Source organism: Gorilla gorilla, chromosome 5, assembly GCF_029281585.2.
Source record: "Gorilla gorilla gorilla isolate KB3781 chromosome 5, NHGRI_mGorGor1-v2.1_pri, whole genome shotgun sequence".
In the NCBI taxonomy this organism is placed as follows: domain Eukaryota; kingdom Metazoa; phylum Chordata; class Mammalia; order Primates; family Hominidae; genus Gorilla; species Gorilla gorilla.
Window position 1 is genome coordinate 36,718,703 of NC_073229.2, and position 288,358 is coordinate 37,007,060.

Below are 288,358 nucleotides of genomic sequence, written 5' to 3' on the forward strand. Positions count from 1 at the left end.
AATAAAATGACATTATTATAGATAAAGAAAATAAAAATAGTCTACAAGAAGACACAAAAAGAAGTAAAAAAGAATAAAGAACAAATGAAACAAATAGAAAAATATCAACAGGATTTATATAATACCAACTATATAGAAATTGCATTGAATTTAAACAGTCTAACTACAAAACATTAGCTGTTAGACTGGGTTAAAAAGCAAACACAGCTATACACTGTCTACAAGAATATACTCCAAATATAAAAATATATTTAGTTTAATATAACATGCAGATACAAATCAAGAGAAAATTAGAATGGCCATACTAATACTGATCAAAGCACATATCAGATAAAGGAATATTATCAGAAATAAAAAGGGACATTTCATCACGGAGTAAATTCACCAAGATGATATAACACCCTTAAATGTGTATGCACCAAATAACAGAACCTCAAAACATACCAGGAGAAAAATCTTACCAAACTGAAATTAGCAATAGACAAACTCTCTGTTATAGCTGGCTATTTCAATACTTCTTTCTCAGTAGTTAATAAAACAAGTAGTTATAAATGTCAGTTGGATATTGAAGACTTGAAAAACACAATCACCAACTTCACTGAAGTAGCACTGTTGATGGAAATGTGAAATGTTTCAACCATATATTATATATGGTTGAATATAGTTTTTTTTTTGAGCCCGAGTCTCACTCTGTCACCCAGGCTGGAGTGCAATGGCACAGTCTCGGCTCACTACAACCTCCACCTCCCAGGTTCAAGTGATTCTCCTGCCTCAGCCTCCTGAGTAGCTGGGATTACAGGTGCACACCACCATGCCTGGCTAATTTTGTATTTTTAGTAGAGATGAGAGTAGACCATGTTGGTCAGGCCGGTCTTGAACTCCTGATCTTGTGATCCACTTGCCTTGGCCTCCCAAAGTGCTGGGATTACAGGCATGAGCCACCATGCCTGGCCAATTTTTTTTTTTTGCATTTTTAGTAGAGACAGGGTTTCACCATGTTGGTCAGGCTGGTCTTGAACTCTTGACCTCAGCTGCTCCACCTGCCTTGGCCTCCCAAAGTGCTGGGATTACAGGTGTGAGCCACCATGCCCAGCCAATTTCAACCACTTTGGAAAACAGTTTGGAAGCTCCTTATCTTAATATATATCCCTACCAATTCATTCCTAGGTATTTACCCAAGAGAAATGGAGCCGTGTATACACACAAAGACAAGTATATGAATGTTCTTGAAACTTATTCATTAACTTCCAGACCCAAAGTAGAAACAAGTAGTGCATCACAATAAACAAATTGTAGTATATTCACATGAGAGAAAACTACTCAGAAACAAAAATCAAGATCCATGCAACAAGTGGGTCTCTAAAAACATCATACTGTGCAAATGACCCAGAAGAGTTGATTGCTATCGTTCAATTCACATGAAATTCCAAAAAATGCAAGTGACAGATGTAGGTAAATACTTTCCCTAGGGTTAAGGAGGAATGAAGGCCCCTCATGCAAAGGGGCACAGATAAACTTTTTGGTTTTATGAAAATGTTCTATACCTTTATTATGAAGGTGGTTACACAGATGTATACAGCTGCCAAAACTCATTGAACTGTACACTTAAAATAGGTGTAGTTTACTGAAGGAGGGTCATACTTGTATAAGATTGATTATCAAAAAGAATGTGTCTTACCCCATTCTTAACACCAGCTCCATTTAGATAAATATAACATATACCCGGTGTGTTAATTAGGAAATAATGATCTTAAGAAAGAACATTCTGTAGAATAACATCTGGCTAGGTGAATTTATATCTTGAGATTTTTAATTAAAATTGGTGCTGCCTTCCTCTTTTCTGAAATGGAAATGTGAACACAAATGAGTTTCATCTAGAAGGGAAATCCACAGCTATTACAAGTTCCTTTTCTTGATTAAGATGACACAACAAGGAACACAAATGAAGCACCCAAATAAAAATAGACTGTCTATACTTGTGTTATTCCTGAATGTCTGATGAATGATGCATTGTGGTTACCTAGATATGTTAGCTACATGGACAACTGAGCACTAACCCCCTGCTTTACAATTCTTTCAGTCCTTATTGAATATGAAGAATCAAAAACAGACAACATTCTAAGTGATATTTATAAGTGGGTTGAGAGATAGCAGAGAAGGAGACTATTTTAGCAAATGGAAAATAATAAATCTGGTTTCAGACATATTAAATCAGAGGTACCTATAGAATCTCCAGTTGAAGATATCCAGTAAGTAGATAGTGCCACAAGCTTGGAGCTTTAATAAAAGTCAGAGGTGCTGCTGGGCATATGGATGTGGAAAGAAAGATTGGGAGGTTGAAGAGAAGAGAAGGGGAAAGAATGAAATGGTTAATATCTATTATATACTTTTTTAAAGCTGTATGGTTAAAGAAAGGAAAACTTAAAGAGAACTTGCTAGGGATAAAAAAGGTCAGAATATATTTCCCAGCTGAAGCATAGAAATTAGCAAAGAGAATTAAGTATAAGATAGAAACACTGGATTTGTGTGGTCTCCATGGAGATGGAAATGCAATAAAGAGCACAACCCGAGTGGCAACGTTGAATTTGAAAAGGAGGAAGAAGATATTGATCTGGGGAATACAGGAAAGAGAACTGGCTGGATTCAGATTATTGTCTATCTTACACACACACACACACACACACACACACACACACACACACCACTCTCATATTTAAAGTTTGACAGCAAGAAAATTAAAGAAGGGGCTTGAGAGGACAGAAAAAACTGGGGTAAAGTCAGAGGCTTTCTTACAAAGCTGACAGTTATAAACTTGTAAAGGCCCACTCTGAAACTTTATTACAAAATTACTCAACGACACTGATGACCTGGAAGCAAGAGTTGAATGACAACTGGTTTATTAGGAATTTCATTTGGGATTAGTGTATGACCAATATAAGAGGAAACTTTGATATGACCTTTTGTGTTTGAAACTTGTGACATATCTATTGATTGGGCATCTGAAGATTGCAAAGCAAGGATTTGGGAGAAGTTTTAGAGCAAGAAAAATAGTAGCTAATGGGGACCTGTTGGGTGTTAGAGAAGGAAATAAGGCCATTGAGTATGGAAGATTAATTTTTCAAGGTGGACGTCCTGCTGGAGAGAGAAGGAATTCACTGGAGAAAGAACATTTAGTATGTTTAGGGACTGGAGAACTTGGAGGAACAGGCTCAGAACCAAGTTTATGTCAGAGGAAGGAATAGTGGCTGAAAATGTACTGTGAGAAGCTTATAAAAATTGTCTTCCTTATGATTTTTTATTTCTAACTACAGTTCTACATCTTCAGTACCACCTCCCTTTTTCCATCTCATTCAGTGCACTGGGACAATGGAAGAAGCAAATATAGATGTGAGGGAGAACAGTAGAGGCCATGTTTTCTTTTTAGTCCATGGATCTCAAAATCAACACCTGGGACAGGGTAGAGGGGAGGAAATGGATCAGAGGTGGGAGGTAGGAGTGAGAAGATCTGAGTAAAATTGGAAACTGAAAATAAGGTCCCAGTGAACGGTGATGGGAGCAATTTGAGCTTTAGGTTCTCCTAAGTACGAAATGGCCTTACATTGGATATGTGTGTACATGCCCCAAACCGACTATTCATTCTGTTTATTTACTACTAGTGTAAATATTCTGTGTAGACTATCATAATGTTATTGTCATTGTTTTCAAGACTTAGTTTGGCTAAGTGGTACCGGGGTTCTGGGTTCTGGTCACCTGTGAGCCAGGAAATTTTTCATTGATATTCTCTCTGATCACTTCCCATCCTCTTTATTTCATACTTGGCTTTTAATATTCACTTGAAGAAGAAGAAAAATATATGTGTGTACATTTATATACACATATAAGACAGCTGAATGAAGCCAATTTTGTATATCTGAGATCTGAATTCAGTGTGCTTGTCATTTAAACTCTCTATTTGCATGAGATGTATTAAATACTTCTTAAGAGAACAGCGCCCTAGGGGTCATATTTTCTTAAAACAAGACATATACTTCCATTATGTGCTTCTGTGTCTGAAAAGGATGCACAAGTTATATGTATGGGAGTGAAGAATAGTAATACTGAAATGCATCTTATTCCTGAAGGACTTTTCACAGTTGTGAACTACTTTATTTTGTATTACTCAAGTTGATTTTTTTTATCTCTGTGAAATGGTAATAGAGTTTTATGCCAATCACCATGATATAATGATGGCCTGAAATAGAGCAAGAGCTCCCATACAATTTTAAATGATTCATAGCCACTTATAGAATTGAGATCCTTATTACAACTTTTAAAAAGTAAATACAAATGTGTAAAAAAATAGGGCCAAGGTCTGTCATATCCTTATGTATCCAGCTACTATCAAGACGATAATCTCTGGCAGCTGATTAACATGGAGGAAGACATATATAAGTTGAAAAAGTTCACTTTTAACGTGCTCTACTAATGTCTCTCTACCTAGTAATTTGGTGAAATAATTTAGCGAGTGCTTCCACAGTAAATAGGTTTATCTTCAAACCTAATGCTCTTTTCCATCTTAACTGAGCATAAAATTATATCTTTAAAGATCTGCAAGTAAGAAAGGCTTGATGCCTCTTGAGCAGTTCAGTGTGACATATGGTTTTAAATGCAACAATTTTATCTGTATCACACAGTATCTGCAAATTTGAGCTAATGTTCCTGTGGAAACAAGAAGGGATTTATGCCCAAAACTAAAGAAGAAGAAGAAAGAATCTTTTTAGCTGCCATATGTAGAACACTGAAAACTGTATATAAATAGAAAACAATATTGACACTTATGCATCTACAATTTCTTTGGAAACATGTTTTTATGTCTAACTATTCTATTCAAACATTTATGGTAACAGAAACCTTGAATAAAAATTCCTACAGGGGTCAGGCAGGTAATAAATATACATGAGTGAAACAGGCCCAGTGAGGATTAAGGTAAACCTGAGCGGGTTGCCCTGTCTTAAGCTGGCAAATGTTTCACAAAATCCAACAGACTGTTGCTATGGAATACTGTTGGCCTGCGGTTGCCATATCTGCCAAATTTTCAAGAGATGCCCCATAATTTGATCTCATGTAAATTCTCACAATCATACTGGCAACAGGATTTATTTTTAACACAAAGTGTTTTAAAATAACTATTCAGGTCATAGTTGGCATGTGGGCTGCTGATTTGTAACCACTGATGTCTGATGTATGTTGTTAGATTAATGAAAAAACAAATGGTGGGAAGGTGGAAAGTAAAGGAAGAAGGGAAAAAGGAAGGAAAGAAGGGAAAAAGGGAGAAGAAAATCAGTTTTCCACAATATACATAAGAATTGTTTTTAATTTTTATGGGTACATAATATGTGTATACATTTATGGGGTACATGAGATGTTTTGATACAGACATGCAATGTGAAAGAAACACATCATGAAGAATGGGGTATTCATCCCCTCAAGCATTTATCCATTGAATTGCAAACAATCCCACTATACTCTTTAAGTTATTTAAAATGTACAGTTATTATTGACTATAGACTCCCTGTTGTGCTATCAAATAGTAGGTGTTGTTCATTCTATTTTTCTTAATACCCATTAACCACCCCCACTAGTCCTAATAAAGAAAATATCAGGAGTTCTAATTTGAATTTTAATACAAATGAAAATAAAGTTTATTAAAGGATATATGAAACTGATTAAGCCTTGGAACTTCATTTCTTTCTGATGAACTGTATACACCTGGTAAAGAGTGCAAACCTCAGATAGACCATGGAATTGATTTTGTATATTGTGTGAGACAGGGATTAAGATTTATTCTTTTCAAAATTGATATAATATTGACCTCATACCATGTATTGAAAAGACCATTCTTTCCACAATGGTCAACAATGTCATCTTTATTGTAAATCAAATCTATATATAATATACAAATGTATACACACACACATTAACATCTACAGGGAAAGAAAGAAGGAAAGAAAGAATGAATGAAAGAAAGAAAAAGACAGAAAAGAGGGAGGAAGGAAGGATGGAAGAAAGGATAGTTCTTGACTCTGTGTTATATTCCATTATTTGACTATTGCAACAGTACCACACTGTCTTGATTAGTGTAGTTTCATAATAAGTCATACTTGGTAGAGTCTTTCCACTTTGATGGTAGTGGTGTTTTGTTTTTTTCCTAGAATGTCTTGGGTGTATGTAGCCCTACATATTAACACATACATTTTAAATGATCTTGTTAATTTCCAATTCCTTTGGAAAGCATTTGAGTACATAGTTAAACCTGTGTACCCAGGCACTCCACTTTAAGTACCTTCCCCAAAGCACTGTAAGCATGATGTAGCAAAAGACATTCAAGAATCCTCATAACAGCACTCTTTGAAATAGGCAAAATCTAGAAAAACTAAAATGTTCAATACAGTAGAATGAATACATTGTCTTATATTTATACAAGTAAATGCTACACATAGCTATGAAAATGAACTACTACTATAAGTAATGATATGGATGAATCTTACAATATTGAATAAACCAGATACATTTGAGTGTAAATTGTGATTCTATGTATACAAACCTTAGAAACCAGCAAAGTAAATTGATGGTATTAGAAGTCAGTATATCAGCTCTCTTTGGAGTGTAAGTAATGACTGAGAGTGGTATAGGGAGGCTAATTGGGTACTTGTAATCTTCTTGGCCTGTGTGCTGGTTACACAAGAAGATTTATTTTGTGAAAATTTCTCAAGCTGTACATTTATGATTTATGTACTCTTTTTCTATGCATGTTGTACCTCAATGAAAATTATTTGAATATATGGATATCATACGTGAGCCATAATAGCTTCATTTTGGTTCTGTTTTATTTTGTTCTTACAGAGCAAAATTTGGCAACAAATGGAAAAGTCTGTGGATCCATAGTTTCTGCTATAACAAACAAAGCTTTTATGTTTATATTGCACTTCCACGTCAGAAGAACCTGTGGAAGAATCCAGGAAAATGCCTAATGTCAATGTGAGGAAAGTACATGGATGGCAGCAGACTACCAGGTAACCCAGGAAAGAAACTGTGGAGGAAAAGAGAGAATAAGAGTGGACCAAATGGGCACCTGTATCCTAGACAGGATGTAGAAGTCATATAATTTTGCTTCGTGTTTAGTGAGAATTTTTCTTCCCTTTCCTTCCCTTTCCCTTCCATTTCCTTTCCTTTCCTTTCTTGAAACTTGTATTAACAGCAAACTCATATCGATGCAGCATCAACAGATGAAGCCAAATTTTGCACAAACATCGTAAGATTTCTAACTAACCACTTTAGGGTATGTGTGACTTGTGTCCAGTGGCTTATTAGTGTGAACAAAATCACGGAATCAAACGAGCCTGATGACAACTGCATGGAGTGAGAGATTGGGTCTGGGCCACATGGCATACTCCTATTAGTTTTATATTATCAGTTAATAATAATCGTGTGTTATTGTCTCAACAACCCTGTCATGTAGACAAGAAAACGAATGCTAGGGATATTATGTACTTGATTTCAGGTTGTACTAGTGGTAAATCTTGGGCTCTTGCTGCCAAGATTTGAGCCTTTTTCTTAGACTGATTATTTTCAAATGCCTTTTATCTCCATAATTTTATTTTTAAGGAAACTAAAACGGAGAAGCGTAATGCAAAAAACAGACAAAGTGGGGCTACTCTGAGTGAGGCTGCATGAGAAGAATATACCAAGGGCTCTTTGTCCCTCCCCTTCACCCTCTCCTTCTTGGTTTCCAGAGCCAGTCTCTCAGGTGAACCTTCCCTGAGCCTGTGTTCTTCTCAGATGGCAGAGTTTGCAGCAAGAGCTCCCATGTAGTAGTTTACTTTTGGATAAGTGGTTTACTTTTGGACTGGGAAGAGAAGAAGAGTTATATAGCTGGCCATCCCTGTGGGCAACTGGAATTCATTCCTGCTAGGACCCTCTGGGGGAATTATACAGAATAAGTTTCAGAAAATTGTCCTGAGGAATGGCAACTTGGGAATGTTTACCTACTGGCTCCTGCCTCCATTGATCAAGCAATCCCCCTGGGAGTTTTAGCCCTCCTCACATTTCCAGTTTTGCCCCTGTGTGAGCACAGAGTAGGTTCCTGCAGGCGTCGCACGCAGCAGCCTGCATGGGAGGTGACCCACTCGGAACAGAAGGTGAGAGATGCATGGTGCCAATGAGGAGAGGAGCTCTCAGTCTCAACTTCAGCAAAGCTGGTTTGTCCAGGAATGTTGCTGGAGCAAATGGCAGTTTGAGAGATGGAAGGAGGGGTGCAAGCACTGAATACAAACCCTGGGTTGGGCTTTCTGAAACCCGTTTCACAGTGGCCCACTGCCTACATTAGAATCAACTGGCATGCTCTTAAACTGTAAACTCCTGGGCCATGCCCCAGAACTGCTGCATTGGAATCACCTCAGCTGTGATTCTGGAATCTTCATGTTACATGAACATTGTTAGGTGAGTTATGCACAGTAAAGTTTAAGAACAGCTATTGAACATTTGGATTTGGATTCAGCTGTGACCAGTTTTTGCTGGCTTAAACATCCTGACTCAGGGATACCTCTTTTATAAAGGGCTGATACCGTTTCTTATCAGGCGAAGCAGTTGCTAATATTAAGTACTGTGAAACAGGAAGGTGATGGAACAATTATTGTGTAAATAGAGATACACACCCCACATGCTTGTATTCTCCTCGGGGATCTTCTCTATTCCCCTTTTCTCATACCTGCTTCAACTTCGAGCCTTTTGGGTTTTATTGAAATACTCTTGACATTTATGCTTGGACACTTGAAAAGTTTTTTCTCTTTACACTATTAAGCATTTTGTTGATTGACTTTGGCCTTTGTGCTTTCTCCAAATCTGTTCTTTTCCTTACCTTTCTCACTCTTCAGGGTATTTCAGGTCTAAATATTGGCCAAATAATTCTCTACGCTATAATTTATAAAATATTTCCTCTTGGGTCAGGAAAATAAGAGGTTTTATTGCAGTTCAGTTCCAAAAGTAGTAGACAGAGACTGGGTGTTTAAACAGGGCCTGAAGCAAGGTTTTCCCAACCTTTCAGAGGCTGCATAACAAATATTTTTTATTTGCTCCGTCAGGTGTTGGAGTTAGCTATAGCCTCCTGAAGGTCATCTCTGAGCCTTCACTCCCTGTTACCCACACCAACCTTTATGAGTCCCCTATGAAAATAAAATCACCCTAGGAGGGATCATACTAAGCTATAATCAGTTAATACCTTGCTTTTCAATTAACACTCTAGCAGGGATTATTTGAAAGTCGGCTGAGAATAGAAATAGAGGTAGGCTGGCACTTGGAAAGCCTGGTTAGAATAAGAAGAAAGAAAGAAAAAGACAGGAAATCTTTACAATTTTGTTTAAAACTGGTAGGTGGCCCAGGCACTCCAAATCACTTGGGCTGTCTCAGTTTTCCAACCTGTGGTTTAAAGGCACGTGATTGTGAAAATTTGGCTTTTAAGGAGAATGAGGGTCTTCTTGAAGAAACAAAGAAATCCAGCAGATCATCCACCTACTCCCTGTTGTTACATATGGTATTATGCCCCTACCAGTGTATGACTACAGTATATAGAAAGAGAGAGACAGAGACAGAGAGAAATGTCTTAACAATCCCCATGCTATCCTTTATTTGCTTTGTGTTCTTTGTGTTTATTGCCAACATAACTTAAAGGTAAGGGGTGCTTAAGTCAACAATATTGATGTGATGGTTGCTACTCTAGTGAGCTACTGGGACAGACCTCATGAGATAAATTACACTCATGAGATACATTCATGTTAGCATTAGGATTTTGAGCCTAGTCCTAACATAAAAAGAGCAGCATCTCCTCTCCAAAAGGACAAAAGCAAGTTGGTTGCTGTAATTTCAGGTAGTTCCTTGTGTGGTTATATTGTACAATCTACCTCTCCACATCTGTCTGATTAATGATTTTTATTTACTTATTTATTTACATTTTAATACAACAGTACAAAAGAATATATGTGACATATGTATGTTTGTATGTATGTATATATATGTATATGTAAGTCAGGGGTCCTTGACTCCCAGGCCATGGATGGGTACTGGTACTGGTACTGGTTGCTGTTAGAAACTGACATAGCAGGAGGTGAGCAGTGGGTGAGCAGAGCTTCATCTGTATTTACAGCCACTTCCCATTGATTGAATTAACACCTGAGCTCCGCCTCCTGTCAGATCAGCAGTGGCATTAGATTCTCATAGGTGCGTGAACCCTACTGTGAACTGCACATTCAAGGGATCTAGGTTGCCTGCTCTTTATGAGAATCTAATGCCTGATGATCTGTCACTGTCTCCCATCACCCTCAGATGGGAATGTCTAGTTGCAAAAAACAAAAACAAACAGAAAAAAACAAGCTCAGGGCTCCCACTGATTTTACATTATGGTGAGTTGTATAATTACTTCATTAAGTGTTGTAATAGAAATAAAGTGTACAATAAATGTATTAATAATACCCTTCCATCCCCAAATTGTCCCTAATATCCCTGGTCTGTGGAAAAGTTGTCTTCCATGAAACCTGTCCCTGGTGCCAAAAAGTTGGGAACTGCTGATGTAAGTTATAAAGTGTGATAGTGTAATGAGCAACTGTGAACCTATCATCCAATCGAAATATTCGAACATGGTTGCAATGCTTCCCTGTATTTATCCCCTGCTTCCATGCTGAAATATTCCCCTCATTTTGCACAAACAGTAACCAGTACTTTGAATTTTGTGTAATTATTGCTTACTCTACTTTTATACTCTTATCATTTGCTTGTTGGTAGGCCTAAATAACAGATTTTTTCAGTTGTGCTTCTTTTTGAGCAGTTCATTAAACATATTACATGGGATATCTTCTTATGAAATTTATTGTTTTTCACTTTGCATCATGGTTGTCTGTAGCTATAGTTCAATCATGTGTATTCCATGGAATAGCTATGTCACAATTGATTTATCTATTCTCCTGTTAAAGGAGAATTATGGCTTCCAGTTAGCTGTTGCTGTCATGAGTATACTCTTCTACATCTCCTGTTGCACATCTATGCAAGTTTCACTAACACATATACCTAGGACAGAGTTTCTCAACCTCAGCAGTACTGATGTGCGGAGCCAGATAGTTCTTTGTTGTGTGAAACTGTCCTATGCATCGTAACATGTTTAGCAGCATCCCTGGCCTCTACCCACTAGATGTCAGTAGTGTCTCCAAGTTGTGACAACCAAAAATGTCTCCAGACATTGCCAAAGGTACTCTAGGGGTCAAAATCACTTACCTAGAAATACAACTGCTGGGTAGAGGCAATATGTAAGTATTCACTTTCACAAGAGAAAGCCCAGTTGTTTTCCAAAGTGATTGTAACCACTTAGTGCCTACTGGCTTTCCCATTGATTCACTTCTTCTCTGATACTGGGTATTGTCAGATCTTCTAATCTGAGATAATTAAATAGGTGTAAAACTGTATCTTATTATGGTCATAACTTGTATTTCCTTGATTATTAGCTAGGTTGAGCACCTCATTATATCTGTTTTGGCCATGCTTCTTTCTCTTAACAGTGTTTTGGCTTTTGCCTGTTTTTCTGTTGGGTTGTCTGTTATTGATTTGTAGAAATTATGTATGTATTCTGGAATATATTAATCCTTTGTTGTTAAGTGACTTGTAAATATCTCCCTTTGTTTGCCATTTATTTTTCTTATTCTCTGATGGTGTATTTGCTGAACACAATTTTTTATTTTAATTAAAATATAAAAATTTAACTTAAATACTAAAATCTTAATTTAAATATTAAAATATGATAGGATTTTTTTTTATGGTTAGCATTTTTTACCCCAAGATTACAAAGGAATTTGCCCCTGTTTTCATTTCTGGCTAGGACATGAAAAGAATAGCTCCTTCCTGACTTACTCTCTCTTGGATCAATTACTCTGATGGAAACCAGCTGCCATGTCAGGAGTACACTCAGCTGGCCTAATGGGAGGCCCACACACAGAGGCACTGAGGTCGCCAATCAATAACCAACACCAATACAGCGCAGGTGAGTGGGTGCTTTTGGAATTGGATCCTCCAGCACTCATGAAGCCTTCAAATGACCGTAAGTTTATGAGAAACCCTCATTTAAACCTAATACCCAATGTTATAGCATTAAGAGGTAGAACCTTTTGGAAAGTGATTAGGTTATGAGTGCTTTGCCCTCATGAATGGGATCAGTACCCTTATGAAAAACATTGACCCACTCCCCAGATTCTAGGTTCTCCTATTCTGACCCTCAGAAAATGGCAGGGATAATGAATATTTATAGTCATTTCATGAAACTTTAACTTTTAGAGTAATTTGCTATTCTGCAACAGATAACTAATACAGCTTCCTTTCTACTTTGCTAATGATCTTTGATTGTGAGCACATTACTTGATCTCTTTGGTGGAAATCCTGCAGCTCAAAAATTGAGAAGGCTTTCTTTCAGTCTGGGTATGCTTTCTGACTATGGCTTCTGTCATTAATGGTAGAAAACTTCTGTTTATCTTGCGTCAGTTCAAGAATTCTAGACTCAGATTCTCTACTTTAATATTTGCTCAAGACTTAGTAACCAACAGCATTGCTACTCTCCTGATCTACCCTTAGGTCACCCTGTTCCTCCTGACCCCTGATTGTTCTGATCCCAGTTCTTCACTGCAGTTCATATGGCAGGAATTTGGGGAGAAGGTTTGAAAATCTCCACCAATTTAAAGGCAAACAATGCTTTGAAGACTTTGCCCTATGTAATAGATAGTAACAGGAGGTTTTCAGAGTACCTAGTCAGCCATAGTGCTAAAAGCAGATAGCCAAAAAGATTTTCCCAAGGCCTTCTCATCTAGAGGAATGGAGCAGACAGCTTCTTTTCAATACATGGGCATTTGATATATGTTATCCAGGGCTTGTGGCACCATATGATGAAGTTGAAACCCTTCTTTTAAGCAACGATTGACCTACTGATGGACAAAAACAAACTGGTTTAGATGTGCCTTCAACATGACAGTCCACAAATTAGACCTATATCTTCAGCCTTCTCAGATAACACATGCTAAATTATTTAGCTTGCTTAGTGCCAAAAATTCAAACCTCTAATCAGTGTCAGTTTTCCCAAGGCAGAATTTCTGGAAACTACTGACCTGGAAATATGATGGGAATGAGGATGGCCTCTGGCAATAACTCTCTTGCCTCTCTACATCTCAGTTACCAAATGTATAAAATGTAGACATGGTTTGAGATGACTGTCAAAATCTTTTCCAGCTCCCACAATTTTTAAAATATCTATAGATAATGTCCATTACCAGTAAAAAAAAAAAAAAAAAAAAAAAAAAAAAAAAAAAAAAAAAAAAAGATATATCAAATAGACCCCTCCTAGCTATCAAGCTGCTGAGGTGGTCAAGAAAGAATAAGATTATTTCCAAATTGCCAGTTATCAAGTCCACATTTCACATTGACTTACTCACAGCCTTGAAGACCCTCTCGTTTTCTCTAAAAAGGCCTCAGATATAGCAACACTTTTCAAATACTTGCTGCTGTGGTGTGAATGATACTGTCCCCCATAAACCTCATATATGGAAACCTAATACCCAATGTTATAGCATTAAGAGGTAGAACCTTTTGGAGAGTGATTAGGTTAGGACTGCTTTGCCCTCATGAATGGGATTAATGCCCTTATGAAAAACGTTGAAGGGAGTGCCCCTGCTCCTTCTGCCATGTGAACATGTAGCACCAAGGCACTATCTTTATTTATTTAGAGACAAGGTCTCACTCTGTTGCCCAGGCTGGAGTGCAGTGGTGCTATCATAGCTCGTTGCAGCCTTGAACTCCTGGGCTCAAGGGATCCTCCTGTCTCAGCTTCCTGAGGAGCTAGGGCTACAGGCATGTTCTATTATGTCTGGCTATATATTTTTTTACATTTTATTTTTTGTAGAGATAGGATCTTGATATATTGCCCAGGCTGGTCTCGAACTCCTGGCCTCAAGTAATCCTCCTGCCTTAGCCTCCCAAAGTGCTGGGATCACAAGCATGAGCCACCACACCCGGCCAAGGCTCCATCATTAAAGCAGAGAGCCCTCACCAGACACCAAAACTGCTAGCATTTTCATCTTGTACTTCCAGCTTCTAGAACTATGAGAAATACATTTCTGTCGCTTATAAATTACCCAGTTTAAGATGTTTTGTTATAGCTTGAATAGGCTAAAACACTTAGTTATTAGTTAGCACATTAACAGGGAGGCGCTTAAAGCTGTCAGAGACAACAGGAATGAGACTCTTGAGTAAGATAAGGGGCAAAAAGGTAGCATTAAAAGAAGTGAGAAGACAGCAAGTCAAACTTTGCTAAATTACTATTTTGCTCAGGGGCCAGCCCTGCTTTCAGAAAGGGCTTTATACTCATTTAAAATACTGGTTTTGTATGCATGCACATGTATGTATAAATATTTGTATATTATGTATTCACAAGCAGGAAGAATCCATTGACAATCTTGAGGTTGTTTTGTCAGAGAACTTCTTGAGTTGAATCATGGTTTCTTCTTATCCTTTCTAAGCAAAGGGTATTTTTTGCAAAATGAAGGTGAGGAAGCAACTGGGATTTAGGTCTGCTGAGAAAAGCTTTGTCTTCACTTGCCTGGGTGAGTCATTCTTAAGCTGCTCCCACCTCCACCTGTCCCCCACCATGCTCTCAACTGTTGCCTGTGCTGTGATCTTGACCTTGAGCGCATTCCCTTGAGCGTACCTTGCAGCCCACTCTAAGGGTTGGTGGCAAACTGAAAGACAACCATGCACCTCTTACACTCTGTGGTTTCCTTTGTCATGTCACTCATATACTGAATGCATTTATGATGACTTGTTCAATTAAATGTACCTTCATTTATCTGGTGGCATTTTCTCATAAAATTCACAAATTCCCTTAATTTTGCTGCTTCCCGCATCAAAAACAGAAAGTTGAAGAAAGATTGTAAGGAAGGTTTCACATTAAGGATTCGGGTGACAACAGCCTGGTGATTTTTCAGTCAATCAGGATTTCTTTTAGGAAATATAAAGTAGGTGGATAATTATTTAGTTAAGCTTAAAATGTTTCTTCTGCATGAGTTCCAGAGAAAATGAAGATGCTTTTGTTATGAGCAAAGTAATGAAAGGAGGGCCTGAGGTTCTAGAGGTAGGGGAATTTGAGAGGAGGTGGAATTGAGGGAGAGTTTTTCAATTGTGGTGTTAAGGGAAGGGGGAAATGAAGGAAAGAGAAAGGGAATAAGCGGCTTTTTAAAACAAAACCTGGAGCATTATGTGCCAAGGAAACTAAAATTGACTGAAGAAAGCTAAGTCTAAAGTTGCCATTAGAAATCGTGAATTCAAAATTCATAATTATAGCAAGTTTGATTTGTTCTTCTAATGAAATATTGAATATCTCATGCCATGGAAATGGTCTTTGCTTAAATGAGAGTTTTTGTTTTTTGTTTGTTTTTTTTTTTTAAGACAGAGTCTCACTCTGTTGCCCAGGCTGGAATGCAATGGCGCGATCTCAGCTCACTGCAACCTCCGCCTCCCGGATTCATGAGATTCCCCTGCCTCAGCCTCCTGAGTAGCTGGGATTACAGGCGTACACTGCCACGCCCAGCCAATTTTTGTATTTTTAGTAGAGGCGGGGTTTCACCATGTTGGTCAGGCTGGTCTCAAACCCCTGACCTTGTGATCCACCTGTCTCGGCCTCCCAAAGTGCTGGGATTACAGGTATGAGCCACTGCACCTGGCCTAAATGAGATATTATTAAATGGCAGGAAAATAGTTACATGTACCATCGGGTATACATCTCATTGGGTATTTGCTTGACTATCAAACCCTGGATTCAAGTCTTTCTTTCTAGGCAAACCCTTGACTCACTGGGAAGACATGCTATGATTCAGGCATGTGAGTATAGAAAATTAAAGTAACATATTTGTTGAGGTAAATTAGCTATCTCTAACATAGGAAGGAGACATTTGTCATTTGATGATGACATATATTCTCCTAGGTCTCTTTTTAGTATTAATATTAGAACAGAATTATAAAATGTTGACACTGGAACAAACCAGCCCATCTGGTTTTTAAGGTTGATTGATTTCCCCAATTTTTGTGTAACTGTATACTTACAAATCTTTAGTTCTTAGTTTATTTATAAGTTGGTGAAGACTAGAGTAGATTAAGTCTTAGGTCCTTCCACATTCTATAATTCATGTGTTATCTAACATATTTAATTGTGTTCAAGACACACATCTTTTTCACATTTTAGTGTCTCTAAAATTGAAGTGTGTCTTACAGTCAATATTTCTTAGTCACTGTCGCAGAATTGTTATCAGGTTTTCCTTTACTATTTTGAAGGTACATAAAATAATGGTGCATTTTGCAATGAACGCTATCTTAGCTTTGATGAAATATGCTGTGTAATTGATAACTGCGCCCCAAAGATACCAAACTCAGATAATGGCATCATCCATCGGCCAATCATATCAAAACCAACTTAGTTCATATTCCTGGGCATCTTTGAGAGGTGAATGGAATTTCAATTCCAGAAAAGGATTTAGTTGATGTAGGTTCCATAAATAAATTCTTTTTATATTTCTCTGGACATCTACTTTGGAGATATCCATTCCTCTTTATCTGAAACTGTTTTCTTTTCCTAGGTTTTGACCAAAAGTCAATACATTCAGTGCCTGGATATTCTGGTATAGGAGTGTAAAATAAGCAATTAGAAAGATAGTTCTTTCCTTATAGCTAAATATGTCTGTTTAGTAGTTAATTCAAAAAGAATTTTTTGAATTTCCATGTATTATGCTATCAACTAAGATAATAAACTGGAAGCAATATCTATCTTCATGGAATAGGCTGTTAAACAATGCAGTGCAAAAAGGACTGCATTGGGGTAAATGGAAGCAATTGCACAGAAAATCTTAAGTCATTAGAAAAGGCTTTCTGTAGAAGGAGATAGCTGAGGACTGAAAGACAAGTAGGCTTAGCCAAGTGAATTATATGGAAAGAAGAGAAGGGCATTCTAAGGAAAGAAAGCAGAGTGTTCAATGACCCATGATTCAAAAGAAAAAGCAACCCATTAGGCTAAAGGAACTAAATCTTGTACAGACTGGCTAGACACTCATAAGGACATCAAGTTTTCTTTCTTTTTCTTTTTTCTTTTTTTTTTTTTTTTTTTGAGACAGAGTCTTACTCAGTCTGTTGCCCAGGCTGGAATGCAGTGGCATGATCTTGGCTCACTGAAACCTCTGCCTCCTGGTTTCAATTGATTCTCTTGCCTCAGCCTCCCAAGTAGCTGGGATTATAGGCACCCACCACCACGCCTGGCTAATTTTGGTATTTTTTGTAGAGACAGGGTTTCACCATGTTGGCCAGGCTGGTCTCAGACTCCTGACCTCAAATGATTCACCCGCCTTGGCTTCCCAAAGTGCTGGGATTACAGACATGAGCCACCATGCCCTGCCCAACATCAAGTTTTCTAAATCAGTCCTTCCATTTAAAAGCATTTCATCTAATCTGAGCTAAACTCTGCACAAAGCATGAGAAAATTGCAAGTAGACTATTGTCTTGACCACATAAAGCTTGAAATTTCAAAATAGGATTACATAAAAATAATTAGATAATAATACAGTTCTGAAGAAGCCACCAAGGACTTTTTGGTTCTCTCACAGATCTTGAAACTAATAATATTTGTTTACAAAAAAAACCTCATCTCTTTAATGTTCACATCTATTGTTCCTTCTCTTTCCCAATCTCAGTGAATAGCCATACCCTGACAACCAAACCTCAAATCTCAAAATCATATTCATCTGTTCAATAACACTCTCCAAATATAATCCATCATCTAGCTTTCTTTCTTTTTCACCTCATTTTTTAGCTATACTAATATCAGACAAAATGGACTTTAGAACAAAATTTGTTGCTAGAGAAAAAGGACATTTTATGATAATAAAATCATGTGCACCTAATAAGAGGGCCCCAAAATACATGAAGCATAACCTGACAGAACTGAAAGGAGAAATAGACAGTGAGTGATAACCGGGAAGAAGCTACAAATGAGGATATTCTAATGGATTTCTGTTATCTTTGTTTTAATATCTTTGGGTTGTTCAATATTCCCTCTTCCTAATAGAACCCCTATTTTGGGGGAACTCATTTCTCATGGTTTATGTGAGGCTGACCCTAATTTTCCAACCACAGGAATGGGCATATGATGTACATTTCACCAATTAGAATACCACAGGCTCTAGAGTTAAGACAGAATCCAAGACAGGTCAGTTAGAGAACTCAATGGAAATTTACTGCTATGGTACCCCACTTTTTTTGTGTGTGCAAGATTTATTAAGCTGGCATAGTATGATCCATCATACCTATAACTGAGAAAGAATATGCATGCAAAATTAAGCCAAGCAGAGACAAATGGATTTCAAATAACAAGAAAGCCAGGGCCTTGATAACATTATTTTGAGGTCCTGGATTATTCCTGAATTTAAAATACCTGTAGACATCTTTGTTATGTGAGCTCTTTTCCTTAAGCCTATTTGAGTTAGGATTTCATCACTTACAACTGGAAGAGACATAAACAAAAAAGCAGCAGTTAACAATAAAAGTGTATCAGTAAACTAGGTATTTGTAAACATGTATAACTAGTTATTGAGCAGGGATATACACATTAAATGTCTTTGTTTTTCTCTAATCCCTGTTTTCTGACCTGACTGGTCATATCTTTCTTTCCTTCATCTGATTTCCTGAGACGATTCCACAGTTTCCTAGAAATGTTCAATTATAAGAATGTTTAGATACATATAACACTTTCAGGAAGTAAAATTTCTGGATAAGGTTAAGCCAAAATTCCAGTCTCACTTCTGATTTGATTTGAATATCTTTCTTCTCACAGCTCAAGCCAGACCTATGGCTCTGGGCCTGTAGTAGGGGAGGGGCCATGTTCTCAACTTTCAGATTTCCTTCTTAGCCTTTCAAGCCTTTATTTAGCTGCTGTTTTTTGTAGTTCTTTCTTGGCTGATAGTAAATGCCTAGTGTGTTCTCCATTAGAGCAGGCTTCTAAATACTGCTCTGTCATGGATAACTTTTCTTTTTTCTCCCTTTATTTTCCTTCTGAGTTCTTCAGCCAATATCTCTAAACATTGTTCACTGAGATTGTTCCAGGTTGTTATTTGATGACATGGGTAATGTGCTTTCCAGCTGACCTGGAGTGACATCCTTTCAGTCTTCGTCCACAGGGATCCATCCTGTTAGGATCCACTCACCCCCAGCACTTTTTAAAGTAGGATCCCATAGAGACAGCCTAAGCTCACTTGGACTAAAGGAAACTCATGCCTCATTTCCATGCCAGACTCTGGGTAGTCTGCTGCCCCCAGGCTCCACTCTCCCTTCCTTGTCTTGCCATGGAAGACAGCTCCAGCCAGCCTTTTATCTTCTGATTTTTTCCACTTTGGCACCAGACACCAGTATCTATTTTTATGTACACTGTCAAACTTCAGGGGACACAAATAAATTCCTCCTAAATGTCAAGTGCTCCCAAGGCCTCCCTCATCAAACTCTGATGTACTGACTAAACCTAAAACTGTCTGCGAGTTGAAAGTATCCAATTGGAGAGGACAATATGGTGTCTCTTCTTTTGCAGACATCCACAATTTCTACAAAGGTCTCTTTCAGAGCTCCCCTTACTTGGTTAGGTGGGGAGAGCCCTCTTTCCTTTTCTTCATGTGCATTTCCCCCTAGTAACAGCTCTTGTCCCTAGGCAGATAATTATTTCCAACTTACGTCTCTTTTCAGGAACTCCTGTCCATTGCTTACATTGGATAGATGGAAAAGGTAAGTGGGAGAAGTAAGTTCCAGTTTGATCACCCGTTAGTAAACACTTGAAGGATTGCTGGCTGCTCTTTAGAACACAGAAGCACTTACTGACAGTGGTGGTCCTCAATGTGTTTAATGGCGAGTGTGTTTAATGGCTCCTGTGGCAGGTCATTAGATGGATTCAGACCATAATGTTGAAACAGTATTCTGTAAAGGCCTTGATGATCTAGAATTTAATCTTTTAGTTTCTGAGCCATTACGAAATCAAGGGGTTCCAGGCAAGAGGCTAAGGCAGTAGAATGGTGGGGCTCAGGGAAGTGGCTATTTATCAGTTCTCTAGAAGTATTTCTATGTTTTAGCAACCAAGTACCTGAGAGCCCTGCCTATTTCCTATTCTCCTCAGGATTATTTGCAAGTCCTTCTCATTAAGAAACAGGGGCAAAGCACAACATGTACTTGAAAAGAATTGAAGCTTGAGCTAAAATCTCCAGATAATAAAAAAAGTTTTACTCCACATTTTGTTGGAGTCAATGTCCAAGAAATGTTTGATAAACTTAACTGAGTTAAGGTCAGAGCCTTGGGGAGAGGAACTGCTGAAGGAGCAGTAGGCATAAAAGGAGAAGGAAATCAGGAGAATGTGATAAACAGAAAACAAGAGTTTTATGAAAAGTAGACCATTTGCAGCATGGAAGACAAAGACACTGAAGGTGAAGGAAACATCCTTATTTTTATTGATGGCCTTCATAAGAAAATTCTTAGAATGGTGGTGAAGCTGAAAGTGAGAAAAGAGAGATAAGAGAGTAGAGGAGGTGAGATGAAGAAATAAAAGTGACAGATGCAGGCAATTCAAGTGTGGAGTTATAAGGATGGGAAGAAGTTGGATGGTAGTGAGAAGGGCATATGGAACAAGAAAGCTTGCTCGGAAGTGTTTTGTTTTTGTTTTTCAAACATTTAAGTATGTTTGAAGGCAGAAGAGTAGGAGTTGGTTGGGAATAAATGGCTGTGACTGTGAAGAAAATATAAAGCATAGTCCCTTTGCATCTGGAACGCCTGAGCTCACAAAGATGGGATTGGCTTTGGGAAAGAGGAATTTCACTTCCCCTCCAAGACTGGATGGCGACTTCTCAGTATTTACCAGGGTGTGAAAAAAGAGTGAGTGTGGGAAAAATTAGTAGCTTGAGCCAGTAAACCCCTATCTTCTGAGTCAAGAGGCAAGAAGATTATTGAGAGTGGCAGAGAGAAAGGAGAGGTCTAGAATATTTTGCAAAGGGTGGGAGAGAATTTGCAGAACTGAATTACCAGGCATCAGGGTGGGTTCCAGCTGGAGTCAACACCAGATTGTTTGGTGAACAGACCCCCATGCTGTGAGGCTCAGGAAAATAAGCAGAGAGAGAGAGACAGTGGATTTGCTTTTGGGAAAGGAACCGATATAGCTTAGTGGTTAGGCACAGTTAGGGTGAGGAGAGGACAATAGCACAAAGCTGAGTGGCTATGAGTCCAGGCTGAGGAGAGAATCCAGAGAATGAACAGGATGAAGCCGGGGGTTCTGAATAAAATGGCAGACTCCATTTATATAGGAAGCAGATTGTCTAACCATCAAATGGGAGGAGGGGTTGAAATGTTGTTTATTCTTTGGAAAGAGGACCGGGCTCCATGGATGTTGAGGTCCTGGAAGGCCTTGCTGAATTGTAACTGGTGTGGGAAGTTAGGAAGAACGAAAACTTTTCATTAGCTTGGCTTTTGATCTGAAATAAGTTTTGAAAGAGCTATATGCTGGAGAAATAAAGAGGAGTGGCCCTGGAGTCAGACAATAGTGGAGCCACACGGACATATGCAAATATGTGTGTGTTCCCTTGCTTTTGAAAGCAAACATTTTGTTTTCAGCAAACAGCTTGCATCTTGTGCTTCCTTAATAAAAAAAAAAAGTGGGGGAGAAAAGTACATACACAAAACAGCCTGTCACTGCTGGCTTCACAGAGGAGGAAGACAGGCCCTTGAGTGTTTTCCAGTAAGCAGCTCCCTAAGCTGGTTCTCACACGAGAAAGAAACTCAGAGTAACAAAAGGTGCCCGTGAAAGGTTCTTTTAGACTAAAATTTGGTGGAGATTAAAAGAGGGCAAAAGTTCAAATGAGAGGGAGCCACTGCCAAGTAGGCAGAAATCTTAGCCAAGGGGAAGGAAAAGGAGCCACTGGTTTAGAATGCAAGTAACCATGGCGAGCCAACAGCTCAATGCTAGAATCTGGTTAAGAAGTAATATCACACAGAGCTGTGATTGTTTATTCAAAGCAGGCCATGAGAGAACAGTTGTCTCCAATGGGTACTTGCACAGCTTGGATTCAAAATTATAAGTACATTTTTAAAAGCGTCCAGCGCTTCTCCCTGACCCATTTGGTATTAAGCAAAAAAGAAAAGAAAGCACAAAGTTTATTCTCAGTGTCTCTTGTGGGTTTAAGACGGCTTTACATATGGAAAAGCATTTTGGTGTCAGCTGTTGAACTGGTTTCTTGCTATTCTGCTTTCAGTTGCCATTGGAAACTTTGGCTGGCTGTGTGGTAACATCACCCATTTCCCAAGGTTCAGAAACCAATGCCCCTCTAAAGGGAAGCAGAGCATTTCTTTCTTTTCAAGTACATGTTGTGCTTTGCCCCTGTTTCTTAGTGCTTGGAAACAGCTAAAGGACTGTGGGAATAAAGATGAAGTATTGAAAGGCTTCATCTTGATGAAGCTGAGCATGAAGATAAGCGTGATACAATGTAACAAGAGGTTCTGCAGTAGCCAGAAACACAGCTTCACATAAATGCCAAGTCTTCCAACGTAGATTTTCCATTTGCTGTTGTCATCACTATATAGATTGTAGATAGAAGCTGTTATCCTTTCTGTGTAAATGAAATAGTATTACTAGAGAAAGGGCTTTCGGAAGGGAGAGTGGGCTTCTGTTGGTCCTTGAGTCCCTGAAATTTATGCAAAAGCTCCTATATCACTTTGCATGTGCATTTTTTTTCTGGGGCAATATGTCCATAACTTTCCTCAAATTATTAGAGTGGTCCATTACCCGAAACACATTAAGAACCAAGGAACTGAAGTATCACCAAGTAAGGCACATTGGCTACACTCTCACATATGGAAAGAATGTAACCTAATGGTTTCAATTATGACAATGCAGTAATATGGACAGTGTACTGGGAAAACTTTCTCCCTAGTTAATGGATACAACATGGTCAACGGGAGGAAATTTCCAGGAGAAGATTGACTCTCTGCTGGTTGGCAGCTGGGAGAAGCGGTGTTCAGCTTTAAAAAAGAATGTGTCATGTTGGTGTTCTCTTTTTATGTCTTGAGCTATCGAGGAGTTGGAGAGATACAAAGAGAATCTGCTTTGTCAGGAAAGGAAGAGGTGTGCTTCAGAGCTCAACCTGATGATTTCACAGACCAATTTAGAGCAAAAGGGAAGGGCAGCCTCATCACATGGTCTAGTTCAAGGAGGTAGTCTAGCATAGTGTTCTGGCACTTAAAATATATCATCTGGAATCAGACTGCATGGGTTTGAAACCAGGTCCGTTAAGCAGTAGATAGGAAAGTCAGGTGTTAGTTACATATCATCCCTTTGCCCAAGTTTCCTTATTCTTAAAGTGGAATTACAATAGTACAACCAGTACTTACTGTTTTAGTCTGCTTTGGGCCACCATAACAAAATACTAGACTGTGTGGCTTAAACAACAGAAATGTATTTTTTCAAAATTCTGGAGGCTGGGAAGTCCAAGATCAAGGTTCTGGCTAATCTGGCTTTAGGTGAGGGCTCTTTTTGTGTCTTACAGATGGCCACCTTCTCACTGTGTCCTTACATGTCCTTTCTTCAGAACATGAGGTGCAGAAAGAGACAACTCTCCAGTGGCTCTTCTTTATAAGGAAATTAGTCGTATCTGATCAGGACCCCACACTTAGGACTTTATTTAACATTAGTTACTTCCTTACATGCCCCATCTCCAAATACATCCACACTGTGGGATAGGGGACCTACCTATCAATTCAGGGCACAAATATTTCATCTTTAACACTCGTTATTCACAGATTTCATACTTGCAAATTTGTCTGCTCACTACAATTTATTTATAACCCAAAATCAATACTTGCGGCACTTTCATGGTTATTTGAAGACATGCACAGAGCTGTGAAAAATTTTATTCACCTGATATACATGCTCCCAGCTGAGGTCAAACAAGGCGATGCTCTGCTTTCTGGTTTCAGTTCACATGCTGTAAACACGTGTCCTTTCCACATTCTAGGTGATGCCACATTTTCACATTTTTGTGCATTTCTGTTGGTGATTTCACCTCCTAAAATGGCCCTAAGTGTAGTGCCAAAGTGCTGTCTGTCTAGTGTTTCTGTGTGCAAGAAGGCTGTGGTGTGTTTTATGGAGAAAATACATGTGTTAGATAAGTTTTATTCAGGCAGGAGTTATAGTGCTGTTGGCCATGAGTTTAATGTAAATAAAACAACATTATATGTTACATGAGGTGTCTTTAAACACAAGCACACATAAAACAGGGTTGTATAGATGTTCAGTTGATGAAAATGCTGTCACCAGGGGCTCAAAGGAACCTGACCATTTATTTTTTCTAGGAGCAGCAGTCCAATTCATTGTTTGTACAGAACATAAGTACTGTGAATAATGAGAATTGATTGACTATGACTCATCAAGCTATTATGAAGATTAAATAAATTTTTATTCATAAAGTCCTTACAAGACTGCTGTCCTAGTTTAGGCTGCTATAACAAATACCATAGACAGGGTGGCATAAACAACATTTATTTTCCATTTTTGAGGCAGGGAAATCCAAGATCAAGCTACTAGCTTGACATGGTTTGGATCTGTGTCCCCAAGCAAATCTCATGTTGAATTGTAATCCCGTGTTGGAGGTGGGGCCTGGTGGGAGGTGATTGGATCATGGCAGCAGGTGGTTTCTCATGACTGGTTTAGCACCATCCCCCTGGTGCTGTTCTCGTGATAGAGTTCTCACAAGATGTGGTTGTTTAAAATGGTGTAGCATGCCCCTCCTTCTCTCTTGCTCCTGCTCCAGCTGTGTAAGACAGGCCTGCTTCCCCTTTGCCTTCCACCATGATTGGAAAGTTCCTGAGTCCTCCCCAGAAGCTGAAACAACTGTGCTTCCTGTGTAACCTCCAGAACCAGAAGCCAATTAAGCCTCTTTTCTTTATAACTTACCCAGTCTAGATTTCTTTATAGCAATGTGAGAACAAACTAACACTTGGCTGATTCGTTTCCTTGTGAAGACCTGCTTCCAGGTTTGCAGATGGGTGACTTCTTGCTGTATTCTTACATGGTAGAGAAAGAGAAAGATCCTCTCTCTCATATCTCTTTAAGAGACAGGAATCCCATTCATGAGGGCTCCATCCTCATGACCTAATTACCTCCTGAAGGCCCCACCTCCTAATGTCGTCATACTGGGAATTAGGGCTTCAATACATGAATTTTGGGAAATAAGCATTCAGTCCATAGCAACTGCCTAACTCACAGTAAATGCTCAATATATGCCCTCTATTATTTTCTCAGTACTAGAACAGTAAAAGATCCCTCCACAGTTGGAAACAATAACACAAGATATTAAATAACACTCATTGAAAGTGTTATATAGTTAGGCTTTATAGTCAGGCAGAAAAAAATATATTTACTGCTATGTATTGTCTACCCTGCCGTTTATAGGGTAGGGTAGACAGAAATATCCAAAAGTGCTTAAATTTTAGCAGTGGATTATGGCTTAACTTGTATTAATTAGTTTACTCATTCTTCATTTACATCATCTGTAAAACATTTACTCTGCATATTCATGTTGTGAAATAAATGCTGTGGGCATACTAATATGAATAAATCTTGTATATAACTAACTAAATAAATAAAGATATGGGATAAGCAGTGACTTGATGGAAAGGTAAAGAAGATATTAAAGGAATGTAGAGATGGGATAAATTCCCTGAGAGTTCTCTCAGCATTTTCCTGAGAACTTCCTGGTCTTAAAGCCAAGCTGATGTTTGTGATAAAATAGGAGGGAAGCAGCAGCTTCAGTAAGGCCCATGGGCAAAGACCAGGTTGGCCGTGATGATCTGTTAGGACTCCATCCCCTACATTGATTCAACTATAACACTATCATCAATACAGTTTTTTGGTTAAGAGCTTAGGTGCTGACACCAAGTCTGGCTGTTTTCAAGTTTCAATATTTCCTACTACCAGCTCTGTGACCTTGAGCAAGTTCCTTAATTTCTCTGTGACCCAGTTTCCTTAATATATAAAATGAGGGTGATGATAGTGCCTTCTAGCATTTCTAGATTAAATGTTTGACAAGCACCCTAGAACTGTGTCTGGTACATGACATACTTTACTTCAATATTTAACAAATAATTAAGTGACCTGAATGTCCCACACCAGACACACAGTAGTAGTCAGATAACATAATTAACAATCAATTGTTGAATGAATAAGTGAAAAGTAAAAGACCCTGGAAAATGCTGGGAGGAAAGAAAATATGAAGGCATGACTTAAAAAGAGCTAATTTGATAGTTAAGATACTTTAGATTGCTGCTGCCTTGCATGAAAGTTTCTAATGAGCTGACTTGGTTAATATTTAAAAGTCCAAACTTTATGGCATGGCATGTTGACAAGGAAAGGACAGGGTTTGTGGCAGCAACATATAAACCCCCAAATCTCAATGGTTTGGAAACAAAAGTGTGTTTCTTTCTCTAGCAAATTCTGATGAAAGAGTTCTCATCTATTTGATCACTGAGAAATTCAGGCTGAGTTTATCTTGTGATACTATCATCTCATGTCACCCTGTGTGTGAAGAGAAGAATGGAGAAGGGAAATTGATTCTTAGTTGCCATGGCCTAGATGTGACATATGTCATTTCTGCTCACAGTCCATTCCTCAGCACTGTCGTGTTCCAAAGGCAGCTGAGGGCTGGAAAATGTAGGGCACATATGGATATGCAATGAACAGCTTTCTCAGCCCCATATGGCATGCAAGGACCTCAGTAATCTGTGGGTGGCTATTTCTACCTATCTTTCAAACCCAGTGAAGGCCTGAGGTCTCATGACACTGACAAATAATCACTCTATGTATGGAACAGGCTTTCATCACATGAAGTCTAGTAATGACACTTGCTAGGTACTGGCTCTATGGGAGTGACAAATATAGGATACAGCTTCTGCCTTTGAGGAACTTACAGTATGGTAAAGGAAATGCGAAGGTAAGAGTAGAAGGCAATGTAGAATCAATTGCAACTGAGTGCCAGAGATAAGCTAGCTTGGTTTTAGTACAAGGACCTTGAGATCTGGAATCAGGCAGCCCTGGGCCCCAAAGTTCACTACTTGCATTATCTTAAGCAAGTCACTTAATCTCTAACTGTGTGTGTGTGTGTGTATGTGTATGTGTGTGTGTGTGTGTACACACACACACACACACACACATATATACAGGGTGAAAATCCAAAAATCTGATATTGAAAATGCTCCCAAATCCAATATTATTTAAGTGGTGACATGATACCACGGTGGAAAATTCTACACATAAGTACTCAACACAATTTTGTTTCAGGCACAAAATTAATACAAATGTATAAAATTATCTTCAGGCTATGTGTAGAAAGTATAAAAACCATAAATGAATTTTGTGTTTAGACTTACGTCCTTTTCCCAAGATATATATCTACAAATATTCTAAAATATGGAAGAAAAGTACAAATCCAAAACACTTCTGGTCCCAAGCATTTCAGATAAGGAATACTCAATCTGTATGTATCCTTAAGACTCAATAACTCAAGAAGTAGTAGCTGCTGTTATTTTTAATAAAAGACATCCTTGATAAGAAATAGATTTTTTTTCAGACATGGGATAAAATAGGACATTATCCCAGTTACCCTTTTTAAACCTCTGTTGAACAGCAGCCCAAAAGCAAAGGTAAAGATATTATTCATCTAGTCTGAAAGAATTTCTTCTAGATTATCTGGTTGATAGGTATCTCTCATAAGTGGCTCATCACTCACTCTCCCTTGGTGGAAACACAGACCGTGATAACTCAGAACCTAAGCTTAAAAGATGTTTTCTGCTATGTTTCAGGGGAAAACAGGACCACAAAACCTACACCCAGCAAGACTGCAGTAGCATTTGGTTAGGGATACCTCTGCAGTGGTAAGCAGTACTAGATTTATGCCCCACCAGAGGTACTGCCACTGGTACCCACAGTGCCTGTAACACCCTTTCAGAGGCATGCAGCTGGGATGAAGGGGGCACATAAAATATGAAAGTAACCAATGAACTTCTCATTTTAGCAAACACCTCCCCACTTTCTAGCCTCCACATCCTTAGATATGGGGGACTTCCTTTTCCCAAGTCCATCGCTACAGGTTTTCAAATCATAGTTTACTGAATTATTTCAAAACTTACTGAATGAGAAGTTATTATCCACTTGGCTCTCTTGATTTCCAGAGTCAACTTAGAAGAGCAGATGTTCCGTTTCTTTCCCCAGGCGCTATCTATCCCAGATCGGGGGCCCTGGGAACTGACAGAGGTGTCGACAGATCTCCCATATACATCCTGATTCATGATAAAGGGAGCCTGACTGAATAAAGTTCTCACTCTCTCGTATCACACTACTGACTGTGACAAACATCAGTAGATCCTTTTTTTTTCTACTACCATGAATAAGAATATCATTTTACCATTTCTCTCAGAGCACAGAAGCAAATAGAAAGGAAGAATCCCATTATTTTCATTGCATAAAGCTATCTTGGCCTCTGTTCATCAGAGAGTTCAATTTTGCTGAATAATTCTCTATAGACACGAATGATAGAAGAGGGGATCATTACCCATCTGTTTGCCCTCTCGGCTTTTGTTCAGCCCTTATTGTCTTTTCAATCTGGATCCATCTGATTGCTTTAGTGACGCAGGAAGACATCACCAAATATGAGCACATTCCCAGGCCCAGGAGCCTCTCACCACACTGAGGCAGAATGATACAGAGTATTTTGCCTTGGAGCATTTCAGCAAACTGGGGCTGGAATACGATGCTTAAGGTCAAGGCAATGGCATCTGTAGCTGGGAAAGGGCCAACGGAGATCATTTTTATCTTCTACTGTACACATGCATTCTATTCATCACCAGGCATCAAGACCTTTACTGAACAGCCAGGAAAATCACAGAGAGCAGAGCTCTGGTCTCTGCTGTCAGAGTTGCTGTTTGTATTATTTTGCCTTGTTTTTCCCTGGAACCTCATATAAAGCTTTTTCAGGCTTGGGCAAAGCTTTGCTTGGATTTTCGTGTCAAGAAGACAAATTTAAACTGGAGTTTGGAAAGGAAGGAGAGAGTTTTGAGCAGTATTATTTCTGACTTCCAGTTTGTAGAATCCACAGGAAATTCTTTTTGGGAAATGGATATGGTTGCCAAATTGTATAAACTTAATTAGAAAATAAAATGATTGTTTTCTATCAAACCACATCCACTTAAGTCCCATGTGAAAAACCCATCTCTAATTCTCTTCTGACATTCTTTTTGATGTGAGCAGAATTACAGATTATTAAATAGAGACAGTTTAGAATCAAAACCTTTTCATTGCTGAAAATTGCCTTTCACTTATTTTGTAAAGTCCACCTGACTTTCTACAAGCCCTATTATAGAAAGGAAATTGTAGCTATACTTAAATCCTTTCAATTCACGCTCTTAGATCCAATAGGATGCAAAAGGTAAGAGAAACACTAACATCTTACAGGGCCTGGGTTCAATTCTACGCTGAAAACACACACACACACACACACACACACACACACACACACACACACATACACACATAAAACACCCTATGTCCTTTACATCTCAGAACTTCATTTTCCTCACCAATAAAAATACAGTTGAACAAAATTGCTTCTAAAGTCCTCTCTTTTTCTGAAAGTGTCTTTTCCTTGATAGTATTTCCTTCGAGTAACATTTGCACTATGTATTTACTATTTCTCTATATTGATTTTGTGGCTACTCTATTAACTAGAAACATACTTACCTTTGTCTTCATGAGTGTAATAGAGGCCAAAATGGAGAAAGTGACATGACTTTCAACCTTTAAAAGCACGTTGTCCTAAACAATTTCTGGGCTGTGCTCCTAATGTACTTGTGATTATGCCTCTTGTTTCATTTAAGATTTGGCATTAAGAAATTTAGAAAGAAGATGCCTATTATGTTTTTATTCTCTCCCCTACCCATTTTCATTTAACAATGCACTGCTATGCTATCATGTACTTATTTTGTAATTTACTATTAATTTTTGTGACACCATCATAATCAGCATTTCAAAGCATGTTTGAAAGATGCATTGTTTCATGCCATTTTTGTACAGTAAATTGCATTTTGATGTTATCCATTTTCAAGGTTGCTAAAGCACGCTCATAACAGGTCATCATGATCCTAGATAAAAACAACCCAGAAGCACCAGATTACACATCCCAACTTAAAAAAATACAGGGATCTGATTTTGCCTTTCAGACTCAAAGAACTGGCTTCATCCTGCACTTCTTCAGTGCTTGAGGGAAAAATATAATAAGGTATTAAGATATAGCTTCAAAATTCTGCTCCTCGAAAGTCCTGTGTAGTGTTCACTTACATTTCTGAGAAATAAAGAGAAGAGGTTAATAAGCCACATTTATTAAGTCTCTTCTATCATATATTCCAGATGCCGAATACTTTTGCTTCTAATCCCTAAGTGGGTAGTAGTATGCTTATACTACAGATGAGAGCTAAATGTTTGCAAATATTTTAGAAATTGCTGTATGTTTCACAAAAAAGAAAATACACATCTTTTCGAATTTGTTTTTTCTCTGCCTGGTATTTCACAACGAGGACCAAGGTTTAAATATTTTTCCGTCTTGCAAAGGATCTTTACTGAGCCAACCATAATGGAGCATGTAATTCATGAGCCCAAAGTCCTTCTCTGCTATAGAAGCATCTACTTGCCCTACACATTTTATGATAAAAGAGGACACAGTCCCTCCCTCCCTCCCTTCCTTTTTCTTCTGTTCCTTTATTTTTCATTTACTTAAAGACTATGTTTTTAGAATATTTAAAGCTCACAGCAAAATTAGGAGAAATGTACAGAGATTTTCCATATGACCCTTGCCCCTTCACATGCATAGTCTGCCTTATTATCAACATCCCCCTTCTGAGTGGTACATTAGTTAGCATTAATAAGCCTACATTGACACATCATTATCACCCAGAGTCCATAGTTTACCATAGTATAATCTATGGGTTTGACAAAACATATAATGACATATATCCACCATTATAGTATCATATAGAATAGTTTCACTCCCCTAAAAATACTGTGTGCTCTGTCTATTCATGCCCCCCTCCCCAACTCCTGGCAACCACTGATCTTTTTACTGTCCCCATAGCTTTGCCTTTTCCAGAATGTCATATAATTGGAATAATAAGTATGTATCCTTTTCATATTGTCTTCTTTCACTTAATTATATGCATTTAAGTTTCCTCTATGTCTTTTCATGGCTTGATAACTAATTTCCTTTTAACACTGAATAATATTCCATGGTCTGGATGTACCACAGTTTATCTAGTCACCCACTAAAGGACATTTTGGTCACTTCCAAGTTTTGGTAATCATGAATAAAACTGCTGTAAACACCTGAGTAACAGTTTAGTCCACAAGCTTATGTGTGGACATAAGTTTTCATCTCCTCTGAGTAAATACCATGGAGAGTAATTGCTAGATCATATGGTAAGAATATGTTTAGTTTGGTAAGAAACTTCTGTTTTCCAAAGCTGCAGTACCATTTTGTATTCCCACCAGCAATGATTGACAGTACCTGTTGTTCCATATTCTTGTCAGCATTTGGTGTTGTCCGTGTTACAGATTTTGGCCATTCTAATACGTGTGTATTGCTATCTCATTATTGTTTTAATTTGTATTTTCCTGATGACATAGGAAGTGGAACATATTTTCATATGCTTATTTGTCACCTGTATATCTTCTTTCAGATGTGTGTTGCAGTCTTTGGTTTATTGTTTAAATCAGGTTATTTTCTTATTGTTGAGTTTTAAAGTTTCTAATATATTTGATATATATAAATAATATATCAAAATAGTTGTATTTTGGGGCTGATGCTTTGTGTTTTAAAAATTTTAAAATTAGAAACTCAAATTTTTAATAGATATATCAAAATAGTTGTATTTTGATATATTGTATCAAAATATAGTCGTATTTTGATATATTATTTGATATATTTGATATATATTATTTTATATATTAATATATTATTTTGATATAAAAATATTTGCAAAAAGACTCATGTGATAAAGACCTATATAATAGTACTAATAGGACTATGTAATAGTCCTTTATGATTTGTGTCTTTTTGCAAATATTTTCTCCCAGTCTGTGGCTTGTCTTCTTATTCTCTTGTCATTGTATTTAACAAACCAGAAGTTTTTGGGGTTTTTTTAAGTGTAGCTTCTCAATTTTTATCTCTTTATTTGTGACTGGTGTTTTATTCAAAAAGTCATTACCATACCCAAAGTTTTTTATATTTTCTTTGATGCTATCTTCTAGGAGTTTTATAGTTTTTCTTTTTTTCACTGAGGTCTATGATGCATTTTGAGTTAATTTTTGTAAAGTGTGTGTGGTCTTTGTCTAGTTCACTGTTTTGCATGTGGCTCTCCAGTTCTAGCACCATTCACTGAAAGACTATCGGTTGCCTATCTTGATGTGGGTCTATTTCTGGGATCTCAATTCTCTTCTGTTGATCTATTTCTTTATTCTTCAACTAATATGACATTATCTTGGTTTCTATAGATTCATGGTAAGTCCTGACGTCATGTAGTGTCAGTTCTCAAACTTTGTTCTTCTTCAATTTTGCATCAGGAATTATGGGTTTTTGCCTCTCCCTAAAAACATTAGAATCATTTTGTTGATATCTACACAATAACTTATTGGGATTTTTGTTAGGATTGCATTGAATCTATTTTTTTCTATTTTTTTCTTCTTTTTTTTTTTTTTTTTGAGATGGAGTCTCACTCTGTCACCCAGGCTGGAGTGCAGTGGCGCTATTTCAGCTCACTGCAAGCTCCGCCTCCCTGGTTCACGCCATTCCCCTACTTCAGCCTCCTGAGTAGCTGGGATTACAGGCACCCACCACCATGCCCGGCTTTTTTTTTTTTTTTTTTTTTGTATTTTTTAGTAGAGACGGGGTTTCACTGTGTTAGCCAGGATGGTCTTGATCTCCTGACCTCGTAATCCGCCTGCCCCAGCCTCCCAAAGTGCTGGGATTACAGGCGTGAGCCACTGTGCCCAGCCTGCATTGAATCTATATATCAATTTGGGAGTAACTGACATCTTGAAAATACTGAGTCTTCCTAACTATGAACATGGAATAGCTCTCCATTTATTTAGTTCTTTCTTGATTTCATTGATCACAATTTCATTGTTTTTTGTATACAGATCTTATACATATATTATTAGATTTATTAACTATTTTATTTTGGGGGATGCTAATGTAAATGGCATAGTGTTTTGGATCTAGAATTTCACTTGTTCATTGCTGGTATATAGGAAAGCAATTGACTTTTGTATATGAATCTTATATCCTACAACTTTGCCATAATTGTGTAATAGTGTTTTTGTTTCATCAATTTTTAAAGATTTTCTTCATAAATGATTATGTCATCTGCAAACAAAACAGTTTTATTTTCCTTTCCTGTCTGTATATTTTTTACTTCCTTTTCTTGTGTTATTGCATCAGCTAGTACTTCCAATATGATGCTCAAAAGTAGTAGTGAGAGAAGACATCCTTGCCTTCCTCCTAATTTTTAAATCATTGGAAAAGCTTCAGGCTTCTCATCATTAATTAAGATGTTAGCTATAGGTTTTTGTAGATTTTTTAAAAAATTTATCAAGTTAAAGACATTCCAGAATGTTTATCATGAATGAGTATTGGATTTTTTAATTCTTTTTTTCTGCATCTATGGATATGATCATGTGATTTTTCTTTTTTTATAATGTTAATGTGATAGATTACATTGATTGATTTTTAAATGTTTATCCAGTCTTGAATACCTGGGATACATCTCACTTGGTGATGGTGTATACTTCTTTTTATACATTGTTGGATTTGATTTGCTGGGGTTTTTTTTTTTTTTTTTGAGAATTTTTACATCTATCTTCATGAGAGATATTGGTTTGTAGTCTTCCTTACTTTTAACACTTTTTCCTGGTTTTAGTATTAGGGTTACTCTTGCCTCATAGAATGAGTTAGGAAGTATCGCCTCTGCTGCTATCCCCTGAAGGAGATTGTAGAGAATTGAAATAATTTCTCCCTTAAACATGTGGTAGAATTTACCAGTGACTACATCTTGGCCTGATGCTTTGTGTTTTAGAAATTTTAAAATTAGAAACTCAAATTTTTAATAGACGATAATTCAGATTGTCTATTACTTCTTGTGGAATTTTTGGCAAATTGTGTCTTTCAGGGAATTGATTCACCTCATTTAGATTACCAAACTTGAGAGCATAGAGGTATTTATACTATTCCTTTATTATCCATTTAATATTTACAGGATCTGTAGTATTGTTCTCTGTTTCATTTCTGATGTAATTTATATCCTTTCTCTTTTTGCATATTAGGCATGGAAGAGGCTTATTAATTTTATTGATCTTTTCAAAGAAACAGCTTTGGGTTTTATTGCTTTACCCTATTGATTTCAGGTTTTTTATTTCACTGATTTCTGCTTTAATTTTTATTACTGCTTTCCTTCTTGTGACTTTGGATTTCATTTGCTTTTCCTTTTCTAGTTTCCTAAGGTAGAAACTTGTATTGTTGATTTTAGATTTTTCTTCTTTTCTAATGTATGCATTCAATGCTATAAATTTCACAGTAAGCTTTGCTTTTGTACATCCCACAAATTTCAATCTGTGTTTTCCATTTTCATTTAGTTCAAAATATTTTTAAATGTGTCTTGAGATTTCTTATTTAATTCATGTCTTATTTAGAAGTATGTTGTTTAATCTTCATGTATTTGGGATTTTTCATTTATTTTTTCAGTAATCTGTAGTTTAAGTGTATTTTGGTCTGAGAGCAGAACTTATATGATTTTTATTTTTAAAAATGTGTTAAGGTATGTTTTATGGCCCACAATGTGGTCTACCTTGGTAAATGCTCTATGTGAGCTTCAGAAAAATGTGTTTTCTGCTGTTGTTGCATGAAGTTGATTATATCCAGCTGATTGATGGTATTGTTGAATTCAAATATATCCTTGCTGCCTTTCTGCCTGCTGGATTTCTCTATTTCTGATGGGGGTGTTGATGTCTCCAACTATAATAATGAGTTCACCTTTTCCTTCTTGCAGCTGTATGAGATTTTGCTTCACTCAGTTCGACTGTCTATTGTCACATTAAGAATTGTTATGTCTTCTTGTAGCATTGACTGCTTTATTGTAATGTAATGCTTCTCTTTATCTCTGATAACTCTCCTTGCTTTGAAGTCTGTTCTGGTGTGTGTGTGTGTGTGTGTGTGTGTGTGTGTGTGTAGCATGGTATATCTTTCTCCATCCATTTACTTTTAATCTATGTGTGTCTTTATATTTAAAGTGGGTATCTTGTAGACAACATATGGTTGGGTCTTGTTTTTAATTCATTCTGACAATCTTTTTTCTTTAAGTAGATCATTTAGACCATTGACATTCAAAGTGATTATTGATATTTAGATATTTAGATTAATATTTACTTGGAACAGTTCTCTAGTTCTTTTTCTTGTTCTTATTTTTGTCCTTTTTTCTGCTATATGTGGTTTTAATCGAGCATTTTATATGATACCATTTTATCTCCTTTCTTAGCATATCAGTTATACTTCTATTTTTATTTTTAGTGGTTGCCCTAGAGTTTGTAGTGTATGTTTACAACTATATATTATATATAAATAAGCACACATAATTATTATGGTTTGGATTTTTACATCCTCTCCAAAATTCATAGCTTGAAACCTAATCACCTAATCTGCAATGTAATAGTATCGAAAGGTGGGGTCTTTAAGAGGTAATTAAGTAATAAAGACAGAGCTCCCATAGATGAGATTAGGACTCATAAAAAGGCTCAAGGTGGAAGAGGGAGTATACTTCCTCTCTTGCCCTTCCACCTTATATCATGTGAGGACACAGTGTTCCTCCCCTCTAGAAGTCAGGAAGAAAGGGCCTTGCCAGATGCTGGTGCCTTGGTCTTAGACTTCTCAGCAACCAGAACTGTAAGAAATAAATTTCTGTTCATTATACATTACCTAGTCTTTGGTATTCTGTTATAGCTGCAGAAAATGGACAAGGACAATAATCAAATACATTGCTGTTATTATGAATTTTGAACAAACTGTTGTCTAATCAATTAAGAATAAGAAAAACAAAAATTTCTATTTTATCTTCACTTATTCTTTTTTTAATACTCTTCTTTATGTAAATATGAGTTCTGAACTATATTATTTTCCTTCTCTCTAAGGAACTTCTTTTAACATTTCTTACATGGCAGTTCTACTGGCAACAAATTCCTCAACTTTTGTTTTTCTGAGAAAGTCTTACTACATCTTCAGTTTGGGAGGATAATTTTGCAGAGGGCAGAATTCTAGGTCAGTGGCATTTTTTTTTCTCAACACTGTAAAAATCTCTTCCACTCTCTTCTTACATGTATTATTTCTGAGGAAAAGTCATATATAATTATTTTCCTTGTTCCTCTAAAGGTAAAGTGTTTTTATCCTGATGTTTTTAGGGCTTTTCCTTCATCTTCGGTTTTCTGTAGTTTGAAAATAATGTGCCTAGGGAGGTGGGACAAGATGGCCTACTAGATACAACCAGGAAGTGCTACTCCCACCAAGGAGACCAAATTATTGAGTAAACCACCATAACTTGGGTGTATCTTCAGATAGAAAATGCCAAGAGTGGATGTAGAAACAATACTGAAGCTGAAGCTAAAGAGGAAGGAAGTTTAGACCCTTGAGTGGGGTACTAGGAGTACTAGGAGTAGTTTCTGGCCCTGAATGGTTCATGGGAAAAGGATGAGTGAGGGAACTAAAGGATGGCTCACTCTCACTGTGGACCTCTTAGATCCTAGCTACGGGTGACTGCATCCCCTGTGATTATGTGAGCAGGCATAGGGATCTGCCTCTCCACAGAAACAGAGACAGGCCTTCAGATGACATAGAGCTGGGAAGCTTTTGTGAGCTGGGCAGCTTCGCCAGAGAGTGGCCATGGACGCCCATCCCCCAGGGCTCCGCATCCCTTTCCAGGAGCTGTAAGTCTCAACTGACCTCTAAGCCAGGAGGCAGCAGGGCTAGCTCCCCATTGGACCTAGGATGCATCTGTTCCAATGGGAAGAGGCAAGCTCCCCTGCCCATCAGCCCTTCCCAGGGCTAGTCAACTGCAGGAGCAGGTGCACAGTGCTGTCCTTGCATGCCATACTGAGTGCATTTCTGTACCTGAGTACTTTCCTGGTGACCTGGGAGCACATAAGATCCCCCTGTGCAGCTGGAACCTGACCCCAAGCTGTGGGATGTTCTGGTGTCCCAAGAACTGTGGTGTTCAGCTGGGGAATATGGAGATATTGCAGGGGAGAACCCCGACCCTCAGAGCATTGAGAAGGGCAAGATGCATGGGTTCCTGGGCCAGGGCAGGAGTGGGGCATGCCTTCCTCTACAAGGCCAGTCTAGAAATGGTGTGGCTTATCTCCCTGCTGCAGCCTCTGCCTGAGAGAGCCCCACAGCCCAGAACATCTAACAAAAGCAATGTGGATGCATTGCCAGTGATCAGAATGGCTCCCCCAAGTCCCAGGAATGAACCTGGTGAGGAGGCTATGCCCCACCTCAACCACAGAGCACACTTTGAATGTCAGAAAATACAAAAGAGCTGTGAAAGTGGGTATTAACCTAGCTACCGACCATTACTCTTAAGTGACATCTACTGGATTGCAGCCCAAAAGACAATACCATAAAGATTGCCGCTAATATGTATACCTGTGAACCCAACTGCAAGAATTCATCCACACATAAAGGTCCTGTACAGAGCCCTTGCCCTATGAAAACAACAGAAACAAAGCCAACTGCTTATACCTAACTTACACCAGAGTTAAAGGAACACCAACCACCCAGATGAGAATCAGTGCAAGAACTCTGGTAATTCAAAAAACTAGAGTGTCCCCTTACCTCCAAATGAATCCATTAATTCCCCAACAAAGGTTATTACCACTTTAAAGTAACTGAAGTGGCAGACAGCATCCAGGATTTGGATGGCAAGGAAATTCATCAAGATTGAGGATAAAGTTAAAACCAAATCCAGAGTCCAGTAAAATAATCCAAGAGCTGAGAGATTAAATAGCTATTTAAAGAAAGAACCAAACTAAACTTCTAGAGCTGAAAAACTCACTATAAGCATTTCATAATACAATCAGAAATATTAATATTAGAATAGATAAAGCTGAGGAAAGAAACTCAAGAGTTTGAAGACTGATTCTTCAAATCAACTCAGACAGGAAAGAAAAAAGAATTTTTAAAAATGAGCAAAACCTCTGAGAAATACGGGATTATGTAAAGATACCAAATCTATGACTCATTGGCATTCCTAAGACAGAAGGAGAGAGAATATGCAACTTAGAAACTATATTTGAGGACTGTAATTAGGTCATTCTTGCTTTGCTATAAAGAAATACCTGAGACTGGGTAATTTATAAAGAAAAGATGTTTAATTGGCTCACAGTTGTGCAGGTTGTACATAAAGCATAACACAGGTATCTGCTTCTGGGGAGACCTCAGGAAGCTCCCAATTATTGTGAAAGGTATAGGGGGAGCAGACATCTCACATTGGGGAGCAGGAGCAAGAGAGAGAGAAGGAGGTGCCACACACTTTTAAACAACCAGATCTTGCAAGAACTCACTCACTATTACAAAGACAGCACCAAGGAGATGGTGCTAAACCATTCATGAGAAATCCACCCCCATGATCCAGTCACCTTCCTGCCTGGCCCTACCACCAACATTTGAGGATTACATTTCAACATGAGATTTGGGCAGGGATAAATATCCAAACTATATCAAGGACATAGTCCACAAAAATTTTCTTAATCTCACTAGAGAGATTATACATGCAAATCTAAGAGATACAGAGAACCCCAGCTAGATACTGTGTAAGATGACTATCTATCTCTAAGGCACATAGTCTGATTCACAGAGGTCAATGTAAAAGAAAAAATCTTAAATGCATCTAGAGAGAAGGGCCAATTTACATAAAGAGGGAACCCCTTCAAGGTAGCAGCAGACCTCTCAGTAGAAGCCTTTCAAGCCAGAAGAGAATGGTGTACTATTTTTAACATCCTTAAAGGAAAGAAATTTCAACCAAAAATTTTTATATTCTGCCAAACTAAGCTTCATAAGTGAAGAAGTAAAATCCTTTTCCAGACAAGCAAATGCTAAGTTGATACCTTTCAACTAGACCAGCCTTACAAGAGGTCCTTAAGGGATTGCTAAACAGGGAAACAAAAGACCATTATTGGCCACCACAAAAACATACTTAGGCACATAGCTCACAGGCATAAATATAAAGCAAGGATACAATCAAGTCTATGTAAAAAACAGCTAACAACAGGATGAGAGGATCAAATTCACACATATCTATACTAACCTTGAATGTCAATGGGCTAAATGCCCCATGTAAAAGACAGACTGGATAAAAACATCAGACCAAATCATCTGTTGTCTTCAAGAGACCAATCTCACATGTAACAACACCAACAGCCTCAAAGTAAAAGATGGGAAAAAAAAAAATCTACCATGCAATGAAAAACAAAAAAGAGCAAGAGTCACACTTCTTATATCAGATGAAATGGATTTTAAATCAATAAAAATGAAGAAGGACAATGAAGGGCATTACATAATGATAAAGGGTGCAATCTGACAAGAAGACTGAATTATCCTAAATATATATGCCCCCAACATTGGAGCACCTACATTTAAAAAACAAATTCTTCTTTCCCTATGGAAAAATGTAGGCAACCACACAATAATAGTGAAGATTTTAACTCCCCACTGACAGCATTAGATAGATCACCAAGGCAGAAAACTAACAAAGAAACTCTGGACTTAAACTCAACACTTGACCAACTGGACATAAGAGACATCTACAGAACATTCCACCCAACAACTATAGAATAGATCTTTATCATCTGCACACGGAACATATTCTAAGATTGATCAGATAGTGATAAAGCAACACTCAACAACAAAAAAATAGGGAAAAAATAGGGAAGTCATACTAAGCACATTTTTGGACCATAGTGCAATAAAAATAGAAGTAAATATCAAAAAGACCTCTCAAAACTATACAAACATATGGAAATTAAACAACTTGTTCCTAAATAATTCTTGAGAGAACATTGAAATTAAGATGGAAATAAAAAAAAATTATTTGCAATTGACAAAAATAGGGACAGAACTTACCAAAATCTCTGGGATGCAGCTATAGCAGTGTTAAGAGGAAAGTTTATAGCCATAAATGCCTTCATCAGGAAGTCAGAAATATCTCAAATTGACAATCTAACTTTGCACTTAAAAGAACTAGAAATAAAAGGAACAAACAAACCCCAAACCTAGTAGAAGATAAATAACTAAAATTAGAGAAAAATTTATGAAAATTTAGATGTAAAAATCCATACAAAAGATCAGTGAAACCAAAAGTGGATTATTTAAAAAATTAACAAGATTGATAGAGTGCTAGTTAGACTAGCAAAGAAAAAAGAGAAGATCCAAATAAGTACAATCAGAAATTACAATGATGATATTAAAACCTATCCCACAGAAATAAAAAAGCTCTTTAGAGAATACTATAAACAAATTTATATACACAATTTAGAAAATCTAGTGGAAATGGACAAATTCCTGGAAACACACAATCTCTTAAGATTGAATCAGGAAGAGATTGAAATCCTGAATAGACCAGTATCGAGCTCTATAATTGAAGCAGTAATAAACAACCTACAAACAAAATAAGTCCTAAACCAGATGGATGCACAGCTGAATTCTACCAGATGTACAAAGAACTGGTGCCAATCCTACTGAAACTATTCCAAAAAATCAAAGAGGAGGGATTCCTCCCTAACTTATTCTATGAAACCAGCATCAGCCTAATACCTAAATCTGACAGAGACACAATGAAGAAAGAAAAATTCATGCCAATATTCCTGATGAATACAGATGAAAAAATCCTTAAAAAACATTAGCAAACTGCATCTAGCAGCACATCAAAAAGTTAATTCAACATGATCAACTAGGCTTTATTCATGGGATACAAGGTTGGTTCAACATACACAAATTAATGTGATGCACCACATAAACAGCATTAAATATCATATGATCATCTCAACAGATGCAGAAAAAATGTTTAATAATATACAAAATCCTTCCTTCATGATAAAAACCCTCCACAGACTAGCTATCGAAGGAGCATACCTCAAAATAATAAGAGCCATCTATGACAAACCCACAGCCAACATCATACTGAATGGGCAAAAGTTGGAAGTATTCCCCTTGAAAACTGGAACAAGGCAAGGATGCTCACTTTCACCACTCCTATTCAACATATTACTGGAAGTCCTAACCAGAGCAATCAGGCAGGAGAAAGAAAGAAATAAAAGGCATCCAAATAGAAAAGTAAAAGTCAAATTATCTCTTTTGGCCGATCACATGATTCTATACTTAGGCAACCCTAAAGACTCTGCCCAAAGGCTACTAGAACTAATAAAAGATTTTAGCAAGGTTTTAGAATGCAAAACCTATATGCAGAAATTGGTGGCATTTCTGTACGCCAGTAACATCAAGGCTAATAGTCAAATGAAGAACACAATCCCGTTTACAATAGCCACAAAGAAAATGAAATAGCTAGAAATACATCTAACCAATGAGGTGAAAAATTTCTACAATGAGAACTACAAAACACTGTTCAGAGAAATCAAAGATGACACAAATAAATCAGAAAACACCCCATGCTCATGGAGTAGGAGAGTCAATATTATTAAAATGGCCATAGAGCCCAAAACTATTTGGAGGTTCAACACTATTCCTATCAAACTGCCAAAATATTAACAGAATTATAAAAAAGTATTTTTAAATTTATATGGAACCAAAAAGAGCCCAACTAGCCAAGGCAATCCTAAACAAAAAGAACAAAGCCAGAGGCATCACACTACCTGATAAGGTTTGGCTCTTTGTTGCCATCTAAGTCTCATGTTGAATTGTAATCCCCAATGTTGGAGGAGGGACCTGGTGGGAGGTGATGGGATCATGGGAGTGGATTTACCCCTTGCTGTTGTCATGAGAGTGAGTTCTTACAAGATCCGGTTGCTTGAAAGTGTATAGCACTTCCTTCTTCACTCTCTCCTCTTTCTCCTGCCAGCTTGTGAAGATGTACTTGCTTTCCCTTCACCTTCCTCCATAATTGTAAGTTTCCTAAGGCTTCCCCAGCCATGCCTGCTATACTCCATGACACTATAAAGATATGTCAACCAAAACAGCCTGATACTGGTACAAAAACAGATGCATAGACCAATGGAACAGAACAGAAATCTCAGAAATAAAGCCACACATCTACAACCATCTGATCTTCAACAGGGCTAACAAAAACAAGCAATGGGGAAAGGACTACCTATTCAATAAATGGTACTGGGATAACTAGCTAGCCATATGCAGAAGAATGAAATTAGACCCTTACTTTTCACCATATACAAAGAATAACTTAAGATAGATTAAAGGTGTAAATGTAAGACCTCAAACTATAAAAAGCTTAGAAGAAAACCTAGGAAATACCTTTCTCAGCATCAGCCCTAGCAAAGAAATTTTGACTAAGTCCCTCCAAATAGTTGCAACACAACAGATATTGACAAGTGGGAGCTAATTAAAGAGCTTCTGTACAGCGGAGGAAACCATCAACAGAGTAAACAGACAACCTACAGAATGCGAAAAAATATCTACAAACCATATATCTGACAAAGGTCTAATATCCAGCTTCTATAAAGAACTTAACCAATCAGCAAGCAAAAACCAACCCCATTAAAAAATGGGCAAAGGATATGAACAGACACGTCTCAAAAGAAGACATGTAAGTGGCAGACAAATATATGAAAACAAGTTCATCATTACTAATAATCAGAGAAATACAAATCAAAACCACAGTAAGATGCCATCTCACACCAGTAAGAATGGCTATTATTAAAAAGTCAAAAAATAACAGATATTGGTGAGGTTGCAGAGAAAAAGGAATGCTTATACACTGCTAGTAGAAGTGTAAATTAGTTCAGCCACTGTGGAAAACAGTTTGGAGATGTCTCAAAAGACTTAAAATAGAACTACTGTTTGACCCAGCAATCCCCTTAGTCAGTATATACCCCAAGGAATATAAATTGTTCTGTGATAGGTCACATGCATGTGTATGTTCATTGTAGCACTATTCACAATATCAAAGACATGGAGTCAACCTAAACGCCCATCAATGGTGGACTGGATAATGAAAATATGGTACATTTATAACATGGAATACTACGTAGCCATAAAAAAAAACCTCAAATCATGCCCTTTGCAGCATCATGGATGGAGGTGGAGGCCATTATCCCATGTGAGCTAACAGAGCATCAGAAAACCAAATACTGCATATTCTCACTTATAAATGGGAGCAAAAAATTGAATACACATGGACACAAAGAAGAGAACAGTAGACACTAGGGCCTACTTGGGGATAGAGGGTGGGAGGAGGGTGAGGGTCAAAAAACTACCTATCAGGTCTTATGCTTATTACCTCGGTGGCAAAATAATCTGTGCACCAATTTCCTGCAACACATAATTTACCTATTTAATGAGATTTAAAAGCAACCTAAGTGTCCTTCAACAGATGAATAAAGGAAATGTGGTACATATACCCAATATAGTACTATTCAGCCATAAAAAAAGAAGATCCCACCATTTGCAAAAACATGGATGAAATTGGAGGTCATTATGTTAAGGGAAATAAGCCAGGCATAGAAAGACATACTTCACACGTTCTCACTTATTTTTGGGAGCTAAAAATTAAAATAATTGAACTCATGGAGATAAAGAGTAGAAGGACGGTTACCAGAGTCTGGGAAGAGTAGTGGGGGTGTGGTGGGAGGGAAGTGCAGATGGGTAATGAGTGCAAAAAAAAAATTATAAAGAATGAATAAGATCTAATATTTGCTAGCACAACAAGGTGATTATAGTAAAAAATAATTGTACATTTAAAAATAACAAAGTGTATTGTTAGATTGTTTATAACACAAAGGATGAATGCTTGAGGTGATGGATACACCATTTATCCTGGTGTTATTATGCACTGCATGCCTGTATCAAAATATCTCACATAACCTATAAATATGTGCACCTACTATGAATCCACAAAAATTAAAAAATTAAAACACGCACAAGTACCCTGAACCTAAAAGTTGGAAAGAAAATATTAAAATTGCATCTAGTAATTTTAATTTGACACGATTTTATTTAAAGCAATAAATTACTTGAAATCCCTATCACTAATATTCCCTATAGATTATTTATGCAATCTCTCTATATATATTGAGAGGGAAATAAATAAAATTGAAACAGAAAATATGTAGATGAGAGAGGAAAAGGTAATTTTAAAGTAATATGCTTACATAAATACCCCTACCTTTGCCAAAAGCCCGAAGGGATTTGTTTTCTCCCTTATTTACTGTGGGAACCTGGACAAGATCCTGGAGGTAAATCTCGCAAAATTGGGAGGGTCCCCCTATGACTGGGTGCCCCCTAGAGTTTTTAAGTCTTAGAGTTAACCTGCACGGGGCCTCTAGCAATTTGTCAATTACAGTTCAGATTTTTCCTTCCCTGGTACTGATTCCTGCAGAGGTTTCTGCTTGTGAGTCTCTGCTCCAGTAAGCTGTGACTTCCTGCATTCGCCTATCTCTCCAATCTTGGGGGCAATGCTTCGCCCTGTGTCTCACCTCTCTTGCAGATTCAAGAAGAGTTGTTGATATTTTCAGTTTGTTCTGCTTTCTCCATGTTATTAGGACAGAGTGGTAACTTCCAAGCTCCTTACATGTAAAGCTAGGTGGGGATATAGTTCTCAGGGACAGTGAACCCAGGCAAGTACACAAAAGTTATCAGTGGGGAATAACTGCTGGAGTCTTATGAACAAGTTGAGTACATTTAAATTTAATTTTCTTAAATCTTTCTATAGCAGGTGAGATTTCTGGACTTTTTTCTATGATGAATACATTTGTATATCTGTCTAAAAATTAAAATTAGAGATTGTGAAAAGCTCCATGAAGTGACCTAGAAACTATGGAAATTTCTTGCAAATGCTAGATGAAGGAAAGTCAACACCAAAGGCAATCTACAAGCTGCACGCACGTTGAAAATACTGAAGGTCACACGTATGTCATTTTACCAGATGTGCATATCATCACAAATGTACATCCTCAGCAATCCCTATGGCAGGATGCCCGGGGGGAAGAGAAACGGAGACTGTATCTAGGGAAACATCCTTGGCTTCTGCCATCAAATACTGAGATTTAATATTCTTTTTACTTTTATCCAATTAACAAGTACTTTAGTCATAAGACAGAGTCCTGGAACACACCTCCCCTCCAAAAATTAATGATTTTTATTTTTAACAAGGTGTTGTATTTCTAGGAACAGGAATTTCTTTGTAAGTTTTTCATTTTGTCATTTTCTAGTGCTGGAGCACTTTCCAGGATTCTATAGCTTTTTGACATTGCTGGTTACACCCTAGATATGACAACGACCTATAATCGGAGATAATGTTAAAGGTTCAGTATTTGGAAGTTGTCCTTATGAATTTAATATATTTTATTTTTCTTCTTAGCAGTATCTAGTTGAGTATCTGTTTTTTGTAGAATGAAATTATTGGCACTCATATTCAAGTGATTACCCTGAGGAAATGCTCACTTCTTGCTGTTTCTCTTAGAGAATATGATAATGAATTGACAAAAAAAAAAAGATATAAAGGAAAAATGCCAGATTGGTTTAAATCCAGATTCCTGTTGGTACTTTGATAATGGCATATGCTGTTCTTTGTGCTAAGAACAAGAAATCCCAGTCTTCAAAACATTTGGAAGGTAATTTTATTGACAGACAAATTGTCTCACAACAAAGACCCTAGCTCGTATATAAGAATTGGAAACCTGGTCAAGAATTAAATAAATAACATCCTGCCCTTTGTTTTCCCTTGAACGGTTCAGATAGAAAGATGCTCAGCACCCTGGCTGCATATTAGAGTCACCTGGGGAGTGCTGTAAACATACCATTGCTCAGGCTTTCCCCATCTCCTAGGTTTGGGTTCTGTTTTTCTGGAGTAGGGCCAGTCTTTTCAGTTCTAAAACCTGCCTGCGTGAGCCTAATATGTAGTGAGGCTTGAGAACCACTGCAACTTCAGGCAATTCTCATCCATGGAGTGGAACAAAAAGATGGGAACCAGAAACATGTAACTCAGCCAGAGGAAGAGGGGAAGGAGAGGCAATGCAAAGTTAGTTTAGTTTGAACTTTCCTAAATTATTGAAAATCACTATTTTATGTTCCTACTCCATGACAGTGACATGGCTGATTGGAAAGACCCTGATCTTGGTGTTGAGCAAGTGATCAGGTTTCCAATGTTAGAGTCACCCCAATATTTTAGGCTCAAAGCCTCAGAAGCAAGCTTGTTAGAGTTTCTGCTTTAATTATGCCACTTTCCATATTAAGACACCAACTGATGAGAGTGAGATCAGTTTCAAGCTGGAGCTGAGACTCAGGAGTGAAAAATAAACATAAAAAATTGTTTTGTATTCCTACCCCCTCCTTCCTTCTGCTCATGGTTTGCAATCACCACTACTCCCCAACCCCTGTCACTGGCCCACAACTGGTGGAAGCCTGCACTTCTGGCCCAACTTCGTCTTTATCATATATTTATGAGATAAAGATATATATGTGTATGTATATGTGTATGATGTATATATAATATATGTATATATATCCATCTCTAGCCTACTTCAACCTTCTCCCAGTTGAGAATATGACTGCATTGTTTTCCTTTTGTTTCCTTTTTTTTTAGTAGGGACAGGTCTCACTATATTGCCTAGGCTGGTCTTGAACTCCTGGCCATAAGCAATCTTCATGTCTTGGCATCCCGAAGTGCTGGCATTACATGCGTGAGCCAGAATGCCCGGCCATAGCTGCCTTTCTTATCCTCTCTTGGTTCTGTAATGCTGCTTTCCTTTCTGAGGATTCTTCAACTCCAGTTCGCCTCGTTTATAGTCTCTCCTACTTCTAGTTCATAGGACTATTTCTACAGTTTTGTCTCCTATTCAAGGCCACTGGCCAAGTTCAGTTTTTTTCATATAATCCTGACAAATAAGCTGGATAAAAATGCTGTCTCTTTTTACAACCGGGGAATTTGAGTACCTGGAGAATGAGACTACAAAATAAAACGTGTTTGTAACATCAAATCCTGACCTTGCCTCATGCGAAATTTTAATAAAGTGAGAATGATAATGTCTGCTTAAAAGTTAGAGTTTAAAATGATACAATGCATTTCATATTGCTGCCATACATTGGCGTGTTCCAACATTTAATCAGTCTCCCCTGTGCTCCCTAGAGGCAGGCTCTCATCCAGATTGTTATTTTTATTTAATATCTCAGGTTTGGAACATATGGGATATATTCCTGTAATCCCCCAAAAGGAAGGGTGTGAAGCTTTTCTTGTTTTCTCTAAATTACTCAGGAAACTTTTACAAAATTTTTACCTACATCCATATAATTTATTATTGACAAAATATTGGTGTTTATAAATTGGGAATAGAAATGTCCACAGATGGACTTTAGGGCTGTATTTGTGTTGTTGGAATCTGGATTGCACTGAGGATATTAACAGTTGTTTCAGATGAACTACATTTTCCCTCATTTAAAGTAGACTTGACTTTTTAGACTCGTTTTGGGTTCACAGCAAACTTAAGTGCAAAGTACAGAGATTTCCCATATACTCTCTCCCCACACAAATGCATAGCCTCCTCCATTATCAATATCCACCAGAGTACTACATTTGTTTCAATTGATGAACCTGTATTGACACATCATAATCATCCAGAGTCCATAGTTGGTTTACATCAGGGTTCACTTTTTGTGTTGTGCATTCTGTGGGTATGGAAAAATGTGTAATGGCGTGTCTAACGTTGTATCATACAGAGTAGGTTCACTGCTCTAGAAATCCTCCGTGCTCAGCTATTCATCCCTTCCTTCTCTCTAATCCCTGGAAACCACTGATCTTTTAACTGTCTCCATAGTTTTGCCTTTTTCAGAATGTTATCTAGTTGGAATCATGCAATATGTAGTCTTTGTCAATTAGCTTCTTTCACTTAGTAATATACATTTAAGTTTCTTGCATGTCTTTTTGTACCTTGGTAACTCATTTTTCAAACACTGAATAATATTTTGTTGTCTGCATGTACTACAGTTTATTTACTCATTCACCCACTGAAGGACATCTTGGTTACTTTTTGGCAATTACAAATGGAACTAAAACATCGTGTGGAAGTTTTTGTTTGGACATAAGTTTTTTTTTTTTTTAGTTTTACTTTAAGTTCTAGGATACATGTACAGAAGAACGTGCAGGTTTGTTACATAGGTATACATGTGCCATGGTTGTTTCCTGCACCTATCAACCTGTCATCTAGGTTTGAAGCCCTGCATGCATTAGGTATTTGTCCTAATGCTCTCCATCCCCTTGTCCCCTACCCGCCGACAGGTCCTGGTATGTGTTGTTCCCCTCCCTGTGTCCTCGTGTTCTCATTGTTCAACTCCCACTTATGAGTGAGAACATGCTGTGTTTGGTTTTCTGTTCCTGTGTTAGTTTGCTGAGAATAATGGCTTCCAGCTTCATCCATGTCCCTGCAAAGGACATGAACTCATTCTTTTTTATGGCTGCATAGTATTCCATGGTGTATATTTGCCACATTTTCTTTATCCAGTCTGTCATTGATGGGCATTTGGGTTGGTTCTAAGTCTTTGCTATTGTAAATAGTGCTGCAATAAACATACGTGTGCATGTGTTTTGATAGTGGAATGATTTCTAATCTTTTGGGTATGTACCCAGTAATGGGTTGCTGGGTCAAATGGTATTTCTGGTTCTAGATCCTTGAGGAATCGCCACACTGTCTTCCACAATGGTTGAACTAATTTACACTTCTACCAACAGTATAAAAGCATTCCTATTTCTTGACAGCCTTGCCGGCATCTGTTGTTTCCTGAATTTTTAAAAATCACCATTCCGACTGGTGCGAGATAGTATCTTATTGCAGTTTTTAACTCTTTTGTGTAAATACTAAGGAGTACTATTGCTGTATTGTTAAAAAATGACATTTTTGTTTCAAAATTAATATTTACTGACATTTACAACATGGTAGATTAAATCCACTTTGGAATTATAATAGAACTTTCAATCAATAGACCCAACACTCAAGCAGGATGCTATACCCAATAGTTGGCTACTTTGAATAATACAAATGTCACAATTTGAGACACTTTTACTGTCTTGAATACTATACCTCATGCTATGGGGGCTCCCAATGAACAAACTGATGCATTGTTCTGTTTCTCATGTGTTACGATTTTCAAAGTATTATGCCCCAACTTATTTCCTTGTGCCAATGCTGTGTCTAGCTGAACTGCACTTTAAATATAAGTGATCAGAGCATGCCACTGAACTGGTGGGGAAGGTCTAACAGAAGATATTTAGAGGGGTAGGATGAGGACAGGAGATCTTGTTTGGGGGAATGGGTTGCCTAGGTAAATGAGCTTACTATAATAGAGATATAGTTGTAAGTTAGAGGAAGTGATTCTGAATACAGCGTGATTGTTATCTTCCATGTGTATCTTACAACTTAGCTCCTCTTGGATTAGAGCAGTGGAGAATAGGGACTGTCCATTAAAGCTGAAATTATTTTATTTAGTTTTTTTCTGAGAAAAATTTACAGAACACTGGATAAACAATCTTACTTTGGAAACTCTAGACCATGGTGTAACCAGAAGAGAAAGAAGCATTTTCCCCTACCTAACCACAGATAACCCTACAGATTTAGCAAAACAAACAGTCAGTGGGCATTAGAGCCTGTCAGAGCCCAGTAGGATCCATCAATGCCAGTGTTGCCACCTATTGGGTATCTAGTAGTGACAAGAAGGCTGTACCAGGGATGTGACCAAGTAGAGTGGCAATGGGGCTTGGCAGAGCAGACTTGATCGAAAGCACAGGTGTAATAAACTTGGGAATTTTCAGCCTGTAGTAGTGAGACCTGGAGGGAAAGTAACACTTCAGGGATGTGGAGCAACAAGGTAGAAGGAGCCTGGGTCCCCGGATGACCCCATGGAGCCGACTCACAATGCTAGCCCTGCCCATGTCTCTCTGGGCCATTAAACAACAGAGATAAAGTTGTCTCCATTTGCCACGATGTTATTTTGGGTCTCTTCTAACTGCAGCAGATCTTATATTCTAGTAACGCCTCTCTTTCTCAGTTAGACCATCCTCCACACCATGCTCTTTTGCTAACTTCTGTCTTCCCCTGTGGATATTCCTCTATACAGCCTGTACTTCAGTTATTTCCTATCCCCCTGCCCTATTTCCTGTGCAAACATACATGTGATTTGAAAAATGGCTCAGAGCCCTATTAAGATGTTCTTTAAGAAACTAAATTTTGATTTGTTTGTTTGTTTTTTAGAGACAAGGTCTCACTCTGTTGCCCAGGCTGGAGTGCAGGGGTGTGATCATGGCTCACTGCAACTTTAAACTCCTGGGCTCAACCAATTCTCCCACTTCAGCCTCCCTAGTAGCAGGGACTACAGGTGCTCATACCATGCCTGGCTAATGTGTGTGTGTGTGTGCACGTGCGTGTGTGTGTGCGTGCATGTGCATAGAGAAAGGATTTCACCAAGTTGCCGAGGCTGGTCTCAAACTGATGGTCTCAAGCGACCCTCTCACCTCAGCCTCCCAAAATGCTGGGATTACAGGTGAGGGCTACCTTGCACAGCTGAAACTAAAATTTTATAAGTGGTAAATATTACTTACGTTTTTAAGAAAGGCTTTTGTTGTAAAAGGAAGAAGGAGAGGCTGATGGTAGGGATGTCAGGCAGGTGACTGACAAAGGAGCTGACACTTTTGTGCCTGGGCCCTGTAGGCATCCTTCAACTAACATTTTAATTGTATCACTGCCCCAACTTGATATGTGTATTTGTCTGACACTGAGGGAGGAAATGCACAGAGCTCTCCTGCAAGTATCCTTTATAGTAATCTCAGTGTATTTCCTACAGTATGGCTCATCTGAACTGCTTCCACTCTGAGAACTTAATATTTCCCAAGATGGAAGGCTAAGAAAATAAAAATAATTAAGTGAAAGACATTCACATGGTCAATATTCAAGAGTATTCAGACTAATACAGTTACAAACAGGTTACTTTGCTTTGCTATAATAGTCTTTTTACTATACATATGTATCCGATAACATCGCGTTGTATACTAACTACACAATGAAATTTATATTAAAAATGAAAACAAATATGGAGCTGTTGATTTCAAACCCAAATCAGAGCAGAATGGACCTGCCTGAAGTCTGTATCTTCTCTCTGTTTTAGCATATACTTTATGAGATGTTGCTCTGTAGGATATAATATGTCTAGAACGGTGTCTTTCACATCACAGGTGATTAACAAACATTATTGAATGGATGATGAATGACTGTGCTATGTGAATAACATTAAGCAGGTAAATCACCCCTTGTTAAACTTCTTATGCATTTCTAGTCCCTAAGAAACCCTGTGTATGTGACAGACATGGAAAACATGTCAGCTAGAGAAAAAAATTAGAAGAATAGTTAAGGAGAAAAGGGTCGAGGAGAGAAAATGAAAAGAAAGACAAAATTGATGACTCTCTTTTTGTATTCAGCACTGTATTCCTAGAATAAAATTTCTTTATTCAGCAGCAGAGTTAATTTACATCCACTAAGCCCAGGACAAGGCATCAGAAGGTGGGAAGGAGCAACTCTAAGGCATTGAGAGTATTAATTTCTTTCAAAAATGGGAAAACACAGACACAATTGCTGGCAATTTCTAGCAGTAACTTAAGATGTTGTAGAAAATATTCCTACAGAAACACAAGTACCATGTCAGGCTTCAGGTAGGTGGTATGTATTTTTACTTCATGCAGTAGATACAAACAAACAGGAAGAAAGTGCCAGCTTCCACTTGTAAGGCTCACTGAAGCTAAATCAAGCATTGCTTACTTAGTTCAGAGGAATGGGTTAATTTTCTATTCACTGAATTCCGCATGCCTGACAGGTTGTTGATGACTTATTTTTATTTGCTTAGCTTATTCCAGGTTGTATCACCTGGAATTCTCTCAGCTTGATCAAAATGTAGTTCTAATCAATGAACAGCCACTGATTCCAGTCTTTTAAGGAGGACCATGCCTGCACCTGCTCAGCACACATTCACCCGGTGACCTTTGGCAGAGGGTGCTGCTTCTTTCATGAACATGTTCTCATGCAACACCTTCCTCAGTGCTCATTGCAACAACCTGTCCTCAAATTGAAGCTGCAGCAGATCAGTGGTGTGCTGGTAAAGGTTTAATAATAGGCTCTGGGGTTGATAGTTGACTTTGTGAGAAGGGAACCCTCATCTGTAGCATTTGCCAGTTTCTATGGGTAGAACTACACCTACCATGACATATTTTGGTGTTTATGTGAAGCCACAGAGCCCAGAGTTGGAAAGAGATGTGCACAATTGATCCTCAGGAGCTGGTGCAAGCTGGCTGCAGCAAGCCTCTATGTGTGCAGCTGACCACCCTCCAGGTCCTTCCCGAAACCCACTATTCCTTAACCTCTGAGGTCGAATACTACATCAATATTTCTCTTAAGAGTATATACTTAGAGAGGTCTCATGGCTGGTTTTCCTCTCTAGAATTCCCACAGGGGCTAATATATATTTGTTCAACTTTCCGACAACGTGACTCTCTGATCCTGCCATTAAAAATCACCATCCCATCCTCTGCCATCCCTTTTCCTTCTCTCTTTCCTCTTTCTTTAGCTCTGTTCCACCTGTCCCTGCTCCACTGCTGCCTTCTTTCTACTAGTCCCGCAAATAGTTCCCTTATCTCCTGTCCTTCATTTTTTTTTTCTTAACTACTTCCCTCACAATGACCCAAATCATGGAAGTAGCCTGTCCCTCCTGATCCAAGCAAGTGTCTAAAGACTATGCTGCCTTTGTCCGAGAAAATAAATGGCATTCTTCCTGTTCACCTCATTGAGTGAGATGGAGGAATCAGAGTACTGCTTTCTCCCTACTGCCTCTTCTTGGCCACTGTTACATTCACATTTCTAAAAACTAACTCATATTTTGTGGTACCTCTTATGTTCTGATGTCATTTCTCTCCACTCCTGTTGCTTTTATCTGTAATTTCCAGGAAAGGCGCCAAACATCCCTGATGAGTTAAGCACCAGATTCATACGTTTTTTTCCTTTCCCTTTATTTTGTCATTATTCTGATGAGTTTCAGCTACCGCTTACTTTTATAACCACACTCTGGGTTTTTGCCCTCATGCATCATTTATTCTAGCCAAAACGAACTGTTTTCTCATATACACATTTTCTTCTCTCCTGTCTCAGTAGCTATGGCAATTATTTTCCACTTGGTCCCTACCCTGCTCCATTTTCTACCTCAAGCTGTGCTCCAGAGCTGTTCCTACTGACTGTGTTTCTTGTTGGGATCAGCTGGTAAGAGTTCAAGCAGGGAGGTGGGAGAGTGGGAAGGGAGAGTCTGAGGCTTTTCCTCCTGTCTCTTCCTGTCTCCTTCTGTCTCCCTCTTCTCCTCCTGCATCAGCATCATGGCTCTTGCAGCAGCTGCATCCCTCTAGGATGAATGCTCTGTCAGGCCATTCTTTCTACATGGCTACACTCTTCACTGGCTCCCTGAACACTCTTTCCTAGGAGTGACTTCTCACTGTTGCCTGTCCCTAGGCCCCTCATGTCCCTTGTCCATGTCCTTAACTTTGCCAGTCATCTCCATAAATAGTTATTTTGTTACAGTCTTTCCAGAGGTCCATAAGATTACACCTGAGGTTTCCTGCAAAGATAGTCACTACTCTGGGACCAGAGCTAATACCAATTATTCCATCTGGAGTTCCCCATACAGCATTCTCTCCATGTGAACATTCTATTTCTGTATAAGGTCTAGACCAAATGCTACGTAGTATATAAAATGATATTCCTGTGTTTCTCCCAGTTGAAAATAATATCTCCCCTCTTAGAAATCCAAAGGCATTTATCTACAGATCTTTTAATGGGTAGGAATAATTTACCCAAATAAAAAACAGTCTATGTCTTTATCTCTGTCAGATTTGAAGGTGGGATTTAAGTTAAGTTTGATTCCTAAGTACCAGTGCAGGGTCCTTCAATAAATACTCTGCAAGTATCTGTTGCATGAATCAGCAAGTTATGAGTGTTGTCATCTTTCATTTCTCTACCATTTATATTTTGCCTAGCTCATCTTAACTACTAATAAGCGCTCCTTTAAGCATAGACTTTATGTTGCATTTTCTCTTTCTTACCTTTGTGTCTATCTCACAAGTTACATTTCTTTATTTTAATCTGCTCAGGCTGCTGTAACAAAATACTGTGGACTGGATGGCTTCAACAGCAGACATTTATTTCTCACAGTTCTGGAGGCTGGGAGTCTCATGATCAGGGTGCCCGCTGATTTGGTTCCTTGTGAAGGTTATCTTCCTGGCTTGTAGACAACCATCTTCTTCTTGTGTCCTCACGTGGTGGGGGTTGAGGAGAGAGAGAGAATACAAGAGCATATGCGAACAAGTGAGCACGCTGGCCTCTCCTTATAAGGGCACTAATCCCTTCATGAGGACCCCATCCTCATAACCTCGTCTAAACCCAATTACCACCCCAAAGTTCCATCTCTGGAGATCATCATATTGATGATTAGAGCTTTGACATATAAATTTTGGGGGGACACCATTCAGTCCCTAGTGCATTTCTATAGTTGAACAAACTCATTGATAAAGTTGAGTCCTAAGTTTCTTACATTTTTCTTTTGCAGTATCAGACTTGCGTCTCTCACTTCAACTTTGTATTTCTATATGTAGTCATCACTACTTTAATCTTCCACTATCCCATGTTGATAGAAAGATCCTGCTCTTCAAAAAAGCTCCTCAGCTTGATGTTCAGACTTCTTCTGAAAGTCATCTGTATTCTCCTAATAAGCCCAAATCAGAAACTTGGAGTCATCTTTTCATACAATTTCTTTGACTTCTTGACTCTCTACCTTTGTAAATTCCCTTGCATATAAAATATTTTTTCTATAAACACTTCAATTGTAATTTATTTTTCCACGTATTTTTTTGCCAAACTTATGCTATATACTAAAGACTTTCCATATTTCCCATGTTTTCATCATTATAATATATAGACCTATGCTATTTAGAGCTAGAATAAATATTAGAAGCCAAGTTCACCATCTTTATTTTACAGAGAGCTCAATGGGACCAAAAGGGGTCAAATGATTCACTTAATCTCACACATATGGGTAGTGTGGCAAAGCTGGACCAAGAGACTAAATCTCATGATACCCAGTGTAGCATTTTTTCCACTTTCCCAGGATTCAACCTCTATCCTGCTGCCAGATTAATGTTTATCCTCACTAGTCTATTCATGTTGTACTCTTGCTTATTAACTACTTGTGGTTTTTATTCTCCGTTACCTTACAGAGTTAAGTCACTCCGACATTCAGTTAAGTACACTACATCTACATACTCCACTTTCAGCTTTTTTCACTGCTCCAATGTGTGTAAAATTATTTGCATATTATATAGCTTGTTCTTTTCTAGCTACACTCTATGCTCTTCTACCTTCATATCTAATGCTTATCCTTTTACTTTCTTTTAAATGTACCTGCCCCCATCCCTGACCATCTTTGGAATACATTATAAATGTCATGTTTTTCATTATGCATTTTGATACTCCCTTAACTGGATATACTGTCTCCCCCCTTTAACTCACCTTTACATTTTGTCTGTGATTTGTTATTGGAAGTAATTAATTCTTCCTTATAAAATTGTCTAAGCATATTTGCCTCTTTCCATTTTCCTGTCCCAACTTATGCACCTTTATGTCGCTCATAGCACCAGGCCTAGTATTTTGTACAAAATGGACACTAAATGTTGATAAGTGTTAATATTTGATAGTCCAAGCCATCGAAGTTAGGTGTTTCATGCACTTGCTTGCTTATTTTTATACATTAGTATCTTTGCTCTAATCTCTTAAGATGCATAGCTCACAAATACATTTGAAAATAGTTATTTATCTGCGGGATGGTGGTGCTGTCTGTAAAGTTATGGTACAGAATCTTCCTCCTCCAATAAACAAAAGCAAAACAAAAACAACCCTGCCAATTTTCCCGTCAGCAGGAAGAAATGGGGAAGGATTATAACCTCAAAAATGATGACCAGTCAAGTAACAGAAAATTCTGGTGTCATGGCCAGGTCAACAGAATTCCCAACTCTTATTCCACCTCCAGAAGTGGCACTGAGGATAACTGAGGATATAAGAAGTGACACAAATCCTGAATCTGAATGCTCTGTAACTTGAAAGGAGTGGTTTGAAGGGATGAATTGATGGGTCTGGGAAAATCAAGATAAAACACTTAGTGGATGCTCTACAAATCACATCTGGACCTTGGCAGAAGCAGGAAGGGCCATAGATTCTCTTGCTCCAGCACACAGTGCTAAATTAGGGAAGTAAGCCAAAGCCCAAAAGACTTGAATTCATGCCAAGCTTGGTGTAATGGAGTCCAATGAAGAACATCTGGTGGGATCTCAGCAAGAAGAGTAAACCCAGGACCTCCTCAAAGACTGCAATCAGTCCCAGCTGTGCTTCCCACTCTCTTCTGTCTGTTCTCTGTACCTTCTAGTACACAGGGGGAAGATAAATAATCCCAGATAAGGTAAGAGTGATGTCAAGGAGAAACCGCATACACCATTTCCTAGTAAATATAAGATATTAACAAAAGTAAATATAAGATATTAACAAAGGTACAAGAGGAAAAAAATGGTTTGAGAGTGATGAAAATATATTACAGCCCCCAAATAAAAATATATTAATATATAAATGGAGAAAGGCATTGATTTTAAAACATAACACAGATAATCCAATTTGAAAGAATATACAATCCAAGGAACTAAAATTTCTTTGCTGGTGTTTTGCATTTATTGAATAATCCAATAAGGACATAGATTTAGTAAAACAAGGAAAACAATAATGTAATAAAAGATCAGAATTATGAGAAAAGGAATATTATAAGGAAAAGAAAAAACTGATACAAAACAAACAGTATAGATAAAATAAATTAGAAGCAGCAGGAAACAAGTCATCATGGAGATAATGATTTATTTAGTTATAGTGAATAAAAATAGACAATAGGTTTAAATAATTAGACAATAGGTATATAAACTATAGTGCATCCGCCATAGGGCTATTGATACTGCTGAAGTAAAGACACCAACAAATAGAACAGAAAATAATGAGGGATATAAAAGAGGGAAACTTAACTTACCTAAAGTAAATGAATGACTAAATATTTCAGTTAATAGGGCAAATGCCAAGAAAAGTTAATAAAAAGCTAATACTATAAGACATATTTAGTTATTAAATTTCAAAAATAAAAGCATTCAGAAATTGATGAGTCTGGGAAAATCGAGATAAAACACTTAGTTTCAGAAAAAAATAGGAAGTTACATAACAAGTGGGAAATCTGATTGCTGATTGGCCTCAGAATAAATATTGAGTTTCAGAAACAATGTAACAAAGTTTCCATTATATACAGCAAATTGCTCTTCAGTTATAAATACAACAGAAAGGCATTTCTATACATTATAAATAACAGGTTTAATGAAATTTTACAACAATGAAACTTAAAAAAACCCTACTTGGAGATTAAATGCAACCAATGAAGAGATAAATCATAATAAAGAATAGAGGAATTAGGAAACCATGGTTATGTAACAGGTGGCTGAACACTTACTTAAGTATGACCTGAGATAAAACAACTGAGGTAATTATTATTGCAGAGTAGAACAGATATATAATAAAGATATATAATAAAACCATCACAAATTAAATATTATAAAAGCAACAAACTCAGAAGAAAAGAGAAATAGAGGTTCTTAATTATATTGTCTTTCAGAGGAGTTAATGATGATTACTGAAATTAATATATGTAATTTAAATAAATCTGTGCTGAATACAAGTTATTAATTTTTTTTTAATTTAGAGGGACATTTTGGCACCTATTACCTGATATGATGAAGACAATATGAAGTCCTACAATTTTTTCATTCACCTTAGTTGCATTTTTCATTATATTCATGTCAAATTAAGATTACTAGCTTCTATTTTAAAACAGCATTTATCCAAGCATATTACTTAGAAATTATGTTGTCTTTTTCTTCCTCATCTACAAAATTTTGTCTAAATTTTTATTTCCCTCTCAACATATGTAGAAAAGTTGTTTAAATAATCTATATGGAATATTAATGGTAATGATTTCTATTTCAAGTAATTTATTGCTTTCATTAAAATCATGTCAAATTAAAATTGCTAGATGCAATTTTTTAATAACTTTTTCCCAGTTTTTAGTTTGGCTTAATTTAGTTTAGGTTGAATATGCATTATCACTTAAAATTGTCATATTATTGCTTCAAAATAATTTTGGTAAATTAATTTTTGACAAAATTATTAAAAGCCCATAGAAAATTATTGGGAAGACCAAGCTACAAAGATAAGACTCCTACTGAAGGAGGTGGAGCAAGATGGCCGACTGGAACCCTTCAGAAATTCCCTCCCTCATCCTCTGCAGGAACATAAAATCAAACAATTATCCATGCAAAAAGCACCTTCATAAGAACCAAAAATATCAGGTGAGTGATCAGAGTACCTGGGTTTAGCATAATAACAAGGACACATTGAAGAGGGTAGGAAGGACAGTCTCTGATGTTCCCTACACTACCCCTACCTCCACTCCCAGCAGTACAGCCAAGAGAGAAAATCTGTGCTTGGAGGAGGCAGAGCAAAGTGAGTTTGGAACTTGGCATTGGAACTCAGTCCCACCCTGTCACAGTCAGAACATAGCACAGGGCAGAATTCTGTTGATGCCATTAAGACAAGCCCTGGGCCCGAGGAGACTTCATCACCCAAGGAGGAGGAAACTGAGTCCCAAACAAACAAGGCCAGACTGTGAAGACTAGGACAAATACCTAACTCTTCAATGCCCAAATAAGGACAAATGTTCATAAGCATGAAGGACATCCAGGAAAATATTACCTCACCAAACAGACTAAATAAGGCACCAGTGAACAACCCTCGAGTGACAGAGATATATAACCTCTCAGACAGGGAATTCAAAATAAATATTTTGAGGCAGCTTGGCAAACTTCAAGATAACACAGAGAAGGAATTCATAAATCTATCTAAGAAATTTAACAAAGACATGGACATTTAAAAAAAAATAAATACTGGAGCAGAAAAATTCAGTAGATAAACTAAAAAATGTAACACAGTCTTAACAACAGAATTAAGCAGAATAAGGAACTAGTGAACTCAAAGATGAGCTATTTAAAAAATAGGAAGATAATAAAAAATAATTAAAAAGAATAAAGTATGCTTACAAGATCCAAAAAATAGTCTCAAAAAGGCAAATTTAAGAGTTATTGTCCATAAAGAGGATGCAGATAAAGAGATCAGGGTAGAAAACTTATTCAGAGTTATTGTCCATAAAGAGGATGCAGATAAAGAGATCAGGGTAGAAAACTTATTCAGAGTTATTGTCCATAAAGAGGATGCAGATAAAGAGATCAGGGTGGAAAACTTATTCAAATAAATAATAACAAAGTACTTTCCAAACCTATAGAAAATTATTAATATCCAGGTACCAGAAGTTCACAGAACATCAAAGAAGACACAATCCATATAAGACTATCCCAAGGCATATAATCAACTCCCAAAAGTCAAAAACAAAGGATCCTAAAAGCAGCAAGATAAAAGCAAATAACATCTAAGGTCTGATACATCTAGCAATAGACTTCTCAGAGGAAACCTTACAGGCCTGGAGGGAATGGGAATGACATATCCAAAGTGCTAAAGGAAATAAAAGCTCCAACTAAGGAAACTGTACCCAGCATAGCTATTTTTCAGACACAAAGGAGAAATAAAAACTTTCCCAGATGAACAAAACCTGAGGGAATTAATCATCACCATACCTGTCTTATAAGAAATGTTAAAGGGAGTTTTCCAACTGAAAAAAAGGATGCTATCATGCAGCAAGAAATCACCTAAAGGTAGAAAAGTCACTGGTAAAAGTTAAGTACACAGAATTATCTAATACTGCCATTGCAGTGTGTAAGCCATGCATATATTTAGTATAAAGACCAAGAGGCAAATCTATAAGAAATAATAACTACACAGATTTGTTAAGAGATAGGAATTATAAGAAGATATATAGACACAACAAAAAGTCAAAAACTAGGGGGATGGAGTTAAACCGTGGAGTATTTTAATTTTTCTTTGCTTCTGTCTTTTCTTCTTTGGGATCAAAGTTAAGTTGTCATCAGTTTAAAATAACTTGTTACAATTCTGATATGTTTGTTTCAACCATTATTATGACCACAAAGCAAAAATCTAACAGACACACTAAAAAGAAAAAATGAATTAAAACATACTGCCAGAGAAAATCATTTATCCACAAAGCCAGTAAGAAAGAAAGAGAAGGTTTACAAAACAACTGGAAAACAACTAGCAAAATGGCATTAGTAAGTCCTTACCTGTCAATAATGACACTGAATATAAATTGACTACATTCTCCAGTTAAAAGATATGAAGTAGCTGAATAAAGAAATAAGACACAACTATGTGCTCTCTACAAGAAACTCACTTTTTACCTATAAAGACATGTGGACTGAAAGTAAAAATGGATGAAAAATAAATAAGTAAAGATGGAAAAAGATATTTTGTGCAAATTGAAACCAAAAAAGAACAAAAGTAGCTATATTTAAAGTACATTTCAAGTCAAAAACTGTAAGAAGAGACAAAGGTCATTATATAATGATTAAAAAGTCAATTCAGCAAGAGAATATAACAACTGTATTTAATTGTATTAAATATATATGCAACCAATTGTATTATATATGCAACCAAAATTAAAGCACTTGTTATGGTTTAAACTTGTGTCCTCACACAAATCTCATGTGCAATTGTAATCCCAGTGTTGGAGGTGGAACCTGGTGGGAGGTGATTAGATCATGGGGGTGGAGTTCTTATGAATGGTTTAGTGACATCACCTTTGGTACTATATAGCCAGTGAGTTCTCATGAGATCTGGATGTTTAAAAGTGTGTGTTACCTCCTTCATTTTTTTCTCTCTTCCTTCTGTTCTGGCCACATAAGATGTGCTTGTTTCCGTTTGCCGTCTGCCACGGTTGTAAGTTTCCTGAGGCCTCCCCAGCCATGCTTCCTGCAGAGGCTGCAGAACCATTAGCCAATTAAGCCTCTTTTCTTTATAACCCACTCAGTCTCAGGTATTTCTTTATAGCAATGCAAGAACAGACTAATACATCACCCAGACATTTAAAGCGAGTATTAAAGATAGACTACAATACAATGATAGCAGAGGACTTCAACAACCCAGTTTCAGCAATGGACAGATCATCCAGGCAGAAAATCAGCAAAGAAATATTGGAATTAAGCTACATGCTAGGCTAAATCAACTTAACTGATATTTATAGAACATTTCACCAAATAGATGCAGAAAACATATTCTTCTCATCAGCACATGGAACATTCTCCAGGATCGACTATAAGTTAGGCCACAAAACAAGTCTTAACAAATTCAGAAATATCAAAATCATATCAAGTTTCTTTTTTGACTAAAGTAGAATAATACTCTAAATCAATAACAAGAAGAACTTTGGAAACTATAAAAATACATGAAAATTAAACAACTTGTTCTTGAACCATTAATGGGTCAACAAAGAAATTAAGAAGAAAATTTAAAATTTTATTGAAACAAATAAAAATGGAAAGAAAACATACCAAAACCTGTGGAATACAGCAAAAGCAGTACTAAGTGGGAAGTTTTTCATTATAAATGGCTACATCATAAAGTAGAAAGACTTCAAATAAACAATTAATGGCACACCTTAAAGAGCTAAACCTAAACCAACCTAAAATTAGTAGAAGACAAGAAATAATGTCAAAACAGAAATAAATTTGAGACTAAAAAATAGATCAATAAAATAAGTTGGGTTTTTGAAAAGAAAGAAAATTTGGAAACTTTTAGCCAGACTAAGAAGAAAAAGAGAAGAACTAATAAAATTGGAGACAAAAAGAAGACATTACAACTGATAGCACAGAAATGCAAAGAACCGTTATAGACTGTGACGAGCATCTATATGCCAATAAGTTAGAAAACATAATAGAAATGGATAAATTTAGTCTAGACACATACAACCTATGAAGGTTGTTCCATAAACAAATAGAAAACCTGCACAGACCAATAATGAGTAATGAAATAGAAGTAGTAATAAAAAGTCTCCCATCAAAGAAAAGGTGAGGAACTGATGGCTTCCCTGTTGAATTCTATGAAACATTTCAAGAAAAAATAATACCGATCCTACTCAACCTCTTCAAAACACTGAAGAGGAAGGAATACTACCAAACTCGTTCTAGATGGCTATTATTACCCTGATACCAAAAACCAGACAGAGACTCGACAATAACAAGAACTACAGGCCAATATCCCCGATCAACATAGATGCAAAACTCCTCAAAAAACTAACAAACCAACTTTACCAACACATTAAAAAGATCATTAAGGCCAGGCTCAGTGGCTCACACCTGTAATCCTAGCACTTTGGGAGGCCAAGGCAGGTGGATCACGAGGTCAGGAGATCGAGACCATCCTGGCTAACACAGTGAAACTCTGTCTCTACTAGAAAAACAAAAACTTAGCCGGGCGTGGTGGCGGATGCCTACAGTCCCAGCTACTCAGGAAGCTGAGATAGGAGAATGGCGTGAACCTGGGAGGCGGAGTTTACACTGAGCCGAGATCGCGCCACTGCACTCCAGCCTGGACGATAGAGCGAGACTCCGTCTCACAAAAAAAAAAAAAAAAAAAAAAAAAAAAGATCATTAACAACTAAATGAGATTCATCTCAGGGATAGAATGACGTTTCAACATACATAATTCAATCAACATAATACATCACATAATAGAATGAAGGATACATCACATAACAGAATGAAGGATAAAAATCATTTCAATCAATGTTGGAAAAACATAAAATTTAACATCCTTTCATAAAATTACTTGCAACAAACTGGGTTTAGAGGAAACATACCTCAACTTGATAAAAGTCATATAAAACAAACCCACAGCTCATGTCATACTGAATGGGGAAAGGCTGAAAGCATTTCTTCTAAGATCTGGAACAAGACAAGGATGCCCACTTTTACCACTTTTATTCAACATGGTACCAGAAGTCCTAGCCAGGGCAATTAGACAGGAAAAAGAAATAAAGGGCATTTAAACTGGAAAGGAAGAATTTAAGTTGTCCTTGTTTGTGCCTTTATATTTAGAGAAACTTAAAGACTTCACCAAAAAAACTGGTAGAACTGATAAAGTAATTCAGTAAATTTGCGGGATACAAGAATCATTAGCATTTCTATACGCCAACAGTGAAGGATGTGGAAAAGAAATCAAGAAAGCAATCCTTTTTACGATAGCCACAAAAAATACCTAGAAATAAACTTGACTAAAGTTTTTATCTCTACAATAAAAACTACTAAACACTGATGAAAGAAATTGAAGAAAATGCACAAAAAAGAAAGATATCTCATGTTATGGATTAGAAGAATTAATACTACTTAAATGTTCATAATACTCAAAGCAACCTACAGATTCAATGCAATCCCTGTCAAATACCAATGACATTCTTCATGGAAATAGAAAAAACAATCCTAAAATTCACATGGAACCAGAAAAGACCCCAAATAGCCAAAGCAATCCTGAGCAAAAAGAACAAAGCAGGAAACATCACACTACTATACTTTGAAATATACTACAAATCTATGGTAACCAAAACATAGCACTGGCATAAAAATAGACATATAGACCAATAAAACAGAATAGAGAACCCATAAATAATTCCTTGCATTTACAGCCAAGTCATTTTTAACAAAGTTGTTAAAAATATACATTAAGGAAAGGACAGTATTTTCTATACGGTGCTGGGAAAACTGGATATCCATATGCAGAACAATAAAATTAGATTCCTATCTCACCAATTACAAAATTGACAAATGGGATCATATCAAGCTAAAAAGCTTCTGTACAGCAAAGGAAGCAACCAACAAAGTGAAGAAACCACCTACAGAATTAGGTTGAATTAGAAGAATTAGGCCCCATCTCCCACCATATACAAAATTAGTAAAGAATATTTGCAAACTATCCAAAAATGGACTACTAATCAGAATATATAAGTAACTCAAAACTCAATAGCAAAAACAAAACAACAACAACAACAAAAAAAAAAAACTTCCAAATAATCTGATTAAAAATGGGCAAAAGACCTTAACAGGCATTTCTCAAAAGAAGACAAATGGCCAACAGGTATATGAAAAAATGCTCAACATCATCAAGGAAATCAAAATCAAAATCAGATACCATCTCACCCCAGTTAAAATGTGTTATCAAAATAGATAAAATAAATGCTACCAAAGATGTAGAGAAAGGGGAACATTTGCACACTGTTAGTGGGAATGTAAATTAGCACAGCCACTATGAAAAATAATATAGAGGCTCCTCCAAAACTAAAAATATAACTACCCTATGATCTAGCAATCCTATTGCTGGGTATATATCCAAAAGAATGGAAATCAGTATATTGAAGAGATATGTAAACAACCCCCTCTTTATTTTTGCAGCGCTATTCACAATAGTCAAGATATGGAATCAACCTAAGGGTCCATCGATGGATTAATGGATAAAAAGAAAATGTGGTGTATATACATAGGCAATGGAATATTATTCATCCATAAAGAAAAGAATGAAATCCTATCATTTACAGTGACATGGACTGAACTGGAGAACATTATGTTAAGTGAAATAAGCCAGGCACAGAGAGACAAATATCACATGTTCTTACTCATAACTGGGAGCTAAAAATATAGATCTCATAAAAGTAGTGGATAGACTGGTGGCTACCAGAGGCTAAAAGGTTTGTGAGGGCAGGGGATAGAAGGAATACTACCTAGTGTTTGATAGCACAGTAGGGTGACTGTAGTCAATAATAACAACTTATTGACTATTTAAAAATACCAAAGAAAATTTGGAATGTTTCCAACACACAGAAATGATAAATGTTTAAGATAATGGATACTTCGGTTTCCTGGATTTAATCATTACACATTGTATGCTTGTATCAAAATACCACATGTACCCCATAAGTGTGTGTAACTCTTATGTATCCAAAAAAAGCAAATATTTTAAAAAACACAAGTCTCCTACTACATAGTGAAGGGCAAAGAAAATCAGCTTTAGTCAGACTTCTGAGACAATCCTAAGTAGCTGAGATTTGAGCTTCTTTGTTACTTCCAAGAAAAATGCGAAGTTTCCTTTTCCCACCATAATTTTTAAGCCCCACCTATTCTATCTTCTAGCCATCACTTCTTTTGTTTAACAAATAGAACAAATAGTTCACCATATAGTTGCTGTACACAGCGGGAGGAGATTGTCTAGGGAAAGACGGAAGAAGAAAGCAAAATAAATGAAGGCTGGTAAGGATTACAGGAGTAAATGAATACTTATCTCTATCAGTCAGGATTAGCGAGATCCTGTGATGGTAGCAAATTATCCCAGAGTCTCAATATCAGTACAACAAAGCCTGATAAGTCAGGAAGCTCCTCCTGGTATAAGCAGCTCTTCCGGCCGGGCGCGGTGGCTCAAGCCTGTAATCCCAGCACTTTGGGAGGCCGAGGCGGGCGGATCACAAGGTCAGGAGATCGAGACCATCCTGGCTAACACGGTGAAACCCCTTCTCCACCAAAAACACACACACAAAAAATTAGCTGGGCGTGGTGGCGGGCACCTGTAGTCCCAGCTACTCGGGAGGCTGAGGCAGGAGAATGGCGTGAACCCGAAAGGCAGAACTTGCAGTGAGCCGAGATGGCGCCACTGCACTCCAGCCTGGGCGACAGAGCGAGACTCCGTCTCAGAAAAAAAAAAAAAAAAAAAAAAGCTCTTCCAAAGCCGTTGCTCAAAGAGCCAGACAGCCACCATCTTGTAACTCTGCCATCTTATTAGGCAATCCCAACAATCATCCAAACATAGGAAGAAAGAATGGAGAGCAGGGATCCCCAACCCCTGAGCTGCAGGCCAGTACCGGTCTGTGGCCTGTTAGGAACTGGGCTGCACAGCAGGAGGTGAGCAAGCGAGCCATCAAGCATTACCACCTGAGCTCCACCTCCTGTCAGACCAGCAGGAACATTGGATTCTCCTGGAGCGTGAACCCTATTGTGAACTGCACACATGCGCCGAATCTAGGTTGCATGCTCCTTATGAGCATCTAATGCTTGATGATCTGAAGTGGAACAGTTTCAAGTTTCATCCTGAAACCATTACTGTGGAAAACTTGCCTTCCTTGAAACCAGTCCCTGGTATCAAAAAGTTTGGGGATTGCTGATATAGAGGACTCATTCTTGCTTATTTTTTCCACTGGACTAAAAGTGAAAAACCCCAGTGTGGGTAGCCTATTGACCAGAAATAGTCACGTCGCCCTGGTCTAACTGCAAGAGAATGTAGGGAGTACAGTATTCCTGTGTGTTTAAGAAGTGGAAAATAAAACAGAATTTGGAGAACACTTAATATTGCCTCTTCTATGTGACATGAAAGTGAGAAAATTATGTGATTAAACATAATAGCCTGAAAAGCTAAAGAAACAGAATGCCTAAAACATCAATATTGCATATATATTATAAGAGAAAGATAAAAGTCTGAGAATAAATCACTAGCCAAAAAAATGCTCAAATATATGAGACCAATTTGTTTTTTGTTACTTGTAACACTGCCCATAATAGGGAAAATCAGGAGAAAAACTGTTTACAGCTAAACAAATTAAGGCATATCCATGCCACAGAATATCACCAAGAAATTTAGAAGAATGAGTTACATCTATATACAAAATTTACTGTATGCCAACAAATTCAATATTCTAGATGAAATGGACAAATTCTGAGAATGACACAAACTACCAAATTTTTTTTTCCAATGAGGAGGCCTAGAACAAGTAAGGTGATTGAATTCGTAATCAAAAAACTTCTCACAAATAAAATTTCAGGACCAGTTGTCATCAGTGAATTCTACCAAAGGCTTAAAGAAGAATTTATACCAATCTTTCACAAACTCTTCTGAAAAAATAAAGAGCCCATAAGCAAATCTGAAGGGGAGGAAACACTTCCCAACTCATTCCATGATGTCAGTATTACCCTGCTATCAAAATCAGATGCAGACATCACAAGGGGAAAAAAAACCACTACAGGCCAATATATTTTATGACTGTAGATCTTCAACAAAATGCTAGCAAACCAAATACAGCAGCATTTACAATGAATTGTACGCAATGACCATGTGCGTTTTATCCCAAGAACTCGTAATTGTTTCAACATACGAAAATCCATCAATGTAATATCTTATATGAATACAATAAATAACAAAAAATACATTTTTATCTCCATGAATGCAAGAAAATCATGTGACAAAATGTAACACATTTCTATGATAAAAACCCTTAACAAACTAGGAATATAAAATAACTTCCTCAATCAGATAAAGCATATTTATGATAAACCTACATGCTCCCTATGGTCAGGAACAAAACGAGGATGTCTGTTCTTGCTACTTTTATCTAATATTGTAAGTGAGGTCCTAGCCAGGGCATTTAAGCAAGACTATAAAACACAGATATATAGATTAGGAAGAAAAGAGTAAAACAATCTCTATGACTTTTTTTTTCTATTTAAAAATCTCAAGGATTTCACAAAAACAAAACAAAACAAAACAAAAACAGCTAAAAACAAGTTGTACAAGGGTGCAGTATACAAAATTAACACACCAAAGCCAATTGTATTTCTATACACTGGTAATGAACAATCTGAAAATAAAATTAAGAAAACAATTTCATTTACAATAGTGTCAAAGAGAATATATTAATAATATAATTTTAAAAGTGTAAGAAGTGTAAGACTTATGCACCAAATACTGTAAAACATCATTGAAAGTAGCAAACTAAGACTAAATAAATTTTAAAAACCTTATGTTCATAGAATGAAAGAATATTGTTAAGATGGCAATACTCAAATTGATCTACACATTCAACACAATTCCTATCAAAATCCCAGCTGATTTATTTCCAGAAAGTTGCAAGCCGATTCTAAAATTATCTCACGCCTTCTGCCAAAGTTAAATCGGAATGGATGAAAAATCTAAAAGCAATAGCTTAGACTCTAAACTCTTATGAGAAAAGATATGCACAAATCTTCATGACCTTGAGTTAGGCAATGGTTTCTTACATATAATATCAAAAGTACAAGTAAAAACAAAAAATGTTAGACTTCATTAAACAATGTAAAAATGTACATCAAAGGACATTATCAAGAAAGTGAAAAGACAACCTCTTTGCAAGTTGTATACCAGATAAGGATCTAGTATCCAGAATATATAAAGAACTCTTATAACTCAACAACAAAACGGACAAAGGGTGTGAAGAGACATTTCTCCGATGATGATACACACATTCCCATAAGCACATGAAAAGATGCTCAACATCATTATTCCAAATGTAAACCAAAACCACAATGAGGTGCCGCTTCATCCCCACTAGAGGCTATTATCAGAAAAACAGGCAATAACAAGGATGTGTGGTTATCTTCCAATATATCTGATGGGACTGTAAAATGGTGTAGCCACATTGAGAAACAGTATGGCAGTTTCTTAAAGCTAGTGTTACCATGCCTGAAACCGGGTTCTACAATGTGACCCAACAATTCCAATCCTAGGCACATATGCAAGAGAGATGAAAACAAATGTACATAAAATGTATCCACATCAACACTTGTACATGAATAGTCATAGCAGCATTATTCATAATACCTAAAAAGTAGAAACAACACGAATGCCCATTAATTGTAAATGGATAAACAAAATTTGGTATATATACACAACGGCGTATTATTCAGCCATAAAAATGAATGAATTACTGATATATGCTACAACGTGGATAGGCCTTGAACACATGCTATGTGAGAAAAGGCAGATGCAAAAGGCCACAGATTCTACTCATGTAAAATGCCAATAGCAAGCGAATTCTTACACGCAGAATTAGATTAGTGTTTACCTGAGGTTTGGGGAAGGGAAGAATAATAAAGAAGAAGTTTCCTTGTTTGTTTTTGGGTGGTGACAATGTTCTGTAATTAGTATTATTGATGGCTGCACAACTTTGTGAAAGTGCTAAAACCCACTGTTTAACTTAAGAGTAAATTTTATGGTACCTGAAAAATAATTATGGAATACAAAAATGCATAAGAAAAAAATTATCAAGTGATATTGTCAGTGGAGAAAATAAGGTTGTAGGATAAAATAGAATGCAGGCCCATCTATTTAAAATGTTTGCTTATCCATGTACACATTTATGTGTGAAAATGCTTAAGAACTAAAGTGATGTATGTTGAACTCTTAACAGTAGCTACTTCCGAAGAAGGGTACAGTATTGGGAAGATTTTTAAGGGAAGACTCTATTTTGTTTTCTTTGAATGTTATATAAGGAGCATATGTTCATATGTTATATAAAAACTAAATTAAAAGAAAATTAATAAAGTTAGATGTTATGAAATATAAACACTGTCTCACCCCACTTTCAATGCCCAGTTCCATTCTCCCCATTTTATAAAATCTTCCCTACTCCATCATTTACTGATTTGTTTTATCTGTACTCTTAAAACTCCTGCCCTTTATACACTACATAATTTAGTGCCTTATCATACATTTGACTAAACCGATTACATGAGAGAACCCTTGATAAACTGTAAAACATAATATAAATGCCATGCCAATACCAATATGTTGGGCAATGTCTTTTGGAATTGTCAGTGTGAAATTAAGAACAGCAAAGCTAAAAATGGAGGCCAAGGTCAAAAGTTAGAAAAATTATGGGCAAGCTGCCAAACCTAAGTCCTTAAAATAATAGTGATGTCACAGGTCAAATGGAAGTTTTATATTCTGGGTTGACATAAAGACAGACTTCAAATATAATAATTTCTGGGCAAATCTAAGCAAGCAGTGTTTGATAAGAAAGTAAGCAGTTACAACAGGTCCAGAATTCTCATAGAAAAACAGTAACAAAAAAACAAGACATAGTTGGAAAGGTACATCCCAAAATAGTCTTAAGGCAAAGTTCTTGTACATGGCATAGTTTTTATTTTTGCACTATTATTTCATATGTTACCCTCAATTTCCCAATTACATTGCAAGACTGCAATTTACCAAGATTTGTTGGATTTAGGAAAAATGCTTGTATTTATCATGCAGCCTCTATATCATTAGATTACATACCTGATTAGTTTTATTGATTTAACTGATAGGTACTGACCAGTTACAGTGGGGTTGAAAAATAAAAATTAATTTTCCAAAAATATTAAGTCTGTTCCAACTAAACCCAAAGTAAATACTGAATGGTCATGATCACCTAATAAAATATGTGGTGCCTATTTCACAGGGATCGTGATAAATCTGACATGGAAAATAAAGTAGAAGAGGGAGTTTGTCGATGCTTGATTTTATCTGACTGTCCCAAACAGCCCAAGTGTCTGACTGAATTTTTAAAATTAATCCTTCTTTCTAACTTTCACTAATGGTATTATGATTATTATTAATGTTCTACTAATAGCAGATAATGTGTATTGAGGGTGTACCTTGTACTGGGCCCTGAGCTGAACATTTTTATATAGAGTATCTCATTTAATACACCACTGCTATAAAGTAGTAACTATAATCACATATATTGGACAGATGAGAAAGCTGAGGTTGACTGAGTGTAAACAACTTGACCATGACCACACAGCTAGTAAGTGATAATGATGTGACTCCATTTTGAGCCTAACTCTCAAATTTATGTTCTTTACTCAAATACTACTCTAGCTATACAATACTTAATATCCGAACATCACTCAGGATCCTGGGTTCCCATCCTATCCTGCCATGGTCATCTTCTCCTTCAGGACCTCAAAGGAAGTAATTGTCTAGAGCACAAGGGCAATTAGGGCTTCAGCCTTCAACCCCAATAAAATAACTAGTGAATTAGTCTAGATTCTGCCAGTGACTCTCTTTGAGGAGGCAAATGCTAGGCAAAGTGGCCTCCTTTTGCCTTTTGTCCTGGGCCCACAATCCACTTACTCTGCCAGTGCTGAAGAAGTGTGAGTCTAGAAGAAATGGCCAATCCAAGAGCAAGACGGAGTTTGTGCTTAACACAGAAAGTATCCATTTATTTAATTTGGCAAAATAACCCGGCACAAAAAATGCCAACATCAACCTATCAAGGGAAATTCTGCAAATAATCTACTTCTATGATGACAGTGGATTTGATTAGATGATAAGAAGAGGAAACTTCCAGCGCTAAGGAGAATGAAAGCAATTTTATCCAAAATATGAGGGTTCTAGAAAGTTATTTCCAGTGCCTCCATTATCCTGACAGGCAGAAATACACACTTTTAATTTGCCTGGAACTGATGACAACAGGAATGAATTAAATATGTAATCAATCATACTGTTAAATGGAAAAACAATAGGTTTCTGCTTACACATATCTTGAGAGAGAGATCCAGAAGGTGTAACATTCATCTGAGTGCAAAACCCACATTAGAGAGAAACTCTACTTTACCTTTATGATTAATAAGGAAAAGATTTTCAAGACACCAATTTTTTGTTTTTTGTAAAGTGACATAATATGGAAATAAAAAAGAAAAAGATAGAAAAAATTAGGTTACTCCTGAGAAATCAGTGTTTATAGGGCTAAAAATCAGAAACAATGCCAAACAAAGAAAAAAAAGAATTCACATAAATCAGAAAGGAAATATGACTGTTAATGAAAAGGAACACACAAACAAACCTCCAATGCACAAAGCAATGAATCCCTCACTATCCCATATTTCAAATGAACCACTAGAGAGGGAAAAAATTGATAGCAACACTTGCAGCTGAAATAACTCTTGCAGCGATAAATTCTCCTCTTTCTTCATGTTGCATTTTTCCCATGATGTTCCTCTTGGTATTCGGCAACTCTTTTAAAAGAAGATACTTGCAAGCACTGACCTCACCTTTGACTATTTGTCTGTCTCCACAGTTCTTCGCAGATATTACTGAGCATCACCATAGATGTCCTTCTTCACCTCTTTATCCACAACTGAAGTATAGCCACCTCAAAGCCTCCAGAGGTGCACACCTTAGATCCATCAGCACAAATCTGCAAAAGCCATTTCTCACTGAGTGGATGATGATGCGATGTATTTGTCTTCTATCACCATCTCTCTGATTATTTTCAAAGATATAGCTACATATTATTAGTAATCTAGTTAGCACCAGTAGAAGCAGCAGCAGTAGCAAACATCCTATATACCCTCCTAACCCCACCTCATTCCTGTGAGATGTTGCTACTATTTGAATCATTATCCCATTTGTAACTTAACCTCATATAGGAGATTATGGGTTTCTTTTTCTTTCTTTTTTTCTTTTTCCCAATGGGGCTGAAGCCAGCAGGGAATCTTCATTAAAATTCACCGTAAGGCCCATTTGTTTGCCATTTCCCTTCCCCCAAGTCACATATTCCTCCCACCCTGCTGTGAACTGCGCAGAGCAGAGGAATGACCCATGGAATCTCATGGTCCTGTGGAGGTGCCAAATTAAGCTGCTCATGTTTGCCAAGTAAAGATGACATATATTTACTGTCTCTGGACACCCCTCCAAATAGTAGTATGTTCACAACTTTATTTTATTCTGTATTTTAGGAAAGAACATCTCTTTCCTCACGAACAGGTGCAAATACTGCTGACATTTAGAACACTCCTCAAAGGTAGGGACTAAGGATCTAGGCTTGCACGGTGGGAGTTCTTACTGGAGACCAATATCAGGGCATTCTTGGGTGGTTATTATTATCGTTTGGTTATTGCATTCTTCCTCGCTGTCCTGATGAGACATAACTATGCCAGAGTCATACTTCATATTCATCTATAGGAACATCTGGCCCATGTCTAACATTTAATTTCCACACCATTAGAGTCAAACAATACATGTACATCAATAGATAATGTAATGCATTATCATGCAAGGCAGAGAGTAGCAATTTATTAGCCTAATTTAAAATAGCCTTCAGCCAAAAATAGTGCATCTTAATTCAGAGTTTTGAATGGAATGACATGTTTTCAAGTAAAATTCAAAGGTATATACTCAGACATGATTTGGAAGAAGTTTCCTACATATATTATCTTCTGCATTATTCAAAGAGGGAAGATCAATTGTGTTTTTTTATGTTCCAAACAAATCTAATCCATAATAATACAAAAAACAAAGATAGCCCTGGGAGAAAATAAGAAAAGGAATTCCTTGGAACATAACTTAGAAATCACAACTTCAATGTACAGGCTGCTAAGAATCTCTTTGCACATACTTAAAATCACAGAAAATGTTTTGCTTTGAATGTAGCATGAATTTTGCCTCTATTTCCTAAGACATTTCATTACTATTTTAGGTTTATAGACAATGAATATGTAGAGTGTTAGTTTGTCTTTGTAGGAGAATATTATAATTTCTATAAGAATTTAAGCGATGTAATGTTAGAAATTAGCTTAAGCTATGCAGCTTGCACAGATCATTATAATTATTAAAAACAAATATTCAAATATCTTCTCAGTTCTTATTAATGAAAACCAACCTCTGCTATTCTAACATGTATATTTGATATAGGAAGATGCCCAGTGCTTGTTAACACTGACAAAAACCTTCTCCACTCCCTTAAATAATATAATGGAAATAATAGTATATATTTAGTGCATATATATAGTAGTACAAATTCTAAATTCTGTGACACTCACCAAAGCATAGTCATAAAGCACACTGCATATGACAATTCAGCCTTAGAAGAGATGGAGAAAATTTGTCATCTTGGGGTCCTCAATAGTACTTAAGCTGCTATTGAGACTTCTCTCGGCAATGATATGCAAGTCCATGGCCAAACCCTGTGGTAAATGCAAATGGTGTAATTTTTATGACCTCTCAGATTAATGGAAGAAGTAAGGGATGCACATACAGAACCAGAATACATAGTATAAAGTGCTAAATGCAGTAAGAAAGTTGGAAAAAATGCTTCGGGAGATAAGGGAGAGAGGAACTGTTTCTGGCTGTGGGAAACAGAAAAGCTTCAAAAAAGGAATTAGCTTTGTGTTGGAACTTGGAGGACAGACTACATACTGGAAATGTTCAGTGATACAGCCCAGAAGGCAAGGTCCTGGTTTCTAAAGGGAGTCACTGAAGCAGTATGTTACAGTGTACCGGAATTAATTCGGATCATCCTGACCCCAAGTCCCCACATCCTACTACTAATTTTTCTCCTGATAGTACTAATCCTTAGCTTGAATTCACCAATTAGGTTAGAAATATTTGCTCCAGTTCAGTTCTTGAGATCTTATATCTGAAACCTATATAGTGATTAACATTTTGTTCCCCTCTATGATACTCTGTCATTGTATGTGATTAATTTGGTTTGGTATTGCTACCACCTGTGCTGTGACTAAAGTGGGAGAAAATGCAGAAACCACCCAGGGTGTTAAAATTTTGTACTAATCCCTGACTGCTTGAACTAATTCCAGTGAACTTCAACCTTTTACAAGTCAATTCCCAAAATATGTTGTTACCATTGATAGTCTTCAAATGAGTTTGTGGCTCCCACTGGCATAACTTTATCCCAAAAGCCTTGAGCTTATCATATATCTAGTAATTTTGTCAGCAATCTCAAATACATATTTACATGTGCCATACCTTATACCCAGTCTGTGGCACAGGGGCAGATATACAAATTAGGTCTCCCAGTCTTCCAAAGTTTTCTAAAACTGGGCATGTATCGTGACCTTGAGTTTCATCTTTCTGATATATGTTATAATAAATGTAATAAAATAAATTAAAAATAAGGGTAAAACTTAGAAATTCACCTCCCCAATCTCCATTCCTCAGCCTCAGTCTCACTTCCCAGAGACAATTACATTTAAATATTTCTAATTTTAGTTCTAGTGTTTGTCACTAGATAAGTACTGGGCTTTAGATAGCTTATGCAGACTCCATTCTACAAAGAAGAGGAATTTAGTTCCCTTACTAGAGTCTTCTGTTTTCATTCTAATTTACAGTATTTTCAATTTTTCAAGTGGTTGCCTTCATAATTTTAAATGATACTACTCCTTCAATTTGAGATTTCGACATTGAAAACCATGTCATTCGACATTCTTTCTTCTGCTCAATAATATTGAGTGTCCACATTGACCAAATGCTGCACTAGATTCTAGCAATAAAATGAGTAAAAACAGACATAAACCCTGCCATAGTGAAAATCACCACTTAATGAAAAGGGTGATCAATAATAACAAAACAAAATTAATTATAATAAGTGTGGCCCAAAATAAAATCATTATGAGATAAATTATGAGAATTTATATTAAGGAGGTCAGGGATATTTCTCAGAAGAGACCACCCTTGATAAGAAATCTGACCAATGAGTAGGATTTATCTATGTGGAAAATTGTAAAAAAGGCTTTCTAAGCAGAGGAACAGCTTGTGCAAAGACCCTGTGGCAGAGAAGTAATGGTGAGTGTCAGTAGGACTCAAATGGAGAAAGTTAAGAACTGCAGAGATATAAGAAAGAAAAGATAAATATCGACTGGCCATTTGGAGCTTTGCAGGGTTTATAAAGGAGTTTTGCCTTTATCCTAAGATCAAGGGAAAGTCACTTAATTCTGATCAAATCATGATCAGAATAAGGCTTCTGAAAGTTTACCCTGGTTACAGCTTAGTGGATGTAAAGAAATAAGCTGGAGTCTTATTTCTTTCACTATAGATCTTACTTCTCAGTCTTAACATTGCTTTCAAATTGCCAATAATTTTCTTATTTTTATTAGCTTATAACTATATATGAGCCTTCAATATTTCCTCTGCAAATTGAGTGTAAATGTTAAAAACAATAAAAACATCTACTACCCTATGTCCTAGCAATCCCATTCCTAGGTATTTGCCCAGACACAAATGAGTGCACACATCCACCAAAATATTGTGGAAGGATGTCCATAACAGATTCATTTATGACAACCAAGAACCAAAACCAAGTCCAATGTCCAACAACAAAAATGGCTAAATTATATCATGTAAAGAAATACTACACAGCAACGAAAAGAGAATGAACTACTGGTAAACACAATGACAAGGATGACTCTCACAATGGCAGAAGTTAGACACAAAATAATACACACCATTGGATTACATTTAGATGAAGTTTAAGAACTGGCAAAACTAATGAATGGAGAAAGAAGTGTGAATGGTGATTACCATTTTGAGAATGGAAGGATGTGATGGGAAAGGCGCATAAAGACTACGTTTGGGTGCTGGAAATGCTATATATTTTCATCTTGGTAGTTATTACTTAGGTGTGTACATCTTTAAAACTTGATCAAACCTCATAAAGATTAGTGAACTTGACACTCATTTGACCACATATATTCTACCTCAGTAAAAAATGTAAAAAACAATAAACAGCATTTAAAATACTAAGATATTGCAAATATGTCATCCAGATCCAAGTGAGATATCTGGCACATATTCATATGTACCCCTGTAAGGAGATTATTTCAAGAGTGAAAGCCAAATTCATTCTTTAAAAAAATATTCTATCACTTTCTCAAAATCATGCCATATGGACAGTGAACTTTCAAAGTCTACATGTCAGAAAATGTCTTTATTTCACTCTGACTTTATTAATTGTTTGGCTCCAAATCATTTTCTCTCAGAACATGGAGGGAGTTGTTACATTGTTTTCTAGAATATTGTGTTGTTAGTGAAAAGTTTAAAGTTATTTTGATTTTTATAACTTTTTAAATTTTCTTTGAAAGCTGTAAGAAATTTTTTTTACACACAGTGTTCTGAAGTTTCACCATAATTTATGTAGATACATTAAATTTCTATTACAGCTTAACAAATTACCACAAATTTAACTGTTTAAAATAATACTCATTTATTATATCACAGTTTGTGAAAGTCAGAAGTCCAGGAAGGGCCAGCTGAATCCATAGCACAGTCTCGCAAGGTTAAAATCAAGGTGTTTACTAAGCTGCGTTCTCAAATGGCTAGGGAAGCATCGACTTCTGCACTTTCTCACGTTTTTGGCAGCATTCACTTCCTTGAAGCTGTAGAATTTATCGAAGCTTGCTTTTTCAAAGCCAGCCATAGAAAGAGAATCTCTTCTTCCCGTCTCTGAGCCCAAGAAGCCTTTTTAAAGGGCTTGCTTGATGAGGTCAGGCACACCTAGAAGAATCTCCCTTTCGATTAACTCAAAGTCAAACTGATTGGGGACATTAATTCTATCTGAAAACATCCCTTATCTTTGCCATGTAACGTAACCTAGTATGGGAATGACATGTGTCAGAGTCAGGGGACCCTCTCTATATTTAAGAAGAAGAGATGCCATAGGGCATGTACACAGTGGGTGGGACTCCTGGGAGGCATTTTAAAACACTGCCTACCACGTATTTTTCACACAATTCCTTTTCTTTTTCTTTTCTTTTTTTTTTTTTGTTTGTTTTTTTGGAGTCTTGTTCTGTCACCAGGCTGGAGTGCAGTGGTACAATCTCAGCTCACTGCAACCTCCGCCTCCAGGGTTCAAGTGATTCTCCTGCTTCAGCCTCCCGAGTAGCTGGGACTACAGGTGCCCGCCACCACGCTGGCTAATTTTTGAATTTTTAGTAGAGACGGGGTTTCACCATGTTGACCTGAGTGGTCTCGATCTCTTGACCTCGTGATCTGCCTGCCTCGGCCTCCCAAAGGGCTGGGATTACAGGCAGGAGCCACTGCACCCAGCCCTTTTTGATAATTTCATAACCACAAAATTCTGAATAATACTGAGCTCAAGTAATTGTTGAATAAAGAAATAAACAGATACTTTACAGCTCCTTTCAAATCTGAAGATGTGAATCTTTACTCTGCCCAAAGAAATTTTCCTGTTACATCTTCAAATATGTTTTACCTTTTTTCTGAACACTTTGATTGATATATTTTAATAAATATTATTCACAGCTCAATATTTTCACTCATTTTAAAAATTTCTTTGTCTTTTTCTTTACATTCTTATATATAAGGGTAGGGAGAGATATTTATGAATAGTTCATATCACCAACTTTAACAATTTGTGTCCAAGTTATTATTCAATTATCCTATTCAATGTTTTATTTTGACCATCTTATGCATTTCTAAGAAGCGTTTCTGGTTCTTTTATCTTATTCAATTCTGGATATAATGGCTTCTCAAATCTCTCTGAGAATACTGAAATGATCATGTTTAAGTTTTCTTTTCTTCCTGAATCAAGTTTCTTTTTATAAGGCCCCTTGTTGCTGCTTCTACGCATGTATCTGGTGATTCTTGATTATCCACTCACAGTTGTTCATGAACCACTAAGTAATTTGTATATAGTGGATGAGTCTGTCTCCAATGTGCCATGCTCTTTCCATCTTTGTACTTGAGCTCATGCTATGACTCCATCTGCATCTGTTAGGCCTTCTTAGTTCCAACATTCACAAATAGCTCCCATCTTTTGGTATTCACTTACAATGAATATCACACAGTACATGGTTTAGAAGGGTTCTTTATTTATTTTTTAGAGACAAGCTGGAGTGTCACCAAGGCTGGAGTACAGTGGACTGATCACAGCTCCCTGCAGCCTCAAACTCCTGGGCTCAAGTGATCGTCCCATCTCAGCTTCCCAAGTAGCTAGGACTACAAGTGTGTACCACCGTACCTGGCTAATTTAAAAACAACAACAACAAAAACCCAAAACTTTTATAGACAGGGTCTTGCTATGTTGCCCAGGCTGGTCTTGAACTTGTGTGCACTCAAGTGATCCTCCCGCCTTGGCCTCCCAAAGTGCTGGGATTACAGATGTGAACCACCATGGCTGGCTTCCAGTTTAGAACCTAATATCAGTTGAACTTACATTAGCAGGTAACTGATGTGGTTTGCCTCTGCAACTTGTGGTCTGTTTTTCTATTATTCTCCCTTGAAATAGTGGGATGACTGCAAGCTTTGTCTACATGGGTAAAGTGTGCATTGTAGCATGACTGACTTTAGTATGTATCAAAAGGGCCCAGCCAGTTTGTTTAGGGTCCAGCCAATATGGATGGACTTACTCTGGCGTGTAGATGTCATCCATTACTCTGGGAACATATCATTTTCCCCTCTTGGTCAGATCTGTATTTCGTTTAAAATATCTTGTCTGTTGGAAGGTTTACATTAGACTCTGCTGTACTTTTTCATGTATCAGCACCTATATTTCTAGTTCTCCTCTGGCAGACTTGCATTTCCTTAATAGCAGCTCTCTGCTTGTATCACAGGATAAAAATGGCTGTGATTCACATGGGGAAGTGGGTCTGGGGTGCCAAGACATTAGTGGCTCAGTTGTTTCATAGACAGTATGTGAATTAATTCCTTGATAACTACCCTAGCCCATTTCTGCTCTCACTCCTTGGCAGTTCTGAGCATATGGACTTCCTCTTCTCTGCCAGAAAGAAGAGCTTCCACTCCTGTTGTGTCATTTGGCTCCGTTCTGATGGTTTATTATTAACAAGATTCCATCTCCTTTCTATCTTTCAGGTGAATGCTAGATCAGAAAATGCTTACTAATTGAGAGTAGGACTTAACGCACAAGCAAAACTTATTATATCATGTTTCTTTTAATCAATATTTGACTATCTAGTTTGCAAACAATAATAAGTATTGTAGAAGATCAAAAGGAAGAAAAAAGTCTCTTCATCCCAGGACTTTGGAATCTAGGAGGATTCAAATAATAATAATGAAGGAATAAGAACATTAAAAGACCCAAAAGAAATAAATGAGCATGTTATGAATTATACAGAATCACACTTTTGAACTGACTACTGCAGAAAACCCTGATATGTTTGAATCATGAATTAGGGCCACGCCAATGAGGAGCTACCACGACCTCATTCCCAAGCTGTACGTAGGATAAAGTTGCTAAATCTGAAGGGCTGGCAGCTCAAGAGGATAATGTCTAACAGCGATGAAGCTACTGCTGAAACAGGTGGAATGGAGTTTTCAGGCTCTTCCCAGGTGCTGCCTTGGGCTTCTCTGTAAGCTATTATAAGCTAAGCAATTGGGGGTAAGACTTAAAGCACAAGCAAAACGTACTATATCACGGTTCTTTTAATAGAAAAACTATTAAAAGAAATATAATAAATATAATAAAAACTATTCACTCATAGCATATATATTTCCTCCTGATATCTAATTATGTCCTTACTCTCATTTCCCTTTCTTATTTAGCATGGATGTACAGACCTGGATTTGAGTCCTTCATTCATTACTCATTAACTGGTTAATCTTAGTTGAGTTCTTAAGCCTCCTTAACATCCCACTTATATAAAATAGGGTCAATAGTAGGACCTAATTAATAGGATTGTTTTGAGGAAAGTACACAGTACCTAACAAGTAATAAGAATTCAATAAATGCTAGTTACTTTTACTATTTATGTTTTTGCCATATTTATTTATTTAATAGAAAAACTATTATCAGGAGTAAATATATAGTGCACCAGGGCACATTAGTTTTCTATTTTCTGTGCAATAAATTACCACAAACCTATCAAGTTAAAACAGCACAAATTTATTATCTCACGGTTTCCATAGGTAAGAAGTCTGGACGTGGCAAGACTGGTTTCTCTGCTCAGGGTCTCATAAGTCTGAAAGGATGGTGTCAACCAGACTGAGTTCTTGGCTGGAGACTCTGGAGAAAAACTGACTTCTAAATTCATTATCGTTTTTGGCAGAATTCAGTTTCTTGCAGTTATAAAACTGAGGTCCTTGTTACTTTGCTAGCTGTCAGCGGGGGGCTGCTCTCAGCTCCTAGAGGCCACCCTTACCATATGGCCCCCTTTCTATTCCAGTTGTTGTGCCAAGTCAAATCCTGTCATGTTTCAAGTCTTTAACTTTGTCTTTGTCCTCTAGACCCAGATTTAAGGGGCTCCTGTGATTAGGTCGGGCCCATCCAAATCATCTCCCTTTTGATTAACTCAGAGTCAACTCATTAGCATCCCAAATTACATCTGCAAGATCTTTTTTGCTGTGTAACTTAACAGGAGTGATGTCCTTTCATATCCAAGGGTTCCTCTTACAGCTAAAGGGAGGGAATTGTACAAGAATGGGTCCTTGAGAATCATTTTAGAATTATGACTACCACGCAGGGTCTCAGAAATTGCATTCCCTGTGACACCAACACTAAAGGAGGAGAAAAAAAAAACATCCCCTTCCCCTTCTTCCATTCATATCTACCCCCATTAATTTCATCCATGTGCAGCCAAACTCCTCTGAAAAAGAAAAGCAAGAAATTCTTTATTGTGTTGAGAGGATTCTGCCCTTGTGCTTTGTGTTGAGGTCTATTTTTACCAGGCTAAATGGGCACTATAAGGGACTTAAAGTAAGAAATGCTTTACTTTTTCTATTCTTAACCTGACAATCAACCTGAAAACCCTGATCCCCTACCAAGAAAAGGCAAATGTATCAAATTTACATTGACAAAGTATCTACGATAGGCATGGCAGAAGCTTTACATATTTATAAATAAGTTCACTTCTTTCTCAATAGCACGTCTGAATATTATCTCCATTTTATGGAAGACAAACCTAGGAGATAAAATAACCTGCTCAAGGCCACAGAAGTGAAGTAAAGAAGCTAGGACTTTCATCTAGGCTGAGGATTGTTAAATATATTAGTACAAGCCCTAGATGTCAGCTACTAAAAAAGACAACTATTTTTATTAGCAGATGTGAGACAGGCATGAGGATGTACAAGTTACTTTGCTTAGCATCATGAGCAAAGCTTCATTGACCTTCAAGGAAAGTGTCTAAAGATCTAAATTAAGTTCCAGGGCTTGACCTACTAAAGCAGTCATCATACTTGTAAAATTCTCATTCTCATTCTCATTCATCCATAGACCATAAGCCAGTGTCCCAACCAGGGACCTGAAGACGAGTCTACAGAGATGACCAGAGTGGTGCTGGGTGAACTTCATTGCTCCTTTCCTAGTCAAGAAGGCTTAAGTAATAGTGTGAGGAAATACCTGAAGACCCAAACCCTGGTAGAAAAGACACTGTTGTCATGGCAACATTCTAAGTATATTTTTATTTATTCTTTTTCTTACAGAAAAAATATTTACAGTGGTTTACAGATTTTTAAAATATGGCAAAATAACATAAATAGTAAAAGTAACTAGCTTATATTGAATTCTTATTACTTGTTAGGTACTGTGTACTTTTCTCAAAACAATCCTATTAATTAGGTCCTACTATTGACCCTATTTTATATAAGTGGGATGTTAAAGATGCTTAAGAACACAACTAAGAGGCCGGGCACAGTGGCTCACGCCTGTAATCCCAGCACATTGGGAGGCCGAGGTGGGCGGATCACGAGGTCAGGAGATCGAGACCTTCCTGCCTAACGCGGTGAAACCCCGTCTCTACTAAAAATACAAAAACAAACAAACAAAATTAGCCAGGCGTGGTGGTGGGCGCCTGTAGTCCCAGCTACTCGGGAGGCTGAGGCAGGAGAATGGCGTGAACCCGGGAGGCGGAGCTTGCAGTGAGCCGAGATCGTGCCACCGCACTCCAGCCTGGGCAACAGAGCGAGACTCTGTCTCAAAAAAAACAAAAACAAAAACAAAAAAGGACCCCACTAAGATTAACCTAACCAGTTAATGAGTAATGAATAAAGGACTCAAATCCAGGCCTGTACATCCGGTAAACAAGAAAGGGAAATGAGAGTAAGGACATAATTAGATATCAGAAGTAAATATATATATGCTATGATATATGCTACGAATTACTATATACTTGCTAACGGCAGGAGACAAATTGGACTTAAAACTTTCGGATGGTACAAAGAAAGAAAACTGATCAATCACTAGTCTCAATGTCTATTTCTAGTGTTCCTAACATAAAATCTATTACTCAACTATGTATGACACTGTAAACATACTCAGTATGACAAGTGAAAACATTATTTTTGATTTTAGGTTTTTTTTTTTTTTTTGAAATAGGGCTTGCTGTATTATCCAGGCTGGAGTTCAGTGGTGTGATCATGGCTCACTGTAGCCTTGTAGCCTCAATCTCCTGGGCTCAAGCAATCCACCCAACTCAGCCTCTTGAGTAGCTGGGACTACAGGCAGTATATACACCACACCACACCAGGCTAAGTTCTAAGCTTTTATTTTTTATTTTTTATTTTTTTTGGAGAGACAGGGTCTCACTATGTTGTTCAGGCTGGTCTCAAACTTCTGGCATCAAGTGATCCTCCCACCTCAGCCTCCCAAAATGTTGAGATTACAGATACAAGCCACTACTCCTGGCTAAAAAACATTCCGTTTAGAATATCTGTGGAGAGCACCCTGCATTACTGTATGTATATCTAAGAGCTAATATTGCTGAACATTTATTCTGGGTCAGACAGTTTATGTTTGTTTTATCCTTAATTTTTATCATCCTATGGTGTGAGTACTATTATTATTCTCATTTTACATATGAGCAAATTGAGACTTAGAGAGATGATATATAATAGGTCCAAGGTTACATAGCTAGTAAGTGGTAATGTCAAGATTAAATTCAAGTAGTCAGGTAGAACTTGTAATCACTATGGAGGCTATGTTGCCTCCAATTAGCAATTTATCAGTAGCCTTATAGTAGTTTATTGGTGCTATTTCTTATAGCATCACTAAATATACATATTAATCCAAAGTACAGGACAGTTAAGCAAAAAAGAAATTGTTGGGAGTCTGCCTACTCTGGAGTGTAGGCAGAGAAATATTCCATCAGTCCAGGGATAGATTTCAGAGCGCTTGGAGCATGAATTCTCAACATGGGCAATACCATCCAAAAGCAGATGATTATTTGTTCTTAGGAGGCCAGAAAATCTTAGATATTAAAATAGCTTGTAGACTTCTAAAAAGCCACAGTACATAAATATATATACCACTTATCTCTGATATTCAAGTTTCTCTAGGAGCAGGAAGGTGATAAGGAGAAAAATGTCTAAAAAGGCTCCATAAGTGAGCAATTTGAAAAGCAAAAGGTTGAGAAATAACTGTTTAGAGAAATAGATGGACTGCATGTTCTTCAGATTATCTTCATAAATATTATTTCTCTCACCTGCAGATTTGATAGCTACAGAGTATCACCACATTCCAGACTGTCTATTCCGATAGGATCAAAAGTGAAGTTAGTCTGTTACCAGTTGAATACAAATAGTTATGCCCAAGCAGGTATCTGTGAAGGGATAGATTTGACATTTTAACTTGATAACTGAGTTGCCTAACAACTCAGTTATTAGGTCAGTATTAGGACCCAAATGCCACTTTTGCTAGAAATCTGTAGATCATGCCAAGATTCTGCTTATAATGGATTCAAAATTACTTTATACCATGTAAATACATAAGTGGTCAAAGGTGCAAAATTGTATTCCAAATGTTCAGAATAATGTTAGTTTAAAAGTTTTCTGCTACTGGGAAGGGAACAAAAAGCCCTCATCTTATTTAAAGGACTAATAATACATACCTTTGAGTAAATTATCCCTCTCCCACTCCCACAACTTTTGAATGTGCTTCTAAAAAACGTTTCACTTGTTCATGGAACATCTACCAAGGTAATGGCTTCGGATTTAGATTAATTAAATCATAGCTCTCTTTTCTGGCAAGAATCAGGTTGCAGTTTTGGTGGTCCATTAATTCCATCCCCAAAAGGATGATGGAGTAAGTTAATGCAGCTTTCTCCTATCTGGTCAGGGATTTTACCCTACTTATAAGTTAATAAGTAAGCCTGTTGCTGCTTCAGGAATGCTAGTAGAAGACACCAGACTCCTGAATCAGAGACAAAGGACTTTATTAATCATGGCAAAGCAAGCAACACAAGCACCAGCATGTTTGCATCAGTTCCCCCTTGATCCCCATGTCCCGTAGGGGTGAAGCATAGAGTCCAGGTTGATGCAGTGGCTTTGTCTTACAGCCAAGGAACACTTAGATTGGAAACCTGCTGTTTTTATAGCAAGCAGTAAGCAAGCCTGCTCTTTGTTCCAGAGGAACACATTATCTTATCCCTCAAGGTTGCTTGCTACAAACACAACACTGAAAAATGACCAGGTAAGAGTCGTTAGAGACTTGAATTATTTGCATATTCAGCAAGAAAACAGGAACAAAAGATACCCAAGGAGGAGTGTCTCCCAACATCTCTCCCCTGGAGTTCTCTTTACTCTGATTTCAATGAGTTGTGATTCTTCCAAAAAAATACTGTGGATACATTTTATTGTCATACTTAACTCCTTGTCCCACTACCTTTATTTCCTGTGGGCTTTTTCTGACTTAGGTAGAGGAATTTCCTGCACAGTAAGCTGTCATAATTACCCACTTTACTATGGTCTTTATTAATTGTCTATATGTAAATTAAATTATTCACCTTATAAAAAGATGCTAGCAAATTTGAGAAAACAATTATCATCCATATTTGAGTTGCCTCAAAATTTAAAAGCCACTTTCCGAGGTCAAGGTAGGTGGATCACTTGAGCCCAGTTCTATACCAGCCTAGACAATATAGGGAGATCCTGTCTCTACAAAAAATAACAAAAATTAGCCAACCGTAGTGTCACACACCTATGGTCCCAGCTACTTGGGAGGTTGAGGTGGGCATATCACCTAAGCCTGGGAGTTTGAGGCTGCAGTGAGCTATGACTGCACCATTGCACTCTGGCCTGGGTGACAGAGTGAGACCCTCTCTTAAAAAAAACATTAGAAGCACTGAAAGAATATATAAGAACATGTTTTCAGGAAGCTGGACAACGTAAATTCTAAACTCTCAACTTGGGTTTCTTTGGTATGCTTAAGCATTAGTACCCATTATAAACTTACAGTTATTTCTAATTGTACTTACCCACACAGTCTTTTGGAAAATGACAGTGCTACTCAGTAGGAAGACAATATTTATTGATACTAAATTAATATGGTTGGAATAATCTTTTCATCAATATTACAATGCCCTCTTTTCCACAAATAGGACACATTATAAGAGCCCTATTTTCGTACAGAGCACTATCAATTCTTATATATTCAATTTTTAATTTAAATAGATTTATTAACAGTTTAAACATAAATGACTAGCAAAATAGTCAAAAGAATTAGTGTTTCTAGGAAACAAAGTAGAGGAAGAGAAATTTACAATAGATTTTATTTGACTCCATGCAACATCTCTGCAGCAGGGTATAAATATTTTAAGAGGTGTGTCTTGAGTACAAACAAAAAAATAAAAAGGACTCTTGCATCCCAGGAGAATTTATATTTAAACTAAGCTATTTGTACTGGTTGCCCCAGACATATTTTAGCACAGTATTTTTGTGGCTCTCATTTCTATAATGATTTATTTGCGCTTTGCCATGTGTAGTTAGGTTCTGGTGAAATCAGATGATCAAATATTGGCATCTTACTCAGTTTGTGTTTTATAGACATGGCCTTATGTACAAGTTTGCTTTTCATCTTTTTGCACTGGAAATTTTGTATTCTTTCCTTGATATGATAACTGCATTGAGCTCCTGTTTAGAAATAATCTGTGGTCAACAAACTAAGGATTTAAGTTCCAAAGCACATTAGACTCATAAAACTGGTATAGTCAAACACCTGAATCCCTTAGATTAAAAATATAAAGACAAAGAGAAGGTGCTTAAGTAAGTTAAAGCTGCCTTGGGGCACCAGCAAGCTATGGGTTGGTGGGTTTTATAAGACTACTTACTTGCCATTCAATTAAAAAAAAAAGAGAGCAGTTACCATGGCAACGCCACATCTAATGGTGCTTATGCTACCTCTGAGATACAAAATACCTTCTTCCAGGGACACATTGACCAACGCAGCCTGTTATGGGAAGTTTTTCATGCCTAATGTTAGCCTTAGAAGACAAAAACTGTATTTCAAGAATATGAGGAATATACAAACACACACAGAGATCTTAGTTTGCAACATTCAAATATCACAACACATTTTAACTCATTTTCTTTTCCAACATTTTTAAGGATGAAGTTATTTTTCTAAACTTCAGGAAAATAAAATTCATTTAAGAGAAACATGTACAGTTTTGCTGATATATGGACATAGAAGTATTTTAAATTCTTCCATAAGAGCTACCAAATATGTATAATTTTCTATTGGAATAATACTTTGAGCTCCTGACTATTAATACAGAAATTTGGATATTACTCGTGTTTCAGTAAATTACATATTAACTCCTGGCCAGAAAAATATGTTAAAGTCCTATTCATTTTTTAAAAAATTAAACCTCTTAAATGAAATAATTACTTAAGGAAGTAAAAAATAGTTTGGCTAAATAGTAAAGAATATGGCCTCTATTAATCTCACAAAAAGAAGTTAAATAAATATCAAAGAAAAATATGAATACATAATACAAACAAAACATTTTGGTGTAGAAGGTAATACCTTTTCTACATTATCTCTCAGATGAGTTTTAAGAAAGTGAGTGGGATGCAACCCATTCCAACTTTTTTCTAAACAATAGGTAAATATGCACCAATAAGTATTTTCTTATTCAATGGTGTTTTTATAGAGACCAATGTAAGGACTGTCTTAATGACTATCCAATACTGTGGGGTACTGCACTCAAATCCAATGACCGCAGCAGAAACAAATACCTAACAAAGGCAGAAGTTATATATCATATACCTTCTTTGTTTCATATATAGTTCTACAGTTCCCAATTTTACATTTACATTCCTACTCACTTCTGAAAAAAAGACTTAGTATAGTTGCTGCATGAGTATTAGTGTGCTTTTAATGCAAACGTGGTTTATAACCCAAAGGTTTAATGCTTGCTCGGAACTCAAAGGTCAACTGTTATCAATGTAAAAATAACTTTTTTAACAAAAAGTAAACAAAGTAAAAGTTTGTTGGAAAGTAAAAATTATTGTTACTTCAATCACAAAATCACATTTTCATGCAGAAACAATGTAATAACTACAGTTTAAGCTCCCTGGAAGGCTCATAAAGCCTATTTGATCTGGGATATAACAGAACTGCTTTAGACTTGCAATAAAATGTAATTGGCTATACTACATATATAATCAAAACATAAAGCTGAAGAATACATCATTTTTATTACAAATGCTAATATTTGAGAAATTAGATTTTATTTCAGCAAAATAATAGACTAATTAGAACTTTTTGGAGCTTTGAAGAAAACTTTAGAATCCTTTGAAAATTTTATTTATTCAATAATTATTCAGAGAGCACCTACTCTGGGCCACGTATTGTTCTAGGGGCTACAAAAATAACAATATAGCTAAAATGTCTAAGACCTTATTACAATGGCAGAAATAAATAATGAAGAAATAAACAGCAATGAAAACAAAAAATAATTTTCATTTTCACATATGCTGCAAAGTAAATAAACTATATGGCATGATAAAAGTAACTTGGGAAGGCCACTTAAGACACAGAGAACAGAGAGATGATTGTTGAATTAATGTTTAAAAGATAAGCAATACAAATTATAAAAAGAAAGACAGAAACCAATTTCTTGCAGTGAAGGGCCTATTTGGGATGTCAAGATGATAGAATGGGAAGTTTCAGCCTTCAACTCTCCCTCCACCCCCAAACCCCCACCCAGAAACACTGATTTTAACAACTACACATGATAGCAATGCTTTTATGGTAGCCCAGTCATTTAGTTGAAATGTTCCAGCACCTCAATGAAGCAAAAACAAAACAAACAAAAAAAAACCTGAAGAATAAATACACTAAGGGGAGTAAGAATAGCTTCACTTTACCCATATTATCCCTCCCCAAGCGCAGCATAGCTCAATGCTAAGAGATTCACTCAGCCTGTGATTTCTCCTAGTGGGAAAAAGGGAGATCAAATGAGTGCCTGGCTTCCCCAGCCTTCTGGGATGCTATCCAGGAGGCTCACTTGTGTTTCACCCCACCCAAAACACAGGGAATACGCATAGTGAAAACATCTAGGGGCAGCTAGGAGCAGGGACAAGAGGAGAGGCTTAGTGGCAGCTGGCACACAAATCTCAACAAGCTGCAGATCCTACTGGCTGGGTTGAAGACTCTGCCTGGATCTCCAAACGCGAGTCTCATGGGGTGTCTCAACTGTGAACATCCAACAAGCTGACATATATCCTCAGCACTCTGCATGCACCACTTGATGTGGCTGGCATCCTGAGCACACCATAGACATCAACATGTATGTGCTCCCCCCATGGAGAGCACACATGAACCACCACAGATTGCATGTGAGCTTTCACACATAGGATACATAAATTAGCAGACAGCTCTGATGGATCAGGAGAAAGTGCACAGCCAAGAACCTTCAGGTCACTGCCCTAAGGAAAATAAACAGAAGGCTCTGAGTCCAGCCTGCTTTGTGGGACTGAGAGAAAGCACATAATTCTAAGACACCTCCCCACCACCACCACCACTGAGAAAGAACAAGAGAAATGGGAAAGGCACATTCATATAAAGGTCTGAGAGTCCGGGCGTAGTGGCTCATGCCTGTAATCCCAGCACTTTGGGAGGTCGAGGTGGGTGGAAATATGAAGTCAAGAGATTGAGACCATCCTGGTCAACATGATGAAACCCCATCTCTACTAAAAATACAAAAATTAGCTAGGGGGGTGGTGGCATGCACCTATAGTCCCAGCTACTAGGGAGGCTGAGGCAGAAGAATTGCTTGAACCCAGGAGGTGGAGCTTTCAGTGAGCCAAGATCGTGCCACTGCACTCCAGCCTGGACAACAGAGTGAGATTCTGTCTCAAAAAAAAAAAAAAGAAGAAGAAGAAAAAGGCCTGAGAGACCGCCCCCCACTCCCACAATCTCTAGCCAGGCTGACTGAGAAAAGTTTTGTTTTGTTTTGTTTTTTTGTTTGTTTGTTTTATAAGCTAGTTAGCTAAAGTGGAGGATGTGATTGCTCCTTCAACTGCAGCAATGAAAGTCTTCAAGAAACATGAAAGGAAGACAGTAACACAAAGCTTCTAGGAACATAAAAAAAATCAAAGAAACATGACACCATCAGAGTAACAAAATAGCTGAACAGCTGACTCCAAAAAAATGTGGATATGAATTGCCTGACAAAGAGGTCAAAATAATTGTCTTTTAAAAACTCAGTGAGCTAAAAGACAACAAAAAAACACAATTAATAAAATCAGGAAAATTATGTATTAACAAAACCAGAAATTCAAGAGAGGTATAAAACATAAAAGGGCAGAAATTCTAGAGCAGAAGAATAAAATAACTCTACTGAAAAATTAAAGAGATTGAAACAGCACAATGAAGTAGTAGAAAGAATAAGCAAACTTGAAGACAGATCATCCATTTCAAATTATCCAGTCAGAAAAACAAAAAGAATAAAAATTAGTGAAAAAAATACTTTGGGATTTATGGGACATCCTAAAGCAAACTGATATACACATTATAGGAGAGTCCAAACGGAACAACAGAAAAAGATAAAGGGGTAGAAAATTTATTTACACAAACTAGAAAACCTAGGTGAGATGGATAAATTCTTGGACATATACACCCTCTCAAGACTGAACCAGGAAGAAATTGATTCCCAAACAAACAGACCAATAATGAGCTCCAAAATTAAATCAGTAATAAATAGTTTACACATAAAAAAGGCCAAGGAGCAGATGGATACACAGCCAAATCCAGCAGTACATCAAAGAGCTATTCCACCATAAACAGATAGGCTTCATCCCTGGGATGCACATTTATTGATTTGAGTATGTTGAACAATTCAACAAATGTGATTCATCACATAAACAGAACTAAAGACAAAAACCACATGATTATCTCAATAGATGTTAAAAAGGCTTTTGATAAAATTCAACATCCCTTCTTGTTAAAAACTCTCAGTAAACTAGGTATTGAAGGAACATACCTCAAAATAATAAGAGCCATCTATGGCAAACCCATAGCCAACATTATACTGAATGCACAAAAGCTGGAAGCAGTCCCCTTGAAATCTGGCACAAGACAAGATTACCCTCTCTCACCACTCCTCTTTAACATAGTATTGGAAGTCCTAGCCAGAACAATCAGGAAAGAGAAGGAAATAAGAGGCATCCAAATAGGAAGAGAGGAAGTCAAACTATCCCTCTTTGCAGATGACATGATTCTATATCTAGAAAACCCCATAGTCTAGGACAAAAAGCTCCTTAAGCTGATAAACAACTGCAGGAAAGTTTCAGTATCCAAAATCAATGTACAAAACTCACTAACACTCCTACACACAAACAACAGTTGAGTTGAGATCCAAATCAGGAAGGCAATTCCATTCACAATTTCCACACACATACACACACAAAATACTCTAGGAATACAGCCAACCAGGGAGATGAAAGATCTCTACAATGAGAATTACAAAACACTGCTCAAAAAAATCAAGACACAAACAAATGGAAAAACATCCCAAGCTCATGGATAGGAAGACTCAATATCATTAATGTGTCCATACTGTCCAAAACAATTTACAGATTCAGTACTATTTCTTTTTTTAATTAATTAATTTTTTTATTTTTGTAAATTATACTTTAAGTTCTGGGATACATGTGCAGAACGTGCAGGTTTGTTACATAGGTATACACGTGCCATGATGGTTTCCTGCACCCATCAACCCGTCATCTACATTAGGTATTTCTACTAATGCTATCCCTCACCTAGCCCTCCCCTCCCCCGACAGGCTCCAGTGTGTGATGCTCCCCTCTCTGAGTCCATGTGTTCTCATTGTTCACCTTCCACTTATGAGTGAGAACATGTGGTGTTTAGTTTTCTGTTCCTGTGTTAGTTTGCTGAGAATGATAGTTTCCAGCTTCATCCATGTCCCTGCAATGGACACGAACTCATCCATTTTTATGGCTGCATAGTATTCCATGGTGTATATGTGCCACATTTTCTTTATCCAGTCTATCACTGATGGGCATTTGGGTTGTTTCCAAGTCTTTGCTATTGTGAATAGTGCCACAATAAACATACGTGTGCAGGTGTCTTTATGGTAGAATGATTTATAATCCTTTGGGTATATACCCAGTAATAGGATTGCTGGGTTAAATGGCATTTCTGGTTCTAGATCCTTGAGGAATTGCCACACTGTCTTCCAAAATGGTTGAATTAATAATTTACACTCCCACCAACAGTGTAAAAGCATTTCTATTTCTACACATCTTCTCCAGCATCTGTTGTTTCCTGACTTTTTAATCATTGCCATTCTAATTCACATGAGATGGTATCTCATTGTGGTTTTGACTTGCATTCCTCTAATGAGCAGTTTCAATCCAAAGAAGACTTTACCAATATATGTTATAATCAAACTCAAAATAAAAGATGAAATTATGAAAACAGCAAGAGAATAGAGGCTTATGATGCACAAGGGAATCTCCATAAGACTATCAGTATATTTCTCAACAGAAACCTTACATGCCAGGGAGAAGAGGATGATACATTTAAAGTACTGAAAGAAAGAAACTGTCAACCAAGAATACAATACTTTACCTGGCAAAGTTGTCCTCCAAACATGAAGGAAAGATAGAGACTTTCCTGGAGAAACAAAAGCTAAGGGAAATTATCACCATTAGGCCTGCCTTACAAGAAATAATAAAGGGAATTCTTCAAGCTCCAATGAAAAATTAACATGAAAACATATAAAAGTATAAAATTCACTGGTAAAGATAAGCATATAGTCAAATTCAAAGTTAAGTTGTTACCAATTAAAATAGCCTGTTATAATCATATAAACTATGAGATATTTTAGTAACCCTCCTAGCAACCAGAAGGCAAAAACATACATTAGATGCACAAAAAATAAGGAGAAAAATTTAAAGTATACCACTGTAGAAAATCATGAAAGGAAAACAACAAGAGAGGAAAAAAGAAACAAAAGATTTACAAAACAACCAGAAAACAATGATCAAAATGGCAATAGTAAGTTCTTACCTATCCATAGTTTTCTTAAATTTAAATAGATTAACTTCTCCAATTAAAAGACACAGAGTGAATGAATGGATGTAAAAAGAAAATCCAAACATAAGCTGCCTGCAAATGACTCACTTTACTAGTAAGAACACACGAAGACCAAAATTGAAAAGATGGAAGAAGATATTCCACGCAAATGGAAATCAAAAGAGAGCAGGGACAGGTATACTCACATCAAACAAAATAGACATTTAAGTCAAAAACTGTAAAAATGGACAAAGGTCATTTTATAATAAAGTGATCAATTCCTCAGGAGGTTACCACAATTGTAAGTATATATGCATCAAACATAAAGCATGAAAATATATAACACATCTGAAAGGAGAAATAGACAATAATAAAATAATAGTAGGATACTTTAATATTCTACTTTCTGTTATTATTATTAATATGATTTTCATTGAGAAATCATTGTATACTTTGTGCGGTAAAATGTAATTAATTTCTTGATAGATGTATACAATGTGTAATGCTTAAATCAAGCTAGTTAACATATTCTTCACCTTGCTTACTCATCATTTTTATGGTGAGACATTTGAAATTTACTGTCTTAGTTATTTTGAAATGTACAATCAATTATTATGTGCTATAGTCACTGCTATACAATAGATCTCAAAAATTGTTCTGTCTGAAACTCTGTACCCTTAGATCAGCAATTCCTCATTTCCTCCCTCCCACCCCACCCCATCCACAGCCTATGGTAACCATCATTCTGCTTTCTACTTCTGTGATTTCAACTTTTTTAGATTCCACATTAAAGTAAGATCATACAGTATTGGTTTTTCTGCAGCTGGCTTATTTCACTTAGACTACTGTCTTCTGGGTTTCTCCATATTGTTTTAAATGACAGAACTTCATTCTTTTTTAAAGGCTGAGTAGTATTCCATTATATATATATGTATATCTGGTATGTGCATATAGGTACATATGTGTATATATGGATATACTTTGTGTGGATATATGTGTGCACATATGTGTACATACACACTCATATACATGTGTCCATGTGTGTATAGATGTACATATATACACATATATACACTCACCAGATATATACCAAAGTGCATATATGTGTATGTATATGTATATATGTACATATATGTATATGTATACATAGGTATATATACATATACACACACCACAAAGCTAAATGTCCATGGACAAATTAGTAAAGAAAATATGGTTTTCTTCATTCATGTGTCCATGAACATTTAGCACGGGTATATGTGTGTGTGTATATATATATATATACACACACACACACACACACACACATATGTACATTTTATTTATTCATTTTTCCATGGACATCTAGTTTTGTTCTATATCTTGGTTAATGTGAATAATGCTGCAAGAACCCTGGGAAGGCAGAAACCTCTTTGACATATTGACTTCAGATTTCTTTAATATATACTCAAAAGTGAGATTACTGGCCCATAGTTCTATTTTTAGTTTTTTGAGAGACTTACATACCATTTTCTATAATGGCTGCAACAACTTTACATTCCTACCATCAATGTACAAAAATTCCCCTTCCTCTGCATCCTTACCAAAAGTTATCATTCCTCTTTTTGATAAAAGCCATTCTAATAGTTGTGAGGTCATATCTTATTATGGTTTTAATTTGCAGTTTTCTGTGGATTAGTAATGCTGAGCACTTTTTCATGTACATGTTGGCCATTTGTATGCCTTCTTTTGAGAAATGTCTCTCCAGGTTCTGCTTATTTTTAAACAGGGTTATTTGTTTTCTTGCTATTTAGTTCTTTGAGTTTCTTGTATATTTTGAATTTTAAAGCCTTATCAGATGTATGGTTTGCAAATATTTTCTTCCATTCTGTTTGTTGTCTCTTCACATTGTTGCTTCCTTTGCTCTTCAGAAGCTTTTTAGTTTGATGCTGTCCCAGTTGTGTGTGTGTGTGTGTGTGCATGCGCGTGTGTATGTGTGTGTTTGTCTTTTGCTTTTGTTGCTTGTGCTTTGGGGTGCTTTCCAAAAACTCATTTCCAAAACCATTGTCTTAGAACTTTCCCCTTATGTTTTCTTCTAGTAGTTTTATAGTTTCAGATCTTATATTTAAGACTTTAATTCATTTTGAGTTGATTTTTATATGGTGCTAGAAAATGATCCAATTTCATTCTTCTGCATGTAGATTTGCAATTTTCTCAAAACCATTGAGGAGACTGTGCTTTCTGCATTGTGTGTTCTTGACACCGTTGTCAAAAATTCATTGACCATAGATGCATGGGTTTATTTTTGGGCTCTTATTTTGTTTCATTGGGTAATGTGTCTGTTTTATGACAGTGTCATGCTATTGTGATTATAGTCACTTTATAAAATGTTCTAAAATCAGGGAGTGTGATATCTCCAGCTTAGTTTTTGCTTTTTTGTTTTGTTCTTTGTTCAACATTGTTTCATGTATTCAGAATCATTTGTGGTCCTATATAAATTTAGGAATTGATTTTTCCATTTCTGTGAAAAATATATGAGAATTTTGATGGAAATTGCATTCAATCTGTGCATTTTTTGGGTAATATGGACATTTCAGCAAGATAAATTCTTACTATTCTTGATGATGTTATATCTTTATTTGTATTCATTTCAATTTCTGTCATAGCTCTTTCATAATTTTCAGTATAGAGGACTTTTATATCCTTGGTTACATTTACTTCTAAGTATTTAAATTTTTGTTGTTACATCTGATCTTCAACAAACCTGATGAAAACAAGCAATGGGGAAAGGATTCCCTATTTGATAAGCAGTGCTGGGAGAACTGGCTAGCCATATGCAGAAAATTGAAACTGGACCCCTTCCATATACCTTATATAAAAATTAACTCAAGATGGATTAAAGAGCTAAATGTAAAACCCAAAATTGTGAAAGCCCCAGAAGAAAATCTAGGCAATACCATTCAGGACATAGTCATGGGCAAAGATTTTATGATTAAATTGCCAAAATCAATTGCAACAAAAGCAAAAATTGAAAAATGGGATGTTATTAAACTAAAGAGCTTCTGCACAGCGAAAGAAACTATCATCAGAATGATCACACAACCTACAGAATGGGAGAAAATTTTTGCCATCTATCCATGTGACAAAGGTCTAATATTCAGCATCTACAAGGTACTCACACAAATTTACAAGAAAAAGTAAAACCCATTAAAAAATGGACAAAGGACATGAACAGACACTTCTCAAAAGAAGACATTTATATGGCCAACAAACATATGAAGGAAAGCTCATCACTGATTATTAGAGAAATGCAAATCAAAACCACACTGAGATACTATCTCACACCAGTCAGCATGGTGATTATTAAAAAGTCAAGAAGCAGCCAGGTGCAGTGGCTTACGTCTGTAATCCCAGCACTTTGGGAGCTCAAGGCAGGTGGATTGACTGAGGCCAGGAGTTTGAAACCAGCCTGGCCAACATGGTGAAACCCTGTCTCTACTAAAAATAAAAAAAATTAGCTGGGCGTGGTGGTGCATGCCTGTAGTCCCAACTACTTGAGAGGCTGAGGCAAGAGAATTGCTTGAATCCAGGAGGTGGAGGTTGCAGTGAGCTGAAATCCCACCACTGCACTCCAGCCTGGGCAACAGAGTGAGACTCTATCTAGAAAAGAAAAAAAAAAGTCAAGAAACAATAGATGCTGGCAAAGCTGTGGAGAAATAGGAACTCTTTTACACTATTGGTGGGAATGTAAATTAGTTCAACCATTGTGGAAGACCGTGTGGTGATTCCTCAAAGATCTAGAACCAGAAATACCATTTGGCCCAGCAATTTCATTACTGGATATATATACAAAGGAATAAAAATCATTCTATTATAAAGATACATGTTCATTGCAGCATATCCACAATAGCAAAGACATGAAATCAACCCAAATGCTCATCAATGATAGACTGGATAAAGAAAATATGGTACATATACACTGTGGAATACTATGCAGCCACAGAAAGAAATGTGATCATGTCCTTTGCAGGGAAATGGATAAAGCTGGAAGCCATTTTCCTCAGCAAACTAACACAGGAACAGAGAACCAAATATTGCATCTTCTCATTTATAAGTGGGAGCTGAACAATGAGAATACGTGGACACAGGGAGGGGAACAACACACACTGGGGCCTGTTGGGGGAAGGAAGAGGGTAGAGCATTAGGGAAAAGAGCTAATGCGTGCTGGACTTAATACCTAGGTGATGGGTTGATAGGTGCAGTAAACCAACATGGTACACATTTACCAATGTAACAAACCTGCACATCCTGTACACATGTACCCCAGAACTGAAAATAAATAAAATAATAATTTTTTGTTGCTATTGTAAATTAGATTTTTTCCCTTAATTTCCTTTCAAATAGCTCATTTTTAGTATATAGAAAAACTACTGATTTTTATATGTTTATTTTGTGTCCTGCAACTTTATTGTATTTTTATCAGTTCTAACAGTTTTTTTGTGGAGTCTGTAGGATTTTCTCTATATAAAATCATGTTGTCAACAAATAAAAATAATTTCATTTCTTCCTTTTCTATTTGGATGCCTTTTATTTGCTTTCTTTTCTAATTGCTCTGGCTAGGACTTCAAGTACCCTTTTGAAGAGAAGCAGTGACAGTGGTATTCTTGGCTTGGTGCTGATCTTACAGGAAAAGCTTTCAAATTTTCATTGAAAATGATGATGACAATGGGTTTGCCATTTATGTCCTTTATTGTATTGAAGTACATTCCCTCTATACTAAATCTATTGAGAATTTTTATCATGAAAGGGTGATAAAATTTGTCAAATGCTTTTTCTGAATCTATTGAGATTTTTAAATTATGTAATTATTATGTAATTTTTGTTTTTCATTTTGTTAATGAGGTATATCACACATATGGGCTTGTATATATTGAACTGTCCTTGCATCCCAGGAATAAATCCCACTTGATCATGATGAATGATTCTTTTATAGGTTGTTGACTTCAATTTGTTAATGTCTTATTTTATTTAAGATTTTTGTATTTATGTTCATCAAGAATATTGGCTTATAATTTTTGTTTCTTTTTATGACCTTGTCTGGCTTTGCCATCAGGCTAAGGTTGGCCTCATGAAATAAGTTTGGGAGTTATTCCTTTTGAGATCCAGAAAGATTCGCAATATAATTTTAAACCTTTTAAATTTGTTAAGATTTTTTTGTGTGTGTGGTGTAGCATATGATCAATCTGCAGAATGTTTCATGTCCATTTGAGAAGAATATGTATTCTACTGCTGTTGGATAAAAAGATTTGTTTATGATTGTTTGGTTCATTTGTTGTAAAATTCATGCAAGTTTAATGTTTTTTTATTGAGTTTTCTGTCTAGATGATATTTCCATTGTTAAAAGTAGAATTTTGAGGTCCCTCTACTGTTATAGTATTGTAATCTCTCTCTTCAGATTATTTAATAGTAGCTTTATATATTTAGGTGCTGTGATGTTGGGTCCATATACACTTATAATTGTTATGTCCTCTTGGTGAATTATTCCCTTTATCATATTTAGTGGCCTTCTTTGTCTCTTTTTAAAATTTTGACTTAAGGTGAGTTTTGTCTGATATAAGTGTACCTATCCTTGCTCTTTTATGGTTTCCATTTGCATGGAATATCTTTTTCTATCCCTTTACTTTCGGTCTTTGTGCATCCTTACTAGAAAATTGAGTCTCTTTTTAGGCAACATATGATTAGATCTTGTTTTTTACTCCATTCAGCCACTCTGTATTTTTATTAGATAATTTAACACATTTAAATATAAAGTAATTATTAAAAGTGAGGACTTGCTACTGCCAGTTGGTAATATGCTTCTGATTGTTTTGTAGTTTCTTTCCCTTCCTTCCTTCCTTCCTTCTTGCTTTCCTTTCTTTTCCCTTCCCTTCTCTTCCTTTCCTTTCCCTTCCTTCCTTCCCTCCCTCCCTCTTTCTTTCTTCTTCTTTCTTCCTTCCTTCTCTTTTTCTTTTTCCTTCCTTCCTTCTTCCTTTCCTTTCCTTTTCTTTTCTTTCCTTTATCTCTCTCTCTCTTTCTTTCTTTCTTTCTCTCTTCTCTCATCCTTCTTTCTTCAGGGTCTCTGTGTCATCCAGGCTGGAGTCCACTGGTGTGATCTCAGCTCACTGCAACCTCTACCTCCGGGTTCAAGCAATCCTCCTGCCTTAGCCACTCAAGTACCTGGGATTACAGGCGTGCACCACCACACCCAGCTAATTTTTGTATTTTTGGTAGAGATGGGGTTTTGCCATGTTGCTCAGGCAGGTGTCGAACTCCTGGGCTCAAGTGATCTGCCCGCCTTGGCGTCCCAAAGTGCTGGGATTATAGGCATGAGCCACTGCAGCCGGCTGAAGTCTTTTCTTTCTTTCTTCCTCTCTTGCTTTCTTCCTTTGTGGTGTGATGATTTTCTGTGGCCATATGCCTTGAATCCTGTCTTTATATATTTTGTGAAATTGCTATAGGCTTTTGGTTTGTGGTTATAATGAGGCTTATATTAAATATCTTAACCTTATAACAGGCTGCTTAAGCTGATAAAAACTTCATTTTAATAGTGTACAAAATTTCTACACTTTCCTTTTCTCCCTCCCACCATTTGTGATTTTGATATCAAAATTTATCTCTTTTGTAATTTTTATATTTTAAAAATTTATTGTAGTTATTTTTAAATAGTTTTATCTTTTAACCCTCCTAGTAGGGATAGAATTGCTTTACACACCACTCTCACAGTACAAGAGATTCTGCATATGACTATGTATTACTTGCACCATTGAGAATTTTACTTTCATATGTTTTATGTTATTAATTAGCAGACTTTCACTTCAGCTTAAATAACTTCCTTTAGCAATTTCTGTAATGCAGTCCTAGAGGTGATACACTACCTTAGCTTTTGTTTCTCTGAGAAAGTTCTTTTTCCCTCATTTCTGATCAATGATTTTTTTTTTTTTTTTTTTTTTTAGCTTTAGCACATTGAATATGTCATACTACCCTCTCCTGGACTGCAGAGTTTTTGCTGACAAATCTGCTGACAGCCATGTTGGAACTCTCTTGATTGTGGTATGTCTTTTATCTCTTGCTTTCAGTATTCATTCTTTGCCTAATTTTTCATAATTTAATATGACATGTCTTCATAAACTTCTCTTTGGGTTAGATTTGATTGGTAATCTCTGAGTTTTCTGTAACCAAGTGGTGTCATCTTTCCCAAAATTTGGAAAATTGATAGCCATTATTTTCTTATATATGTTTTTCAGGACTCTGTCTTTCTCATTTTCCTCAGGAATCGCTATTAAGAAGGTTAATTCACTTGATGGTGTTCCACAATTCCCATTGATCTTCTTTACTTAGTCTCTTTTTTTTTGTTGTTTCTGCTTCTATGATTGAATAATTTCAAATGTATTTTAGAGCTCACTGATTCTTCCTTATTCTTAATCATTTCTCCTGTTGAAACTTTCTATTGAATTTTTCAGCTCAGTTATTATCTCTAAGATTTCAAATTTTTAATTGTTTTGTTTCTTTGTCAAACTTACCATTTTGTTCATAAGTTGCTTTGTATATTTAATTTTTGTCCATATTTTCTTGGATTTCCCTTGGATTTTGAATTAATTGTTAGTCTTTTCATAGATCTCCATTTTTTATAGAGTTGATTATTAGAACTTTATTCATTTCTTTTGATGGTGTCACATTTCCCTGATTTTTCATAATCCTTATGTCCTTACATAATGCTTGCACATTTGAGAAGATGGCCACCTCTTTCATCATTTGCAGGTGTTCTTTGGAATTTACAGACCTTTACCCTTTAGTCAAGCCTGGGATTTTGGATGGGCTAACTGGTAGCAACCCTGTACAGGCAGACCTTGGTGTTAGGTTCTCTAGTTGGGCTGGGTTACTTCTTGTGCTCTGAGATCAAGTGGTATTGTTGACTGTGCTCCATGTTCTGGTGATACCACTGGCTGGACTATACCATCACACAACTGCTGGCTAGGTCCTGTAAATATTTCTGATTGGGCAGGGATGAATATTGTCTCCATGGCTGGGCAATATTGTCTGGAATCTGAAGTTGAGAAATGCTGTGTGCAGGGCACTGAGGCTGGGTAACATCCCTGGGCTTGCTGTTTGGCCCACACTGGGTGGGTAGGGCCAGAGGTTATGTTCCACAGATATGCATGGACTTGGGCTTGCCTCTCAGTGTAAAGTGGGCTTAAGCAGAGTACCAAGAATATGTAGAGTTGCCACTCAACAGCTGTGAGTGGGTGGGACCGGATGTTCCCTCCATGAATAACCACTGACCTGCTGTTGCCTTCTGGCCTGGATATGGCTTAACAAGAGCACCGGGGCTATGTGAGGGAGTTGATTAGGGACTCAAATCTGGCAAACCTATGGAACATGCTTTCTGCCACATGATTCTGTGAGCTAGTCTCTACGTTTTGGTGCCTCTGTCATCTAGAATACAGACCAACAGCCAAGATCTGTACTTTGGTTGCTGTGAGCCCCACCCTTGCTTTTTGTTTCTAACTGACCTCAGGTGATCTATTCCTGCTGGTAATGTCAATGTTTCCTATAGGGCAAGACAGAAATAAGCCCCTTGCAAAGGGTCCCAGAAAGGTGGTGAGCTGAATGTCCACCTTCAACTCACTTCTTCCACTGTAAAAACCATGGATTTTGTCACATCCTCTGTGTGTAGTGCTGTCCTGGGTTATGGGAAGGGTGACATCGCCCAAGAGAACCATTCTTCTTATCTTTTGAATGCAGCATTTTTCAGTTCTAGTTTCCCAGGGGATATCTCAGCCTCACTCCTGAGTTTGGGATATTCACAAAGGTATTTTTGCCTGAGAATATTTGTTAGTTGGATTTCTGTGTGTATAGCACAGGTGTGGGCTGGAGTTGGGGGAGCGGTTTAGCTGAAGAATTCCTGTTCCACCATTTTGCTAACATCATTTCTACCAATACCCCACTTTCAACAGTGGATAGATCATTCAGAATTAAATTAATAAAAAATTGGATGTGAACTTCACATTAAACCAAATGGACCTAAAAATTTATAGAACATTTTATCCAACTGCAGCAGATACACATTTTTCTCAATCACACATGGTACATTCTCTAGGATAGATTATGTGTTAGGCCACAAACAAGTTTGAATACATTTCTAAGAATATTGAAATCATGTCAAGTATATTTTCCAATCACAATGCTATAAAACTAGAAATGAATAATATAAAATATTTGAAAATTCACAAACACATGGGAATTAAACAACACACTCATGAACAACCAATGGGTCAAAGAAGGCCTCAGAAGGAAACTTAAAAATATCTACAGACAATGAAAATGGAAACATAACATACCAAAACTTATGGAATGAAGCAAAAGCAGTTCTAAGAGGAAAGTTTATAGCAACAAATGCCTACGTTAATAAGAAAGAAAGACTTTAAATAAAAAGCCTAACATTACACTACAGGGAATCAGAAAAAGAAGAAAAAACTAAAACCAAAATTAGAAAGAGGAAGGAAGAAAACAAAGAAATAAATGAGCAGAGCAGAAATAAATGAAACTGAGACTAGAAAAGTATTAAAAAAGATTAACAAAACTGGGTTTGCTTATGAAAAGATAAAATTGAGAAACTCTTAGCTAGAATAGGAAAAAGAGAGAAGATTCAAATAAATAAGATTAGAAATGAAAGATGATACACTACTAGTCAAGACAATCCTAAGCAAAAGAACAAAGTTGGAGGCATCATGCTACCCAACCTCAAACTATACTACAAGGCTACAGTAACCACAACAGCACGCTACTCATAAAAACACAGACACATAGAAAAATGGAATAAAATAGAGAACTCAGAAATAAGACCACACATCTACAACTATCTTATCTTCAGCAAACCTGACAAAAACAAGCAATGGGGAAAGGGTTCCCTATCTGATAAGTGGTGCTGGGAGAACTGGCTAGCCATATGCAGGAAATTGAAACTGGACCCCTTTCTTATACCTTATACAAAAATCAACTCAAGATGGATTAAAGACTTAAATGTAAAACCCAAAACTATAAAAACCCTAGAAGAAAATCTAGGCAATACTATTTAGGACATAGTCAGGAGCAGAGATTTTATGACAAAAACATGAAAAGCAATTGCAACAAAAGCAAAAATTGAAAAATGGGATCTAATTAAACTAAAGAGCTTCTGCACAGCAAAAGAAACTATCATCAGAGTGAACAGACATGGGAGAATGAAAGAAAAGTTTTGCAATCTATCCATTTAACAAAGGTCTAATATCCAGAATCTACAAGGAACTTAAACAAATTTACAAGAAAAAACCAACCCCATTATAAAGCGGGCAAAGGACATGAACAGACACTTCTCAAAAGAAGGCATTTATGTGGCCAAAAAAACATGAAAAAAAAGCTCAACAGCACTGATTATTAGAGAAATGCAAATCAAAACCACAATGAGATACCATCTCATGCCAGTCAGAATGGTGATTATTAAAAGTCAAGAAACAACAGATGCTGGCAAGGTTGTGAAGAAATAGGAACTCCTTTACACTGTTTACGGGAATGCAAATTAGTTCAACCATTGTGGAAGACAGTGTGGCGATTCCTCAAAGATCTAGAACCAGAAATACCATTTGGGCCAGCAATCCCATTACTGGGTATATACGCAAAGGAAAATAAACCATTCTACATGCATGACTATGTTCATTGCAGCACTATTCACAATAGCAAAAACATGGAATTAACCCAAATGCCCATCAATGATAGACTGGATAAAGAAAATGTGGTACATATACACCATGGAATACTATACATCCATAAAAAGAAATGACAGCATGTCCTTTTCAGGGACATGGATGGAGCTGGAAGCCATCATCCACAGCAAACTAACACAGGAACAGAGAACCAAACACTGTTTGTTCTCACTTATAAGTGGGAGCTGAACAGTGAGAATACATGGACACAGGGAAGGGAACAACACATACTGGGGCCTGTTGGGAGGTGGAGGCAGTGAGAGGGAGAGTGTCAAGATAAAAAGCTAATGCATGCTGAGCTTAACACCTAAGTGATGGGTTGACTGGTGCAGCAAACCACCATGGCACACGTTTACCTATGTAACAAACCTGCATGTCCTGCACATGTATTCCAGAACTTAAAATATTTTTAAAGAAAAAAAGATGACACTTATAACTGATACTACAGAAATACAAAGGATTATTAGAAACTACTCTGAACAATTGTATACCAACAAACTGGATAATCTAGAAAAAAATGACACATTTCTGCATACATACAGTCTACCATGACTGAATCATTATGAAATAGAAAATCTGAACAAACCAATAATAAGTAAGAAGATTGAATCAGTAATAAAAAGTCTTTCATCAAAGAAAAGCACAGGACAGGATGGCTTTGCTGCTGAATTCTACCAAACATTTAAGGAATAATTAATACCAATTATTCTCAAACTTCCCAAATATTGAAGTGAAAGTAATACTCCCAAACTTAATTTGTGAGGCCAGCATTACCCTGAGAGCAAAGCCAGACGAGGTCATAATATGAAATAAAAATTACAAGCCAGCATTCTTGATAAACATATATGTAAAAATGCTAAATAAAATATTAACAAACTGAAATCAACAACCCATAAAAGAATCATTCACCATGATCAAGTGAGATTTATTCCTGAAATGCAAGAAAGATTCAACATATGCAAATTAACAAATTTCATACACTACATTAACAACATTAAGGATAAAAATCATGTGACTATCTCAATAGATGCAGGAAAGGCATTTGCCAAAATTCAACATTCTTCATGATAAAAAACACTCAACAAATTAGATCTGCAAGGAATGTACCTCAGTACAATAAAGGCTGTATATGACAAGACCAGAGGTAACATTACCATTCATGGTGAAAAGTTGAAAGCTTTTCCCTTACCATCAGTACATAGGTAAGAATGCCCACTTTCACCCCTTTTTTTTTCCAATAGGGTACTAGAAGTCCCAGCCGGAGAAATTAGGCAAAAGAAAGAAATAAAAGGCTTCCAAATAGGAAAGGAAGAGGTAAAATTGTCTCTGTTTGCAGATGGCATATTATATATATATAGAAAACCCTAAGTACTCTATCAAAGAAGTATTGGAACTAATAAATTAATTCAGGATAGAAAATTAATATATAAAAATTACTAGTGTTTCTCTACACTAACAACAAGCTACACAATCACATTTACAACAGCATCCAAAATAGTAAAATCCTTAGGAAGAAATTTAACCAAGGAGGTGAAAAATCTACACACTGAAAACTATAAAACATTGATGAAAAAATAAAAAATACACATAAATGGAAAGACATTTCATGTTTATAGACTGAGAGAATCAATATTGTCAAAATGTTCATACTGCCCAAGGCAATGCACAGATTCAGTGAAATTCCTATCAATGGAATTTTATTATAGTTTTATACAATCTATATATATACATATACATATATACACACATATACATATATGTGTATATATGTATGTATATACATATATGTATATATGTGTATGTGTGTATATAGATTGTATATATAATATATATTATAAATATATAGATTGTATATATATACATATACATATATACACATACAAATCCCAGGAGACATTATTTTAATTTTATACAATCTATATATATATATGTATATACACATATACATATATGTATATAGAGATTGTATAAAACTATAATAAAATAATGTCTCCTGGGATTTAAAATGTACATTGAATTAAAATACAAAAAAATAAGCACAGAAGTCAGAAGACAGATAAGAGAAAATAAACTGTTCTAAAATTCTTACCTTGTATGAAAAAACCAAAGTTTTCACATAAATAAAAAAAATCCTGAAAATTTTATGGAACCACAAAAAATCCCAAATAGCTAAAGCAATGTTGAAGAAGAAGAACAAAGCTGCAGGCATCACACTTGGTAAGTTAACAGAAGAGGAAAATGGGCTAAGAGAAAATGAGGTAATCTTGAAAGTTAATATAGGAGAAAAATGGGCTAGATAACAGTAAAATGATATAAACTCAAATATATGTATCAATGATTATATTAAAAGTAAATAGCATATTTAAATTAAAAGACAAAGGAAATGACTGCATAAAAATAACAATGATAGGTTGCTTATAAGAAACTGTGGGAGCCATAGACTATTGGTCCCCTAAAGGTTCACTGAAAAATCCCTGACATGAGGTCGATTGATTAACAGGAGAAAAGGCATACGAATTTATTTAATGTGTTTACATGGGAGTCTTCAGAATGAAGACTCAACCCAAAAATAAGATACAGAAGCTTATATACCATCCTGAGGCCACTGAAAAAAATGTGGACTCAGAGCATGGACCCAAACAGGTTATGTGGGTAAATCAGGTTTACTGGAAAGACAGATCATGAGAGGGAGAAAGGAAGAGGTTTGGCTAGCAAAGTTGGACTTGTTATGTAGATGAAGCCTCCCTCATAGAGAATAGATGGTAAATGTTTCTTTTCAGATTTTTGAAGGTGTCAGACTCTCAGTCTCTCCTAGATCCAAGAGAGGCATAGAAATGGATGGCATGGCTGCATTAATGAAGATTCTCTAGGGGTGCAAATTTCCCCTACCTCAGTCTGCTAGCCTCGAGGCAGCCATTTCAAAATATATCAAAAGATACATTTTGGGGTAAAATAGTTTTTATTACCTTTAATACATACTTTAAGTATAGTGGCATAAAGATTGAAAGTAAAAGAACAGAAAAAACATGCCATACAAAACACTAAATGTTATATAGTTATGCTAATATTAGATAAATTAGAAGTTAAAGCAGTAGATATTATAGAGATAAAAATTTAATCATTTAATAATGAATTTAAAACAAAGAAATGAGATTCTAAATTTATATTTACCCAATAATACAGCCTCCAAATATATAAAGAAAATCTCTTAGAGAAATCAAAGAAGCAGGCAAATAGGAGAAGATTTTACTGACAACTCCCAGTTACTGATAAAATTAACAGGCCAAAATTAGTAAAGATATAGATGATACAGATGATTAGGCAACGTGATTAATATACTTGACTTCATTTAAACATATAGAATACTGTGCAGTGGAACTGCAAAATACATGTTCTTTTCAATTGTACATGGAACATTACTAAAAATAGATTACATACCAGACCATAAAATGATTCTGAACAAATTCTATAGTATTAGAGCCATACATAGTATGTTTTCTGTGCCAAGTAAAATTAAAGTGTAACAGAGCCTATATTTTAAAAATCTTAAGGTGTTTGCTCTACTTATTTTCCTTCTCTTTGTCCTTTTCTTCTTCCATGCATGATTGCTTGCACTTAGTCATTTCCATAGAGAGAGAGTAGTCACTAATAATTGATTAACTTTACATCCTGACCCTTGGGAGTTGCCTACTTGATTAATGAACTTGTTTTTCAGAGAACAGTAATTCTTAGGTCATGCTGACCTCCTTGATGGCATTCAGAAGTTTGATTAGCTGAGGGATGCAAGCAGCTTTGATCACTGGGGACCTCACTTCCTGCATACTTACCTTATTCATAAAAGTCACCAGTTATGTTCAAAGCCATGTTGGATTTGAGAGTCTGCCTCTCCTCTTCTCATGCTTTGGCCAAATCAAATAAACCTTTCTCTGCTCCTAAACAGTGATATGTCAGTGTTTGGCTTACTGTGCAAATCGTACTCAAAACTAGCTTTTGGGGTTTTACAACAAATGTAGAAATAAAAGGGGACAACTATAATATCTCAAAATATTTAGACACTAAGCAACATACAAATAAATAATGGATTCAAAGAAGACATCATGATGATAATTTTAAAAGATTTTGGAAATTTGAAGTAGCATGAGAAAAAGGATTCATTACATGTCAGAGATGCTTAAAAAAATTAACAGCAGATTTCTCATCAGAAACCATGGAGACTAGAAGAAAATGGGATGACATATTCAAAGCTCTGAGAGACAAAAACCGTGTCAATCAAGAACACCATATCTGGCAAAATAATTCTTTTAAAATAGAGAAATTAAGACATTGCCAGATAAACAAACATGAAGAGAGTTTGCTACTAGCAGACCTGCCCTCTAGGAAACATTGAAAAGAGTCCTTCAGGCTGAAGAGAAAGAACACGAGACAGTAACTTGAATACACGTAAAGAAAATAAAGAACACTAGTAGAGATATTGACATAGGTAAACATAAATGACAGTAAAACGTATTTTCTGTTCGTAACCCTTTTTTATTCTTGTATCTGATTTAAAAGACAACTGCATAAATCAAAAATTTTAAGTCTAAGTTGATGGACACACAATGTAAAAAGATGAAATTTGTGAAAATAACAGCATGAAAGAGACAGGAAATAGAACTTTATAGAAGCAAAGCTTTTGTATACTATTGAAATTAGGTTGGTGTTAATCCAAAATACATTGTTATAAATGAAGTTGTCATGGTAATCCCCAGGGCACCACTAAGAAAATACTATTTAAAAATGACCCAGGAAATAAAAGTTAAACTTTTTCTACTTTAATGGATACTATCAAGCAAGTGAAATGGTAAAACTGGAAGAAAGTATTTGCAAATCATATATCTGATAAAGGTCAAATATCCTGAATATATACAGAATTCTTACAACTCAATAATAAAAATAAATTTAAACAAGTTTTTAACAATGAGCAAAAGGCGTGAGTAGATATTTCTATAAAAATATACAAATGGTGGATAACCTTATGAAAAGGTGTTCAATATCATTGGACATTAGGAAAATGCAAATTCAACCCAAAATGCAATGCCAATTTATACTTACTAAGATGGTTATAATTTAAACAAATGAACAAATGTTGGGGACCCTGAAAATATGTTAGAACTCTCATACATTGCCTGTGGACGTGTAAAACCATACAGCCACTGTGGAAAACATTTTTTGCAGTTTCTCAGAAAGTTAAATGTAGAATGACCATAAGATTCAAGAATTATACTCCTCAGTATGTACCATCAGGATTGAAAACACAGATTTGCACAAAAATATGTACACTTGGTACATAGCTGGATTACTTATAACAGCCAAAATGTAGAAACAACCCAAGTGTGTAACAACTGATGACTGGAGAAACAAAAGGCTTAGTCATACAATGAAATGTTACTCAGCACGAAAAAGGAAAGAAGTACTGATATATGGATGGACCTTGACAGCATTATGCTAAGTGAAAGAAACCAGACACGTAAGACTACATGTTGTATATTCCATTTATATGACATGTCCAGTTCGTGGCTGTTGTCCCAAAGTAATACTTAACACATACTTTTCATGTTCAAAATTGCCCCCATTTGAATGATAAATTGCAAGATAATCCTATTATTGTGTAAAATCTGTGGTAGTGTGTGAAGGTGTGTTTGATTAATCTGAGAGAGAAGAGTAGTGCTATAGAGCAATATTGGATTAGACACTTTTCCAGGATGCATTCCAGAGTAAGTTGCTTCAAACAAATTTGGTAAGACCAAGGACTAGGCCAAAAACAAGAAACAAGAATAGTACATAAGCAATGACAACTATCATGTGAACTCTCTTCTTCTGTAAGGTACATTTATATATGTAATGATAATGACTTAGAAAGTGCTGGGAGGCAAAACTTTCCAAATAATAATCATCTCCTATTGAATAGAAAGTGCATGTTATACCAATTTTAAAAATAGTACCAAGTAGTTTTGTTTTGTGTATTACTGCTCTTCAAGAATGATTCTATCTAGTCCTCTTCATTACTTATAAATAAATACTTTCTAAGGACACTTTTTCCAAATGAAGATTTCATTTCTAAAACCTGTAACAATATTACTTACAAGATTCTTAGTGGAGACCTTGTAAATATACCTGTGCTGTTTCAGGTATTCTAGAAAATTAAGCACATTTCTTACCTTTCTTATTGATAGCTCTTTGCATCCAGAAATGCACTATTCATTTTAAATGAAATACGAGTAACTTTCTTAATTCTATGTTACTAAAACAAAACAATTTGAATGTGCTTCTATGATTGAAAGAAAGCATATATCTGAAGTATCCACTTTTACTAGGAAAATTAACAAAAATGAAAATTGCTTGTGTTGAATATTTAAAAATTTGATGACAATAAAAATTATATTTTCACTATTCTAAAATATGATTATTAAATGAATCTCATTGATGTAACAAGGCAGTCTTGAAGTACCTGCTTTAGCCTCAAGCATTGTAAATTTTTTTAAAGCCTATTTTGTGGAATACTATGCAGCCATAAAAAAAGAATGAGTTCATGTCCTTTGCAGGGACATGGATGAAGCTGGAAACCATCATTCCCAGCAAACTAACACAGGAACAGAAAACCAAACACCACATGTTCTCACTTATAAGTGGGAGTTGAACAATGAGAACACATGGACACAGGAAAGGGAACATCATACACCGGGGCCTGTTGGGGGTGGTGGGCAAGGGGAGGGAGAGCATCAGGACAAATACCTAATGCATGTGGGACTTAAAACCTAGATGATGAGTTGATAGGTGCAGCAAACCACCATGGCACATGTATACCTATGTAACAAACCTGCGCGTTCTGCACATGTATCCCAGAACTTAAAGTAAAATGAAAAAAAAAGTCTATTTCAAATACTACTAAATATTTGAAGGACATTTTTTCTAATTAGAACAATATACACATTATATTTATAGTTTTTTTAAAACTACATTTTCATTTTTTCCTATGTGACCAACATTAGGAAAATATACTTCAGATTTTGTGGAATCTTCTTTTTGCAATATTTCCTTATTTTTGAACTTTATGTAGCAAAAAGCACTTTTCACCAGTCAGCGTTTACAACTATTTATCTAATTCCTAGTGGTCACAGGAGAGGGTCTGGCCTAAGAAAGACGCATGCTCAGTGGAGCTCATTTGCCTGGCATCTTCCAGGAAGAAAGTATCTGGAATCACTACAGGAGCATCCAGGAAGTCGGTCTCTCTCTCTCTCTCTGTCTCTCTAGGTCTCTTTGTCTCACCCACCTTGTTAGACCAGCTTCTTCCTATCAGAAGAATTAACAGAGAAATGTCTCTAATATCAAATTTCTTAAGGCTGAGAGAAAAAAAAGGCAGAATACCATTTTGTCAGTTATTCCCAAGACAAATACTGTAGGAAACGTGAAAAGCTAGAAAGAGAAAAAGAGAATATGGTTAAATGCCTTTGCACTATATTCAGAAGGAATTGGCCTAAAACAGAGCCTATATGGAAGGAGAACAAAGTTGGGAGACTGGCACTATCCAACTTCAAGACAAAGCTACAGCAATCAAAGCAGTTTGGCACTGGCAAAAAAATAAACAAATAGGCCTACGGGACAGAATAGAGAGCTCCAAAATAGATTCACATAAATATAGTCAACTGATCTTTGACAAACTAGCAAAAGCAAAACAATGGAGAAAAGCTAGTCTTCTCAACAAATGGTACTGGAACAAGTCAACATCCACATGGCAAATAGTGAATACAGTTACAAACCTTATACCTTCACAAAAATTACCTAAAAATGAACTATAACCTAAATGTAAAATGCAAAACAATAAAACTCCTGGAAGATAACGTAGGAGAAAACCAAGATGACCTTGGTTTAGAAATGATGTTTTAGATATAACATCAAGTAAGTGATTCATGAAAGAAATAACAAAGGTTAGACTTCATTGAAATAAAAATAATCTGTTCTGCAAAAGGCACCGTTAAGAGAATGAAAAGACAAGCTTGAAATGGGGAGAAACTATTTGCAAAAGGCATATCTGATAATAGACTTATCCAAATTGTACAAAGAACTCTTAAATCTCAACAATAAGAAACAAACAACCCAAAGACAATGGGCCAAAGATATAAACAGACACTTTACCAAAAAAGATATACAGATGGCAATAAGCATATAAAAAGATGTTCAACATCATGGCATTAAAACATCATGCAAATTAAAAAAAAGACAATGAATTATCACCACACACATAGAAGAACTAAAATCCAAAACACTGACAACACTTAGGATAGAGGTGGAGCAACAGGAACTCTCATTCATTACAGGTGGGAATACAAAAAGGTACAGCCACTCTGGAAGACAGTTTGGCAGTTTCTTTATAAAATGAAACAAGCTTACCATATAATCCAGCAGTTGTGCTCCTTGGTATTTACCCAAATGAACTGAACACTTATATCTACACAAAAACCTGCACATAGATGTTTACAGCAGCTTTACTCGTAACTGTCAAAACTTGGAAGCAAGACGATCTTCAGTAGGTGAATGGATAAATAAACTGTGGTACATCCAGATGATGGAATATTATTTATTGCAAAAAGGAAATAAGCTACAAAAACACATGGAAGAAATGTAAATGCATATTACTAAGAGAAAGAAGCCAATCTGAAAAAAGCCAAATGCTATATAATTCCAATTATATGACATTCTGGAAAAGATAAAACTGTTAAGGTAGTAAAAAGGTGAGTGTTTGCCAGGGATTAAGCAGGAGAAAGGGAGGCATAGGCAGGACGCAGAGGATTTTTTGGCCAGTAAAGCTGCTCTGTATGATACTGAATAGGTGAGTACATGCCATTATACAGTTGTAAAATCCCTAGAATGTACAACACCAAGAGTGAACCCTAAATGTAAACTATGGATTTGGGGTGACAGCAATGTGTCAGTGTAGGTTTATCAATTATAACAAATGTGTGACTGTGATACAAGATGTTGATAGTAGGAGAGGCTGTGCTTGTGTGAGGGCAGGCTGTATGGGGAAACTCTGTGTACTCTGTATACAGTTTTTGCTGTGAACTCAAAATGGCTTTAAAAACTAAAGCTTTTTTTTTTCTTTTTAAAAAAAGAGTTTCTCGTTTTATCCTCTACATTCACTTAGCAAAGATAAAGGTGAGCCTGGAGTTGTTTCTCAAGTCGGGGTACTGAAGAAAGACAGTAAAGGGCTATTGTTGCCCGCCACCAGCTTTCAGATAGCCTGTCAATCAAAGATAGCTTTGTGCTATACTCAAAGACAGCAACACAGCTCCCTGTGCTGGGGTTGTTAAAGTTGTATCTGAAATTGCACTCACTCCTCTCATAGTCCTGAGGTACCAACTCTATTTGTATTTGTGGGCTTCAGTTTTACTCTTTCCTAAGACTTTTTCTAGATAATTTCTGTTTTTTTTTTTTTCTGGTGTGTAGTTTTTGTTTCACTTGTAAAGTGTACAAAATTTAGAAATCAATGGTAAAAAAATGGAGAGAGCCCCTTAGAATTATTTTTTCATTACAAAAAATTAGCCAGGCATAGTGGCGGGCGCCTGTAGTCCCAGCTACTCAGGAGGCTGAGGCAGGAGAATGGCGTGAACCCGGGAGGCGGAGCTTGCAGTGAGCTGAGATCGCACCACTGCACTCTAGCCTGGGCAACAGAGTGAGACTCCGTCTCAAAAAAATAAAAAATAAATAAAAGAATTATTTTTTCATACATACATTTAAAAAACATGGCAATGCTCTATACTTTAGATGATAAAGTTGTTTTGCATGGGAGTATGGGTTATTAATTCTGTTATTGCTATACATGTACACTGGCACTGAACAGTGAAGTAAATGGATGGCAGATGGTGGTAGCCAAGTTTCTCACTGCTGGAGTAGAAATCTATAGATAAGCAAGGGGAGGAAGCTAGAATGATCCATGTGGTAGTAGGTTAGATTTGGATACTTCAGTATCAACTCATGTTTAGCTTAATAAACAGATGGTTATGAATAGTAATATTTATAAATATGTATATATATAGGGGTAAGTATACAGACATGTATTTTCCTTTTCTGTCAGTTGAGGCAAACAAACGAGTTAGCGACAAGCACACCTAGCACCAGGATCTTGGTGTCTAATACCATTTTCTAGTAAAGGTAAGCAGGACTTGGAGAAATGGCTGATTTGAGCACCGGGGCTGGAAATATACAAAATGACCTCAAGCATCATGGCACTTTGTTGCTCAGAAATGAAGAAGTACTAAAAGCAAAACAAACAAACAAACTAAAAACCCATAATGATGAAGTTATATTACAAGGACAACAGAAGGAGCTCTCAATGGTCAACCTGGAACAATGGGAGCATAAGAAAAGCAGTATTTATAGCCCAAGGTATTAAATAAGTATTATGTCTGTGAGTGAATACAAATGATTCAATAAATCAATAAATGGGGGAGAAAAGACAAATCACCCATGTAGAAGAATTTCAAGTAAATTATTTAGATACTCCACCGTACATGAAGGGGAGCATAGCTGTTCACTCCTTAAGCGTGGGCTATGCACAGTTACTTCCTTCCAAAGAGTACAGTATGGAAAAGGGGAAAAACAGTTATTTTATAATGGAGAAACCTGACAAACGCTACTTGGCCAGGTGATCAAGGTCAACATCAATAGTGATAAGTCATTTTGCTTGTCTGTACATTTGATATGATGTGATGAAAATGACTCTTTACTTCTGTGATCTTCCTCTCTAAAATGTATAACCCTAAGCTAATCATGAAAAAGAAACACCAGGCAAATCCCAATTGAGGGACATTTAACAAAATACCCAGACAGGTACTCCTCAAAACTGTCAAGGTCATCAAAAAAATGTAAGTCTGAGAAACTGTAGCAGCCAAGAGAAGCCTAAGAAAACATGAGAATTTGCCAGGCACGGTGGCTCTCACCTGTAATCCCAGCACTTTGGGAGGCCAAGGTGGGCGGATCACGAGGTCAGGAGTTCCAGACCAGTCTGACCAACGTGGCGAAACCCCATCTCTACTAAAAATACAAAAAAAGTTAGTTAGGCATGGTGGTGGACCCCTGTAATCCCAGCTACTTAAGAGGCTGAGGCAGGAGAATTGCTTGAACCTGGGAGGCGTAAGTTACAATGAACTGAGAACACGCCATTGCATTCCAGCCTGGGTGGCAGAGTGAGACTCTGTCTCAAAAAAAAAAAAAGAAAAGAAAGGAAAAAGAAAAAAAAGAAAACATGACAATTAAATGATTAAATGTAATGTGGTAGCCTGTATGAGATATTCAGATTTTGGAATAGCAAAAGGACAAAACAATCTATTAAGTATGGACTTAAGTTAATATCAAAGTATCAATATTGGTTCATTAATGTAACAAATGTGCCATACTATATTTGACGTTACTAACAGGTGAAGCCTAAGAAATACTGTCTAAGCTAAAGGACCAAGGTCAACATCAACAGCGGTAAGTCATATTGATAGTATGTACATTTCATATGATGTACTGTAAATAGCGTTTTAACTTCTGTGATCTTTCTGGTACTGGGTATGTGGGAACTCTCTGTTCTCTCTTTAACATTTTTCTGTAAACATAAAACTAGTCTAAAATAGAAAGTTTATTTTAAAAATCATGGCATTTTGTTGCTCTAGGAAAAGTGATATATAAAAGAATGTGCCTTAATGTGTCTCTGTCATATGCTTGCAGAAAGAGGAGACTTTGGGACTTGGAAGTGACTCCTAAAATAGAGTATTTTTAAAACTATGGAACATAACCTCAATAAAATTATTGAGAATGGCTACTTGGCAAATAAGGGAACTTTTGCATCAGAGATTATTTATGATCCATCACAATAGCAATCTTAAAAATGGAAGCAGATTCTCAGAGACCTAAAGCACAAATAAATGATAAAGGATTGCAAGTGTAAATATTAGGTTTCTCTAGGATGAAGAAATCTCCTTAAAAAAGGCCTACATTTCAAAGCCTAGCTGTGCAGGATGAATGAAAATCCATTTGCCCAATAAACTAGAAAATCTAGAAGAAATGGATAAATTCCTCGACACATACACCCTCCCAAGACTAAACCAGGAAGAAGTTGAATCTCTGAATAGACCAATAACAGGATCTTAAATTGTGGCAATAATCAATAGCTTACCAACCAAAAAAAGTCCAGGACAAGATGGATTCACAGCCGAATTCTACCAGAGGTACAAGGAGGAGCTGGTACCATTCCTTCTGAAACTATTCCAATCAATAGAAAAAGAGGGATTCCTCCCTAACTCATTTTATGAGGCCAGCAGCATCCTGATACCAAAGCCTGGCAGAGACACAACCAAAAAAGAGAATTTTAGACCAATATCCTTGATGAACATTGATGCAAAAATCCTCAATAAAATACTGGCAAACCAAATCCAGCAGCACATCAAAAAGCTTATCCACCATGATCAAGTGGGCTTCATCCCTGGGATGCAAGGCTGGTTCAACATACGCAAATCAATAAATGTAATCCAGCATATAAACAGAGCCAAAGACAAAAACCACATGATTATCTCAATAGATGCAGAAAAGGCCTTTGACAAAATTCAACAACCCTTCATGATAAAAACTCTCAATAAATTAGGTATTGATGGGACATATCTCAAAATAATAAGAGCTATCTATGACAAACCCACAGCCAATATCATACTGAACGGGCAAAAACTGGAAGCATTCCCTTTGAAAACTGGCACAAGACAGGGATGCCCTCTCTCACCACTCCTATTCAACATAGTGTTGGAAGTTCTGGCCAGGGCAATTAGGCAGGAGAAAGAAATAAAGGGTATTCAATTAGGAAAAGAGGAAGTCAAATTGTCCCTGTTTGCAGACAACATGATTGTATATCTAGAAAACCCCATCATCTCAGCCCAAAATCTCCTTAAGCTGATGAGCAACTTCAGCAAAGTCTCAGGATACAAAATCAATGTACAAAAATCACAAGCATTCTTATACACCAATAACAGACAAACAGAGAGCCAAATCATGAGTGAACTCCCATTCACAATTGCTTCAAAGAGAATAAAATACCTAGGAATCCAACTTACAAGGGATGTGAAGGACCTCTTCAAGGAGAACTACAAACCACTGCTCAAGGAAATAAAAGAGGATACAAACAAATGGAAGAACATTCCATGCTCATGGGTACGAAGAATCAATATCATGAAAATGGCCATACTGCCCAAGGTAATTTATAGATTCAATGCCATCCCCATCAAGCTACTAATGACTTTCTTCACAGAACTGGAAAAAACTACTTTAAAGTTCATATGGAACCAAAAAAGAGCCTGCATCACCAAGTCAATCCTAAGCCAAAAGAACAAAGCTGGAGGCATCACGCTACGTGACTTCAAACTATACTACAAGGCTACAGTAACCAAAACAGCATGGTACTGGTACCAAAACAGAGATATCGATCAATGGAACAGAACAGAGCTCTCAGAAATAATGCTGCATATCTACAACCATCTGATCTTTGACAAACCTGACAAAAACAAGCAATGGGGAAAGGATTCCCTATTTAATAAATGGTGCTGGGAAAACTGGCTGGCCATATGTAGAAAGCTGAAACTGGAAACCTTCCTTACACCTTATACAAAAATTAATTCAAGATGGATTGAAGACTAATATGTTAGACCTAAAACCATAAAAACCCTAGAAGAAAGCCTAGGCAATACCATTCAGGACATAGGCATGGGCAAGGACTTCATGTCTAAAACACCAAAAGCAATGGCAACAAAAGCCAAAATTGATAAATGGGATCTAATTAAACTAAAGAGCTTCTGCACAGCAAAAGAAACTACCATCAGAGTGAACAGGCAACCTACAACATGGGAGAAAATTTTTGCAACCTACTCATCTGACAAAGGGCTAATATCCAGAATCTACAATGAACTCAAACAAATTTACAAGAAAAAAACAAACAACCCCATCAAAAAGTGGGCAAAGGATACGAACAGACACTTCTCAAAAGAAGACATTTATGTAGCCAAAAAGCACATGAAAAAATGCTCATCATCACTGGCCATCAGAGAAATGCAAATCAAAACCACAATGAGATACCATCTCACACCAGTTAGAATGGCGATCATTAAAAAGTCAGGAAACAACAGGTGCTGGAGAGGATGTGGAGACATAGGAACACTTTTACACTGTTGGTGGGACTGTAAACTAGTTCAACCATTGTGGAAGTCAGTGTGGCAATTCCTCAGGGATCAAGAACTAGAAATACCATTTGACCCAGCCATCCCATTACTGGGTATATACCCAAAGGATTATAAATCATGCTGCTATAAAGACACATGCACACGTATGTTTATTGCGGCACTATTCACAATAGCAAAGACTTGGAACCAACCCAAATGTCCATCAGTGATAGACTGGATTAAGAAAATGTGACACATATACACCATGGAATACTATGCAGCCATAAAAAATGAAGAGTTCATGTCCTTTGTAGGGACGTGGATGAAACTGGAAACCATCATTCTCAGCAAACTATCACAAGGACAAAAAACCAAACACTGCATGTTGTCACTCATAGGTGGGAATTGAACAATGAGAACACATGGACACAGGAAGGGGAACATCACACTCTGGGGACTGTTGTGGGTTGGGGGGAGGGGGGAGGGATAGCATTAGGAGATATACCTAACGCTAAATGACGAGTTAATGGGTGCAGCACACCAACATGGCACATGTATACATATGTAACAAACCTGCACATTGTGCACATGTACCCTAAAACTTAAAGCATAATAATAAAATTAAAAAATTTAAAAAAAAGAAAATCCATTTGCCCATGTTAATGAGGAGATTTTCACCAAGTACTAATGATGAGAGTGATATCTCAGAGGATAGGGTGGCCCAGAGAATAGCTGAGATTCCTCGGAAATGTAGGGCAATAGATAGCAAAACTGACCCACAATTAGGTGATCAGGGAGATGAGGAACACACTTTTGCAGCAAAGATTTGTGACTGAAATATGTTAGAATGAAAGATCTGAGACAGGGCTGACTAATACCTGGATGTCCATGTGAGAAGTAAAAGTCGTTGAAGTTCTAGAAGTAATCTGAATGTAAGAACTCAAGGTTTGAAGTTACAGACCTGGGCCCATTATCTGTTTCTCTCCGTCACCAGGCAAGGGACAGCAAGTTTGTAAGGCTTAATTTTGTCATCTGAAAAGTAGCAATAATAAGGGTGCTTACCTCATAAGGTCGTCATGAATATTAAATAACATATGGTTTTAAATGTTTAAAATAGTACTTGGTATCTATATATGTAATAAAAGAGGATAGAGAGCTACTATTCTTATAATTATGTTATTACTCATATCATTGTAAAGGATGCCTGTGGGGGGTGATAGTATATGAGGGAAACACTAAGACAGTGTCTGGCACAAGTTAGGGGCACAGTAAGTGTTTGTTTTTAGAGTACTCTTCTCTGAAATAATGATGGTTTGGCCATGTGATGTGGCAGATTGGGCTTTCAGTCAGGTTCATGTTCATTGATGTCTATTCCTGATTATCTGTGTGGTATTTGGACGTCCAGTAAAGAGTTCTTCATATCTTCTCAGTTTAGTATTCCTTTTTTGTCTGTGTTAATAAGTACATTCTGCTCTAATTATCATAGTTAACCATTGACTGAATATTTAAGGTTTAAGCCCACAATGGTAGCAGTCCAAATCTGCATTTTGTGCTGTAATATATTCTTTTTCCATAGCATCATCTCTACTGAAAAGCATTTGGTGGATATTATGTATACATACACATGGATATTACATGTGTTTCTAAGTTTTCCAGACACTGGTTATTTCATTCTCTCATGGGAGGAAAAGTGAGTAGTAACCAGTGACACTGGTTTTTGTTTGCTTAATTCTACTACTAGGTGTGATGTTCCTTAAAGAGATAATAAAATAAGAACATTATAATTTTTTGCAAAGCTCACACCTTCTGGGCCAGAGGAGCAGAAAATGCATTTTAAATCTATAGAGCTAAAGTCCAATATTTGGGTCTTCTCCTAACTTAATAGGTATGTGTCTTAGTCTGGGTCTCTGAAAGCAGACTGAGACCATGTCTCATGTGAGGTCGTTGAGGTTGTTTACTGGAGAGTGCTGTGGCAAGGACCAAGTACACAGGGAAGAGATAATGAAATAGGAAAAAAAAAAAAGCCAATACAAGGAAGCATTATTAAGCTAGCAATCAGAGAGGATAACTAGAATTCCATCCCACTAGATCTCTTCAGGAGCTTTATAAAATAGGTCTCGTACTATCCACCCAAGTGTAAAAGAGTGAAGCATTTACCTGCTGTCACCTGATACCTGTACATGTTAACTCCCTTACACTTCTGGCTTATGCACAGGTGAGTACTAGATGTGTTTCTGATATAGACAGGAGACAGGGAAATACTGGGTAGAAGTGAGTGGTTCCCCGGCAAAGGCCCCACCCTCAAACCTGAAGACCTGTGGACCTAAATGAGGACAGGCATTTCTGTTTTTGCACCCCAAAAGTTGACTTTTGGCCCACCATGAGACCTTAGCAGGCACACACACAAGTGGCTGAACGTTGGGACCAGCAGACCAGACAGTGGAACAACATGGCAGAGAAACAGAGAAGAGGAGGGATGTCTGGAGGCCAAGGGGGAGTTCAGCCAGGGAAAGTCAGAGAACAGTCTGGCCACTGGGTGGCCTGATTCCAGGGGAAGCCCACTTTCCCACTCCATCCCCCGGTTCTGGCTCCCCATCCGTCTCACTGACAGCCGCCTCCACCACTCAATAAAACTTTGCACACATCCTTCCAGTGTGTGATCCAATTCTTCCGGTACACTGGGCAAGGACTCGGGATACAGAAGACTGTCACACTGGCCCCTGCCCTTGCGATAAGGCAGAGGATCTATTGAGTTGATTAACACATATGCCATCTGCAGATGGCAAATCTAAAAGAGGTTGGTAACACACGCCCACTTGGGCTTCGGGAGTTGCAGACACCCACCTCTAGATGCTACCATAGGTCCAGAGCCCCAGAGCACTCAGGTTGGCCTCTGCACCTGCTCCCCTGGGGGCATGAACTGCAGGGTGACCAAGCAATGACACCCCGTCACACGTCCTGCAAGAGAAATCAGGGAACTCTCTTGTTTCATTTCCATGAGGTATTCAATACAAGCCATCAGAGAAGTCCCCGAACAGGAACCATGAGGTATGTAGTATGGGCTTCATGTAGGGCTTTGCCTGTTGTGCCTGTGCAAACCTAGACAAAGCCAGCATGGAAGTCGTCAGAGCATGGAAGTGGCCAAAGCAACGGGTGAACTGACGTAGTGGATGGGAGATGCCAGACACACTGTATAAAGTTACTATGTTGTTTAACTTCTCCAGAGCTCAGTTTTCTCATCAATTAAATGCAACTCAATTTAACCCATCAACTAAACATGGAAATGCACTGTTCAAAAGACACCATGTTAGATAGTTGAATAAGATCTAGGTTTTCAAGCATGGGTTCCAATTTTGTCAAATGAAATCTTATGCAACCCTCTTAAATGAATCAAACAAATGTGTAGCTGTATAAATTGAAAAGGGGCATAAAGCCCCATATCCCATTCTCCGTTCTCAGTCCTAAACTTCACATGTAAGGGACCCTAGAACTCAGAGGAACCCAGTTTAGATGTACTATATCAGGTGCCCCCTCAGTTCACTTCATGCTCTATGTGTGATGTGATTCTGTGGAACCCAGAAAAATTGGCTCCCACAGGGATTAGAGAACAAGCAGTTTTAGGACACTTGCCAGCTGCCATGGAGGCTGACACATATTCCTTATCATCTAACTTAGGCAGCACGGAGAGGCAGCTTTGGCTTAAAGTAAGATCTGTCAAGCTAAAGAATGTTTCTTTAATCACACTTATATGGTATGGTCCTTGAACTTGAATATCAGTGAAGCAGAAAAACAAGTCCACTCCTTTAAGAGAATGCACAGCAAGCCACAAACTGGGAGGAGATATTTGCAATACCTGTATCTAACTAAGAAGTTAATATTAAAATATGTAAAAATAAACTCTTACAAACCCATAAAAAATGATTTTAAAAAAAAAACCTCATGGGCAAAGAAACTTGAATGCCACAGAAGATATGCAAATAACCAATAATGTGAGATGTTCAATTTCATTTCTCAGAGAAAAGCTCATTAAAACCACAATATGATATCATGCCATATCACCAGAATAATGAAATTAATAATTGACCTTGTCATGCATTGATGAAGCTACAGAACAACTGGAATTCTCATACACTGTAGTTGAGTATAAATCAAAACAATCATTTTGGAAAACTGTTTAGAAGTATCTTCTAAAGTCTGGTCTATATATGCTTTGATTCAATTTTTCCACTCTTAAATATATGCCCTATTGAAACACATGAATGTGTTCACAAAAAGAACATAAATGTTCATAGCAGCTTTACCCATATAGCCCCAAACTGGAGACAATCAAAACGTTCATCCACTATAGAATGGACAAAGCAACTATGGAATCTTGATACAATGAAATTCTGTACATCAATGAACATGAACAAACTACAACTGCATACAACAACATGGATGAATCTTGTAAATGAAATGTTGGACCGTGCACAAAAATGTACATATTTTAGTATTTCATCTACATATAGCTTAAAAGCAGGAAAACATAATTAATATGATTAGAAGTCAAGATGATGGTTGTCTTTGGAAACTTAATGACTGCAAGGGAGTATGAGGGAGTTTCTGTGTGCTGTTTCCGTTTCTGTTTCTTTATTTGAGTGCTGGTTACATGGATATACTCACCATATAAAAATTTACCAAACTGTACATCTGTGATCATTGTACTTTTTGCCTGTAGTTTATATTTTGAAAATGTATACACACTTGCATACAGACAGCATGCATACACACATGCACACACAGAGAAATCAACTGTGTGAACAAGGTCTTTACTGTGGAGCTAAGTGCGAGTCTTAAAATCACTGAGGGGGGGGACATCACTTTTTTCTAATGGAGAATCTGTTTCAATAAAAATGTATAAAACAGTTCTGAGAAATACTGATTTGATGGTTTGAAGTAAGAGAGTGTCTTATTTGTGGATATAAGAAATTCATTAGGTCATTGAAACCATGCATTGATTCATTAGATCTATAAATATTGATCTTTTGAGCTTCTTTTTAAAAGGCATTACACTAGGTAGTTAGGGTGATTAAAAACAAATCAAACAAAGGTTTTGTCTTCAGAGAGCTTACAGATCTACTGGGGAATTAAAATATGCATGCTGTGAAGTGGAAAGAACTCAATACTATAAAAGAGGTACACAGAAAATACTGTAAGAGTTTTGAAGTGGAACAGGTCACTTATGGGAGACTCAAAGACGACTTCATGGTAGAAAGGGGCATTTTCACTTATACTTCTGTCAAAGTAGGCTGAGTTTAGTCATGTGGAGACTGGTGGGTAGGACTAGCTAAGGAACACATTGAGACAGATAAAAGGCTAAACTGGGGAGAATGAGTCACTTTGTCCAGAGCCACAGAGCTTTAGAGTGAATAGGTCCATTTATTTGTTTACTGTGAGTAGATTCATTCATTTGTTAATTCGACAAATGTTTATTGAATTCCCCCCATAGGCCAGGACTGGGAATATAACTGTGACTAAGCATTCTGTTCTCTCTGTCCTTGTAGACACTTGAAAGACTAAGGGAAGATAAATAAGTAAATGAGTGTTTGCAATAAAGCACGATGCAGGTTATGATGGTGCTGGGAGAGCTCAGATCAGGGCTACACAACCCATGGGCTCAGAGAGGGACTCACAGAAGAAATGTCATGTCAACTAAGATCTGAATCATGAGGTGGGGTCAAATCTATACTGAATCTTAGATGCCAGCCTGAGAAATGTGAACAGAATAGGATATTTTGCATGCATAGAAATTTGAAGAAAAAAATGGCATACTCCAATCTGGTTTTTTTAAAGCAGTTGAATCTTGCTACCACACAGGATGAATGCAAAAGAGGAATTAAGAATAGGAGAGAACACTTAGCATATTTCAGGTGAAAGATAGTAATGTTCTGTGCAACTTTGGCTAGAAAAAATTAGAGAAAGTGATATATTATACTTGAGAGGTATTGGAATGGTAGACCTGAGAGAATGTGTCAACTGATTTTATTTTGGATTATTTTGTATGAGGCAAAAAAAAGGGATGCAAAGATTGTGAGGCTAGGTAAGTTGTTTCATGTGCAAAGAGGAAACTCAAAGGAAGAGGCATGCCTGGGATAGATGGGACACTGGTGGGGGCTGCTGAGAGAAGAGAGGTGTGAGACCTGCTTCGGATGCACGCATTGAATTTGAGATGTCAGAAGGAAATATCCTGAAATCCTGATAGAGAATTTTAGACAGAGTGTTAGGGTTTGGGAGAGAATGCTAGAGCTGGAAATATAGATTTGGGAGTCTTGTATTACCTGAAAGTATTTATTGAATCCATGAAATCAACGAGATTGTCAAATGACAAATTGTATTGAGAGAAACGGAAGCAGGAAGCCAGTAGTGAGACCCAGGGACAGTGGCAACATTCAGAGGGGCTGAGAAAGAAGGCAGAAATGACAGAGGAGGAGTAGGAAAGAGGGAAGGAGGAAAGTGCCAGAAAATCATCAGAGCAAAGTTTCAGGAAAAGAAGGAAGTGGCCCATAGTGTCAGATGTGATAGCAGTTTCATGATACTAGAGCCTTGCTTAAAAAGAAATGCTACTGTTTCATGTACATTGCCTTGGGGAAGGCAATGTGTGAGAAGAACAGACAGAATTGATAATCCTATATTTAATATTTCTCCCAAAGTCAGTTTCCTGTATACTGGAATCCCTAAGAGTTTAAACCAAGTGCTGTGAGCGTATTTTCACTACAGCCAAGACTTTAAAAACCAAACCATTTGAAAATGGTCATTTGGGTGCAAGGATTTTGCAATTCTGCCTTAGTGTCTATATAAAACAGCTCACTTGAATGCCAACCTAAACTAGAAAGGCAACAAATACTTAACAGCAAAATGTCCTTGATGTTTAAAAATGCTTGTGACAGCATAACATGAAACTAAAAGAAAGGTATTAAAAAATACTAGGCAAAGGCAAACAGAGGCTAACTTTTTGAGCACATATTCATCTCAAACAGATAAGAGGAACTGCCTATCTGGTGATGGAAGTCTCTCTTTTGAAAATTTTTATATTAAAATCTGGGAGCAGTTGACATATGTTAATGTCCAAGTGCATCCAGACTTGTCATTTCCTCTCTCAGGCAGGTGCACGTCTCATGCCAGTTCTCTTCTTAGGTAGAATGGTTTTACATCCTACTTCGTGCTGTCCTGGTGTAGTTATCAATAGTGCCTCCTTCCACTTTCAAATACGTCCCTGAGAAGATGTTAAATGATATGTTTGCTCTGCTTCCAGATCTCCCATACACTCAGCAAAAATAAGAGTTAAATTTAGGGGCTCTGGCACCAGATGCATTAGAATTTGAATCTAGAAGCTATCATTTTCTGACTTAGTTTTTGGCAATGTTTGTTCTTGAGCAAGTTTTAACCTCTCTGGGCCTCAGCTTTCTCAGATGATAAAGAATAATTACAGAACTAATTGAATAGAGTTATTGTGACGAAGTCACAATGTCCATAAGGGTTGAGCACATTGCCTTGAACATACACAAGCACCCAATAAATGTTATCAGTTATCATTATCACTGTTGGTATTGTCACACTCCATCTAGAACCCTTCCACAGACTAGGGTTAATTTTGAGCTAAGATGTTTTGCAGCTAATGAACTTCTCACATTCCAGAAGAGTGCCCTTTTCCCAGTGTCAGACTTCCCTGCAGATGTCGTTTCCCTGGTATTAGTGCAGTAAGGGGTGCCCATAATAATCTTTCACCCATGTGGGTTTAGTCCAACCTCAAGCTCACTATGGGCTATACAGTAATCAGCAATCACTCCTGGGCCCAATCTGAAGACAGAGATAGAAGTAACAAATTATAAACATACTAAAGCTATATAACCAGTATTCTGAGTTCATACCACATAAATTCATAAAGCATTTTGTTATCCTTACATGTATTATTACATGTATAACAATGTGAGCCTTGAAAGAATAAAGTATTTTTTTCTTTTAGTTCTAAAATTCAATTTTGTCAACTGAAAGATGAGTCTCAATTCTCCACCTTCTACCACTTCAGTAAACCAATGTAGATGCAAACAGTCAAAACAGAACCAAATTATTTTATGGATTTTTGCACTGCTTCAGAAGTCAGAAAATCAGAAAATATGCAAAATCCTCATTTGCCTTATGTAATTTCCACTATCAGTTTGGACCACAAGTCTGGGTCTCATAAATTGTATGGCATAAGTAATGCAATAATACAGTCACTATTTTGCCTTTTTATGTCTTTTTCTGCAGATGGCCTTATTACCAGATTCTCTTTGGTTGATGAAAAAGTTACATCATTAGAGTCATGCTTAATGAAAATATGCATTGCTTCAGTATCACCAGTTGCCTGCATCTGGTCTGATTTTCAGAACTGTAGGACTGCATAGATTCTCTGCAGATCATTGTGTTCAAGGTGTTTAAGTCTGTATATATTTGTGCTTTTATTTTATTTTACTTTTTTGAGACAGAGTCTCGCTCTGTCACCAGGCTGGAGGGCAGTGGCACAATCTCAGCTCACTGCAACCTCCACCTCCCAGGTTCAAGCAATTCTCCTGCCTCAGCCTGCCGAGTAGCTGGGACTACAGCGCACGCCATCACGCCTGGCTAATTTTTGTATTTTTAGTAGAGACAGGGTTTCACCATGCTGGCCAGGATGGTCTCAATCTCTTGACCTCGTGATCCGCCCACCTTGGTCTCCCAAAGTGCTGGGATTACAGACATGAGCCACTGTGCCCAGCCAATGCTTTTAATTTCTATTGTATCTCGTCTTCATGGATGACATTGATGTTTGTGGGTATTCGTGATTGCCTATTAGAACAGCAAAGGCAACAAGTGAACTTCGATATGTTCTGTTCCTAGGAGTACTAACTCTGTTCCTGATTGGTTTCAGCTGAGTGGGGGCAATGGGCGAAACCCGTGGGGTTCCGGTTATAATAATGGGAGGCTTGCAGGTCCTCTAGCAGACACAGGCTTCTGCTGGCTTTCCAAGGAGTCTCAGCTGCTGCACTCTGTCCTTCCCTCTCCATGTGTAAGAGGTTTCTGGACCAGAAGCAGATCACAGAAAGAAGCAAAAATCTCTTAAATTTCAGATTCTAGACATATTTGCTAAACAATATATGATTCCCTGTTCAAAAGACTACAGCAACTTACTGCTTTGAATGATGCATCTTACCTTCTGATTGCCTGAGACTTGTCTGCCTCAAATGAAAAGTACATGATTTCTCCCAAAATATTCATAAGCAGGGCAGAGAAGTAATTAGGAACCTATTATTTTGTCAGCAGGGACCAGAGTATGAATTTTAAGCTTGCTGCTGACTACTTAGATAACTTCAGGTATCCAATGTATCTGAACTTCATCCTTAAAATTTAAATTATAATAGTAGCCACCATATAAAACTAATGACGATTACATGAGATAATACAAGCAATGTCTGATACTCAGTGTTCAATAAATGCTGGCCATTACTATCTATTAGCGCTTCATTTATCTGGAGCATTTTGGTTCTTGTAGCAGTACGGTTCCCACCTAGACTGAAACCCTAGATCGTGGTATACGGTTCTTCCTCATCACATCTGTCAGACTTGGTTGAGAATACAGTACAGTACAGAACCTCTTCAGAGTGCTACTGCCTCTGCCTTCAGAAATGTCGCTGCTCTGAAGATAGTGCATAGGGAAGGAGCTAATGACAAGTTACTGAGCTGGAAATAAAGGGGTAAAAAGAATGCCTTTATGGGCGCATGAGTTTTCAAAACCTCTCAGCATATCTATGGGACTTTATTTGGAACCAGTGCCATCTGTTTACCGATGTCTCTGACAGAAATGTGTCCATGAATTTGGACCCTTCTTTTTTTTCCCCCTCAGCTGTGCAGTGTAGCCAGATGTTCTTGTGTTTCAGAAGCAACCACATCCATCAAGCTCTTCGCGGGCCTGGATCGTTCATGCTTATGTAACTTCATTTCTCCAGCAGTGAGACTAGTGTGCTTGTTTACCCACTTTTTTTTTCCTTATTTTTTTCTCACATTGCTTTAAATTAAATTAAAAGCCAGCACTGTCACTAATTAACCAAGAGTGGCACATTTGTAAACCTGGATTTGCCTGGTTGCCAGTAGAGAAAAATCCCTCTGCACTCTGCCAAAACCGTGTTTACCAGGCACCATTGGTGTCTTGGCAATGCTGCTTGAGTTTTGTCAGAACATAATGTAGCTGTGTAAAAGATGTCCTTCGGAGATGTTAGCTGACTTGCCTTGTTCCCAGACTTAAATATGCTGTGAACTAATTAACACCAGCATGAGAGTAAACACTCAAATATCGTTACCTTGCGAATAACAGCACACAAATTTCTGTGCATGGGTTTCTGTCTCCTAAAAAAAGAATGATGATGGTTGTTATCACAGGAAGAGAAAATATTGGGAAAGTAAAGCACTGGCATCTGCTAACCAGCATTCTCTTGTCCCAGTTTCTAGCAATCTTAAATCTCTGAGGTAGAGCCATATTATTCGAAATGTGTGTCATAAGTATTGCAGACTTGGACACAGAAGAGGGAACTGTGACTTTGGGGGCAAATGTGCCATTCAGAAGGTTTGAGAGGGTAACCTGAATTCATGCTAGAAAGAAGAATTTTTTGCCTTCTCTCTCTGCCTTCTGACAACAGAAGAGCTTCACTGACAACAGGGCCACTTGAATTCAGGGACTTTTGACTGAAGATGACCTTATTGCTTGGGAACAGCCTGAGGTTGACACCTTCTGGGCTGTGGAATAAATAAATATGCTTACTTCCTCTGATCCTTGATCTGAAATAACTCTGACAGTGGGAATTGGAGATTCCAAGTGCCCAAAAGAAGTGAGCTTGAAAAGCAGAACAGAGACAAGTTTTACTGAGAAATGCTTATTTTTACACATTACAATGAAAGTATTCACTTTTGTCTTAAAAACTTCATTTTTGTCTAGAAACACAGAATAAAAACTTATCTTTATATATATATACTCTATAACAATGCTGCCTGTAGAACTTTCTGTGAAAATGGAAAGGTAATCTGTGCTGATGTGGCCACTGAGCCCTTGAAGTGAGCTAGTATGACTGAGAGTTAGATATTTACTGTAATCTTAGTTAGTTTAAATGTGAATGGTCACTTGTGGCTGTGGCTACTGTACTGGGTGGCATACCTGCTCTACAACGTATGAACTATGGCCTTGTTTTTATTTTTGCAAACCTTTTTAATGTTTGGCATAACAGAAGATGGCTGATTCTCATATCTGTTTCTGCATTCTACCTGTTATAATCGTTTTTGCTGAAGTTTGTGAAGAAAATATGACCATATCCAGATATATACTTGGAAAGGGAGATATAAACTCAAGAATTAAGATTTGATGGTTCCTTTCGGCCGGAACCGCCATCTTCCAGTAATTCGCCAAAATGACGAACACAAAGGGAAAGAAGAGAGGCACGTGATATATGTTCTCTAGACCTTTTAGAAAACACGGAGTTGTTCCTTTGGCCACATATATGCGAATCTATAAGAAAGGTGACATTGTAGGCATCAAGAGAATGCATACTGTTGAAAAAGGAATGCCCGCAAGTGTTACCATGGCAAAACTGGAAGAGCCTACAATGTTCCCCAGCATGCTATAACATTGTTGTTAAGGGCAAGATTCTCGCCAAGAGAATTAACGTGCGTACTGAGCATATTAAGCACTCTAAGAGCTGAGATGGCTTCCTGAAACACGTGAAGGAAAATGATAAGATAAAGAAAGACGCCGAAGAGAAAGGTACCTGGGTTCAATTGAAGCGCCAGCCTGCTCCACCCAGAGAAGCACACTGTGTGAGAACCAATGGGAAGGAGCCTGAGCTGCTGGAACCTCTTCCCTATGAATTCATGGCCTCGTACGTGTTAAAAAAATAAAAGACCTCTGGACTGTAAAAATGTTTCCCTTCATTGAGTAGAAGTGTGGTGTCTTCTCCCCCAAAGCAATATTTAAATTAAAAATTAAATTTTAATTGCGCCGTAATTCATATGTAATGTCTTTACTATTCAAATTAATGTATTTCTTGCTGAAAGACGTGACGTAGCTTATTGTGCAACAAATTACTCAATTGGTTAGAAAATGGCCAGGTATTATGTATGAAATATTTGTACTGGTTTGAAGATAGTACCTCTAAATCATCAAGGAAGAAATAAAATAATTTACAAAAATTTAAAAAAAAGATTTGATAAAATTTACAATGTTTACTGCCTTATGAAAGACTCTGTTGAGACAGAACCTTACTCTGTTTCCCAGGCTGGAGTGCAGTGACATAATCACGGATCACTGAAGCTTCTACTTCCTGGGCTCAAACAATCTTCCCACCTCAGCCTCTTGAGTAGCTGGGACTGCAGGCATGCACCACCATGTGCTGCTAACTTTTAGAAATTTTTTGTAGAGACGGGATCTCATTATGTTGCCGAGGCTAGTCTCAAACTACTGGGCTCAAATGATTCTCCCACTTCAGCCTCCCAAAGTGCTGGGATTACAGGTGTGAGCCACTGCACAAGGCCAAAAGATGTTTTTAAATTAAATTAGCTTTACAAAATATCTTTTAGTGCCACTACCTTCATTCATACAGGCACCAGCAGTTTTACCAACCATTGCATTTGTACCAATAGTACAAATGCCAATGTCGTAAGTAAAAACAAGTAACACCAAAGTATTATCTTATAAATAGTTTAGACTTCTCAGGTCCTTTAAAAGAGTATCAGGAACCCCTAGAATTCTGCAGAGCCCACTCTTAGAAGTGCTCTAGAATCTTCTAGTCTTCCCCATCCTGCACTCCCCTCCTCCCCACCCAATCAAACACACATACCACCCTTTTATCTAACAGAACAGCTTAGCTCTATTCTTGGAGACCTCGGAGCCAACCAATAACAAGGATCTCGATTTTTTCCCCCAAGCAATTAAGTTATATTTCCCAACAAACATAATTCCCACCTTAAAAGGAATTCTGGTGCCATTTGTAAGAATTATTATACTCCTTGTTTACCCTCTCCCATACAAACATCTGTAAATTTTTATTTCATCCCCAAGCTAGTACTTTCAACCTGTCTGCTGGAAAAATCCACCAGGATATGTACCTGTAAATAATTATCTGTTTCTTTGTTTCCTTTTTGATCTATTTCTGCTGTAACATAGTGAGTTTCTTGAAAGAAAATGGAGTTTATTTTATAAATATTAACTGGATGGATTGATGCATGATGTACCAGCTGTGTCTATGGACCCCTCTCCCACAATGACCTGCTTCTCTTCTTGTTTCAGTTGTCTTAATGGTCCTCCCCTTCCACTCATTCATTAAGAGTACTCACTTGAGCTAAGCATCATCTTTGAGCATTTCCTCTTCTTCTGTATAATATATGTGAAAATCATGAGACATAGCTAGTCCTTGGAGAGAAAGAAAATGCATGACTACATGCCATTTGGGTAGGTTGTTACCAGGCTATTGTGAGTAAAATATCTGTCAAATTGGTATTTTTAATTGAAAAAAAGAGTTATGGTTTCTTTTAGCTTTCTGGTTTTCAATGTAAGACTTGGGTGAAATGAGCTCTACTCATATCACCTGGCAATGGCAATGTGCAGACTATATTTTAGGAAATTGTCAAAAACTTTAAAAGGATTCTCACAGCTCAGCTCTATGTAAAATTCAAGAGGGAAAACAATTTTTTTGAAGTCAAGAGGGCTTCAGATGTCCTCCAAGCCCTGGTCTTCCTCACGCGAAAGCTTCCAGAGCCAAACATTGGAGACCCCATTTTTAGCAGAGAACCCATAGCCTCGCATTATGTGGGGACTCAAGGTACCATATTTTAGCCACTAAATTTATTTCTGGACTCTTGTTAGTGACCACATGAATTCTTTAGGGCCCCATGGCAAGGCGGTCTCCAGGGATTTTAACACATTCTGAATTTGGGTTGCAAAGGAGTCTGGAGACTGTTGCTTTCAGCCGGAGCCCAGAAGAACTGACAATGAAAACTGCAATAAAAGCTCATGGTGACCTCCTGAGGCAATACTGCTACTTTTGAAAATAAACGTATTTACCTAACAATCACTTAGAAGGAAATTTTAAGATATATGATTAAAGCGTATTAAGCTACAGATATAAAAATCTAATCTTCAAAAGGAAGCACAGTATTGTGGTATAAGAATTGGATCACAAATAAGAGATCTCTTTTATAGCCCTGGTTTCACCCCCAACTAGTTATATGAACTCGGACAAGTAATTGAACTTCTTTGGCTTTCAGCTTCTAGTCTATATATAACATGTGACCTGAACCATAACTTTCTATTTATCTTTGAATTCTCTGGCTTTCTCAATCCATATAATCCTTTGCTTTCCTATTCTGATAAACCAGCCACACACTTGTAGCTTTGCCTTTTGTGAACATGAATTCCTAATAATTAAACTGAATTTCATTTTGCTTAGAAACTATTTACTACCATACCAATTATAAAATGCAAATGTGATTATTAGTGTATAAATGATTTGCCTTCCATGTGTACTGAGGCAGGTATAGTATTAGAAGCCTGGGGTCAAAAGCTCTTCATTTTTCACTAAATGGAATAACTTGTTTTGTCTAACACCTTGGTAAGATCTAGAATCAGCATCACCTTATTTACAAAAAATATAGATGAAAGTTACTTCTAAGCTGTCTGATTTTTCAATTGCAGCCATTTTTAGCAAATATAGATTCATAAATGTGTTATAAATGAATTTTTGGTGCCACAAAAGAAATAGTACTCGAACATAAATTCAATTTTCTCAGCAAGGCAATTTTACTTCCATAGAAGGGTGTGAATCACAGATGGAGCAATGGTGAGAGCACACCTGAACAAGGGAGGGGAAAAGGTTTTTATTCCTGATGCAGGTAACCCCTACTGCTGTGTCGTTCCCCTATTGGCTAGGATTGGACTACACAGTCTAAGCTAATTCTGATTGGCTATTTGAAAGAAAGCAGGCGTACTAGCCAGAGTGCCAGGGTGAGTAGTTTGGCTGGAAGGGCAGTTACAGAACAGGTGACTCAGGATGATTCAGGTCAGAGCAGGTGACCAGAGGTGACTCAGGATGGAGCAGGTGACCAGGAGTGACTCAAGACAGAGCAGGTGACCAGAGGAACAGATGTGAACTACTGATTAGAACTGGTGGAAAAGGTTGTTTACTGAAACTAGGGGAGAGGAGAACAAGGAAGTTAAATTTTAAAATGCAGAACAACGAACAGGGGAGCTGAACATACTGATACATTAGTTCTTTGGAGAGGATCTCAGAACTCATTGTACTTAACAATTTACGGGCTAAAACCTTTGAAGAGGAATTTATTATATCCTACAAATGCAAGGTCATATACATGATTAAAATTTTGCATGGCAGATACAAGATGTCACAGTGTGCATTATTTTCTAACTTCTTTATTTTATTGAACGGGACATGATGAATGCCCAGTTATCTTGGTGATGGTATTCATGCAGAGGTTTCCAGTGTCCATGTCCATGTGTATATCACTAAGTACAAGCACTGGAAAAAGTTGCTTTCTAATAACTTTCCAACATTGCTAGGTTGGTTACAGGGAAGCATTAGCCACAACTGTAGCATAGGATCTTTTCTATATTTCATTGAGAAAGATACACCCCATTTCTTCACCTAAACAGAATATGGTTTGAGCCTCAGTATAACCTTTCATGTGATCAAGCACTGGTGATAACGGGGAGGAGAGGAGTGCTTATTAGTCTTAGACCAAACAGTGATTTACCCTGGAGCAAGTCAGCATGCAGTATTTGTTCAATAAGAACGTGCACAGATTAAAAAAAAAGTGCTATGATTCTAAACACGGGGCTAATTCAGAGACAGTGAACTTTTGTCTAGGAAGCAGGCCGATCAAAAGAATCAGCTGTTGTCTCTTAAGAGGTGGTGAAAACTGCTGTGTGTATAAGCATGGTTCAGTTGGTTATATGAATTTCTATTGAGGCTGCTTATTACATTTTTAAAATGCAATTTTAGCCACAAAAATTCTTAGAAATTAAATTTTATTTCCTTCTGAACAGACCTTCTGTGAAATGTCTTTTACTAAATATCAGTTTTTTGTCCTTGTCAGACAACTCCAGTTTATTCCTTGCTAAATTGGAGGAGTATGATTCCAGATTCACCTATGGTGAGCTATTTGTTGATCACAGTAAATTTAACATGGCCTTGTTAATATCTACCCTCATCTTCAGGTAATTGAAGTCTTCTAAAGGTACATATTAAACTATAGTGGTCCAAACATCCTTAAATAAAATGGCCAGTGGCAACCCATTTATTCACCCTTCATCACCTTCTCAAAGAATCCCTGTTACAACAAGATGTCATCATCCTAATCTCTCAGGACTAGTTTAAGGATGGCTGCTTACCCTGTCATCTCTCACTCCTGTTAGTTTTATATTTTCTTACCTAGAAATTTCAAGCTACATTAAAAAATGCCCCAAGTTATTTTATTTCCATGCCTTTGGGGAAATTGCTTCTTCATGCCTTTGGGGAAATTGCTTCGAGGTGGCTCTGTCTTTATATTTTGATGACCAAATGTAAAATCAGAGCAACAAGAGAAACCAGAATGGAATACAGGAGCAATTAAATTAATATTGTAGGTGATGTATCTGAATGAACTGAAGTTGGCATAGTATTTAAATTTACTAAGGAGGGTATCATTTGGAAAATTAAGGACAAGAATTTTAATCTGGCAATGTCCCCACAAAGTCTTACTTAAAACATATACTTCAGCTTGCCTGTACGAAGCTACCTGTCTTCTCTCTCTCTCTCTCTCTCATCAGCCCTCATGAGATCCTGCTTTAATTTATGTGAGTAGCTTGCAAGACTGAACTAAGAAAGGAGTGTTTCTAATATAGTAAATCAAAATAACATCACATTCACTTGAAACAATGTTTTTGAAATTCAAGTTCAAAACAGGTAGTTCAGACTTCACAAATACTTTGGCTTCACACTTGCTTTCCTTCTCTACTATGTCTTCAGTGACATTGTGCAAAAGGGCAATTCCATTTCCATAGGTTACATTGACTTTGCAGAGCTGAAGAATCAAAAAAAAAAAAAAAAAAGAATGAAAAGGAAAAAAAAAAAAAAAACACCAAGAAGGCTTGGTTTGGGCCTAGGAACTAAATAAGCACAAGATAAAAATCACAGTGGAAGTGAGTGTCATTGAAATAAAGTGACTTGTTTTTATCGCAAGGCTATTTTCAGTTAAGTCCACTCTAATTCTTATCTTTATTCAACCTACAAGTTATAGATAATGCATGACCATATTAAAATTCTCTTCTTGGCCTGAATCTCCTATCTCCAGTGGACAAGCTGGGTCCTTGACAACTTAATTGTATGTGTGTTGATTTTTAAAAGACAACATGAAATCTTTAAAGTTGGAATTTCCTGATTATTTTAGACCAGGTTCTACATACTGCACTGATACTACAGAGCAATTTTAGAGAGCAATAGTAATTGCATTAAATGACTTAACATGATTAGTAGAAGCAGAAGGAATAGGTGATCTGGATTGTTTTTGAGAAAGCTCTTAATGAAATATAATATGCATGTAGAAAAGTGTAAAAATCTTAAGTGCTCAGTTTGATGTATTTGAACAAAGCAAACACACCCCTTTAACTATCAGACTAAGAAATGGAACATTAGCACCCAAGAAGCCCCATGCCCTGCCTAGTCACAATTCCCCAAAAAGTAATCACTTTCATGACTTCTAACAACACGGTTTAGTTTAGCCAGTATTCGAAATTTACATATATCAAATTATATAGTGTGTACTCTTCTATGTCTGGTTTCTTTCACTCAGTAGTGTGTGCAGCAATTATTCATGTCATTCATGTGATAGCAGTTCTCATTGCTGTGTAGTATCTTATTGCAGGTATCAACAATATGTTAAATATCTATTAATATTTGTGCTCTTACAAATAGTATTTTGGGAACACATGCATATGCATTTCTGTTGAGCACAAACATTTAGGTAATAAACTATGCATACTGTATACATTAATGGAGACTGCCAAACTTTTTCAAACAGCTGTACCAATTTTCACACCCATTAGAAGTGGGTGAGGCTTCTAGTTTCCCTACATGCTTACAATCTGTTGATATTGTCAGTCTTTGTTATTGTAGCCAATTTGGTTGTATCGTAGGAGTTTTATATTTTAGTCAGAATTTCCTTGACAACTGATGAAGGTAGATGTTTTTCATATTCTTATTGGCCATTTGGATGTGCTTCTTAGAGAAGTGCTTGTTGAAATCCTTACCTTATTTTTCTACTGACATATCCTTTTGTTACTGATAGGTAGGAGTTTGTTATGTATCCCCAATATAAGTCTTTTGTGTGTGTGTGTGTGTGTGTGTGTGTGTGTGTGTGTGTGTGTGTGTGTGTGTGTGTGTGTGTATTCATTGCTAATGTCTTCTCCCTCTCTGTAGCTTGCCTTACCACTCTCCTAATGGTGTGTTTTAATGAAACTGTTTTAATCTTAATCAAACTTTTATTTATAATTAGTGCTTTTTCAGTCCTGTTTTAAAAATCATTCTCTCCCCAAGTTTCATGAAAATATTCTCTTTTCTTCTAGAGGTCCTAGAGTTTTGCCTTTTACATTTAGATCTATGAGCCAGCTTAAATTATGATTTAAACTAATTCTTCCTCTATAAATATACATCTCAACCGACATCATTTATTGAAAATAAAATATTTTCCTTCACTGCATTGCAGTTACACTTGGTTATGCCCCAGGAGACTATATATTTGTGAGTCCATTTCTGGATTCTCTATTCTGTTCTATTGGTCTGTCATTGAACCTACACCTCACTGTCTTAATTATGAAACTTCGGAACAAATCTTGATATCTGACGGTGTTAGTCCTCCAACTTTGTATTTCCACAAGGTAGCCTGTCATTTGAATGTATATGTTAAAATACGCCTGACAATCTTCACACCCCCACCCCACCATTGCAACAACCCAACAATAGCAACAACAGCAGCAAAACCTATTGGCATCTTGATAGGAATTGTAGTAACCATATACGTTAGTTTGGAAATACTATAAAAACTTGAAAAAATTGTGTCTCATGAATTTGGAGTGGACACTAGTTAACTCACTACACTGTTATTAATCATTCTACATGTGTTACTGTACACACCCTTTTTATGATTGGTTACAGGCAACTTAGCAACCCCTAGTATGTTAATCTTTTTTTTTTTTTTTAAGACGGAGTCTTGCTGTGTCGCCCAGGCTGGAGTGCAGTGGCGCCATCTCGGCTCACTGCAAGCTCCACCTCCCAGGTTCACGCCATTCTCCTGCCTCAGCCTCCTGAGTAGCAGGGACTACAGGCACCTGCCACCACGCCTGGCTAATTTTTTGTATTTTTAGTAGAGACGGGATTTCACCGTGTTAGCCAGGATGGTCTCAATCTCCTGACCTCGTGATCTGCCCGCCTCGGCCTTCCAAAGTGCTGGGATTACAGGCGTGAGCCACCGCGCCTGGTCATTAATCTTGAATATGATTACTGCATATACCAGATCCTGCCACCCTACCCATCTGACTGTAGGTTTTACAGAACTGCAAATGAAGAAACCCTCATTTTGACACCATTAAGTTATAAAATGGCCCTCTCTGGGGAGCAGGTTGTCATCAGCAGCTGAAATCAGTAAGACGCTATGGCCAGAACTGGGACATAGTTCATAAAACGTACACTTTACAATTCAAAATTGTAATTCAATTCAATTCAAAAATATGAGAATATTTTTAGAATTTAATTAAAAAATAAAATATTGAGTCTTCAGTCTATAAACATGGAATATGCTTCTATTTACAAGTTTTTAAGTGTGTCTGAATACTGTGTTTAATTTTCAGTGCAGAGGTCTTGCATGTCTTTCCTAAGTATTTGATAATTTTTGAGCTACTGTACATAGTACATATTATTTCTAAATTTCAATTTTCTACATGTTTGTTTTATTTATTTTTCATGGATCTTATCACTGGTCTGCTATAAACTACACCAAGCTGAAAGCAGAAACGGAGACCTACTTAGATTATAAGTAACTATTATGTTAACAGAATTATCTTTGCATATATGAAAAAAGAATGTTGCTCTGCAGAAAACACTAGTTATATTTGATCTGTAGTGATCCTAAAGGTAGTTATGAGAAAGAAAATTAGAAAGTGAGTTTTTGATTTTGTTTTTTGCTCAGTTCTGAGTATCTCTTTTACTGTGAGACTACGTAAGTGCACTCTCAGCAAAAATCACAGTAAAGGGTTAAGTGGACTAAATCGGATTTATACTGCCTATGAAGGTGCAATAAATGGGCACATAACTACCCCAGCATGCAAAACTCTTCAGTGTAAATGAGCCAAACCGCTAGTTATTTGTCAACTGCTCTATCATTATCCTGTGCGCATCCACCCCTAATAGGGGCTGTCAGGTTCATATATGGCTTGTATGTTGTGAGTTGTTGTGTCTCTCCTGATAAGTTCCTGTCAGTTGTGGATCTATCTGGTTAGGAGATCAGAGCAAGGAAAACACAGTGCAGTGATTGACAGTGATCAGAATGGGGTGATGGAATGTGGGACGTGGAGAGAAATGGAGGGAAGATAACATAGAAGCATAAAAAATAAAAAATTGTATGCTGTATGGTTGAATTCATCCATCTTGTAGCCTGATTGGTAAGCCTCACATTTAAAAAATAAAAATCCTATTACTATTTTCTTCCTAGCAAATGCACATGGAAAATCAATATAACACAACCAGTAAAATAAGTCTCAGCCCAGGAAACAACCCTTCTTTAAGTCCACAAAAAATACATTCAATATGTAAACACATTTTCACATACTTTTATATATTTCTAATAATAAAAGCAAATATGTGAGTTGTATAATTCTCATCTGATGGGGAAACAGAGAATCAAGGAATTTAATGACCAATACCTTGATAAACAGCTAAATTCAGTACTTTTAAATCTTGTTTTAGAATTCTATAAAACCATACTGATATGTTAATTTTATTCCTTCTAGAAATACCTCTTGGCATCCTAAAATATAAATGTAGTGATTCTTAGAGTATTTCTAAAGTGCATCAAATTTCTACTCTTTTTTTTTTACATTTTATGCATTTGTCACTTTGACTATTTCATCAATATTTTCATTAGGTCCAGCATTGTGATTTTTGCTTTATCTCAGGTAGAATTATCTGGAACAAAGAAACAGCAACCTAACAGTATGGAGGGCATAATGTGGCTCTTTTTTGACAATTAATCATAATTGGTGGTAGAAGCAATGTGGTTAGTTCAATCCAAAGCAACTTCTAAAATGTCAAAAAGAAAATATCAAAACAGAATCAAAGTGAACAAAAACACAGCCATAATCGACAGCCATGCCCTGGATTCCTGAAGCGTTGAAAACCTAACTGAAAAGCTAAAAGCCTGTTCACACCAACCCTACATTTTGTTTTCCCTCCCGCATTGTTTTCATTTCTTTAGTTTTGGGTTTTTTTTTTCTAAAATTGAATTAACCAATATTTTCTGGCCCACCAGCCATAGAAAAGCTAGGATGGGGAGCAATATAACAAAAGGAGAAAAAACATACCAAGTGATGAGTCTGGAGATGTGATTTTTCAGTTCCTGCTTATATCTTATAGTTGTGTGACCTCGATCACCTCTCAGGACCAGCCACTTGCTCAGAAAGTGTTTGGGCTTGATGTCACCTAGTGTCCTCATTAGCTCAAAAGTTACTCTGATCTCTTAACCTAGTGGGGAGAGGAGAGATAGAAGCATGATGAATTAAAAGAGCTTCCAATGGATTGCCTTATTTGGACTTATTTTCCCATTCCCAAAGGCTGACAATGAGGTTTAAAGGCTACATGTAGACTGATTTGGGAACAAAAAGATTTTAAATGTTTGTATTAAACTGTTTGAAGTATTATGAGGGATATTAAAATGTCCGTGACACAGTCCGTGTCACAGAGGAGATTTTTCTTTCAATGGAGAAGACATTCTATACAAATACATAATAATGTTGGAAAAAAATCTGAATAAGCCTAAATGGAGTGCTAAAATTACAAAAGTATAAGCATTAGATGCTATAGAAATTCAGAGATACGCAAGACACATCTGGAGGAGCACTGAAGATGATCTTGAAGGAGGGGCTTGGGGAGTGGACAGATTTGGATAAGCAGATGTATATAAGGAGGTGCCCATTTTTGATGAGAACAACATAATCAACTGAATACATAGAAATGCAAGAGGAGATATCTTCCAGGAATAGTGAGAAGAAAGTCATCTTGGATCAGAGGACTGTTGGGAGGTAGGATTGGAGGAGGCAGGGAGTATCCATATTTTATAGATGATGTTCAGGTTGAAGAAGCTAGACTTTGATATTTCATGAGGAGCTAGCAAAGGGAAGGGATTGCAGAGGGAAATTTAATCTTTTAGAAAGATAAAACAAAGGCCAACTGGAAGAATTGATTAAATGAGAGAAGACACTAGCAGCAAGGAGTCAAGCTGGATATCTAGGCAACTGCCAGGTATAGATGAAAATCTAAAGCATTAGCAATGCAAAAAATCACCAGGCATGGTGGCTCACATCTGTAATCCCAGTACTTTGGGAGGCCAAGGCAGGAGGATCGCTTGAGTCCAGGAGTTCGAGACTGGTCTGACCAACATGGTGAAACCCTGTCTCTACCAAAAAATACAAAAATTAGCCAGGTGTGATGGCAAGCGCCTATAGTCCCAGCTACTCAGGAGGCTGAGGTATGAGAATCATTTGAACCTGGGAAGCGGAGGTTGCAGTGAGCCCAGATCATGCCACTGCAGTCCAGCCTGGGCAACAGTGAGGCTCTGTCAAAAAAAAAAAAAAAAAAAAAGGGAAAAATCCAATATTTTCCAATATTGGAGGAACTTCCTCAATAATTCTCTTTTCTCCTTTTCCTTCCTGATCTGAATAAGCCTCTAGACAAAATTGTATTTTCACTCATCAAGCCTAAGAAGGCATCCTAGTCCCTAGTGGTGGTCTTTGGTTAGATGATATAGAATTGATTTTGTAGTTTGCTTCATGGAGGCCACTGGGAACACTGTTCATTGGGATGACCTTTTGTGTTCACATGATTATGGAGACATGACCGAATCCCCATCCTTAGTTCAAAAAGAAAACAAATCTTCTTCATTATTTTGCTGGCTCTCCTCCCTTCTTGATCTCAGCCAACTTTTTTCCAGGGTCTCCTATCTGCTCTCCTCCCATGACGATATTCTTGGATATTTTGTTCCCTTGGAGCCAAAGATACACTCTTTATGTGGTGAAAAAGAGTATGTCTCATCAAAGTCACTCTGGACTAGCTGTCTATAGCCCAGTGATAATAATTCCACTATCTAAAGGAAAAATGTAATTTTACCACAAACACTCCCATGATGATTCAGTCCTAACTCTTGCCAGAGAGAAGGCTACGCCATTTTTTTTTCTATCCCCAGCACACAGGCTGCTGTGAAGAAGCATCTGCTGTCTAATTCTTTTCTATATTAGGATAAAATGCTTTTTGGCTTGCTGATTTCAGGCCCTTAGGAAAAGAGAAAACAAAGTTTCTCATAAAGTCTTCATTGCACAACCAGTTGGTCTGTGTTCTGGGAACCCCAGGCATGGACTTGCGGACCGAGCCACAGGAGCCATAGCTCAGAGATAATCGGGTCAGGAGCTGAATGTGATGTGCTTGCTCTGGGGGTACAGATGGTATCTATTTAGCTAGAATTCTTCCACTGTGGCTGCCTTAATGCCCAGATCATTTTAACTGGCTTCTTATCACATCTGGGAGGGCCAGCATACTTTTCCTAAAGACTAACCAGATAGAGAGTTTGGTTTTCTACAGCTCCAACAGAATGAGGCATAGGAATAAAAATCTGCATTCACAGATGAATATGTCCTTGAGAATGTATCTGGAGAGCACCTGAGGAAAAAGCATTAGAGTGCTATTTTCTTACCAGTTCCTTCCTAGCCTACTCCCTGCAGGGCTGCTTTTGATGAAGACAAGGGCACACTGTTCCCATGAAGACTCCTCAGCCAGGTCAGGGGCAGGAGCCAAGGGAGGTGGGGCTACTGAAGGAAGCATCACCTGTTGAAGACTGTTGGCCTATCTCATGAGAAGGCTAGATGGGAAAGTCTAGGACACACACTTTGTATTTTGCTCTCTCCTCTCAAACTCCAGCTTTCTGTGTACCAGTGAGCTGGCTCACACTGCAAGTACTGGCCATCTGCACAGCATCCCTGGGCACATTCAGAAGTGAACTGGGAGGCCCAAGCTATCCACTGGAAAACAATCACATCCACAGGGCTGTGTGCTGTGTTTGTGTTTGTAATATAATAATAATCATTATTGCTGTTATTGTTATGATTTTCCAAACTGGCTCGTTTTTATGTATTTCCTATTACCCTCACCCTCATGGATACAGGGAGACAGCTATTGAACATGCCTTAAACTAGGACATCTCATATGTCTTACTACTTGCAATTATTATTTCAGGACCATAAAGAATGCAGCCTCCTTTTCTGTCCAGCAAGATATATTTCAAAGCCAAAGAGAGCCATAACACAATTAAAAGGACTAATTGTTTTAAAAAGTCAAGGTGATGAAGGAGGAAGAGTATTTACTAAGTGATAAACATTTGCTTCTTCACAAAGCCCAGATTTTATGCCTCTAGACATAACATGCCTGTTCTCAGAGTTTTAACAATGCAGCTCTCAAAAGACTTCCCTTTGGTTGTAGGCGATTCACAGATTTTTAGCTTCTTACTCTCTGGTTAGGGTTGATGTGTCAGGGAACAATTTTTATTAGGTTTCAACGCATCTGCGGTGCTTAAATAAGAGACTGAAACAGGCACTTGTTCCATGCTGTAGGGTGATAAGTTGCATTAATTTTTATTTTAGGCTGTCTCCAAACATGGCTTTTATAGACTAATAGAAAAGCAATTTTTATAAGTTCACAAAAAACAATGAACACAGTCGAGCATAAATATCTTACAACCAGGGCCAGAGGAAAATTATGAACTAAAAAATCTGCTGAAAGAGGCACAAAAAGCACAATTCCTAGATGCTGCATTCTCGAGGTAAATTCTCACCTACAAGAAAAAGTGTGTAAATGCAAATTTTCACTAGTGTTTCTACCCTGTTCTTACCCTGCTGTATTCTGGAACTCTATTTCCCTACTCTTCACTAATTTATACCCATCATACTCTTTAAGATCAACCTCAAATACTCAGCTTTTTTGGAGTTAATATTACCCATTAATGCCAGTCTTCTTTGGCGTTCCTGTAACACTTTTTAATATTTTGCTTTATATCAATCCATCAATCCTTAAGGTGTTTGCTTTTCAAAACTTAACTAGATTGTAAGCTTTTTCATAAATACGGAATTTGTTTTCTTTCTGTAAAAAGAATTCTGCAATAGCATCTAAGACCAACGGTTGATATTTGCTAACTATGTATTGTTACTATTATTTATGTGATGCAAAGGCTATAACCCCGTTAAGTTAACCTCCCAATTCTCCCCTACCATAATAATCCTACGATTCTTGTCTAGGAATCTCATAAAATAAAAAGAATATAAATTCAAGGATTCTACCTTTTCTTTCAATGGATCTTATTAATAATACAGGCCCAGAGCAATTAAAAATATCTTGGATTTAAAGAAAATGTAACCTGTCCACAATTGTTGACCTCAAATTCTAATACTTGCAAGTGTTTTAGCAAAATTCATATGGAACACTAATGCCAGAGCATGAACCAGGGCAGCCTTAATTTGTTTAGGACTCTACCTGATTTGTTTTTAACCTCTGAGTCTAGATTCACAGTTGCATTTTTCTATTTTGCTTGCAATGACTGCAGAAAATCATTACTTAGTTGAAAAATTCACATTTCCATATGGTTGTTCAGAATGTTCTTGGAAAAATTAAATAGGAAATGTTTCAGTAAAATTACTCTATTGTCATATCTCCGGAAGGATATTTTATATGGGCAGAATCTATCAGGCAATAAAAAATTTAAAGTGTATTTTGAATAGCTACCTTACCAAAGCTATAACTGAAGGTTTTAAAATAGTGGTAGTACTACATTACTATACAATTTAAAATGCATATGTGAAATATATTATCTCAATTAATATTTAATGTATATACCAAAATAATTTTCTCAAAAGCTAAAGAAAAAATTGTCACTTACTCAAACCTTTTGTTTACTTACTGCCAAATGTCTGAATGTTTGAAAACTTCCAGATGACTGACAGCAGTTTTGACTTTTGATTCTGCCAGTCTTAGATCACGTGATTACCCTTTCCGTTTAGAATATAAATCACTGCTTTTACTACTTCTATAAATTTCATGTTCCAGCCACACTATTAGCCTGACATAAAATTGTTTATTGCTTTGATGCTCCATGCAAAAAAGGCAAATAAACAAAATATCCAGGAACCTTAATATACAACCTGTTACCTTAGATAAAGCATCTTGACTTTCTTAGGCCTGTAAGTCAGTTAAGCCTTCCTAAGGTAGCGCTCAGTGTTAAGGTGCTCATTGTTTTGTTCGCTATTAGAAAACTAAAAGCAGTACCTAGAATTGAGTTGGGAATATAATATGGATAGGAAAAGACATAGTGTTTTTTCTACTCACACACCCACTTAACACTTCTGTAACCAGGTGCCTGTGGAGTGTTTCCCACACACCAAGCAATGGACATCAGCTGGGTGTCTTCCATTTTAATTCAATACTATCACAGCTACCTGGAGATTGCATCAGATCCCACAGGTTGAGGGCTCAGTCCCAAAAAACTGCCCAAACTTAAGATGCCAGTTGTATGCCCCAGTTTGTGACCTATGCTTCTGACCAACTGGCTATAAATTGGAGTCTCCATGGTCCCCTCCTTTGAGTTCAATTAATTTGCTGTGGTGTCTCATAGAACTCAGAGAAACACTTTATGTTTACCAGTTTATTAATAAAGGATATAATAAAGAACACAGATGAACAGCCAGATGAAGAGATACATAGGGCAAGGTCTGGAAGAGCTTTGAGTGTAGGATTTTCCATACCTGCTGAGTTGGAGTGCGAGCGCCTTCTGGCATGCAAATGTTTTCACTAACCGAGAAGTTCTTTGAAATTAGTCATTTTGGGATTTTATGGAGGCATAATTACATAGATATGATTGATTAAGTCACTGGCATTGGTGAGCAACTCAACCTTCAGCCCCTCTCCTCTCCTCAGAGGTCCAGGGATTGGGGGACAGGAGCTGAAGGTTCCAATCTTCTAATCACATTGTTGGTTTCCTGGCAGCCAGAAAACAAAAGATACTCCTCTCACTCAGGAAATTCCAAGGAATGTAGGAGCTCTGTACCAGATGCTCCTATCACTCAGAAAATTACAAAGGTCTTAGGAGCTCTGTGTCAGGAACCTGGGTCAAAGACCTAATATTAGAACAAAAAATTATCCTAGCACCCCTATACACAAGGGGTTTAGGAGCTGTGTGTGTCAGGAATCTGGGGCAGAATCCACATATATATTTCTTATTATATAACAATATCTCCAGGTCCTATTTGCTAGGAAACCCATTCTATATGGCACCTTTGTGGTGCGTGTATTCTTTCCTGTGAACCCTTTAGTGGACGTACATGACAGGTGAGGGAATTGGAGGCTCATCTATAATTTCTCTACAGGAGGGATTTGGGGTCTAGAATACTTGCTTGAACGCTGGCTTTACCTAGCAAGAATAGCATTTTACTCAATTTGTTATTATTTTGAGACACTTTGGAAAAATTTCTGGAGATGATAAGAATTGTCCATATTATTTAAAATGATGCTAGCAGCTGAAACTAATAAATTCCAAACTGAATGCCTTAACACAATAAAAATTTACTTCTTATTCATATAACATAATGCATATTCCTGGTCAGGTGACTTTTCTCAAGTACCAGGTCAAGCTTTCATCTTGTAAATACTGCCTTAGAGGTATCAGTGATGGCTATGAGATTCTCTGAAAGCACAGCAGTCATGTAGAAGCTCTCCCTTGGAGAGCGTTTCCTCAACCACGCTGTACTATACTTCCTGATTCATAAGTTCATGTCTTTGTAGGGATCAGCAGCTACCAGGGATGACCTTGAAAAGATAGGACTCATTGTGCACGGGAGTTTTATTTCAAACCTTCATAATTGAGGCTTCTCATTTCCTTTTTCCCCTGACTGGATATTGATTTTCTTCATGCCTGAATGAGTTTTTAATCCTGCCAAGGTGGAAGTTCATATTTGCAACTTTTATTTCTTATTTCAAAATAAAATGAAAGCTAAAAATGTCTGATTAATTTTCAAAAACTAGAAAAGGTTAGTTCTTTCCCACCCCCATATAGCACTAAAATGAATGTGCTAATTTAGCTGAAATGTTATGAGATATGTACTATTGGGTGGAAACCAAGTATGGAAATTCCATAAACATTTCCCACTGTGATATCTCTTCAGAGACACCTGCTCGCTTCCTACCAGATTACTATTCCAATAATAAAAATGTAAATACATTCAACATCAGTAAAAAGAAATTCACCTACCAATTTTGGGAAGCCTTAGCTCTCTAAGCAAGTTTTATGATCTTTTACAACAACACAGATGACTCCAGTCATGGATCAATACACTATACACATTTGTATATGAAAATAATGGTAACTGCCCAGATTCTATCATTATCTTCAGCTACAAATTTCAGTCTACACTTACAATTTAATTATAGTTTTAAATGTTCTCCTCTAAACATTTTTAAGCAACCAACTAGCCTCATGAACACTACTGACTCTTAGTGAAATGATTAGTGGAAGGATAATTGCATGTCAGATGTTGTGTAACTTTTTGGGAGCCAGTTTCCCACAGCATTTTAAGTTCTTGGAATTCCATCGATGATGTTCTCACACTATTCATGCTCAAAAATTCACTGGCAACACACATCTGTGTTTACCCTTTCAATCATGATAATGTCCACAATACTTTTTCATATTCCTAGAGGATTAAGTAATACCTCCAGAATCTTAGAAGACAAACATGACTTATGTTGGACTTGAAATCATTCTACCATCCATAATAGGAAGAGTCTAAAATTGGAAACCACCTACACACTAGAAGCAAAAGATTTTCATAACTGCCTATTTCTGGCTTAATAGCAAATTAATATAATGAAAAAGATCTGTAATGTAATGACAGAAAATATATAACCCTGGATATGGATCCCATTTCTTGCTCTTCATCTGCAATCCAGATCAATTCTGTTTAAATTGGATAATTTTTTCAATATATGAAATATGCCGTTGTTCATATTGGTACTTTGTTCACAGCAACAAATACACATGGAAGCAATCACAGAATGGAGGAAAGTCATCAGTCTTTCCTTATATAGAGTCGAGAAAACTCTTGACTCATCATTACCCTTTCTAAAAAGGTCTTAGGAAAGAAATATAGGTACCATCAGGTCAATTTCCTACAAATCTGGGGTATAATCAGAATTAAAATAACAGAAAACTCTTGAAACCAGATGTGCTCAAAGCACTTGCCACCACTCTTATTCCCACTCTTTTGGCCAATATCATTAATTGATCACATTAGTCTTTCCCACTGGGGCCGGATTCAGGCACAGAATCTTGCTCAACGTACAGTGTTAGCTATCAACTACCAATTAACAATTGAGCTAAGTTGTAACTCAGTATGAAAATCTATTTGTCATTCTTGACATAGACGATCCCTGGGTAAGAACTAGAGAGAGAGAAAAGCTACACAGTCATGACCTTGGAAATCCTCTCTGTAGATTCAAGTGGTCCTATCTACAATAAAAGCTGCTATTTACATTATTGCTGAGGCTATTTCCTTCTGATATGATTTTGCCTTAGGAGGCTCGTGAAGCTTTTCTGGCAAGCATTATCTGTAATGACCATATGCAGGGTATACAGAATAACAGAGAAAAAAGTTCAACTTTCATTATACCTAGAATACCCTTTTTCCTCTGTCAAAGTTTCACCAGTGATTAAGCTGTGGCTATACAGGCTGTCAAATGCAGGAACTTCAGCCAAATAGACTGGGCCACCTACCATCATGGTGGGGTCCAAGAAGTACTTTCCAGGGGAAACAGGTCAGGACCACTTTATTTCTTCTCAGTCTTTGAAAAGTAAAATCTCTGTTGGCCCATAGCCACTTGAGCAACTGTTTCACTGAAAATTATTTCTGCATCATAGACAAAACAACACACATACTAAACCACATGGCCAGTAGCTTTTGTACTAATTGTCAGTCTATCTTTTCTTTCTTTCTTTTATTTGCCCTCATTTCCTCACTTAGTTATTTTTAATTTTTAAAAATCACATTGTGTTGTTTTTAGGCAACTTAAATCATCTGTGGAACAAGGGAAGACATAAATACGTAAAAATGAATTAATACGTAAATACATCCAAATTTCCTCCACTAGTCTTCTTATACTATGCAATCCACAAATCTACCACTGAAGGCTTCTGAAAATTATTTGTTTTGATTTTGTTTCTATTAGCTAAAAGGATCTGTTTTCCAAATCATCCAAGAGAAGTATGTTAAAGGCATTAAAATATACCTAAGAACAATAACACAATACCACCAATATTGTAAATCTTATGGTGACATTTTATCCACTGGTGCAATGTCCTTTATTTGTACATTTAAGATATTATTGGGCTTTTTTTTTCTACATGAGGAAGCTGGAGCTATTAAAAGTATTCCATGGTTTAACCAACCTTTCGGGAAACATCAGAGGTACAAACAGCTATAAGAAGTTGCTTCGTGTCTCTAGGGGATAATATTCCCCTGAAAGAAGACATTACTTCCTCTCTTTATTTATATCTGTGAAATCTTGCTTTTGACTTGACCAAGCTGAAGAAAATAATGTCTCTCAGGTAACTGATAGACTGTGAAATTAAGTTCAAGAAATCATATCACTTGAAGAAGCAATCTTTATCCCTGACTCTACCTGCCATCACAGGCTTAAAGAAATCTGGCTTTGAACTCATCCATCAGTTCTGTTTCCTCTACTGGTTTTTGCATTTGGTGGAGGAAACTGGTGGTTTTTAGATTGACAGGAAAATAAAAAGTTCAACTGAGAACAAAGCTTTCTTACAGGTATTTTTGCTGGCAGTAGTGTCTTTTTCTCCTTTGAGCCCTCAGAGCATTTCCTAGTTTTGCAAATATTTTCCTTTTGAGGCTGTCTTACCACAGTTGTCAGCAAGATTTATGATAAATGCAATTTGTAATAGACAAGGGCTGTTTCTTTGTATGACATTGGCCAAATATATTGCTCTTTACCTGAGTATTTGTAATTGTTGGTGGTTTCAACTTCAGTGTTGAAATGAACTTGATTTCATGTTAGGGAAGCAGCCTATTGTCTTGTTGACAAGAAGCAGATTCTTATTCTACACAATGAAATTAAACTCACTATTTATTGTGCCATTATTTATGTGTCAGATGGTTGGTGTATATTCTTCTGAGTCAAATAAAAATAATAGGAGTTTTTATTATAATTATTATCCTTATCAAGTAGTTTTAAAAACAATGTCAAAGTGATTAAATAGCAGTTAAATAGCTGACTGGAAATTAGAACTTAAACCTAGGAAAATCTGAATTCCAATCCTGTATTCTACACCATTCTCCTCCCATCATCAATATTCTCTAAATACATTTCTCCCAGACTTCAACTTTTTAAAATACAAACTTTATACTAATCACCTTTCACGGATCTCTTGATGATAATCACCTTAGAGTATGTATATTCCTTCCCATTTCAAGGAGAATTGAAAAATGCCAGAATTCATGCAGCGGTACACTGTACTATATTTGGTTTTTTCCAAGTTTGCCATGAACTGTGTTTGGAACATTTAAGTTGTTATCTTAAGTGTTTAATTTCAATGCTGTATTTCAGGAACCAGTGAAAATAAATCAACAAATCTTATGCATTATTTTTCAATATACACACAAAAAATCATTGTCTAATGTGATTAACATATTAATGAGATCAGACACCTTATTTGTGTTTAAGTCATTCTAAACATTTTCTTTTTAATATTCTGTGGGATTTTAAAGATATTTCAGGGAATTTTGCCTCACATCCTTTATTTTAATTTTAATTACTTTTTTCACCATGTCTACCTCCATTTTTTCTTATACTCCATTTTCTTGTTGCTCCATTTTTTTGCGTGTATAAAATATTATTTGATTCAATAAGAATGATATGACACTTATACAAGAATGTGTCTGTCAACTGGAAACAAAACCTACCCAATGTAGTTATCATTTTACTTTTCACAGAACAGTTTGGACCTTTAATACTCCCACAGAGCAATAAGTAGATCTATGTGTTGTTTTAGAAATATTTTATTTCTGCTGATTTTTCTTACTCTTTTCCAGGCATATGCGTCAAACAAATAAGTCTATCTAGCTTTCTGGATGCTGAGAATTGTCACCTTTCAGGCCAGTTTCCAGTTGTTCATTCACTTCACTAAGAGCTATGTTTAAGTGCCTGTGTGTGTGCCAGGGACCATACTAGGCACTAGGCTATGGCAGTGAAGCAGATAAAGCCATCTGGGTCCTCGAGAGATCACAAGTCAGGAAAGAAGACAAAGAGAACCTATAATCATACATGTGGTGAGGGCTACAAGAGGAGAAGGACTGAGTGTTGTCTGAACCAATAACAGAAGACTTAATGAGCTTGAAAGATTGAAGGATCAGCAGTATCTTCTCTGAAGAGGTGACATTTGTATGAAGAAATAAAGGAATCAGCCAGATGTCAATGGCAGGGGAGGGACATTCAGGCTTTGCAGGCAACAGGAGTCACTTTTGTGAGGAACAGAAGGTAACATAAGAGGCTGGCTCCTTTCCTTGCCCCATGTTCATGGCAAGGATTCTGAACATACTTTATGGAAGTTTATTTTTCCAATGTATAAAATGAAACTTTTAGAAAAAAAAGCTTTTACTACCATATTTCCCTCTTCTCATACATTGGTTATTTTTCAAGTCTTGACAAAGATAAGATGGAGATGAAGCCAGAAGACAATTGTGTGCTATTAGCAAGGAGGTATTTCAAGGAACCATTATTTTTCCTCACCACAGACATTGTGATAAGTTCTTCTTTTAATTTATAGTTGTTGTAACTCTATGAGATAGCTATTATTTCTATTTTTGCAATGGAGTAAACCGAGGATGGGGGACGGTAAGTTACTCACTCTGGGTGAACAGAGCTAGAATTTGAAACCAGCTGTCTTTGACTCAAAAGTATAACACCTCTACAAAGTAGCAAAGGCACAGAGGGGGCTTATCATGAGCATAATTAGGAACAATGATCATCCAATTTACATGAAGTTAAGGAAAGTACACAGGAGATGAGGCTGGAAGGTGCAATGTGATTAGAAAAGTATACAAACAGGTATAAGTGAAATTCTTGGCTTTCTACTCAGAGCCTAGCTCATTTCCAAATAGGTGTCTTCTCATTATCACCAACCCATGCAAGGAAACCTGGCCATCCCCAGCTCAAGGGGCCTTATATTTCTACAGATAATTTTAATTCCCTCAACAGCAATTGATCAACAATATATGGCAAAGTCAATCACCTTTCATCACTCCCCAGCTCACTGGAGTTGTTTTAGGAATGCACAAACAACCAAAATGAAAGGGGAAGTATAAGAGGTTCTCTAAGAAAAAGTTCCATTGATTTTCTTTTTTAAATTTCCTGGAAGAGATGTGAGACCCAGAACTGCAGCAGTCATTTCACCACAATCCTGAAGTGGAAGCCAATCGAGGTGAGGACTCTTAAGTTTTAAAGGAGAACATGAAGAAAATATCAAAAGGTGCTTAAGATCTTTGCTCCTGGAATCACCTGGTGACTTCCCATCCTGGCTTTGCCATATACCAGCTGGATGACCATGGGCAACGTATTTAACTTCTGTAAGCCACCATTCTATGATATGATCCATGTGGATATTGATAAAACCTCATATGGGTTTTGTGAGGATTAAATGAATATATATAGAGAGAGAGAGCTTAGCATCTCACACTCAATAAATGATTGCTTCATTATTAGAACTCAAGCCACAGTGAAATATTTATGTCTCTGATGAAACAGGAAAGTTAATGGCTGTGTTTGAGTTTAAGGATCTTAACAAACATTACCAAATATTTAATATGCTAAGGCATGTTTCAGTATAGATTTTCTGTATTTGGTTTAACCAATTACTTTCATACTCAGAATCAGAGTCGGGAAATTTAGTATTTCAACCAATCTTTCATAGTTAACAAAAGAGCAAAGGCAGTTCAACGGATAAGAGATAGTCATTTAACAAATGGTTCTAGAACAATTGGACATTCCATATAAAACAATAATCTAGACACAGATTTCATATATTCCACAGTTTACTGAAAATGGATCATAGATCCAAATGCAAACTGCAAAACTTTAAAAATACCAAAAGATAACAGAAGAAATCTAGGTGACTATGGGTTTGATGATGAGCTTTTAAATATAACACCAAAAGCAGAACCCATGAAATAAAAAGCTGATACATTGACTTTATTAAAAATAAAAACTTCTTCCCTACAAAAGACACTGTTAAGGGAATGAGAAGAAAAACACACATTGGGAGAAAATATTTGTAAAACACGTAATTGATAAAGAACTTGTGTTCAAAATATACAAAGAACTCTTACAACTCAGCAGTAAGAAAATAAACAGTCAAATTTTAAAAATGGGCCAAAGATCTCAACTAACACCTCACCAAAGAAGATATATATAGATAGCCTGGCAAATAAGCATACTAAAAGGTGTTCAACATCATATCTTCAGGGAATTGCAAATTAAAATAAGATACCACTGCACACCTATTTGAACGAGTAAAATCCCAAAAACACCACAACCAAATGATGGTGAAGTTGTGAAACAACAGAAACTCTCATTTATTGCTGGCAGGAATGAAAAATGGTAGAGCCACCTTGGAAGACAGTTTGGCAGCTTTCTACAAAGCTTACATAGTCTTACTATACAATCCAGCAGTTACGCTCCCAAGGATTTACTCAATTAAGCTGAAAACTTATGTCCAAAAAAAAAAGAACCTGCTCATAAATGTTTATAGTAGTTTTATGAGTAGTCTCCAAATACTGTAAGCATTCAAGATGTTCTTCAGTAGAAAAATAAATAAACTGTGGTACATCCATACAATAAAATATTCAGTGAAAAATGAAAAGGCCATGAGAAGACAGGGAGGAAACTTAAATACACATTACTAAATGAAATAAGCCAGTCAAAAAAGGCTGCATACTATATGATTCCAATTGCCTGATATTCTGGAAAAGCCAAAACTCTGGAATAATGAAAAGATCAGTGGTTGCCAGGAGGAAAACAGGAAGAGGAAAGTGGAGAGGAATGAGTAGGTGACATACGATAGATTTTTAGGGTGATAAGCTGTTCTGTATGATACTGCAATAGTGGATGTATGTCTTTATGCATTTGTCAAAACTCATAGAATGGTAAAACACAGAGTAAACCTTACAATACGCTGTAGACTTCAGTTAATAGTAATGTATTAATATTGGTTTACAAATCGTAACAAATACACTGCTCCAAACAAGATGTTAACTGTGGAAACTGTGTGCAGGAGAGGGGACGGAATATGGGAACTCTCTGTACTATAATCTAAATTTTTCTGTAAATCTAAATTTGTTCTTAAAAAAAGGCAATTAATTTTTAAAAATCAATAGCCATATTTAAGGATTTTTAACAAATAGTATCATATATTTAATAGAAGAGTCCATGCTTCAGGGTGTATTTTCTATATTTGCAACTTATTTACTGAGATCCAGAGTCAGTAAATTTATCATTTCTCCAGATTTGGAACAAGGAAGAGAATCAGTTGCGAAACTGATCATGGTATGTAAAATTATTAAACTGCCTCAACTGAAACTGACATACAGCTCAAGTTTTATACTTCACAGCACCTATGATCCAAAAGAAAAAGGGGACTTTCCATGAAATCAGATTAAATAAAGACTTCAGCCTTGGCCCTTTCCTCATTCTAAAGGTCTGCCATCAGCTTCATAAATCACCTAGGTCTAAAGGAAAAACAGAGTTACAGAGGCTAAAATGTAAAACAGTGAGCTTCTCTTGATCATCAGCTGGATCCAAGAACAAGGTACTCAATTTCATGTTCAGAAATCCAAAGAGCCCGAGGAACACATTTCACAGACTTCTACCAGCAAAGGAAGCTTGCATATTTACTCTGCGATTTGGCAATTTGAGTTTATTTCTGTCACAGTAAGATGTTACAGGGGGAGGAGCAAACTACTAGTGGGTTCTCCTTTTGAATCTGGAATGAATTTACTGATGGTTCATCATCTTGGCCCTGAAAAATACTGTTGTAACAATGAAACTATATGTTTTTAAAGTATTTTTAATGGAAATAACATAGATAACCATAAGAACATTTTTAAAAATTAATTTTCGTTTTTCTTGCATACCTTTGCATTTACTTTTTATATTCCTAGTAGTGGCAGGAGTATTAATAAAGCAATGATGATTTTTGTCATTATTACTCATTATAGAATCGTTATAGAACCTGGGAGTAAGTCACTTCTTTAACATTTGGGCTGGGATATATAGGGTAGGCGAGTGCCCTTTTTAGCCACAGGCCACCTCAAATCATTGATGAGTAAGAAGAAAGGGTGGTAGATGTGGTGAGTAGAAAACATAGCGGACAGAGGACAGAAAATAAAACATGGCAAGAAAAGGTCAAGGTCAAGTGGCAAAGGAGAAGCACAATTACTGTTCTGAAATGTGAGTCAGGGTCATACTACTCTGCCCACCCTCCATCTCTGCCAAAATGAAGACTGTCCATTCCCTGGTAATGTGGGTTCTTGGCCCTCTACCTGCATTGATAAATTCACTATACTTTGCAAAGACTATTTTTTTTAATCATGCCAAAATGCAATTCTAAATACGTAATCATAGATACCACTCCCCTCTCCTCAACAACAGGGTCTGGCATTTAAAGGATTTCCTGAACTCAAAGCTATGGCATCAAGCCATAAAACCCTTTGGGTTACTCTCAGCCTATTCTTGTTTGTTTGGCAACAAAATAAGGCAGAATCAAGAAGCTTAGGAAAACTTTTAAGGAGCTGTAGTCTGTGTGGGATGACCACTCACCACTCTCAATCCCTCCTCCCTGGCAACTTCTCATATTTTCTGTAAAGCAGAAAGTGAGGTTTCAGGCTACATAAATCAGAGTCAACTGTCTTGCCTAATAAATATACAGATTCCTGGGCTCTAACATCCTAGGCATGGTGTCTAGTTGCCTGCATTTTTGACAAGCATTTCAATTAGGTCTAAAGGAAAAACAGAGTTAGAGGCTAATATGTAAAACAGTGAGCTTCTCTTGATGGTCAGCTGGATCCAAAAACAAGGTACTCAATTTCATGTTCAATGTGAATTTAAAGCTTTCTGTAAGTCCTCCTTCCACCCAACTACCTGCCCTAATTTTGCTCTTTGGTGACTGTCAACTGAGCTTTGCAAGGGTATTAAAAATAACCACCATATTCACAGCTACTATTTAAAGAAGTAACTCCTCTCAAGGATGTTTGCATTTTTAAGGAGTCTCCAAGAAGTTATAATCTCTTTCTTGATGAGAAGAGAAAAATGATAATATTAAAGGAAGCTACCTTGTCAATTTGTGTTATGCACAAATGCTCAAATAATAAGATAATAATCACAACCAACATTAACAACATTATTGCTAATTCCTATCACAAACCATAAGAGAAGTAATATCTCCTTTTCACTCAAGAAATAACTGAGGGTTCTTGTGATAAAATGCTTTGTTCCAAGGCCATACATTTAGTAGATACCTAAGTCAGCCTCATATTAGGTTGTTTGGGCTACATAATTCTGGCTCTTTCTATTAGACTGTAATTCATTCTGAAAAAAAAAAATAGCTTTTCACAGACAAAATAGACGTTAGACACCAGCCTTAGAGAATTCTGGTGACATCCATTTGGCTAAAGTTGTTGGAACTCTCATTATTTTTATGGACAGTTAAAGCATTTTACATGTTTCCAGACATTTCATTAATAAGGTTTAGCACTACTGGGTTGAAAATATGCCATTTTCATTACTGCCCTGAGATTCTCCCTGTGCCCAACTCTTTTTATTTCTGCTACTTTCGTTTCATTTCTATCACCTTTCAAAAAGCAGCGTGTCTCAAATTATTTATCTTTGAGGTTATTTGCATTATTTTGAACTAACTCCAAAGAACGGTTATAGATTTTTAGAGAAGTGTAGGAAGTGTGGGAATTTATTTGTGTAATTCTTGCTTGTTGACTGGGGAATGAATTCCCAGGGTTTATCAACCTGTTCTGTCAGTTTGACATTTAGTTTAAAGTATTTGCCACTCAGATTCTCAAGGTACACAATCTCCTTCCTATGTTCATCTCTTGGATATTTTTGGAGAGGATCTTCTAGGTGTGAATTCTGGATGCATTTTCCCAACTATTTTAGGTTTTTTTTTAAATTTTTTTCTAGCAAGAACACAATTCTGAAAGTCAAACTTCCAACATGTGTTTTGGAAACTTAGGTAGCAATTTATTAAAACCAAACATTAGTTTTACTCAAAGACATGACTCGAAGGCTTTGGAATTATTCTGAACTTGTAGGTACTCTTGAAGAAGCTACATGCAGAGAGGCCATCATTCATTTGCTCTGAATAAGAGAAATCAATGGTGAATATAAAGCACATATGATGATCTGCCTTGGTGCATTCATTGCATTTGATGATCCTGGGTGTACTTGTTTCGGAGGCATTGCTCTTTACTCTCTGTTCCTCTGTGTTATCAGAGGAAGAGCAGGTACCAAGGATTTTCCTTTCTATCAGCCACACTTTGGCTGTGTTTGGTCAATGGTAGACACAGGCAGAAGCTTGTGGGAGGTGAGGGGTAAGGAGAGAAGAAACCCAGTATTTCTTTCTCTTCTTCTCTGCCAGCAGACTTTTAGACACTGGTTTTGTACTCTCTACAGGGCCAGCTCCTTCATATCTTTCATATCCAGCACCTTCATAATCTCCACATTGCCACTTCCAGCAGGACCCGTCTGCTATGCTTCCGGCTTCCACTCAGTAACCCCAGCCCCTATGCCAGGGAACACTACCTCCTTCCTTTATCTCTCCAGCCTCATACTAGGAGTGGTTTCCTGCTGTTTAAATATCTTAGATTACTCTATTGTGTCTTATTTGCATTTTAAATTCCTCCATCACCTGTATAACCAATTCTCTAAGTGTAGGTACCGGAACTGGTTTGTATTTTTCTAGTTAAACTCTGACTTATATATCTCTATGCACATGTAATTTATCTTGGTGTTAATAATGTTTTTTATTTCAGTGCATTGTAATGGCAACATGGAGGAGTGTGGGGAAATTACAACAACTCTATTACCCAAATGTTGATCTATAATCAATTATTAAGTATTTGCCATTATGTGTGTTTTAATAGAAGAATGTATGTTTTGCTGAAAGAATTTTTTTTACTTGCCATGCTAATCCTTCAGCAACCCTTTCTATTTCTACTTAAGGGAAAGCTTTTGGAAGAAAATAACACCCCAATTTTGGGGTTATTTTCTGCTCAAAATTTTATTTCAGGTACATTACAGATTATAATTTTTTAAATATATTTTAAATTTTAAGCCAGCAGAAATACAGACACCTATGAAATGTTTTCGTGGCAGCATCAATTTAAAATTTAAACTAGTACATAAAACCTCTTCACCTACATTCAAAAAATTAATTACTAGTATATTTTGTGAATTTGTACACAGTACAAAAGAAGGTCAAATTTACTTTTACCACATGCAGTTTAAATGTTTAAAAAGGCTAACCAGAGACTCCCAAAGCTTGGTTGAACACTCCTCTCTTAGCCAGAAATACTACTAGTGGGGAAAGCCATTCCTAGCTCTGGTCCCAAATTGTTACCAAACAATGCTGGTTTTCTCCAAATCCTGCTTCTTAAAATTTGTGTTTACACAACTAAGCTGTATTTATAGCTTCCATTACAGACAGATGAAGCCATGTGTCTGAATTTTGACCCGTGGAATGTTGGAGAAAGTACGCCCCTTTTAGTCCTGACCCCTAGAAGCTTCCTGAAATAGTCTCCACTTGTGCTTTTCTTTCATTTTGCCCAAAGCAAAGAATATAATTGGAGAACCTGAGTTCTTAAAGATGGCAAGCTACAAGCTAGAGCTAGGTTCCCAAATGACTGTGTGAAACAGAGTACAGCCCCTCTACTAGCCCCCAAAGGCTGATATGCATGAGATGCTAATGTGTTGGAAAAATTTGCTTTTACTATGTTAAAACACTGAGATTTTAGGATTAGAGTAGCAAGTATTTACCTTCATTAGTGCACAGATAAATTATGCACTGACAGAACAAAATTTCAGAGATATACTGCTAATCTGAGATGTAAATTTCTCCTTTTGGATTCATTTTACTAATTCTTCCATCTTTTCCTCTCCTCTTCCTTCTCATAATTTCCCTGTGTTCATTTTAATATGGAAAAATAACCTCTGTTGAAATATAAATTTAGGAGGGAATGCTGCCAAAGGCTTATCTTATGGAGTGCCTTGAGAATTTCACTTGTATTTTATTTTTCATTGCTATAGCAAGAAACCTTTTTGTTAGGCTTTTGAGGGGTGAAACATCAACAGCAAATAACAGGGATTTGCCCCACCTGTTCTCCAAGCTGGACAAAGAACTCACTCTATATTTCTAGCAATTGGGTCTTTCTAAATAGGCCATCAATCTCTTCTAGAAAGGATAATCTGCTCCTTTGCAGGAGAAAAGGCATGAAGGATGTCTTTTAATGAGAACCTTAAACAAATATCGAGGGTTGGCAGGACCATGAGGATAAGGCAGGAAAAAAAACAAATAAATGGTTCAGGATATCTGATGACGTTCTAAGGTCAGAGTCATGCTGGAGTCCGTGAACCAAATGAAGCATGCAGGAGGGACTCCATGTTAAGTGCTTAAGGCCAGTGCATGGAGTAGGGAACCTGTCTCATACTCATTCTCATGCTTCCCTGTTAGTTGACCAACCACCATTTAAGGACTCACCTCTGATGCCCCAAGACAACTGCACACCTAATGGAGTAGTGAAGGCACAAAATAACCAGTGTTTTGTGAGACAGATAAATCTGTGCCAGTGAGTCTTGAATCTAGATCAGATGGGAGTGGATGCTCCATTACTTAAAAATTGTATGCAACTTTATGCTAGGCATGGACATGCTACATTCTTATTCATTTCCACCCTTCAATATTCTTAACTGATATGGCTTTGTGTAGATTATCCCAAGTAAAATAGGGAACTCAGGGGCTTTAATAATGCAGCTGCCACTTGGATCAAAACTTTTATAGTTAGTATAAGTTTAGCTCCTCTTCTGTGTGGCTTGTTAGATCATGCTGGCTTCAGAATGGCGTCCTCGGAGAGTAGAAAGAACAACATCTTCGGAGTAAAAAATCTCTCTATCTGGTCATTGGGAAATCAACATATCCTTCTTTGAATTTTTCTTCTTCTTTGGGCTACTTACATCATGGAGCTGTGACCAGGTTGAAGTGATCTATGTGAGTGCATCTAGCATGTTGCCTGGCACATGGCAAGAACTCGGGAAATCTAGAGATACTATGCAAGCATAGTTTCCACAAGTAAATGGACGTTTATATTTCTGTATCCAGGGAAACCCAAGGATAACATCTATTTTTCCTAATAAAGGTATAGCCGTGCTATTTCCCTCATATCTGCTTGAGCATTTGACTTTCTTCTCTTCATAGTTCCTTTGGGCCCGAAAGCTCCAATAGTAGAAGGGGGATGCAGGACATAGGAAATAAAGGCAGTCATTTTCCTTGGTACGATGAACACCCCACACTTCACACCTTGTCCCAGTACTAGCCCCAGAATGGCAAGGATTTAATTGACCAACTTCTGATCCAGGAACAGCCATTATCTCCTTGAATTTTTACAATCCCAAGGAAAAGGGATTCGAATCTTCATTTGAGAGATGAAGTCTCTGAGTATCAGAGCATAACGTTACTTGACCAACCTCATATAGCAAATCAGAACTTTATCTGGAATTTACAACAAGGACTTTGTTTATCATTTGACTTACATAGTTGATGTAATTTTCTCATTTTCCAAAATACTTTTCTGCTGTAGTAGCAAAGGCAAGCAGAGAGATGGATTTTCTTCCTCCTCCCACGTCCCCACCTTGTTCTTTTTGTATCACTGACAGAAAACCAGAACATTATCTTTGTGACACTAGAAAACTTGCAACTCTCTGACACTGAAAGAAACTGAAGCCAGTGCCAGTTTTCCTTATCTTGGTTCAATAATTCCATCCTCAGAGCTATTCACTGCCACTGGCCATCGGAGCTCCTCTGCTTCTACAGAAGAATGACCTCTCATTGCACAGTTACCTTCATCCCAAAACACCAGAGTAATTTCCAGTTAGGATAGTGAATCGTGACCAAGAAGTAAATACTAATATGTCAAATCTAAATAACAGCTTCACTGAAGATAAGCATTCTACCTATTTTTCAAAACTTTGGAGTTATTATTCAAAGACCACTACGGTTTATGAACACTTCAGTCTGCCTTATAAGCTATTGGATGAAAAGACACAAAGACGTCAAAATCAAATTTTTTTGTCCCTGGGGACATAATACAAGATAGGGTACTCGTAGTGGTCAGAGGAGAGGAATGAACAGTAAGTAAGTATATGAGTAAGTAAGTAAGTACATGAGGTGATGGGAAAGTCTTCCTGAAAGAAGTGAAAACTGAAAAGTGATTGGGATTTGAAAATACAAGAAGGGGCCAGGCGCAGTGGCTCACGCCTGTAATCCCAGCACTTTGGGAGGCCAAGGCAGGCAGATCACGAGGTCAGGAGATCGAGACCATCCTAGCTAACACGGTGAAACCCCGTCTCTAATAAAATACAAAAAATTAGCCGGGCGTGGTGGCAGGCGCCTGTAGTCCCAGCCGCCTGTAGTCCCAGCTACTCGCTACTCGGGAGGCTGAGGCAGGAGAATGGCGTGAACCTGGGAGGCGGAGCTTGCAGTGAGCCGAGATGGCGCCACTGCGCTCCAGCCTGGGTGACAGAGCGAGACTCTGTCTCAAAAAAAAAAAAAAAAAAAAAAAGAAAACACAAGAAGGGTTAAAAAAAGAATGATCTAGGCCTGGAAGAAGAGGATAAACAAAAGCATAGATGAAAACTATGTGCAAGGAATGGTATAGACATTAAGAAAACAAATTTCACCAGAGAATTAAATTGTGAGGAAAGAAAAAAAATAAGTTCATGAGTTACTTTCAGAAGCTTGTACCATGTGGAGTGTTATAGAACAGGACAGGACAATTGGACTTTATCCAATTGACACTGGGGAGTTTCTAGGGGGTTGAAGTAAGAGGCCATGATGTAAGGGATGTTTAAAATAGATTAAAAGGCCAAAGTTAAATGAAAAGAGCAAGTTCTAGTATTTGATACTACAATAGAAAAATTATAGTTTATAATTTAATGTATGTTTCAAAATAGCTAGAAAATAAATATTGCAGCGTCCTCAACCGAAAAGAAAGATAAATGCTTGAGGTGATAGATGCCCCAATTACCCTGAATTGATTGTTGCACATTGTATACAGATATCAAAATATCACATATATCCAAAAAGATGTACAACTATAATATATCAATGAAAAAAATATAAAAATAAGTGACCCCTACCCCTGGAAAAAAGTTCAAGGGGGGAGGTTATTCTGGGTAGAAAAACAATTGTTAGAAATAATTCAATTGTCCAATAAAAATTGTTGGATACTTGGAAAAAAAAAAAAGGAATGAAAGAGTAAAAACAAAATGTATCAAAAAACAACATAGTTGGATCTAAAATAGTAGAAAGAAACATCACCTGGAATAAATGGCTGAAGGATTTTGCCAGTGGTTCTCAAACTTGAGTATGTGTCAGAATTTTCTGAAGAGTTTGTTAAAACACAGATTTCTGGGTTTGAACTCCAGAGTCTGTCCTTATGGTACAGAATGACAGGCAGGCCAGGTGCAGTGGCTCACACCTGTAATCCCAGCACTCTGGGAGACTGAGGAAGGCAGATCACTTGAGATCAGGAGTTCGAGACCAGCCTGGCCAACATGGGGTGCAACCCTGTCTCTACTAAAAATACAAAAATTAGTCGGGCATGGTGGCACATGCCTGTAGTCCCAGCTACTTGGGAGGCTGAGGCAGAAGAATGGCTTGAACCCTGGAGGGAGAGGTTGCAGTGAGCTGAGATCACGCCATTGCACTCCAGTCTGGGTGACAGAGTGAGACTCAATCTCAAAAAAAAAAAAAAAAAAAAAAAAATTAGGGCAGAGACATTCTTAAGAGTCCCTAGAAGGTGGGAATCTGTACCTGATACTCAACGTCGAGCACCGTATTGTATACATTTCATTTCCCATGGTCAGAGTAGGTGGGCAGTAAAGGCAGGAGATATTGTATTCCTGCATATTAAATCTCACTTGTCATTTGAACATATAATACCATAAACATGTTTCTTTTCCCAAACACCAATAGCTGCACCCAGGCTCTATTTCTGAGGCCAGAACAACAATTTAACAATCACATCACCCAGCAGTGATATGCTATGCATTTTCTGAAATTATCCAAAATGAGAACTCCTGGGATCCATAACTCAGCTCTCCCCTTCCCACATGTGCATGATTTCTTTCACCTCCTATTATGCTCTTTGGACCTGTAGTCACGCAAATGACACAAATGAACAGCTGTATTCAGCCAACCAGATGGTCACATGTGGGAAGAGATGGGATGGAGACAATAGAAGTAATAGCCTATAAAGTAAGTTAGTGCTACTGAAATTCTACATTTTTTTCTATTAAAACCGAGTGAAAGGTTAATTATTTCCATCCTTATTCAGTTAACAGAGGGAATTAATCTCAAAGGCACAGTAAGAAATTTTCAGCAAAATTTCACAACTGCTTATCCCAAAATAGGAGAGGAGAGTGATTGAATGTTTGTTGGAAAGCATGATGGAAGCAATGAACAGGCTTATGTAAAACTCTGCTTGCTTGAGATATATAGCTAAATTGGTAGGTGGTTGGGGAAGAGAACAAGAAAGGAATCCATTCACTCTTTTGAATTAATATTGAACCCTGATGAAACAAAGGATGGTCTTTTGCAAATGACGATATAAACTTTTCTCAGTTCACAACAAAATGTATGTTTAACATGGGTCACATTTAAAGATGCTATGGACACTCATATTTTGTAGACATAGGAATATTTATAATCTTTCTAAATTTTTCATAATCATGTTTTTACCTTTCTCTTTCAAAAAGTCCTTTCTCAGAGCAGGTTATATGTATATAACAATCCTCATTCATAATAGCACATTTAGTCATATTTCTATATCTGTGGAGAGAGAGAAATGTGTTCTTATTGTGATGGGTACTACTGCTTTGCAATTTATAGATTTACTTGCTGAAGGACCATAAAGCTTATAAATGGTAATTAAAACTCAGGATGAGGGTATTTTACCCATACCTTCATTAACATAAAAAACAATATTGTTCTATTGACTCTGTATTCTTTACAGAAGCATCTAGGGCCCCGATCTTTTGTAAGTAGTTACATAAAATAAAAAGAATGTTATATTCCATTGTATATTAGTACTTAAAAAATAATGAGACAAAGGACATAAACCCATTTTATTTTTTGTTTTTTGCAGTTCTATTAAAAAATAAACATTTGACTTCATTATTAGAAATCAAAAGAAAATATTTTCAGTAAAATTAACTGAACAATAAAACTGAAAAAATTTAAAATATGAAAAAAAGAGAGGCTGGATGCAGTGGCTCATGCTTTTAACCCCAACACTTTGGGAGGCTGAGGCAGACAGATTGCTTGACCCCAGGAGTTCAACACCAGCCTGGGCAATATGGTAAAACTCCATTTCTATAAAAAATACAAAAAATTAGCCAGGCATGGTGGCACATACCTGTAGTCCCAGCTACTCGGGAGGCTGAGGTAGGAGGTTCACTTGAGCCCGGGGAGGTCAAGGCTGCAGTGAGCCATAATCATGCTACTGCACTTCAGCCTGGGTGACAGCGTGAGATCCTGTCCCCAGCCCACCCCACCCCAAAAAAGGATAAGAACCAAATGCTTAACCTTGATTTTATTACATATAAATATTTTTGATTTTTTTTCTGGTTATAAAAGTGAAGCATGCATATTTGTAGACAACTTGGTAAAGAGCCAAGCGTATAAAGAAAAAAATTTTTTAAAAAACCATTATTCTAAGGAAAATCAGTATTAATATTTTGCTATATTTTTTCTAGTCACTTCTTTGTACATTAAACATATATACAGTTATATATGTACTAAAAATATCCTATATTTGAAATAGTCAATGCTCCTTTGAAAAATGCACTATTATATATTATTCCCTTTTCCATAATATTTACATTTTTCAGTCACAGAGTATGAATTATTCCCTAATCTAAAGTCATATATATCAATGTGAAATTTAGTTGCTACTAATAACGATGTGATAAACTTATTTCCTATTATTGGACTTCTCCTATATTTTTGCACTATGATGAGGTGGACAGAAATTTGGCAAGCAACTCATCAGCCAGAGCTAAACTGGACTTTTTAGTTGATTTTATAGAGGATGGAAGAGTCAAGCATTCATTCATTCAAATAGTTTTTAATAAATACTCTTTTTTTAGGCACCATTCTATGGGGGATATTTCAGTAGACAAAACATATAAAAGCCTCTGGCTTCATTAAGCTTGGATCCCAGTGTTGCCATTTATTAAGATAGAGAAAAGTCAAATAGAAAGTGTTTTGTGGGTTTTAGGTGGGAGGTTGGAGTTGTGAAAAATTCTGCTTCGAACACATTGAGTTTGAGGTGCCCCTGAGGTATCCAACTGAAGGAGCTCAGAAAATAAGTCTGGGCTAGAGATATTGGTTTGGGACTTGTCAGCATACAGGTGGGAATTAATACCATGAGAATAGATATAATCATCCAGAGAAAAAGGCTGACCGAGAACTACTGAGAATGTAGGACTTACACCCATGGACCACCAACATTTTAAAAAGAGATATTTGCAAAGAATATGAGAAGAGAAAAGAGGGAAATGAGACTCCTAAAGTTATGGAGACAAGGAGCCAAGATGAGGAGTGGGTGTATTGGCAGAAAAAAAAAAAAGAAAAGAGAGAGTGGTGACATTTTTTGAGAAATCGATAAATATAAAGACTAAGTGCACATTTAGAAACATGAAGTTCATTACTAACAGGGATTAGAAATACAACCCTACTCTGAAGGCTATATACTTCTCTGACATCTTTCCTCCACTGTTCTCACTTCGTTTTAGCCACTTCCTTCTGTGGTCATACCTTGTAATTTGTTCTTTTTGCTGTGCCGCTCCTGAAATCAGATATTACAGTCTGAGATCATCAGCATCATTTCTCCCATTTCACTCCCTCAAATGCTTCCAATACACAAATGTATTTGACATTACACCCCTTGAAACACCAATCTCTTTTCTTTGTATCCATTAGCATTTTCTGTTCTACAGTCCAACACTCTCCCAAGAACATTGATCAACCTTTACCCAGTAAACCAGGAATACCTTAGGGGCAATGGTCATGTGACAATACTCTTGCACTTGTGAACAAATGGAAATGGGAGATTCAGCATAAAAACAAGGTGCATTCGTTTAAGACTTTTGTTTTAATAAGTGGGAGATGAGTTTTAGCAATCTCTTAACAGCAAAACCCAGTAGGAGGCACTGCTACAATTCCATAGTGGATTTAATTGAATTCTGATTAGAAACTCTCAACTCTTTTGTGATCTCCATTAAAAAAAGCCCATCCAAGTACCTGATATTATCACTTATCCAATGAATTCATGTCATTTAGAAATTTCCTGGAGGAGACTGGTTGGACCTATGGAAGACAGAATGACTGGGCTAAATGGCTTTTGTCTTGGTTTGGGTTCCCTCAAAATCATGGGATAAGGGTTCATGTGCAGTGGTTTATTGATATGTGATACCACGGGGGGGGGGGGGGCTGTGGGAAACAGTAAGGAAAAAGGGAGTGGAACAGGAAAAGAAAGGCAGCCAGTTATATGCCAATTAACCCTTTGAGTAACGGGAGCTTAATCCTGCAGGATTCATTGTAGAATATGCGACTCAGAGTTACCTCTACTTCCCACTAATCCCCAGGTAGGAGCTGGAGTATTTGTACCTACTAATAATGATCCTCAGTTAGCACAGTGCCCTTGTGGGAAGAAACAGAGAAAACCCTCAGGAAGGAAGTCCTGCGTTACAATACGAAAGCAGCCTCTGCTCCAGCCTGTTCTGATGCCCTCCTCTCCAAAGATGCCCTGATAGCTCTAACATTCTATCTCCAAGGTATAGGATTCTGTAGAAATGTATGGACCCCTACTTGGGGAAAGGATTTTGTTTAAAAATTGTTTTATAGATTTGAAGAATTATATTCAAAGCATTTCTATTTATTATTCAGGAGACTCTTTTTTGATTGAATTTCATTTAAATAAACCAGTATGGGAACTGTCTGGTTTGTCTAATCATATAACCCAGTAGAAAGAGATAGTTCCACAATGCACAGGTGACTCAATAAGCCCTAACTTGAAGGAAAGTTCGATCTTGTTCTCCTAATTTTATTCTTCTTACCTTTCTCCTTAGTCAACATAGGCTGGCTTCATTTCAGGATGCAAATTAATCTCCAAATCCCAATGGCTTACCCACAACAAAGGGTTATTTTTCAATCATACTGTATGTCTACATAGTGGCACCATAAACATCTCTGCTCCACATTGTCATTCAAGGACCCAGGCTAACAGAGAGTTCATCTTCTCATAGCTACACCCCATGCAAGAGGCAGCCTCTTTTGTCACTGCAGCAAGGGAAAAGGTATGAAGAATGTTGGATATAAAAATGCTCTAGGAAGAAATGCTCAGTGACACAAAGTAAAACCAGCACTCAGGCAAAAGTTTAATTCTCTCAGCAAGGCAATTTACTTCTGCAGAAGGGTGCTACCTGCATTAATCAAGATTGCAAGAGCACAGAGAACAAAGAAGACCAGGGTTTTTTTATCCTTAATGCAGTCCCTATCTCTGTGTGACTCCCCCATGGGCTGGGGTTGGACCGCACAATCTGAGCTGACCCGATTGGCTACTTGTACATATTTTCCTAAATATAGAAGGGAAGGGGGACGTGAGGTACAGAGGTGGTGCATGTGAGACATGCAGTTTCGGGGGAACAATGGGTACAGGTAACCAAGGGAACAGATGTGAGTTATTGATTAGAGCTGACTGGAAGCGGGTAGGCTGTTTATGGTAACTAGGGGCAAGGAAGAATAAGAAAGTTGAGTTTGAGAACAAAGGATAAGGAAGTTAACAGGCTAAACTCTTTGAATATAAACTCAGAAAGATTTATTGTATCTTACAAGAATCACATGAGTTTTCACTGTCTCAACTCAATAATGACAAATCATGTCTGCCCACATTGGCCAGAACTATTTACATTGCAAAACCTAGCTGCAAGGTGCTGAGGAATGTAGGGTACAAAGAGTATAGATGATGAGCATTATTGTTTCAGCCATACCTACCAAATAGAAAAGACTTCAAAGATCATCCAGGCCAAAGATTTTCCAGTTGTGCATGCCAGGAGCTCTATTGCTCCCAGCATTCATTAGGGATTCTTGAAGGTGAAAAAGTTATTCTGCCCCCTCCCGGATGTTAATCAGAAAAGCTTTTCTTCATTTTTCCCCATATTGATGTTCCTTATACAATTTTGTTTGAAGAAAGGATTTTGTTGCTTTTTTAAAAAAAACATACTTTTGGACTATGCCAAATGTAGTCTAACTTTTTCATTTTAAAGGTAAGAAAAATAAAGCCCCAGTGATATATCTTTTTTAAGGTCATGCAGCTGGTTAGTAGAAAACGTTGTATCAGAACGTTGCTAGGGCATTGTCTACGATGACGTCATGCCTCTACAATCTCCTCATTGTTGGGAAAACCCGTTTCTAAGAAGTTTGTCAGGAGTATCTGGAAAAACTTAAGCCCAATGTGATTTGAAAAAAGAAAAAAAAATGAAAGAAGAAAACAATCAAGAGAGAGAGGCACATGGCGGGAGGGAACAAGCTTTGGCAAAGTGAAAAACGGGATAAAGAAGGAGTCAGAGAGAAGCGCAGGAGGTGTGAAAAGGCTGTGAGCCCAGATGAGAGAGCCACACTGTCTAGACTCCAGATGTGAGTACATGGTTTCAGTGAGTCCAGCTCTGGACTCTGTAAACACTTTCCCCAGATGTCGCGGCTGAGCTACAAATCCTTGGACGCGTGACAGAATTGGCTGTTGTTCTGTTCAGTGTGTGACTGGTCATGCTGCAGGCTGCTCTGAGGTTACAACACCAGATAACAAGACTGCCTTACAATCAGTCTTGGATGACCTTGAAGAAGTGAGGCATAGCACTGAGCCCTCTTGAGTGCTTCCAGAGACAAGTCAGTAGAGCCCAGGCTCTCAGGTATAGCCACCCACCCAACCTGGTTGGAGATCAACCTGACCCCCAAAAGGCAAAATAATAGCGAGAAGCTGAGTAAATAAAGTAGAAATAGGCTACTGTTTGCTAGCAACAGAATTTTGGGTAAATTGCCATATCTTTCTGGGATTCTCTTTCCTTTGAGGGATTTAATCAAATGGTCTCTACGTTCCATTTGAACATTGACACTATATAATCCTATAAAATGACACCACGAAGAAAGGATAAACAAGAAAGTCACGTCTCTTCCAAGCTTTTATGATAGAACATAAAAAAGCAAAACATTCTGCTTTGTTAAACAAACTTGGTAAATGCTTGGATTTGCTCTCTGCGAGTCAGCAGCCTCCAGAACCTGGCAATGAGTTGAATGCATGAGAGCTAAGATGGAACAGCTCTGAGGATACAGAAGAGTTCTAGAAAAAGGAAACTATCAAAGGGCTGGCCATAGGCAATAATTTAGAAATCAACAGAATTTATGTTTCTTAGTCTTCCACTCTCACATTCATTCACTAAACCAATACTTAGCATGGGCTATATGCTATGGCCTAGGGATTTAATGGCAAGGGAAATAGCTCAGTCTTCATTCTTACAAGACTCACAGTATAATGGTGGATGCCAACAACTAAACAAAGCTAAAATGGAGTGTGACAAGGATGATCATGGGGATGAGATGTAGGGGCTGGGGATGGGGAAGGTATCCAGACCAGACTTGGAAGACCGAGATCCTGGAAGAAGTACATTTTAAGTTGAGTCCCATCGGAAAGGTGAGAAAGAGTAAGTCGGCTGTGCGTGGTGCCTCACGCCTGTAATCCCAGCACTTTGGGAGGCTGAGGCAGGTGGATCACCTGAGGTCGGGAGTTCAAGACCAGTCTGACCAACATGGAGAAACCCTGTCTCTATTAAAAATACAAAATTAGTCTGGCGTGATGGCACATGCCTATAATCCCAGCTACTCAGAAGGCTGAGGCAGGAGAATCACTTGAACCCCGGAGGTGGAGGTTGCAGTGAGCCGAAATTGTGCCATTGCACTCCAGCCTGGGCAATAAGAGTGAAACTCCATCTCAAAAAATAAAAATAAAAAAAAAAAAGGTAAGTCAAACAGAAAAGAAAAGTTCTAGGCAACCACTTGAGATACGTTGAGGAAGCTGAAAGTAGTGCATATGGCTCTGCCACTTATTGCCTGTGTCACCATGAGCATGCTATTTAACTTCTCTGTGCCTCAACTTCCTTATCTGGAAAATGGACCAATAATAGGTTGCACAGAGGATTGTTGTTAACATTAAATGAGATGGTACCTACTACAGAGCCTACCATGTAGGAGGTACCCAAGAAATGATATCAAATTATCATATTATGGTTTGGGGTTTAGAAAGAACAACACAAAAGTCAGCATGTTGCCCAAGTTTTTAGCTTTAGCACTTGGTTAAATGGTGTTGCCATTCACTCATTTAAGGAATATAGGAAGAAAAGGCAGATGAGGAAGAAGTGAGTTAGCGAGACAGTAAATTCAATTCTGGATGTATTGAGTTGAAGGCAAATGTGCAAGCAGCAGATGGAGTGTACAATAAGTGGCTTAATATACAAATCCAGAGTAAATGAGAGAGATCTGGGTGGAAGATGTCAACACATATATGTCAAGCTGACTGTAAGGGGCACAAAAATGACGCCTTCCATTTCTCCTTCAGTGTCATATTTTGTCCTTCTGAAAAACTTTTTTTTCTTTGATCCACACCGATAGCTTTCAACAAGTAAATTATTCGCCGAATTGGAAACATTAAGAAAACTAAATTTTTTTTTTTGCTTTTTCTTTTTTTTAAGACAGAGTCTTGCTCTGTTGCCAGGCTGCAGTGCAGTGGCACAATCTCGGCTTACTGCAACCTCTGCCTCCCGGGTTCGAGTGACTCTCCTGCCTCAGCCTCCCGAGTAGCTGAGACTACAGGGACGTGCCACTATGCCCAGCTAATTAAATTTTTTTAAGACTGTAAAAAACAGCACCAATACATAGGTTTTTGAAACCTGACAGTCAAATGAAGTTGAACTATTGGGCCAACTTGGCCAAGCCACACAGATAGCCACAGGCTCCTAAGGCATATCTATACATATATATAGATATTTTTTCCCCTAAACATGCATTATTTTCTGAAATGGTGAGGGTGGTAGATTAATAAGAGCCATCAGACAATATCTGCTGAAGTGAAGACTTTAGATTTTTCCTGACATTTCTTCCTATCCAATAAATCAAATTAGCTACAAAACATCATCAGTGTAGCAGATCTGCGTGCCTCTTTCTGTTTTTCATTTCAAACTAATATCATATAAAATAATTAATGGCTTTCTAAGCATTTTCCAGATCAAAAACACATACATGAGAAAACTGTCATTTTTAAGAGGAAGAAAACAACTTTATTTAACATAAAACTTATTGAAAAATTCAAAGGCTGCCAACTGGGCAGGAAATTAAGGTGAGGTCTCTGAAAAGTGTCTCTGTTCATCAACAGGGGGGAACAGCAGGAGGCCTGGCGGCTGTTTCCTAGACGCTTTCCACGTGAAGTCCTCGTTTTGTAAGGCTATAAACTGTCCCAGATAGCATCTCCTTCCCTCCCATCAAGTCTAAAACTTCCAAGCCTCGACTCTCGAATTAAATTCTCATCCTAGCAGGCCTTCTTTTCTGCCATTTTCTATGCCCTTGGACGTCCTGGAATCCCAAATTCTGGTTTACAATTCACTTTCATTTAACCATTGAGCTCTCTGTCATAGGTGCTGGGAAATTAGTGGCAAAAGAAAACTCAGGCTTAGAGAAATATATATATTTTCAAATGGAAATGGGAGCGAGGGATGCAAGAGCCTCTGAAGATTATTTAATTAATGTTGAATATGAAATGTAATCCAGCACTCTATCTAGGACAACTCTCCCACCACTCATGATGTAACCCTTATATTGAAGCTGCTGCTACCATTTCTGCTTTAAAAGGCAGGAGATTTTGTGTTAGAAAGTGCAGTATGTGGTATCCCCCCACCTACTCTCTCTCTTGCTCCTACTCTGGCCATGTGATGTACCTGCTCCCACTTTGCCTTCCACCATAAGTAAAAGCTCCCTGAAGCCTCCCCAGAAGTTGAGCAAATGTGGGCACCATGCTTGTACAGCCTGCAGAACTGTGAACCAATTAAACCTCTTTTGTTTATAAATTACCCAGGCTCACGTATTTCTTTATAGCAATGCAAGAAAAACCCAATTAACTGGTTCTATCTTTTTTTTGAGACGGAGTCTCACTCTGTCACCCAGGCTGGAGTGCAGTGGCGTGATCTTGGCTCACTGCAAGCTCCGCCTCCCGGGTTCAACCCATTCTCCTGCCTCAGCCTCCTGAGCAGCTGGGACTACAGGCGCCCGCCACCACGCCCAGCTAATTTTTTTGTATTTTTAGTAGAGATGGGGTTTCACCGTGTTAGCCAGGATGGTCTCGATCTCCTGACCTCGTGATCCGCCCGCCTCGGCCTCCCAAAGTGCTGGGATTACAGGCGTGAGCCACTGCACCCGGCCTGGTTGTATCTTTAATACCAGTTTGAAATCAAGCAAATCATTATCAGGACTTTGAAGTTCAATTCGCCCCTCTAAAAAAAAAAAAAAAAAAAATGCCGAGCCAGATGTTTCTGTGTTCTGGCATCATTTTATTCATATCTCTGTTTTAGAAATTCTCCACTTTGTCTTAATCTGTTCAAGCTTCTGCAGCAAAATACCAGTATAAGGGTCCAATCCAGAGTGAATAAGGCTAACATAGAAAATCTCCATGAAAAAGAGACAGCAGAAACAAGTAGAAAAATTAGAACTGTGATCTTGGAATATCTAAAAGAAATAAGAAAATGAGTCTATTGAATATGATGGTTAAAGAGAAAATAAAAAACATAATGGAAGAATATGATTTTATGGAGAAAAAGTGGATTTATAAAATATCCAAGTAGAACTACTAGTCATTGAAATAAAAATCAATGGGAAGTATAAAGAAGAGAAAGACAATTGCAGAGAGAATTAATGAAATGGATGATAGATATGAGGAAATTACACAGAATACTATAGCTAACATTAATAATAATAATCATAATCATAAACAGCAAAGAGGGTTCAAAAGATACAGATGATAGAATGAGAATAACTAAAATACAAAGAATAGGTTTTCCAGAAAAAGTGGTTGGAAAAAAATGGTGCAAACACATTATTCAAAACATTAACGGCTGAGATTTGTTTGGCATTGAAAAACATCATGAGTTCTCAAATTGAAGAAGCACACTGAGAAAGGCTAAAAAACAATTCTGCATTTAGACAGTAATAAAACTAAAGGAACCAAAATCTTAAGAAATTTTAAAAGCAACCAGAGAAATGTGGCAGGTCCCTTATAATAAACACAAATTTGCAACAAAGAAGTCAAAAGGCATAATGAGATTTATCAAAAAACTGAGAGAAATAACTATAAACTTAAATTTTAACACCAGCCAAACTATTACAAAAAGTAAAAAAAAAAAGTTGGAAAATAAATTGAGATAATTTATCATCCACAAACCTTTGTTATAAAAACCACAGAAATATAAATATCATTTGGAGAAAAGTTCAAATGAAAGGAGGCAATGAAATCAAGAACCTAAAGTGTCCGAAGAAACTCAGAGAGAAACTAAGGAAGCACTGGTTCTAAAAAGCCATAATAATTAACATAAATAATTTTGGTATGGTACAAATAAAACCCAAAAATAGTAATCATAAAATGGAAAATGGAAGGTTTAAGGCATTCTAATGTCATTGCTTTTGTAGGAGTATTAAAGATAAATTATTTAACTTTAAACACTTTTAAATTTAAAATGCCATAAGAAAATTGAAAGAGAATAAATATATGCATAACTTTATCTCAGTACAAAAAGAGTGAAAGGAAGAAAGGAAGGAAATATAGTTCAGTCAATCCAATAAAATGCATAAGAGTAAAGCAAAAGAAAATATTTAAACATCCCAAATATATAGTAGTCTCAATAAAATTAGATTTAAATTGCTTGTTGTTTTGGCCAGTGACCAAAATATAAAATAAAATCCAGCTATATGCTGTCTATGAGACACTTAGGATATAAGTACACAAATGCTTTGAAAATTAAAGGATAAAAAATACATCTGAGAAAATATTGTCAAAAATAAAGCTTGCTTAGCCGTGTTAATAGCAGATAAAAAAATTCTCTAGAAAAAAAAATCACATAACGAAAAGATAATCATTACATAATAATGGAAATAAATTGTAAGAGTTATGTAGCAAATGTAAGTTATTTTTGGCACATAGCAATCTAACTTTATATAAATCAAAGATTAATAAAATTGTAATGAGAAACTAATAAATGCAAAGTGAAAACTGCTGACTCAAATTCACACACAAAAAATTAGGAAACAAATAAAACTAAAAATTCTAAAAAAACAAGAAAAAAAAATGGGTGAGCATAGTGGCTCATGCTTGTAATCCAAACACTTTGGGAGGCTGAGGTAGGAGGATCACTTGAAGCCAGGAGTTTGAGACCAGCCTGGGCAACATACAAAACATCTTCTCCACAAAAAAATAAAAAACTTAGCCTCATAGTGTTACGTGCTGTAGTCTCAGATACTGGAGAGACTGAGGTGGGATGACTGCTTGATCCCAGGAATTTGAGGCTGCAGTGAGCTATGATTGTGCCACTATACTCCAGCCTGGGTGACAGAGTGAGATCTCCTCTCTAAAATAATTTTTTTTAAAAGAAAAAAAAGAAGAAAAGAAAGAATATACAAGATTTGAACAACAAAGCAATAAGCTAGATAAATGGATATATATTGAACTCTCTAATCACTAAGATTATACAATCTTATCCACCATACCTTGAACAATTTTTAATTAATCATGTACTAGGTCGCAAAAGACTCAACAAATAACAAAAAATTATATAGTAGAGACCATGTTTTTGGATTATGCCATGAAATTGGTATTAAACTATTAAAGATAGCCACAAAGTTACATATTTGAACATTTATAAATTGTATTTGTAAATATTTCTTGGGTCAAAGAGGCTATAATAGACTTTGCACAGTATCTAGAAAGGAATGTGAAATATCACAGAGCAAAAGTTTGTAACGCTGCTAATATAGTATTGGCATGTAAATGTATGGCTGACCTGCATAGATTTATGTAAATGAGTTCCAGTGCCTTCTGGCTTCATGATGGTGCCACAGCAGGGGATCAGGTAGAGTTAGGAAAGTGATGTTCATGGGTTTATTCTCCTGGCATCCTCTCCAAGTGGTTGCCTCCAGATGGCTATGTCCTGCTAACAGTTTATTCTGAGTTCTAGTAACTGCATCCTTCCCTCATCTCTGGGCCTAGAGGTGAACTACCCAGCTGTGACCAGCCCTCGGTTACTGTGCTATCTCTGGTGGTTCCCCCATACTCACATCTTTGTAAGCTGTCATTTTATAAATAAACCCTCCTCAAATTATGCTGTTTTGAGAGTGCCATCTGTTTTCTGTTGAGACCTAATTTAAAAGACTTGTGCTGTCTTGGAGAAAGGGAGGGAGAAAAGTAAGGGTAAAAATGGTGTCACTTTTCTGGTCTCACTGTGATCCGGACATTGGCATAATCTGGATGTGGCAGATGTGCAATTGCTTCTTTTCTTTCCCAGGACACACTTATGGGTTCTCCAGAGACTCCCTATCCTGGAGGTTTCTCACCACAACCTTGGCCATGGTCAAGGCATCTCTCCTGCAGGTCACCATTTGGCTACCTTTGACCCCCCTCAGACTCTGTGCTTCTGACAGATGGACAACTTCTCTGCCTTTCAGAGGAGAGAGAAGGAAGAGAAGGAAACATAATCAGATGGATGAAGAGGGGCATTTCAATGGGGTGTGTAAGATTTTATTTTTATATTTTTTAAAAGATGTTTATCAAGATTACAAAATATTAGCATTAATAGTAATGTGTTGAATTTGGATGGAGAGTATAGGGATGTCATATTATTTTAAGTATATTTGCAAACATTTACTACTTAGGAAAATGATAATTTTTGAAAGGAGGTAAGTGGCAAGGTATATGAGTCTCTCAAACAGGATCTGGAACACAAGGATTGAGCATCTTTCTGTGGCATCCTATTCCCACTCCATCCCATGATTCCAGATTCCACCTTGCCGATTTCAGATTCCAGTATGTTCTGACCATTGCAGCCCAAAGATCCCTTGCCAGTTTGCCAAATGAGTCCTTTCCAAGTGTTTTCGGTTGGGATCAGGATGGGAATGGAGGAGAGGAAGGTGGGAAAGGATTATAGAATTTCTTTAAAAGTCTGAGCCACAGATTTAGTCACTCTTTAATCTCATAGGTAGTCCTCCAGCTACTGCTGTCTCTCTTCTCTGCTCTGATTTCTTTTTCCTTAATCTGGTAATCTTCACCACAGCAGCCATTGTTCCTCCCTAGGGAACTTCAACTCCTCTTCATTTCCTTATCTCAGCCAAACCACACCCTACTTCTCTTTAATTTAGGAAATCCAGGAGCAGTGGGAGGTATAAGTGCTGCCTTCAGGCTTCAATAACAGAATATAGAAATTGTACTAGGAATGTTTGAAAGTTGAATAAAAGGCTACCACCAGGTTGAGAGAAGACAACCTTGTAACAGTTTATATAATTTGCTCCAAGATTCTTCCGCATTACAGAGACTGTCATGGACTGGAATCATACCTTTAAACTTGGCACCTAATTCTGGGCTGTACCGTCAACAGACTCCAAGATTTTCCTTTGACCATCAGTCAGGATCTGTTTGTTTGTACGTATTTGCATCAGATTATATGATATATAGAAGAGTAGAATGTTCAAGTATTTCAATTTGCAGATAAAGAAATTGAAGTCTCAGTAGAGGCAGGTCAGAGTTTAAGACTTGCGTTTCTCTCTGACTGCAGGTTCAGTGCTTTTTCTAATTATTGAGTAAGATATGTAGATAACTTTAAAAGGATGTCATGACTTTTGTAGTTCAAAAGCATAATATCCCTTTAAACTAACGCTGGGAAATGGGGAACCATTGATCCAAGTTATACAAACATTTTCACTTGTTAGATTATTAATTTGTCAGAAATTTCTGAATACCTGTTATCTTCAGACACTGAAGTCCACAGGGGTCATAATAGCTCTTTGAAGGAGCCATGGTGCATCTGCCCATGATAGGTGAATTTATATAATGGAAGTAGTTATTTTAGTCACTGCCTATAGGTTTAATTTAACCATTTATTTTTATGAGCACATTGTAATATTCTACCACCCTCTTGGAGGACAATGTTGGTTCAACATCTCAATGCTCTGATGCTATCTGGGATACCTTCCAGTTGATGCTCTGGTAGCAAATTTTTGAAGAGTTGGCGTTGGCTTCTAAAGTCCTTCCTCTAAGGTAGTCAAATACTTCTTTGTATACAGGTTGGGGATTCCTTGAAAATCAATCATGTATGTTACCCTTTCTAGACACTCAGTAGTTACCAAGAGCATCAAAAGAAAGATGATGCCTGACTGCAGTGCACTGGCCATTACAGAGAAGTAATGTTTTTCAAACAGTCGCCATTCCTTCCTACCCATGCACTGAAGTAGAGAAAAACAAAACCAACCAACATGTATCCCTAGCAGAGGGTCCTGGACAAATCTTGGGCTAATGATGGCCAAATTTGTGTGTAAACACAAGAGCAGAAAGGAGATTCAGAAACTAAAGAAGGAGAAAGATGCTGAAGAAGAAACTTAGGCCTTTCTTTTGCCTCTGGAAGGAACACTTATCTATCACTATCACTGTTACACTTACCTATTTTGCCCTCAAAGCTCTACCATATCAAGTGCCTTCCATTTGCATAATACTCTTACTTTTGAAGGCACTTGCCAGTGCATTATTGCCATTTGGTTCTCTAGAAATCCCATAACATTGGCAATGAAATTGAGGCTTGTCAAAGACATGCATATCTCAATAATAGGACCAAAACCCTAATCCAAAAGCTTCTGGAACAATGCAGGTAGAAGCTTAGAAAGTTTGAAAGTGAAGTGAAAAGGGAAGACCAGAGTTGTTCCACTCTTGATATAACACTCTTCTTGTAGAGCCATAATAACCCAGTTTTAATCTAGACTATGGCATGAGGCAGATATAAGGGAACAGGTACAGATGATTTTGGAAAGTAATTCTGAAGATTTAAGAAAAATCATTGCAATACTAATGGTTACTTAAGGTAGTCTTGATAAATAATAAAATTTGGTCCTGATAATGACTCAAAAAAGCATACACATGCATTTCTTCCATTGATTAACTAATTGAAAGCTGCTTTTAGCAGAGGAGTCTCTAATGAGATATACATTTCAGGCATTGGAGCTTCCTACCAGACTTGCCAAGGCAAAATGTGTTCAACTTTTTTCTTTACTAAGCATTCAATCTCTGTATCCTAAGAAAACACCCATAGCCCCTGTCTGATAGCAATTTGCACAGTGCCCACCTTGCTAGGACTTCTGATCATTAGATCTACAGTCTTTGATGATTTGGCCTGAAGGTCTCTCAAGCTTTTCTTGACTTTCCACCCCCAATGTCAAGCCATATTCTAGAACATGCTGACCACTCACTATCATTACTCTTTTTAAATCTCCCATATCTAAATTGGCCTCACATCCCATCCCCAGCTTTGGTGATTGATACCATATGAGTTAATGATGACACAGCCAGCTATTTCCTGCTGAGACTATGGATACTAACCTAATCTTCCTTGGAATTTTTGGTGATGACTTCTGCAGAAAAGGGAAAGGGGATTAATAAAATGTATTGCACATCACTGTTAAACCATACTCTTGATTAGGTACTCTTCACATTTAATCCTAGCAACAGCTGGTTGGGTTGCCTGTTAATATACCATTTTGCATATGAGGAAACTAAGGCTCACATTGCTTAGTAACTTCTCCTCTGTTTCATGGCTAATAGTATCAGGTGAGCAGGACTCACGAAAGTCAAACCATTGCAGTTTGCTAACATGAACATAGTTTAATCATAAAATAATTATTTCGCACCCTCATGTAACTAGTGCTTTAAGTTTTGGCTGAAGAATAATAACAAGAAGGTGCAATTCTCCCACATCTTCGAGTTATGCTGAACACATAATAACAGTTACAGGAACAAATTGGTCCCAGAAGCCTCACAAACAACTCCTCCCTTTCGTTTCACTACCGACTTCAATCTTCTTTCCCAGAGTCTCTGGGTTCAGTGCCTTCTGACCCACTTTGCCTTGTATTCAGATTAGTATGATCAGTACATTGAGGCCTCATTTTAGTTACAATAATCTCTCCCTGCATTGATAAGTTTGTACTAATGCCTGTGAATGGAATTTTCCTTAGACTTTTGCAATAACATAATGTAACCTACATATCACCTTTTTGGGTTCTCTCAAGACTTTTAAGTACTTTAAAATGTAAGAAATATTGGCTTAAATCTCTAACTCACATAAAATGGGACACCCAGCATCCCAGCTACTATCACTGAAAATTATGTGGAGAAGTTATATTTCTCCTAATTACCTGGTTTTGCATTCTGCTTCTGTTCTTGGTCTCCACAACTGACTTCTTCAACACTTTCTTCCCTTCCAACTCTTTGTCTTATCACTGGAAAAAGCCGTGATCTATCTCATCACTGGAAAATGCCTTCAATTCTCCGAGTACCACTGGCCTAAAGATGAGCGTGCAGCAGGTATTACTGAAGGCCTAGGGCAACACAATGTTGCCACACTGCAGAACAATCAAGAAAGCTACTTGTTCTTTAAAATCCTTTGCCAATCCTACATCCTTGCTTCTAGGGAATGTTCATTATCGTCCTCATCTTCTTGGCTTCAACCACGATGTTCTTATCCTCCTTTCCCTCCTATGAGTTCCTGTCTTTGCCTTTCTATTTTTCTGAAGGTTATATTTCCACAACCAAAATGGCCCCACTTTCATTAACATAGGGAACATCTGTGCTCTGTCCTTATAGAACCTAGAATCTCTTTTCAAGTATGCATGATATTGTTTGCCAGATGACATTCAAAACTAAGACAAGACTATAGTAAATAAGTAGATAACGTGAATATAAAATAAACTATATTACCAGAAAGGAACTATACATCATAAATAAATGATGCTATATAGAATAAAGAGAATTCTCATGTGTAATATACAGGGGTTAACATATTTTTAACAAATATTAGAGTATGATTAAAATACCATTTCCACTAAAATTACACCAAATTCTTTTTGTTTATTCTTGAAAAGCTGTGAAATATTTCAGCATCACAAAGACCTTCTGCTTTATATATGTTGCACTTTGCCATTAGAAGAGTACAAAAAATGTGATATCTAATGAATATCTTTAGATGCTAAAGATCTGATAACAGAAAGTGATAAATGTGTGAGTTGAATATGTATGAAAATGTCAACCAATGACAATCAGTATACAAATGAATTCAGATGGTTCCCTGTTTACGACGGAGTCACATTACAATAAACCTATCATAAGCCAAAAATATCAGAAGTTGAAGATACATTTAATGCCTTGATGAACCCATCTTAAATTTGAAAAATTGAAGTCAAACCATTATAAGTCAGGGACTATTTGTAGTGGCATCTCAAGACAGACACAACACAGGGGCACAAACACTATACTCACAATGACAGCTAAGTCCATGGTACATCGACTCTGGGCTTTAATGCAGGAACCAACCTTAGAACTGATGAGGAGGAGAGAATGATTGAGTGTATAATGAATTCTCAGACTGAGAAGTATGTAGCAAAGGTTTTCCCCCACACTGTACAACAAAGCCACCTATAGGCTTTAGCAGACTTGAATCTATTTGATGTTTCTTCTAAAAACTCAAGCCCTGATACCACATTTGAAATTTAGCAGGGCCAAGCCTTGCATGGATGTTTTCCCCTTCTAAATGAAGCCCCTGCCCAGTTATTATTTCTCTTTCCACATGTATTTGTATTATGTTGTGTTGTACTGCTTCAAATCATTTCAAAATGTTTTTAATGCAATATGCTTCAGAAAAAAATAGCTCTGAATTCATATGTAATCCTCATGGCATGTTCTTGACATTGACTGTAAAATTCCAAAGCACCTAATTTATTTGATTGATTGATTTTTCAATGTTTTAAAGGATACCAAGCCCAACAGCATATAATTTTTTTCTTATCAAATGGAATGTAAATGAATAAAAGATAATTGCTTTTTTTGTATTCAGCCTTTTTGTCTTCATAAAGTTTTTTTCTCCCTACAGTTCTAAGGTGAATGAAAAAGCATTCTTTTCTTTATATAGCAATAACAACTCACCCTATTATTCCTCATTAAGGTTCATATGAAGGCCCAGCTCAGAGATCTCATGTTGTGTCACCTCCACCAGAATGCTGCCTTGCTCTGGTACAAACAGACCATGATGTCAGCAAACATGGCACAGCCAAAAGACTAGGGCTTACTTTGGACCTTTCCTATTTGGTGAAGAGAAGCACCTGCCTTCAAGGCTCTTTTCTGGTTGGAAGATGCAGTTCTTTCTCTTGAAGTTTGCAGGCCTAAGAACAATGCAAAGAGATTAGGTTTTATTTTTCCAAGGAAACAGGTGGATATAGCCCATAACTTAGATAAATTCCTGTATATAATGGCCTTGAAGAAGCAATTCTTTTCTTATCTTCTCTCCTCCCTTTTCTATCAGTTTTCAACTTGGTTAACAGTATGGGGCTGGCCAAAATTGCATTCCCTTATCTTGCTGACCACTGCAATTCCTCTTTGTAATCCCAGCAGCAGGGTATCAAGTGGTTATAAAGAGGCTAGGAGGCTGAAGGACAGGAAAGAGTATTGCTAAAAACCCACTTCACCAACACTAGCATATTCACGACCTACTGCTTACAATGTACAAAACCCTCCTTTCCATAGCCCTGGAATCCATAACCTAGGAAGGAAGTTGGACAAAATTAGATTTAATTTTAAGAACACTTTCTAAAGATGATAATAAACTCTGCTTACATCTTTGAAATCTGGAAAGTACTTCAACCAATTATTTGCAGTTTTTATTGTGTTAGTCTGTTTGGGGGAGAAGGATGATTGGTGTAGGCAAAATAATTCTTCCTCTAAATCTGTTTCAGACTTCAAATCTGATTATGAGTGCCCTCTTAAATTTGGCTTGTCACATATGCAAAACAAACCAAAATGTGAATTTTTTATTCCAAGAATAGTAAGTTGGCTTGTTTTCATTTCTCTAAATCCAATAAAAAAGCACACTAGGGTGAGATTAAGGGAAATGATCCTGTTATTTGTTTTGCCATAGGCCTTTGTGGGGTTCTACAAGGAAAATAAATCAATTACCAAACTATAGATTGAGTACCTACACTGTGCAATATGAGACCACTAATCTTACGGGCTCTCTCATTTTCTGCAAGATTAACCTTCAAGCTCCAGCACTTCCATAGGATCTTTATGCAGATTAATCAGTGACCTCTAGTTATGTGACAAGACTGTATTAATGTAGCGTTCCCCAAGTATATAACATCACAACTATGGGAAAACACAGCTGCAAGAATGGGTCTGGCTGTGTTAGGTTTGACCCAACACTAAAAGCTAGAAGTACTTTGTCAGTAATCATGTCAAAACAATAAAAGTAGACTATATCTGAGAAAGCATCTGGCTAATGTGCTTGTGGTGTGGTGAACTGGACATAAAGTGAGGACATCTTCTTGGAGGGAAGAGCACTACTCATAGTGTGCTATTTCCAGTGTTTATAAGCATCAGTACAATGAAGCATATTTCTCAGAGTATCTCTCCTAATTTCATTGGAAATCATTTTCTAATCATCTGTCTCGATCCAGCTTTATGAAATAAAAAAACTGAATGAATAGAGTTGTTAGGAAAATTTCTAGTGTTGAGTTTAAAGACTTGTTGAAGAAAGGTATTAATAGTTTATCATTGGAGTTAATGATTTGCACCTGAACTGCACAGCTCCCTTATTTTGCCTTTGTATTTAAAGAGTCAGGCACCCTCAGACTGGAGAGCAGGATCCAGTGCAATGGTGACGTCTTGGAAGTAAGAATGTGAGAATCTGTTTATTTAGACAAACTTCCCTTACATCAACTCATGATGAAAAGATGATCCAAAGCCATAAATGTCAAGGAGTAAAAATCAAGCAAAAAAATTTATGAGTTTGGGAGAAAGGCACAGTACAAAAGAGCTTGGCTCCTTTAATCACCACCCTTACCCACAAGCACTACACTGGCAAGTCAACTCAAACCTCAGCTTTCTCACCAATACTCCCAAACCAGACAGATTCTCTTTTGAGAAGATACCCTTATCTGTGACTTCCTTCCTCCTCCCAGGAAGTGGTGACAACAGCTCTTAGGGAAAAACAAGTAAAAGTGGGAAGGAGTCAAGGGATTGACTCTTTCAGAAGGATGTCAAAGGTCAGGGCCTCACGTCAATCCATGTGAGCTATCTCAACCCTGTGGATATCCCACTGTGTGAATGGGTGCACCTCTCAATTAGTTGGGGTGAACCTTGTTATTGAACATTTACGAGATCCTTATAAGTAACCAAGTATTCTAAGACAGACTGCAAATTAACTCAGATTTCTTCACATTATGTAATTCCCTATGAATGTTTTATACTATTTTAAAAGCTTTAATTTGTGTTAAAGAACACAAATTTAATAAATCCAGAATCAAAAGGAAGGGAGGTTACAGGCCTAAGAAAACAAAATGAGGACATAAATAATATCATTGGAGAATACATTGGAAACAAAACACAGCATACACAATTGATAATTACAAAGAGAAAATGGTTTGGGATAAGCCCAGTGAAAGCTCATGAAAAATATAGAGATTAAAGCAACAGAGAAAAACTAATAGAAATGGAAGACAGATGAATGATCCTACATATAGGCTGGACACGGTGGCTCATGCCTGTAATCCCAGCACTTTGGGAGGCTGAGGCAGGCAGATCACCTGAGGCCAGGAGTTCGAGAACAGCCTGGGCAATATGGTGAAACCCTATCTCTACTAAAAATGCAAAAATTAGCCAGGCGTGGTGATGCCTATAATCTCAGCTACTTTGGAGTCTGAGACATGAGAATCTCTTGAGCCCTGGAGGCAGAGGTTGCAGTAAGTTAAGATTGTACCACTTCACTCCAGCCTAGGCAGTACAGAAAGACTCTGTCTTAAAAAAAAAAAAAAAAATGAAACAATGAGCCTAAATATATTGGGCAGTCGTAAATTTAAAAATTTAGCAAATTAAGAAGATAAAGCAATTAAAAGTATTCAAAAATTTCCTTAAAATGAAAAAATACTACATTTGCAAATTGACAGAGCACACTATATATTAAGCACGCTATACATCAAAACACATCTTGGTGTATGAAACTTACAGGAAAAATAAAGAATACCCTAGAAATCCTAACACAAAAATTAAGCAGCTTCCAAGAGAGAAGAAAAAAGTAATCTCAGCCACACTGAATGATGGGAGTCAGAGGTTTATGAACAAATCTCTAGATGAAGAAAATTGTGGCAGAGAAAATTAAGTTCCACAATGATGTAATTCTAGTCTGAAGGCGATAGGCAGATACTTTAAAATGTTAAGGAAACTCATGAATTACAACCGCACAACCCATTTTTGATATGCTGATTGTTGAGTTAGAAAAAATGAAAAACTAAAATCAAACAAGTTGTGAAATTAAGAGTACAAGAATATAGCAGATACAATTTGAGGGTTGCATGCATGGATTAATCTTAAGTAGAGAATTAACACTAAAAATGAGTGCAGTTTATCATGAAATAGAATGTAAATAGAAGAAACTTTGACATAAAACACATAATTAACAAATTAACAGCATAAAACAAAACAAATAATTAACAAAACCAGGAAGCAAGAAGAGAGGAAAATGGGGAGAATGCTACAAATGTTAATATTCTCATCTTTACAGCAGCAGGTCAATCTGTACAGTGTCAAATGAAAACAGATTGATTAAAAACAATATTGACTCCAGTCTCTCACAATTTTTCATAAATTTTTCTAAACTTTAAAATTATTCTTTAAGAAACGGTAAATCCATGATCTAGGATAATGAAGGAGAATTTGAGCATGCTTTTAAATTCACATCAATTTATCTTTCTTCTATAATTAAATCCTAATAAAATTAAATATAATACTATACTTACTATACAGTATTTTATTTTTCTATTTAACTTTAATCTTAAGTTCAGGGGTATATGTGCAGCTTTGTTATATAGGTAAACTTGTGTCATAGGGGTTTGTTGTAAAGATTATTTCATCACTCACGTGGTAAGTCTAATATCCACCAGTTATTTTTCCTGACTCTCTCCCTCCTCCCACCCCCTACCCTCATGTAGGCCACAGTGTGTGTTGTTCCCTTCTATGTGTCCATGTGTTCTCATCGTTTAGCTCCCACTTACAAGTGAAAACATGCGGTATTTGGTTTTCTGTTCCTGTGTTAGTTTGCTAAGGATAATGGCCTCCAGCTCCATCCATGTTACTGCAAAGGACATGATCTTTTTTATGGTTGCATAGTATTTCATGGAGTATATGTACCATATTTTCTTTATCAAGTCTACCATTGATGGGCATTTAGATTGATTTCATGTCTTTGCCATTGTGAATAGTGCTGCAGTGAACATATGTGTGTGCACGTGTCTTTATACTAGAATGATTTATATTCCTTTGGGTGTATACCAAGTAATGGGATTGCGGAGTCAAATGGTATTTCTGTTTTAGGTCTCTGAGGAACTGCCATACTGTCTTCCACAATGAGTGGACTAATTTAGACTCTTACCAACAGTGTATACAAGTTTTAATCTACAACCTTGCCACATCTGTTATTTTTTCACTTTTTAAATAACAGTCATTCTGGGCTGGGCACAGTGGCTCACGCCTGTAATCCCAGCACTTTGGGAGGCCAAGGCAGGCAGACCATGAGGTCAGGAGTTCGAGACCAGCCTGACCAATATGGTGAAACCCCATCTCTACTAAAAATACAAAAATTAGCTGGACGTGGTGGCAGGCACCTGTAATCCCAGCTACTCGGGAGGCTGACGCAGGAGAATGACTTGAACCTGGGAGGCGGAGGTTGCAGTGAGCTGAGATCGCGCCATTGCACTCCAGCCTGGATGACAAGAGCAAGACTTCATCTCAAAAGGAAAAAAAAAAAAAAAATAGTCATTCTGACTGGTGTCAGAGGTATCTCCATGTGGTTTTGATGATTTGCATCGCTCTAATGATCAGTGATGTTGAGTTTTTTTTTCATGATTGTTGGCCCCATATATGTCTTCTTTTGAGAAGTGTCTGTTCATGTCCTTTGCCTACTTTTTAATGGGGTTGTTTTTGTAAATCTGTTTAAATTCTTTATAGATACTGGATATTAGACCTTTGTCAGATGCATAATTTGCAAAATTTTTCTCTCATTCTGTAGTTTGCCTGTTCATTCTGTTGACAGTTCCCTTTGCTGTACAGCAGCTCTTTAGTTTAATTAGATCCCATTTGTCAATTTTTGCCTGTGTTGGAATTGCTTTTGGTTTCTTGATCATGAAATCTTTGCCTATTCCTATGTTCAGAATGGTATTGTCTAGGTTGTTTTCCAGGGTTTTCATAGCTGTGGGTTTTACATTTAAGTCTTTATAATCCACCTTGAATTAATTTTAGTATATGTTGTAAGAAAAGGAGTCCAGTTGCAATCTTCTGTATATGGCTAGCCAGTTATCCTAGCACCATTTATTGAATAGGGAATCCTTCCCCATTGCTTGTTTTTGTCAGGTTTGTTGAAGATCAGATAGTTGTAAGTGTGCAGCATTATTTCTGGGTTCTCTAGTCTGTTCCATTGGTCTGTCTGCTTTTGCTCCAGTACCATGCTGCTTTGATTACTGTAGCTCTGTAATATAGTTTGAGGCTGGGTATCATGATGCTTCCAGCTTTGCTCTTTTTGCTTAGAATTGCCTTGGATATTTGGACTCTTTTTTGGTTCTATAAGAATTTTGAAACTGTTTTTTCTAGTTTTCCTTGGTTAGCTGTATTCCTTAGTATTTTTTCAGGGGACAATTGTGACTGGGATTGTGTTCCTGATTTGGCTCATGGCTTGACTATTGTTAGTGTATAGGAATGCCAGTGAGTCCTGCACATTGATTTTGCATCCTGAGACTTTGCTGAAGTTGTTTATCAGCTTAAGGAGCTTTTGGGCTAAGACTATGGTATTTTCTACATATAGGATCACACCATCTGCAAAGAGGGATCATTTGACTTCCTTTCTTCCTACCTGGATGCCCTTTATTTCTTTCTGTTGCCTGATTTCCCTGGCCAGGACTTCCAATACTAGGTTGAATAGGAGTGGTGAGAGAGGGCATCCTTGCCTTGTGCCAGTTTTCAAAGGGAATGCTTCCAGCTTTTGCCCATTCCATATGATATTGGCTGTGGGTTTCTCATAGATAGCTCTGATTATTTTGAGATATGTTCCTTTAATATCTAGTTTATTGAGAAATTTTAACATAAAGCAGTTTTGAGTTTTATTGAAAGCCTTTTCTGTGTCTATTGAAATAATCATGTGGTGTCTTTAGTTCTGTTTACATGTTGAATCATATTTATTAAGGTGGATATGTTGAACCAACCTTACAACCCAGGGATAAAGCCTACTTGATCACGGTAGATAAGCTTTTTGATGTGCTACTGAATTCAGTATGTGAATATTTTGTTAAGAATTTTTGCACTGATGTCCCTCAAGGATATCACCTGTAGTTTTATTTTTTTTGTTGTGTCTCTGCCAGGTTTTGGTATCAGGATGATGCTGGCCTCATAGAATCAGGTAGGGAGGAGTTCTTCCTCCTCATTTTTTTGGAATAGTTTCAGCAGGAATGGTACCAGCTCTTCTTTGTACATCTGGTGGAATTTGGCTATGAATCCATCTGGTCCAGGGCATTTTTTCTTGGCAGGTTATTTACTACTGACTCAATTTCAGAGCTCATTATTGGTATCTTCAGGGATTAAATTTCTTCCTGGTTCAGTCTTGGGAGGGTGTGTATGTCCAGGAATTTATCAATTTCTTCTAGATTTTCTAGTTTATGTACATAGAGGTGTTTATAATATTATGTGATGGTTGTTTTCTATTTCTGTGAGGTCAGTGATAATATCCTCTTTATCAGTTCTGATTGTGTTTATTTGAAAATCTTGTATTTCCTTCTTTTTCAGTCTAGCTAGTGGTCTATCTATTTTAGTAATTTTTTTAAAAGAACAGCTTCTGCATTTCTTGATCTCTTGAATGGTTTTTTGATTCTCAATCTCCTTCAGTTTAGCTTTAATTTTGATTATTTCTCATCTTTTGCTAACTTTGGGATCTGTTTGCTCTTGGTTGTGTAGTTCTTTTAGTTGTGATATTAGGGTGTTAACTTGAGATCTTTCTAACTTTCTGATGTGGGCATTTAGTGCTATAAATTTCCCTCTTAACACTGACTTAGCTGTCTCCCAGAGATTCTCATATGCTGTATCTTTGTTGCCCTTAATTTCAAAGAACTTCTTGATTTCCACCTTAATTTTATTATTTACCCAAAAATTATTCAGGAGCAGCTTGTTCGATTTCTGTATTAGTCCATTTTCATGCTGCTCATAAAGACATACCCAAGACTGGGTAATTTATAAAGAAAAAGAGGTTTCATGGACTCACAGTTCCACATGGCTGGGGAGGCCTTAGAATCATGGCAGAAGGTGAAAGGTACATCTTACACGGTGGCAGGCAAGACAGTATGAGAGCCAAGTGAAAGGGGAAACCCCTTATAAAACCATCAGATCTCACGAGACTTATTCACTACCACAATAACAATATGTGGGAAACCACTCCCATGATTTAATTATCTCCCACCAGGTCCCTCCCATAACATGTGGGAATTATGTGGGCTACAATTCAAGATGAGATTTGGGTGGGAACACAGCCAAATCATATCATTCCACCCCCTTGCCCCTCCCAAATCTCATGTCCTCACATGTGAAAACCAATCATGCCTTCCCAACAGTTCTCCAAATCTTAACTCATTTCAGCATTAACTCAAAAGTCCACAGCCCAAAGTCTCATCTGAGACAAGGCAAGTGCCTTCCACCTATGAGCCTGTAAAATCAAAAGCAAGTTAGTTACTTCCTAAAAACAATGGAGGTACAGGCATTGGATAAATACACCCATTTCAAATGGGAGAAATTGGCCAAAATGAAGGGGCTAAAGGCCCCATGCAAGTCCGAAATTCAATGAGGCAATCAAATGTTAAAGTTCCAAAGTGATCTCCTTTGGCTCTGTGTCTCACGTACAGGTTATGGGTACTGCAAGATGTGGAACCTCATGATCTTGGGCAGCTCTGCCCCTGTAACTTTGCAAGGTACAGCCTCCCTCCTGGCTGCTTTCATAGACTGGTGTTAGGTGCCTGCAGCTTTTCCAGGCACATGGTTCAAGCTGTTGGTGGATCTACCATTTTGGGGGCTGGAGGATAGTAGCCCTCTTCTCACAGCTCCACTATGCAGTCTCCCAGTGGGGACTCTGCATGGGGGCTTCAACCCCACATGTCCTTTCTGCACTGCCCTAGGAGAGGTTATATTTAATGGTCCTACCCCTGTAGCAAACTCCTGCCTGGACATCCAGGTATTTTCATACATCCTCTAAAATCTAGGTGGAGGTTTCCAAACCTCAATTCTTGATTTCTGTGTACCCACAGGCTCAACACCACTTGGAAGCTCCCAAGGCTTTGGGCTTGCACCCTCTGAAGCCATGGCCCATTTTTCCCTCCTATGCCTCTGGGCCCATGATGGGAAGGGCTGCCATGAAGGCCTCTGACATGCCCTGGAGACATTTTCCCCATTGTCTTGACAATTAATATTTGGCTTCTCATTACTTATACAAATTCCTGCAGCCAGCTTGAATTTCTCCCCCGAATATGGGGTTTTCTTTTCTATCACATCATTGGGCTGCAAATTTTTCAAACATTTTATGCTCTGCTTCCTCTTGCCCACTTGGCTGCTGAGAAATTTCTCCCACCAGATACCCTAAATCATTTCTCTCAAGTTCAAAGTTCCACAGATCTCTAGGGCAGGGGCAAAATGTCACCAGTCTCTTTATATAGCAAGACTGACCTTTACTCCAGTTCCCAACAAGTTCCTCATACCTATCTGAGACCACCTCAGCCTGAATCTTGTTGTCCATATCACTACCAGCATTTTGGTCAAAGCCATTCAACAAGTTAGGAAGTTCCAAACTTTTCCACATTTTTCTATCTTCTGAGCCCTCCAAACTGTTCCAACCTCTGCCTGTTATCCAGTTCCAAAGTCACTTCTACATTTTTGTGTATCTTTGCAGCAATGCCCCACTCTGCTGGTACCAATTTACTGTATTAGTCTGTTTTCACACTGCTGATAAAGGCATACATGAGACTGAGTAATTTATAAAGAAAAAGAGGTTTAATGAACTCAGAGTTCCACGTGGCTGGGGAGGCCTTACAATCATGGCAGAAGGTGAAAAGCATGTATTACATGGTGGCAGGCAAGAGAGAATGAGAACCAAGTGAAAGGGGAAACCCCTTATATAACCACCAGATCTCATTTAAGTTATTCACTATTATGAGAACAGTATGGAGGAAACCATCCCCATGATTCAATTATTTCCCACCAGGTCCCTTCCACAACATGTGGGAATTATGGGAGCTACAATTCAAAATGAGATTTGGGTGGGGACACAGCCAAACCATATTGATTTCCATGTAATCGTGTGGCTAGGAGTGAATTTATTAGACTTGATTTCTAATTTCATTGCACTGTTGTCTGAGAAATTGTTATGATGTCAGTTATTTTGCATTTGCTAAGGAGTGTTTTAAATTTAATCATGTGATCAAATTTAAAGTATGTGCCATGTGGTGATGAGAAGAATGTATATTCTGTTGTTTTTGGGTGGAGAGTTTAGTAGATGTCTATCAAGTCTATTTGATTCAGTGCTGAGTTCAGGCTCTGAATATCTTTGTCAATTTTCTGTCTTAACGATTTGTCTAAAATTGTCAGTGGGGTGTTAAAGTCTCCTACTAGTATTACAGAGCAGTCTAAGTCTCTTTGAAGGTCTCTAAGAACTTGCTTTATGAATCTGAGTGCTCCGGTGTTGGGTGCATATATATTTAGGATAGTTAGGCCTTCTTGAATTGAACCCTTTACCATTATGTAATGCCCTTCTTTGTCTTTTTTGATCTTTGTTGACTTAAAGTCTGTTTTGTCTGAAACTAGAATTGCAACCCCTGCTTTTTTCTGTTTTCCATTTATTTGGTAGATTTTTCTCCATCTCTTTATTTTGAACCTATGTGTGTCATTGCATGTGAGATGCATCTCTTGAAGACAGCATATGAATGGGTCTTGGTTCTTTATCCAACATGCGACTTTATGTCTCTTATCGGGTCATGTAGCCTATTTACATTCAAGGTTAGTACTGACATGTATGGATTTGATCCTGTCATGATATTAGCTGGATATTTTTCACAGTTGTTTAGTGATTACTTCATAGTGTCACTGGTCTGTGTACTTTGCTGTGTTTTTGTAGTGGCCAGTGATGGATGGTCTTTCCTTTCCATATTTAGTTCTTCCTTCAGGAACTTTCATAAGGCAGGTCTGGTGGTAACATATTCCCTCAGCATTTGCTTGTCTGAAAAAGATCTTATTTCTCCTTCACTTATGAAGCTTAGTTTGGCAAGATATGAAATTCTGGGTTGGAAATTCTTTTCTTTAAGAATATTGAATGTTGGCCCCGATCTCTTTGGCTTGTAGGGTTTCTACTGAGAGTTCCACTGTTAGTTTGATGGGCTTCCCTTTGTAGGTGACTTGACCTTTCTCTCAAGCTGCCTTTAACATTTTTATTTCACTTCAACCTTGGAGAATCTGATGATTATGTGTCTTGGGGATAATCTTCTCATGAGTATCTTACTAGGTTTCTCTGTATTTTCTGAATTTGAATGTTGGCCTCTCTAGCTAGATCGGAGAAGTTCTCATGGGTGATATCCTGAAATATGTTTTCCAAGTTGGTTCCATTCTCCCTAACTCTTTCAGGGACACCAGTGAGTTGTAGATTTGGTCTCTTTACAAAATCCTATATTTCTCAGAGGTTTTATTTGTTCCTTTTCATTCTTGTTTCCCTGTTTTTGTCTGGCTGTCTTATTTCAGAAAGGCAGTCTTCAAGCTCTGAGATTCTTTCCTCCATTTGGTCTATTCTGCTATTAATACTTGTGAATGCATTTTAAACTTCTTGTAGTGTGTTTTTCAGCTCTATCAGGTCAGTTATGTTCTTTTCTATACTGTCTATTTTGTCTGTCAGCTCATGCATCGTTTTATCATAATTTTTAGCTTGCTTGGATTGGTTTTTAGCTGGCTTGGATTGAGTACTTCTGTAGCTCAATTGCTCCTCTCCATATTCTGAATTCTATTTCAGCCATCTCAACCTGGTTTAGAACCCTTGCTGGAGAGGTAATGTGGTCATCTGAAGGAAAAAGGGCACTCTGGCTTTTTGAGTTGTCAGGGTTCTTGCACTGATTCTTTCTTATGTTTATGAGTGTATCTACCTTCAATCTTTGAGGATGCTGACCTTTGGATTTTTTTCTTTTATCTTATTTGATGACCTTCAGGGTTTGATTATGGTATAAAGTGGATTCTGCCAAATGGCTTCGTTTCTGGAAGATTTTAGGGGGCCAACACGCAGCTCCCAACTTCTGGACTGCATGCTCTAAATCTGAGGGACTTGTATTTGGCCATGACTTTGTCCTCCGGCTCCTTGAGGTTAGAAATCCACTGTGCTGGCAGGCCCAAGGTGCTTCTGGGCCACTGGTCACTACACTCCCATAGGGCAGTGTCAGACAAAGCATTTTGTAGTGCGGTGACAGTGGAATTCATCCTCACAGCATCAGCTGTGGTAGAGTGCTAGTGGGTGCCAGGGTACCTGCCTCCCTGCAGGCATTCACCACAGTGGTGGAGGCCACTCAGCTAGGTGGGGGTTGAGGGAGCTCCTCCTGGTGACTATGTTCATGGTCATGCTGGAGGTGGTGTTGGCTTGTAGGCAGGACACTGGTGAGTGCAGGTCTGGGTGCTTTTTCTGTGCCCCACAAGCAGGAGTGGTTGCTTGGGGGTGGTGGAGGATCTGCTGTTCTCTGCACAGTGTTAGCACAAGGGCAGAGCACTGGCTGGGGCAAGGCTGGCCGGCTCTGTGCCTGTCAAGGCTTTGTCAGCAATGGCAGTTGGCAGGGAGAGGTGGGGCAGACTTCATTACCGCTTGCTGTCAGGGCAAGGAATGCAAAACCTGCCTGCAGACATGCTCCAGCAAAGCAATGTGGAAAGTTTCTTTGGTCCCAGGAGGAAGCTGCAGTATGGACAGGGGGCATGTGGGCTGGTGCGTGGTTGCAAGGGCCGCCCCACTGGAGCTCTCCACCAGTCAAGCATGGTCTGCCAGAGTGGAAGCTATGGTGTAAGTTCCCAGGGTATCCAAAACTGTCCTCCAAGCATGCATAGCCAGGCTGGGGACCTGGGAGAAGCCAGCGGACCAAAGGGTGCTCAGGTTGGACTGGCCCCTCTCTGCTGGGCAAGAACAAAGAGTTCAGGTCCAACAGATTCCCTAGGGCTAAAGTCTCCTGTGGGACCAAGTTGAGCCTAGGGAGATGGCCATCTCTGGCCATGCTCTGCTATAGATGCTCTGTCACTGAATCTCTGGGCTTCATGTCAGCTGGCTTGCTGCCCCTACCACTTTTCTAAGCAGCTGTCCATGCCAACAAGAGTATTCGTGGTGGTTGAGGGATCTCCTCCTGCCAGGGTTCCAGAGGACTCTGGGAGGAGCAAGTTGCTCCTTGCCGGTTCAACACACCCATTTCCCAGGAGCCACTGGGGGACAGGAACAAGTCCCTGTGTGCAATAACCCCATGCAGGTTTGCCAGCTTTCTCCACCGTCAGCCCAGCTTCTGTGTCTTCCCTCCATCCATTCTCAGTGCCTTCTCTCTCAATACTTACTATATAATTTTTTTAAGTAACAAAATAGTACATTGATATTTTGTTTTCTTTGTTTCATTGGGTATAACTTACATACAGTAAAATTTGCTTTTTTTAGGTAAATATAATTCTATCGGTTTGTCAAATAACATCATTTAATCATCACCATGATAAAGACATAAAATATTTCCATCACTCCAAAAATTTTTCTAAGGCCCCTTTGTAGTCAATCCTCACTCTAACCTGATCCTGCTGGAAAACCACTGAGAAGTTTTCTGTCCTTATAGCTTTGTCTTTTATTGGATGTCATATAAACATAATTATATTGTGCATTTGAGTCTAATTTCCTTACTTAGCACTGTGCTTTTTTTGATATTCACCTGAGTTACCGCATGCATGTTTGATTTTTTGTTGTTGCAAAATATTATTCCATTGTATGGATATGCCATAATTTGTCTACCTATCCACTTACCATCTGAGGGACGTTTGGGTTGCTTCCCAATTTTTGGCAATGAAAAAAGTTGCTGTGAACATTCACACATTGGTTTATGTGTAAACATCTATTTATTTCTACCTCTTTTTGATAAACACCTTTAAATGGGTTTCCTGGTTGTGCAGTAAATATGTATTGGTTAATTAACTCACTGAGAAACTGCTGAACTGTTTCTCAAGGTGTTTGTACAATTTTGTACAATATATCAGAATTCCAGTTTCTCTGCATCCTGACCAACACTTGGTACTGTCATTTTTCAAAAATAACATTTTTCAAAAATATGCCTGGGCACGGTGGCTCATGCCTGTAATCCCAGCACTTTGGGAGGCTTAGGTGGGTGGATCACTTGAGCCCATAAGATTGGGACCAGTCTGGGCAACATGGCAAAACCCTGTCCATACAAATATTCAAAAAATTTAGCCAGGAGTGGTGGTACATGCCTGTAGTCCCAGCTACTTGGGAACCTGAGGTAGGAACATCATCTGAGCCCAGAAGGTCAAGGCTGCAGTGGGCTGTGATTGTGCCACGGGACTCTTGCCTGGGTGAAAAAGTGAGACCTCATCTAAAAAAAAAAAAAAAAAAAAAAAAACAATAGAAAAGAAAAGAAAATTATACTCTGGTGCTTGCCCGCCAACAATGGATTGGATAAAGCAAATGTGGTGCATATATGCTATAGAATGCTACACAGCGGTAAAATAGAATGAAATTATGTCATTTCCAGCAATATGGATTCAGGTGGAGGCCATTATCCTAAGCAAATTAACACAGGAAGAAAAAAACCAAATATCGCATGTTCTCACTTATAAGTGGGAGCGAAACATTGGGTACACATGAACATAAAGATGAAAACAATAAACACCGGTGACTACACGGGTAGGGAATGGTGGAGACAGATGGGGACAGCAGCTGAAAAACTACCTATTGGGTACTGTGCTCACTATGTGGGTGATGGGACCATTTGTACCCCAAACCCCAGTGTCACACAATATACTCATATAACAAGCTTGTACATATATCTCCTGAATTGAAAGTTGAAATTATTTTTAAAAAGAAACATAAAAAATAATGCCAATAGGCATCTAGTTATCTTCTTTGTTTTTTGTTTGTTTGTTTGTTTTTGTCTATTTGCCTATCTATATACCTGGAATAATGCCTAAAAGTCTGTTTTGTTTTGGCTTAATGGTGGGGTAGAGGGAGGTTTGGAAATTTGTAGCTTTTTCCTGAATTGCTTAAATTCTTTATAATGAGGAAATATTATTTATTAGAAACAAAGTGAGTTTTAGAAAATCTAAATACTATTTTAACAGCTGTTCAACACCCTAAATTATGAATATTCTAAAAACCATTTAACCATTTCTCTATTTGGGGATATTTAGATTGTTTCCAGCTTTTTATAAGATAAGAACAACTGTTCATTTCTTTGTATAAATCTTTGTTAGAGAAAACAGGAAATTTTGAATTTTTAATACATAGTTCCAAGATGCTTAGCAAAATATACTACTGTATACTCCAAAGAAAAATATGTAGGATGCCCGTATCCTCATACCTTTATTTGCACTACATATTTGCATTTATAAAAGTCTCTGTTAATTTGCCAAATAATGGATAGTCAAGTGATCTTTCATTGGCAAATATTTTCTCTATACCGAAGTCTGCATTTCAATCTATTTGTTCTCTTTAGTAAATCTATAATGTTTTTTAAGTTTTATTTTAGGTTCGGAGGTATGTGTGCAGGTTTGTTGTAAAGATAAATTGCATGTTATGGGAGTTTGGTGTACAGATTATTTTGTAACCGAGGTAATAAGCATAATACTTAGTAGGTAGTTTTCCAATTCTCACCCTTCTCCCATGCTCCACCCTCAAGTAGGCCCCAGTGTCTGTTGTTCCCTTCTTTGTGTCCATGTGTACTTGATGTTTAGCTCCTACTCATAAGTAAGAACATGTGATATTTGGTTGTCTGCTCCTGTGTTAGTTCACTTAGGATAATAGCCTCCAGCTGCATCAATGTTTCTGCAAAGAACATGATCTTTTTCCTTTTTATGGCTGTGTAGTATTCCATAGAGTATATGTACCATGTTTTCTTCAACCAGGGAATTTAGGCTGATTCCACATACTCGCTATTTTGAATAGTGCTGTGATGAACATAGGCATGCATGTGTTGTTATGGTAGAATAATTTATATTCCTTTAGGTATATACCCAATAATAGGATTGCTGGGTTGGATGGTAATTCCGTTTTGAGTTAAGAAATCACCAAAATGCTTTCCTCAATGGCTGACCTAATTTACATTCCCACCAACAGTGTATAAGCATTCCCTTTTCTTTGCAACCTCACCAGAAACTGTAATTTTTTGACTTTTTGATAATAGCCATTCTGACTGGTGTGAGATGGTATCTCATTTTAGCTTTGATTTATGTTTCTCAAACGATGAGTGATACTGAGATTTTTCTCATATGTTTGTTGGCTGCATGTATCTTTTCTTTTGAAAACTATCTGTTCATGTCCTTTACCCACTTTTTAATGGGGTTGTTTTTTGCTTGTTGATTTGTTAAAGTTCCTTATAGGTTCTGGATATTAGACCTTTGTTGGAAGCATAGTTTGCGAATATTTCCTCCCGTTCTGTAGGTTGTCTGTTCACTCTGTTGATGGTTTCTTTTGCTGTGTGGAAGCTCTTTAGCTAGGTTGGGGAAGTTTTCATGAATGATATCCTCAAATATATTTTCCAAGTTGTTTGCTTTCTCTCCCTTTCTTTCAAGAACACCAGTGAGTCATAGATTTGGTATCTTTATGTAATCTCATATTTCTCTTATTTGTCTTTATTTATTTATTTTTAATCCTAATGAGTTGTTTCAAAGAACCAGTCTTCCAGCTCTGAGATTCTTTCCTCAGCTTGGTCGATTCTGCTGTTAATACTTGCAATTGTACTCTGAAATTCTTGAAGTGAGTTTTTTATAGTTCAGTCAGATACATTTTGTTCTTTCCTAAAATGGCCATTTTTTTCTTTTATCTCTTAAATCATTTTTATTGTATTTCTTAAATTCCTTGGATAGGGTTTCAACTTTCTCCTGGATTTCAGTGGTCTTTGTTCCTATCCATATTCTCAATTCTATTTCTGTCATTTCAGCTGTTTTGGTCTGGTTAAAAATCAATGCTGGTTAACTAGTACAGTTATTTGGAGGTAAGAAGACACTGGCTTTTTGAGTTGCCAGAGTTCTTGTGCTAGCTCTTTCTCATCTGTGTGAGGTGATATTCCTCCTATCTTTGAAGTTGTTCTCCTCTGAATGGATTGACTTTTTTTTTCTTTATCATCTTTGATTATCTTGGGGGTTTGATTGTGGTATAAGGTAGGTTCAGTTGACTGGGTTCATTTCTGGAAGATTTTAGGGCTCCAGGGCACAGCTCAGCACTCCTGATGTGTGTGCTCTAATTCTGGGGAGCTGGTACTGAGCCCCTGGCTTTGTTCTCTAGCTCCTGGAGGTTAGGAACCTACTGCACTGGAGGGGCTTAGGTGCTGCCATTTTGCTGGCCAAAGCACTTCTTTGGGGTGGTGGCAGCAGGATCTGTGTTCGCTGATGTATGCCAGCAGCTGTGGCAGCAAAGCGGGGTGCATGCACATTGGCTGGGGTGGTGATATGGCTTGGATTTTGTGACCCCACCCAAATCTCATGTTCAATTGTAATCCCCAGTGTTGGAGGAGGGGCCTGGTGGAAGGTGATTGGATCCTGGAGGCCAACTTCCCTTGCTATTCTTGTGAGAGTGAATGAGTTCTCATAAGATGGGTTTGTTTAGAAATGTGTAGCACCTCCCTTCTCTCTCTTCCTCCTTCTCCAGCCATGTAAGACATGACTCCTTCCCCTTTGCCTTCCTCTATGATTATAAGTCTCCTGAGACCTTTCCAGCCATGCTTCCTGTGCAGCCTGCAGAACTGTGAGTCAATTAAACTTCTTTTCTTTATAAATTACCCAGTCTCAGGTAGTTCTTTATAGCAATGTGAGAACAGACTGATACAGGTGGGGTACTGGTGGAAATGGGGCTGCAGCTTTCCTGCATGTGCGGATGCTGTCAGTGGAGCACAGGTGGGGGCATGGTTGTCAGTGTCCATGCTTGCAGTTGCCCTGGCAGTGGTGGGGTGCTGCCCCACATCTGCCAGCTGTGTGTGTGCATTCACACTGCTGGGGGAGGGGGGTGGTGGAGTTGCCAGCATTCATGTGTTTGCACCATTAGTGGTAGCAGTGCTGGGGGAGCAGGGCCACTGGTGGTATCCACGCACATGACTGCAGTGGTGGCATGGAGGTTGGGAGGAATTTCTGGTGTCCATGCACACATTCATGCTGGTGGTAGTGTTGGCACAGGTGTGGGGGCATAGCTGCTGGCATCTGTGTGCACATTTGCACCGGTGGTGAGGTGGAGCTGCTGGTGTGCATGAACTCATTAGTGCCGGTGGTGTGTCTGTGTGCATGTGTGTGTGTGTGTATCACCACTGTCAATGCACATTTATGGTAGCAATGGCAGTATGGCTGAATAGCAACGTTTTGGGGGTTGGGAGGACAGTGAATTGTGGTCACGCTGGCAGCAGTGTTGGGTTGTGTACATTCACATACACCAGCAAGGAAGGGAATGCTAGGCTCATCTGTGTGCACACACCAGCAAAGCCATGGCAGGGAGAGGGGATTATGGGTGAGTGCGTGCCAGCTAAGCAGTATAAGAGTCTGCACTGGGGGTGGGGTTGGGCACACTGTGCGGGGGAGGGTGGGGAGGGGATGCTGCTCTGCTGGAGCTCTCTAATGGTCAGGCGCCACCTGCTGGTGAAAGAGCTATCATGAGGGTCTCCAGGAAGCACCCTAGTTAGGCGTCATTTGCCAGCGGGTGTGGCCAGGCTGGGGCCTTGGGAGAGGCCAGAAGCCAGGAGGACACTCAGATGAAATTGGTTCCATTACATGGGCAAGACCGCCCTGCTCTGTCCAGGTCCAACAGTCTCCCTCTGGCCAAAGTCTCCTGGAGGAACATGGCAGGACTTGGGGGCTGGGCATACCTGGTCCACTCTAGTGCTCCACTGCAGACATTTCTGTACCAAACCGTCTGGGCTCTACAAAGGCTAGAGTACCACCTCTCAAAGCAGCTCTTCGTGCCAGCTCAAGTGTCTGTGGGAGGTCCACGGTAGAGCAGGCTACTCCTCATATTGTCCAGTTCCTTTTTTCTTAAGTCTTACAAACTCTATTCATTTCCAGTTACTTAGGGTAGCACCTTTTCTCCCACTCCTTTCAGTGAGGCTGTTTCATACACTTGTAACACAGTTGCATTCTGTTGTCAGTCTTCATTCATTCCTGGGATCCCATGATCTCCTAAATGATATTTTTGTTTTCATTTGCCTGTATTAAGTTTCAATCTTTGTGTTGTAAAGTTCTATAACATTTTTGACATATGCACGATGCCAAATACCCACCATCACAGTGTCCTGAAAGACAGTTTTACTGTCCTGAAAATTGTCTGTATTCTACCTATTCTGTCTCTCTTACCTTTCCCCCAAAATGATGACAACCACAGATCTCTTTAATGCTTCCATAGTTTTGCCTTTTTCATAATGTCATATAGTTAAGATTGGCTTTTTTCACTTAAAAATATGTATTTAATGTTACCCATGTCATGGCTTGATAGTTTATTTCTTTTTAAGTCATTGAATAAATTTCTATTGTTTGGATGTAGCACAGTTATTTACCTACTCGCCTACTGGGGTACATCTTGGTTGCTTCCAAATTTGAACAATTATGAATAAAACTGCCATAAACAGTTATGTGCAAACTTTATGTGGACAGCTTTCAGCTCATTTAGGCAAATACCAAGGAGCTCAATTGTTGAATCTTATGGGAAGACAATGTTTAGTTTTATAAGACTACCAAACTATTTTCCAAAGTAGCTGTCAGGCCTCTGAGCCCAAGCTAAGTCATCATATCCCCTGTGACCTGCACATATACATCCAGATGGCCTGAAGCAACTGAAGATCCACAAAAGAAGTGAAAATAGCCTTAACTGATGACATTCCACCATTGTGATTTGTTTCTGCCCCACCCTAGCTGATCAATGTACTTTGTAATCTCCTCCACCCTTAAGAAGGTTCTTTGTAATCTCCCCCACCCTTAAGAAGGTTGTTTGTAATTCTCCCCACCCTTGAGAATGTACTTTGTGAGATCCACCCCCTGCCTGCAAAACATTACTCCTAACTCCACCTCCTATCCCAAAACCTATAAGAACTAATGATAATCCCACCACACTTTGCTGACTCTGTTTTGGGACTCAGCCTGCCTGCACCCAGGTGAAATAAACAGCCTTGTTGCTCACACAAAGCCTGTTTGGTGGTCTCTTTACATGGACACGCGTGACAGTAGCTGTATAATTTTTCATCCCCACCAGCAATGAATGAGAGTTCCTATTGCTCCACATCCTTGTCAGCATTTGGTATTGTTAGTTTTTTGCACTTAACATTCTTACGGTTATGTACTGGTATCTTCTTGTTTCTTTAATTTGCAAATCCCTGATGATATATGATGTTGAGCATCTTTCATATGCTTATTTTCATCTGTATATCTTTTTTGATAAGATATCTGTTCAGATCTTTGAGTTGTTAATTTTCTTATTATTCACTTTTAAGTGTTCTTTGTATATTCTGGATACAAGTTTTTTGTGAGGTATTCTACATACATTTTCTCATAGTCTGTGGCTTGCCATTTCATTTTCTTAACAGTGTCTTTCACAGAGAAGTTTTTAATTTTGATAAAGCCAAACATCAATTTTTCTCTTATGCATCATGTTTTTTGTTTTATTTAAAAGCTCATCACTGAATCCAAAGTAACCTATATTTTCTGTGTCATATTCTAGAAATGTTATAGTTTTGTATTATATAAATAGGCCTATAATCTATTTTAAGGCATTTTTGTAAAAAGTGTAGGGTCTATGTCTAAATTCTGTTGCCATTGCATATGGCCGTCCAATTGTTCCAGTGCCATTTATTGAAAATAGTATCTTTTCTTCATTGATTTGCTTTTGTTCTTCTGTCAAAGATAAGTTAACTATATTTGAAGATGTTTCTTATGGAGAACATTCTAGGTTCATTTTAAATGATTACTTTTCTCATTCCCTGTGCTAGACGTGAGGGAATTTTTCATGAGTCTTCAATCCTTGAGAACCTGATGGGATTCTTAGAGGTAAAAGTGTTGTGGTCCTCCTAAGGTGAGGTGCCCAAGGAATTTCTTACCTTTAGGCTAATCCATACTCAGCCTCTAGCAATTCATTAACATTTAAGTGTTTCTACCAGTTTACGGCTGCAGTGGCTTTTGCCCAAGGTTAGCTTATCTGGAATGTGATACCTCATATTCACCTGTCTGTAGATTTTATAGGGTGGCAGTTTACCCTGGGATCTCAATTATATATAAATTAAAGAAATGTCCATGATTTTAAGTTTGTTCAGCTCTTTTCTTGTGTCACACACGTCTGTGCAGAGAGAGTCCACCAATAGGCTTTGTGTGAGCAACAAGGCTGTTTATTTCACTTGGGTGCAAGTGGGCTGAGTCTGAAAAGAGAGTCAGCAAAGGGAAATAGGGGTGGGTCAGTTTTATAGGATTTGGATAGGTAGCGGAAAAATCACAGTTAAAGGGGGTTATTCTCTGGCTGGGGCGGGAGTCACAAGGTGCTCAGTGGGGGAGCTTCTGAGACTCATTGTGCAGGAGAAGGAATTTCACAAGGTAATGTCATCAGTTAAGGCAGGAACTGGCCATTTTCACTTCTGTTGTGGTTCTTCTGTTGCCTCAGGCCATCTGGATGTATAGATGCAGGCTTGGGCTCAGAGGCCTGACAGTGAGGATAAGAGTGATGATTTCCAAGCTGCTTAGGTAAAGGAGCTGAAAAAAGAAGTCTCTAAATCTTGTTTTTTATAAATCAACATTCATGGCCTTAACTACCATGTTATACTTCTCTCTATTCCCTCCATTGGTCTTTGTGCTCTGTTGATTAAATTGTTACGGTGTTCAAATGTATAGCAGTACCTAATATGATTATCTCCTCCTCATGTCTTCTCTAGCGATGCTTTTTCTAATCTACTTGAAACTTTATTTTTCAGAAAGGCTTTAAGTCATTTTTTTCAAAGCCCTAAAGTTAAATATATTTAAGTTTTATTTGGAATAACATTTAAACCTGTAAATTTAATACAGATGAATTGATATCTTTATAATATTCACTCTCCTCTTACAGTAATATATGACTTGTCATTTATTATGGCTTCATTCTTGATAACTCTTACAAATTTTATAGCTTTTTTTTATAAAGTTCTTATATGCTATCATGTTGAATTTATTAATTGTGTTACATATTCAAAAGTTCTATTCTCTTGTATAATTTCAGGTACTTAGGTTGATGAAGTTTGAAAGTGGTATATTAAATTCCCTCATTAAATCTTTGAAATCCTCTAGTTAAGATTCTGAATTTCTTACTATATTTTTAAACTTCTGTGTAGGTTTTTAATAAAATCAACTAGTTACTCTGTCATGAGATTAGAGTTTAAAAAAATCAACTAGCTCTTTTAAAAATTTAATCTATAATTTGCCTTAATGTTTCATTTATTTATTATTTTTATTTTTATTTTGAGATGGAGTCTCGCTCTGTCGCCCAGGCTGGAGTGCAGTGGCACGATCTTGGCTCAGTGCAAACTCCGCTGCCCGGGTTCACGCCATTCTCCTGCCTCAGCCTCTCAAGTAGCTGGGACTACAGGCACCCGCCACCATGCCTGGCTAATTTTTTTGTGTTTTTAGTAGAGACGGGGTTTCATCGTGTTAACCAGGATGGTCTCAATCTCCTGACCTCGTGATCCGCCCGCCTTGGCGTGAGCCACCACGCCTGGCCTATTTATTATTTTTTATGAACTTCTATTATTATTTCATATAAATTTTTTCCCTATCATATTGAGACATTAACAGATACATTACAGAATAATTTTCCACTCACTTTATGAGGTATACTTTTTCATAAATTTTCAGAATAATATTACCTTTCTCTTATGATGAGTTTTCTCCTTCGTCTTAACTTTTTTGACTCATATATTTGCTCATCTAACAAAAAATATGCTGAGATTCAATTCTGCTTCAGTCTCCGGAATATGTGCTTAAGATATAAAGTACTTTGAGACTTTGCCCCAGCAGTCATGAAACAGAGAGTATTATAGTGAAGACAGAGAATGAAATAAATAATTACAATCTGATAAACACTGTCATTGAGGTAGATCACAAATTGGCTGTTAAATCTTAATTGATATCTCTAAACCTCTACTTCCTTGTGTGTTAAAATAGGATAAGAATAACACCTATCTTCTAGGAATATTGTGAGGAAAAAATGAGGTCAAGCGTTTAAATGGACAATTAGGTTGGCTGGTACAGAGCAGTTGTTTAAAAACTGTTAGCTATTATTTTTGCCATGAACAGCTCACCATGAACTCCCTGTCTAAAATTCTGCCATCACTCATTTTCTGTCCCAATGACCTGTATTATTTCTTTAAAGCACTTATTTCTATGTGACATTCTCTTATTTGTTTGTTTGCTGTTGCTTGTATACTTCCTCCCATAAGGATGTACATTCAAACAGACAGAGACTATTTTTATTGTCACTGCTTGCTTTTGCCCAGCGTCTGGAAAAAAGATGTTCAACCAAGAATTAATACATAATGTAGATGTTTATTTTTCCAATAGCTTTATTTTCTCAATTTATGGTAATTATAAAAAATATAGAAACTACAAAACTGTATTAAAATATAAAATATCCCTAGTCTCATCATCCAAATGCTGCTTTATGCATTTCAGTGAATTTTCTTCCCAAGTTTTTCTATGTAGATACCAATTAGGCCGTATTGTATGTACAATCATGTATCCTGCTCTTTTTCTTTTAACTTCACAGTCTATGCTTTTTTCTCGTATTTCGAAACTTTTTTTTTTCCCATGGCTACATAATACAATATTACGTGCTCATTTAGCAAAACTTTAATTATTGCATATTAAGTACTACAACATTTCCTACAGTAACCTAAAAGTATAAGAACAGCATTAAGTATTTTATATCTATATATATATTCATCTATTCAATAAATACTAATTAAATTTTTATTATATGTTGGGAATAGAAGAGAAAATAAGTAAACAGTGTCCTTGCTGTGATGGAGCTTCCACTCTAGTGGAGAAGACACATGATTTATAACCAATCTCACAATCATTTCTATCATAATTATGAGGTTTTACAGAGGATATGCATATGGTTTTAAGCATTCTTGTCAAATATAAATAAGGAAAATACCAGAGAAAATAAGAAGAAATGACATTTAAAGTGAGATCTGAATGTTGAGTAGGAATTAGCCAGGACAAGAGAGTGAAGAAAGGAAAAGGAATCAAAAGAAGAAATACTCAAACCCCACAGAAAAAAATGAATGAAGGCCATGATGTGGAAATGAGCAGTGGATAAGGAAGAACAAACAGTACAGCATGGGAAGCAAAGGAAAGTGAGTGTGTGACTTGTGTACCTGTGTTAATTTGATGCCTTCTACATACCTAGAACAGTACCAGGTATAGGTACTGAGAAACAGGTAATAAGGTAGAGACTATGGATTTACCAAATGTGGAGCTTGCATCGAGTTGTTTTGTTGGCAGTGATGATGAGCACTGATTTATCAAGTTAGTGGTACAGCATGTATGCACAAGCCTGATCCCCACAATAAGTAGAACCAATTCATTGAGTATTAATCCATGGGTTTGGCCTAAGGGTTCCTAGGTTCTAATGGACTGAACAAACCTATCTCATTATGTCGATATTGATGATATTGATTGTCTTTCTTAAGAGCAGTTATTACTCAAAATGGCATCATCTCTTTGTCTATTTGTTTTCAGTGGATTTCAGAGAAATGTTACACATAGCCTCAAAGTTTTGTTTAAAGTTCTGAGAAAGATAGAATGTGAATTGCGTCCTCCCCAAAACTGCAATGGTGCTAGTAAATGAAAATTGAATTTTATAGTATAACATTCTAATGAACATTTACCACTTAGCGAAATAAAGACCAGTAGGGAAAATAGTGAGAGGAAAGAATCATGTAGCATTTGCATTTGATGCTTAACCATTGGCAAAGTCCTCTAGAAAATCTGACCTAAAAAGAAACATTAATTAAATTCATCTTTCCATGTATGCCTTCTGGGAATTATCTACATCAAAGCCATATGAAAAAATAGCAGACTCCAATTATTCCATGAATTTTATGCTTTTTAAAAAATACAAATATTGATTTGCAAGTAAGTTATAGCACTAGGTAGAATTTTCCTTTAATTATATGAGTTAGATAAAGATTTTCTAAATAAATCATTTATACATTCATCAAGCATTTATTAGGAATCTTGCGTACAGAAAGCACTACACAGGTGCTACAAGAAGTATAAAGATGTATAAAACACAGTCTTTATTTTCAAGGACTATACAACATCTGCAGTAGGATGTGTGATTATAGAAAAATGGTGACAGCTTTCAGTTTAATAAAATCCAAATTGAGCACGAGGCAAGATAAAAATAACACAGTTTGAGTGCTCATGAGTCTGGTACCAGAACCAATTTTAATCCACATTATTATATCATATGATTTAAATAAGAGGCAATTATTTGTACCCCAGAATACATGGCTTATCATGTCACCACAATGACTCACTCTAACTGACATGAAATCCCTCCAAGACTCCCTGATAAGTGAAACAATAAGAACAGGGGGTTGAGTCAATAAACCCAATTTAGAACTTATTTATATAAGGTACATTTGGATGACATTTCAGCTGCCTTTCATTTCAAGGTTCCTGATATCACTAATGTTAATATTGCTTAATATATTCAATTTGTTGGTTCGGCAAGTCTGTCTGCAGCATTATCTTAGTCAAGAAGTAGAATTTTAAAGGTGCTGTGAAGAAGGCCTGTTATCCAGGATCTGATAACATTGTCATTTTATTATTATTATTATTATTTACATCCTGAGAGAGGCAAGTAAAATTAAGCTTTTAACTAATCTTCCTCTTCAATTTTTATGCTTGGACTTGTAAAGACAATATGTAATACCTACACTACGAGATGTCATTATCCCTTTAGATGACTGGTGAAATTATACATATACATGTATTTGTAGCAATATACATGCAAATGCATATTTCTATGACACTTATATGTTAGTCCCCTCTTACCCAAGGTTTTGCTTTCTGTGGTTTCAGTTACTCACAGTCAACTGTGGTCAGAAAATGGAAAATTCCAGAAATAAACAATTCATAGGTTTTAAATTGCACGTCGTTCTAAGGAGCATGACAAAAATCTCATACTATCTGCTCCATCCCACCTGGGATTTAAATCATCCCTTTGTCCAGCATATCCACAAACGCTCTGCACCTGTTAGTCACCTAGGAGCCATCTCAGTTACCAGGGGAGTGTCATGGAATCACATTGCTTCTGTTCTGGTAACCCTTATTTCACTTAATAATGGCCCCTAAGCACAAGAGTAGTGATGCTGGCATATTGTTAGACTTGTTCTATTTTATTATTAGTTATTGTTAAATTTATAAATTAAACTTTAAACCAAATTTATAAATTAAACTTTATCATAGGTAAGTATATACAGGAAAAACATAGTATATACAGGGTTTGGTACTATCTATGATTTCAGGCATCCACTATGGGTCTAGAATGTGTCCCCAGTGAATAAGGGGGGACTACTCTATATATACTGTGCATCTCTATCATTGTGATACAAGTATTTCTACTGTGCTATGAAATTTGTTATAAACTCTCACACACATATATTTTTGATCAAAACAGTTTATATCATGACAGATGGTCTATCCACCATGATACATTTAATAACTTGAGACTTGCATTGGTACAGTAGATTATTTAATATTAAGTTCATTAGAGATAACATCTCATCACTGTGGTCTCCCCAAGGACTTGGAACAGATTGATACTGAAACAAAGTAACACCTTATAGTCCAGAAGTCCATAATCGGATTGCCTGGACTCCGGAGATGTGGATAGGACAGCAGAATTTCACTTAATAGGCCACTCAAAAAGTTATCATCATGAGTTCTACATTTATCTGAAGGAACTGAACTTAAACAGCAGGAAGGCAGCTTAGGAATATCTGCCTTTTGGCAAATTGTATAAAGGCCTTTTACCAGGAGATTTGGAGACAACAAGAGAGGCAACGAACAAGACGGTTATATTTCTGAACTTAATTTGAATTATTATTATAGTAAAATAAAATTTATCAAATGAACACTAGATAGCATTGGGTGAGAGAAAGAAGCAAAGCTTTCATCAGTAAAATCTGGGACAGCTGCAGCCCCTCACAAGAGTATCCCCTGTGAATTGTAAGGCTTTTGTAACATGTGACCTTGTACTATTTATAAAAATGAGAGTATTCCTCTAAGAGCCAAGATCTAAGGAATAAAACACAATTGATGTTTCATAGAGTTTGGAGAGAGTATAATGAACCTCTGATGTTAGAAAATGATACCAATTTTGACCTTTATAGCTCTGGAATGGAATCTGGCAATGGATGAGATGAAAGTTTTCCAAAAAATTAACCTCAGCCTTTCTTCCACATCAATATTATCCATTAATTCTGGGAATTTGTCTTTGGATTGCATTTTTTTTCTCCTCTTATTTATTGCACGCTAGAAGTCTCTGAGGTGGGTCATGATGACATAGTGAAAGAAAAAAAATAGCAACTACTTAATTAGCCCCTACTAGTTATTTGCACAGCACTGCACAAGCAGCATCTCATTATTCTCCCAGTGCCCCTGTGAGCCGGATGTTAAGCTAATAGAGGTGAGGAAACCGAGACATAGAGATGTAGGTAATTCATGGAGCTGGGATGTAATCTCCAGTAATCTGATTCCAAAGCTTGTGATATTTGTCACTGCACTGTAGTAATTCAGCACTAGGAGACAATCTGTAACCTTAAGACTTACTTTTCACTGGCCTTTTACTTAGAGAACTAAACAGATGTCAGAAAACTTTGATATTGTTGTTCAACTTAAAAAGCGGTGGGTTATACGCAACAAAACTCCAGGAACAGTGCAGGGTAAAGAAGTCACGCACCGGAGATAGGGTGGAGCCAAGATGGCTGAATAGGAACAGCTCCAGTCTACAGCTCCCAGCGTGAGCAACACAGAAGATGGGTGATTTCTGCATTTCCAACTGAGGTACTGGGTTCATCTCACTAGAGAGTGGCAGACTGAGTGCAGGACAGTGGGTGCAGTGCACCGTGTGCAAGCCGAAGCAGGCCAAGGCATTGCCTCACACGGGAAGCGCAAGGGGTCAGGGAGTTCCCTTTCCTAGTCAAAGAAAGGGGTGACAGACAGCACCTGGAAAATTGTGTCACTCCCACCCCAATACTGCGCTTTTCCAATGGGCTTAAAAAACGGCACACCAGGAGACTGTATTCCGCACCTGGCTCAGAGGGTCCTATGCCCACGGAGTCTCACTGATTGGTAGCAAAGCAGTCTGAGATCAAACTGCAAGGCAGCAGCAAGGCTGGGGGAGGGGCGCCTGCCATTGCCAGGCTTGATTAGGTAAACAAAGCAGCCTGGAAGCTCGAACTGGGTGGAGCCCACCACAGCTCAAGGAGGCCTGCCTGCCTCTGTAGGCTCCACCTCTGGGGGCAGGGCACAGACAAACAAAAAGACAGCAGTAATCTCTGCAGACTTAAATGTCCCTGTCTGACAGCTTTGAAGAGAGTAGTGGTTCTCCCAGCATGCAGTGGGAGATCTGAGAATGGGCAGACTGCCTCCTCAAGTGGGTCCTTGACCCCCGAGCAGCCTAACTGGGAGGCACCCCCCAGTAGGGGCAGACTGACACCTCACATGGCCGGGTACTCCTCTGAGACAAAACTTCCAGAGGAACGATCAGGCAGCAGCATTTGTGGTTCACCAAGATCTGCTGTTCTACAGCCACCGCTGTTCTGCAGCCACTGCTGCTGATACCCAGGAAAACAGGGTCTGGAGTGGACCTCTAGCAAACTCCAACAGACCTGCAGCTGAGGGTCCTGTCTGTTAGAAGGAAAACTAACAAACAGAAAGGACATCCACACCAAAAACCCCTCTGTACATCACCATGATCAAAGACCAAAAGTAGATAAAACCACAAAGATGGGGAAAAAACAGAGAAGAAAAACTGGAAACTCTAAAAAGCAGAGTGCCTCTCCTCCTCCAAAGGAACGTAGCTCCTCACCAGCAACGGAACAAAGCTGGACGGAGAATGACTTTGACGAGCTGAGAGAACAAGGCTTCAGACGATCAAACTACTCCGAGCTACAGGAGAAAATTCAAACCAATGGCAAAGAAGTTAAAAACTGTGAAAAAAAATTAGACGAATGGATAACTAGAATAACCAACGCAAAGAAGTCCTTAAAGGAGCTGATGGAGCTGTAAGCCAAGGCTCGAGAGCTACGTGAAGAATGCAGAAGCCTCAGGAGCTGATGCAATCAATGGGAAGAAAGGGTATCAGTGATGGAAGACGAAATGAATGAAATGAGCGAGAAGGGAAGTTTAGAGAAAAAAAGAATAACAAGAAAAAAAAGAATAACAAGAAACGAACAAAGCCTCCAAGAAATATGGGACTATGTGAAAAGACCAAATCTACGTCTGATTGGTGTACCTGAAAGTGACGGGGAGAATGGAACCAAGTTGGAAAACACTCTGCAGGATATTATCCAGGAGAACTTCCCCAATCTAGCAAGGCAGGCCAACATTCAGATTCAGGAAATACAGAGAATGCCACAAAGATACTCCTCAAGAAGAGCAACTCCAAGACACGTAATTGTCAGATTCACCAAAGTTGAAATGAAGGAAAAAATGTTAAGGGCAGCCAGAGAGAAAGGTCAGGTCACCCACAAAGGGAAGCCCATCAGACTAACAGCAGATCTCTCAGCAGAAACTCTACAAGCCAGAATAGAGTGGGGACCAATATTCAACATTCTTAGAGAAAAGAATTTTCAACCCAGAATTTCATATCCAGCCAAACTAAGCTTCATAAGTGAAGGAGAAATAAAATCATTTAGAGACAAGCAAATGCTGAGAGATTTTGTCACCACCAGGCCTGCCCTAAAAGAGCTCCTGAAGGAAGCACTAAACATGGAAAGGAACAAACGGTACCAGCCACTACAAAAACATGCCAAAATGTAAAGACCATCAAGGCTAGGAAGAAACTGCATCAACTAACAAGCAAAATAACCAGCTAACATCATCATGACAGGACCAAATACACACATAACAATATTAACTTTAAATGTAAATGGACTAAATGCTCCAATTAAAAGACACAGACTGGCAAATTGGATAAAGAGACAAAATGCATCAGTGTACTGTAGTCAGGAAACCCATCTCACGTGCAGAGACACACATAGGCTCAAAATAAAGGGATGGAGGAAGATCTACCAAACAAATGGAAAACAAAAAAAGACAGGGGTTGTAATCCTAGTCTCTGATAAAACAGACTTTAAACCAACGAAGATCAAAAGAGACAAAGAAGGCCATTACATTATGGTAGAGGGATCAATTCAACAAGAAAAGCTAACTATCCTAAATATATATGCACCCAATACAGGAGGACCCAGATTCATAAAGCAAGTCCTTAGTGAACTACAAAGACACTTAGACTCCCAGCAATAATAATGGGAGACTTTAACACCCCACTGTCAACATTACACAGATCCATGAGACAGAAAGTTAACAAGGATACCCAGGAATTGAACTCAGCTCTGCACCAAGCAGACCTAATAGACAACTACAGAACTCTTCACCACACATCAACAGAATATACATTTTTTTAGCACCACACCACACCTATTCCAAAATTGACCACATAGTTGGAAGTAAAGCACTCCTCAGCAAATGTAAAAGAAGAGAAATTATAACAAACTGTCTCTCAGACCAAAGTGCAATCAAACTAGAACTCAGGACTAAGAAACTCACTCAAAACTGCTCAACTACATGGAAACTGAACAACCTGCTCCTGAATGACTACTGGGTACATAAAGAAATGAAGGCAGAAATAAAGATGTTCTTTGAAACCAACGAGAACAAAGATACAACATACCAGAATCTCTGGGACACATTCAAAGCAGTGTGTGGAAGGAAATTTATAGCACTAAATGCCCACAAGAGAAAGCAGGAAAGATCCAAAATTGACACCCTAACGTCACAATAAAAGAACTAGAAAAGCAAGAGCAAACACATTCAAAAGCTAGCAGAAGGCAAGAAATAACTAAAATCAGAGCAGAACTGAAGGAAATAGAGACACAAAAAACCCTTCAAAAAACTAGTGAATCCAGGAGCTGGTTTTTTGAAAAGATCAACAAAACCAACAGACTGCTAGCAAGACTAATAAAGAAGAAAAGAGAGAAGAATCAAATAGACGCAATAAAAAACGATAAAGGGGATATCACCACCGATCCCACAGAAATACAAACTACCATCAGAGAATACTATAAACACCACTATGCAAATAAACTAGAAAATCTAGAAGAAATGGATAAATTCCTCGACACATACACCCTCCCAAAACTAAACCAGGAAGAAGTTGAATCTCTGAATAGACCAATAACAGGCTCTGAAATTGTGGCAATAATCAACAGCTTACCAACCAAAAAAAGTCCAGGACCAGATGGATTCACAGCCGAATTCTACCAGAGGTACAAGGAGGAGCTTGTACCATTCCTTCCGAAACTATTCCAATCAATAGAAAAAGAGGGAATCCTCCCTAACTCATTTTATGAGGCCAGCATCATCCTGATACCAAAGCCTGGCAGAGACGCAACCAAAAAAGAGAATTTTAGACCAATATCCATGATGAATATCAATGCAAAAATCCTCAATAAAATACTGGCAAACCAAATCCAGCAGCACATCAAAAAGCTTATCCACCATGATCAAGTGGGCTTCATCCCTGGGATGCAAGGCTGGTTCAACATACACAAATCAATAAATGTAATCCAGCATATAAACAGAACCAAAGACAAAAACCACATGAATATCTCAATAGATGCAGAAAAAGCCTTTGACAAAATTCAACAACCCTTCATGTTAAAAACTCTCAATAAATTAGGTATTGATAGGACGTATCTCAAAATAATAAGAGCTATCTATGACAAACCCACAGCCAATATCATACTGAATGGGCAAAAACTGGAAGCATTCCCTTTGAAAACTGGCACAAGACAGGGATGCCCTCTCTCACCACTCCTATTCAACAGAGTGTTGGAAGTTCTGGCCAGGGCAATTAGGCAGGAGAAGGAAATAAAGGGTATTCAATTAGGAAAAGAGGAAGTCAAATTGTCCCTGTTTGCAGATGACATGATTGTATATCTAGAAAACCCCATTGTCTCAGCCCAAAATCTCCTTAAGCTGATAAGCAACTTCAGCAAAGTCTCAGGATACAAAATCAATCTACAAAAATCACAAGCATTCTTATACACCAATAACAGACAAACAGAGAGCCAAATCATGAGTGAACTCCCATTCACAATTGCTTCAAAGAGAATAAAATACCTAGGAATCCAACTCACAAGGGATGTGAAGGACCTCTTCAAGGAGAACTACAAACCACTGCTCAAGAAAATAAAAGAGGATACAAACAAATGGAAGAACATTCCATGCTCATGGATAGGAAGAATCAATATCGTGAAAATGGCCATACTGCCCAAGGTAATTTATAGATTCAATGCCATCCCCATCAAGCTACCAATGACTTTCTTCACAGAATTGGAAAAAACTACTTTAAAGTTCATATGGAACCAAAAAAGAGCCCGCATCGCCAAGTCAATCCTAAGCCAAAAGAACAAAGCTGGAGGCATCACACTACCTGACTTCAAACTATACTACAAGGCTACAGTAACCAAAACAACATGGTACTGGTACCAAAACAGACATAGACCAATGGAACAGAACAGAGCCCTCAGAAATACTGCCACATATCTACAACCATTTGATCTTTGACAAACCTGACAAAAACAAGAAATGGGGAAAGGATTCCCTATTTAATAAATGGTGCTGGGAAAACTGGCTAGCCATATGTAGAAAGCTGAAACTGGATCCCTTCCTTACACCTTATACAAAAATTAATTCAAGATGGATCCAGGACTTACATGTTAGACTTAAAACCATAAAAACCCTAGAAGAAAACCTAGGCAAAACCATTCAGGACATACGCATGGGCAAGGACTTCATGTCTAAAACACCAAAAGCAAAGGCAACAAAAGCCAAAATTGACAAATGGGATCTAATTAAACTAAAGAGCTTCTGCACAGCAAAAGAAACTACCATCACAGTGAACAGGCAACCTACACAATGGGAGAAAATTTTTGCATCCTACTCATCTCACAAAGGGCTAATATCCAGAATCTACAATGAACTCAAACAAATTTACAAGAAAAAATCAACCCCATCAAAAAGTGGATGAAGGATATGAACAGAGACTTCTCAAAAGAAGACATTTATGCAGCCAAAAAACACATGAAAAAATGCTCATCATCACTGGCCATCAGAGAAATGCAAATCAAAACCACAATGAGATACCATCTCACACCAGTTAGAATGGCGATCATTAAAAAGTCAGGAAACAACAGGTGCTGGAGAGGATGTGGAGAAATAGGAACACTTTTATACTGTTGGTGGGACTGTAAACTAGTTTAACCATTGTGGAAGTCAGTGTGGCAATTCCTCAGGGATCTAGAACTAGAAATACCATTTGACCTAGCCATCCCATTACTGGGTATATACCCAAAGGATTATAAATCATGCTGCTATAAAGACACATGCACACATATGTTTATAGCGGCACTATTCACAATAGCAAAGACTTGGAACCAACCCAAATGTCCAACAACGATAGACTGGATTAAGAAAATGTGGCACAAATACACCATGGAATACTATGCAGCCATAAAAAATGAAGAGTTCATATCCTTTGTAGGGACATGGATGAAGCTGGGAACCATCATTCTCAGCAAACTGTTGCAAGGACAAAAAACCAAACACCGCATGTTCTCACTCATAGGTGGGAACTGAACAATGAGAACACATGGACACAGGAAGGGGAACATCACACTCTCGGGACTGTTGTCAGGTGGGGGGAAGGGGGAGGGAAAGTATTAGGAGATATACCTAATGCTAAATGATGAGTTAATGGGTGCAGCACACCAACATAGCACATGTATACATATGTAACAGACCTGTACATTGTGCACATGTACTCTAAAACTTAAAGTATAATAATAATAAAAAAAGAGAGAGAGAGAGAAGATGCAAATAAAACACCAAGCAAAACAAGAAGGAAAGAATATTTTCCCCTAGTAAAAGTAAACTTTCAAACCTAGCTGAAATAAACTTATGGTTAAATATTGTTTAAAAAAAAAAAAGTCACGCACCAAGTGTCTGTGGTCTAATAGTGTAAAGACATTATTGATAGTTGCAAGAATTGCATTACGCAAAGGATAATAACTAACACGGAGCCCCTTCTCACTGGCACACACCCTTCTGAACACTCTCTATGGATTAACTCTAATGAGCACTCTGAGGTAGGTAATATTATAATTTCTTTTTTCCTGATGAGGAGATTAAACAGCAAGGTAAAAAAGTCTCTAAAGGTAGAAGCTGGACTCAACCCCAGCAGACTCCCCCAGAGTCTGGGATCTTCACACCCTATTGCCTTAGTATCATGATTTCGCTCGACTTCTTGCTCTAAAGGAATTGGTGCTAGCTTTCATTAAAAGTCAAGAGTACCACCCATATGTGGCTACTTCGAATGTGACTGGGGGGAAAGTGAATCAGCCAGATAAGAAGCTGCTCTCTCGTCTCCTTAAAGCAGCAGAGTAGCATGTGACCAACAATCAGAGCGGGGCGTGACATCTCCAGTGGAAGTGGGAAAAGACAATTGTTTAGGAGCACTTACCACACTTACTACCTCCTGACCAGGGTATCTTGTAGGGATTCAGTATGTATTTTTTTGTATCTGACATTTGACATAAGAGGTTTTATCACCAATTCTACCACTTGTCCTAATTCCTTGTTTTGAAAATAAATGCTGCTGCATTTTGTTTGTTTTAATAGTTTTGGTATGGTGACACATTTATATTGTTCAAAAACTGAAACAACTGAAAAATACAGAGATATATTCAGCAAAATGTCTTGATCCTACCTCTTATCCCCATTTATCAGTTCACAGCCCACATTGCCTGACCCCAGGAAAGTCCTTCTAATTATGTATCCTTCACTTACTAATACTATGCAAGCAAATGTGAATATGTATTATTTCTCACCATTTTTTGACCAAAGTTATCATACTATATACACTGTTCTCTCTCCTTTTTGAAAAATTAATAGTTTACTTGGAATCTTTCCAGACTAGCACGGACTTTTTTTAAGTGTCACTTCATAGTGTTCCATTGTTTGAATGATCCTAATTTTTCTAATCTTTATTAAACTCTTAATGGACATTTGAGTTGTTTCCAGTATTTCGCTGTTACAAATTCTGACATGCGGGATAACCTTGAATATATTTCATTTAACACATGTGCAGGTATAGCTGCAGGATTAATTCCCAAATTGGAAATGGGTCAAAAGTTATATAAATTCATAATTTTGATAGGTAATATCAAATTGACTATTACAGGTTTTCCCAAGCTTTTTCACATCATAAAACTCATAGGAAATGCAACCATCAAATAACCCATGGGATAAACTTGAAAAGATTTAGAGCTGTATAAAAGATGACTTATGGCCAAAGGCAAGAAGCGTAGGAGCTGTAAATTGATTGGGATCCATCTGGCTGCCAGAGGGCTGAGGTGATCAATATCTCCCAGGAAAGTGGTGGGAAAGCTCCCTGGCAATGCATGCTTCTATCAGCACTTTAGGACAATGCCTATGTCCCTCAGCATCACCAAAGGGGCCTTCTAAACTGTGGTATCTGAATTAACCTGATAGATGAAGAATGGTATGTCTATGTGGTTTTACTGTATTAAAAGTGAACCTCATCATTTTTTTATATGTTTGAGTTGTCCATTCAATCTATTTCTTTTTTCTATACAATTATCTTTTACTGTTAATTTGGGGAAGCTATTTATATATTAGGAAAAAGTATTCCTGTGTCTGTGGTAGAAATTGCAATTATTCCCTGCCCCATGTATATTCGTCTCTTTATTCATTATGTTATTGTTGTGTTAGGTTTTTTTTTTTTATTTTTGCTTGAAGAAGTTTCTTTTCTGTTTTCTTATGTCATCTTTTATCATTTAAGGTTTTGAGTTGTTGGTTAAAAGGGAATCCCCCACTTCAGATTTACGTATGGATTTTCCTATTTGTCCTACTATTTTAAAAGCTTTTCTTAATTTTAATAAAGAAATGTGTTTATTTGGAATTATTCCTGATGTTTAGTGTGAGGTGTAGATTCCACCTTTTTTTTTCCAGATGTGTAATACCAACATCATTTACTAAAAAGCCCATCTTTGTTTTCACATTTGGGAAGTGTTTTAATTTTTCTTCATATTGGTTTCTACATTTTTATTATGTGTATTTCTAGAGGTATTGTTTTGCTGTTTTAAATGTTTTCCCATTATATATTCTAACTCCTTGCTATTTGTACATGATAATCTATTACTTTCTATTTATTAACATTTTTACACTATAACTTTCCTGAATTCTCTCACTCTTTGTAGTGTTTAAGTTGATTATCTTGGGTTTTCAAATATACTATCATGTCATCTCGACACAGTTACTGTTTACAGTGTTTACGCTTCTAATTTTCCTTCATTGTCTAATCATATTGACTAGTAATTCCAGTACTTTGTGGGATAGCAGAGGTGGTAGTCAACATCTTGATTTTGATTTCAGTAGTATGTCTCAACTGAGCATGATATTGACTTTTTGGATTGAGGTAAATATGTTTCCTATGCTTAAAAAGTGTGTATACATCCTACTGAACTGAATGTTTTTGTGAAGAATGGCTGTTATACTTTGTCAAATGTCTCTTTGACATATATGAAAATGATCACAGTATTTCTTCAACATTATAAGCTATGTATTAACAAATTTCCGAATAACAAACCATCCTTGTACTTAAAGAAACACTGTATTGAGGTATGAATACATACAAAAAGCTGTACATATTTCACATGTACAACTTGATGACTTTGGAATTAAGAACACACCAGTGAAACCATCACTACATCAATTATCATCTCTCTCTCTTCCAAAAGGTTTCTCCCACCATCTTTGTTTATCTACATTTGTGATAAGAACACTTAACATAAGATCTACCCTTTTGGCAAAATTTTCAGTATACAATACCATACTGTTAATTATGGACATGATGCTGCACAGTAGATCAGTAGAAATTATTCATCTTGCATAGCTAGAACTTTGTACCTTTTGAAAAGAATCTCCTTGTTTCCCCTTCCCCCCAGACCCTGGCAACCATCATTTTACTGTCTGCTTCTATGAGTTTGACTATTGTAGATTTCTCATATAAATAGGATCATGTAGTATTTGTCCTTCTGTGTCTGGCTTATTTCACCTAGCATAATGCCCTCCAGGTTCATTCATGTTATTGCAGATGGCAGGATTTCCTTCTTCTTAAAGGCTGAATAATACCACATTGTCTGTGTATACCACATTTTCTTTATCCATTTATCTGTTCGTGTACATTTAGGTTGTTTCCACATCTTGACTGTTGTGCATAATGATGCGATCAATGAGCATGTGAATGCAGATATTTCTTAGAGATTCTAATTTTATTTTCTTTGAGTAAATACCCAGAAGTGGAATTGCTGGATCATATGGTAGTTATACTTTTCATTTGAGAATGCTGCATCCTGTTTTTCTTAATGGCTGTACCAATTTACATTCCTACCAACACTGTGCAAAGACTCCTTTTTCTCCACACAGTCGCTAACACTTGTTATCTTTTGGTTTCTTTGATAATAGGCATCCTAATAGATGTAACATGATATTGATCTGCATTTTCCTGATGGTTGTACTTCTAAAATCTTCTTTCAAAATAATGATTCTTTTTACATACTTCTGAATTTCATTTGCTAAAAATTTCTTTAGAATGTTTTTGTTATTATTGATAACTGAGATTAATCTATATAGTTTTGTTTGTGTGCACATCTTTATCAGGTTTCATTACCAATTTTATACCCCCTTTCCAAAATGAATTGAGATTTTCTTTTGTCTAGTCTTTTCCAGAACAATTTAAATAGCATTGGTATTATTTGCTTTTAAAATATTTGAATTCCTTTATGAAACTGTCCAAATCTGCCACTTTGCTGGGAATGACCTTTGCATAATTTTGTCTATTGCCTTTATTGAAGTAGTTCTGTTTAGATTTTCTGTCATTTGTGTTGTCATTTTGTGTAAATCGTATTTTTTCATCCAAGCTTTTCAATTTAGAATTCTTATGAATCTTTAATTTCTTCTATTCCTATGTGGTCATTTCCTTTTTACTATCTGGTTGTGTGTTTCATTGCTTGTTTGTTTTTAATTGCAGTTTTTTTTCTTTTTCTTAAGTTAGATAATATTTTGCTATTTTTTCAAAGAAACATCTTTTGTTTTTATATATCAAATCCATCATTTTTCTAATTACTAGAATTAGAAAATACAGGCCATAGGGTCTCTGTCACAACTGTGCCATTATAACATGAAAGTAGCTGTAGATCATTTGCAGATGAGCGAGTATGACTGCATTCCAGAAAAACTTTATTGTAGATTCTGCATCCTAAATTTTATACAATTTTCACGTGTTGAACTATTATCCTCTGATTTTTTTCAACAATTAAAAAATGAGAAAACCATATTTTGTAGGTCATATGAAAACAGGCATTGAATGAGATTTGGCATAAGCTGTGGTTTTCTGGTCTCTATTTCATCTGCTGTATCTTTAGACATTCATTTCTTTATACGATATCTACTGGTTCCTTAATGTGAATAGTAAAAACTTTCCTGTATTTTCTTCCTGTACCCTTCCTTCTTCAATGTTATTCTGTCAATATTTTCCTTCTTCTTTTACTTCATACTGTTAAATAAGAATGTACTTCCATTGTGTGAGTTATGAACATTTATTGACAAGCTTTGACCCTAAGTGATCATAGATAATGCAAATTATAAATGTATCCACCTTCTTTTCAATATTTTTCTTCAACTTTTTTGGTGTATAATATTTATATAGTCAGAATATACAACAATTTATTTGCCACATTCTACTCTCCAGAGTCTATGCCAACTCCCCAGAACCAAGCCAGTTCCCAGAGGCATTCTGGACCCAGGGTTCTTGGCACAAAATTTCCAAAAGACAGAGGGTCCCTTTGAGCCATGTCCAGGAACCTGAAACCAAGCCAAAATAGCTTTGAGAGAGAGCGTGCGCGGCAAAGCAGCTTCAGAACATTTTGTGTCATATATTTGCTGCTAGCCTCTTGGCTTTATAATCTTTTAAACATTATTTTTTCTTCCTGAATGTTTTAGTCTGTTATTGTTAGTCATTTCAAAGAGGCTCCTATTAAGGCTTTTGTGAAGCTAGACTCTCATTCCTCTCCATGGCTTCCCGCTCAGCACTCTGCCTCTGCTCTCTCTAGCTCTGTTTACTTATAAGCTTGCTTTTGGCAGTCAGTTAAGTTTATTTTACATTTTACTGAAGTGTGAGGGGAAATACTGATAGAAAAACTAAACAAAATTCCTCACAAAATGGTATCACCCGAATGAGCAAAGTACCTGAAAGAGTCAAACATCCGGGTGCCCAGAACTCAAAGCCTGATTTTTCTTCCCTATAAGGCACCCTTAGCCTTTCTTCCTGCTCTGGCAGGTGATAAGATCATCTGAAAATTAATCAGTAGTGGAGAGGGGCCTGTATTCACTGTCAACCCACATTGCAAGTCTGGGTCTCTGCTTCCCCACGTTTCTTGTCTGTATTGCCATAAGCTTATCAGAATAGGGTGCACAAACTCCTTTGTTGCTGCTTTAAAGAAATGGAAATGCTAGATCTTCTATTAAGTTAAAGGGAAATTTTTCCTACTCCTGACCCAGCTATCAATGATTATTGTAAAATAACATCAAATAATTTATCCCTTAATATAGTCATGTGTCTCACCATAAGATATATGTTTTCAAAGAAAAATTACAGTAGCCATATATAAAACTAAAGGTATATAAAATGATAGTGAACATATAAGTTTACGTGATTTTTCATGGCAATTCTAGTAGAGTTGACATTAAGCAGACACGAATGTGGATATATGATTATATATAGAGATACACATACATATGTCTTTCTTTAAATATTTCAATAGCTGATATACATTCTTATAATCTTTTTGGAGTAATGTGGCAATTTAACACAAAGGAAAAATATAATTTATAAGAGCAAATACAGTCATCCGAAAAGATTATTCCCAAAGGATATAAAAAGGGGCTGAATGTTATCTGTGAAACAGAGGAGGAAGAACAAGAACTTAGAAATATTGGTGAAAATAAAAATACAGACAGACTAAGGGACCCTACATAAGAAATTGGAATAACCCATGACAAAGATGTTGTACAAAGTAGACGCCAGCTCTGTTTCCAGCTTTCTATATACCCGAGTACAACTTAATGTCTTCATGTGAATTTTAGTGTGTCTTTTTTTTACAATAAAATTATCATGGGTTATCGATAACACATTATGTTACTGGCCTGGGCCTTCCACATTCAGGGGTATTTCAGATGTCCAGTGAGATATAGATACCACTGCTGAAATTCATTTCCCTGAGAAATGCAATAGTATTAGTCAAAGTAGCTATATAATGGTGAAGTAACAAACATTCCTAAAATATTAGTGTCTTATAACAACAAAAGTATGCTCTGGCTACCTGTCCATTTTGAATTGACTGTGGAATCTATTCCACATCTCTTTACTCCAGGTCCCAAGCTGGGAGCCCTGTCTGTAACAGGAGTATAGCTAGATCCTCTGATGGCAGAAAGTAGGAAGTGTACAGAATCTCAAACTGTCTCCTAGCACTTGTACTCAAATTTCACTTTCTAAAAACAACTTAAAATAACACACCCAACATCAAGGAGATAGGGAAATGCAATCTTAGCATGTAACTGGAATGAGGAAAGCTACATTATCATTGAGCAGCCCTAGTGCCTACCTGAAATGAACACTTTGATATTTCCATTGTATTTTTATGTTACTAATAAGAACAAAGAAATTTAAACTATTAAATGTTATAGTTCATTAAATTTTAACTATTTAATTTGATCTCCCAAAGTTAAAAATAAAACCTTCTAGGATATATTTTAAATGAAATGCAGTAACTTCCAATAAGAAGATAGAAAACATAGGCTGAAAAGATTTGGAGTAGTAAGAGAAATTTTGTTAAGACACTTCTCCCCTATTTTCCCTATAGAACAAAGCCTTAATCTGCAGAGGGAAGGGGGAAGGGCAACAAGTACCATTGCCTATTGCAAATAGGAGAAGAGAATGGGAAAATAATCTCTATCCCTCAGGAAGGAGCAGGAATACAGGCTGAGCTCAGGACTACATGGTCAGTGGTGAAACCCAGAAACACAAGATGTAGGTACTTGATGATGACCTAAGAGTGAAGCTTAGTCAAAACAGAGAATGCCCCAATCCTCCATGACAGGCTAACCAGCATGTAGAAAGAAGTAACTTTCAAGAAATAGACCCTCTCTATACGTGGCATTAAGGAAAGACTAAAAGCTGATAGTTGAGTAGATACTGAAAATAAAGAGGGTAAAAACCTTCAGGCAAAATAGTCCCCACTCTAACACAAAGCATCACTAGAAGAATATGTGGTGCACTGAGGATAACCATTGCAACAACAAACCTAAAACACAGCTGAACTTCTAATTAGATTAACCCTAACCTCTCCACAATAAAATCCTCGCAAAAGAAAACTATGCTCATTTCCAAGAATAAATGCTGTGTACCTCAGCCTTTACTATAGTACACAAAATTTCAAGTCTTCAGTAAAAAGTACAAAGCATAAGAAAAATAAAGAAAAAAAGTCCAGCACATTCCTAAGAAACAAAGCAATCCTTAAAAGCAGACTCAGATATGACATAGAGATTGGAACTATCTGCCAAGGAGTTTCAATTAAATATGATTCAGATATTAAAAGGTCTAATTGAAAAGGTAAATAACATGCAATATCAATTGGGTAATTTCAGCAGAGAGGAACAAACTGTAAGAAAGTATTAATTAGAAGTGCTAGAAATGAAAAATAGAGTAATGGAGTAAAGAACACCCTTAACAGGTTCATAGCAGAGTTGACATAGTCAAGGTATATTCATTTGTTAAGGCTGCCACAAAAAAGTAGCACAGACTGAGTAGCTTAAAAAACAGAAATTTATTTTCTCACAATTCTGTAGTCAGAAGTCTAATATTAAGGTGTTGGTAGAGTTGGTTTCTTCTGAGGTTTCTTGGGGCCAGGGATCGGGGCATACAATTCAGCTCATAACATAAGAAAGATATAGCAAACTTCAAGATACACTCATAAAAATTACAAAAACTGAAACTAAAAAAGAAACTTCAACAGAAAAGCTCATTCAAGAGCATATGTAATCTTATATTACATAAAATATATGTAATTGGAATCTCAGAAGGAAAAAAAACAGAGCAGAGAAAAAATAATAATGATGAAGAATTTTTTTTTAATTAGACAGAGATCAAACCTCAGACATAAGAAACTCAGGAAACCCCTAGCAGGAAAAATACCAAACATATAAGCATGCATGTACACCACACCACACCTATGGCTATAATATTCAAACTGACTTTTTTTTTTAAGGCAAAGAAAATCTTGAAATAAGTCAGAGAAAAAGACATTATCTTGACAAGAATGAGGATAAGAATTAAAGCAGCTTTTAGTCAGAAACCATACAAACTAGAAAACAAGGAAGTAAAATATTTAAACGTCTGAAAGAAAAAGAATGCTGTCAGTCAATAATTGTGTTTCTAAAAAATATTTTTAAATTCTTAAGAAAATAAGAACATTTTTCAGGTTAATAAAAATAAACTGATAACTTGACAGAAGACTTGCTCAAGAAATATTGGATGAAGTTCTTTGGGTAGAGAAATACAACAACAGAAAGAAACTTGCATCTACACAAAGAAAAGAGTGCTAGAGAAGGTCGCATGAAAATGTTTTCTTATTTTTAATTGCTCTAAAAGACAATTGACTGTTCAAACCATAGATAGTAGGAATATGTAGTATGTCCATAGCACATACAAAAGCCCAGTGTATGGCAACAATAGCACAATAAATGAAAAGGGCAAATTGGGAACATACTGTTATAAAGCTCTTACACTACACATGAAGAGATAATCTTATTTAAATGTAGACATTGATTGATTAAATATGCATGTTGCAAACTCTAAGGACCACCACTAAACAGTTCTTAAGAGGTATAAATAATATGTCAGTAAAGGAAATAAAATAAATCATTAAAAATGACCAAAAAGACAGAAGGGGAAGAAAAAACAAAATAGAAGGAACAAATAGAAAATAGTTAGAGAGTTAGTTAGTATATTTTAATCCATGCATATCAGTTGACATCACCAGAAGAAACAAATTGTCAGACTGGATAAAAGGTCAAGATCCATGTATATGTTGTCTATAAGAAATTCACATTAAATATAGAACTATACATATGTTAAAATTAAAAGGATAAGAAAAGATATACCTACAAACATTAACTAAAAAAAAAAGACAGTAGTCATATTAGTAACAGACAAAATAGACTTCAGATTAAGTATTATCAGAGATAAAGAGAGATATTATATAAGGCTAAAGAGTCAGTTCTCCAAGGAGATACAAGAATGTTAATGTTATCCATCTAACAACAGAGTTTCAAAATAGATAAAGAAACAACATACAGAATGAAAGGAGAAATAAATAAATCCACAATTATGGTTGGAGACTTACATTCCTTTCTCAGTAATGCATAATACAAATAGACAGAAATCAGTAAGACTATAAAAGACCTAAAAACATTATCAAACATCTTGACCTAACTAGAATTTATAGAAAGTTTTTAGAAATCTAACAAAAAATAGAATAGACATAGAACATTCAAAAGATAAACAATACAATTTTTAAGCCTTAACAATGTAAAATAGTAGAAATCATATATTGTCAGACCGTAATGGAACTAAACTAGAAATCAATAAAATAAAAATAATAAGAAACTCCCAAATGTTTTGATAAAAAAAAAAAACCTTCAAAATAACCTATGAGTCAAAGAGGAACTCTCAAGTAAAATTTTAAAATATTTTGAACTCACAAAAAACACCCTAGAAATACAACCTATCAAAAGTTTTATGATGCTGTTATTGCAGTACACATGTGTGGAATTATATTATTCAATTTTTATATTGAAAAGAAAAAATATTTGGCAGATTAGTAACCTAAGCTTCCATGGTAAGAATCTAAAGAAAGGCAAACTTCAAAATCAGCAAAAGAAAGAAAATACAAATTAAAAAAATACATGCAGATGTCAATAAATTTAAAACAAAAGAATAATAGAGAAAATAAATAAAACTAAAAGGTGTTTCTTTGGAAAAAATTATTAAAATGTATAAAGCTGTAGCCAGAATGACCAAAAATAAAAAGGAAAATCACAAATTATTGATATTAAGAATGAAAAATGAGACATCACTAGAGAACCTACAGACATTAAAAGGCTATAAAGGGAATATTTTAAACTACTCAATGCACATAAATTTAACAACTTAAATAAAGTCAACAAATACTTGAAAGATACATTATAAAACTTATTCAAAAAGGAATAATTTGAATAGTTCCATATCTGTTAAAGAAATTTATGTTTTTACTTTGAAGCCTTTCAAGAAAAAAACTCTAAGATTAGATGGTTTCACTTGAGTGTCCTACCAGATACTTAAGGAAGGAATAGTATAAAGTCTATTTAATGTTGTCTAGATAAAAGAATAGAAAGTAATTTTGGAATGCCAGCATGAAGAGCTCTATAAAGCTTCTTCATAATTATAAATCACAATTGTTGAAAATTATAAAAAGGAACTATTTAAAATTTCTAGAATTTGTCCTAGGTGATACAGAAAGTTAAGCAGATTTATTCAAGAGAATCTATGAAATCTAACTTTTGGTAAGAAAAGAGAGAGTCTATCGAATTCAATCCATGACCTTCCCCTGCCCACCACCAACTCAATGTGATGGAAGCCTTCTCTAGGAAGATGCAGTCAAGAAGATGGAGCTCCTTCTCCCAAAAGATACAGTTTAGGGCTACAGTTTTCCCTGGGTGAGGCAAGTCACAAGAATTCCTTATTTATTCCCCAACTTTGTGTTACAGGAGCTGTATTCCAGACAAGTGGAGCTAAGATGTCTGAGGTTCCTTTTTTTCAGCCAGTTCCCACTTGTAGAGCTATCTCAGGAGCAAAAGACTGAGAATTCTGGACCCCAATTACCCTTGCCTTACAGTATTTAGAGGGTGGAAGTTTCATGCCAGGACAGTCAAGCTGAGAAAAACAATGGCTATCATACTTGCCCAACATACAATTTGTACAACAGTGGTATCACTCTGAGAAAGAGATCACTGTCCTCCTGCCCAGGTCTAGAGCAGTGGCACAGTGAGAAAAGCAGCCCAAAAGAGCAGACAGTTCTATAGCTCTCCCAATGAGGCTGACTTTATTCAGAACACAGTGCAGAAGGTTCAAGCTTCTGAAGGTTGTCAAAATCAATGAATATTTGGCTAATCAGCAATTCAGAGGAGGCTGGTACTCCATGATAACAATAAGCAAAATTGTAAATAAACTAGAATTTTAATTCATAAAAGGAAGGAAAGCTCCAATTAGCCCTCCTGGGATAAGAACAAGTCTCGCTCTCTGCTGGCAAGATAGCCTAATAGGAAGAGCTCCTGTCTGCAGCTCCCAGTGAGACCAACGCAGAAGGTGGGTGATTTCTGCATTTCCAACTGAGACCAGGAGATGCCCTCATGTGCCTATACCACCAGAGTCCTGGGTTTCAAGCACAAAACTAGGCGGCTGTTTGGGCAGACACCAAGCTAGCTGCAGGAGTTTTTATTTGTACCCCAGTGGTGCCTGGAACCTCAGTGACACAGCCCCTGGAAAGGGGGCTGAAGCCAGGGAGCCAAGTGGTCTCGCTTAGAGAATCCCACTCCCAGAGAGCCCAGCAAGTGAAGAACCACTGGCTTGAAATTCTTGCTGCCAGCCCAGGAGTCTGAATTCGGCCTGGGATGAACGAGCTTGGTAGGGGGAGGGGCGTCCACCATTACTGAGGCTTGAGCAGGCAGTTTTCCCCTCCCAGTGTTAATGAAGATGCTGGGAAGTTCGGACTGTGCAGAGCTCACCACAGCACGGCAAAGTGGCTGTGGCCAGACTGCCTCTCTAGATTCCTCCTCACTGGGCAGGACATCTCTGAAAGAACGGCAGCAGCCCCATTATAGATAAAACTCCCATCTCCCTGGGTCATAGCACCTGGTGGAAGAGGTGGCTGTGGGCGCAGCTTTGGTGGACTTAAGCATTCCTACCTGCTGGCTCTGAAGAGAGCAGCGGATCTCCCAGTATAGTGCTTGAGCTCTGCTAAGGGACAGACTGCCTCTTCAAGTGGGTCCCTGACCCATGTGCCCCCTCACTGAGAGACACCTCCCAGCAGGGAATGACAGAAACCTCATATAGGAGAGCTCCAGCTGGCATCAGGTGGGTACCCCTCTGAAATGAAGCTTCCAGAGGAAGGAGCAGATAGCAGTCTTTGCTGTTCTGCAGCCTCCAATGGTGTACCCAAGTGAACAGGGTCTGGAGTGGACCTCCAGCAAATTCCAGCAGACCTGCAGAAGAGGGGCCTAACTGTTAGAAGGAAAACTAACAAACGGAAAGCAATAACATCAACATCAACAAAAAGGATGCCCACAGAAAAACCCCATCCAAATGCCATCAGCATCAAAGATCAAAGTTAGTTAAATCCACAAAGATGAATAAAAAACAGTGCAAAAATGTTGAAAATTCCAAGAACCAGAATCCCTCTTCTCCAAATGATCACAAATCCTCTCCAAGAAGGGCACAAAACTGGACAGGGAATGAGTTTGATGAATTGACAGAAGTAGGCTTCAGAAGGTGGATAATAACAAACTCCTCGGAGCTAAAGGAGCATGTCCTAACCCAATGCAAGGAAGCTAAGAACCTTGATAAAAGGTTACAGGAACTGCTAACTAGAATAATCGGTTGAGAGAAGATAAATGACCTGATGGAGCTGAAAAACACAGCACGAGAACTTTGTGAAGCATACACAAGTATCAGTAGCTGAATCAATCAAGTGAAAGAAAGGATATCAGAGATTGAAGATCGACTTAATGAAATAAAGAATGAAGACAAGATTAGAGAAAAAAGAATTAAAAGGAATGAACAAAGCCTCCAAAAAAATATGGGACTATGTTAAAAGACTTAACCTGCAACTGGTTGATGTACCTGGATGTGATGGGGAGAATGGAACCAAGTTGGAAAACACTCCTCAGGATATTATCCAGGAGAACTTCCCCAACCTAGCAAGACAGGCCAACATGCAAATTCAGGAAATACAGAGAGCACCACTAAGACACCCCTCAAGAAGAGCAACCCCAAGACACATAATCGTTAGATTCTCTAAGGCTGAAACAAAGGAAAAAATGATAAGGGCAGCCAGAGAGAAGGGTCAGGTTACCTACAAAGGGAAGCACATCAGACTAACAGTGGATCTCTCTGCAAAAACCCTACAAGCCAGAAAAGGGTGGGGGCCAATGTTCAACATTCTTAAAGAAAAAATTTTTCAACCCAGAATTTCATATCCAGCCAAACTAAGCTTCATAAGTAAAGGAGAAATAAAATCCTTTACAGACATGCAAATGCTGAGAGATTTTGTCACCACCAGGCCTGCCTTACAAGAGCTCCTGAAGGGAGCACTAAATATGGAAAGGAAAAACTGGTACTAGCCACTGAAGAAATGTAACAAAATATAAAGACCAATGACACTGTGAAAAAAACTGCATCAACTAATGTGCAAAATAACCAGCTAGCATCATGATGACAGGATCAAATTCATACCTAACGATATTAACCTTAAATGTAAATGGGCTAAATGCCCCAATTAAAAGACACAGACTGGTAAGTTGGATAAAAAGTCAAGACCCATCAGTGTGCTGTATTCAGGAGACCCATCTCACATGCAAAGACACACATAGGCTTAAAATAAACGGATGGAGGAATATTTACCAAGCAAATGGAAAGAAAAAAAAAGCAGGGGTTGCAATCCTAGTTCTGATAAACCAGACTTTAAACCAACAAAGAACAAAAAAGACAAAGAAGGACATTACAAAATGGTGAAGGGATCAATGCAACAAGAAGAGCTAACTATCCTAAATGTATATACCCAATACAGGAGCACCCAGATTTATAAAGCAAGTTCTTAGAGATCTACAAAGAGACTTTGACTCCCACACAATAATAGTGGGAGACTTTAACACCCCACTGTCAGTATTAGATCAACGACACAGAAAATTAGAAGGATATTCAGGACGTGAACTCAGCTCTGGACCAAATGGACCTAATGGACATCTACAGAACTCTCCACCCCAAATCAACAGAATATACACTCTTCTCAGCATCACATAGCAATCATTCTAAAATCGACCACATAATTGGAATTAAAACACTCCTCAGCAAATGCAAAAGGATGGAAATCATAACAAACAGTATCTCAGACCACAATGCAATCAAATAAGAATTCAGTATTAAGAAACTCCATCAAAACTGCACAACTACATGGAAACTAAACAACCTGTTCCTGAATGACTACTGGGTAAATAACAAAATTAAGGCAGAAATAAATAAGTTATTTGAAACCAAGGAGAACAAAGACACAACATACCAGAATCTCTGGGACCCAGCTAAAGCAGTGTTAAGAAGAAAATTTATAGCACTAAATGCCCTCATCATAAAGCGAGAAAGATCTAAAACTGACACCCTAACACCACAATTAAAAGAACTAGAAAAGCAAGAGCAAACAAACTCAAAAGCTAGTAGAATACAAGAAATAACTAAGATCAGAGCAGAACTTTAGGAGATAGAGATATGAAAAACCCTTCAAAAAATCAATGAATCCAGGAGCTGGTTTTTTGAAAAGATTACCAAAATACATAGGCCACTAGCCAGACTAATAAGGAAGAAAAGAGAGAAGAAACAAATAGACACAAAAAAATGGTAAAGGGGATATCACCACTGATCCCACAGAAATACAAACTACCATCAGACAGTACTATAAACACCTCTGTGTAAATAAACTATAAAATCTAGAAGAAATGGATAAGTTCCTGGACACATACACCCTCCCAAGACTAAACCAGGAAGAAGTTGAATCCATGAATAGACCAATAACAAGCTCTGAAATTGAGGCAGTAATTAATAGCCTATGAACCAAAAAAAGCCCAGGACCAGACAGATTCACAGCCGAATTCTACCAGAGGTACAAAGAGGAGCTGGTACCATTCCTTCTGAAATTATTCCAAACAATAGAAAAAGAGGGACTCCACCCTAACTCATTTTATGAGGCCAGCATCCTCCTGATAACAAAACCTGGCAAAGACTCACACACAAAAAAAATTTCAGGCCAATATCCCTGATGAACATTGATGCCAAAATTCTCAATAAAATGCTGGCAAACTGAATCCAGCAGCACATCAAAAAGTTCATCCACCATGATCAAGTCAGCTTCATCCCTGGGATGCAAGGCTGGTTCGACATACACAAACCAATAAACGTAATTAATCACATAAACAGAACCGGCAACAAAACCACATAATTACCTCAATAGATGCAGAAAAGGCCTTTGATACAACTCAACACCCTTTTATGCTAAAAACACTCAGTAAACTAGGTATTGATGGAATGTATCTCAAAATAATAAGAGCTATCTATGACAAACCCATAGGCAATATCATACTGAATAGACAAAAACTGGAAGCATTCCCTTTGAAAACTGGCCCAAGACAGGAATGCCCTCTCTCACCACTCCTATTCAACATAGTATTGGAAGTTCTGGCCAGGGCAATCAGGCAAGAGAAAGAAATAAAGTGTATTCAAATATGAAGAGACAAAGTCAAATTGTATCTGTTTGCAGATGACATGACTGTATACTAAGAAAATCCCATCATCTCAGCCCAAAAACTCCTTAAGCTGACAAGCAACTTCAGCAAAGTTTCAGCATACAAAATTAATGTGCAGCAATCACAAGCATTCCTATACACCAATAATAGACAAATAGAGAGCCAAATCATGAGTGAACTCCCATTCACAATTGCTACAAAGAAAATAAAATACCTAGGAATACAACTTACAAGGGATGTGGAAAAGCCTCTTCAAGGAGAACTACAAACCACTGCTCAAGGAAATCAGAGAGAACACTAACAAATGGAAAAACATTCCATGGTCATGGATAGAAGAATCAATATTGTGAAAATGGCCATACTGCCCAAAATAATTTTTAGATTCAATGTTATTCCCATCAAACTACCATTGACTTTCTTCACAGAACTAGAAAAAAGTACTTTAAATTTCATATGAAACCAAAATGGTGCTAGTGAAACTGGCTAGCCATATGCAAAAAACTGAAACTGCACCCCCTTCCTTACACCTTATACAAAAATTAACTCAAGATGGATTAAAGACTTAAATGTAAAACCTAAAACCATAAAAACCTTAGAAGAAAACTTAGGCAATACTATTCAGGACATACGCATGGGCAAAGACTTCATGACTTAAACACCGAAAGCAACTGCAACAAATGCCAAAATTGACAAATGGGATCTAAGTAAACTAAAGACCTTCTGCACAGCAAAATAAACTATCATCAGACTGAACAGGCAACCTATGGAATGGGAGAAAATTTTTGCAATCTATCCATCTGACAAAGGGCTTAAACAAATTTATAAGAGAAAAACAAAGAATTTACAAAGAACTTAAACAAATTTATAAGAGAAAAACAACCCCATCAAAAAGTGGGCAAAGGATATGAACAGACACTTCTCAAAAGAAGACATTTATGCGGCCAACAAAAGATGAAAAAAAGCTCATCATCACTAGTCATTAGATAAATGCAAATCAAAACCACAACGAGAAACCGTCTCATGCCAGCAGTTAGAATGGTGATCATTCTAACAAGTCAGGAAACAACAGAGGCTGGAGAGGATGTGGAGAAATAGGAACACTTTTACATTGTTGGTGGGAGTGTAAATTAGTTCAACCACTGTGGAAGACAGTGTGGTGATTCCTCAAGGATCTAGAACCAGAAATACCATTTGACCCAGCAATCCCATTACTGGATATATACCCAAAGAATTATAAATCATTCTACTATAAAGACACATACATGTGTATGTTTATTGCAGCACTATTCACAATAGCAAAGACTTGGAACCACCCCAAATGCCCATCAATGATAGACTGGATAAAGAAAATGTGGTACATATACACCCTGGAATACTAGGCAGCTATAAAAAAGGATGAGTTCATGTCCTTTGCAGGGACATAGATGAAGCTGGAAACCATTATTCTCAGCAAATTAACCAAGGAACAGAAAACCAAACACCGCATGTTCTCACTCATAAGTGGGAGTTGAAAAACGGGAACACATGGACACAGGGAGGGGAACATGACACACCAGGGCCTGTCGGTGGGTGGGGGACAAGGGGAGGGAGAGTATGAGAACAAATACCTAATGCATGCGGGGCTTAAAACCTGGATGATGGGTTGATGGGTGCAGCAAACCACTATGGCACATGTATACCTGTGTAACAAACCTTCATGTTCTGCACATGTATCCCAGAACTTAAAGTATAATAATAATCATAATATTAAGAAAAACAAGTCTTAATGACTGGCATCAAAGACTATCCCAAAAAACCTCTTTAATTTAGTCAGACGGTAGAGCAACTTATGTCCTGGGGCATTGTTGAAAACAATGGCACAATTATTGGACGCTAACAGCTGAGTGTGGTACCAAGATAGGCCGACCAGCTAGAAGCTCAGCAGAAATAATAAAGAAAAGACAGTTAAAGCAAAACTAACTAAAGCCACTTTTATCCATGGAAGTTGGGGGTGGATAGGATGACTGTGCACATACTCAGAGCTGTGACCTCTGAGGTGCAGCATCAGAGGATGTACACTACAGAGTGATAGACTTCACTGAAATATTAAGTCACTAAATAAATAAACAAGCAAAAATAACAAAAACTACAAATCCCTGGTTGGGAGAAAATAAATCAGTATCCAGAGTTGCAATAATAAATTATTTGCATGTCCATACTAAAAACTAAAAAGCTCACAATATACGAAAACACATAGGAGACCACAACTTATAGATGGAGGAGAAAGTAGGCAGCAGAAACTGACTTTAAGAAGGCCCACTAAGACTTCAAACTAGCTAAGATGAATATATTTTAAGAACAACTAGAAACATGCTTAAAGAAGCAAAGAAAGGCCTGATGACAATTCCTCATAACATAGATAGTATCAATAAAGACATAGAAATTATAAAAGGCACCAAATAGATATTGTAGAGTTGAAGAATACAATAACTAAAATGAAAAACTCTCTAGGGGAACTCAACATAAAATTTGAGCTAGCAAAGAGTCAGTAAATTTGAAGATAAATCAATAGAGATTAAACAATCTGAAGAACAGAGAGAAAAAATTTACAAAATGAACAGAGCCTCAGAGAAAGGTAATATACCATTAAACACACCAACATATGTGTAATGCAAATAGGAGAAGAAGGCAAGAGAGAAAAAAGAAATAATATTTGAAAAGAAATGAATAAAATCTTCAGAAATTTGATAGAAAACATAAATCTACACATCCAAAAATTCATTCAGCTGCAAGCATGATAAATGCAGAGATCTACCTGCAGAGCCATCATAGTGAAAATGCTGAAAGACAAAGAAGAGAAATTTTTTGAAAGCAGTAGGAGAATATTACCCATTGAGCAAAAGGAAATGCAATGAAATTAACACAGACTTTTCAACAGAAGCCAAAGAGGTCAGGAAGCAGTGGGATAACATTCACAAAGTTACAAATAGAAAAAAAAAAAAACTGCCAACTAAGAATTTTATATTCAGCAACACTATAATTTTTAAATGGAGGAAGTAAAATTAAGACATTGCTAGATAAACCAAAACAGAAATAATTTGTTGTCTGCAGAAACACCTTGCAGGAAATTCCACAGAAAGTTCTTCAGGATGAAAGGAAGTGACACAAAATCTACATTCAAAATAAAGAGTATCAATAAAGGTAATTATGTAATTACTAAAGACAGTATAATTGCATATTTTTTCTTTCCTTTATTAAATGATTTAAATGGCAATTATATAAAACAATAATTATACAATTGTCTTTTTGGACCTATAACATATAGAAATATAATATATATAACAGTAACAACACAAAGGACCAGGTGGGCACAAATTTGTATTGGAGCAAAGAAAAGACATTAGATATTATAACAACAAAATGACGTTAAGGAAAGCAGAAAGAGTAAGTACATGGTAATTATAACAAGCTCAATAAATATATACTTCTTTTCTCAGCCTATTTAAATGACATAAAATCATATAAAGTAATAATTATAGTAGTATATGATTGTATTTGTAACCAAAATAAACGTAATACATACTATAATAATAGCAAAGGAAAGAGAAGGAAGAGAAGATACAGCTAAGTAGGAGGAGCATCACTGAGGAAGGCTAGATGTTGGGCTTACTAAACATTTGGTTACCTGTTTTAAACATGTTAAAAGAAGTAAAAGAAACAATGCCTAAGGAACTAAAAGTAAAGTATGAGAAAGGAAAATAAACAAATGCAAACTCTAGATTTAAAAATACAATAACTTGGCTGGGCACGGTGGTTCATGCCTGTAATCCCAGCACTTTGGGAGGCCGAGGCGGGCGGATCATGAGGTCAGGAGATCGAGACCATCCTGGATAACATGGTGAAATCCCGTCTCTACTAAAAATACAAAAAATTAGCCAGTCATGTTGGCGGGTGCCTGTAGTCCCAGCTACTCAGGAGGCTGAGGCAGGAGAATGGTACGAACCCAGGAGGCAGAGCTTGCAGTGAGCTGAGATCTCTCCACTGCACAATGTACTATAGGCTGGGTGACAGAGCGAGACTCCGTCTCAAAAAAAAAAAAAAAGGGGGGAGGAGCCAAGATGGCCAAATGGGTACAGCTCTGGTCTACAGCTCCCAGTGTGAGCAACACAGAAGACGGGTGATTTCTGCATTTCCAACTGAAGTACTGGGTTCATCTCACTGGGGAGTGCCAGACAGTAGGTGCAGGATAGTAGGTGCAGTGCACTGTGCACGAGCCGAAGCAGGGCGAGGCATCGCCTCACCCAGGAAGTGCAAGGGGTCAGGGAATTCCCTTTCCTAGTCAAAGAAAGTGGTGACAGATGGGACCTGGAAAATCGGGTCACTCCCACCCTAATACTGCACTTTTCCAACTGGCTTAAAAACGGCACACCAGGAGACTATATCCCGCACCTGGCTGGGAGGGTCCTACGCCCACAGAGTCTCCCTCATTGCTAGCACAGCAATCCGAGATCACACTGCAAGGTGGTAGCAAGGCTGGGGGAGGGCTGCCTGCCACTGCCGAGTTAGTTGTTTGATTAGGTAAACAAAGAGGCCGGGAAGCTCGAACTGGGTGGAGCCCACCACAGCTCAAGGAGGCCTGCCTGCCTCTGTAGGCTCCACCTCTGGGGGCAAGGCACAGACAAACAAAAAGACAGCAGTAACCTCTGCAGACTTAAATGTCCCTGTCTGACAGCTTTGAAGAGAGTAGTGGTTCTCCCAGCATGCAGCGGGAGATGTGAGAATGGGCAGACTGCCTCCTCAAGTGGGTCCTTGACCCCCGAGCAGCCTAACTGGGAGGCACCCCCCAGTAGGGGCAGACTGACACCTCACATGGGCGGGTACTCCTCTGAGACAAAACTTCCAGAGGAACGATCAGGCAGCAGCATTTGCGGTTCACCAAGATCCGCTGTTCTACAGCCACCGCTGTTCTGCAGCCACTGCTGCTGATACCCAGGAAAACAGGGTCTGGAGTGGACCTCTAGCAAACTCCAACAGACCTGCAGCTGAGGGTCCTGTCTGTTAGAAGGAAAACTAACAAACAGAAAGGACATCCACACCAAAAACCCTTCTGTACATCACCATCATCAAAGACCAAAAGTAGATAAAACCACAAAGATGGGAAAAAAACAGAGAAGAAAAACTGGAAACTCTAAAAATCAGAGCACCTCTCCTCCTCCAAAGGAACGCAGCTCCTCACCAGTAATGGAACAAAGCTGGACAGAGAATGACTTTGATGAGCTGAGAGAAGAAGGCTTCACACAATCAAACTACTCTGAGCTACAGGAGGAAATTCGAACCAATGGCAAAGAAGTTAAAAGCTTTGAAAAAAAATTAGATGAATGGATAACTAGAATAACCAATGCAGAGAAGTCCTTAAAGGACCTGAAGGAGCTGAAAACCAAGGCGTGAGAGCTGCATGACAAATGCAGAAGCCTCAGTAGCCGATGCGATCAACTGGAAGAAAGGGTATCAGTGATGGAAGATGAAATGAATGAAATGAAGTGAGAAGAGAAGTTTAGAGAAAAAAGAATAACAAACGAACAAAGCCTCCAAGAAATATGGGACTATGTGAAAAGACCAAATCTATGTCTGATTGGTGTACCTGAAAGTGACGGGGAGAATGGAACCAAGTTGGAAAACACTCTGCAGGATATTATCCAGGAGAACTTCCCCAATCTAGCAAGACAGGCCAACATTCAGATTCAGGAAATACAGAGAATGCCACAAAGATACTCCTCAAGAAGAGCAACTCCAAGACACATAATTGTCAGATTCACCAAAGATGAAATGAAGGAAAAAATGTTAAGGGCAGCCAGAGAGAAAGGTCGGGTTACCCATAAAGGGAAGCCCATCAGACAAAGAGCTGATCTCTCGGCAGAAACTCTACAAGCCAGAAGAGAGTGGGGACCAATATTCAACATTCTTAAAAGAATTTTCAACCCAGAATTTCATATCCAGCCAAACTAAGCTTCATAAGTGAAGGAGAAATAAAATACTTTACAGACAAGCAAATGCTGAGAGATTTTGTCACCACCAGGCCTGCCCTAAAAGAGCTCCTGAAGGAAGCGCTAAACATGGAAAGGAACAACCAGTACAAGCCACTGCAAAAACACCAAAATGTAAAAACCATCAAGGCTAGGAAGAAACTGCATCAACTAACAAGCAAAATAACCAGCTAACGTCATAATGACAGGACCAAATACACACATAACATTATTAACTTTAAATGTAAATGGGCTAAATGCTCCAATTAAAAGACACAGACTGGCAAATTTGATGAAGAGTCAAGACACATCAGTGTGCTGTATTCAGGAAACCCATCTCACGTGCAGAGACACACATAGGCTCAAAATAAAGGGATGGAGGAAGATCTACCAAGCAAATGGAAAACAAATAAAGGCAGGGGTTGCAATCCTAGTCTCTGATAAAACAGACTTGAAAGCAACAAAGATCAAAGAGACAAAGAAGGCCATTACATAATGGTAAAGGGATCAATTCAACAAGAAGAGCTAACTATCCTAAATATATATGCACCCAATACAGGAGCACCCAGATTCATAAAGCAAGTCCTTAGTGACATACAAAGAGACTTAGACTCCCAACAATAATAATGGGAGACTTTAACACCCCACTGTCAACATTACACAGATCAACAAGACAGAAAGTTAACAAGGATACCGAAGAATTGAACTCAGCTCTGCACCAAGCGGACCTAATAGAAATCTACAGAGCTCTCCACCCCAAATCAAAAGAATATACATTCTTTTCAACACCACACCACACCTACTCCAAAATTGACCACATAGTTGGAAGTAAAGCACTCCTCAGCAAATGTAAAAGAAGAGAAATTATAACAAACTGTCTCTCAGACCACAGTGCAATCAAACTAGAACTCAGGACTAAGAAACTCACTCAAAACTGCTCAACTACACAGAAACTGAACCACCTGCTCCTGAATGACTACTGCGTAAATAATGAAATGAAGGCAGAAATAAAGATGTTCTTTGAAACCAATGAGAACAAAGACACAACATACCAGAATCTCTGGGACACATTCAAAGCAGTGTGTAGAGGGAAATTTATAGCACTAAATGCCCACAAGAGAAAGCAGGAAAGATCCAAAATTGACACCCTAACATCATAATTGAAAGAACGAGAAAAGCAAGAGCAAACACATTCAAAAGCTAGCAGAAGGCAAGAAATAACTAAAATCAGAGCAGAACTGAAGGAAATAGAGACACAAAAAACCCTTCAAAAAATTAGTGAATCCAGGAGCTGGTTTTTTGAAAAGATCAACAAAATCGACAGACCGCTAGCAAGACTAATAAAGAAGAAAAGAGAGAAGAATCAAATAGACGCAATAAAAAATGATAAAGGGGATATCACCACTGATCTCACAGAAATACAAACTACCATCAGAGAATACTATAAACACTGCTATGCAAATAAACTAGAAAATCTAGAATAAATGGATAAATTCCTCGACACATACATCCTCCCAAGACTAAACCAGGAAGAAGTTGAATCTCTGAATAGACCAATCACAGGCTCTGAAATTGAGGCAATAATCAATAGCTTACCAACAAAAAAAAGTCCAGGACCAGATGGATTCACAGTCGAATTCTACCAGAGGTACAAGGAGGAGCTGGTATCATTCCTTCTGAAACTATTCCAATCAACAGAAAAAGAGGGAATGCTCCCTAACTCATTCTATGAGGCCAGCATCATCCTGATACCAAAGCCTGGCAGAGACACAACCAAAAAAGAGAATTTTAGACCAATATCCTTCATGAACATTGATGCAAAAATCCTCAATAAAATACTGGCAAACCAAATCCAGCAGCACATCAAAAAGCTTATCCACCATGATTAAGTGGGCTTCATCCCTGGGATGCAAGGCTGGTTCAACATACACAAATCAATAAATGTAATCCAACATATAAACAGAACCAAAGACAAAAACCACATGATTATCTCAACAGATGCAGAAAAAGCCTTTGACAAAATTCAACAACCCTTCATGCTAAAAACTCTCAATAAATTAGGTATTACTAGGACGTATCTCAAAATAATAAGAGCTATCTATGACAAACCCACAGCCAATATCATACTGAATGGGCAAAAACTGGAAGCATTCCCTTTGAAAATGCGCACAGGACAGGGATGCCCTCTCACCACTCCTATTCAACATAGTGTTGGAAGTTCTGGCAAGGGCAATTAGGCAGGAGAAGGAAATAAAGGGTATTCAATTAGGAAAAGAGGAAGTCAAATTGTCCCTGTTTGCAGATGACATGATTTTATATCTAGAAAACCCAATTGTCTCAGCCGAAAATCTCGTTAAGCTGATAAGCAACTTCAGCGAAGTCTCAGGATACAAAATCAATCTACAAAACTCACAAGCATTCTTATACACCAATAACAGACAAACAGAGAGCCAAATCATGAGTGAACTCCCATTCACAATTGCTTCAAAGAGAATAAAATACCTAGGAATCCAACTTATAAGGGATGTGAAGGACCTCTTCAAGGAGAACTACAAACCACTGCTCAAGGAAATAAAAGAGGACACAAACAAATGGAATAACATTCCATGCTCATGGATAGGAAGAATCAATACCGTGAAAATGGCCATACTGCCCAAGGTAATTTATAGATTCAATGCCATCCCCATCAAGCTACCAATGACTTTCTTCACAGAATTGGAAAAAACTACTTTAAAGTTCATATGGAACCAAAAAGAGCCCGCATCACCAAGTCAATCCTAAGCCAAAAGAACAAAGCTGGAGGCATCACGCTACCTGACTTCAAACTGTACTACAAGCCTACAGTAACCAAAACAGCATGGTACTGGTACCAAAACAGAGATATAAACCAATGGAACAGAACAGAGCCCTCAGAAATAATGCTGCATATCTACAACTATCTGATATTTGACAAACCTGAGAAAAACAAGCAATGGGGAAAGGATTCCCTATTTAATAAATGGTGCTGGGAAAACTGGCTATCCATATGTGAAAGCTGAAAACTGGATCCCTTCCTTACACCTTATACAAAAATTAATTCAAGATGGGTTACAGACTTAAATTTCAGACCTAAAACCATAAAAACCCTAGAAGAAAACCTAGGCAATACCATTCAGGACATAGGCATGGGCAAGGACTTCATATCTGAAACACCAAAAGCAATGGCAACAAAAGCCAAAATTGACAAATGGGATCTAATTAAACTAAAGAGCTTCTGCACAGCAAAAGAAACTACCAACAGAGTGAACAGGCAACCTACAGAATGGGAGAAAATTTTTGCAACCTACTCATCTCAGAAAGGGCTAATATCCAGAATCTACAATGAACTCAAACAAATTTACAAGAAAAAAACAAACAACCCCATCAAAAAGTGGGCAAAGGATATGAACAGACACTTCTCAAAAGAAGACATTTATGCAGCCAAAAAACACATGAAAAAATGCTCATCATCACTGGCCATCACAGAAATGCAAATCAAAACCACAATGAGATACCATCTCACACCAGTTAGAATGGCAATCATTAAAAAGTCAGGAAACAACAGGTGCTGGAGAGGATGTGGAGAAATAGGAACACTTTTACACTGTTGGTGGGACTGTAAACTAGTTCAACCATTGTGGAAGTCAGTGTGGTGATTCCTCAGGGATCTAGAACTAGAAATACCATTTGACCCAGCCATCCCATTATTGGGTATATACCCAAAGGATTATAAATCATGCTGCTATAAAGACACATGCACACATATGTTTATAGCGGCACTATTCACAATAGCAAAGACTTGGAACCAACCTAAAAGTCCAACAACGATAGATTGGATTAAGAAAATGTGGCACATGTATGCCATGGAATACTATGCTGCCATAAAAAATGATGAGTTCATGTCCTTTGTAGGGACATGGATGAAACTGGAAACCATTATTCTCAGCAAACTATCTCAAGGACAAAAAACCAAACACCGCATGTTCTCACTCATAGGTGGGAATCGAACGATGAGTACACACGGACACAGGAAGGGGAACATCACACACCGGGGACTGTTGTTGGGTGGGGGGAAGGGGGAGGGATAGCATTAGGAGATATACCTAATGCTAAATGATGAGTTAATGGGTGCAGCACAACAACATGGCACATGTATAAATACGTAACAAACCTGCATGTTGTGCACATGTACCCTAAAACTTAAAGTATAATAATAATAAAATTTAAAAAAAAGAGGAACTCTATTTGCAAAAAAAAAAAAATACAGTAACTCAAACAAAAACACATTAGAGGATAGGGATAGAGAGGCACAATAGCATGTTTTAGTTGGCAAAGTTGAAGATAGAGCAAAAGAATCAGCAAACTTGAAGACAGGTCAACTCAGACTATCCAGTCTGAGAAACAAAAGAAGGATGAAGAAATAAAACAGCTTCAGAGAACTGTGGTACACCATCAACTATACCAAGATATGCATAATGAAAGTTCTCAAAGAAAAGGTGAAAAAGGGATAAAATTAATACTTGAAGAAATAATGGCCAAAACCCCTAGTTTCAGTGAAAAGCATTAGTATTTACATCCAAGAAGCACAACAAACTCTAGGTAGAATTCATTTTAACAGATTTACACTTAACTGTATCATAACAAAATTATTAAAAGATAAAGAAGTCTTGAAAGAACAAGAAAAGCAATGCATCGCAAGTGATCCTCAATAATATTAACAGTTGATTTCTCATTCAGAGACTATGGAGGCCAAGAGGAGGTGGGACAGTGTATACAAAGCACTAAACAGGCCAGGTGCAGTGGCTCATGCCTGTAATCCCAGCACTTTGGGAGGCCAAGGCGGGAGGATCACTTGTGGTGAGGAGTCTGAGACCAGCCTGACCAACATAGTGAAACCCTGTCTCTACTAAAAATACAAAAATTGGCCAGGCATGGTAGTGTGAGCCTGTAATCCCAGCTACTCAGGGGGCTGAGGCAGAAGAATGGCTTGAACCTGGGAGGTGGAGTTTGCAGTGAGCCGAGATAGCACCATTGCACTCCAGCCTGGCTAGCTGATAGAGCAAGACTCCATCTCAAAAAAAAAAAAAAAAAAAAAAAAAAAAGAAAAAAAAGAAAAGCACTAAACAAAAAAGACTGTCAACCAACAATTCCACATCCAGCAAAACTACTGCTCAACAATTAACAAGAAATGAAAATATTCCCACATAAACAAAAACTGATTTGTCACTAACCAACCTGCCCTATAATACAAAGTCCTCTATCTGAAATAATATGATACATTAACTCAAATCTACACAAAGAAATCAAGAGCACTGATAAAGACAAATACATAGGAAAACATAAAAACAGTTAAATGTATTTTTGTTTGTAAATCTTTTTTTCTTTTATGTGAGTTAAAATACAACTTTGTAAAGTAGTAACTATAAATATGTATTGATGGGCATACAATGTATAAAGATATTGTGTGACAATAATAGCACAGATCTTGCAGGTGAGAAGAGAATATAGCTACATAATAGCAAAATTTGTATATGCTATGGAAATTAAGTTAGTAGTAATCTGAACTAGATTGTTATATGTTGAGATGTTAATTGTAACCCCTAGGGAAACTACTAAGAGAATAACATGAAGAACATAGAAACTTTCTAATGTCTAATGTTGCATCCTCTTTATTTTCTCAGAATATACCTTCTTCGGGCATGGGAATATTTGGTTTTTAATATAATTCCAGATTTGACCTCAAATTGTTCTTCAAACAAGGATCTGAATTGATTTAACATACACGTTTACAAAACAGGTTTTACTAATGGCTTTATGTAATGGTTATAATAATCATAAAGTGATTTTAAAGCTATTTATGTTTCATTTATTCAATGAAATTTTAAAAAAATTCTTTTCTGTATCATTAGGTCCCAGAACCTTTATAGATCTTGGTTCTTGGTTTATTTTAACTTTTGTAATTTAGGAAAAAAGATCAGTTTTATAAATTTTTTTCTAGAAAATCATGAAATGATAAAAACATAAATAAAGTAGCTTAAAGGTATACAAAGTATTATCTTGTATTTTTTCTCTCTGTAGTTATTCATTTCTAATTTTGAGTATTTACATTACATTATCTTTAGACTTCCCAAAGGGTTTTCTGTTTTATTAAAATTTTAAAAGAACCAGCTCTTGGATATATTTGCTAAATCATTAAATCATTAACTATCAGCTTTTGTTTTTGATATGTTTTTCTTCTTATTTTTGAGTTGCTTTGTTGTGCATACTTAATTTCTATGATAGAATATTTTATTTACATACTTACATTATTCTAGCATAATGTTAGCACCAAGGATCTGAAGTAGTGTGTAAAAAGATCTTTGGCCACCTGTTATAGTGATTTTTTAATCACATTATGATTACTTCTAAAATACTCTAGAATTAAATATGTTATTACCTTATTGCTCTTTATTAATTATAAAATTTCAAGCAATACAGAAATATGAAATAAAAAATAAACTTTCTACTGTACCTTACCTCAAACCAGCTCTCTTTCCAATGCTACCAACTGCTAACAGTCCCTTTATTGTTTTACATTTTTTTTACTTACATTAATATGCATTACATTTTTTAAATGCTGTAAATGTTCATTCTTATGTTCGTATCATTGCCAGCATGTACAAATATTTCTTTATAATAGATTTCAGGGAATGGGTTTCCTGGGTCAAGGTGTATGTACATGTTTAATTTTGATAACTATTCTCAAATTGCTCTCCACAAAAGGCTGTGTTAGCCCACACAACAACAGTATGTGTCCATGCCCATTTTCCTACATCCTGGCCAACCTTGATATATAACCAACATTTTAATTTATAATTTGATCACCATGGTTTTTAGCAGATAAGTTTTAATTTCTAAAAGCTTGTTTTTTTTATGTTGTTGGTAGTGGTTGTTTAATCTCTTACTATTCTTTCAAAATTTTCTTGCAACAATTCAATACAAGAATGTAAATGGTAAAAATTATGTTTTTCAAAATGTGTTGAGATTTCTTCTGCAGCTTCTATTGGTAAAATGCCATGAGTGCCTAAAAGAAGCATTTTCTCTAAAATATACACACTTTAAAATCTTTTCAACATTAATGTATTATTATTATATTGTTTGGGTTATCATATCTGTATTTTGCATCTAGCTACTATTCTTTCAAAACTAAAAAGTTGTTTAAGACTTTAATTACTATGCAAATTTATTATAGCTTTCATTTAGTTAAAATCTCTGTATATTCCTGAAGTTAAATTATAGAATCCTAATCTGACCAAGAAAATACATCAACATACTTAGAGTTCACATATAAATGATAGTGTATATATTTCTAAGCAAATAACAAGTCCAGGCTTCCCTCCCTTCAATCCAGATTTGGAGATGCCAATGGCAACTAATAGAAAGTATTAGTGAAAATCCTAGGGAGTGACAGAGTGAATCAGTCCCAGTATGTGGGAAACAGCTTCCAATAGGAGAGCTCCAGGGCGGGCGGGCATTTGTGGCCTGGCCTAGAGAGAGTTTTCTAGTAGTGCCCTTTTCTTTAATTGCTTGTACCTTTGCTCCATTGGGCAGCCAATAGCAATAAATATTTCAATGATCCAGAACATTTTTCTGCATTCCCTGAACTAAGCAATAACCTTAAAATGTGTCTACTCTTGGATTAAAACCCAACTTGGATCAGAAGCACTGGGGAATTTTCTCAGCAGCCAAGAGATGCCTGGGGAGGTAAAGAGGCATGGATTACAAGGGAGAGGCTCCCTGTTCTGAAGCACTCCTCCCTCCAGTCTCACTGGAGTGATTGCAAGCTTAAAGCCCAGGCTTTCATCAATTCCCATAAAGTTGACAAAATTAGTCAATACAGCTAATGATGACAGAGGATAAAATTTCAGTTACTGTGAAATCAATAGTTTTGAGGACTTAAAATGAAAGCAAAATAACAAATTGAGGGAGATCTACAAAAGGAGATAGCCCTAACGAAAAAGAAAGAAGAATTTAAAATACTCATAGATGGAAGAGGATATTTGGAACATGAGGTAGGAAAAAGCAGCTATGAAGAAAAATCAATTGCAGGTATTTGGGATAAGAGATATATAGTTGTTGAATAATCTCAATGGATAGATACATTTGGTGAGCAAGGGGTTAGGTCAAAGTATATTCCTAGAAGGCATCAGGAAAGGATAAGTGAGAAAGGAAAGGTAACAAACAGGGAAGAGGACAGGAGACATTCAACATCTACCCAATAGGAGTCCCAGGAAAAAATATAAACAGAGAGGGGGAATAATTTGAGAATATAATGGCAATTTTACAAATAGTAAATGTTGTCATAATATTTTGGAATCACAGGGCTCAGAGAGTGTCACATAGGGTAGAAAAGTACCCTAGATGCATTTTAGTAAAATTTAAGAACACCATAGACAAAGAAAAACAACAATAGATTCTAGAGAGAAAAATCAGATTCTCTCTAAGGAGTAAACATTGGATTGGCATTAAATAGCTTAACAGCAACCCTGGCTTAAGAAGATAATCGAATATTATTTTGAAAGGGCTGCAGAAATTAAAGTTTAATAAAGAATTTCATATATACCTCAATTTGCACTTAAGAGAAAAGACGATTAAAGATATTCTCAGGCTAAAGGGTCTCAAATAGTATTACAACATGATCTACTTTGAAAGAATTTTTAGACGTTGTATCTAAGGATGAAGAAAAACAAATGCAGAAGGCAATAAGATATAGAGGAAAGACAGATGGATGAACTTGTCAAAATAGGCAAAAATTTGTAAGAATTTAATCCATATAATCTGGTATTAAAACTCTAGAAAATACTTGACTGGAAACTGGAGGCAGTATTCATGGCACCAATGGAAGATGAGAACATGCCAGCTAAATGGCTTGCTGGCCCAGGGCAATATATAGATGTATCTGAGCTTTAGTTTTGTTTGTTTGTTTGTTTGTTTTCCTGAGCTTTAGTTTTGCTAAACAATAAATAAGCATGCATTTGAGTGTTAATAAATTAGAGGTAACCACCAGGAGAATAAAAACAGAATGCAGAACTTTTAGACAAGAAAAACTTCCTCTACCCACTGGAAAATAGAGAATGTATAGTAAGAAAGCATAAGAAATAGAAAACAAAGTAAAATGGTAGGAGTAAGTCCTAGTGTAGCAATAATCGCAACAATGACAAAATAGTTTATTTATGGCCCACTATATTCTAGAAATGAATTAGGGTGACTTTCAAAGAAATACTGTATCAGCAAGATAAACTAAATCTAAAATACCAGAGAAAGTAAAGCTATGATAGGAAGATTCAGTCATAGGTAAGGTATATACACCTAATGCTGGCTTCAAATAATGCCTCAAATACCAAAAGATTGATAATGGATACCTATTAGAACAAGTTTAGAAATTCAAATACATGATATTGCTACTTTCTTTTGAGATGTCACATCTCAGAATCTTGTCTAATTGGTCTGCAACTCCAACCTCACCTGTCACTCTCCTGTCAGCCACTGAGAATTGTACAGTAATAACTTCACACACTAACACCAAAATATTAGTCAGGATAGTTACCTAATTAAAAACATTTTCCCTCTGTTCCCTTTAAACTGATTAAAAACTGTCTCTCTGAAATACCAATATTGTTCTACAGCTTTTGTTACAATGGCATTTTCCTTTAAAGACATATATTCTTGTATAGCACCAAAGAAGAGAATTTCCCATTTCTAAAAGATTATTTCATATTTTCCTTAATCATATATGCATGAGATAGTATCACAGCAAAACCTCATTCAATACATGTATTTTAACAAGTTAGACCACCAGCTATACACTCTAATTGTATGACCAAACAAGCCATTTTCTGAACTTATTATTCCCTCATTCATAGAGAGAGGTTAGGATAAATGATCTTTAAAATATCCCACACTTTTCATATTTTATATTTCCCTTCCATATTGACTTTGTTATAATTCATTCATGGAATAATTTACTTTAACATATATTACTTTTTATTTCTATGAAGTCGTATTTACTGTAGAAAACAAAGAGCTGAGGTGTGAAGAAAAAATCACCCATAAATCTGATCATCTTTGTCTATTAACACTGTTTTATTTATATAGCACTTTGCTTATTATTTTATATCAGCGACATCATATTTACATGAAATCTTACATCATATTTCTATTGCTTAATAATACAAAATTAGAATTTACATGTAACTAAATTTGCTACCATATTTACACAGTTATAAATGTTGCATGTTGCTGTCTATACCCATGTGTGTTTGGGAAGTTTTTTCTTAATATAATTTCTATGTCAATGATACAAATAATGTTCTATTTAGGTAACATTTCTCAAGGGCTTACTAATGTATCAGACATTGTTCTAAGTGTTTCACAGATATTAACTCATTTATCCTCACATCAACTTGTTGAGCAAGGTCTTACTATTATCCATCCTCTCTAGAGGCAGAATTTGAGGCACATAGGAGAGGTTAAATACTTTCCTCATGGCCAGATAGTAAGCAGCAGAATTAGAGTTCAAATCTGGGTTCCGAAGATGGAAACATCACAGGAGCACCTCTGAACAAATATACTCATACCCTTAAGACTGAGTTTTAGTACCAGGTTTTTCAAGATGACGCACAGAACATGCTATGATATCAATTTTCTATTAAAATGGTAGTGTGGCACCTTTATGGCATAGAAAGAACTGGACTACTTCAGTGTCTACATGACTTCTTTAGGTAAAAGGGCATACATCAGTGTCTAAAGGTCTTCTTTTATTTTTTGAGACAGAGTATTGCTCTGTCACCAGGCTGAAGTGCAGTGGCACAATCTCTGCTCACTGCAACCTCCAACTCCCTGGTTCAAGTGACTCTCCTGCCTCAGCCTGCCAAGTAGCTGGGATTACAGGCACATGCCACCATGCCCAGCTAATTTTTGTATTTTTAGTAGAGATGGGGTTTCACCATGTTGGCCAGGATGGTCTCGATCTCCTGACCTCATGATCTGCCCACCTCGGCCTCCCAAAGTGCTGGGATTACAGGCGTGAGCCACCGTGCCTGGCCTAAAGGTCTTCTTTAGATAAAAGGTCACAAGTGGAGCATTTCCTTTTAGAAGCAGTTTTCCCAGTCTATGAGTTATCTAAAGGTACTGAAGGAGTCCAAAATTCATATGCCTACAACCCTCTGTGTGATGGATAAGAAAACTTATAAGGATCACAAGAAACACTCTAGATCTCATGCACACATTAGTTCTGTAGCAAATACAAATTTGTAAAAGATGTATTTGTTTATGTTTTTGGCTTTGTTAATATGTTATTTTTAATAACCTGAAATCACAAGTTATTTAAATATAAACTACTCTCCTAAATAATTGAACATTAACTGCTATGGAAAGTATTCCCGGCTTCCTCCTTAATTCCCATGTGCATGAGTGACATGGCCAGTGGGTAGGCATGGGAAGCATTGAAGTTCACATGGACCCAGTAGCACCAAATGCAGCTCAGGTTCACTTAAGCAAAACTCCCTAGTATCATTTTTATAAGTAGGTTTAGTATTTAATTAGTCAAGTTTTCATCCACATTGCCTATTTTTCTACTGCGCTCTGCCAAAAACACTCTTTGGCAGATGGTAAAATAATGAAATTGTTGGCTCCAAAATCCAAAATCTTGGAGATAATTAGAAGATTTGATACAGGTAACATTTATTAGTCATGAAGAGCTTGACAGCATGGAGAATTTTTCAACCCACACAATTTCTAAAGGGAGAAAAAAATCTTTTTTAAAAAATACTGATCAAATTATGTTTCTGTGACAAGAAAGGAGAAATACATTTTATAAGGCCTAGCTGGACAGCTTCTTCATTCAAGCATAGCCTACACAGAGAAGGAAGGAAAGTCTTTAAAAAAGTCTTTTCCACAAAGGCAAATACGAACAATGTTTGAAAATTTCTCTCTGTTCTAGTTAAATCAATTGGAACTTCACCAGTTAGAAATGAATACCAAGAATCATCTTGGAAATCATTTAAAGTAGCTATGAGTGAACAAAAATGTCTTCAAATTAACAACTTTCCTCCTTTCTTAGCATAAGCATCACTCTTGGGCTGGGAAGGAACTCCTGTGCAGGGGCATTTGCTGGTTAGAGCAGCTTACAGTTCTAAGATGTAACCATTTTAGCTATTTAAAGCAAGAAGGCAGGAAGGCAGGCAGAAAGAAAGAGGCTTATTTTTTTTTTCTGTTTTTCCAGTTGAAATATAATGATCTTTAAAAGAGAGAATTTCAAAAGAGAATGGCTGGGTCTATAGATGTTATCAAAGATTGGGATTAATTCTTCTGGATTATGAAAATGGAATGATAAACTGGCAAAGAATGAAATACAGCTATAAGGACTAGGAAAAAATATTTTTCAAAGAAGATTTGTTAACCAGACACTTCTGGAAACAGGGACTGTTAAACTCTAAAAACAGGCCTTATTGTAGATATCTGATACAATTTAAAAATAACAATAATAGATAGTTTTCAAGTAAACATGACCTAGAAGGTGGTGAGAAACAATTCATCAGGAGCATAAATCATGATAGAATATGATCATCATAATAGCTGACATTTATCAGGCAGGTCATATGTGCAGACACTGTTCAAAGTGCTTTATACACATGAACTCATTGATTACCTACAACGTTTCAGTGAAGTAGTTTTCAAGGCTTTGGTAGATTAAATTGCTTGACTAAGGTTGCAGAACTGTTAACAATATAACTGGAAACTGAACTCAGGAAATATGATTTCAGAATCCATGGTTTTAACCTCTGTGCAATATGACCTTATCCTAATACAAGGATGATAAGGTAAATTTAAATTTTATCTCTAGGCTCTTGGCACAATCTTTTATGTAGAGGTGAAACGATTATGAAGGTATATATGTTCTGTAATAATGAAAGGGTATGCTTCGTTCAAAGGAAATTGATCTTAGAGCAAGATGTAACAGTATTTCATGTAAAGAAGGTGTACATGATTTGACCAAAAGAAGAAAGGAAGGAAGGAAAGGAATAAAATATCTATGGTCCTAACATAGAAGAAATACACAAACATGCTAAAGGGCACTTTTGAAGGCAAGAAAAAATAATGATTTTATTGTAAGAATATTGTAGGCTTTCAGATAATATTCCAGATATCTCAGATGATAGCCATGGTTAACATTTTGGTACTTTGTATGTATGTATGTGTGTATAAACAAATATACATACATGAATTCAATAAATATTTATTGAGTTCCTACTGCCAGATACTGTTGGGTTTTCTGTGTTTAGAGTGAAGAACAAGCCTGCTCTCACACTTATGGGAGAAATAGAAAATTGTAAAAATATTAGTTACTAATAACATATGTTATAAAGAAAAATTTATCATGATGAAAGAAGGAATCAATGAGCTATTTTATTTGAATGCCGAGGAAAGGTCTTGTTGAACTCAAATAAAGGGAGAGAGGTGGGTGAGAAAGAGATAAGCAGGAGGAGGAGGTGGGGGCGGGCAGTGGGGGCCAATGATGGTCTGGAAAGAAAATTCTAAGCAGAAGCAGCAGCAGGGTAGAAAAACTGGTGAAAGAACATACTCTGGTTGTTTAAGAATAGCAAGAAAGTCAGTGGAGCTGGAGAGGTTTCAGCAAGAGGTGAGGAAATATCGAAAAATGAAATCAAAGAAACAGGCAGAACCTTGTCATGTTTATCAGTTTGGGCTTCTTGCTAAAGAGTGTGGGATGCTATTGTAAGGCTTTGAGCAGGAGAGTGAAATGATTTGATTTCCACCTTAGAAATCTCATCCACATCACTATGCAAAAGAGCAAAATCAGGATAACCAGTTAGGAGGCTGTGGGAATATTTTAGACATGAGGTGATGGTATGAAGTCTGATATGCCAACTGGACTTCTATGTGAAAAATATCTTGTAGACTGTTGGAAAAACTGGTCAAAACTCAAAGGAGAGGCAGGACAGAAGATATACATTTGTGATGCCTCAATATATAGATAATATTTAAATCATGAGTCCCATAGAAATGAACATAGGTTAAAAAAATGAAGAAAAAAAGAAATGTGAGGACCAATACCTGGAAAATTCCAATACTTACAAGTTAGGGAATGGAAGAAAGAGCAAGGGAGACTGAGAAGTAGTATCTTGTGAGGTAGAAGAAGAATCCAGAGGCCACAGAGTCCTGAAAATCGTGAGAATAAAGTGTTTTATGAAAAAGGGAATTATCAATGCATTTGACTATAGATAGACAGAGATTGAGCTATAAATATGTTTGAGCTTTTTAAAACTGGAAATATACTGAATAACATTTATTCATATTTTAAGCATATTTTAATTTCTGTATAACATTCAAATCAGAAGCCATTTTAAGAAAGACTATAAGATGATAAGATACAGGTCTAGAAAAATGCTTTTTTGGTAAGCTACTTTGATTCCCTAAGTAAAAGTCGTTAGATAAGGCTCTGCTATGCTGTTATGAATGCAATAATCAGTATGAACCACATCATAAGAGAGAAAAGAATGAGTGGTTCCTCTTAGAATCAGTGTTTTTGGGGGTAATAGATTTTACAATTACTCAAAATTAAACAATTTAAGTAAATTACCAGTAATTCTGGGGCACTTGGAGAGCCAGGCTGACTAAGGCTAAGAGGAGAGAAGAGGAAAAAAAGTGAATCCCTCCATCCTGGCTAACACAGTGAAACCCTGTCTCTACTAAAAATACAAAAAATTAGCCAGGCGTGGTGGTGGGTGCCTGTAGTGCCAGCTACTCAGGAGGCTGAGGCAGGAGAATGGCGTGAACCCGGGAGGAGGAGCTTGCAGTGAGCCGAGATTGCACCACTGCACTCCAGCCTGGGCGACAGAGCAAGACTCTGTCTCAAAAAAAAAAAAAAAAAAGTGAATCCCCTCTTTTTTCAAAGCCTTGGATTGGTAGATGCTCATGTTTTGCCCACAAGAGGCTTCTACTTGTTGAGCTAGCTATAAGAAGGTGAAGAGTGTGGGGGAAAGGAATATGCCTACTGGGTTAACCCCCATGTGTCAAGCCTGTCCAAAATCTGCAGCCATAACTTCCATTATATCTCATTGGCCAGAACTGAGTCATGTGGCCGTCACTGTCTGAAAGTTAAAGGGGTTAGTTTTTGTTTATTTGTTTGTTTGTCTTTAAACTAAGAATACTGTTGCTCTCAATGAAACTAGTATTCTATAGTAGGGAAAGACAGGATAATAACTAATGTGTGAATAAATAGAAGTCTCTGGATAGGAACCTCAAGATACACTTATGCGTTTTTCAGTCCTCATTTCTCATCGTATTTCTTCCTCCAACTATAATACAATTCTATAGTTGTATTTAATTTATTGTGCTTTATTGTCTAGGTCTTTACTCATACTAAATTCACTCTGCTAAGAACACTTTTCTCCTTTCCCTTTCATATGGCTTAATTCTTCCGATTTTTCCACTCTCAGCTTAAATGTTACTTCCTCAAATCTGCATTGCCTTTGTTGTCCTCATCAGCATTAGCATCGTGAATATTATTATTATTAGTTTTGCTAAACACTGAGGACAGATCACTTCCGTCTATTAACCATTGGCTAGTAGTTTATCATTGAATACCTCGCTTAGTCTACACTCTCAAGGAAGAAGAATGCAGAGCCCAATGCAGGTGGCTAAATTCCAGCTCATGTTTTCCTCTTTTGAGGCTCCTATCTGGAAGGTATAGCGTCCATCCTTTACCTAATTATGGACCATTGTTTCTTCTCCATTTGTTTTGGTTTCTTTTAGAAAGGCAACTATTATACATAGATTGAATCTTCATTCTCTGACCAATGCTAATGAGAGTGCGGTTTAGGTTCCTCAGTGATCATGTTGTACAGCTGCTCTGAGCCTTGCCATTGTTTGCTTCTGAAAATGCAATCACTTGAATTCTTATCAGATCTTAGTTACAAGGTAGCAAACAAACCGACTGCTCTGCTCATGCTGAAAGAATTCAGGAGGTCTGTGTGTAGAATCTGATTTATAATACTTATAAAATAAAGTACCATTCCAGAGTTACTAGTGCCATTGCTCAAGTCTTGCTGCTCACCAGTGTGAAATTAGAATAGTTATCCAGGACTTCAGGAAGGTGGCTGACAAGAAATACCTGGAGTTTGTTGCCCCAACAAGAAAGGACCAAGACAATGAATAAACAGCTAAGATTTGACTGGAGTATTGAAGGCAGAGCACTGGAGTGCACTGGAGGGGTGGAGACACACCAATGATGATTGGGAGTCCAGAAAAGCAGCAAGGAGGCACCAGGCCTCTTCTGGCCCCCTGGCTCAGATCAGATCTGATAGGAGTCAGGAAGGATTTTTTTGTGTGTGGGAAAAAAAAAAAGCCAGCCCCCATTGTCACCACAAACACTTATGGTCCTTCTACAGGAGAATCCCTAGTCCTCACAAGCCCTGAATCCAGTTTGGAGAGCTTCTGGGAATTCGTGCAGATGCACTGCCTCAGACTAGGAGCATGAGGTATGCATTCTGCACTCCCCACCTACCTGCTGGGAGCCAAGCTGCTGCAGCATGACACCATCTTGAGAACAGAGCCACCTCTGGAGTTTACCCTGCTCTGGGGGCCAGAAGCCACTGCAACCTCTCCAGCACTGGGACTCCTTTATTGTATCAAGCCCACATGGGTGGCTGAATGCCACAACCCTAGCTGCAAGGAACTAGGCTAAGGATCACCTATGACTTTGTTTCTGTACAGCAGGGATATCAACCCCTGCTGCTACACTTTCAGGCAGAGAAACCATCTGTCAGTTCACCACAGATTGAATCTACCCTTGAGCTGGCCAAACTGCTGCATGCCCTCCACAGGAGAGGCCCTGAGCCTCTGAGCAGCTGAAACACCCCCAGGGTGGTGGAGTGGTTGCCCACCCATGCTTGAGACTAAGAAACAGCCCCACATCCTTCCCCTTATTCCCGCAAACATGTCCCTAGCTGGCCCAATGGTCCTGGGACCCCAATAAGGACCTGAGAAATAGTCCCACAGGCCATCCCTGGAATGCATTCCCCCAGGCTGGCCAGGAGCTATTAGCTCGTGGGCCAAACCTGAGAAATAGTCTCATGGGCCACCTTTGCTGGGTATGTGCCAAACCAACTAAGCAGCCTTCCACCCACATCTTGGGCGTGAGAAACAGCTCTGCAGGTTGCCTCTGGCAGACACACCCCCAGGCCAGCTAAGTAGCTGTGTGCCTACATCCCAGGCCTGAGAAACAGCCCTGTGGGCCACCCCAGCAGAAACACCCTCACACCAGCCATGCAGCCATGTCACAGGCCTGAGAAACAATTCTGCGGGTTTCCATTGGCAGACATGCCCCCAGGCCAGCTGAGCAGCTGTGCACCTGCATACCAAGCCTGAGAAATAGTCCCACGGGTTACCCTTGAAGGGCATGCCCCTAAACCAGTTGAACAGCCTTGCACCCACATTCCAAATCTGAGAAATAGCATCATAGGCCCATTACCCCACCCAGCAGACACATCCCCAAGCCAACCATGCAGCCTTGAGCCTATATCCCAGGCCTAAGAAGCAGCTCTGTGGGCCACCGCAGCAGACATGCACCCAGGCCAGCCAAGAAGTTGTGAGATTGAAAACTTGTCAAGTCTCAGAGAGAGACGGACATCTGGGTCCGGGAAGCTCAAAGAATCCCACATGGATTCAACCCAAACAGATCCTCTTCAAGACACACTATAGTCAAATTGTTGAAAGTCAAAGGCAAAGAAAGAATTCTAAAAGCTGCAGGAGAGAAGTGTCAAGTCACATATAAGGAAATCTCCATCAGACTAGCAATGAATTTTTCAGCAGAAACCTTACAGGCCTGGAGAAAATGGGATGATATATTGAAAATACTGAAAGAAAAGTATGCCATCCAAGAATAGTGTACACAGCCAAGCTAACCTTAGGAAATGAAGGAGAAATGAAATCTTTCACAAACAAGCTATACCTAAGGGAACTCATCACCACTATATCAGCCTTACAGGAAATCCTCAAGAGGATTGGATGTGAAAAGATGATAACCACCATTATAAGAACATGTGGAACTATAAAACTTACTGGTAGAGCTGATAATAAAGGAGAAAGAGAAAGAAATCAAACCTTATCACTACAGAATACCCCACCACAAAAATAAACAATAAGAGAGAAAGGAAAGAAGAAAGAATATACAAAACAACTGGAAATCGATTTTTAAAATGACAGGAGTAAGTCCTGACCTAATGAGAGGTGACAACGTGCCAGCAGCCCTCGCTCGCTCTCGATGCCTCCTTGGCCTCAGCATCTGCTCTGGCCATGCTTGAGGAGCCCTTCAGCCTGCCACTGCACTGTGGGGGCCCCTCTCTGGGGCTGGTCGAGGCCAGAACTGGCTCCCTCTGCTTGCAGGGAGGTGTGGAGGGAGAGGTGTGGGTGGGAGCGTGCAGCCCTCACAGGCCGGGGGGGATTCCAGGTGGGCACAGGCTCAGTGGTCCTCACACTTGGCACAGCTGGCCGGCACCGGCTGGGCTTGATCAGGGGACAAACTCCCTCCAGGCTGCTGGAGTGCCCAGGCTAGGTGCCACAAAGTCCCATGGTGAGTGCCAGTGAGAAGTGAAGCTGGCTGGGCTTCTGGGACAAGTGGGGACTTGGAGAACTTTTCTGTCTAGCTAAAGGATTGTAAACGCACCAATCAGCACTCTGTGTCTAGCTAAAGGTTTGTAAATGCACCAATCACCGCTCTGTGTCCAGCTAATCTAGTGGGGACTTGGAGAACTTTTGTGTCTAGCTAAAGGATTGTAAATGCACCAATCAGCACTCTGTGTCTAGGTAAAGGTTTGTAAATGCACCAATCAGCACCCTGTCAAAATGGACCAATCAGATCTCTGTAAAATGGACCAATCAGCAGGATGTGGGTGTGGCCAGATAATGGCATAAAAGCAGGCCACCCGAGCCAGCAGCGGCAACCTGCTCAGGTCCCCTTCCATGCTGTGGAAGCTTTGCTCTTTCGCTTTTCACAATAAATCTTGCTGCTGCTCACTCTTTGGGTCCACACCGCCTTTATGAGCTATAACACTCACTGCGAAGGTCTGCAACTTCACTCCTGAAGCCAGCGAGACCAAAAACCCACTGGGAGGAACAAACAACTCCAGATGCACTGCCTTTAAGAGCTGTAACACTCACCGCGAAGGTCTGCGCTTCACTCCTGAAGTCAGTGAGACCACGAACCCACCAGAAGGAAGAAACTCTGGACTCATCTGAACATCTAAAGGAACAAACTCCAGACACACCATCTTTAAGAACTGTAACACTCACCATGAGGGTTTGCGGCTTCACTCTTGAAGTCAGCGAGACCAAGAACCCACCAATTCCGGACACGTTTTGGCAACCATGAAGGGACTTTTAATTGCCATGCAGTGAGACTTTCACCTATCACCAAGCAGTGAGTACCACTGGACCCCTTTCACTTGGTATTCTGTCCTGTTTTTCCTTACAATTCAGGGGCTAAATACTGGGCACCTGTCGGCCAGTTAAAAGTGACTAGTGTGGCCGCTGGACTAAAGACACGGATGTCAGGCTTTCTGGGAAAGGGCTCTCTAACGACCCCCAACTCTTCGGAGTAGGGAGCGTTGGTTTGCCTGGAACCAGCTTCTGCTTTTCCTGTACTCTGGGCTGAGCCAAGGGTCGACAGAGAGGAAAGCCATTGAGCTCTGGGGTCCCGACAACAAGTTGGTTGACCCTGCAGCCATGAGTGGCTCTCTCAAAGGCATGTTGCCCAAGCGAGACTTGCCCATCTAGCCTATCTATCCTGACCCTTGCCTCCTGGGTCCTAATGCCTGTCAGACAAACTTCCTCTTGCCTCTTTTCTCCAAGGCTAGTCCCGCTTCTAAAAACCACTCCCTGCCTCTGGTACTTTTCCAGTTTCTCCTCTAAGGATGATTTCTAGTATAAACTCCAGGACTCTGTTACCTTCTTTAGGCACCTGGGCTCACCAATCAGAAAGACATAATTTTTGCCTAAAGCTCCATCGTAGGAGGGACTATCTGGAATTTTAGGATCCCTCCTCAGACAAGCAGGCCTAACAAAAGCTATTCCTGAAGCTAGGATATGGGGAGCCTCTGAAATTGTATCCTTCCTATTCCTATAAGTGGGGACAAAAGGCATCACTCTTCCAACTCTGGAGATCCCTTCCCTCCCTCAGGGTATGGCCTGCCACTTCATTTTTGGGGCATAACACCTTTATAGGACATGGGTAAGGTCCCAATACTAACAGGAGAATGCTTAGGACTCTAACAGGTTTTCGAGAATGTGTTGGTAAGGGCCACTAAATCTGATTTTTCTCGGTCCTCTTTGTGGTCTAGGAGGACAGGTAAGGGTGCAGGTTTTTGAGAATGCATCAGTAAGGGCCACTAAATCTGACCTTCCTCGGTCCTCCTTGTGGTCTGGGAGGAAAACTAGTGTTTCTGCTGCTGCATCAGTGAGTGCAACTATTCCGATGAGCAGGGTCCAGGGACCCTTGTGGGCTCTTGGGCAGGGGAAGAAACAAAACAAACCAAAGCCACGGGTGGTTTTGTCTTTCATATGGGAAACACTCAGGCATCAACAGGCTCACCCTTGAAATGCATCCTAAACCATTGGGACCAATTTGACCCACAAACCCTGAAAAAAAGGCAGCTCATTTTTTTCTGCACTATGGCTTGGCCCCAATATTCTCTCTCTGATGGGGAAAAATGGCCACCTGAGGAAAGTATAAATTACAATACTATACTGCAGCTTGACTTTTTTTAAGAGGGAAGACAAATGGAATGAAATACCTTATGTCCAAGCTTTCTTTTCATTGAAGGAGAATACACAACTACATTTTACATCTCACAGGAGGACCTCTCAGCTTACCCCCATATCCTAGCCTCCCTATAGCTCCCCTTCCTATTAATGACAATCCTCCTCTAATCTCCCCTGCCCAGAAGGAAATAAGCAAAGAAATCTCCAAAGAACCACAAAAACCCCCAGGCTATTGGTTATGTCCCCTTCAAGCTGTAGGGGCAGGGGAATTTGGCCCAACCTGGGTACATGTCCCCTTCTCCCTCTCTGATTTAAAGCAGATCAAGGCAGACCTGGGGAAGTTTTCAGATGATACTGATAGGTACATAGATGTCCTACAGGGTCTAGGGCAAACCTTCAATCTTACTTGGAGAGATGTCATGCTATTGTTAGATCAAACCTTGGCCTTTAATGAAAAGAATGCAGCTTTAGCTGCAGCCTGAGAGTTTGGAGATACCTGGTATCTTAGTCAAGTAAATGATAGAATGACAGCCAAAGAAAGGGACAAATTCCCTACCAGTCAGCAAGCCATCCCCAGTATGGATCCCCACTGTGACCTTGACTCAGATCATGGGGACTGGAGTTGTAAACATCTGTTGACCTGTGTTCTAGAAGGACTAAGGAGAATTAGAAAAAAGCCCATGAATTATTCAATGATGTCCACCATAACTCAGGGAAAGGAAGAAAATCCTTCTGCCTTCCTCGAGCAGCTATGGGAGGCCTTAAGAAAATATACTCCCCTGTCACCCAAATCACTGAAAGGTCAATTGATTCTAAAAGTTTATTAATCAATCAGCTGCAGATATCAGGAGAAAGCTCCAAAAGCAAGCCCTAGGCCCTGAACAAAATTTGGAAACATTATTAAACCTGGCAACCCCGGTGTTCTATAGTAGGGACCAAAAGGAATAGGCCCAAAAGGGAAAGGGAGACCAGAGAAAGGCCACAGCCTTAGTGATGGCCCTCAGACAAACAAACCTTGGAGGTTCAGAGAGGACAGAAAATGGAGCAGGCCAATCAACCGGTAGGGCTTGTTACCAGTGTGGTTTGCAAGGACACTTTAAAAAAGATTGTCCAACGAGAAACAAGCCACCCCCTCGTCCATGTCTGCTATGCCAAGGTAATTACTGGAAGGTGTGCTGCCCCAGAGGACAAAGGTTCTCTGGGTAGAAGCCCCCATCCACATGATCCACCAACAGGACTGAGGGTGCCCAGGGCAAGTGCCAGCTCATGTCATCACCCTCAGTGAGCCACAGGTACATTTAACCATTGAAGGCCAGGAAATTGACTTCCTCCTGGACACTGGCGCAGCCTTCTCAGTGTTAATCTCCTGTCCTGGACGACTGTCCTCAAGGTCCGTTACCATCCAAGGAATCCTGGGAGAGCCTGTAACCAGGTATTTCTCCCACCTCCTCAGCTGTAATTGGGAGACTTTGCTCTTTTCACATGCCTTTCTTGTCATGCCTGAAAGTCCCACACCCTTATTAGGAAGGGATATATTAGCCAAAGCTGGAGCTGTTATCTACATGAATATGGGGAACAAGTTACCCATTTGTTGTCCCCTACTTGAGGAGCGAATCAACCCTGAAGTCTGGGCATTGGAGGCACAATTTGGAAGGACAAAAAAATGCCTGCCCAGCCCAAATCAGGCTAAAAGATCCCACCACTTTTCCTTATCAAAGGCAATATCCCTTAAGGCCTGAAGCTCATAAAGAATTACAGGATATTGTTAAACATTTAAAAGCTCAAGGCTTAGTAAAGAAATGCAGCAGTCCCTGCAACACCCCAATTCTAGGAGTACAAAAACCGAATGGTCAGTGAAGACTAGTGCAAGATCTTAGACTCATCAATGAGGCAATAATTCCTCTATATCCAGTTGTACCCAACCCCTATACCCTGCTCTTTCAAATACCAGAGGAAGCAGAATGGTTCACTGTTCTGGACCTCAAGGATGCCTTCTTCTGTATTCCCCTGCACTCTGACTCCCAGTTTCTCTTTGCCTTTGAGGATCCCGCAGACCACATGTCCCAACTTATGTGGACGGTCTTGCCCCAAGGGTTTAGGGATAGCCCTCACCTGCTTGGTCAGCTACTAGCCCAAGATCTAGGCCACTTCTCAAGTCCAGGCACTCTGGTCCTTCAGTATATGGATGATTTACTTTTGGCTACCAGTTCAGAAGCCTTGTGCCGGCAGGCTACTCTAGATCTCTTGAACTTTCTAGCTAATCAAGGGTACAAGGTGTCTAGGTCGAAGGCCCAGTTTTGCCAACAGCAGGTCAAATATCTACGCCTAATCTTAGCCGGAGGGACTAGGGCCCTCAGCAAGAAACGAATACAGCCTATACTGGCTTACCCTCGCCCTAAGACATTAAAACAGTTGCGGCGGTTCCTTGGAATCACCGGCTTTTGCCGACTATGGATCCCTGGATACAGCAAGATAGCCAGGCCCCTCTATACTCTAATCAAGGAGACCCAGAGGGCAAATACTCATCTAGTAGAATGGGAACCAGGGGCAGAAACAGCCTTCAAAACCTTAAAGCAGGCCCTAGTACAAGCTCCAGCTTTAAGCTTTCCCACAGGACAAAACTTCTCTCTATAGGTCACAGAGAGAGCAGGGATAGCTCTTGGAGTCCTTACTCAGACTCATGGGACAACCCCACAAACAGTGGCATACCTAAGTAAGGAAACTGATGTAGTAGCAAAAGGCTGGCCTCACTGTTTAAGGGTAGTTGCAGCAGTGGCTGTCTTAGTGTCAGAGGCTATCAAGATAATACAAGGAAAGGATCTCACTGTCTGGACTACTCATGATGTAAATGGCATACTAGGTGCCAAAGGAAGTTTATGGTTATCAGACAACCACCTACTTAGTTACTCTTTGAGGGACCAGTGCTTCAAATACATACATGCATGGCCCTCAACCCTGCCACTTTTCTCCCAGAGGATGCGGAACCAATCGAGCATGACTGCCAACAAATTACAGTCCAGACTTATGCCACCAGAGATGATCTCTTAGAAGTCCCCTTAACTAATCCTGACCTTAACCTATATACCAATGGAAGTTCATTTGTGGAGAATGGGATATGAAGGGCAGGTTGTGCCATAGTTAGTTATGTAACCGTACTTGAAAGTAAGCCTCTTCCCCCAGGGACCTGCGACCAGTTAGCAGAACTAGTGGCACTTACCCGAGCCTTAGAACTGGGAAAGGGGAAAAGAATAAATGTGTATACAGATAGCAAGTATGCTTATTAAATCCTACATGCCCATGCTGCAATATGGAAAGAAAGGGAGTTCCTAACCTCTGGGAACCCCCATTAAATACCACAAGGAAATCATGGAGTTACTGCACACAGTGCAAAAACCAAAGAAGGTGGCAGTCTTACACTCCCAAAGCCATTGAAAAGAGGAAGGAGAGGGGAGAACAGCAGCATAAGTGGCTGGCAGAGGCAAGAAAAGACCAGCAGAAAGGAAAGAGAGAAAGAGACAGAAAGTCAGAGAGAGAGAAAGAGACAGAGAGAGGAAGAGACAGAGAAAGAGAAAGACAAAGATAGGAAGTCAAACAGAAGGAGACAGAGAGGAAGAGACAGACAGAAAGTCAAAGAGAGAAGGAAAGAGAGGAAGAGACAAAGGAGTCAAAGAGAGAGAAAGAGATAGAAGTAGTAAAAACAAAACAAAACAAACAGCATACTCTATTCCTTTAAAAGCCAGGGTAAATTTAAAACCTATAATTGATAATTGAAGATCTTCTCTGTAACCCTATAACACTCCAATACCACCTTGTTGTCAGTGTAAACAAGGGCATAGCCTGAAAGCACTGAGACCACTGACAACCCGTAGCCTTCCTATCAGAAATCCTTAACCCAGCAGGTTTCCTAACAGGGTATCTAAATCTGAAGGTCCGACCAGACATAGGAAGAACTCCCTTCAGGACAGGATGATGGATGGTTCCTCCCGGGCGATTAAAGAAAAAGACACAATGGGTATTAAAATTGCCTAATAATTGGTCTGCTCAAACGTGCGAGCTGTTTGCACTCAGCCAAACCTTAAAGTCCTTACAGAATCAGGAAGGAGCCATCTATACCAATTTTAAGTTAATATGGACTGAACAAGGTCTCATCAATAGCAAAGAATAATTGAAATCCCAAACTTACAAGGTTTTCAACATAAGTAAAGGTTGCTCAAAGTTAACAGTGTAAACATATATTATCCTGACTTCTAATCTTGTGGAAATCAGACCCTCAAAGCTCAAGTCCGTCAGCGCAGAGCCATACAATTAATACCCCTACTTATAGGGTTAGGAATGGCTACTGCTACAGGAACCAGAATAGTCAGTTTATCTACTTCATTATCCTACTACCACACACTCTCAAAGGATTTCTCAGACAGTTTGCAAGAAATAACGAAATCTATCCTTACTCTACAATCCCAAATAGACTCTTTGGCAGCAGTGACTCTCCAAAACCCCTGGGACCTAGACCTCCTCACTGCTGAGAAAGGAGGACTCTGCACCTTCTTAGGGGAAGAGTGTTGTTTTTACACTAACCTGTCAGGGATGGTATGAGATGCCACCCGACATTTATAGGAAAAGGCTTCTGAAATCAGACAATGCCTTTCAAACTCTTATACCAACCTCTGGAGTTGGGCAACAAGGCTTCTCCCCTTTCTAGGTCCAATGGCAGGCATCTTGCTGGTACTCACCTTTGGGCCCTGTATGTTTAACCTCCTTGTTAAATTTGTTTCCTCTAGAATCGACGCCATCAAGCTACAAATAGTCTTACAAATGGAACCCCAAATGAGTTCAACTAACAACTTCTACCAAGGACCTCTGGACTGACCCGCTGGCCCTTTCACTGGCCCAGAGAGCTCCCCTCTGGAGGACACTACAACAGCAGGGCCCCTTCTTCACCCCTATCCAGCAGGAAGTAGCTAGAGCAGTCATTGGCCAAATTCTGAACAGCAGTTGGGGTGTCCTGTTTAGAGGGGGGATTGAGAGGTGACAACATGCCAGCAACCCTCGCTTGCTCTCGGCACTACACAGATAAGCCTCAGAAACATTTTGCTTAGTGAAATAAACCAGACACAAAAGGTCATAAATTATATTGTTTCACTCATAAGAAATATTTGGACTAAGTAAATGCATAGAAATGGAAAGCAAATTACTTGTTAACAAGAGCTGTATAAAAGAGGGAATGGGGAGTGACTGCTTTATGGTATAGTGTGTCCTTTCGGAGTGATGAAAATGTTTTGGACCTAGATAGAGGTGTTGCTCATACAACACTGTGAATGGACTGAATACCACTATATTGTAAATTTAAATAGTTAATTCTATGTTGTGTGAGTTTTAACTCACATCTTTGCCAACACTTACTACTTTCTGCTTTTTAAAAAAATTCTAGCCATCCTAGTAAGTGTACATTGATAACTCATTGTGGTTTTCGTTTAAATTTCCCTAATGGTTAATGATGTTGAGCATCTTTCAATGTGCTTAATGACCATTGTATATCTTCTTTGAAGAAATGTCTATTCAAGTCCCTTGCCCATTTTAAATTGGATTATCTTTTTGTTACTCAGTTACAAGAGTTATTTACAGGCCGGGCGCGGTGGCTCACGCCTATAATCCCAGCACTTTGGGAGGCCGAGGTGGGCGGATCATGAGGTCAGGAGATTGAGACCATCCTGGCTAACACGGTGAAACCCCATCTCTACTGAAAATACAAAAAATTACCCGGGCGAGGTGGTGGGCTCCTGTAGTCCCAGCTACTTGGGAGGCTGAGGCAGGAGAATGGCATGAACCCCGGGAGGTGGAGCCTGCAGTGAGCCAAGATCGCACCACTGCATTCCAGCCCGGGTGACAGCGAGACTCCGTCTCAAAAAAAAAAAAAAAAAAAAAAAAAAAAGAGTTATTTACATATTCTGAGTACTAGACATTTATCAGATATGATTTCTCTAATTCTATAGGTTGCTTTTACTTTCTTAATAGTGTCCTTTGATGCACAGAAGGTTTTAATTTTGATGAAGTCCAATTTATGTATTTTTTCTTATGTTGCTTGTGTTTTTGTGATACCTAAGAATCTATTGCCAAATCTAAGGTCATGAAGATTTTGGAGCATGTGTTCTTGTACTGTTTCCCAGTGCTTCCAAATTGGATTAACTCCAGTGGTAGCTGCCTTAATATTTAACATATTACTGGCTACATTCCTTGTCTTTGTGTTTCACTTCTCACTTACCTCCTGATTTTCTCCACACCTCCAAAATAAACAGCTTGCACACAAGGGCATTGGCTCAAAGTCTGATTCTAGAAGAATCAGATCTAAGCTTCTAGAAGAAGCTGATCTAAGATTCGAGCCCAGGATTGGGGCTCGACGTCTTTAACTCAAAACCCCACTGAAATTTCATCATATTCTTCTGGCATTCAGCATTGTAAAAAAAAAATGATGCAATCTGTTCTCTATGCAGGTGTTGTAAGGCTCCTTTAAAAACCCATAAACCAAAAATGAAACTATGTGTTCATATTAAGTGAAATTTCTCATTATTTTTTTTCTAGATTGTGGCACTACCTTTTTCTTCTCCACATTTGATATGCCAAAAAGCAAGATTACAACAAATTTAGTTTAAAGATCTAATTGGTTTTTATTTGCAATTCTAGAATTGAGCAACATCTCAATCTATAAAATGGAATAGATATTCTAATGAGCTGAGCAGAAGATGTTGGCTTTATAGTCAGAGAAAAGGCTGAAGAAAGCAGAAATAAGGAATGAAAAATAGATTTGGTCATTTCAAAGTTGCTTTCCTCATAGAGTTAAAACAAAGGGAACTTTCTTATCATGCCAGCTCATGTAAACCGGGTCCTTCTGATTGGTTATTGTGACTCTCCTGATTTTCTGGAAATCTGGCCCATTTCAGAGTTCAGTTTAAGCGGCAGCTAGCACTAAGAATTCTATTCTGGTTTGGTCTGGTGTGCTGGGACCTCATACAGGAGCTTAGTCCAAAATAATGGCCTCTCTTGAATTTCTTTGAAATGTATTTTGGCCTTAAAAGGTTTTATTATATATTGTTGACCATTGCTTTTCCCGTTTTTAAAAAATCATTTTATAGAGAAAGAATTATAAATAAACTGAATATTTAAATTTTGCCCAGTATCATTCTTGTATTCATTTTCTGCCACAGTAATTCTACTCTGAATTGCTTCTAACAAGAATTTTAAGCCTAGCATAGTTTTGGTTCGAGTACATTTATTTCTCCTCTGTTAGACATTTCTCATCTTATATTTCACTGTTTATCTCATGTAATCCTAATTTATCATATTTTGCTTAAAACATGAAAAATTTATTCTAAAAACTTCTATTTTGCAGAGCAAAACCTCTGTAGGTAGACTCGCGCTTAATTATTAGAACTATAGTTTCCTTTGTTTTAGAATTGATATACAGGCCCTATGCTTGCTGTCATTTTTATTTTCATTCTTCTTTAAACAAAAGTAGCTTCATTCAGATCAACAGAATGCCAACAAGCAAGTGCTGCTCTACTTTGAACTTTATGAGGTTCCCTTCTCAAATCTGAAGCTCAAGGGCAAGCTAATTTTTATAGGTCCAAGTAAAATTTATAGTCTTTAACCTTAACTTATACTCTTTAGATTGCTACCCCAGGCTGAGGTAAGAGCTTCTCTGGCCCCATTTGCTTGCTTTCTAACAGTGAGGAGGTGTTTTTATCCCAAGTAATATGAAAACCCACAGGCTTTTCCTATCTCTTTCCCTTCCTCTTGCTTAGTGCTGATTTCACAAGATAGAGAACATCACTATTATTCCCCCGTCTCTACCATGCTCCACCTCAAAGGACTTGCAGTTTTAATCTGTAACGTATCTGGAAAAAAAAAAAAAAAAAAAACAGTTGCTATGTTTGAGTATAGGGAGGAATCAAAGGGAGAGTGAGGAAGGTTGGTGGGATCTGAGAGGTGAGAAATGTCTGACAAAGTTTCCTTTCCAGAAGTTTGCATATGAGTTGATTTCTTATTCTGATCTGTGTGGATTGTGACAGGGAATTATTTCCTTCTAGAAAAACCTCTGTAGAGTGTTGATTGTCTTTAGCTTTAGTTTGTCTCATTTTGGTGCATTTTTTATGCTTCTATCCATAGGAAGTTGGAAAGGGTCACATCCCAAACCTGAAAAGCAAAACCAAAGGCTGCATATGAAACTATGAGGTTGTGTGTCTGTGTTTGGAAGAAAGTTGGAGGTGGATAACGTGTACGGACTTAAATAGAGTGTACTTTGTTCACTGCTGCCTTCTTCAGATTTGAAGATCACAGATGGGGTTTGATAATGTGGTGCCCCAGCCCAAGAGAAGACGACAATAAAATAATGAAGGAGGAACCTAAGAGCAGCTAAGCATGCCTAAAGTAGGAATATATTTCTAGCTCATTTCTTCCCCACTCATAACTATTGAAAAGCAGCTGGCTGTTTCTTTAATTTAATCCTTTGTCTATCTTAGAGTTGACAAAGCAGGTTCTATTTAAAGGAGCCTTTTACATTTTCAAAGGAGAAAAAAATGGGGTGGGGGTGGCATATTATATGAGGAAACTTTAAAAACTCTTCACAAAATATATATGTTGCAGGAGAAAAGTATCAGGGGAGAACCAAATGAGTTCGATGTTTCGTTGTTTCTGCAGTCTCTTGACCTGAGTTCTAATCCTGAATCACTGCCACATGACCTTGGCAGGTCATTTCATTTGTTTGGATCGCAGGTACTCTTCTGATCTTCTGGAATTCTTCCTGGGGTTTTAAATGTGTATATCTTCCACTCTGAATTTCCTCCTGTGACCTGCCAAATTCACAAATAACATGGGAGAGGCTGTCGCACTGCATTTAGTTCTGCAGGATCACCAGCATGTGGGTGGATTCAAATCTATGATCTTACTATTTCATTTAACCCAGATGCTGCATTTCTTCTGCTTTCTCAGCTTAAGTGAGGTAGACTTGGACTGAGATGAACTGGCTTCATCCCAAACTGGAGAACACAGATACTACCTGGCAAAAGCAAATATCTGGAGGAACAGACAGTTTGTCCCTTCTATTGAAAGCACATGTCTAGCTTTAGCTGGTAACCTCTTCAGTCTTAAAGCTATATTGAATTCATAATCAGAGCACTGGAAGAGACAGTAAGAACTCATCTCTTGTGTTCCTTTGACTGTTATAGAAAACTTCTATTTTCCCAGATAAATTGGTAAACCATCCATCCACCTTTGATTAGCCATTATAATGCAAGCAACCTTTGACATAGATGACCCATATCAGCAAATAACCCATGAGTTCAATATATTAGACCTTGAGATGTATTATGTTATTTTTTTCCCCATCAGCTTATACTTCTGCTCAGGAAAAAAGAAAATCTGCATATTTCATCCAAAGATGACTACTACTTTTTCACATTTTAATATCTCTCAAATTAGAATGCATTTTACAATTGATGTTTTGTCATAATTTTTATTAGCAGGATCTTAGAAGTGATGTTATTACTATGTTAAAAATTATTATATCTTAAAGTTGATAGTGTCTTAGATTATGTTAAATATGGAAGTTGTAATTTCTTGCAAAGCTTTTGTCTTGATAGTACATGGTATTGAGGAGGCAATAGAAAGTAAACTTAGGAAGTGAACTTGAGAATTAGAGATTAATTAATTTAAATTACCATTTAAATTAAATGGTATGTGTTTGCCTTATGTCTTGCCTGTGGTCAGCTTTTTAAGTGCAGAATTTAACTGTATATTTTACTTATTCAATATGGTACCTTATTTATTATAAGCATTTTTATCTACATTGTCATAACACAAATACGTAATCATTCATTGTGAGAGAACAAGATCACTGTAAAGAAAAGAGAAGAAGCTAGCATTAAATTTCCAACTTACTATTTGTGTTGACCAAATTTATATAACAGCAATCTTTTGTATTACTTTATATAGGAGTTTTTCTATGATAAACCAAAATATTAGGAAAATTCATTAGGTATATCTGTAATCAAGAATCTCTTATGCCAGTGATTTTCAAACTTGGTTGCACATGAAAAATCACTAAGAAGATTTTAGAAAATACCTGTGAAGTCTGGACTCCATCACACACTAAATTAAAGCAGAGATTCTGGGAGTAGGGTCCTGACATTTTTAAAATACATTTCTCCAACAATAGAGAAAATGAACAATTGTATGTGAACAAATTGGATAATCTAGATGAAATGGTCAAATTCCTAGAAACACATAACCTACCAAGACCAAATCATGAAGAAATAGAAAATCTGAATAGACCTATAGCTAGCAACGAAACTGAAGCAGTAATAAAAAACCTTCCAGCAGAGAAAACCCTAGGACAAGATGGCTTCATTGGTGAGTTCTTTCAACCATGTAAAGAAGAATTAACATGAATCCTTATCATGTTTTTCTTCAAAAAAATTGAAGTGAACATTTCCTAACTTATTCTATAAGGCCAACATTACCCTGATACCAAAGCCAGACAGACACTATAAGAAAACTACAGACCACTATCTTCGATGAGTAATGAAATAAAAATCCTCAACAAAATACTAGTAAACAAAATTCAACTGCATGTTAAAAGGATTGTACCCCATGATCAAGTGGGATTTAATCCTGAAATGTAAGAGTGGTTCAATATTTGAAAATTAATCAATACAACACATCACATCAACAGAATGAAAGGAAAAAAATAACATGACCATCTCAATTAATACAAAAAAGGCCTTTGACAAAATTCAACACCCTTTCCTGATAATATACTCAATATTAAGAATGGAAAGAATTTATCTAAACATAGTAAAGTCCTACCTGAGAAAGTCACAGCTAACACTATGCTCAATCATAAAAGACTGAAATATTTTCCTTTAAGATGAGGAACAAGGCAAGCCTGCTTTCACCACTTCTCTTCAACACAGTACTGGATGTCCTAGCCAGAGCAATCAGTCAAGAAAAAAATGGCATGGCATTTAAATTGGATAGAAACAACACAATTATTATCAGTCACAGGCAACATAATCTTATATGTAGGAAACCCTAAATATTACAAACAGACACACAGAACAGCTAGAACTAAAAAATGAATTCAGCAATTTCAAAATCCAAAATTAACACTTGAAAGTCAATGGCATTTCCGTAACAATATACAGTCCAAAAAGGAAATTAAGAAAACAATTTTGCTTACAATAACATCAAAAATAATAAAATACTTAGGAATAAACTTAACCAAATAGATGAAAGGCTTATAGAGTGAAAATTACAAAATGGTGCCAAAGGAAATTAAAGAAACAAGTAAGTAGAAAGATATTCCATGTTCATAAATTTGAAACATTAGTATTTTTAAGATATCAATAATACCCAAGGCAATAAAGAAAATGTGGTACATATACATGGTAGAATACTATGCAGTCATAAAAAAGAATGAAATCACATTCTTTGCAGCAACATGGGTGGAGCTGGAGGCCATTATCCTAAGCAAATTAACACAGAAAAACAGAAAACCAAATACTGAATGTTCTCACTTATAAGTGAGAGCTAAACATGGAGTACACATGGAGACAAAGAAGGAAACTATAGATACCAGGGCCTACTTGAGAGTGGAGGATGGGAAGGATTGAAAAACGACCTATTAGGTATTATTCTGGTTCCTCAGGTGACAAAACTGTCTGTACACCAAACCCCCATGACATGCAATTTACCCATGTGATAAACCTGCATGTGTACCACTTGAAACTAAAAGTTGGAAAAGAAAAACAATACCCAAAGCAATCTATAGATTCAATTCAATCACTATCAAAATCCCAGAATCCCAAAATTCTGTTTCATACAGAAATAAAAATAAGCCATTTTAAAATGTACATCGAATTTCAAGGAACCCCAAATAATCAAAACCATCTTTAAATTGTAGAGCAAATGTGAAGGTCTCATACCTCCTGATTTCAAAACTCACTACATACCTACACTAATCAAAACAGTGCAGTACTGGCATAAAAACAGACATATAAATCGATGGCGTAGAATAGAGCCCAGAAACAAACCCTTACAATATGTAGCCAAATGATTTCAACAAGGGTGTCAAAACTATTCTGAAGTAAAAAGTTTTGTCAGCTGATGATGCCGGGTAAACTGGATATCCACATTCCAAAGAGTGAAGTTGGACCCTTAACACCATATACAAAATTAAACTCAAAATTAATCAAAGACCCTAATGTACAAACTAAAACTATATAAATCTGAGAAGAAAACATAAGGAAAAAGCTGCATGACGTTGGATTTGGCAATGATGTATTAAATATAAAAGCAAAACCACTAGCAACAAAAGAAAAAACAGATAAATTGGACTTTGTTAAAATGAACAACTTGTGTGCTTCAAAGGACACTAACAACAGGGTGGCAGGGTGTGATGACTCACACCTGCAATCCCAGCACTTTGGGAAGCTAAAGCAGGCAAATAACTTGAGCTCAGGAGTTCAAGACCAACCTGAGCAACATAGCAAAACCCCATCTCTACCAAAAAAAAAAAAATTGACCAGATGTGGTGGGGTATGCCATGATTATGCCACCGCATTCCAGCCTGGGAGATGCAGTGATACCCTGACTCAAAAAATATGTGTATTTTAACAACAGAGTGAAAATGCAACCCAAAGAATGGAAGAGAATATTTGCAAATCATGTATCTGATGAGGGGTTGATATTCAAACTATATATTTTAAAAAAAACTTCTACTCAGCAACAACAGAAAAAGCCAACCTGATTAAAAACTGAGCAAAAGACTAGAATGGATATTTCTCCAAAGAACATATGCAATGGCCAATAAGCACATGAAAAGATGCTCTGTATCACTCATCACTAGGGAAATAGAAATCAAAATTATGAGATAACACTTCACATTCATAGGATGGCTATTTTTTTTAATTTAAAAACAAAACGGAAAATAATAGGTGTTGGTGAAGATGTGGAAAAATTGAAGCCTTTATTTATTGCTGGTGGGAATAAAATATGGTGCAGCTGCTATGGAAAATGATATGATGGTTGCTTAAAAAGTTAAATTAGAATTTCCCTGTGATCCAGCAATTCCATTTCTGGTTATATATACAAAACAATTAAAAGCAGTAACTTGAACAGATATTTGTACACCCATGTTCATAGCAACATTATTCACAATAACCAAAAGATGGGAACAACTCAAATGTACATTGACTGACAAATAGATAAACAAACAGTAGAATATACATATAGTGGAGTATTATTCAGCCTTTAAAAAAAAAGAAATTAAGAAAAATTTGACACATGCTTCAAGATAGATGAACCTTAAGGACATTATGCTAAGTGAATAGCCCAATATAAATGACCAATACTAGGTGATTCCACTTATATGAGATACCTAGAGTAGTCAAATTCATAGAGACAGAAAGTAGAATGCTGGTGACAGGGGCTGGGGGAGGGGGAAATGGGGAGTCATTTAATGAATACAGACTTTCCATTTGGGAAGATGAAAAAGTTCTGGAGATGAATGGTGGAGATGGTACACAGCAATGTGAATGTACTTAATGCCAGTGAACTATGCACCTAAAAATAGTTAAAATGGCAAATATTATGTTATGTATATTTGCCATAATTAAACATTAAATTCAAAAAATCCCAAACTTCCCCAGGCATTTTCATACAGCCAAGTTTGAGAACCATGGAGTTATACCAAATGATTGTCTCAGGTAAGCCTGGACACATTTGACAGTTGAGTTCTTCTAGATGGAAACACAAACGGTTTTGCTCCATGCGATTCCCTGCTCCTAACACAGAGCTTGTCACAATTTACAATAATCCTATCTCCTTTATATTGACCCCAATTATGTGTCAGAAATTGTGCAAGGCCAATTGTTCTCAAAGATTAGCGTGCATCAGAATTACCTGGATGGCTTGATAAAACTTGACCAGAAGAGTTAGGTATAGGTTATTGCGTTTCTAATAATTCCCTAATGGTGTTGGGCTGGGGACCACAGGTTGAGCACTACTTTGCCAAGCACTTTTTATGTTACAGCAACATGTACAACAATCTATGGGGAAGGTATCATAGGGAGGCTGAGGCATCAACATATTAAATGATTTGTGCAACATTACACGCCAGGAGGTATCAGAGATGGGATTAAATCCCAGGACTCTCTTACTCCCTGTCCCCTCCAATTATTGCCATTTCACCATGCTCTGCAAACGTGTCATTAAATGGATAAATATCTTTAGTAGGTTCTTAGCAGACTTCAATGGAAAACTAAAATTTGCTTAAAAATATTTTTTTTAAAAACTTAAAGTCAGTGGAGGGGACAGTCTTACAGACTTACTCAGTAGCAGTCCAAGGTGGTGTTTGCAAATGTCATCACTTGCCCATATTCAATCACATGCCATTTGGATCTAGCAGTGAATTTCACTTGTTAGCAATTTAGCTGACGGTACCCTTCCCCTGTCAAATTATTTTCAGGCATGCTCCCTCTTTGGTGCTAGAAATGTCTTCTCTCTCTTTCGATATGTTTTTCTAACTTATTAATTCAACTTACCACTATTCCCAAGGAGGCCATTTTCCATGCCCACTGGTTGGTTTTTGTCTCCCCTCTTTAATCCTTATTTCTATTCACAAATAGACTTAAACAACTTCTTTTTTGCCCAAACGGTTCAAACGTTATGTTATAAAAATAATGGGCAAAGAAGGACTTTCCCCTTATTAATATCTACAGAAAAGGGGAAAAAAAATCAGAGAAAGAAAAAGAAAACACATGTAGAAAAAAATAGGAAATAGCAAATAAGTTGGAATTCCCAACTAGTTGATATTCTTTATTCAAATGTTTACTTAATAATAGCAACAGCTACCATTGATTGGGTACACATTAGGTGTCAAACTCTGTGCCAAGTAAATAGCTAAAAAATACTATCTGTTTTAGTCCTGCCAAGAGAAACATCTGAGGTGGCTATTTTTATCGCCATTTTATAGATGTGGAAATAGGCATAGACAAAGTTAGGTAACTTGTCAGATGTAGATAGCTGATATGCCTAGCTCTAAAAGTTGAGGCTTTCACCCATTAAAACCTTTTCTGCAAAAATGAAGGGATAGTAATGGATAAATATCTCTAGTTCACTCAGGTGACCTCACCACTTACAATCCACTCTCACGCTGCTAACAAAGACATACCTGAGTCTGAGTAATTTCTTTTCTTTTTTTTTTTTTTTTTTTTTTGAGACGGAGTCTTGTTCTGTTGCCCACGCTGGAGTGCGGTGGCGCGATCTCGGCTCACTGCAAGCTCCGCCTCCCGGGTTCACGCCATTCTCCTGCCTCAGCCTCCTGAGCAGCTGAGACTACAGGCGCCCACCACCACGCCCGGCTAATTTTTTGTATTTTTAGCAGAGATGGGGTTTCAGTGTGTTAGCCAGGATGGTCTCAATCTCCTGACTTCGTGATCCGCCCGCCTCTGCCTCCCAAAGTGCTGGGATTACAGGCTTGAGCCACCGCGCCCAGCGAGACTGAGTAATTTATAAACGAAAGAGGTTTAATTGACTCACAGTTCAGCGTGTCTGGGAAGGCCTCAGGAAAGTTACAATCACGGCGGAAGGGGAAGCAAACACGTCCTTTTTCACGTAGTGGCAGGAAGAAGTGCTGAGCCAAAGTGCGGAAAAGCTCCTTATAAAACCATCAGATTAACCTACTCTCATGAGAACAGTGTGGGGGAAACCACGCCCATGATTCAATTATCTCCACCTGGTCCCTCACAAGACACGTGGGGATTGTGGGAACTACAATTCAAGATGAGATCTGGGTGGTGACACAGCCGAACCATATCACCACTCAAGGAGAACACGTTGAGATTGTTTTCTACTTTGTGAAACTTATTTCACAGTAGAATCCCTGATACTAATGGCTTGGTCATCTCTCGCCCACTAAAGTCGGCTTTGTGTATAAGTAGAGGATATCTAAGGAGGTTAGTCATGTATGGCTTTAGAGAATGGTCTTTGGAGTCAGACTGCCTCAGTTTGGATCCTAATTCTACTACAGTATCTGTATAATATTGGACAAAATACTGAATCTCTCCGTGCCTCACTTTCCTTAATGGTAACACGAGGTAATAATTGTACCTAACTCATAACAATGTTGTGAAGATTAGCATGGACATCATGTACAGCTCTTAGAATAGTGCCCGGAACATTGAATGCTTAATACACATAGCTATTATTAGTGTTATTATCAAATTTCAAATAGTGGCCTTGTTTTATAATTATCATCTATTTTATGGCAAGATTTGGAGTGTTTTTACCAATTTCTAGATGGTGTTTTTCCATCTACCCTCATGGTATAACACGATACCATTAAAGCTATCAGGTGGCAAGACAGATGAGTGCCTTTTCCCATCTGTTTTTCTGTGAGTAATTACATCATAATTCTCCTGGAGGCTATAGCTGTGAAAGAACAACTCAGATTAACCATACCACCAAAATTTGTCCTGCAATTTCATGCAAAGTGACTTCACACAAGAAAAAATGTTTTCCTAAAATATGCGTATAGGCTATTGTAATATTTGTGGTTGCAAAATGAAAGCTATTCCTTCCTTTTGCTACACCCTTCAATATTTGCTCAGGTGCAATTTGATTTCCACATGAACTGATTCAGAAAACTTACCAGAGTTACAGAGAAGCTGTCATTTCAGCCTCTAGTAACTTCTCAAACAAAATCACTTTCCCGAAAAATGGTTACATAAAGTACCTCTAATAAATCTCTTCGTGTATTTGTGCCTGATTATAAACCCCATCGGCAATCTGCCTTTAAGCATGAGCACATTTTTAATCAAGCAGTAAAGTATTCTGAGTATAAAGTTCATCAAAGCTGGAGCTGCAGTGAACTGTTTTGTCCCCCTGGTAAAGGAGCTTGGCTGGAGAGTTTATTGCAGTTGCCCCAAAGTTCTGTTCCCTGTGCGCCTGACTGCGCTTCCCAAGTGGCAGGGAGGAGTAAACTTAAAGGAGATCATGTTGATTTTCTTATACTAGGGCCCGTCATTCCAGATGGATCGCTTTTTTTCTTAACAAAAGAAGAGTTCACAAAGTCTATCCCTCAAAGACATCTTCATTCGACAATCATATGAGGAATAAAATAATCAGTAATGAGACAAAGCTCAGTTAACACCAGAAGTAGATTTTATATTTACAAAATATGAGAAGAAGTAGGCAAATTATGCAAAGGAGCATGGAACGCATGCTGTTTCAGCTCAGGGCCACTGTAGTCGGATTCCTATAGGATGTGTGATCGTTGGTAACTCCTCTACCAGGGCAGTGGCTTCTGAACTTGAAGCAGTCCACTAGTAATTTTATGTCTCTCTGTTTGCTGATTTATGTTTTAAATAAATGACATGTATTCCTTTAAATTGTAGTTGGAAATGTTTCACTGTTTTTTTTCCAAGCCTGCATATATAATGACACAAAGGAGAATGAAGAGTAAAGTAATTTAAATGTGCTCCTTCACTAGCTTTAAACTGAGATGTGATTAATAAGTGAAGAAAAACATTTTTAAGTAAATACCATTTTCAAATGTACATTATTTTATTTCAAAAATATGAGGTATACCTTCAGCTCTATGTTTATATGTATATTACATACATTTTTATTTTTATCTATGCTGTTGACTTAAAAATAAATATTTAGACAGAATTTACAGTTAGCAGGTCAATGAGGCACTTAAAGTAGTCTACAAGTTCAAAAGCCAATAAAGTTTAGGACTCTGCAAATCTGGCTGGTATTCCAAGTTAAGCCATGTGTCATCAGTGACCTAGAAATGATGGTGTTGTTACTTTGAGGGAATGTGCAAATGATGAGCCTGGAGAGATAAATTAAGAAAGAGAAAACAAGCTAGAATAGTCTGGATGCTACACATTACTTAATTATCAGATTATGATTGAGTGTCTTGGCCCAAATGCTTAGTATAGTATGTCCTCACTTAACGTCATCAATAGATTTTAGGAAACTGTGATTTAAAGCGAAATGACATATAATAAAACCAACTTGACCACAGGCTAACTGATATAAATAAGAGTTAAGTTCCTACAGTGTATTTATGGTCACACGAACATCATTAAACTTCTATACAAAGGCCCAAACACTTCTAATATTAAACATTGAAATAAATGTGGGTTACACATTCATTTGAGAAAGATGAACACAAACAAACAAGATAATTATTTACCCGCTGATTCCAGCTCAGGCTTGTGGGAGGCCAGAGCCTATCCTGAGAACTCAGGGCAGGAACCAGCCCTGAACAGGCCTCCATCCCATCACGGGGCACACTCACACATACCCACACTCACACTGAGACCATGTAGACACACCAGTTAACCTAACAGGCACAGCTTTGGGATGTGGGAGGAAACCAGAGGACCCAGAGAAAACTCAAGCAGACATGAGGAGAGCATGCAAACTCCACACAGACAGTGGCCCTAGCCAGGAATCCATTTTTCTCATCAACATTATCAGGAAATGATGTTGAATGAAACTATGTTATTCCAGGACCTTCTGTATTATGCTGATTCTTACAAGAAAAATACAGATGAAGATAGTTTTTGATCTGATGCTTTAATTCAGATTATTAAGTCAAAATAAGAGTAGCTCCCACTAATAACTACTATTCATGTCTTGTTTCTGCTATGAGGATCTTCTTGCCAGCCTGATGTCTCCATTGTAATCTTTCCCAAATGCTATATCCAAGGTTACTCAACTCTCGTCCTGCAGGACTCCTTAGAACCAGTGTCCTATGTCATTGACTCATCCCAGCTCCTTCTCTTTCATAAAGCCCAATATGTCTCATTTTTTCTCTACATTCCTCTACGATGTTATTATATTTTCATATATTTTTTAGCTGTCTAGATGAATAGTGTCTCTTCCATTGTCTGTGAATTTTGCTATGTTCATGGCACAGACAAAAATCATTCCATAAATGCCCTCCCCACCTCTCTCCCAAAAAGCAGCCAGCTACAATATGTGCAATCAGATTTCTTAAAACATGGAGGCAGAGATTGTCATTACTGCTTGATAGTGACCTGGCCTAGTAAAGAAAGGCTGTATGCAAGTTAAAAATGAAGATTTTTTCCTCAGTAACAAGTTTGAAATAAACTGAATTGAGACACTTTTGTTTGTACAGGTGGAAGAGATCTTAGTGATTACTTAGTCCTACAACTTCATTTAATAAAAGAGACACCTGAAGCCCAGAAAGACGGTGTCTTAGCTCTGTGTAGCCATGACAGACCTGGAGCCAAGTCCCTGGACTCCCAGGCAGGCTCTTGCCACTGCTCCGCTCAGCTTCTCTGAGCCTGCCAAGTGATGGCCACTCTTGAGCTGAATCACTAGGAATGAATTCTCAAGCCCATGTTCTTATCCATGTTTAATCACAAAATGATGGCAATTTTGAGTAAATCACTAAAATTCTCTATATCTCATTGTTTCCACTTGTAAAATGTGTGGCCCTTCATTTGCACCAGTTCATTCAGAGGGATAAGTTATAGGTGTGTATATACATATTAAATGACATACAGAAGTCTTCTCAAAGCAAGTAGTACTTTTGAAGCCATCATTTAGAAATTGAGTTTTTCTCAACCAGCAATAGTATAATCAAGGGAGAAAATAAATTACTTTCAGTCTTGAAAGCAACAAGAAGACTCTATCTCTTATCCTCCAAAAGCATCATTTAATTACCCACAGTGATACCAACTCAATGGACCACCTATCCCAATTAAGTGGCAGCGCGTGCTAATTATCGTTAGACTTAATTGGTTTCCCAATTCAGCAACTTTCCCGATCAAGTATGCCCCAGTTAAGCGGCGCTTATTGAACCACCTGAATCTCGCTTAGAAGAGAACAAAAGAAAATTTCCCATCTCTAGTTCAGCAAATAAAACCTAGTCTCACCAAGTCACACTAGCCAGTTTCTAATTAATTTTGCAAAGCATACACTAAGGCTGGGTACAGGAAATGTAACTTCTTCCAATTAGAAATATTTTATTAAAATCAAGTAAGATTTAAGCAAGACATTTCAAACAATAATCAATTAATGTGTAAAAATTTATAGTTACTAATATATCCCCCCCTTTCTTTGTTACACACATTTTTATGACCACAATGTTGTGATTATTTCATCCTTTCGGATTTTCCAGCCCAAGATATACAGTGTTTGGTAATAATATATCTTGAAGAGTAGGTAAGCATAAAGAAAGAAATTATGTTCTTGGGCTCAACTTTCCCAGAGAAATTTATGTGCATATTTGTTTCCTAGCTTAAATTACGCTAGTAAAACATGAATGTAAAATTTGCTACTTGAGAACCACTCAGGACAAGGGGGACCTTGGTTGAATGGGCTCCACAATCTGCATAGATCTTGAAAGATAAGGGATGAGTATACACTGGAAGGAGATATTCCTCCTTCTGGAAAGTTGAACATTTGCAGTGGCATATAATATAGACACACATGCTCTTGTATTAGAAGTTGTGTCTCTGGAGTAATTATTCCAGGTATGCTCAATGACAACTACATTCCCTCATTTGAATAGGTTAGTGGGACTTAAGAAAACAGATTGGCATTTTTGAGCTCTTCTTTGAGTAAAGCTAGAATTCTTACCTTAGACCCTTCCTACCAGAATGAGAAAGAGGGTAGCATAAAGTAAAAAAATAAAATAAAATAAGTGACTTCAAAATTCCCACTTTCCTCAGATCACCCTGCAAAATGATGAGAGAAGAGAAAAGGTGGGACAATCTGGTGAAATCAGGTAATGTCCTGGGGCCAGTTTTTGCATTTCCTTCCAGGGCAGGAAAACTGTTCATATATATCTGGGAAAGAGCCCTGTGACTGTAGTGGCCTTGGTGAAAGGCCTGCTGCACAACATGTGTGGCACCAGCAGTAGTATCACCCAGAAGGATGTGTTGATGTACTGCCCAGTGGCCTTAGCGAGCCTTGCTCTTTGTAAGCATACTGGGTAGTCGAGGATTGCAGATCAGCAGGGAAATAGTGAAAAGAGCAGGGGCATACTGAGTGGGAGGGGGGCTGACAAAATGACAGCACACAAACCGGCAGGGAGGGGAGTGGAAAGCCACTTGGGATGGACTCTAGGCCTCTCCTTGACAAGTGTTGTCCCATCTCCTATGGTCACAAAAAGGTCTATCAAGGAATTCAAGGCTAATCAACAAGAAGACTTTAACCTTGTGGAGTTGGCAACAGTCTGCAAGATACATTCTCAGAAGCAAGGAAAGGATTCTTCAGAAATTGCCATGTTATGACTATTGTAATGATATTGCATTGGTCGGGGGTGCTTCTTATGCCACTAACAGAGAATGATAATAATAGTAACAAATAATATTGTTATAGTTGATCTCAGTTTTCTATGGACTGGCTTAAAATACTTTGGTTTTGGGCTCATGGCTCCAAAAAGGAAACAAAATGTATAACTTAAAGTGATTTACCTCTTTTTCAATAATCTAGCACACATTATATAAGAGTTGGTGGAGGCTGCTATGACAGTAGAGCCAGTTATTGGCAACATCAAAACATAGGAAGACACCTAAATTTCTAAGATGCTATTTAATTAATATCAGTGTTCCCTACAATATGTAAAATCACCTCAAATACAATTTCTATATTCTACTCATAATTAAATTAAGCTGTTTTGGCCTAAAGCAGAGCTGGGAAGCAGAATCATTGAAGGTAGGACTGGAAGGGAACTCAGATATCACTTATTCCCAGACACTCATGTTACATCTAAGGAAATAAAACTTTAATCACTAAATGAGTTAGCCCAGGAAAAACCATGCTTCCCAGTTATTATGTAGTACTATTTTTGTTGTCCATGTGGGAAGCCTCCTAAGTACTTTCACTGTGCTTTCTGGTCTCTTCCTTCTTACCAGACTAGGAAGAGATCTGATACTAGGTATACACTGCTGTGTTTTCTGAAGACCTTTCTTCCAAATCTGATAGAATCAAATAGCAGTATATCTTGATATGTTGATGTTTTCTATCTGCCAAGGGAAACTTCTCTGAGAAAATAAAGAAAAGTTCATTTCTGGACATGGCTGGATAGGTGGGCAAGACCAGAGGAATCATGGCTGTTCCAAGTGCTGGGGAATCATTGCAATCCTTGTCAGTGAATAAGTGATTCAGGTTCGACTGTAAGATGAGTGAAAAAAAATAAAATAAAGAAAGATCTATCAAGTAACTAGCAATACTAGTTACAGTTATTTATGTGGACTGCTAAACTATTGGCCTGAATTATCATGGAACAACACGTATTATTATGTGTCAGATTAACTTTGTTGTAAGTTGCATTTCATTCATTTTCTGTCATTGGCAATTAGTGAACACTTTCTCTATACCAGATTACTCTTTTTTTTCCTTTCTTTTCCCACTGAGCTCCAAGTTTCCCTTTTTAGTATTTCCCTGTCTTCCTCCTTATCTCTAGTGATAACCTTATCCCTGTTATAACTGACTTCATTGGTTGCCTGCCAACAGCTACTCCCTATCTTTGTTAAAGAAACAAAATTTTGTTCACATATACCCACATTTTTTTTTCTCTACAGCCATATTTTTGAGGAAAGAACAGCCCCAGCCCCAACAGATTTTGGTTTGTCTAAATTAATTCTGGTCACTTCATTTTCTTTTCAATGATGTGTTTAGGAAGGACTCGGCTGTGGCTAATGAGATATGAAGGTAAGACTACTGAAAAAGCTCCACAGAAAGATTTCTTAGCTCTTAAAATGAAACTCCAAAGGAAAATATGTGGAGTACTTTTTTTTCACCATATCTTAACTTTACATGAAAATATAAGTAAGAATGTGATAGATGCCAGAAGCTGTAGCAACCATCTTGTGACCATGAGGAAATTAGCACATCTAGGGATACCAGATAAACACAGCAGATCCGAGAGATGGGAAGAACTTGGATCCTCTATATTTTTGAACAACTAAATTGCCTGACACTGAGCCACCCTACCCAGGATTATGTGTTATATAAGACAATACAATGTTCTTATTATTTAAGCCTTTTGTTTAGATTTCATTTTACTTGTTGCTAAGTCCATTTCATAATATAGTAGTGACCTGGTTAAGTGAAAAGATTTTAAAGTGAGACAAACCAGTATTTAAGGGCTTGCTCTTCCACTTAATATCTGTTATTTAGGCCGGGCGTGATGGTTCACGCCTGTAATCCCAGCACTTTGGGAGGCCAAGGTGGGTGGATCACAAGGTCAGGAGACTGAGACCATCCTGGCTAACAAGGTGAAACCTCGTCTCTACTAAAAATACCAAAAAAAATTAGCCGGATGTGGTGGCGGGTGCCTGTAGTCCCAGCTACTCGGGAGGTTGAGGAAGGAGAATGGCGTGAACCTGGGAGGCAGAGCTTGCAGTGAGCTGAGATCATGCCACTGCACTCCAGCCTAGGCAACAGAGAGAGATTCCTTCTCAAAATAAATAAATAAATAAATAAACTATATATATATATAATCTGTTATTATTCATCAAATCTAAAAATGCATAATATAACACATAGGATTCATTAAAAGAAAGTTAGTTCATAATTAAACAGTGGCTCTGGGTAATAGCAAAAATTAACAAGGTAAAAACGATATTTAGAAGGAACATCAGAGACAATATCAAAAGGCATAAAGCATGTAACTGTGATCTAGACCTTTTTAAGTCCAGAATTTATCTTCCCAGAGCATTGAGTCAGAACTAATGAACTTCTAAAAGCTCTGAATATGTCTAGATTTGAAACACAGAAAATTATTAATTGAAAGAAGATTTTATTGGGCATCTTTTAACACGTTGTCATGCCCTGTAGGTTATGCAAGAATGAAGACATCTAAGCAAAAGTGAAGTTTGAGAAAATAAAGAAAATATAGAATATTTTATCTAAGTATATATATTTATGTATACTTTAACTTAAGTATATATAAATCATGCATTCTTAATTCTGCAGTAGACTTGCCTTCAGGATACAATCTGATTGAAAGTGCCTTGAAGGCAAATCGTTGGTCTAGGAATAGTAGAGGAGGAAGGCCACTTATAAGAGTGAATTAGACAGGGTAAATATCTTCAAGAATAATTCAGGGGTGTCCAATCTTCTGGCTTCCCTGGGTGACATAGGAAGAAGAAGAGTTGTCTTGGGCCACATGTAAAATATACTAACACTAACGATGGCTGATGAGCTAAAAAAAAAAAAAAAGTCACAAAGCAATCTCATAATGTTTGAACAAAGTTTACAAATTTGTGTGTTGGGCCACATTCAAAGCGATCCTGGGCCACATGCAGCCCACGGGCCACAGGTTGGACAAGCTTGGAATAATTGATGGGTCATACAGCTTATCCAAAAATGAAGGAGTGGAAAAGAAATGCAGTAGGAAAAGGGATTCATTTGTTCAACAAATACTGAATGATCACTACATGCTAGGCAGTATGACGGGTGCTTGGAACACGTGTCTTTTCTCAGAGCTTTCAGTCAAGTTTACCATTCAACCACTCATACATACCACCCACACAAGTCTGATATTAACTTCCAAGGTAAAGTATTAAAAATGAAAATACTAATTATATTTCAAAATTGCTTAAAATATTTATATTGGTTCTATCCCAAGAGCAATTTAGTAGTTTGATGTATTTTGTCTTACTTTTAAAGAAAAATGTATTGTTATTGGAGAATCTCTACTAGCAGTTGCTGAAAAAGAACCTGGTTCTGGGATATTCCAGAGAGCTCTGGCTGAGTGACATTCTCTGCTGATTTACAAAGTGGCATCAGAGCATCCTTCCCACACCTGGAGCAGCTCAGCCAACAGCAGCTTGCAGGTGTCACTCAAGTCTGGCTAAAGGCTGGCTCCAGCGAGTCTAGCCAGGACCTGGCTTAGCGATTCCCTGTCCTGGAAGGGCCTACCTCCCATGAGTGTGGGCCCCTCCCACCATGAGTACATGTATGTGGGTGGCTGGGAGTATGTACACTCCCCCTTGTAACCCTCCATCCATCCATTTCAGCGTCTAAATAGTATCAAGCCCTTAAAATAACATTAAGACACGTTCCAGCTTGCCCTGCCAGTCAAAGGAAAAAGGAGAAAAAAAAAAAAAATTGAAACCCTGCATTTCAGAACCCCAAGGGCTTTTTGATTTGTTAGGTTTAGCGGTTTAGAGGATTAAAAAGGCAGAAATATTAGGAAGAAAAAAGAAAAAAGAGCGAGCATATTAATTGAAGCAAATCTAATGAGATGCTGGGCTACAGGAAAAAAAAAATGGTTCTACTACCTGAGCAAATCTTATTTATTATTCTTGCTTTACAATTAAAAATTTTAAAAACTAATAATAATTTCCTAGACATTTTTCTTTTTCTTGCTATGCTAGTCACATTTCCCAAATCCTTTATCAACGCTGCTCTGCATATGAATGGGCTGTAATTGAACTGTCACATTCATGAAGGTCAGTAACCTTTCATTAGGAAGAATGTGCCTTTCTTGATAAATTGTAAAGTCCCAGAGGATTTGAAAGCATATTCAAAAAAAAAAAAAAAAATTCTGTCTACTATACCTTGATGAACAAAATGCAGATTTTTCTCTGTTATTTTGTGCATGAGGCAAGAGAGCGATTGCTTGTGTTTTTGTTTAACATGCTTTTTGTGTGGGGTTTTTTGTTGTTGTTATTGTTTGGGTTTTGGGGGGTTTTTTGAGCCAAGGGAGGGGAATTCTCTCCACAGCCCACCAACCTTGGCTTTTTGTGTTTTTTGTTTTGTTTTGTTTTGTTTTTGTCAGCAGCACTATGCAAAATTGTCTAATGGAAGCTTTTCCTGAGTCTTTAAGCAAAATGAAAAACTTAAATTTCCTTTCTTAAAAAAATAACACCATTCTCTCTGCTGTTTTAAAAAGTAGAAATTATGAATGCTATTCTTTCCCCTTGTAGTACACTTCAGCACTTGCTATGGAAAAGACCAAAGTCATTATGTGGAGATAAAGACCCACCTGAGTGATGCATATTCTGCTAACCCCACCCTATGATTTAGGCAATGATTAACATGGACAAGCACTCAGCATCCCCAATTTTGTGTTGAAGATGGCTGACCCCAGAGTGATCCAGGCCCTGCCAGGGATGTCTGCTTGTGCTTCTGCGTAATTTGACTTGAGACCCCTCTGGGGATTTTCAACCAAAGCTTTAGGCTCACTCAACCAGCACTAACTCCCAGCTCCCCTTTAGTTCAACCAGTCTTTCGTCCCAAACTACAAGTTATGTGTAGCTTTTAATGTATGCTTGTATTTTAAATGGAAGCTATCTGCCAATTTTGAAAAGTTTCTTTATTCAATTTTATCAACTTTAAATTGGATTCAAAAGATTGTTCTGGCATTATTGAGATTGAAATGCACATAAACTACTTAACAGGAAATCTGAAAGATATTAGTGCAAAGACTAAAATAAAAAGACATAAGGAACACAATGTACCACGGTTTCTGCCACAATGATAGGCTCCATGCTTATTTGATACATTTAGGGCGTCAATTCCTTAAGAACTTTCTCACTGCCCAAACATGTAATACATAATCTGTACATGAAAAATTTAAATTTCTTATGAAACAAACAGAAAATAGAAGGATTTTAGCAGAGAAATTCTTTTTACAAAGAATGTGGTCTTCATTTGTAGGTCTATGTGGTTGCATGGTGGGAATAGCAAAGAAGTTTCTATCAAAAAAACTAGTAATTCCCTACAGTATTAGGTAGGTTCCAACTAAGAAAACAAAACCTATACCAGATAATTCAAAAGAAAAAAAATGTAATGGTGGGAAATGTTCTTTGAAGATATGAAAAGAGCTGAGAGAGCAAACAGGGAAGGTAACAACTGCAGAAAGCGGCTACCACTTTTAGGGCTACAGGGACAGTGAGAAGAGGTGGTGTTACTGGGGCCTCAATGATGACTGCAGCTGCCAATACCTGTGCGTTGGGATGTTGCAGCTAAGATGTGCAAGTACAGCTATGAAACATGATTTCAAGGAAATCAAACTAATGATTCAACCAAGTACATTAGAATTGGCCTCCAAACAGCTCAATTGGTAGAAGCTGGAACTATGGTAAGCCTGCCTGGAGGGAGCTGGCAATTTGAAGAAAAGAACTGGCTAGTGGGAGCTAAAGCCACTGATGAGACACAGCAGAGACCTTGCTAGGCAGAAAGAAACACGGAAATCATCTAATGTCTCCTTCCCTCTGGTGCCAGTCTCCCACTAGAGCCTCCCCTTGTTACCTGGAAGCAAGCTGGTAAGAAAGCCTGGAAAAGGTTGATGTAGGTTCAAACCCTAGGAGGATAGGGATAAGGGCATGGAATGCATTTCAGAGCTAAGAGGGACGGTCTGCAGTACCACTGGCTTTTTTGTATACATTCTCACAATGGGTAGTCTAGGGCAAACACTATTGTAGGGTCCTACGAATAGGATATATAGGCAGGAAAATAACAGCATTAAATCATGGCAATAAAATAGACAATAAGTTCTTAAATTCATCCTAATAGCCAACAAAACAACTCCTGAGCAATTTCTCAAGAAGTAAAGGAAAAAGAATCTTCATAAAGAAAACCCATTTTGCCAGCGAAATGGCCAAACCTAACCATTTTCAATGTTTTGATTAGGTGGAACTTATAAAAAAGTATAGTCCCTGTTATGAATCTCACCAGGGCAAGATCAATACTTAGTTCACAATTTCCTGGGATGGGTTTGATGATTCTTGTTGGGTTTAGTTGGTGCTCATTGCAGCCACCCATACATGTGTGTTCAGATGCTGAGAACCACGACTGTGCTTAAAACCATGATTTCAAAGAAATAAAACTACCTTTTAAAAAAAGTTTGCCAGAATTCACCCCAAAATAGTTTTTTCTTCTTTAACCCCTTTGACAAATTTAAATATTTTAAAATATCAAACTAAAAGTCTTCCCAATACTGCAGATAAAGATAGAATATTCTTGGATGTACATAAGATTTTATTTTGGATTATTATTTTTTTTGTTTTGTTTTGTTTTGTTTGTTTTTTGAGATGGAGTCTTACTCTGTTGCCCAGGCTGGAGTGCAATGGCACGATGTCAGCTCACTGTAACCTCCACCTGCCAGGTTCTAGGGATTCTCATGCCTCAGCCTCCTGAGTAGCTGGGATTACAGGCATGCACCACCACGCCCAGTTAATTTTTATATTTTTAGTAGATATGGGGTTTCACCATGTTGGCCAGGCTGGTCTCGAACTCCTGACGTCAGGTGATCTGCCTGCCTCAGCATCCCAAAGCGCTGGGATTACAGGCATGAGCCACTGTGCCCGATCATATTTTGGATTATTATGTGCCTTTTTTTAGAAAAAGAAATGATTACTCAGGGGATTCAGAGTTGTTTTTGTTTGCTTGCTTGTTTTTGTTTTTGGTTGGAACTTTTAATCTTCCAATCTTCTTCCAATTATTCTGGGTTACTTTTCCCTGTGCAGTTGAGAAAGAGTTGAGATGACTGATTAAAAGGGAAGGAGCCTTTTGACATAAGCTCGGAATTTCTAAGCCACTGGAGAAGACTGAGTTACTCAGTCTTCACACCCACAAGATTCCTTGGGTCAATGATGTCCTTGCTCTGACAGCAGCTTTCAAATTAGAATTCCACAAGTTCCCCAAAAATGTAAAGTAATGTTTGAAGGGAAAAGAGAAATATAAGGTAGAGGTATGTATGGGGCGGGGGGGAGGGCGGCGTTCTGTGCCCTCGAATCCTACCTCAATCATAGGAGCTTCACTAATTAGGGTGTAGATATTGTGGCTGGCTTCCTAAGCCATTTCATCCCATTCTTCACCAGTCTCTCATCCTGCACGATGAGGATCTGACTGCAGTCCTTAAGCCAATTATGTAAACTCATTTTTCCTTTTACTGATTGGTTCAGCAGTTCAGGCAGAAGCCAATCAGCAGATGCCATGCCCCTGTAGACATTTGAACCCGGTTGACCCCTTGAGACCTAAAGAAAGGAAATTAGTTCTGTTAGGAGAGAAGTGCTTTCTCTAGCCACATGTGAACAAGGAAGAGTTGCCGCCCTGCATGCACTTGGAGCCATCTGATGACTACTGGGGGAATCATTCTTGGGATCAAATAACACTGGCATGGTTAGTACAGAGAGAGAGTAAGAACTGGTCCCTTGCAGAATTTATCAAACAGCTGACTCAGTCAACCCTAAAGCTCAAATGTCTTCTTATGTAAGATAATATTTTTCCTTTTGTTTAAGCCTGTTTGAGTTGGATTTTCAGTTACCCGCAGTAGGAACTATCATAATTGATACAATGTCCCACCTATAAAAAGATGAAAAACACTGCTCTAGGGGAAAGTCTAAAAAACCTTACATTTCAGATAGGCATTTTAACTGATATTTTTCACTTTTCTAATTCTAAAGAAGTATTCTGACCTTTAAAATGGATTTTAATATAGTGAAGTTTCAATGTTTAGAAGTCCTTCTTTTGTTTCAAAGGGCCTTCTTGCTCTGTAAGTGTAAGGCTGTACAAATGGGCTTAAAAAAAATCTGTGCAGCTAAGGTTTCTGTTGTTGTTGTTTTTTTTTCTTTCATGTTTACATCCTCTATTTCCCTTTCCTTCCTTGTGACACTTCCAACCCTTCTCTTTAGCCCACACTGTGATACTGCCCAGACTGTCCCTGGGCTGCTCAGGATTTTGGTCTAGGTCCTAACTGGGTCTGTCCACTCTAAATATATATTCTGCTACGTGGTCTTCCCTGCACCCCAATTCTCACTTAAAATGCAGCCACCGTGAGTTGTTCTCAAGTCAGCTTGGGGGAATCATTAATAAATTTGTTCACGCTGAATTCTTTATGACCAATAATGGCAATGGAAACCTTAATTAGGAACCAGTGCACCTTGTACACAATAGAACATCTATGTTTGCTTGGTCGAAAGAAAGGTTAGGGAAATGAATATATGAACCCATCTATAGAGTATTTATGATTGATCAGAGAACTCTTGAAATCACATTATAACCCTCGCAAATGAATCTACAATAGAATCTCAGGCACAGTGAGGCTTCCTTGGACTGGTTCTGAGAAGAGGCACCTTTCTCAGGGTTACTGGAATCACAGCATTTATTTAACCATGTACTTCACGCACAGAGCCAAAGCCAGTGGCAGAGGTATTCATAATAAAAAAGGCCTGACTGCTGGAGACAGGTGTTGGGGGAAACTCCCCCACTCTTAAAGCTAGTGTGAACACCATCCAACATTCAAAGAGCTGCTCACGAGTCTCTGCTGCGGCCTGGCAGCCAGTCCTTCCAACCCTCTTTCCATTCTGTGCTGCCTCATGTTTACACAGTGAAAATGAAACTGTTGCCAGTGTTAATACAGCATAATTTATAAGCTGAGAAGAGAACTCAGCATGCATTCCCTTTTCAAGCGAAACAGACTGTTACTTTCAGAACCAACTGAAGGGTGGAGACATTTCTTGGAAACCAAGGCAACTGCTGATTCCCTAGATCCTTTCCGCCTCACAGGATCTGCCTCTCATGAGGCTGGCAGGACCAACTCACAGAAAAGACGGGTAATGAAAAGCCTCTTCCCTGAATTACAGAAGGCAGATGCATCAGATGAAGCCATTTTATTAGACTCCAAAAATTCCCTTAA

General features: G+C 37.6%; 1 long non-coding RNA gene across 1 annotated transcript; it reads right to left on the bottom strand.

The window, feature by feature from the left end:
• Window positions 1-61,409: 61,409 nt before the first annotated feature.
• On the bottom strand, window positions 61,410-165,953 carry LOC109027224 (uncharacterized). The gene is made up of 6 exons (XR_010134186.1): window positions 165,934-165,953; window positions 163,855-163,944; window positions 140,039-140,198; window positions 74,197-74,340; window positions 72,427-72,572; window positions 61,410-61,525 (listed from the first exon to the last, which is right to left on the bottom strand). It is a non-coding gene; the product is annotated as an uncharacterized lncRNA (long non-coding RNA).
• Window positions 165,954-288,358: the final 122,405 nt, after the last annotated feature.